This window comes from Bos mutus, chromosome 17 (assembly GCF_027580195.1).
Source record: "Bos mutus isolate GX-2022 chromosome 17, NWIPB_WYAK_1.1, whole genome shotgun sequence".
In the NCBI taxonomy this organism is placed as follows: domain Eukaryota; kingdom Metazoa; phylum Chordata; class Mammalia; order Artiodactyla; family Bovidae; genus Bos; species Bos mutus.
This window is the reverse complement of record NC_091633.1, coordinates 42,852,258-43,140,615: the sequence shown is the minus strand read 5'-3', so window position 1 is coordinate 43,140,615 and position 288,358 is coordinate 42,852,258. Positions and strand designations below refer to the sequence as shown.

At 38.2% G+C, this 288,358-nt stretch overlaps 2 protein-coding genes, 1 long non-coding RNA gene and 3 pseudogenes across 12 annotated transcripts; 4 read left to right on the top strand and 2 right to left on the bottom strand.

Annotated features, from left to right (window-relative positions):
* Positions 1-71,155: 71,155 nt before the first annotated feature.
* PGRMC2 (progesterone receptor membrane component 2) lies at positions 71,156-90,150 on the top strand. Its single transcript, XM_005909051.3, has 3 exons — positions 71,156-71,595; positions 86,787-86,942; positions 88,349-90,150. Exons 1-3 carry the CDS (start codon positions 71,178-71,180, stop codon positions 88,444-88,446), a joined length of 672 nt encoding a protein of 223 aa, XP_005909113.2. The 5' UTR covers positions 71,156-71,177; the 3' UTR covers positions 88,447-90,150.
* Positions 90,151-94,508: 4,358 nt separating this feature from the next.
* LOC102268774 (aminoacyl tRNA synthase complex-interacting multifunctional protein 1 pseudogene) lies at positions 94,509-95,224 on the top strand (annotated as a pseudogene).
* A 7-nt stretch (positions 95,225-95,231) lies between these two features.
* LOC102269047 (WD repeat-containing protein 82 pseudogene) lies at positions 95,232-102,300 on the bottom strand (annotated as a pseudogene).
* A 5,604-nt stretch (positions 102,301-107,904) lies between these two features.
* LOC102268213 (glutaredoxin-3 pseudogene) lies at positions 107,905-108,994 on the top strand (annotated as a pseudogene).
* A 16,165-nt stretch (positions 108,995-125,159) lies between these two features.
* LOC138991497 (uncharacterized) lies at positions 125,160-144,360 on the top strand. Its single transcript, XR_011467467.1, has 3 exons — positions 125,160-125,223; positions 125,634-125,715; positions 140,272-144,360. It is a non-coding gene; the product is annotated as an uncharacterized lncRNA (long non-coding RNA).
* Positions 134,694-273,821, bottom strand: LARP1B (La ribonucleoprotein 1B). 10 transcript variants are annotated; one of them, XM_070386509.1, is made up of 19 exons: positions 272,891-273,821; positions 263,367-263,425; positions 262,935-262,994; positions 260,764-260,941; positions 259,437-259,577; positions 254,497-254,640; positions 254,104-254,269; positions 250,269-250,413; positions 241,567-241,741; positions 237,400-237,572; positions 232,304-232,669; positions 191,238-191,361; positions 168,516-168,724; positions 167,409-167,515; positions 153,453-153,613; positions 152,967-153,111; positions 139,340-139,449; positions 138,495-138,622; positions 134,694-137,372 (listed from the first exon to the last, which is right to left on the bottom strand). In XM_070386509.1, the coding sequence occupies exons 1-19, from the start codon at positions 273,411-273,413 to the stop codon at positions 137,127-137,129; spliced, it is 3,360 nt and encodes a 1,119-aa protein (XP_070242610.1). In that variant the 5' UTR covers positions 273,414-273,821; the 3' UTR covers positions 134,694-137,126. The 10 variants fall into 10 exon arrangements, 8 of the variants coding, with proteins under 8 accessions (XP_070242610.1, XP_070242612.1, XP_070242615.1 ...); XM_070386511.1 differs by having other exon boundaries at positions 272,909-273,821; XM_070386514.1 differs by lacking the exon at positions 272,891-273,821 and adding an exon at positions 272,587-272,638.
* Positions 273,822-288,358: the final 14,537 nt, after the last annotated feature.

Sequence of the window (288,358 nt, the reverse complement as noted above, 5' to 3'; positions counted from 1 at the left end):
CCTGAGAAAGCAGGCGCCGTGGAGACCCCATCCCCAGCCACCAAGGAGCAAAGGTTTCTAATAGGAGAGTCCCTAAAGCAATATGTGTCAGAATAATCTAGTTTTATGTTATGTTAATCCCTGGGCCCTATTCCAAACCTTTGAATCATCACCTCTGGTAAATAAGATCCAAAATCTGCATTTTAAACAAATTCCCCAGATGACCTTTCTTTAACTTTTATTTTCCCAGGTAGTTTTCACACACATCAAAGTTTCTGAACTTGATAGAATTTCCAAGTAAATTTAAACTCACACAAACCCTTAGCTTGCTGGGAGAGTTTCTGGGCCCAGGCCTATGTTTGGTGGTCACTGAGTCATCTATCCTAAACTTACCCGTAGGCAAACCATGACTGCTCAAGAGGAAGGAATGCATTTCACAATTTCCTCCTTCTCCAAGCCTCATTGTTCACGCCTTTCCTTTGGGACTATAAGCACTGCCACAGGATGCTTCTGGCATCAGTTGCCTTGTATTATTTAACTTTTTTTTATTAGTTTTCTACTGCTGCCATAACAGATTACACAAACTTGGCACAAATTTATTATATTATAATTTCGTAGGTTAGAAGTCTAACATGGGTCCTACTGGGTTGCACCCCACAGGCCTACAAGCCCAGTGCTTGCCAGACTTCAAGACTGAAAAGGGAGCCTGAAGTCAGATACAGAGACATCAATGGTTTAGTTATGAGAGTGCTTAACGTATCTGAAGCAAGGTCCTGTGTGTGGCACACGGCAGGCAGGCAGGCAGGACGAGGTGGCAGTCCTCACTATGTGGGGTGAGGGGGATTACCAGGTACAGGGCTGGGGAACTAGCATCAGGTGGGCTCATTAGTTGCCATCTAACCAGTAGAGGGGCATGCCCATCACCGCCCCTTTGATAACAACAGTCACTAGTTGGGGCCTGGGGCAAGTATTAATACAGAGAAAGGTTAGTCACATGCTCAGGGTACCAGTGAAGGAGGCAGGGGATGTACAGAGAGCAAGAGAACAAACATCTTGAGTGGCCTGACCTTATACTCCATCCCTTCATACCCTGCACGAACCTTACCATCTTGGTCTGCCCCTTGGTCTGCTAACCCAGTAGGGCTGATTCCATTCTGGAGGCTCTAAAGGTAAGTCCATTTCCTTGTCTCTTCCGGCTTTGAGAGGCCACCCACAGCTCTTGGCTCATGGTTCCCTACCTCTGTCTTCAAAGGCAATAATGCTGCATCTCCCTGACTATTCTTCACATTTCCTTCTGACTCTCCTCTTCTGTCTCCTTCTGTCACTTTTTCCTTCTGACTCTCCTCTTCTGCCTCCTTCTGTCACTTTTAAGGACTCTTATGATTACTGATGTTTTTGAGTAAACTCTGGGAGTTGGTGATGGACAGGGAGGCCTGGAGTGCTACAGTCCATGGGGTCGCAAAGAGTCGGACACGACTGAGTAAGTGAACTGAACTGATGATTACACTGAGGCCACTCTGGTAATCCAGGATAATCTTCCCATCTCAAGGTTCTTTATATGTGATTCAATCTTCAGAATCCCATGTAAGGTTAAACGTTTTCACAGGTTCCAAGAACTAAGATGTAGGCATCTTTGGGGGCCCATTATCGTGCCTACTACACTTTTCATCTGAAATACGAAAGATGTCTTCATTTGGGTTTCCCCAAAAGTAGACCCTAAGGCAAGGAAGGATTTGAGTATAAATCCCAGGAAGCCAAGATAAGCAGTGAGGAAGTCATGCAGTAAGGGAGGAAAGCAAACAAGTGAGTTAATGAGCAAGATTTCAGTACAGGCAACAGACTGAATTCCTCCAAGGACTGTGTAGAACACATCTCAAAAGAGTCCCACCAAAGGGCAAGAAACTGGGGCATTTATCCACCAATTCTTTATCAGTTAGGAGTCACATTAACTCCCTGGCACTTCTTGCCTCCCTGACTGTGGAAGCTAGAGAATGACCTTGGCAGAGACACACAAGAGGCTGTAAACCTGCTCCATTTGAGGGGTCTCCAGAGTGGGCCAAGGGGCTAACAGTATCTGAATCAAGGGTTTGGTTTTTGAGGGAAGAGTGGCATTATGTATCAAAAGTCTAGATGCTCATATTCTTTGACATAGCAATTCCATCTCCAGGTAATTTATGTAAGGGCATAACTGGATAAATATGCAATGATTATTTATAATATTCTAAAGAACTGGAAATGATTTAAGTTTTCATTAATAAAAGATTGGTTAAATAAACTATGGTGTCTTCTATGAGTATAATGATGCCAGTATACATTTATTGATAGTGAAGCATTTCCTGTTGTACTTCTGAGTCAAAAAAGGCAGGTTACAAATAGCAAATATGTTATAAGTCCATTTATGTAGAATTATGCATGTATATGTGTGAGTGTATGGCATACCAAGATGGCTCAAAGAATGTTCATCTAAACTCTTAACAGTAGATATTTCTAGGAAGCAGAATTTTTCATCTTTCTGGGACTTCTCTGGTGGTTCATTGGTTAAGACTCCATGCTTCCACTGAAGGGGATGTGGGTTTGATCCCTCGTGAGGGAACTAAGATCCCACATGCCACATGGTGAGCCAAAAAATTAAATTTTTAAAAAAATTTTTCATCTCATATTTTCTCCTTCATACTTCTATATATTACAAAATATTTTATAGTAATCAATATATTATTACAATCAACCTATTACAAAGGTATTTTCCCTTAAGAAAAAAATTCAAGTTTCCCTAAAAGTTTTAGGTCTAATATGATATTGTTCTATGTGCTTATATATACTTTCCATTTAAAAACTGTATGAGGCTAGTGACCATGTATTACATAGAATAAGTGTAAATGAAAGTATTAGTCACTTAGTCATGCCCAGCTCTTTGCGGCCCCATGGACTGTAGCCCACCAGCTCCTCTGCCCGTGGAATTTTCTAGGCAAAAATACTGGAGTGGGGAGCCATTCCCTTCTCCAGGGACTCTTCCTGACCCAGGAATCGAACCCAGAGTCTCCCACATTACAGGCAAATTCTTTACCATCTGAGCCACCCAGGAAGCCACTATTACACAGAATACTTATAGGGCATTATTTTGATACATGTGAGTGCTAAGTTGCTTCAGTCACGTCCAACTCTTTGCGACCCTATGGGCCATTCCTCTGTCTATGGGGTTCTCCAGGCAAGAATCCTGGAGTGGGTTTCTGTGTCCCCCTACAGGGGATCTTCCCAACAGCAGGTGCTTAATAAATATTTATTCTTTAATTGATTTTCATCAGTATAAAATTCAGTAAAACAACAAACTTAACAGTGGGTCACAGTGAAATTTTTAAAATGCATGGAGATGACTTTCCAGTGAGTTTATGGCCTTATCAGGCAGGGGCCTGCAGCTGCAGGCAAGGGCAGGCCTATCCTGCCTGGACACACCCACACCATCCCAGAGATACTATTGAGCCCCGCTCCCCTTAGGTAGAAGTGAAAACAAAACTAATGTGAGTATAGCCTTATAGTGGTTACAGCACAAATAAGACAAGTGGAATTTGTGTCAATCTGCAAGAAATTAATTAGCAGTTTGTCCTCTAAACCCTAGGCCTTCCTCAGAAACAACACTCCCTTCTGGTTACGTGTTATGTAGAGTTGACAGCAAGTACAGAGAAAAAACAACAAGTGAGCAATCAAGTCACAGTGTGCCCAAAAAGTCCAATCCCTGATCAAGAAAATAAGACCCCACATGGCACATGGTGGCAAAATATATAATTATTTTTTGGATACCACATCATTTCTTTGAATTATCCTTGCACAGAGACTGAGCCCTATGGAACTTCAATTATGTCTGGTTTATAATAGGTTACAGAAAAGATCCTTAGATCCTAAAGGATCCTTAAAGATACCCCAGTCCAAGCTCTCATTTCAAAAGTGACAAATGAAACTGGAAAGCTTTCATTGTCACACAGCAGTAAAGCTGAGAACACAGCAGTGAAACTGAGAACTATGGAGATCAGATCTTAAGTTTTCTGAAATCTACCACTCCACCCCCATTTAACACTCTTCCTGCTATTGTTTATACAAAGAAACAATTTGAGGATAAACATGATTAGAACTGTAGTTATGCCCATGGCTCAACTGAATTTTTCTAGCCTTTAGAACAAATCAGTTAGACTGGCATCAATCCAAACAGTTGTACAGCATTGCCTAGCTAACAAGCCTAGCCATGGAGATTCAGACTTTCTGGCCCAAGCCTGGAGAATAATCAGTCCTCACAATGGCAATGTTGCCCCCATCTCCTTTTAAAAGGCAACAGGAAAATACAATAGTTGCCACTGATTTGTGCTCTTATCTATGCACCCACTCGGGCAGGTGAGTCAGAGCCCTCTGTCATTGGAATTTGGAAAATTCCATTTTTAGATAGGAATTTTAAAACTACTAATTGCCACTAATGTAAATAACACCCATCTGTGAATCACATCAGAAATTTACAAAGTTAATTATGGGACTGCATCTCTGATGCTCTCCCAGGATGGCTCTGGCACCTGCTATGTGCTAGGCGCTGGTCTAGACATTTTACATATGGCATCTCTTTAATACTGACAACAATCCTATTACATGGGTATTAGTCACCCCATTTTGCAAGTCAAAAAACTGAAAACACAATGGAAGCAGGACCAAACAAGTAAGAGACAAATTCTGATTTCAATACAATATCATTCAATACAATACAAAGCTCAAGAAGGGTAGACTTCTTGATGTTTTAAGGCTAAACCAAAAGAGTCACCCCCATGCCTATCAGTCTGTCATTAGCTCCATTCATTTGTGACTTAAATGTCCTTAATAGTTACCTATGAAATTTAGCCGTTCCCTTCTCCAGAGGGAATCTTTCCAACCCAGGGGTCAAACCCAGGTCTCCCACATTGCAGGCAGATTCTTTACCAGCTGAGCCACAAGGGAAGACCCTACAAGTGGAGTACCTCATTTCCACTCACATTCTGCTGTACAGAATCAGTCACATGGCCAACCTAATTGCACAGACAGCTGGGAAATATATGAAAGCAAAGCAGTGAGTGATCACTATACTCTCTAGCACACTCCTAAAGAATTATAGCTTTGCTTCCTATCTATCAATACATCAGTGAAGAGTTAGTTAACAACAATAGACACAAGTAGTATGTAAGGAATCTCTTCTTCAGGACATAATTAGAAATGAAGAGATAGAAAAAAAGAACAACAGAGAAAAAATGTACATACTTGAGAGTTTTGTTGGGTTTTGCCCAACTTGAAAAATCAGTTTAAAAAAAATCAGTTAATAGAGAAATCTATTAAACTGTGAGGAGAAAAAAAAAAAAAAACCATTCCAGCTCACTGCTCAGACTTTCAAGGGCTTTGGCTGTGTGATGAGTTAGACCTTACATCTTGTAAGTATCAGTTCAATTCAGTTCAGCCTCTCAGTCATGTCCGACTCTTTTCGACCCTACAAATCACAGCACGCCAGGCCTCCCTGTCCATCACCATCTCCCAGAGTTCACTCAAACTCATGTCCATCGAGTCAGTGATGCCATCCAGCCATCTTATCCTCTGTCATCCCCTTCTCCTCCTGCCCCCAGTCCCTCCCAGCATCAGAGTCTTTTCCAATGAGTCAACTCTTCACATGAGGTGGCCAAAGTATTGGAGTTTCAGCTTCAGCAACAGTCCTTCCAATGAACACCCAGGACTGATCTCCTTTAGGATGGACTGGTTGGATCTCCTTGCAGTCCGAGGGACTCTCAAGAGTCTTCTCCAACACCACAGTTCAAAAGCATCAATTCTTCGGTGCTCAGCTTTCTTCACAGTCCAACTTTCACATCCATACATGACCACAGGAAAAACCATAGCCTTGACTAGACAGACCTTTGTTGGCAAAGTAATATCTCTGCTTTTCAATATGCTATCTAGGTTAGTCATAACTTTCCTTCCAAGGAGTAAGCGTCTTTTCATTTCATGGCTGCAATCACCATCTGCAGTGATTTTGGAGCCCAGAAAAATAAAGTCTGACACTGTTTCCCCATCTATTTCCCATGAAGTGATGGGACCAGATGCCATGATCTTCGTTTTCTGAATGTTGAGCTTTAAGCCAACTTTTTCACTCTCCTCTTTCACTTTCATCAAGAGGCTTTTGAGTTCCTCTTCACTTTCTGCCATAAGGGTGGTGTCATCTGCATATCTGAGGTTATTGATACTTCTCCCAGCAATCTTGATTCCAGCTTGTGCTTCTTCCAGCCCAGCGTTTCTCATGACGTACTCTGCATGTAAGTTAAATAAGCAGGGTGACAATATATAGCCTTGACGTACTCCTTTTCCTGTTTGGAACCAGTCTGTTGTTCCATGTCCAGTTCTAACTGTTGCTTCCTGACCTGCATACAGATTTCCAAGAGGCAGGTCAGGTGGTCTGGTATTCCCATCTCTTTCAGAATTTTCCACAGTTTATTGTGATCCACACAGTCAAAGGTTTTGGCATGGTCAATAAAGCATAAATAGATGTTTTTCTGGAACTCTCTTGCTTTTTCCATGATCCAGCGGATGTTGGCAATTTGGTCTCTGGTTCCTCTGCCTTTTCTAAAACCAACTTGAACATCTGGAAGTTCTTGTAAGTATAAGTCCTCTCAAAAATATCAGAACTAAATCTGTTTGCTTTATTCAAAGGGGCATGTAGGTATTTGGGGCATTAAAACTAAATAAATATTTTCCTGGTAAGTTGACTGTAACAGATATCAATAAATTGACTTTTTTTCATTTATTTCTACCATAAAACTCAATGGCAACAAAACAGTTGGCACCCTCTACCCACCCCCCCAAAAAACACAACAAATCAAATTTAAGACTGCATAAAATTTTTAAATCATATATTTAAAGGAAAATTATGATTTATTAAAATATTAATAATAGCTATTTGTGCATGACCCAATTATTCTAGAAACCTGAATGAAACCCTCCTTTTCACTCAGTCTAATCACCAACTGCATTTTATTTTATCAGCAAAATATCTCTCAAGTTCATAATCTTCTCTTAATCCTTCCATCCCCATTGTGGCTGTCTCAAACCTTCTCACCTGGATAATCACATTACCTGCTAGATGATCTTCCTGCATTTAGTCGTGCCCACTCCCTCAATCCTACTTTGAGAAAGAGTGAGCTTGAAACTAAAAGGTGGAAGGCACATGCTGATTCCAAAGGTTTCCCCCGGAAATTCTGATTCAATTCAGTGCAATTCAGGCCTCTGAATTTTTAAAAAGTATTGCAGAAGATGGTAACATTGCGGTCCTAGGAGAAATGCTGCTCCATACAAAATCTCATTAAGAATCCCAAATCTCAATTGCCAGTTCTCTGTTCAAAGCAACTGAATGGCGCATCACTACATGGTGGATAAATTTAATGCCCTTTATCATGGATTATAAAACCTCCAAGACCTAGGCCTTGAATATCTTTCTGGGCTTATATTTCACAATTCCTCCTCAAACTTTATACTTTCAGAACCACTAATGCCAAATTATTTGTAATTCCTGATCATACTGTATTGTTTCATGCCTCCACATCAGCCCATGTTCTAGCTACTAAGAATTTCCTCGCGCATAGTTTTTGTTAAACCAGAATTTACCTTCAAAACTGATCTATAGTCATCTCCTTTGTTAATCTTCTCTAACAGGCCACCATTACTTTGTCAGTGTTAACGTCAGTTACTTTGTCAGTTCTTTCTCCTATCTGCTCCTGACCTCTGTACAACTTCTATGACTGCACATCTTTGTTTACATTCCTCTCATTCCCTGCCTTCTCATCATCTCCTCTCGCTGCTTCATCTCTGTGCCTGACATGTAGAAGGTACTAAATAAACATTGCTGAATGATCAGTAAACAGAAGAGTTGAGCTCCTTTGGAGATAGAAACAAATGAAGCTTCCTCTTTGGATTGTCTGGCTCATTAAGTTAAATATTTTAGTTCAGTTTATAGCATTTTCTCTATCCTACATTATTCAAATCAATTCTACACTTATTGAAAGCCTATTATGCATGTCTTTGTAACAATAGAGCTTCCTAAAATTCTATGTTCACATACTAGAAACAATGAGATATAGTTTGCCTTTGTCTTTTATTCTTTATTGGTCTTTCATTAATTTTCTTATTTTTACTAATGGTTTCTGTACCACTTAGGTGAGCTATTAGCATCTTGAAGATATATCTTTTGAGAAGCTTAAATTATTATTAACTGTTTTTCTCTAAACGAAGCTAAAATTTCTTTCCAAATAATGTAACAGGTAGTGTTAAAATTTTTCACGTTTGTGTTTCTACCTAATAGGTTCTTTAGAAAAGTACATGAGAAAGTTAATAGCAACCTAATTACTTTGTCAACAAAGGTCCATCTATATATATATATACAAGGCTATGGTTTTTCCAGTGGTCATGTATGGATGTGAGAGTTGGACTGTGAAGAAAACTGAGCGCCAAAGAATTGATGCTTTTGAACTGTGGTGTTGGAGAAGACTCTTGAGAGTCCCTCGGACTGCAAGGAGATCCAACCAGTCCATCCTAAAGAAATCAGTCTTGGGTATTCATTGCAAGGACTGATACTGAAGCTGAAACTCCAATACTTTGGTCACCTGATGGGAAGAACTGACTCACTGGAAAAGACCCTGATGCTGGGAGGGATTGGGGGCAGGAGGAGAAGGGGACGACAGAGGATAAGATGGCTGGATGGCATCACTGACTCGATGGACATGAGTTTGAGTGAACTCTGGGAGTTGGTGATGGACAGGGAGGACTGACGTGCTGCAATTCATGGGGTCGCAAAGAGTTGGACATGACTGAGCGACTGAACTGAACTGATACAACTCCTTGCATATTTTATTGTGTAAACTTGTCTCTCAAAAGAGAAAATGTTAAAAAAAAAGAAAGTAAAACTCTTAAACTTGTCAACATTTTAAAATAATTTTCTAACAGAGGAAAACACTGCTTCTTTTCAGCAGAAGAGATAAATTATTACTAATGTACTCTTTCTGACATCAAAATAGTAAGAATGATTACTTTTCCTGTATTTGTTGCAATAGATTTATCTGGATGTGGCAAAAATAGCACCAAGAGGAGTCCTTGCTCTAGCCATAAACCTGCAAATTTTCCCTACAAAGATGAAAACTGTTCAGAGCAATCAATAGCAACACTCCAAGTCTGACACTCTTGGGCATCTAAACAACACAGTGCTGACTGGACAAAGAGCCCTGTTGTCAATAGCATTAACCACAAAATCACAAAAAGCACACTCATTCTCCCCAAGGGACAAGTGTCCTTAACTCTGCAATGGACCAAAACTCAAAGGTGTCCCAGAAAATATACAATGTTGTTGCGTAGCTTCAGTCGTGTCCGACTCTGTGCAATCCCATAGATGGCAGCCCACCAGGCTCCCCCATCCCTGGGATTCTCCAGGCAAGAACACTGGAGTGGGTTGCCATTTCCTTCTCCAATGCATGAAAGTGAAAAGTCAAAGTGAAGTTGCTCAGTCGTGTCCGACTCTTAGCAGCCCCATGGACTGCAGCCTACCAGGCTCCTCCTTCCATGGGATTTTCCAGGCAAGAGTACTGGAGTGGGGTGCCATTGCCTTCTCCGATGGAGGGTTGCAAATATGCCCCATGGAAGGATAAGAATTTATAACAAAGTTTCAAGTCATTTGTAAGGCGGCTATATTTTTAAAAAATAACAAGTGTTGATGAGGATATGGAGAAATTTGAACTCTCGTACATTGCTGGTGGGAATATAAAATGGTGACACTTTTTGGCAGTTCACCAGATGTAAGTCAGACATAGAATTATCATATGATTCATCAATTTTACTCTGAAGTATATACCCAAAAGTATCAAAAAAAGACTCAAACAGAGCCTTATACACAAATGTTTATGGTAGCACTATTCACACCAAAGGGTGGGAAAAACACAGATGTCCATCAACAAATAAATGGATTAAAAAAATGTAGTCTATATACACAATGAAATATTATTCAGCCTTAAAAAGGAATGGAGCACTGATAAATGCTACAAAATTGATGAACCTGGAAGATATTATGTTAATAAAAGAAGCCAATCATAAAAGGCAACACATTGTATGATTCCATTTATATGAAATATCTAGAGTAGGCAGAAAACAGATTAGTTGCGAGGGGCTGTGGGGAGAGTAGAATGGGAGTGACTGCTTAATATCTCCCATTTACTTTAGGAGTGATGAAAACATCTAAAGCTAGATAGTGGTGATAGTTTCATGACACTGAGTGTCCTAAATGTCAGTGAATTATACACTTAGAAATGGTTAAAATGAGACTTTTATATTACATTAATTTTACAATGAAAAAATCATTTGGCAACTAAATAATTTTTAAAATGTAGTACAGTTCTAAGATAGTCCACAGTAATAATACTTTAAAAGTACACGTATCAATACAATTATTTGTAAACTGCTTGAATTATCAAATGTCAGCCTCAATTTATTATTTTTTAACTTAAATTTAAATAAAGTTGCCATTACAATAGAATTTCAAGGAATCCTGAAAACAGATGATATTTGGTGAATATTTAGTGTACTGAATTAAAAAGCAGCAATGCTATAAAGTCAAATAACATAAATCCCCAATTCATAACACTTTTGGTAATGTAAAATGATTATAGATATCTATGATTAAATGCCCAAAAGACTGCAGATTCCCTAAAGTCTGAGAACTAATGTTCTGTTTTGAAAATGATGAAATGCTTAGAATCACAAAGAATTACTGGCCTTTGTCATTACTCAGTATTATGTACATATAAATGGTTTTATCAACAGAATTTATGTTGAATGCTTATTGTGTGTCACACACTATTCTAGGTATTGGAAATATGAAATTTACTAACGAAAGGTTCTTTCCCTGAAGAATCTTATGAATAAAATGAAAACCATGCATGTTTCACATACTGCAATTTTACATATGCCAATATCGTCACCCAGAACAGTAGAGGGATGAATAGTCAACAGTAAGTAGAAATAAAGAATTTACTGCAATTATCTTCCTAAGTGGTTTTTAAAGCAACCGATATGCATGCACACACCAGTAAATCGGTATCATTATGTTGTCATCCATATAACTGCTGAGAAACATGCTGGATATTTGAGTTGGTAATCACATTCTCCTAAATTCCTAAGCTCTGTTTTATTCATGTTCTGTCTCCTCAATCAATCAGAAAAGTGGGTAAATGTTAGGTTGTTATCATTTGAGGAAATAAATTTTTAATGCACAGAACCCTGTTCTAGGCACTATGGATTACTCAGAGTACACTTACCTTTGTGTAATCTGTCATCTGACTGGATAGGCAAAATGTCCATCAGAACTATTTAAAGAGCAATTATTGAGTGACAAAAGATCTAAATACAGGTCAATATAATATAAATCAAGCTTCCAAGAGCTGTGAGAATGTGAAGAATGAAAGACTCACACCAGAGCATTTACCTGATACTTATGCTCTTCTGATACAACACAGGCTATGGTTTACCCATTCCTTTAAAATCAAAAAAACACTAACCCTGACCTATTTTCTCAATATCACATTCAGGGGTTGGGAGGAGGAAATTTAGGACTTACTGTGCTGCTTGGCACTTTGGTGAGCATTTTAATATTTAACCTCACAAAACCCCAAGTAAGTTCATCATCATTATTCCCATTTAACATGTGCCCAAGATCACAGAGCAACCAACTATGATAATTGAAGAGGAGTAACTGAACTCAAGTTTGATTTCAAAGACTACTTTTTCCACACTACTCCATGATTCCACACTCCTGAGACTATACTCTAGAGTTGCTTCCCTAAAGTAATGGCTCTTTTTCAGAGATGTTTCTCAGAATTACTCCCGAGGGCTTTTTCAAAATATACATACTGAGTATCAAACCCCAGATACAGAGCCAAATGCAGTTATTTATCAGTCAAAAACTCTAGGGCTGAAGCCTGGGCGTCAGTTCAGTTCGGTCCCTCTGTCATGTCCGACTCTTTGTGACCCCATGGACTGCAGCATGCCAGGCTTCCATGTCCATCACCAATACCCAGAGCTTGCTCAAACTCATGTCCATTAAGTAGGTGATGCCATCCAACCATCTCATCCTCTGTTGTCCCCTCCTCCTCCTGCCTTCAACCTTTCCCAGCATCAGGGTCTTTTCAAATGAGTCAGTTCTTCGCATTACGTGGCCAAAGTATTGGAGATTCAGCTTCAGCATCAGTCCTTCCAGTGAACATCCCAGGATTGATTTCCTTTAGGATTGACTTGTTTGATCTCCTTGCAGTCCAAAGGACTCTCAAGAGTCTTCTCCAACACCACAGTTCAAAAGCATCATTTCTTTGGCGCTCAGTCTCCTTTATGGTCCAACTCTCACATCCATACATGACTACTGGAAAAACCATAGCTTTGACTATGACTAGATGGACCTTTGTTGTTAAGTAATGTCTCTATTTTGTTAATATGCTGTCTAGGTTGGTCACAGCTTTTCTTGCAAGAAGCAAACATCTTTTACTTTCATGACTGCAGTCACCACTGCACTGATTTTGGAGCCCAAAAAAAGAAAGTCTGTCATGGTTTCCATTGTTTCCCCATCTATTTGCCACGAAGTGATGGGACTAGATGACATGATCTTCATTTTTTGAATATCAAGTTTTAAGCCAGCTTTTTCACTCTCCTCTTTCACTTTCAGCAACTAAAGAGGCTCTTTAGTTCCTCTTCACTTTCTGCCATAAGGGTGGTGTCATCTACATATCTGAGGTTATTGATATTTCTCCCAGAAGTCTTGATTCCAGCTTGTGCTTCATCCAACCCAGTATTTCTCATGATGTACTCTGCACATAAGTTAAATAAGCAATGTGACAATATACAGCCTTGACGTATTCCTTTCCCAATTTGGAACCAGTCTGTTGTTCCATGTTTGGTTCTAACTTTTGCTTCTTGACCTGCATACAGATTTCTTAGGAGGCCAGTAAGGTGGTCTGGTATTCCCATCTCTTTAAGAATTTTCCAGTTTGTTGTGATCCACACAAAGGCTTTGGCATAGTCAGTAAAGCAGAAGTAGATGTTTTTCTGGGACTCTTTTGCTTTTTCTATGATTCAGCAGATGTTGGCAATTCGATCTCTGGTTCCTCTGCCTTTTCTAAATCCAGCTTGAACATCTGGAAGTTCTTGGTTCATGCACTATTGAAGCTTCACTTGGAGAATTTTGAGCATTACTTTGCTAGTGTGTGAGATAAGTGCAACTGTGTGGTAGTTAGAACATTCTTTGACATTGCCTTTCTTTGGGATTGGAATGAAAACTGATCTTTTCCAGTCGTGTGGCCACTGCTGAGTTTTCCAAATTTGCTGGCATATTGAGCACAGCACTTTCACAGCGTCATCTTCCAGGATTTGAAAAAGCTCAACTGGAATTCCATCACCTCCACTAGCTTTGTTCGTAGTGATGCTTCCTAAGGCCCACTTGACTTCGCATTCCAGGATATCTGGCTCTAGGTAAGTGATCACACCATCATGGTTATCTGGGTCATTAAGGCAAAAAGATATGACATTGAAAGATGAACTTCCCAGGTCGGTAGGTACCCAATATGCTACTGGAGAAGAGTGGAGAAATAACTCCAGAAAGAATGAAGAGGTGGAGCCAAAGTGAAAACAATGCCCAGTTGTGGATGTGACTAGTGTTGGAAGTTAAGTCCAACGCTGTAAAGAACAATATTGCATAGGAACCTGGAATGTTAGGTCTATGCATCAAGGTAAATTGGAAGTGGTCAAACAGGAGATGGCAAGAATGAACATCAACATTTTAGGAATCAGTGAACTAAAATGGACCAGAAAGGGCAAATTTAATTCAGATAACCATTATATCTACTACTTTGGGCAAGAATCCTTTAGAAGAAATGGAGTAGCCCTCATAGTCAACAAAAGAGTCTGAAACACAGTACTTGGGTGCAATTTCAAAAATGACAGAATGATTTCTGTTCTTTTCCAAGGCAAGCCTGGGCATATATTTCTCTAAAATTCTACAAAGTTATTTTATACACCCATCTAATTAAGAAGGTCTGCCTTCAAATACACTGGCAGGGCAAAACCCTGACTACATAATCTTTCAAAAAATTATTCCACACACCTTTTTCTCAGGAAGGAGTAATCTTTTATGATCCTTTTATTTCTGCAGTATCAGCTGTAATTTTTCATTTCTGATTTTATACTTGAATCGGCTCTTTTTCTTGATGAGTCAAGCTAAATGTTTTTTTAATTTTGTTTATCTTTTTACAGAATCTTAGGTTCACTCATCTTTCCTATTGCCTTTTTAGGCTGTTTCATTTATTTATGTTCTTATCTTTGTTACTTCCTTCCTTCTATTAATTTTGGGCTTCATTTGTTCTTATTTTCCTAGTTTCTTGAAGTATAGTTATGTTGTCTATTTAAGATTTTTCTTGTTTCTTGAGGTAGGGACTTATCATTATAAACTTCCCTGTTAGAACTGTTTTTGCTGCATCCCCTAATTTTTGGCATGTTGTATTTACATTTTTGTTTGTATCAAGATATATATTTTTAAAATTTTGCTTTTTATTTCTTTGTTGATTCATTGGTTGTTCAGAAGCATGCTGTTTAATCCCCAAATATTTTTTTTAATTTTGCAGATTTCTTCTTATAATTGATTTCTAGCTTCATACCATTGTGGTTGGGAAAGACTTGATATGATTGAAATCTTCTTCAATTTATTAAGTATTGACTTGTGACCTAATATATGATTTAGCCTAAAGAACGTTCCATACGCAGTAGAGAAGATTGTATATTCAGGGATTCTTGGGTGGAATGTCCTGTATATATCTGTTCAGTCTACCTGGTTTAATGTGTAATTTACAGCTGATAGTTCCTTACTGATTTTCTGTCAGGATGACCTATCCATTGATATAAGTGGGGCTTTACAGTCCCCTACTATTACTATATTGCTAATTTTCCCTTCAAGTCTGTTAATATTTTTCTTTATATATTTAGGTTCTTCTACATTGAGTGCATAAATATTTACAAATGTTATATCTTCCTGTTGCATTGATCCCTTTATCAATATGTAATGCCCTTCTGTGTCTCTTATTACAATCTTTGTGTTAAAGCCTATTTTGTTTGATATAAGTATAGCTATCCCAGCTTTCTTTGGGCTTCCATTTGCATGAACTATTTTTTCCATTTCTTTCCTTTTAATCTGTGATATCTTTACATCTGAAGCGAGCCTCTCATAGCAGCATATAAATGGGTCTTGTTTTTAATCCATTCAGCCATTCTATGTCTTTTGATTGGAGAATTCAGTCTATTTACATTTAAAGTCATTGTTGCAAGGTATGTACTTAATACCATTTTGTTCACTGCTTTCTGGCTGTTTGTAGCTCCTCTGTTCTTTTCTTCTTCTCTTTCTTTCTTTATATTTTGACAATTTTCTTTAGTGGCATGTTTAGATGCTTTTCTCACTACCTTTTGTGTATCTGCTATAGGTTTTTGCTTGGTGGTTATCATGAGACTTACACATAACAACTTATAACAATCTAGTTTAAGTTGATAACAATTTAAGTTTGAATACATTCTAAAGCTCTGGAGTTTTACTTGCCCCAACACATGTATTTTGCTTTTCATGTCACATTTCACATCTTTTAAGACTTTCTTTTTTAAAAACTAATAAATTTATTTTTATTTTGTCTGCACTGGGTCTTCATTGCTACACATGGGTGTTCTCTAGTTGCGGCGAGCAGGGACTATTGTCTGGCTGCAAAGTGCATGCTTCTCATTGTGATGGCTTCTCTTGTTGTGGAGTATGGGCTATAGGGTACACGGGCTTAAGCAGTTGCAGCATGTGGGCTCAAGAACCGTGGTATGTGAGCTCAGCAGTTGTGGCTCGCAGGCTCAGTGGTTGCAGCATACAGGTTTAGCTGCTCCATGGCATGTGGAATCTTCCCAGAACAGGGACTGAACCCATGTCTCCTTCATTGGCAGGCAGATTCCAAAACATTGGACCACCAGGGAAGTCTAAGACTCCTTCTTAACAAGGGATCTGACACAGAAGACAGCAAAGGGAATCCCCAAACAGGTGATAATGGGTAACACCAGACAGACAGCTGTGTAGCAGGCCAGGGGAAACTAGTCTAGGTTGAAAGATCAGAAACCAAATTAGAAAGTTCCAGAAGAGACTGCTCCAAGAAGTTAATAGAATATCTGTTGTTTCTGGATATATTTAGAGCAGGTACTCTGCAAATCTGCAGAGTTTGAGGCTAAATTATATAAACTGAATACAGGCAAACTTTTCCTATAAGGGCCAAAGAGTAAATGTTTCAGGTTTTTCAGGGGATGGAGGCTGGTATACTATTTAACTCTGCTATTGCAGGGTGAAAGCAGACATAAACAGTATGTAAACATATAGGTATGATTTTAGTGAAATTTTTACAAAAACAGGTAGTGAGTTGAATTTGGCACATGAGGTATAGTTTGCTGCCCCCTAATATAAGCACAGAAATGCAAAGTGATGTCATCTGAGGAGGCTTTACACAGCTGAGAAAAGGAGAGAAGAAAAGCAAGGGAGAAAGGGAAAGAAACACCAAACTGAATGCAGAGTTCCAGAGAATAACAAGGAAAGAAGACTTTCTTAAAGGAACAATGCAAAGAAGTAGAGAAAAACAATAGCATAGAAAAGACTAGAGGTCTCTTCAAGAAAATTAGAGATATCAAGGGAACATTTCATGCAAGGATGGGCATAATAAAGGACAGAAATGGTAAGGATCTAACAGGAGCAGAAGAGATTAAAAAGAGGCAGCAAGAATACACAGAAGAACTAAACAAAAAAGGTCTTAATGACCCAGATAACCACAATGGTGTCATCACTCACCTAGCGTCTGACATCTTAGAGTTTGAAGTCAAGCGGGCCTTAGGAAGCATTATTACAAACAAGGCTATTGTAGGTGATGGAATTCCAGCTGAGCTATCTAAAATCCTATATGATGATCCTGTTAAAGTGCAACACTCAATATGTCAACAAATTTGGAAAACTTGGCAGTGGCCACAGGACTGAAAAAGGTCTTTCATTCCAATCCCAAGGAAGGGCAGTGCCAAAGAACGTACAAACTACCACACAATTGCCCTCAATTTGCATGCTAGCAAGGTTATACTTATTGGAAGGACTGATGCTGAAACTGAAGCTCCAGTACTTTGGCCGCCTGATGCAAAGAGCCAACTCACTGTTAAAGACCCTGATGCTGGGAAAGATTGAGGGCTGGAGAAGAAGGGAGCAACAGAGGATGAGATTGCAAAGAGTCAGACAAGACTGAAAAACTGAACAGAAACAACAAGCTTATGCTCAAAATCCTTCAAGCTAGGTTTCAACAGTAAGTGAACCGAAAACTTCCATATGTACAAGTTGGACTTAGAAAAGGCAGAGGAACCAGAGATGAAATGGCCAACATCTGTTGGATATTAGAGAAAGCAAGGGAATTCCAGAAAAATATCTACTTCTGCTTCACTGACTATGCTAAAGCCTTTGACTGTGTGGATCAACAAACTGGAAAATTCTTAAAGAGGTAGGAATGTCAGACCATCTTACCTGTCTCCTGAGAAACCTCTATGTGGGTCAAGAAGCAACAGTTAGAACCTTACATGGAACAACTGACTGCTTAAAAATGGGGAAAGGAGTATGACGAGGCTGTATGTTGTCACCCTGTTTATTTAACTTATATGCAGAGTACATCATGCAAAATGCTTGGATGAATCACAAGCTGTAATCAAGATTGCCAGGAGAAATATCAGCAACCTCAGATAGGCAGATGATACGCTCTAATGGTAGAAAATGAAGAGGAACTAAAGAGCCTCTTGATGAGGGTGAAAAAGGAGACTGAAAAAGCTGGCTTAAAACTCAACATTCAAAATACTATGATCATGGCATCCAGTCCCATCACTTCATGGCAAATAGATAGAGAAAAAGTGCAAGCAGTGACAGATTTTATTTTCTTGGGCTCCAAAATCACTGTGGATGGTGACTGTAGCCATGAATTAAAAGAAGCTTGTTCCCTGGAAGAAAAGCTATGACAAACCTAGACAGAGTATTAAAAGCAGAGACATCACTTTGCCAACAAAGGTCCATCAAGTCAAAGCTGTGGTTTTTCCAGCAGTCATGTACAAATGTGAGAGATGTATCATAAAGAAGGCTGAGTGCTGAAGAATTGATGACCTCGAATTGTAGTGCTGGAGAAGATTCTTGAGAGTCCCTTGGACACCAAAGAGATCAAACCAGTCAATCCTAAAGGAAATCAATCCTGAATATTCACTGGAAGGATTGGATGAATCAAAAGCTGTAATCAAGACTGCCAGGAGAAATATCAACAATCTCAGATAGGCAGATGATACACTCTAATGGCAGAAAATGAAGAGGAACTAAAGAGCCTCTTGATGAGGATGTACCTCCAATACTTTGGTCACCTGATGTGAAGAGCCGACTCATTAGAAAAGACCCTGAGGCTGGGAAAGATTGAAGGCAAAAGGAGAAGAGGGTGGCACAGGATGATATGTTAGATAGCATCACTGACTCAGTGGACATGAATCTGAGCAAACTCCAGTAGATTGTGAAGGACATGGAAGCCTGGCATGCTGCAGTCCATAGGGTTGCAAAGAGTCAGACACAACCTAGCAACTGAACAACAACAATGTAAGCACAGAAAAAACTCAATGAATTTGTAAACATGGAAATTACTGATTCCCAAAAAACCCCACAAAAAGTTGTATAGAGAAGTAAATGTTTTCATGACTCAGATAAATGTGAATAATATTTACATAATCATAATTATAGGGCTTCCCAGGTGGTGCTAGTGGTAAAGAATCCACTTTTCAAACACAGGAGATGCAGATTTGATCCTTGGGTCAGGAAGATCCCCTCAAGAAGGAAATGGCAACCCCCTCCAGTATTTTGCCTAGAGAATTTCATGGACAGAGGAGCCTGGCAAGCTATAGTCCATAAGGTCCGCAAAGAGTTGGACACGTCAAGCCACTGTTGTCCAGGAGAATTTTTGTTACTCAAAATATTTTATGGGACTACCCACACGGGGGACTACAAGAAAAGAAGGACTGCTACCAAAATCAGGCTCTAGGGACTTCCTTGGTGGTCCAGTGGTAGAGTGTCCACTTGCCAATGCAGTTGGACATAAGTTCAATCCCTGGTCTGGGAGGATCCCACATGCCTCAGGGCAACTAAGCCTGTACACCAGAACCACTGAGCCCACACTCTAGAGCCTACACACTGAAACCACTGAGCCTGAAGGCTGCCACTACTGAAGCCCATGCACTTAGAGCCTGCACTCCACAAGAGAAGTCACTGAAATGAGAAGCCTACACACCACAACTAGAATAGCCCCTGCTCACTACAACTAGAAAAAACCCACACACAACAACAAAGACCCAGAACAGCCAAAAATATAAATAAATTTTAAAAAATTTAATTATTTAAGGAAAAGACAGACTCTGTAACTTCTCTCTCATCAACACAATAAGACAAAAATATCTGATCCCTCAGAAAGAATTTATCTGCTAAGAAAGATACAGACATATATATATATATATACACACACACACACACATACATATAAATATATATAATCCAGTAGAAAGAGAACCATAGTGTTGCACATCCACTTCCAATTTTGACTGAAATCTTCACAGAGAGGCAAATATCTCACAGATATCAGTCGATTAAGCCTCAGTGCTAAAGACTGGACTATGAGCAAATGCACAGACTGGAATCAGTAATAAAAAAACTCACAGTCTTTTATTCCCCAGGCCACATGGAGCAAGAACAGGAAACTAACCTAAACTCTTCTCTAAGCTACTCAACTTGCATTCTCACCAGCTTCTCAGGGATTTCAGAACCCTTGGAGAGCTTATGCAATTGTCTTTTAGCAATCTAGATCAGTTGGGCCACCAGTTACTTTCAACATCTATATAAAACTTCAAAGTAAGGAAATCTTCTAGACGTTGCTATTTTGAAATATGTAGTGACATATTAATAGTATCTTAAAACATTAACCTTTATGGCTCTATTTTTCTGAATTTCATTGGATCCTATCTTCATCAATTTCACATTGCCATACAGAGAGTTAGGACAGTTACAGCAATAATTACAGGAGCAGGGCACTGAGTTTGTGTCATAGTAACAAACTTGGAACAGACTAGAGAAAGGGAAATGATCCTCTTGGCCTCTCCCAGGTTAATCTCTCTCTCCCAGGATCCCTTGGGCTCAGGTTCAGAGGGAAATAGTGGTGCAGGTGATTTTTTTTTTTTTTTTGTAAACAACTAAAATAGACCTGGAAGAACCACATGGTAATTAATACCAGAGAAACACATGGAAGCTGAGCCAATACTCATTAACTAATCAATATTATACTAATGAAAACCATGTGTCAGCCATGCTAAGTGAAAATACACTATTGACAAAGGCTGACACGTGATCCTTGAAACATCTAACTAGATAGATACGCACTCATGCCCCAAAACATGCTGAATTCCATATGAAATGCGTCTTAAGGGATATCCTAGGAAACTCCTAAGTGCATGACACCCAGAGGAGCAGTGGTTCATGAAAGGGTAGCCCTCAGCAGCATGTGAACTTGAATGAGACTAGACAGTAAAGAAATCTCCAATCACAGACAATTGGGCTGTGTGGGCTCTATTAGACTACACAGTTACCAAAGCAGGCACTCTTTAAGGAATCCAGTCTTAATAAGACTTATTTTTGTCTAGATATTTTAAAAGCCCATGCCATGTATGTGAATATAGCATTCTCCAAGCCTCCACTTCCCTATGTGAAATTTATCAAGGTGTAAATTAGTTCCCCTTAAGAAACAAGCTCCTAAATTGAAAGCCTTAGTTGGTCTCTTATTAGAATGAGGGATTCATTAGCAAGAGTCCCCACTGGAACTCCATAAATGAGACAGCTTACATGAGTCCTTTGGACTACAAGGAGATCAAGTCAGTCAATCCTGAAGAAAATCAATCCTGAATATTCACTGGAAGGACTGATGCTGAAGCTGAAGCTCCAGTACTTTGGCCACCTGATGTGAAGAGCCAACTCCTTAGAAAAGAACCTGAGGCTGGGAAAGATTGAAGGCAGGAGAAGGGAACAACAGAGGATGAGATGGTTGGATGGCATCACTGATTTGATGGACATGGGTTTGAGCAAGCTCCAGGAGATGGTGAATGACAGGGAAGCCTGGCATGCTGCAGTCCATGGGGTCGCAAAGAGTCAGGCAAAACTGAGCAACTGAACAACAACAAATAAGACAGCTACTAATCCCACACAGTGACTTGAACATCCAAACAACAACCAAAGAGAAAGGAGTAACACTTCCCCTTGGGTCCTTGGTACCTTTAAGCACTTGTATGCTATTTTCATGTCTTTTTTTAAAAAAATACCTTTTTAAAGGGAGTCAACACCATTGCATTTATTGGCAAAGGTTGAAAGTTCTATTGAAACCCTGCATCTCTATTCAATCTTTACAAATAAATTATGACCAGTACAGTAGGCCCTCTATATTCACTGGTTCAGCATCTGTGGTTTCAACCAACTGCATATCAAAATATTTCCTCCAAATTCCAGAAAGTTCTAAAACACAAAATTTAATTTTCCATGTGCCAGCAACTACTTATACAGCATTTACATTGTATTAGGTGTTATAAGTAATTCAGAGATGATTTAAAATATATGCTAAGTCGCTTCAGTTGTGTCCAACTCTGTGCAACCCCATAGACGGCAGCCCACCAGACTCCCCCTTTCCTGGGATTCTCCAGGCAAGAACACTGGAGTGGGTTGCCATTTCCTTCTCCAATGCATGAAAATGAAAAGTGAAAGTCAAGTTGCTCAGTCGTGTCTGACTCTTTGCAACCCCATGGACTGCAGCCTACCAGGCTCCTCCGTCCATGGGATTTTCCAGGCAAGAGTACTGGAGTGGGGTGCCATCGCCTTCTCCGTTAAAATATATAAGATGAGGGAATTCCCTGGCAGTCCACTGGTTAGACCTCCATACTTGTACTGCAGGGGGGCCCAGGTTCAGTCCCAGGTCAGGGAAGTAAGATCTCACAAGTCACACAACACAGTAAAAAAAAAAAGAAAGAAAAAAAGGTAAACAAATAAATAATAAAATATATAGAGGATATGTGTAAGTCACATGTAAATACTAAACCATTTTACATAAGTGACTTGAATAACCACAGATTTTGGTATCTGTGGGGTCCTGGAATCAATCCCCCGTAGACACTGTACTACATTGTCAATGGAAATCTATGCCATCCTTGTTAACTTCTGCCATTCAAATCTAATAAATATGAAGAAATCTGAGGTCAACAATACTATGCATATTTATTTAGGAATTTTTTCAGAGATGTAGTAGTCTTTCAAAAAACAGAATAGATAGTGATGTGATAATAAATCCGTTGAATCAAGAATATGAGAAAGAACTCAGACCTTCTCTTACAGCAAGTAGGAGATGCCACCTAACAAGAAACCTGCTTTCTCTTAATAACGCTTATGATAGGACAATGTGCCATGTGGCATTAGGTAAGAAAGTTGGTTCAAGAGATGGACTAGAGTTGAAAGGGCCAACCGCAGTTCCCAAATCCTCAGTGGAATAATGTGGCTCAAGGAGAAATGTGGTGAGAGTGTAAATATGCAGGTTATAAACAGTAGCTAAGGGCAGACAAACTGATTTGTGTCTGAGGCAGCTCTTAATAAATTTCTGGATACCTTTTACAACCCTATCAAACTAGCTGTTCCAAACACAACTGCTGTGTTGTCTGACTTAGACTAAGTAATCAAATCTTAACAAAATGAGCAGGAGTTGCTGTCATGATAACAAGCTACGGAACATAGTGAAAATGTTCCATAAGTGAAAATGTTTGTTAAGGGCTTAAAGCAAGTGCTAAAAGGAACATGGAACATGGGATAAGTACTCAGAAGGAAGTTGAACAGAAGCCACAGTGAAGAACAGATATTTTTATCAATGCACTGAAGGTTAGAAAAAGAATAGTAGACTTTAGGGCTGGGAGAAATCTAACAGTACCTAACCCAAGACTCTCTTTTCTAACATATGAAGAAAATAAGAGGCAGGAAAGGGTCTTTGAGACTTGTCACTTGAGATTTCTTTATTTTCTGCATAGGTTGTTTCTACCATACTATTTTGGCCTCCTCTACCTGAGTTTCTTGAGGATAGGACTTTAGCTTTCTAGAACATCCTTCCATTCCATAACCCTTGTTTAACGAGTGATATTGTAGTCATAAACTCTGGCCCCATAGGCTTCTTCCCTGCAAGTCAATCCTTTCCTTCCAATTTCCGTATACCATGCAAAACAAGCAAATACTAATGAAACATGTTGCTCTTCATGACTTCATGAGGAAGTAAATAAACAGCCAGGTCTACCAGAAAATCATTTTGTTGTTCCAAAGATGAAAGAGTCATATAAGCATTACCCCTTAGAGAGACTAAAATTCACTCCTAGAGGAAGTTGAAAAGCTAACATGATGTACATGTTACAAAACAAATCTGCCAAATCACATCTGCTGGTGGAAGAAAAAGTGCACATTATATGGTTGGTAAATATTTGCACTGGGTCCCACTTGGGTGATTCACAAATATCAAGTGAGGAATTAATTTGAGAAGGTCATATGGATAATTTCATCTCGTTTTTGGTGATATAAATGCCCTTCACTCTTTTAGAAAATATTTATCTACTCTGTGCCAAGCACTGATTAGACACTAAAGACATAGTGGTGGAAAAGCCAAGGTCCTTGCCCTTAGTCACTCAAACACAAAGTTATAGTCCTTCTGACCATTTTTCCCCAGTCCCTCTACTATTCAGCACACTGCATCCTTTCAAATGACTCTTTTATTCCTTTATCTCATTTATGTTTGCCTCTAGAGCCAGCACAATGAGCTCAGGCCTTTATCACCTAAGCCAGTTTTTTAACTGATCCCCCAACTTTCTTTCAACCTAAATTGTACATCCTGGTCAGATTATAGTTTTGAATTTCCTGATTTGTTCTGATTAGTTCAAGTCTCAAAAGCTTCAAATGGCTCCACATAGCCTATCTCAAACTCCTGTCATATCTCAGCTTCTAAGTTCTGGCTCCACCTCTTCTGTCCAAATTTAATCAACAGGAATAGTACTCAGAAGCAATTTTAAACTGTATTAATATTTTAAACCACATATCCTATAAATTTATACAAAGAGAAAAGATTTGCAGGGCAAGTAATTCTTCATTTATGTGAATTAAGTTCATGGAAAAGCTATTTTAAATCAACATAAAGTAAATAGACTTTAGTTTTCCCAGAGAACCAATGTCATTACAAATATTTTTCACTCTTGACTAAGAAGCTAATGCCCAACACACTTATTGCAGGTCAAGATAGTGGAAGAAGTGCTATAAGTCAAAATGGTGTCAGTAGGATTTTCTTTTCTGTGAAAATAGCTATACTTCTAACCAAGCATCTACTTAGCACCCCTTTGTGGAACCTACAATCACTGTCTATTGTCAACTATAAGTCACCTCCATGTGTATTATTCTAAACTATATGTAAGCAATCAAGGTAGTCCAGTCATAAGAATGCATTTAAAATGATATGCTATCAACACTTACAACATTTTCTTTGCCTACTTGATAACTTTCCCTTTATTTTCACTTCAGTAAAGCAAAAGGTGAGAGGCACCTTTTCCAAGGACTCAGAATTTAGGAGGCTTACTTTGGGTCAACTCTGACAGCATCTTCAAGGAAGAGAGACATAGGGTCACTTGTGACTTTTTCAATGATACTGACAGATATCTAAATTGTTGGTGTCCCTTTATTTTCTTTCAAGAAAAATTTTCTTATAGTAAACTTAAAAGTTTCAGCATTAGAGATTAAAAGTCTTCGTGTCTTTGAAAGCTTTCTTGAGTGGCAATATCACTAGCCTAATCATCTTATAATATCTAAAAGTGAGCCTCTTGATTAAATTTTAATATTTTTAATCTCTTGCCACTTATTACTCCATAGTGTTAAAAAGACCCAAAGTGTGATGGACAAAGTTAAGCCCAAAGAATCTGGTAGTAAGTTTTATTTGGATCAAGTGAAGGAAGTCTCTCCACCTCAGTCACAACTGAGCTGCTAGCTTATAGTTATGGAACATCTAATCAGTCATTTAGATTATGCACTCAGGTTAGTGGCTAATTTTTTTTTTTTGACAAACATATGAAACTGTTAAATACAAATGTTTTTGCTCCGGTATGTATCAAAAGCCTTTAAAATGTATGTGCCTGTTGATCAGTAATAGACTCAGCAAGTTAACTTATAGTCATCTTCTTCTATGAAAATAAGCATCAAGTATGCAAAGATGTATTTATAAGAACATTCCTCACAACATTGATTATAACAATGAAAAAAGGAAATGATCAACATGTCCATTAAAAAGAAAATAATAAATAAGAATGCATCCAGGGCAAAGCAAAACTGTTTCAGACTAGGTCTGGACATAAAGTAGAAGCCTAAAGGGCTTGAGTTCAGGTAGTTTATTTTGAGAGGTGAACCGAGGGAATGGTAGTAAGGGACCAGGAGGAATGGGACAAGGAAGAAGGAAAACCCAATATAAAGGTGTATTTCCAAACCAGAAACTATGGGAAATTGAAGCTTGATCTGACTGGAGGCCTCTAAGGAATTATGTACAGTGTCCCTCTCCAGGAGATAGAATCAGGGAACATTTACCCACCAACTCTCATATCCCATTGGTGAAGCTTTTCCCATAAAGTTTAACACCCTCACACTTCAAGTATGCCCATGCTCAAATGCTAAATGGGTCCCCATGGATTTCCCATATAGGATATGAGAAACCCAGGGCAGAAACAGAAATACCTGGTGTAGGTAAAGCAGGTACATGTAAGATAACACCTGTGCAATGGCTGTAGTAAAACTGGGGCTGAGAGAATGTGAGGTATGAGAGATAGAGGTATCTAACACAAAGACCAGATGCCACAAAAGCTATGACATTGTTCTGTTATCTATTGACCTGAGAGGTGTCTGCTATTGGTAAGAGAAAGACAAAGTTGTTACAGCGATTTAAAAAACACTATAGATAGTATGATTCCACTCATTCTAGACAGCTAGCTTTAGTTTCTACTAACAAAGTCCCTCAGATAGATTTTAAAGGGAAGAGGGTGGTTTAGCGGAAGAATCAATTGAGCAATAAGAGAAAAGGATTTCAAAGGAACGTGCACAGATAGCCCTCGGGGAAAAGGAAAGTCTCTCAATTTGGAGGTAGCTCTGAGACTGAGCATTCTTTCCACTTTGCTCTCTCTCACTCACAACATAATTCTTCTCTTCTCTCACCCTTGACTGGCTTCCTAACACTTTTCTTCATATCTCTGAATCTCCTCTTTCTCATCTGAGATACGGTTTCTGCTTCTTTACAGGCTTTATGTCCCACTACAATTGTGCTGGTTGTTTATAGGTGGATCCACTCTAATTAGTAAATGAATATGACATACCATTTGTTAAATATTCTCATATCAACTGTTTATACACACATGCACACACACATTTATGTATTATGCATTTATGGAGGAGGAGAAAAGACATGGAAGAAAACAGAGAAGAAATCATCAGAGAGAAAAGAACATGAACAAGAGCCAGTGGAGGAAACTATAACTGTCACCGCACACAAAATGTTCAGTTTATGTATACAGTAGCAATAAACACACAGAGGAATTTCCTTCAGTCCAATGCCAGAAATAACTCTTTCTCCTTTTAGCCTATATGCAGAATGTGGTTAGTAAAAGGAAGAGAGAATACAAAAAAACTTGTTCTCTCCATTTCCAGAGAATGTGTGCTTCCCTGGAGAAAAGGTGAGGAGAAAGTAGCTTCCCTACAATATACCAAAGCAGTCAGGTACTCGGGCTCTTATAATTAAATATATCAGAGCTAGAAAACATAAAGCTCTCATAGCAGCCATCGCTCTCATAAAGCCTAACTTTAAGAGTTAGATGGTTTCCCAGGTTTCCCCATAAGTAACTTGAAGGAGAAGACCTTTTGTACTCATCTTCACATGTTCCACCACACAGTAAACAGTCAATATCAGTAAACATCCCATCAAAATTTCAAGTAGTTTAGTTAAATATTATTTATAGCTGATATCTATCATATTGGCCCCTATATTCATCATGAAACTCCCTAAAGGAACTACCTTCCCACCAACTTGAGACCATATGGTTTGAATGACGTGTCCCCACTCTTAACTTGAGAGCGAGGCATGGCAGAACTAAGTTAATCAGCAGATTCAATTCTCTTACACAAAGTGACTGATTCAAGGATGAGAATTTGACCTAGTGCAGGCATTGAAAACCAGAAACAGGGCTTTTGATCATCTGCTGAAAATGAGAAGTATTCTCTGCCCCAGTAGATAATTCTAAGAACGAGATCTATATATGGAAGAGAGAAAAGTTGAGGTAAGACACAGCCCTTAAGACTATTTCTGGAGCATCTGTGTCAAGCAACAATTAAGCCAGTCACCCCACTGTGACTGTTTAAAAAGCCATTAAACTCCTTTTTTAATTAAAATCATTTAGGTTAAACTTTCTTCACTTTCAACCAAAACAAACTTAATTGATACACTACTTATAACATATAGCTGCTGATTCGTTTCTATGATTTCTTCCAGGGATATATATACATAGATCAGACCCAGTCAGAAACAAGCCTTGCCAATGGAGGGGCAGAGGGATAAGGGGGTCATTTTTTTTTTCAGGTTTTGAACACTCTGGACACTGGACCCTTAAATCTTGAGCTTAACTGATTAAACTGGATCCTTACAGTATAAATACTTATAAAGAGACCTTACATGATCTAAATTTTAGAACTTTATAGACTTGTTGAGAGTGATAATGTATCTTTTTGAATGAGACTTGTAAACAAAAATGAGAACTCTAAAAAATATTAACTACATTTAGCTACTAAACTGTCTCTAATTTTGTCCAGATTTCTCTTTTCCCTTCATTGTCCTCCGCCTTTTTCATCTTAGGTATGGGGCAGCACACTACCGCCTGACATCAGGGTCCTTAGTCACAATCATTACAGTTATTTGCAGTCTCTATTTACAGTGCCTCTAAATTTACTTTAAAATATGAAGCCCTTATTAATAACACTCTTAAAGAGGTCTCACCAGGCCTTCCTAGTTACTTCAGACAATTTTTAGCTCTATGGTTCTTCCCAATTTAAAAACAAAATGAATTTCACAAACAGAATTGAAATGTCAAATTTTACTACCATCTGGATTTAAAGACTGCAAGAAAAACTAGGTTTGGGTTGTTTTATTTTTGTAGCCAAAGTGAATGTATTACAGTGCATTTGTTTTCAGACCATTTACCTCTCTATCCTGCATTTCACTTCAGGGGAATAAGGTATTCAAGTGAAAAAGAGGAGACCATCCAGAAAATTCTAAGAGGGAGCCTATAAAATTCAGTAGTTGTACTCGATATAATGGAAGAAAAATCTTCCAGCTCCTCTTCATCATCATGACGATGATAAACCCGATCTGCTCACTGCACTGAATTTAGAACCATGAATGTGAGTTAACAACTTGGCTCTGCTCCTCTAGGGGCTTACAATCTGATATAAGTACAGACATAAAAGGTATACGGACAACTTAACCAAGGCTTTTATGGTCCATCCTTTAAAGACACAATGCAGCTCTAGTAGCTCCAGGGAAGGGGAAAGAATGGCAGCATCTGAGACATATCAGGTGGGATAGATCTAATGAAATAGGAGACGTGCTATGAGTTTAAGTCACTCCTGCCTTGGGCAGCAAAGACATCATCTCAGGGAAGAACCCGGCACTGTGACTCATGCAAAAGGTAGCTGAGTACACCTTTATATTAGAACAGGGGTCCCCAAACCCTGGGCCACAGACCAGTACCAGTCTGTGGCCTGTTAGGAACCAGACTGCACAGCAGAAGGTGATGGCCTGTGAGCAAGCTAAGCTTCATCTGTATTTACAGCTTCTCCCCACTGCTAGCATTACTGCCTGAGCTCCACCTCCTGTCAGATCAAGTAGCTCAACTGTAAAGAATCCACCTGCCGATGCAAGAGATTCAGGTGACACAGGTTCAATCCCTGGATCAGGAAGATCCCCTGGAGGAGGAAATGGCAACCCACTCCAGTATTCTTGCTTGGAGAATCCCATGGACAGAGAAGCCAAGCAGGCTACAGTCCATGGGGTTGCAAAGAGTTGGACATGACTGAGCAACTTAGCATGCACACATCCATTGCTTGTATTACTGCTGGAGCTCTACCTCCTGTCAGATCAGCATCAGCATTAGATTCTCACAGGAGTGCAAATCCTACTGTGAACTGTGCATGTGAGGGATCTTGGTTGCCCACTCCTTATGAGAATCTAATGCATGATGATCCAAGGTGGAACTGAGGCAGTGATGTCAGCACTGGGGAGTAGTTACCACTTGTCTCCCTTCACAGCTAGGATGGAACCATCTAGTTAAAGAAAAACAAGCTCAGGGCTCCCACTGATTTTGCATTATGGTGAGTTGTATAATTATTTCATTATATATCACAAAGTAATAATAATAGACATAAAGTACATAATAAATATAATGCACTTGAATTATCCCTAAACCATACCCCGACTCTGGTCATGGAAAAACTGTCCTCCACAAAACCAGTCCCTGGTGCCAAAAAGGTTGGGGACCACTGTACCAGAAGACCCTCTACAGAACACATCATTTGATTCTCTCAAGAACCCCAGTGAGAAGCCGGTCAAGGACTTGAACAAAGACTTTTGCTGCCATTACAGTAAACAAAGGATGTTGTAGACAAAAGCCTTCAGCAACTGCTGCTGCTGCTGCTAAGTCGACTGCTTCAGTCGTGTCTGACTCTGTGCGACCCCACAGACGGCAGCCCACCAGGCTCCCCCTTCCCTGGGATTCTCCAGGCAAGAACACTGGAGTGGGTTGCCATTTCCTTCTCCAATGCATGAAAGTGAAAAGTGAAAGTGAAGGCGCTCGGTCGTGTCCGACCCTCAGCGACCCCATGGACTGCAGCCTTCCAGGTTCCTCCATCCATGGGATTCTCCAGGCAAGAGTACTGGAGTGAGGTGCCATTGCCTTCTCTGTTCAGCAACTGCAGCCATCTTCATTAGCATCCAGAGGGGAACTCAGGACTGAGATAACAGGATACTGGCTTAAGATAGCTAATGTGCATATTAAAAGAATAGCTTCAAAAAGCCCAGTCTCTTGTACAGTATCTTTCCATACACAGAAAAGGAGAAAATTCATTAACTAGAGGTGTCTGGTTTTTCTTTAATTAGCAGTCATCCTTTGATGTTCAACTGCCTGGTTTTTATTTTGGTTTGACTGTTTTTGCAAAAACCTCTATATATTCTGTCTCTTCCTTTCCTTACCTCTTTGGAACAGTCTCTCAGAAATGAGAGGCTGTATCCCAGGCTTAGGTCCTCAGTAAGGAAGACAGAAACAGTCTGAAGACACAGATAAAAGTGAAAAAGAAAGATGATATGAAAGAGAATGAAATGAAGCCTACCAAGATGTGATCAGAGAAAGCAGCAAAAAGATAAACTAAAGGAGGGCCAGATTACAGAGAGCTGTACACTGTGCAAGCACTATGTTTTTATCTAAGGCAATGGAAAGTCAGGAAGGGTTTTAACCAGAAGAGTGACACAGGCTTACACTGATGAAAGACTATTCAAAACTCCAGAGAAGAAAATGAACAAAAGGGAGGGAAGGCAAGCCTAGAGTAAAACACCAACTGAGAGGATATTGTAATAGTGGAGCTTAAATCAGAAGGAAAAAAAAAAAAAAAAGCTGTACTTATAAAACCATTAAATATTAATAGAATCAACCAAAAAACTGTAATTATGCTAACTAAATGAAAAAACTTATCTTCTCACAAAACAGGAATATCCAAGGGCAGGCTTAGGTACAACTAAATCAAGGAATTTACATGAAATCAACAGATCCCCCTTTCTACAACACAAATCTATGTTGGAAATGTATCACTTGTGGCTGCCCCAAATCATTCTTATATCTTTATAGTTTTCCACATTGTCAATTCTGCCTTTCAAAAGTAGGATATAAAAATTACATTCACCAGACTCCTTTGCAGCTAGACCAAAAACATATGATCTATGCTTTGCCAAACAGATTTAGCCACACAAGACTTGCAGTGTTGGCCTCTCACTGGGAAATTTGTTGATTTTTCTGACAATATCAGTAGTCAAGTTGTCTTAGTCTTCTGGGGCATCAGTGGCACAGATTTTGACATAAGGTTCAGGGTTGGGGCATATTAAGTGGCAGCAGGTAACAGGGATGGTGCTTCTTCTAGAATAATTTTTTAAAGAGGTTAGTCATTTTTCTTGGCTATATTGTTCATGGCTGCAATGTTTCATGGCAATGAAATATCAATTATGTTTTCCAGTAATCCTGGAAATTCCTCCAGCTACCTAATGTTTTTTAATAAATCCATTTTTTGTTTAATTTAGCTGGACTATCTGGAATTGATTCTGCTGTTCACAACCAAGAATGCTGACTATTACACTACTCACTCACTTCTTCTTGGCTACTTTTATATGTTGGCCTCATTCTTTTCATGTTGACTTTCTCCACATAGCAGAAAAAAAAGCTATTAATTGGCATTTTCCAGCTCCATGACCCAAAAGCAAGCCCCCTTTCACCTTAGCACCAAATTAAAAACTGAGGGGAATAATAACAGCTGCCAATATATCACATTAATATATAACACTAATTAGCAGACAACTTTCAATATGCTCTCTCTATATTAACTCATTCAATCCTTACAATATCTCTAGGAAGCAGGAACTATGATTTTCCCTCATTTCTCAATGAGGGAAATAATACAGTAAATTTCTCAAGGTCATATAGATAGGAAGTGACAGAATCAGATGTTCCCAATGCTGGAGCATTCCAATGTAGAGGTTGAATAACAAACAATAACCAGCAAAAATCCAAAAAGGTCAACCCATGAGATAGGAAAAAAGTCAGAGAAACATGTGGCAGTTTAGAGAAGAAAGTTTCAAGAAGAAAGGAGATATTTATCTACTCAATCAGTAATTAGCAGTTACTCTTCAAAATATGTCACATATTCAATTATCAAGTGTGCTTTACCAGGAGATAGCTGAGGAATTTCAAAAGGGAAAGATGGGGTCTTCCCTGGTGGTCCAGTGACTAAGACTCCAAGCTCCAATGCAGGGGGCCCAGGTTTGATCCCTGGTTAGGAAACTAGATCCCATATACCACAACTAAAAGATCTTACATCAACAAAGATCAAAGATCCCAAGTGTTGCAGCTAACATCCAGTGTAGCCAAATAAATAGATTTTTTTAAACTTTTTTTAAAAAAGGGAAAGCTGCACCTATGAAGGAGTCAAAGTCAATTGTCAACAGGATTACCTATTTACAGTCATCACTTCAGAATTATTCACTACCACGTTTCATTTGTGAAACAAACAATAAAATCATTAAATATGAAAAGAAGATGAAGAAAGAGGAGAAAGAAAGAGAGGTCACCTGTGTCAGATGCTAGTAAGAGGCTGAATGAGGTGAGGATAGAAATTGACCATTAAATTGATAATTGACAAATTAGATGGTAGTAAACAGACCAATTTCAGCAGAATGGTAGGTACAAAAAGTATCCCTGGAATGGACCTGTGAAAACAAAAATGGGAAACGAAGACACTTATAAACAAATAATTTGAAGATTATATAAAGAAAGAGAGAGAAACAGAACATACAAGTGGGATGTGGGACCAAAGGCAGTTTAATTTTAAACAACTATCCATAGTAATACATCAGATGTAAGGAGTGGAAACACTACTCCCAGTGTAACAGAAGGAAAATAAAATATGTGGAGGTACAGATGCAGGTAGGTTAATAGTTTCAGTGATAGGGAGATAGGGTAGCAATTAGTTATCTGCATTTAATTGGTTAAGATTATAAATGGGATGAAAGTATGGAGGTTTGAGAATATAGGTCATCCTAGAGTGTAGTAGAGTTAATGTGCCAGGAAACTATAATAGCATTGTCTGGCAGCATTGGATACCCTTTCAGATTTAGGGTGGATAAATTTAGACAAGCCCAGTCAGCACAGTTGTATAAACTTTCTCTACAAACAGCAGTTGCTCAGGTATGGTCACAGCATAGGATATCTGGGTTTCACAAGGTTGGGTTTTTTCAAATGAGTATTAGAGAGAGAGAAGAACAATTGAATTCAGCTTTTCTGCAAAGATGTGACTAAAATGCCAAGTCACAGAAACTAGCTGGGCAAGAAGGTAAACAACAATATGAAAGAGAAGAAAATTTTTAGAAAGCCTAGGGTCAATGGATTGAATGTCCCTATGGCATCCAAGAAGAGTTCAAAGGGAACTGGTAGGAGTGAGACAAATTTCAGAAGGTGGTTATCAGATAGCAGGACAAAATTTACTGTCCAGAGATTTTGAAGGAGGGGAAGCTATTAGTAACACTACCAAAAATATGTAGTGTAACCACAGGAGTGTCAATGACTGGCTGCAATGGAGTGGGGCGATTACGGGAATTGAGAAGTTCAAGCAATTAAGAGACCAGGGTTTTGAGTGGATCACCTACATAGCACTGGTGGGCTGATGGTTGCTTACACAGATATGAGGTGCAGACAGAAGGGATGTAGTCTATCTCAGGGCAGAAAGTTTTATGGCAACTGGAAAATGAGGCCAGGTGAGGAGCTGGAGTCACTAGTACCTCTTCTTTTGAAGAGGTAAAGGAGATTGTAATTGTTTTCTTATCACCAGGAATTCTAGCTTTTAACCAACAAATTTCCTTTGCTCTGTTTTGTCCTATTACACTGAACTGTATCTCTTTGGACTCTAGAAAAGTCCTCTTCTTCCTTGACCATGATTTTAAGAAATGATACAGATCAGATCAGTCGCTCAGTTGTGTCCGACTCTTTGCCACCCCATGAATCGCAGCACGCCAGGCCTCCCTGTCCATCACCAACTCCCAGAGTTCACTCAGACTCATGTCCATCGAGTCGGTGATGCCATCCAGCCATCTCATCCTCTGTCGTCCCCTTTTCCTCCTGCCCCAAATCCCTCCCAGCATCAGAGTCTTTTTCAATGAGTCAAGTCTTCGCATGAGGTGGCCAAAGTACTGGAGTTTCAGCTTTAGCATCATTCCTTCCAAAGAAATCCCAGGGCTGATCTCCTTCAGAATGGACTGGCTGGATCTCCTTGCAGTCCAAGGGACTCTCAAGAGTCTTCTCCAACACCACAGTTCAAAAGCATCAATTCTTTGGTGCTCAGCCTTCTTCACAGTCCAACTCTCACATCCATACATGACCACAGGAAAAACCATAGCCTTGACTAGACGAACCTTTGTTGGCAAAGTAATGTCTCTGCTTTTGAACATGCTATCTAGGTTGGTCATAACTTTCCTTCCAAGGAGTAAGCGTCTTTTCATTTTATGGCTGCAGTCACCATCTGCAGTGATTTTGGAGCCCAGAAAAATAAAGTCTGACACTGTTTCCACTGTTTCCCCATCTATTTCCCATGAAGTGGTGGGACTGGATGCCATGATCTTCGTTTTCTGAATGTTGAGCTTTAAGCCAACTTTTTCACTCTCCTCTTTCACTTTCATCAAGAGGCTTTTGAGTTCCTCTTCACTTTCTGCCATAAGGGTGGTGTCATCTGCACATCTGAGGTTATTGATATTTCTCCCAGCAATCTTGATTCCAGTTTGTGTTTCTTCCAGTCCAGCGTTTCTCATGATGTACTCTGCATATAAGTTAAATAAACAGGGTGACAATACACAGCCTTGACGAACTCCTTTTCCTATTTGGAACCAGTCTGTTGTTCCATGTCCAGTTCTAACTGTTGCTTCCTGACCTGCATACAGATTTCTCAAGAGGCAGATCAGGTGGTCTGGTATTCCCATCTCTTTCAGAATTTTCCACAGTTTCTTGTGATCCACACAGTCAAAGGCTTTGGCATAGTCAATAAAGCAGAAATAGATGTTTTTCTGGAACTCTCTTGCTTTTTCTATGATCCAGCGGATGTTGGCAATTTGATCTCTGGTTCCTCTGCCTTTTCTAAAACCAGCTTGAACATCAGGAAGTTCACGGTTCACATATTGCTGAAGCCTGGCTTGGAGAATTTTGAGCATTACAAGACAGGTAAAATTGAACTGCTTTCATGCAACATTTCAAACAAACTCCAGTGATATTTGAAACTTCAGATAACTACTGCTTCCTTATCACCTTTGTTCCCATTCCCATTAAAACAAAATATAGGTAGACAAAGGTGCATGATAGAGAGAAAAAGAGGATAGGCAGACTGATAGATGGATAAACAGAAGGATGACAGATAATAGATGAGTGAGAACAGGGAAAGAGAAAGGAAAGGAAGAAAACAGAAAAGAGAAGAGTAAGGGAGAGGAGGGGAGAGGAAAAGAGTTAGGGAAGTGAAGAGATAAGTTAGGATCTGGGTAACCCTTTAAGGGCTAAAAAAATGTCTAGATATTCTTTGGACTAATCCATTCCTACAACCCCATGAAAAGGATAATCTTATTTCAAGTCTAATTAGCAAAATGAAAGCTAATATCCTAATCCCTCAACTTCTACATCCAAAAATATTAGTACAACTTCCAGACTAATGCAGATAAGTAGGAAAGGTTGAAGAGTTAGAAGGCCACTTTGGAACTGTCTTCCTAACCTTCAAATCAGAACCGATCTTAAAATCCCTCGTGTATATGAATCAGTTCAGAGGCAAAGTTAGAGAGCATTAGTCCAGAGATCTGCTATAAATAGAACATGACCTCTGCTCTTGCCAGGAAAACAAGTTTCTTAAATCAGAGTTAATCTCACTATTATGATGAGGAACCTGCATTGTCTCTCAAGAAGGATTAGCCAGTGGATTGCTGCAGCTCAAGAAGGGAATCAGAAGCAGAGTTTCAAGGGCCGTGCCTAAGGATACTTAAAATTCTTGTAGTAATCTGATTCGATTCCCTCAGTGGCCCATAAGACTTTCTGTATCTTCCCTTTAAATAAGTACTGCAGTTTTATTTTTGGTTATAGAACCTATGGGAAATTTCAGAGACTCAGATGAGAAAGTAGACGTAACCTGGACCATAAGTTCTCACACTGTTGAATGTCTGAATTCCCCAATACAGAGAGTTATAATGGTAAGCTCCAAGCACCCAACCCTTGAAGCTGATCATTTTACCCTTCCCTTAGCTTCATCTTCATGTGCAATCTCTGGACAAGATGCTTCCATTCCTATTTTACAAATGAAGAAACTGAAGCTGAAGAAAGTTAAGCAGCGTCACCAAGTCACTCCATTAAAATATGGGAAGGTTGGTCTTATGTGCAGGATATCTGATGCCAGATCCTGTGTTGTAGCAATTCCATGAACACCGCCTTGTCCATTATAACCATAGAGTGGGGCTTGAAATTCAGGGGAAAAAAAAGTGTTGTTCTAAAAGTTGGGTGGACTTCAGGTTTCTTTCTAATTAAATATCACATCCACACATGAACACACACAAAACCATTTAGCACTTTTAAAAGCTGGCATGGCAGTTATCCAAAAATGGGAACTTGTTTAAAGTTCTACAGTATTTCAAAGGAAGTAAAATTAACCCCAAAAGGTGTGAGAGTTATTCCTCCCAAGCACAGAATTATTTATGTGGCTACCACAAATATTAAAACAATGTTGATGTATGATGACATTTGTTCCATTAAAAAGAGAGGAAGAGAGAACTCTCCTGACCTTTTCAGGTTGATTGTTACTTGATTAGTCAATACAAAGAAAGCATTCCAGGCATTGTTGTACAACAGCTCCATTCTGTATTCCAAAATATTTATATAGTATGACACACTTGAGCTATGTTTACTTATAGCAATTAGGTTTAGAGACACTTTAGGTTATACACAGAACTGTAATTTAGCCAGCAATTCAACCAGACTTCTTCAGAACCTTCCATCCTCTCCAGCCTCCTCTCAAATGTTTCTGTCATCCCTCTTCCTCTCCTTTCTACCAGCTACCAGCATCTTCATCCCTATCCAAATGTACTCTAGTTATCAATCATCTCATTTCACTTACATGCATCTTCTAGATCTCCCTCACAATGCTTTCTTCACTCCTCTCACACCATCTTATTTTCTAAAACTTTACTTAATAATCTCTCCTAATCTCAGGTATAGGTCATCTGACTTCCCTACTATCTGCCATCCTTCTTCATGGTTGTCTATAGACCTAAAAGATCCTTCCCTAGCTGCTTTAGAACCAGGATCCACATCTTCTCCCATGTCCACTGTTCCATCAACATCCTTGGCTCTTCCTCTGCACCATGGGAAGACCCATACCTACCAATAAACCCTGTTAGGACACTGGCCTCCCTTCTCTGCAATCCCAGCAAATTCTGTCTTCATTCCATCTCAGCCTCCTTTCAATGCAGTCAAACCTTAGCTTTCTTACAGGGAACTCAACTCAGTATGCTTCAAATTTTGCCTCTCACCAGAACAAGATCTGGCAAAAAGTTGGTCTTTGGGATGAACAAACTCTGAGAATATGAGCAAACTAATCAACCGCTCTGGGTCCCAGTTTCATGGTGCTGTGATGAGAACTGAATGCTACAATATATTTTTTTTAAAACTTATCTACAGATTAGAAAATAACAGGTGTAAGGATACAAGATTAATATACAGAAATCTGTTGTACTTCTTTACACTAACAATGAAATACCAGAAAGAGAAAGAAAAAAAAAAAAAAAAAGCTGCTTAAAAATCACATAAATACCTAGGAATAAACCTAACCAAGGAGATGAAAGACCTATATACTGAAAACTATAAAATATTGATGAATGAAATTGAAGAGGATTTCAAAAAATGGAAAGATATCCCATGTTCTTGGCTTAGAAGAATTAATGTTGTTAAAATGGCCACACTACCCAAAGCAATCTACAGACTTAATGTGATCCCTATGAAAATATCCAAAACATTTTTCACAGAACTAGAATAAATTATCCTAAAATTTATATGGAACCATGAAAGACCCAGAATTGCCAAAGCAATCCTGAGGAAAAATAACAAAGCTGGAAGCATAACCCAAGTAGACTTCAGATAATACTACAAAGCTACATAAGTAAGACAACATGGTATTGGCACAAAAAACAGTTCCATTTCAATGGAACAAAATAGAGAACCCAAAAATAAACCCACATACCTACACTCAATTAACCCACAACAAAGAAGACAAGAATATACAATGCAGAAAAGACAGCCTCTTCAGCAGGTGGTGGTGGGAAAGCTGGATAACCTCATGCAAATCAATGAAATTAGAACACTCCCTCATAACATATACAAAATAAACTCAAAATGGTTTAAAGACCTAAACATAGGACATGACACCATAAAACTCCTAGAGAGAATACAGACAAAATATTTTCAGATATAAATTGTAGCAATATTTTCTTAGATCAGTCTCCCAAGGCAAAAGAAATAAAAGCAAAAATAAACAAAAGGGACTTAATCAAATTTAAAAACTCTTGCACAGAAAAAGAAACCATCAACAAAATAAAAAGACAACCTACAGAATGGAAGAAAATACTTGCAAATGAGGCAGACTGACAAGGGCTTAATTTCCAAAATATACAAACAGCTCATACAATTCAATATCACAAAACAGACAGCTCAATCAAAAAACAGGCAGAAGACCTAAACAGACATGTTTCCAAGATGGCCAACAAGAATACAGTATAACCTAACATTGGTCAGAATACCCATCATCAAAAAGTCTACAAATAATAAATGTTGGAGAGTGTGGAGAAAAGGGAACTCTCCTACATGGTTGGTGGGAATGTAAACTGGTACAGCCACTATGGAAAACAGTATGGAAATTCCTTTAAAAAAACTGAAAATAGAGCTACCATATGATCCAATAATCTCACTCTGGGCATACATATGGAAAACACAAAAACTCTAATTTGAAAAGATATACACACATGAATATTCACAGCAACACTATTTACAATAGCCAAGACATGGAAATAACCCAAATGCCCATCTACAGATGATTGGCTTAAGAAGATGTGGTATAATAGAATATTATTCATCCACAAAAAGGCTGAAATATTGCCATTTGCAGAAAGATGGATGGATGTAGAAAATATGAACTAAGTGAAATAAGTCATACAGAGAAAAATAAATAAATAAAATATATATATATATCACTTATCTGTGGAATCTAAAAAGTAATACAAATAATTCTATATACAAAACAGAAACAGATTTACAGACATAGAAAACAAATTCTTGATTACCAAGTGGAAAGGGGCATGGGGAGGGATAATAAGAAGCATGAGATTAACAGATATTAACTACTATACACAGAAGCATTTATTGTATAACACAGGGAACAATATTCAATATCTTATAATAACCTACAATGGAAAATAATCTGAAAAAATACATACTGATCATTTTGCTGTACATGAAACTAACAGAATATTGCAATTTGAGTATACTTCAATTTAAAAAATGAAGAAAAAAAAAGAAAATAACAGGCATAGTATAATAAACAGCTAAGCCTGTCTCTTATTTTCCATGTAAATGACTCCCAAGCCTAAATCTGCAAACTATACTCACACCAGAACCCCAGACCCAAATGTACATATGTCTCCCTTGATAGCTAGACAGCTCATCAATCTCAATAATTTGAAATTATTCCAAACCAGTTCCTCTCCCTCTTCCCCATTTCTATAATAATACTACCATTCTCCCTAGAGATTATCATAATAAGTGAAGTAAGCCATACAGAGAAAGACAAATATCATATGATATTGCTTATCTTTAAAAAAAGATACAAATGAACTTATTTACAAAACAGAAACAGACCAACATAGAAAACAAACTTATGGTTACCAAAGGAGAAAGCAGGTGGGAAAGACTCTGGGATTAACATATACACACTCCCACATATAATGTAAAATAGATAATCAACAGGACCTTCTGTATAACATTTTGTAATAACCTATTAGGGAAAAGAACAGATATATATGTGTGCATGTACGGCTGAATCACAGTGCTGTATACTTGAAATTAATACAACATTGGAAATCAATTATACTTCAATTAAAGAAATGGTTTTCTTTAAATATCTGTTAAATTCACATGTATATATATATATGTGTGTATATATATATGTGTGTGTATATATATATATATATATACCTTTAAGGAATCACACATTGGAATTTAGTATTTTTGAAATTGAACAATTATGATCATTTGTATGCAGACAAAATGTAACTTTCAAGGCATCTTGGTGACGTATCTCTTAGTAATTGATAGAAAGACCTTAAAAGACATATTTATCACAGTTGTGAAATTTCTTCCCCATCTCACTCTGGCCTTGTACTCAAATCACAGTGATGGCTAAGCATATAGATGAAATTATCACTTTAGAGAAAAATGATTGTTGTAATCTTCTTTCCTGGTTAAAAAGACAGGAAAATATCCTTCCCTCTGAAAAGCCTAACATGAGAGATGAAGAATTATGTCAATTCAGAAACAGCAACTGCAGGGATCATTTGTCAAGGCTTCAGAATACTTTGTAAAACCCACCATGGATTTAGTCCTTGCAGTTAGCAAATCCCAGAAGCTACATGAAGCATCAAAAGGGCTTTACACTTATCCCAGCTCACCACTGATAAACTATGAGGCCATCACTCCATGCTCTTGGCCTCAATTTCCCCATCTTAAAATAAGGAAGTTAACATACTAGGTAATCTCTAAGGTTCTTTCCATCCCAGACCTTCTCTGACCCTGAGACATAGATGTCTCTTCTCTGCAGCCATTTGAAGCAATGTAGCAATGGAGCAAAGAATCTGAGCAGTCAGACCCAGCAGGGATCTAAACCTGCCCTGGTGCTTCCAGTTATAAACAATGAGGAAAATACACATCCTCTCTGTTCCCAGTTTCTTCATCTGTAGGAGGACTATGGTGATAATACTACTAGTAACTATTTCATAGGTTACTTTAAGGATTAAAAGAGATGTATAAATAGCTTATCACAATGCCTGACACATAGAAAGTGCTTGATGAATTTAGTGATTATTAAGTTAAATGGGATCTATTTTCAAAAACAGTAAGTGTATCATGAGAACACTAAGTGAGCCACCTTCCACAGGTATGTACCCAAGTAGGTCCTTAGGCTGCCAGATAATGGCCATGAACTTCTGAAGCCAGAGGTTATAAACTGGCAACCCAAAACATATTTTAATATATTTTTCACATAGGTGTATTTACTTGGTATAAATAGTGTTAATGTTGTTGTTGTTGTTGTTATTTAATTAGTTGCCAACATTTAAAAATCAGGGTTTCACATTTCTGGCTTCTTTTGAAAAACAGCAGTATCGGCAATAGTAAACTTGCATTTCTACATAGCATTGATAACTAGAGCTTCCCTTAAAGTTTCCATCACTCCCTATTGTCCTCCACCAAGCCTCACCCCTCAAAGCACTGCAGTTTTGATCCCTATTCTAGGAGATGAGAACAGCTGTTCTTCTCCATTAAAGAGAGTTCACACTTTTCCCACCATATGCAGAAAGTCTAAGAAAGAATCAATACACAGAGAGAAGTGGAGTTGAAACATGAAGTTGGAGGGAGCCCTAATTAAATAATTTGATCCCTGGATCCAGCTCTTCCTGAAATCCATACATCCTTACATTTCTCAATTAAATGAGTCATTAAATTCCCTTTTTAAACTGAGGTCACTTTATTTGAACTTCAGTCTCTTGCAACCAAAGAACATAACCAATTCCATGACTAGGGTGGCCAACTCACCCTTGTTTTCTCATTGGAAGCCCCATATCCCTGGAAAAACCTCTCAGGTCTATGCAAACTGGGATGGCTGATCAGCCTATTCATGGTGGAGATATGATTCAAAGTAACTTAAAGCTGTTATCAAGGCATATGTTCTCTACCTCACTTTCATTTGCAAAATTCATTATTATATGATCAAAAACTGGACCAGATCTTGCTTTCTAATACCATTCTCCTACAAAATGAACCATGGCTCCTTGTAGAAATGGCTGATTCTAGGGCTGGTCCAACAACATACAAGATATCCCAGAGCACCTTTAGAACCAGAAAACAAGGAAATGCTCCAAAAACAAAAATGATGGGTACATATCAAAGAGACACAGGAATTAGCTGAAAGAGTTTCCAATGGCCAAAGCTGGAACTGTCTGAAAAACAAAATAAATAACAAAGTATTTTATTATAACACAAAGTATAAAGCAAATATAATGTGTTCATACTGGTACAAATAAATGATTAAATAAATAAGAAGAGACAAATCTCCCTTACAGAAGAATTCATGATAAAACTTTCCCCCTCCAAGAAGTGAAACTTAATTTTCCCCCTATTACTCCATTTAGAGTAGGCTGGCCCTTATGACTGGCTTCAAAAAGTAGAGTATTGAAAAGGAGTAAAAAGTAACTTTGCAGTATATAAACCTGACCACCATGGCAAGGTTAACATCAACCTGATGAGTCATGTTGACCATATGTAATAAGATGATATCTTATTACATCATATTACATCTTATATGTAATATGATGTAATAAAAGTGGCACTACTCTTCTGTGGTCTTCTTCCCCAAAACCCTTGTCTAACCATGAGAAAAACACTGAAGAAATCTAGATTGAGGGACAGTCAAAAAAAAAACCCAACTAACACTTCTAAAACTATCAGGGCCATCAAAGACAAAAGAAGTCTGAGACATTGTCACAGACCAGAGGAGGTTAGGGAGACATGTTAACTAAACATAATGTAGTGTCCTCTGTGGGATCCCAGAATAAAGAAAAGGACATTAGAGAAAAACTGGTGGAATCTGAATAAAGTATTAAGTTTAGTTAAGAATAATATACCAATATTTATTTCTAATTTGTGACACATGTACATACTGAAATGTGATGTTAACAATAAAGAAAAACTGGGTGAGGTGTTCTCTGTACTATCTCTGCAACTTTCCTGGAAATCTAAAATTACAGTAAAATTTAAAAATTATCTTTAAAATAATAGACCAGTTCATGTTATAAAGGAAAGCCCCACTATGAAGAATGATATGCCTTCAACCATTTCAAAAACTTAACCTAAAAAAAATACACTATAGAAAAGACGGATTTTATGCATTTTATACACTTTCTGTATAAAGTAACATGCAGTGTAGTGTCATCTGTCTGGACAACTTTTTCCAGTATAATTGCAAGTTAGCTGTACCGTAAGATTTGATTGACCTACTTAGAATTTCAGTTCTTCTAAACATTCATTAAACTTACAAACTAAATTAATGCTTATTCTTACATGTCTTGGCAGAATAAATTAATACTATGTGAACAAATTAATAACCTTGGCTCCTAACTCCTGTGATTTTGGCAGGTTATACTTTCAGTTTCTAAAGCCTATACACAGAGGAGTCCTGAGGTAGGGAACTGCTCTCCTGTCTATACCCATATGGAGTTATCCTTAATGAGTGTTAGAAGCATGCCCCAGAGGAAGAGCAGACCCCATCATACCTTCTTGTCAAAGCCATAAAAAGTTGGCCCAGTGCCCTACTAAGAGACTTCGATGACAACATAAAACACAGTAAGGAAGCAACTCATTCACTCAACAACACTTTTCTTAACACCTGAACTAAGAATACAAAAATGACAGACATTGAAGGGTTTCCATTCTTACTTCAGGGGCAAAATAGCAACATGTTGTTAAACAGGAGGTGTAGAGATGTTAAACAGATGAAACTGAGTTCTTGAAACATGCAACTGAGTATTTCTAGCATATCAGAAGCAGTGAGTAGTAAGAGTAAATACACATTTCATGAAAAAACACTGATCATGTGTCTCCGATCGACTGCCTCTTGTAAACCCAGTAAAGGTTGCAGATTAGGACACAGTCCATGCCCTCAAGGCACTAGCTGTGTGGTAACCGAGAGGGAGGAAGTACATCATTAGTTACAAGCACAAAGTAGAAGTTAATATGTCCCCCAAGAAAAGTACAAAGTGCTCCTGGATGTCAAAGAGGAAAACATTAAATCTAGTTACAAATAGGAAAGTACAGACAGCATTTTGAGATAGGCTTAAATTGTGGTACAAACTAGATAGGGTTGAATGGGAGTATCACAGACAAAGATATAATCTCAGCAAAATCACTCAAGTTCTCCTCTTCATCAAGGGTATGTATATGTGAGTCTTGGGGAATGTGTTTTTATAAAGAAAAGACAAATGCTAAGTCTAGAGGAAAGAGTAGGATAAGTGAAAGTGAAGTTGCTCAGTCTTGTTCGACTCTGTGACCCCATGGACTGTAGCCTATCAGGTTCCACCGTCCATGGGATTTTCCAGGCAAGAATACTGGAGTGGGTTCCCATTTCCTTCTCCAGGAGATCTTCTCGACCGGGGATTGAACTCCGGTCTCCGGCATTGTAGGCAGATGCTTTACCGTCTGAGTCACCAGGGAAGTCCCAGGAGTAAGATAAGGAGCATACTTATCCTCTATGCTCATAACACTTCTCTCCTCAGAATGCTTACCAGCTGTTAAGGGGGAAAATCGCAACCATACTGTGCAGAAATCAGATACTTTAATCAAATGATCAATATTAACATGACCAATGAGGAGCAGATAGACATCATGTGACTCCAGATGCCACATGCTGAGAAGAATATGACATTTCTTTTGTAGTTTTCTAGCCAAACATTGAATTTCCTCAGGAAGAAATTTGAATCTTATCGCAAAGAAACATCAGACAAATTCTAACTGAGGAATATAAAACAACCGGTCCATATTCTTCAAATATGCTAATATCATAAAAGACAAAAGTAGGGAAGATTAAAGGAAACTAAAGAAACAACATGACTAAATACATTATATGGTCTTGGACTGGATTCGGAACTGGAGAGGGGCAAATGCTAGAAAACAACAAGGTTAGGACAATGGACAATTGAAATATAGACTGTACATTGTTTAAAGTTTTATATATCCATGTTAAATTTCCTGAATTTAATAATTATACTGTGTGTACACAAGATAATATTGATATTTTTAGGAAAAATGCACTGAAGATTAAGAGAGTAAATGGGCATGATGTACCTCCTACTCTCAAATGATACAGGAAAAATATGTACATATATAAGGAAACAGAGAAAGCAAGTAAGAAAACAAATATAACAAAATGTTAAAAATCAGGGACTACAGGTATAGGGTCAGGGAGAGTTACTGACATCATTCTTGCAACTTTTCTGTAGTTTAAATTATTTCAAAATAAAAACTCTTTTAATGTTTTTAAAACACTAAAGTCAAAATTATTTCCAGGGACTTCTCTGGCAGTACAGTGGTTAAGACTCCTTGCTTCCACTTACAAGGAGCACAGGTTCCATCCCTGGTCAGGGAACTAAGATCCACCATTCTGTATGACCTGGCCAAAAAATTTAAAAAAAAAAATTTAATTATTTTCATGCATAAAAGTTTCATAAGCAATTTCTTCTAAGATATAAACTTTTCACATAAGTAAAAATTACTATTTATAGTACTTAAAATAGCAATTGAAACTTTAGGATCTTCTTTTTTAATATTTTTGTCTTATTTAAACATTTTGTTTAAATATTGTCTTATTTAAACATTTCCATGTAAAAACTTGGCCACATATCATTTTTAGTAACTATATATTCACTACGATGTAATTATTCTTCTATTGAAGAGTTGTTACCTCCAATTTTCTCAATTATAGTATTACTGATATGAGTATAGCTATAAAAACTACTTTACTTCCTTTGGGAACATTTGCTAGGGATTTTAGAATAATTCTGTAGAACAAGGTACAAAAAGAAAACTACTATTTTAGATGTCAAACTTACATGAATTGAGATCCACTCACTCTAGAGGACATTTTCCATACTTTTGAATATGGAATAGGTTTTGAAAATCACTCATGAACACTGGTGCCATTGCCAGACAACAGCTCCTACACATACACACACCATTCACCAAGCCTGCAGAGTAAACCGAAAGAGAAAGAGAAGGATACGCAAGGAGCCAAGCTGACAGACTATCATTGTGTTGATTCACCACCAACTCAGCTGGAAAGCTTTTCTAGTTAACACAAAGCACAGCAGACCAAAGATGCCCATGCTCAGATACACTGCCTTTAGTCAATACATCTTATTCTTAACAAAACCTTCTCAAGACTTTAATACAAAAACTGCTTAGTTAAAAAAAAAAAAAAAAGACATGTACACTTTGACTCTAAGTGTGTCTGGGGAGCTTGAGCATCAAACAACTGAAGAATTCTTTTGTATGTAATAATAATTATGTCAGGCTATAGACCAACTGGAGTGAATGATTGTAAACAAGGAACACCAATTAGCAATTTCATCAATTAGAAACTGGTTTGCAAAAGGATAAAAAGAAGCTCATGGGATTTTGTGAAAATCCTATTTCTGTCTTTAAGGAAGTATACACACATACACATTAAGATGTATCTTTGCTGAGATAGGTAAAATGTATGGATACACATAAAATGTAAGTACTTGAATTCTTACTAATACACACAAGGAAAGTTTTCAAAGAGTTACCTAATACAAGGGAATGTTTAGGAGCAATGGAAATGATTTTTATCACAAGAACTAAATCATCTATATGGTTCTGAAATTGGTTACATGAGTACATGCATTGATAAAATTCTCAAACTGTTCACTTAAGATCTACAAATTACTCCACGTAAGATATGTCTCAAAAATGCAATAGAAAACACACAAAATCAGCAGACCTGCTCTGTCACTAACTAGTTTTATGTGCTTAAGCAAGTCATATAACCTCAGTTTCCTCATCTGAAAAAACAAGAAGATAATCTCTTTAACATAATCCCTAGATTCTTTACCAGCTTTAAGAGTCTAATTGACAATTTTTTCAAGTAGCGACAAATTTATGGAAATTAATAACCTGACTGAGGACTTTGACAATTTTAACTTTACAAGTTTCAATCACATTTAATACATGAATACATTATCATCATAAATAAAAGTTCTTGCAATCCTAGAGGGGGCTTGTCCTGCCAGGTTTCAGTGAATTCTTCTAGACCTTTTCGTTGTTGCTGCAGAGGCAGTACAGCTCTGTGGATGCACATGAAGACTGTGGAGTAGTGCTGTCTAGTCCACAGCCCAGCAGCACCTCTAGCCAGGGTAGACCTTGTTGAAGACATCCAAAATCCCTGTGCTTCAGTTTCCCCATCTAAAAACACTGACAAAAATGGCAGCCATTCCTGGGGTTGTAGTGAGAACAATATATGATACACACAAAACACTTAGACCCTGGCACCCAGGAAGTGTCACTTACTACTGATAAACTCTTCACTATTTCATAATAAAATATCTACACTTGTTCCTTAAAGAATAAGTAATTTAAACACTAACTCTATCTCAAAGTCACTTAAAATGCAACACTAAATACAAAGGCACTCAGAAAAATAGGTCTCTTTGCCAATTTAATCATTGGTCTTAAGCCAAAATATTTCTTCACTATCATTCAATACACCTTGTAGATGGAAACCAGGCCCATCAAATTTCTGTTACCAATATTTCAGATTTTTAAATATGAAAAGCATTAAATGAGTGAGGGTGCGGTGAAAATTGAATTCAACAGAGCCACATTCCGTCTTATCTCTGTAGGTCTGCCCCATCACTGAAAATCACCAAGCAGTCATGATACCTAAGGACCCAAGGATGGCATAAAATGTCACAACATACAGCCTGATGAATGACTGAGCTCTGTGTCTCGGCTTAGGAAAGGGGGATACAACGTGCTTCCTATTATTCACTCTGCATTTACTCTGTCAAATTTTTTCATTTCCTAATGCAGAACCCTTTAGTGAAGGAAAAAAAAGCCTGCCTGGTTGGATTTGCATTTATTATTTCAGTGACACAGAAAGACATGGAAACTAAACTTTCAATTGACATGATGGAGAATAAAATGCCACATTTTCTTCCAAACAATTTTTCACCTTTACACAGAGTTAAGAGCCTGAGCCAAAGGTTCTTGACTCTATCTATGTGAAAGGACTCTGACAACCATTTAGTCCACAAGTCAACAGCCTTAAATATCAAAAATGTGAGGACTCTGAATGTGAATTTGTACAGTTCGTGGCTCTCCTGGAAACTGTCTGCTTCTGGAACAACCTACCTGCAGAGGGTAGCTAGGTAGTGCCCTGCTAGAGGTAAGAGAACCAAGAGGATGGGGAGAAAGGCCTGGAATTGCCCTTTAACCAGACACAAGCATGTCTCCCTTGTTTTCTTGGCTGAACATCGTATCAACGTGTTTCCAAGAACAACGCCTGACCTCGGGTTGCAGAGTGAACTATGGCCCTTTTGGTTTGATTTAAAGATCCCTCTGCTCCAAATTTCCCCTCACTCTCCTTTGCAACTGCCTGATAGCATGTATTTGATATTTATTCCTTTAGTTAATATGCATTGTCTTAGAATGCCAAAGACAGTTTTTTCTTTTTTAATTGAAGTATAGTTGAATTACAATGCTGTGTTAATTACTGCTGTACAGCAAAATGACTCAGTTATACATACATATACATTTTCATATTCTTTTCCATTATGGTTTATCACAGGATATTGAATATAGTTCCCTGTGCTATGCAATAAGACTTTATTTTTCATCCATTCTATATATACACCAGTTTGTATCTGCTAATCGCAAATCCTCAACCTAACCCTCTCCTACCCGGCTCCCCCTTGGCAACCACCAGTCTATTCTCAATGTGGGACAGTTTGTTAATGCACTAAGTCATCCATCAGTCACTCCCACTAGGGCATGTGTGCATTTATCCATTCCCTTCTTTCTACTAGCTGGCTGAAATCACCAAATCTAGAGGATAAGAATTATTGAGTTATGGATTGCGCACATTCCATAAAATGCATATGGATTATGCTTTATTTCTGCCATTCTGTTTTATCTTTTGACTCAGGAGAAGACTTTCAAAGGGAGGAAAAGATGATTTTGGAGCATGGAGCACTACCAAGGAAGGAAGAGGAGAGAGAGGTGACAGAGTAGGCAGCTGGAGGACAGCAGGAGAGACCTGATGCCCCAGGGTGAGGAAAGGAACCAGGAAGTGAGTTTAACTCAAAAAGCCCCAATATTTCCCAACTTCGGGACCAGTTCACTTTCAGGGAATATGACTTCAGATCTGGGCAATGACCTAAAGTTGCATAAACTCTGCTTATCTTTCAAATTAAACCACTGAGTTTAATAAGGGAGCAATTTTTCAGTGCATAAACTGAATTTTAAACAACCCAATAACCACATGAAGAAAGCATTAGAAAAAATTCTAAATGTACACACATCCCATCATGTACATAATCGTAATTTCAGCGAGGAGTGGAATTCTGGAGCTGCAAGTGACACAGAGAAAATTACCCATCTACACATTTTTCCCTCTTCACTGAGGCAAAGTGACAGCTGTGGCAGTCTTCTGCGTGATGACTTTGGGTGGGTAAGATGATCTTCCCACCTGGTCTGGCTATATTTCATATGGCCATGGCCACAACAGCTATGAATTTGCTTCAAATAAACTATTGTTTCTCAAATCTACTTAGACTATAAGAATTGTTCAGGGTGCTTATTTAAAGCATGCTGTGTGCTGTGCTTAGTTGCTCAGTCGTGTCCGACTTCTTTGTGACCCCATGGACTATAGCCCGCCAGGCTCCTCTGTCCACGGGATTTTCCAGGCAAGAATACTGGAGTGGGTTGCCAGGCCCTCCTCCAGGGGATCTTCCGAACCAGGGACCGAACCGAGGTCTCCCACAATGCTGGTGGATTCTTTATTGTCTGAGCTATCAGGGATGCCCAAGAACACTGGAGTGGGTAGCCTATCCCCTCTCCACGGGATCTTCCCCACCCAGGAATATGAACCAGAGTCTCCTGAATTGCAGGCAGATTATTTGACAGCTGAGCTACCAGGGAAGCTCTGTTTAAAGTATACTATTCCTCAAAATTCAGATTCAACAGGCCTGGAAAGGATCCAGAAAACTGCGTTTTTCACCAACACTTTAGATGATTTTTATAATCAGGCAAGTTTTACAAATACTAAGATAAGAAATGCACAATTTCAGAAAGAAAACTAGGAAAAGGGAGAGGGCAGAGGAAGTTGTTTATCCTCTGAGTTTGGGAATACATGTTGCTGTCCCTTTCAAAGAATTAGGTACATTATTACTTCAGGTCCCATCCACTGCCTATCTTGAGCTGAGAACTTTTCAACAATACACAGGAATCCAAGCTAAAGAGGGAATTCAACTCTTGAAGTTGTATAAAGGCCTATTAATACCCACAAACTCACTATATACAACAAAACATACAATGAAAACCTAGTATTGTATAGCTCTTCTTCCATGCTGCTGCTAAGTCGCTTCAGTTGTGTCCGAATGTGTGACTCCATAGACGGCAGGCAGCCCACCAGGCTCCCCCGTCCCTGGGATTCTCCAGGCAAGAACACTGGAGTGCGTTGCCATTTCCTTCTCCAATGCATGAAAGTGAAAAGTGAAAGTGAAGTCGCTCAGTCGTGTCCAACTCTTAGTGACCCCATGGACTGGAGCCTACCAAGTTCCTCCGTCCATGGGATTTTCCAGGCAAGAATACTGGAGTGGGTTGCCATTGCCTTATCCTCTTCCATGTGCTGATGATAAAGTCATAGCCCCACCACCAACACCAAAAAAAAAAAAACCACACAAAGATACATCTCAATACTGTAATGGTGCCACCAAAGTTCTAAGATAACAGACTAAAGCTAGCTAATTACAGTAAGTTAAATGTGGGTACTACCAGAGCTGGTTTGAAGTACAACCCTCAAATGGAACACAATTTTTCACAAGAATTCCTCCACCACAGAATTGCAACAGGAACCCCATTTGGCAGCTTCACAAACACAGAGCCTAGGCCTAGAAAAGAACATTGGAGAATAAAAACAGTGATTTTAAGTGAAGTCTTTCTATATTTTTTCCTTCATTGTTATTTTAATGATACGTCATAAAAAATTAACAATTGTTGATGTATTACTTACCATTTTTCCTTTGTTTATTTGTTTTTTGGCCATACCTCCCAGCTTGTGGGATCCTAGTTCCCCAACCTGGGCCCTTGGCAGTGAAAGTGTGGAATCCTAACCACTGGCCCACCAAGAAATTCACCAAAGCATTACTTACTATTAAAGGCAATGGCAACCCACTCCAATACTCTTGCCTGGAAAATCCATGGACGGAGGAGCCTGGTAGGCTGCAGTCCATGGGGCTGCTAAGAGTCGGACACGACTGAGCGACTTCACTTTCACTTTTCACTTTCATGCACTGGAGAAGGAAATGGCAACCCACTCCAGTGTTCTTGCCTGGAGAATCCCAGGAAAGGGGGAGTCTGGTGGGCTGCCATCTATGGGGTCGCACAGAGTTGGACACGACTGAAGTGACTTAGCAGTAATAAATCACTATTTTGTCAAAAAGAAAATTTAAATATTCCTTCATGACAACTGAATCAGTTTACTAATTGCTCCCACTGATGGAGATATTATATTCTATCAACACATTTCTTTGTCACAAACTTCATATTCAGACACAGAAGCGACATGAGGTATTGAGAGTCACATCCCAATTTCAGGCAAAGCATTTACTATACTATAAAAACAGAATTAAATGTTTATTAAAATAGCACTAATTAAACACAGAATTAAACAGAATTAAACACTATTATTCTCAGGTAAAATTTGATATTATATATTTATACTTTCATTTTATAACAACTGGAATTACTACAACTATTTTTATAATATAATATTGATAGCTTATATACAGGCATATTTCATTTTATTGTCTTCACTTTATTATGTCTATAAATACCACATTTTTTTAAAAATGAAGATTTGTGGCAACCCTGCACTGTCAGATGATGATTTGCATTTCTTAGCAATAAAGTATTTCTTAATTAAGGTTGTATGTTAAAAAAATGTTGTATGTTGTTTTTTCAGACATAATACTATTGCACACTTAATATGCTACAATATAGTGTAAATATTACTTTTATATAAACTTTAAAATTAAAAAAAATTTCTGTAACTAGCTTTATTGAGATATTTACCTTATTGTTGTAATCTGAAACTGAACCTACAATATCTCCGAAGTATGCCTGTAGATGAGTTGATTTTATTTTCAAGTAATGCTGCTAGAGCTTTACAGCTGTAATAGGCAGTTAGAACACTTAAGGCATCAAAAGTGGCCAAATGAATGAATAAAAGAGAAATAGACAATGCATATTACACATAGTGGAACCAAAGGCTAATTGGTGACTAAGGATGATGACCAAGATGTAACCAACCACAGCAAGTATTTTGACAGCTCCCATTTTAATAGTCAGTTCCCCCTTCCCAACAGGAACACACTATAATGTATCTGCACACTCTCCCGTCATCTCCTCTCTTCCAGATTCCCTGGTAACCTGGGCTTTCTCTCTCTCAAAGTACCTCTGAATCCATAATTTCAGAAGGTTCCTAGCAAAACAGTCATGACATAGAAAATGTGTGCTGGCAGAGCCTCACTAGGAGTGCAAAGAAATTAGGAGCCTAGCTCCTGAGTAGAAGAGTAGGAGAGCACAATGGTAAGTCCTGGCCCTACTGGCTGGTGATCATGAACAAGTGACTTAATCTTTCTAGGTCTCAGTTTCCTCATATGTAAAATGAAGATGAAACCGCTCCTACCCCATAAAGTTGCTGGGAGAACTGTCAAGATAATGTAGGTAAAGCACTTCCTTCATTACCCGGCAGGTAGTAAGGACTCAATGGGTGTCAGCCATTGCAGCCTTTGGGGATTGCTGAGTGACAGCAGCCATGTCCCTCAAGAACACTGTGGGACAACTTAGGCACAAGTGCCAGCATGGGAGAATCCTGACCCTCCACTGAGCCCCTGCAATGCCATGTCAGGGGAGTCCACATGGTACAGACTGCCTGGATGCAAGTGATCAGGGTTTAGTTGTGTGACCTGCAATGGTTGCTTAACCTCATTGTACCTCAGTTTGTTCATGTGTAAAGTTGTGATAATAATAGTACCTGACCAACACATTATTGTGAGGATTAAAAGGAATATGTGTGTGTATGTGTATGAACTTACACAAACATGTAGTCTGTTTACAACTGTATAAATTAGCTGCTATTATTCTAAGCCACCCTCGGTTTTCACTTGCTACCAACATCTCTGTGTTGAAGTAGACAGATAAATGACATTTTGTGTGGTCACTGAGGGAAATTTAAAATATCTTGCTATATTTTTCAAATAATCTGAGAAATACTCTGCACTCTATATTTCTGTTGGAAGAAGTCTGAGACCAGCATATCAATAAGTCTTTTTCTTGTTTTAAAATATTTATTATTAAACTGAAAAAGCCTTGAACAGTATGTGACAATGTACAAGAATTCGTATTTTTCCTAAAAAAGTCAGACTCTTCTGCCCCTAAGTGTTTCAGACAGTGAAAGAGAAAACTCTAGCTTAAGAGAATTGTTTTGCCAAATAAAAGTGGCCTCAAAAGTGTTTACAATTCTCATTTGATTATTCTTACTGCTGAAAAAAGTGGAAATGCTTATGAGGACTTTAAATAAAACTTTCATTACATGCAAAGGAAATGGTACAAACTACACACTAGACTATTCTCCAGTTTTTTAATTAAGTCAAGTAAAGTAAGGAAGCATTCAAGATAAGGCTGAAACACACCCTTCCCACTGGTTATCTGCCACTCCTGATAAAAAAAAAACTGTAATCGAAGCCAATCCTGGGTAAAGCAAGGTCCTGGCAAAAGGCACTATTTCCTCCTACAAATATTCACAGCAAGGTTGTACCAAACCATTTTTTCACGCAGTGCTGTCTTGGTCACTAAGCGTCCACCACCCCCACACCGTCCTCTCTCCCTTGCTCTCTTGTTTCTTTGTCTCTCTCTCTTACCCTGTGTCTCTCTCCCTCTCAAACACATAGTCAGTCTCAATGATGGTTTGGAGCGAAGATGAGAAATAGTAGACTGAACAGCTTTTCATACAGTTGACATGCAGAGCCTTGTTATAAGTACTGAGATACCCAGCAGTAACTAGCTCTCCCCACCATCCTTCCCTGGCCAGTTTCCAGACATGAAAGAAAGAATCCCTTTAAAAGGCTATGTCAAAGATAGCCACAATGTCCACCTAATCTTGCACATTCCAGAATTCTTCAGAATACAACTGACCCTTGAACAACACAGGTATGAAATGCATGGATCCAACTTATATACAAATTTTTAAAAAATAGTAAATACTAGAATACAACACAATCTACAATTTGTTCAATCCATAGATATGGAGCCGCTGATATGGAGAAAGTGTATCCATGAAGGGAGAGCCAATTTTAAGTCATGTGGGGACTTCTGACTCCACCAGAGGGACCCCCAATTACACCATCAACCCCTTGCCATTGCTGAAGGGTTAATGAAGCATTTAATGAACCCCAGAAATGTCAGACTACTAAAATTCTTCTGGCAGTGATACCCAGATTTATGACTATTGCATCTTAAGCTAGGAGAATACTTAGGGAATTTTAAATTCTAGCTCCCTTAAAAATGTCTATCATTTATCATCCAAATTTGCCATATGTCAACTTTGGCAGCTTTTTAGCAGTCTATGTAAAGAGTCAGAGTACTTAGTCCAATTCCAGACAACTGATCTCCAGGTCACATACCACCTGTACTCAGGACAACTCTGGATTTAGAGTGTTCCCCTGAGGCTTAGTGGGTGACAAAACAGTCCAGAACAAGGAAACCCAGAACCCCACAGAGCCAAGAGGAAAGCTGGTAATGAAGAAAGGTTCCAAGAGGAACCACTGGTGGGAGGAATTCAGTATCTTGTTGTGTTGTGGTCAGTTCCTAAGTCATGTCTGACTCTTTGCGACCCCATGGAATGCAGCACACCAGATTTCCCTGTCCTTCACTATCTCCCAGAGTTTGCTCAAATTCACGTCCACTGAGTCAGTGATGCTATCTAATATCTTGTTGCAATAGAGTAATGGAAAGTACTGTTGGACTAGAGGAATGAATGTATGTGTGTCTGCCAGGCATTACAGTCTGACAGGAGGGAACTTTTAAAAGCATATGCTTTCTCAGCCCACAGAAAATCTGGGGTCTCAGGAAGCACACCAAGCCAGAGAGGGGACCAGCTGAGGCCCAGTCACCAGTCATAGTGAAGTGTGTCACATCAGATCTTTTCAAGAATTAGTGATGGTATGGTTAAACACATAAATACATAAAACTATACATGGGAGAAAAACTCTAGAAATTATAAGATTAGGTATCTAGTCTCATGTTTACCCCTTCCAAGTTAGGTGACCTTCAACAAATCACTAGGCCTGTTTCATCAGCTTTTCTTTTTGGCTGCATCATTCAGCATGTGGGATCTTTGTTCCCAACTCTCTGCACTGAAAGGGCAGAGTCTTAATCACTGGACCACCAGGGAAGTCCCTGTTTCAACAGCTTTAAATGGAAACAATAACCATTACACCTATTGTATGTGTTGTAAAGGTCTGATACAAAGATAGATGTGAAAACAGTTTATAAACCAGCTCTAGACCTGTGACATGGCTTATTTTCACTTTACTGCATATCCAAGGGATGCTCTGGACTTGCAAGAGGAACAGTGGCTGACAGTGTTAGGACTGTCACCACAGCAGGAAGTAGGGAAGCATTTGGGCTGGTAAAGTCTCAGAATCTGTGCAACTCTTTAAAGCCTCCTCCTGCAGACTCTAATGCCCTGCTGCCCTACTCCGCCCCAACAAACACACACTGAGAGTCAGTCCTCTAGTCCAATAGTATTTTCAATTACTCTATTGTCAACATAATACTTGACTACCCTATTGTAAGCTGAAACTGGAAGTGTGGAGACCCCAAGGCCCACAGATGTGCTTTCCGTGGCCTTCAGTTTGGCCTACAAAAGGTACCTCTGCTCCCACCCAACAAAAATTACACATATCCTCTAGTTTTTATAATGTTTAAAAATTATGAGATTCCCATAAAAATTTACTTTTCTAGCTTCTCTTGAAAAATCAAAAGATCTAGCAATACTGGGCCCAAATTCCCAGAAGGCAACACTCAAACTTTCAGGAGTATAATAATCAAGGGGAGAGATCATTAAAATACAGACTGCAAGACCCCATCCTAAGAGTTTTGATTCATTAGGTCTGGGATGGGACTGAAAAACTGCATTTCTAACAAGTTCCAGGTGATTTTGATGTTGCTGGTCCCGAGATGATACTTTGAGAAGTTCTGCGCTAGATCCTTGCATGGGCTATTCCTGTTAAATAGGGACTCCAGTTTACCAAAGTCCACACCACCTTCTACTGTCAGTGACAAAAGTATCTGTTGTTAATTACCATGTTTATTCTGTAGTTTCTCTTACACATGCAAAGCCACTTAACTAACTTAATATGCCTGACCTCTTAAGTGTGTGAATTACCAGCAACCTCTGCTACTTGTAGGCAAGAAATCTGCCTTCTGCACCCCCTCTTCCCTCTTCAACCCCTGTCTCTCTGCTTCTCTCAAACATACACCCTCACCATCTTACACAGTGACATACACATAGCGTTCAAATACGTTAGTTGATTTGAATACCTGCAGAAAGTCTGAATCCTTCAAGGCCTGAGCTGATAGCAAGACTTTTTAGCCAGGAACTGGTTTAGGTTTCCTTCCCCTCATCTACTGTATCCTGATCTAAGACACGATGCTGCCTCAAATGTGGAGGTGAAAGGCAAAGAACGAAGATCATCATACAGGATAAGCATAAGTTCTCCCAAGACCCACTTCTCCTATTAGGCTTGTTGCATTCAGTACTTAGCTCCAAATCCTCAAATTAGTTATTATCCAGGTATATTATCAATTGATCGATTCAACCAACTGCTTTCACTAATTGGTTTCATGATCATCAGCTCGAGGGCAGGGGACAGGCCTGAGTGATAAATCTAGGTTCCCTCTAACTTTCTTTTCTATCTGCCCATTAATGATGACTTAGAATGAATTCGGTTGTACATTTTAAAATCCACCAAAATGCAGGCCAGGCTCCTCCCTAGTGTCTACCCACAATGCACACATGCTCTGTCTTGTATCCTTGGCCCTGAATTGTGGTTTGCATACAATGGCCTCAAATATATAATTTCCACTAAGAGTTTAAATGTTTCTCTTTTCGATAATGAAATACAGGCAGTTCATTCCAGAAAGCTGTAAAGAATGCCAGTCCTTAAGGTTAAGAAATTTTATCCTTCTTTTACAAGCTGACAGCAAATGAAAAGAGTTTGTTTTGCCAAAAGGGATATCAAGGTAATTTGTGAAGACCTGATCTCATTAAAATATTCTTGAAATGTGACCAAAAAGGAAGAAACATCTAAATAAACTGTTAGAAGCCTATCCTATGTCAAAAAGTGGCCTCGGAGCAGTATTATCACTTCTATTTTATGAAAAACGGCCCTGAGGCTTATAACAACCTCTCCAGGATTATACAGCTGTAATCAAAGACAGAATCAAACCTCCTCTTGAACCTCCTCTCAAGCCCACAACTTCCCCATTACCAAGTTATCTTCACTATCCATAAGTCTTACACCCAAGGCATATCTTCCCTCTAAACTGCCTCCAAAAAGTTTAAGAACTCAGAGGCTCAAGATGACTCAAAACACAGAACATAAACTAGAAGATGCCACGGTAGTTGCTTCTTAAAACTAGGAGAAACAAAATGAGCACATAGTAAATAAGACCAAAAATATGCAAACGCATTTTTGTAAGCGACAAATGACTCACAGGCCAGAAAGGCTTTGCTCGAATGTAGTAACAAATCTCAAGAAAACATATCCCTCAGGAGACTATGAAGTAGCAGCAAAGGTAAAAGAGCCTGAGAAAAGTCATCAAAGACCATTAAGCACTCTTCAAGGAGAGTTCTAGCTTATTGTTTCAACTCTATTTTAATAAAGAGAGATGCCTAAAACCTGTTAAATCCAAGAAGCTCAAAAGCCATGAGGGAAAGACCAACAGATTTGAGCACAAACCAATTAAACTAAAGGATGCCTTGAAAAGGTGAATGAACCAAGAGGAGAAAATATTTGAACATATGTCAGAAAAAGGGTTAATATTACTACTACTATAAATATGTTCCATCCCCGCAAAATGATCAAAGACAAACAATCCAACAGAAAATATGAACCCGAGAGGAAATTAATAGACAAATCATGGAACAGGAAATGCAAATATCTCAAAACACACAGAAAAATTCTCGAATTCATCTATAGTCAGGAAACTTGCAAATCAAAACAAATGTACACTGTTTCTACTGACCAAAGAGCCCCCCTGCAAAAAAAAAACCAAACCTAAAAATATCAGTATCATCAGAACTAGTGAGGAACAGACACTACTATCCCATGATTTTTGGGAATATAAAAATGCTACACAATCCCCGGAAAATAATTTGGCCACATACTGATTTAAAAATAAGTATGACCTCTGACCTCAAATCTCACTTTGGAGAATTACATATTGAGGCATTTTAAGTGGCAAAAAACAGCCTCAACATTCATCAACAGAAGAAGAAAAAAGTCTGCTGCTGCTGCTAAGTCGCGTCGGTCATGTCCGACTCTGCGAGACCCCATAGATGGCAGCCCACCAGGCTCCCCCGTCCCTGGGATTCTCAAGGCAAGAACACTAGAGTGGGTTGCCATTTCCTTCTCCAATGCATGAAAGTGAAAAGTGAAAGTGAAGTCAGTCAGTCGTGTCCGACTCTTAGCCACCCTATGGACTGTAGCCCAAAGTCTGGACCTCCATAAAAATATTATATAGTCACTGAAATGAACAAAAATAGCATTATTTGGAAGACAGCAAAAAGCAGTGGACTTGAGAGCCATATTGCTCAAGTTCAAATTGCTGCTCCCATTATCTTTGCAACCTAGGGCAAATTAATAACATCTCATTTCCTTGTCTACCCACTGGGGATAACAGTACCTACCTTATATGGTTGTTGCTAAGTCACTTCAGTCGTGTCTGACTCTGTGTGACCCCATAGATAGTTATGGCATAAATACGATAAAGCATAGGTCCTGGCATTCAGCAAACACTGGATATCCTGTTGGCAGAGCAGGAGAGAACTATACAAATTTTATAACACAGATATATTTTAGTTGAAAGTATACATATTGCAAAGCACACTATGTATGTATGTGTGGTACTGAAAAGAAAAGGAAGTTTTTGTGCAAACTCTTTCTTTGCATATCTCTGGGTTGTCTGTCTTGTTGCAAAGAACACTAATCCAACAACATTTTTTTGAAAATGGTGTGAGTGAGAGTGATAGCAGGAGACAGGCATACAAAAGCATAATTAAAGACTGGGAAGTGAATCTGGAATCTGAGAAGTCTAGTGTGTCTGGAGCACAGTGTGCAATGGAAGCAGCAGGCTGGGTAAATGAAGGAAAGTGTGTTATTAGAAAAGGAGAGTAGACTTTCTTTAGATATTCACAGAAAGTTCTTTGGGGAAAAAAAGGAATGCAAAGTATCAGCTCTACTTTGGCAGGGTTAAAGATGTACTTTGCCCCTCCACCAAAACAAAAATTTTCAGTGGCTCCTTTTACAGGGATAAACTCCAGACCTACTTGGGTCTGTGAGGAGCTCCCCACGTGGCTCAGTGGTAAAGGATCCACTTGCAAAGCAGGAGATGCAGGAGACACGGGTTTGATCCCTGGATGAGAAAGATCCCTGAAGAACAAAATGGCAACCCACTCCAGTGTTCTTGCCTGGAGAATCCCATGGTCAGAGAAGCCTGGTGGGCTGCAGAGCATGGGATCACACAGAGCACACACACACACACTTAGGTCTGTGAGTCTGAAAGCCAGGCTTCTCATTCTACCTCCCTGAACTACTTGTAATTCTTCGAAAGTTGTGCTCTCTCCAGCTTCCAGATCTTTGCTCAGGCTGGCGTTTCTGCCCGAAGTGCCCTTCCCCCCAGCCACCCCACCCCTGCTGCCTTGTTCTGCCTGACTGACTTCTCAGAGCTCAGTTCAAATAACCCTATCTCCAGAGAAGCTCCAAGGCTTGATCCCCCAAGGCTCAGTTTCCCTTCAAGGTCCTCCTATGTCACCCTGGCATTAACCTAAAAAGAGAAGTTTTGACATTGGTTTTTAATTGTTGGTTTGTTGTCTGCCTCTCCAACTAAACTGCAAATCCAAAAGAACTGGTGCTTAATAGTATTCCTTGTTGATTCTTCAGTGAATAGCACAGAACATAAACTGAAGTCAGAAATATATAAATGCTTGTTAGATGAACATCTTGAAACACATAAGCCATCTAACTCTTTCTCCTTTTTTGTATTCTATGTTTTCCCCAAAAGTTTCTCATTTAATGCCCTATCCTATGTATGTCAGTCCATTGCCAAGTCTGGGTCCAAGTGACAGTTACACTGCTCACTGAAAACTAATAAATTGGCATATGGATTTTATATGTCAATCCTATACTTTGGCTAACATAAGTTCTGCCCTTGAGGAAAAAAACTCCATGTGCTGGCAAAAGCTGACATCTGAGCATTTAAAACAAAGGGCCACAACCCTGAACTATGGTAAATTACTAACGCAAAGGCCTCTTGGGAGGCCCCCTCAGGCTACATCTGGACTTGAGTCTTTCATTCATCCAGCAAATATTCAATAAACTTCCACTAAATGACAACCTTCATTGCAAGTTCTGAGAGTATAGCAGGGAACAAGACAGATGAGCTCTACCCATCATGGAGTCACATTCTACTGGAGGTTAGCAGAAAGATAGATAAAAAACATGTGAAAAATAAGATACTTTCAGGCAGAATCAAATACTGTGAAAACAACTAAGCAGAATAGGAAATGAAAGTTTGGTAGAAGGGGTGACAGGCTCTTTAGTGTTGTCAGGATAACGCTTCTCTGAGAGATGGACATTTTGTACTAAGTCACTTCAGTCATGTCCGACTCTTTGTGATCCCATGGACTATAGGCCACCAGGCTCCTCTGCCCATGTGATTCTCCAGGCAAGAATACTGGAGTGGGTTGCCATTTCCTTCACCAGGGGATGGACATTTTAGCTGAGACCTAAGCAACGAGAATGAATCAGCCATGAGAAAATCTGGGAGCAGATAATTCCAGGCCTGGAAAAGAGCAAATGCAAAATCTCAAAGATAGGAATGAGTTTGGAGCACTCAAAGACAGAAAACCAATCTGACTGGAGAACAAAGAGCAAGGAATGTGACTCAAGAGCAATCAGAGGGTAGGTGTAGAACAGACCATAAAGGCTGTGATTATGAGTTTGGATTTTAATTGCAAGGTAAAAACATCAGTGAAGTATAGGTAAGGAAGTGATAATCTGATTTATATTGTTAAATGGCTAATGACTGAAAGTAAACTCTATGAAGGTAAGAGTTGCAACCCAGGAGCCAGACAAGAGGCTGCTGTCATGGACTAAATGAGAGCTACTGATGGCTTGTACCAAGATGGTAGCAGCAGATATGGTGAGAAGTGGTCAGTCAAATTTGGAATAATATTTTGGAGGTGGGATCAACAGGACTTGATCTTTGATCGGATGTTACAGACATGAGAAAAAGAAGAATCAAAGCAGTGATCTTTTGGCTCGTCTCATCAGAAATTCTTGTACCTGCTTGCCAATAAAAATCTGTGTTCTGCTGGAGAACCTCCTTTCAGTAACCATAACAAAGTCAAAGCCAGTCAAAATTTCCACTAGCATATGACAATATTTGAATTATGCATGCCAATTTATGACAGAAGATTCAAGAACAGTTTATTCTGCATTAAACTAAAGCTTTAATCTCTTTTTTTTAAACCTAAAAAGCAGCTCATTTTCTAAAGACCCAAGTTGCTTACAAAGAAAAGACTGGGTCCCTTTAAAAAGTGTTATTTCCCCTGAAATATTAGAGATCTATAGGCTCAGAGCTTCTATTATAGTTATCAGATATTTATTTTGCCTTATATTTTCTCATATGAGGGCCATCTTTTATATTATGATTTTATGAATATTAAAAGGCATAGCAGGCCAAGTAACTTACAGCACAGGAAGAATGGCAAGACTGATCTTAGAGTCAACCCCTTAATGTATTCATTCACCTTCTATGAAACTCTGGCAATAGTGTGTCTTGAAGAACCAACTGTTTAAGGCTATCGAGCAATTATCTTTCTCCTGAACTTAACTCTTCTGATGTTTTATATACCGCCCAATAACAGTCCTTTAGAAAACATTTTGAAAACAAACTATGCTCATTAATATGTATGGATCTATGAAACACATACAAAAGAGTATTAGAAAAAAACAGGCTGGATTGAACCTAATTTCATGACTTTTTCTAGGAACATTCACAGTAGTATTTGCTGTGTTAATATGAATAGCACTGATAAAGACTGAGAATCTTTAGGGGACTCTTCCTCCCAAGTTGTGAGCCAACCGAAAAACAGGAAAAAAGAGTAGACAGCTGAGAACACCACTCATACTGATAAAGTTGATCCTGGAGGTAAGATAGCACCAGTGGGCCTTCCAACACTGATCCCTAGGACAAGGCAGATGTGCAATGGAGTTGCTGACTGGCAGAGCAGGACGAGAGAAACTCTCCTGCCCACCTACCCCAAAGATCTGTCTTTATAAACTCTGCAGCAAAAAGGAACATACTAGAAGTCATGATTCCTGGTAGCCTGGCCCCAAGATCAAGACTAGACAAAGGGCTGACCTTTCTCACCCACTTCCTCACTAGCATCTTACTCAATAGGAAAGAGAAAGGGCTGGCCCAAGATGCCAAGAATGTTAATAAAACCCGCAACTTACACCACACTCCCCATAATTTTATTCTCTTAACCTAGTAATCTACAAACTGGAATAAGTCTACCCTGGGATTCTACTTTCCAAGGGGAATACAAGCACAGAAAATATTATCAACTTTCACCTACTCTTTCCTAAAATTGAGTTGTCTAAAATATTAGTGAGGTTGACATGTCATTTCAATTCAGTTTTTCTAATTCCATTTTTAAATCATTCTTTCCTCACTTATAAAAGACAGGCATCCTCTCACCCATCCCAGATCCTACTATGACAAATTGCTCCCATGTGCAAAAAGCTTCTAAGGCACCAGACAAAGGAATAATTCTGAATACTGATGTCAATATTTACTTTAATCAATGCATCATAAGTGGCAAGGAGATTTCTTGGCTTTCTTTCCCTTATCTTAAATATATTTCTATTAAGAAAAAAGCATGGTGCTAGAAACTGAGTATTTTGGTCTGGGCTGGAATGTTCTGAGTTCAGATATATTGTAGAGTGGGATGCAGGAGTTATGATCATTTTTGTCTAATACCATTTCCTCTTCCATTCCCTGATAGTGTTAAAGAAAACCGTTGAGATAACAAAAAGGAATACTGAAGGAGTTTGAGCCCTACTTCATATGGGTAACAAACTCACAGTAAAGTTTCATGCTCCATATATCTCTCTCAGAATTCAAAAATGAAAGATCTGTGGAAAACATTCTGGGAAATATCAGTCAGTTACAAGGTACATCTGCTCAATAATGAGAGAGAACTCTGTGTCTTTCTCCTGTGTCTCAACTGCATATTTCAGATAATTTCAAGGAAAAGGATGTTAAAAAATTCCAAATTTCCTTCCAACAGATCAACATTACATATAAAAAGAACATATCTCAGAGATACATTAATGTTTTGCAGTGCTTTTTGAACAATTATTCAGACTTATGGGAGAAAATATTTTCACTAGTTTTCAATGTTTTGCAGTGCTTTTTGAACAATTATTCAGACTTATGGGAGAAAATATTTTCACTAGTTTTCATCTGAAGATTATTGAATACAGTAAGTCTATACTCATTTTTTTACCCAAACACTGTTGTAAATAATGCGCTGAACAACAATCATTTATTCATCTTTTGTAAGCCCCACGCCTAATAGTCCCCCAACATGTTTTCTTATTCTGTGTCCTAGCAGAAAATCGGGCTTCCCAACTGGCTCAGTGGTAAAGAATCTGCCTGCAGTGCAAGAGACAAAAGTTCGATCTCTGGGTCTGGAAGATCCCCTGGAGGTGGAAATGGCAACCCACTCCAGTATTCCTGCCTGGAGAATCCCCATAGACAGAGGAGCCTGGCAGGCTACAATTCATAGGGTCACATAGGGTCAGACACAACTGAGCACACAGCACACCAGAAAATTATATTCAGGAACTAATTGGAGAAGGGGAGCTACATCCATTTCATTGTAATAATTATAATAATAACTCAATCCAAAACAAATTTTAGAAACTTTTGGAACTTTTAAAAAATTATAAACAACTTTGTAATCACCTAAAAAATGACAGGGTAGGCAATAAAATACATTTGAAGATAAAATATATTTTTAAGGCTTTTGTGGGGAAGTAAAATAAAAATACAAATTAAAAGAGAAAAAAAAAAGAATAATGTAGGGACTTCTCTGGCAGTCCAGTGCTTAAGACTCTGTACTCCCAATGCAGGGGGCACTGGTTCAATCCTTGGTGGGGAAATTAAGCTCCCAGGGCAAAGCACTCCCCCCAAAAACAGAGAATGCAAAATTTCTGTAAAAATGGAGATGTGAGTATTCAATTTCTATTGGATTTAATTTCACTAAATGCATTTTTAAGTAACATAAACCTTTTTACTTTACATTATACCAGAATTACATTTTTTTGCCACTAAGGACAAAACTTTTACATGTGAAGCTAAAAATTATTTTGAGTGGTATGTTAGTATAAATGTATGAAGATCATTCCCTTAACCCTTTCAGCTTACCCACTGAGATTATCTTGGGATATGGTTAGCTCCCTTGGGTAAGAAGTCAGCAGTTAGTTGGGGTAGTCCTGCTCCCATCTTCATAAGTCCACTTCAGTACTAATTTCACTTCTTTTGTAGAATCTCATGGGACCGCTGATAAAGTGTAGGTTTTGTTGTCAGAACCCCTGACTGGGTCAGAACAATACACCAATTAAATGAGCTCCCATGTTATTCTGTACATGGGAGCTGTAATTCACAACCTGTTCTATTGCCACTTCAAATTATGTCCCACTATCTTGTTCAACATTACTGGAACAAGATCAAATGGTAACATAAAAATACTCTAAAAATTAAGAGCCAAAAAGATGTCTTTAATCTGATTATGATCTCCTCCCAGTGTGAATTTTCCAGCAAGAAATGAAAAGCTCAGAGATTACATTATCTTGTTCTGCTGAATTATAGCCCAAAGTAATCAGGACTGACTTCATGTTAAAGTCCAAAATTATTAATGCCCAACTTGTTAACTCTCTTGCTCTTGTGAACTTAAGTTCAAATAACAGATTTTATCACTTCTTGCCAGTGAACTTAGCTCCAGCCTGAAGTTTCCCTTCCCCCAGAGCACTTAAACTATTAAGCTTACCCCAAGCCTCCCTGGGCCTAGGCAGGCCACCCTCGGCATGGGCAAACCACTGTAAAACTTGTGGTATGAAGCAGCAGAGTAGAAAGCATACTTTCTGTGGGCGGCCTGGCTCCCATGAGAAAAGAGAGAGGAAGGTGGGCTGCACATGCCAAACTTACACATCAGGAAACTTGCTAGAAGTGCTGGAATAAAGTATCAAGTGTTATGTTAGTGGCACCCCCTCCATACTTCAAGAAACATCTGATGTGGGAAAGAAGTGTTTTCTCCTAAAATAGAGAAATAGAACAGAATTATAAGAAACAGTCTCTCTTATTTAAGAAATATTTATTCAGCTCAAATTTCTAAGCTAGGTTTGCTGAGAGATTCCTTAGTGAATCAGAGCTGGATGCTGCCTAACAACCAACCACCAACATTTGTAACATATTCATATACGTCAATGCCATATATTTTAGGTTTTTGTTACAGCAGTGCTCTACATCCAGTACCAATTTTTGTATTAGATCAGTCTTCATTTGCTACCAAACAACCCCAAATATCTCAGTGACTTAGTATAGCAGAAACATATTTCTCACTCATACAACCATGTGTGTTAACTAAGGACTCTTTTCCACTTCGTTCCGACTCTCAGACCCTGGGTGATGAAAGCAGCCACCATGTGGAACACTGTTAGGGTGGTAGATTAAATAAGGCTACAAATTCTTTGTCACTCTTCTCCCAAGTCCCCATCAAGAAGTGGACTTTATTTCCCCTCCCCTTGAAACTAAGTTGGCCCTGTGACAGCCTTAACCAATAGAATGAGTTATTTCCACACCTAAGTCTTGGAAATAGACTGGAAGGATCTGAAAGCTTTTGCAGTTCTGAAGAGTCCTGAGCCACTATGTAAGAAGTCTACTCTGCAGGAGAAGCCATGGGAAGTGAGGCCCTGGAATAACACTGGGAAAACAAAGGCTCAGTCATTCGAGCATCCCTGTCACACCTCCAGATTACTCCAGCAGGACAATACCCGGCTGGAACCACATAAGAGACCCCAAGCAAAATGAGACAACTGCTCGTGAGCCCATTCAACCCACAAAACCAAGAGAGATTATGAAATGGTTATGGTTTTAAGTCACTAAGATTTGGGACGGTTTGTTATGCAGCAATATATAACTAAAACATGCCATCACTATGCCAAAAGGAGACATGGGAAACTGTGCACAGGTTCCTATATTAATCACTTTTGCTTGCAAGTGACACAGATCACTTCAATCACATTTCAGTGGCCATGCTGAGTTCAAAGGAGCAGGGAGATGCAAGTCAGCTATGTGTCTGAGAAAAGAAATGGAAACATTTGTTGGTTAGTACTAATACCTCACAGAGAGGGGTCAAGCTTAAAGAGGTATATCTTCCATAGAGATGACAACTTAATCAGTAAGCACTGGATTACATTGGTAAGGGAAAGGCAGGGAAGCCATTTGTGGATTTACAGAGAGCCAACAGAGTTTCTGAGATAAAGGAGTAATGGAAAATCAGTATACATGACTAGTCCATGTAGGAATGAAGGGAAAGACAGAGCAGGCCACCAGTTTGAAAGCTACTGCAGTATTCAAAACAAGAGTACCCTACTGGGAGAGATATTTTCCTGCGGGGGGAGAAAACCTAAAAAAGAAAAGAAAAAAGAGAAAGGTTTCAAGTGTAAAACTGAGATATTTATCAAGAATATAAAAGAAAATGTTTAATTCTCAAGGCAGACAATGTTAGTTACCTATTCAACATTCCCTCTCCATGCCATTTCCTTGACAATGTAACTTCAATACTGTTTGACTCCTCTCTTCCCTCCAAACCATTCAGAAACAAACCAAAAAAATCTATACACACATAACTCAGTTCCAAAATAAATTCCAATTGGTCTGAGCCAGTGGTTCTTAACCAGTATCATCTCTTGAGGGTGTGTATGAGGGATGGAGGGAAACAGGGTTTTTTTGTTTGGATTGGTTGTTTTTTTGTTTTTGTTTTTGTTTGGTGTCACAATGTCTGGGGTTGCTACTGACACTCAGTAGGAAGGCACCAGAGATGCTAAATGACCACATTTCTGTGTAAGAACTGTGAAAAGCCAGAAACACACTCACGAATCATGGTAATCCTATGCTCCATGTCAGTAACTGGTTTAGAAACTAGCTAACAGCCCAACTTTGGAAAAATAAGATATAAGGAGTGACCTGCTACGAAGTCTCTGGGGAGATTTCTGTCCACTGATGTTGTATGAACTATGTGACACCTGGGACTGCTATAGTCATCTTCCTCAAAAACCAGTTTCTTCCCAAGCTCCCTGTTTCCATCATTGGCACCACATTCTTTTTACCTGACTTCCCTGGTGGCTCAGATGGTAAAGCGTCTGTCTACAATGTGGGAGACCTGGGTTCGACCCCTGGGTTGGGAAGTTCCCTGGAGAAGGAAATGGCAACCCACCCCAGTACTCTTGCCTAGAAAATCCATGGACGGAGTAGCCTGGTGTCCACGGGGTCACAAAGAGTCGGACATGACTGAGCGACTTCACTTTCTTTCACTTTAAGGTAGCTTTGATTTGTCTTGATCTCTAACCGTATGATGACTACATGAGGTTCGTCTGAGACAATTTTACTCCTATTCTCCCAGTGTGGTTAGTGAAAAGCTGCGACATAGTTTTAACTGGATCGCGCCCCGAAAAGGGGTGTCTTTTCAATCGTGGGCGCCGTCACGCCTGTCCAGAAGCCCGGAACGTGGGCTCGCGGGCAAAGTTACGGCCCAGAAGTTTTGGCGACGAGCTGGAGTCGCCTGGCGCCAAGAGAGTGCACGGAACTCGCATTGGGATTGTTTGGCGAAAGGGTTAGGGTTAGGGTTAGCTACGTGCTGTCTTCGAGGACAGCGAGTAGCCACTTCCCAGTGGTTTGGGCCAAGGCTGCTCCTGTAGAATTTTCTTTCACATTTTAGACGAAAGGTGTCGTTATTCCTGAAGTCGCACTCACTGGGGCAGTAGGGAAGTGGATAGGGTGAGGTGGTCCTTCAGTTCGCTTATTTAGCTTAATCTACAGGTCCACCTACCTAGGTCTTGTAGTCTTAACCTTTCGAGTCCTTAAAAATCGGCGTAAATGTCACCTCTGAACCTTTATACTGAGCCCCTCACCTCACGCTCTGAACTCCTTTGTTGTGCTTCCTCTCGCCCCAGTTTGTTTTGTGTCACTAGTTCCTCCACCCCTACCCCCTCGCTGTAAACTACCCTTGTGGTGAATGAGGTGTGTCAAGGGAGTAACAGTTTTCGTTTAATCCTGAGGAACCTGCGGAATGGAGGAGAGACACGGGCAAACTGGAGCGTATGGTATGCTAATTAGGGAAACAGCAAGTGGTCCATTTTGGCTTTAAGTACCGCAGAGGAGCGAAGTCTGGAAAACTAAGCTTGTAATCTTAGTATCATGGAATTGGCTTGGACTTTATATTGCTGGTGCTTCCCTGGTGGCTCAGAGGGTAAAGCGTTCGCCTGCAATGAAGGAGACCTGGGTTCGATCCCCGGGTCAGGAAGATCCCCTGGAGAAGGAAATGGCAACCCACTCCAGTACTCTTGCCCGGAAAATTCCACGGATAGAGAAGCCTGGTAGACTGAGCAACTTCACTTTCACTTGTGACAGGATCAAAACTCTTCCCTAGAGCGATTATCTACTAGGATTGGTATGAAGGGTTGGAGTGCGGAAAAGAATGGGAAATCAGATAGTCGGCTAAGGTATTTGTGCAGGAAGTGGCAGGAAGTGCGGGTATGTAAAGGGCCAGACATTAACATTTTAGATGTTTCTGTCATAGGTACTCAATTTTGCCTCGTAGCGACTTCACTTCAGAGGTATAAAAGCAGTCCATGGGCTGAACCCCTGCTTTAAAGGTATTTTCTTAAGGCAGAGTGAACAATGGGAAGTAATGCTCCAATCTAGACTGTTTTTTGAAGTGAAAGTGGGCACTATTAACTATACTGGGAGAATGAAGAAGTGAAGTCACTTCAGTCGTGTCAGACTCTTTGCGACCCCGTGGACTGTAGCCTGCCAGGCTCCTCTGTCCATGGGATTTTCTCAGACAAGAATACTGGAGTGGGTTGCCATTTCCTTCTCCAGGGCATCTTCCTGACCCAGGGTTCCAACCTGGTTCTTCCGCATTGCAGGCTGACTCTTGACCTTCTGAGCCGCCAGGGAATTCAAATTTATACCTCTGGAAGGTTTTAAGAAACAAAGTTTTTTACACTTTTAAGTGATTGGAAAACTTATTTCATGGTATCTAAAATTATCAAATTAAAATTTCAGTGTCCATAAAGTTTTATTGGAATACAGCCAGTCATTCCTTTAAGTATTTCCAATGGCTGGTTTCCTCTACGAGGCAAACTGTTACTCCCTTGACACACCTCATTCACCACAAGGGTAGTTTACAGCGAGGGGGTAGGGGTGGAGGAACTAGTGACACAAAACAAACTGGGGCGAGAGGAAGCACAACAAAGGAGTTCAGAGCGTGAGGTGAGGGGCTCAGTATAAAGGTTCAGAGGTGACATTTACGCCGATTTTTAAGGACTCGAAAGGTTAAGACTACAAGACCTAGGTAGGTGGACCTGTAGATTAAGCTAAATAAGCGAACTGAAGGACCACCTCACCCTATCCACTTCCCTACTGCCCCAGTGAGTGCGACTTCAGGAATAACGACACCTTTCGTCTAAAATGTGAAAGAAAATTCTACAGGAGCAGCCTTGGCCCAAACCACTGGGAAGTGGCTACTCGCTGTCCTCGAAGACAGCACGTAGCTAACCCTAACCCTAACCCTTTCGCCAAACAATCCCAATGCGAGTTCCGTGCACTCTCTTGGCGCCAGGCGACTCCAGCTCGTCGCCAAAACTTCTGGGCCGTAGCTTTGCCCGCGAGCCCACGTTCCGGGCTTCTGGACAGGCGTGACGGCGCCCACGAGAGAAAAGACACCCCTTTTCGGGGCGCGATCCGGTTAAAACTATGTCGCAGCTTCTCACTAACCACTAACCCGCGCCCTCGGAAACCTGTCTGAGAGAGGCCTCCTCAGCAGCCGCCTCAGCGCACGTGAAGCTCTCACGCGTTGCGTCGGCGAAGAGGCGGGAGCTGGCGGACGCAAACCCAGACCAGGGAAGGGGCGGGGTTCGTGGGCGCATGCGCACTGCCAGAAGACTGGGCAGGCCGTGCCTCCCAAAGGGTTTGCAGAGGAAAGGAGAGCGCGTGGCGCCCCGGAACCCGCGCACGCGCCGTAGCTTCGCCCCGCCCGTACGCGCGCGTGCGCGCGCGACCGTCGCCGCATCTTCTCTTCAGACCCTCCCCGCTCTTGTACTTCAACTAGAGGAGGAGACAGGCGAGAGCAGGGAAGTGTGGGGCGAGGTGGGCGGGGCGTCGCACGCGAGCGCGGCCAGCAAAACGAAGGGAGAGGGAGAGATCCAAGACTACGTTACCGCGTAAACACCCAATCGGGAGCCGGCCTGACTCCGCCCCCTACCCCCACGTTATTGGCTAGGAAGCCCCATATGGGCGGGGCCGGCCGTGGGGTTGGGGAGGGCAGGGGGCGGGGAGGAGGAGGAAGGCGCTGGCGGGCAGTGATGGCGGCGGGTGATGGGGACGTGAATTTAGGCACCCTGGGGAGTGGCAGCGAGAGCAGCAGCGACGGTAGTAGCGAGAGCCCGGGCGGCGCGGGAGCGGCAGCAGAAGGGGGCAGCTGCTTGGCAACGGCGTTGGCGCTTCTGACGGGGGGCGGGGAGATGCTGCTGAACGTGGCGCTGGTGGCGCTGGTGTTGCTGGGGGCCTACCGGCTGTGGGTGCGCTGGGGGCGGCGGGGTCTGGGCGCCGGGGCCGGAGCGGGCGAAGAGAGCCCCGCTGCCTCTTTGCCTCGTATGAAGAAGCGGGACTTCAGCTTGGAGCAGCTGCGCCAGTACGACGGGTCTCGCAACCCGCGCATCCTGCTTGCGGTCAATGGGAAAGTCTTCGACGTGACCAAAGGCAGCAAGTTCTACGGCCCGGGTGAGGAGGAGTTGGAAGGGGAGGGTGAGGACCCCCTGCAGCTCAAGCTCGACCCCCTTCTGATGGGGAGGCCCCTGGGCACAGGGTTAGTTGCCAGCCTTCTCGACATCTGGACCCCCGAGCCGTATCCGCAGCACCTGAGACGGCCCGCCCCCCACACGCCCCAGCCGCGGGCCCCACCGATGTTTACCCCTCCGATTCGGATCCCAGTGTCGCCCAAGCGACACTGAGTTTTCATCTTTTTCCTATCCCATTTCTCCTCTCAGCCTTTTCTTGGGCTGAATTTTTCGAAATCCTTTTAGTTGTCGCCAGTCACGCTGGCCCTCAGCCTTTACTGAGCTTTCTGATTTCTGGAGTCGTCAGGGGCAGGAAAGAAGGAAGATTTCTGAAGTAGGGACCTAAAGTTTTAGACCCTGTAATTCACAACTTTCTTTACTTGTGTGTGTGTGTTGTGTGCGCGCCACAGAGCGCTTATCCACTACTCCCCATAAGGCCACGTTTAAGTACACGTAGTTCCAAGTCCCAGCCTTCTAGAATCTATTAAATCCGGTCCCATATGCAGCACCTTGACTGTTTTTTTTTTTTTTTAAACCGGTTTTGATACAAAGATGCTTTCCAAGATTAACAGTATATGTGAGATGAGGCTGATCAAAATGCAGATCCTAATAAATAATGGCGAGGTTATTCGCCCCGAGTTTGGGAGGTGGAACTCATATACCCAGCAGGCGTGCTTGTCCAGTTTCTTTTTCTTTTTTTGTAGCAGGAAGGCAAGTATTCAAATACACGTTATCACTTACTTTGTTTTCACTGAGGAGAAAGAAATTTATAAACAACTATAAATTCATATCACCATGCACCAGTTCTGCAAGTTAAATGTTTCTAAAGCTTTACTTTCAGAGAACTGTGTATGTAAGGTGGTTGGTTTAGAAACCCTTCTTTAACAGTGTAGTTATAGCAGACATTTCAGTTCAGACTCATGAAACCTGTTGGCATGCCATAAAATTGAGCAACATTGTACATGCTGGTTGTGTAGTTATTCTGAGCTTTTAAGGAGTTACTACAATAAAAGTAAAAAAAATTAGAGACCTATAGTGACCTGTTAGTTGAAAGAGGACATCCAAGTCTTAAAGTCAAGGGGTTGGCAAATCTAAAAAGTTGGTTTCCTCTAATCTGTTAGTCCATGATGTTTATTGACACCTGCAACTGTACACTTACGATTTATGTGCTTAGTGGATGGAAGATATTTTAGAAGTGTTTTGGTTTGTTGTTTGTTAATTGGATTAGAGAAGAGAAATGGGAGATTGTACACCCGGTAACAACAAACGTGTTGAACTGTTTCTTAGTTGCTTGTATTTTGTGTATATATTTACATTCAATCCAGCCAAGTCACAGATAGCTTATAAAGTACTTGCTTCTGGTATAAAAATGAAAACCAGATGTCTACCCACTCATATCAGCTGAAACAGTTAATACATTTTTGTTTACTTAAGCGAATGTGGGTAAGACAGTGGGGCCAAAGGACAATATTTAAAGGAACAGACCAAATTAGTTAATTTCTTTTTAAATCAAGAATTTACACAGTTATTATGTATTCAGTGATTAGAAATTGTGTACAGGTTTAGGTTTTTAATACAGAACTTACCCAAACTAAAAACACTGCTTTTGTAGCCCCTATCTAAACGGACAGTGAAGCAACCAAGTGTTACTGCAAAGAAGCCTATCAGTCCTCACACATTAATGCCTTGCCACTATCTGAAAATAGCTAAGAGAGACAGCCATGGACACAATTTGGCAGCACCCAGTGGCAAATGTTCTGCAACAGAAATTTTTAAATTAAGATGAGAGTTATAGTTATAATACAGATAGCCTTTGTGTGGCTTAAGCCAGTGAGGGGGTTCTCCTCAGATGACAACAGAGGACTCAGTTTTAGGTTAGCTTTCACTGATTTCCAGGTCCTTCCTGATGAATAGGCAGAGCGATACCCCATTATTTGATTCTAAGTAGTTTTGAACAACCTAAACAGATATTTGGAATATTTTTTTATTGAAAGAAACCTTAAAGTTAGCCAGATCAGTTTATGGATTTGGAATGTATTTCACATTAAGAGGATATCTAACATTTCCCAGAAGTCTTGAAGCAAAATTTCGGGCTATAAAACAAATTGAGTTTTTATTTTAATTTTTTGCATCCTCAAATCAATTAAGGAATTTTGTAGCAGAGTAATTCAGAAGTAAAAATCCTTATATGAGACTTCGTAGCTTGAAAGAACGAGTTTAGGGAGTCTAACCAATATCCACTCCCAGTTCTCAATAATGGTTTTAGAGTTAAAAGATTATTTGTGAGGCTTTTTCTGTGTTGAAGTTATTTTTATTTTTAGTCATAATTTATAAAGTTTGAGTTCTTAAAAACTTAAATGTTGGCAGTTTAGTGGAGTAAACAGACATTGGGAAACAATTGGCATTAACTACATTTGTCAATATTAAGTTTAGTAACAGTTCGGGCACTTGGCCAGTGTGTGAGGAAAGTGATCATATAAGAAAGAATATGGGAGGAGAAAGGAAACAGATTTGTTAAGCAGCTACTACATCAAATCTATTAATTTGTCATCTCCACAATGCTTCAGTGAGGTTAGTGAACATTCCTATCCTTATGACAGACAGCTCGAGGTTTAGGAATTTGGGGTAGATTGGCTTGGATCACACAGACATGGTATTCAAATCCGGATATATTTGACCACAAAGCCTGTCTACTCTATTTCAGATAAACTGCATTCTGAGATAAACTTATATAGAGAATCTGTTGTTATTTTTATACCCTCTCCTGGTTCCCATAAGGATTTAAAGCCTCAGAAAAACACACTTTCATGGCTTTATGTTGTGCTGTTCAGTATGGTAGCCACAAGCCACATGAATAGAGTTTCTCCATATTAGCCATATTTCAAGTGCCCAAACAGTGCACTTTATAGAGCATTTCCATCTTCCCATCGAGTTCTATTCAATAGCATTGATTCTAGAGGTTAGGGTAGAAGGAGGAGGAAACTCCCATTTGGGGGTTATTATCGTTTAATTTCCAGACAGCTCTAGGAGATAGGTAATGTTCCCATTTTACAAATGTGGAAACTTGAAACTCAGAGGTTTTGCCCAAAATCACGTATCTAGTAAATGGCCAAGCTAGAAATCAAACACAGTCTAACTGGCTTCACAGGCTATGCTTCCTTCCTACTGTATCACAGCATAATATAATTTCATGTTTCCAGCATCATAATCAGAGAAGGCAATGGCACCCCACTCCAGTACTCTTGCCTGGAAAATCCCATGGATGGAGGAGCCTGGTAGGCTGTAGTCCATGGGGTCGCAAAGAGTCCAAACATGACTGAGCGACTTCCCTTTCACTTTTCACTTTCTCGCATTGGAGAAGGAAATGGCAACCCACTCCAGTGTTCTTGCCTGGAGAATCCCAGGGACGGGGGAGCCTGGTGGGCTTCCGTCAATGGGGTTGCACGGAGTTGGACAGGACTGAAGCGACTTAGCAGCAGTAGCAGCATCATAATAGATGAGGAAGACTGATCTATCATTTTAAATATTAATAATTATTAATAATTTGGTATAATATTTCTGCAGTGGGATTCTAGCAAAACATTGTGTTTTTTTATTCTTTAGAATGGCAAGAAATTATACCGTTATAGTTTATAATAGTTTATTCACATTTCTGTTATTAAGATACATAGCTTCCCCCTTATTCCATGTAGAGTATTCTTTGATATATAACAAAACTGTAATTTCTCCAACATACCATTTAAATTCCACTGGAAATAAAAAGAAGCTTGTAAGAAGTAACCCCATGAGATGCCTAATATTTAGGAGATGGGGAAAAGGAGTTCATACACCTTTTATGTGTTCTTCCTCCTTTTTTAACTTCATATTCACATGTTAATTTTATTTGTAGTTTGCAAAATTGCAGCTGAAGCAAGAGTTGCAACATATAGACAAACATATTCTTTCATGAATGTCCTATTGACACTACCCAACTTTCATCCTAGTCTTTTGTTTTGAAGCCAACTGGGTCTGTGTTAGGTCTAATGCCTACTATGCACATTCATTACCTACCAATTAGATAAAAGGACCAGCTAAGTTTTCTGATGAATTTTGATACTCTGCTCAAATTTATACTAATTTCTTTTCTTTCTTTCTTTTTTTTTTTTGGCTGTGCCATGTGGTTCATAGGATCTTAGTTCCCCAACCAGGGATCAGACCCACCCCCTGTATTGGAAGTTCAAAGTCATAACCACCAGCTTGGCAGGGAATTCCCTTTACTAGTAATTTCTACAGTACCTAGTTGGTTGGCCCCTCTGAGTTCAACATCATTCCGTTGTTTTTAATCAAAGAGGGAATTGTATTAAATACTAACAGAGTATAAAAGGATAGCTTAAAGCATGTATGAGACCAGAAGATGTTATTCAGGTTGAAGGAAAGGAGTAGATTAACATCTGGAGGTAGCCCGTTTTAAGTTCTTTTCATAGTTCTTTAAACCATGTGGCATAGGTCACTCATCCCCCACATACTTGTGAGATACATCACTAAATAACTGCTGTACAAGAGGCAGCATTTTGTCTCAAGATCAGTTCTGAGAGGGAGTTACCTGGATTTCATCACACTTGCCTAGGTAAATGTTTTGAGTAATTCTGAGTCCTCAAAACTTGTACTTCCCAGCCCTCATGGAGTTTATGTTCTGTTAAGAAAGACAGATAATAAACAATCATTCAATACATGATTATAATAAAGGACTTTATTTATTAGCATTAGATGGTAAAGAGAAGTACTTATTTATGTTGGTTTGTCAAGAAAGTGGGGATTGATACTTAAACAAAAACCTGAAGGAACCAGCCTTACAAAGATTGGGAGTATCATTGTTTTGAAACTGAACTGAAGCACTAGATCTAGAACTGATACCATGTTAATCAGAGGAAGAAACATCCTTATCACCTTACTGATTTTCAGATTTGACTTCAGGCTTCATTTGATAAGTATTACCTCAGCAGTTCTTTTTCCATCCTTTTAAGCAATCTTTTATTTTTTCTTTATAAACAACATAGCTGGATTTTTTAAAGTTAAATTTAATGCCAATACTGTCTTTTAACAACTTCAGTTCAGTTCAGTCGCTCAGTCGTATCCAATTCTTTGCAACCCCATGAATCGCAGCATGCCAGGCCTCCCTGTCCATCACCAACTCCCGGAGTTCACTCAGACTCACGTCCATTGAGTCGGTGATGCCATCCAGCCATCTCGTCCTCTGTTGTCCCCTTCTCCTCCTGCCCCCAATCCCTCCCAGCATCAGAGTCTTTTTCCAGTGAGTCAACTCTTCGCATGAGGTGGCCAAAGTACTGGAGTTTCAGCTTTAGCATCATTCCTTCCAAAGAAATCCCAGGGCTGATCTCCTTCAGAATGGACTGGTTGGATCTCCTTGCAGTCCAAGGGACTCTTCAAGAGTCTTTCCAACACCACAGTTCAAAAGCATCAATTCTTTGGCGCTCAGCTTTCTTCACAGTCCAACTCTCACATCCATACATGACCACTGGAAAAACCGTAGCCTTGACTAGACGGACCTTTGTTGGCAAAATCATGTCTCTGCTTTTCAATATGCTCTCTAGGTTGGTCATAACTTTCCTTCCAAGGAGTAAGCGTCTTTTAATTTCATGGCTGCAGTCTCCATCTGCAGTGATTTTGGAGCCCAAAAAAATAAAGTCTGACACTGTTTCCCCATCTATTTCCCATGAAGTGATGGGACCGGATGCCATGATCTTCGTTTTCTGAATGTTGAGTTTTAAGCCAACTTTTTCACTCTCCTCTTTGACCTTCATCAAGAGGCTTTTTAGTTCCTCTTCACTTTCTGCCATAAGGGTGGTATCATCTGCATATTTCTCAGTTTATATTTTTTGTCACTACTCGCATATTTAGATTTATTTCTACTATCTTATTTAGTAATTTATCTGTCAACTTTTCTTTGCCTTCTTTCCCACCATTGTTTCTTGCTGCTGCTGCTGCTAAGTCACTTCAGTCGTGTCCAACTCTGTGTGACCCCATAGACGGCAGCCCACCAGGCTCCCTGTCCCTGGGATTCTCCAGGCAAGAGCACTGGAGTGGGTTGCCATTTCCTTCTCCGATGCATGAAAGTGAAAAGTGAAGTCGCCCAGTCATGTCTGACTCTTAGCGACCCCATGGACTGCAGCCTACCAGGCTCCTCCATCCATGGGATTTTCCAGGCAAGAGTACTGGAGTGGGGTGCCATTGCCTTCTCCGATTGTTTCTTAGGTGCATTTTTTTATTCCACTTTTTCTCCCCTACAGATTTTTGTTATTTCATTTTAGTATAGTTGATTTACAGTTGTATTAATTTCTACTGTACAGCAAAGTGTTTCAGTTACATACATACATACATTATTTTTCATATTCTTTTCCTTTGTGGTTTCTCACAGGGTATCAAATATAGTTCCCAGTGCTATATAGTAGTACCTTTTGTTTATCCATTCTCTATATACTAGTTTGTATCTGCTCATCCCAAACTCCCAATCTCTGCCACCCCCACTCCACCCATCCCTTGGAATCTAGAAGTCTGTTCTCTATATTTGGGAGTCTGTTTTTGTTTCATATCTCCCTGCTAATTTGGATGCATTCTATTTGTATTCTTTTGGTGACAAGAGTCTTTTCCTTAAATTTTTTTCTATAGGCACTTTCACTCTGAACAATATATGAATGTTAACCAAACATTTTTGTACAAATTAGAACTGTCACTTTAAAACACTTTACTGCCATTTGACGGTATTTCTTCATATTAAATATATAAAACAATCATGTAGACAAATGTGAGTGGTGCCCCCTGGAGTTGCACACAGCCATACGTTGTGGCCTTGGTTAGAAAGCTTTAACTCTAGTCCCTCCCCACTCCATTTTATGTTATTTCTATTAGAGTTTTACTGTAGGTAATTTTTTAAACACTACCCTCAAACTGAATAATAAACTTTTTTTAAATAGCCAATTTTCATTTAAATTTAGCAATAGAGTTACCATTTTCTTTATTCACTGTCATTTCTTATATCTCATACTTTTGTTCAGAGTTCAGTTTTCATTTTAGTGAGGTATGTCCTATAGTTTTGTCACTAATAAAAAAAAAAAAACCAGTTTCTATCTGCCCTCACTCAGGAATTATAGTACAGATCCAGTTCCAGTTCAGTCGTGTCCCAACTCTGCCACCCCATGGACTGCAGCAGAAGCCTCTCTGTCCATCACCAACTCGCGGAATTTACTCAAACTCATGTCCATTGAGTCAGTGATGCCATCCAACCATCTCATCTCTGTTGTCCCCTTCTCCTGCCTTCAGTCTTTCCCAGCATCAGGGTCTTTTCAAATGAGTCAGCTCTTCGAATCAGGTAGCCAAAGTATTGGAGTTTCAGCTTCAACATCAGTCCCAACTGGTCAGATCTCCTTGCAGTCCAAGGGACTTGTAAGAGTCTTCTCCAACACCACAGTTCAAAAGCATCAATTCTTCGGCGCTCAGCTTTTTTTATAGTCCAACTCTCACATCCATACATGACTACTGGAAAAACAATAGCCTTGACCAGACGGACCTTTATTGACAAAGTAATGTCTCTGCTTTTTAATATGCTGTCTAGGTTGGTCATAACTTTTCTTCCAAGGAGCAAACATCTATTAATTTCATGGCTGCAGTGGCCACCTGCAGTGATTTTGGAGCCCAAAAACACAGTCTGTCACTATTTCCATTGTTTCCCCATCTATTTGCCATGGAGTGATGGGACTGGATGCCATGAACTTAGTTTTTACTTTAACAATGCAAACCTTTAACAATATTTTAATATATTGAGAGCCTTCTGTATCAGTTTGGAAAGAACTTTTGATTTTTGGAATGTGTGTGTAATTCTGTTATGAATATATCATTTAATAGTCCACTTTTAATGAATATTTGTTTCTAGTCTCTTGCATGTTATACATGCATGCATGCTCTCGCTTTAGTCATGTCCAGCTCTTTGTGATCCTATAGACAATAGCCCACCAGGCCCCTCTGTCCATGGGATTCTCCAGGCAAGAATACTAGAGTGGGTTGCCATTTCCTCCTGCAGGGGAACTTCCTTACCCAGGGAACAAACCCATGTCTGCTAGCGCCTTCTGCATTGCAGGCAGATTCTTTACCTACTGAGCCACCTGGGAAGCATGGTATCATGTACATATCATTTCAAAATGTTACTAAAATGATAATTATTAAATAAATTACTAGAAGTAAGACTACTGAGTCTTAGGTTATGGACATTTTTAATTTGGATACTTCTTTCTAAATTGCCCTCCAGAGATGTTGGACCAATTTACACTCACATGAAAATGCCTATTTCTCACTCTCTTGCCAAAAATGTCATATAAAATTTTTTGGTCTTTGTCAATCTGAGAAGTTAAAATAGTATTTCAATATTATTTTAATTTATATTTCTCTCTTTCTCAGTGAATTTTGGTTAGTTACATTCAGAATTTATTTAAGATGTGAAGTAAGCATCAACTTTTGTTTTTGTTTTCTTACAGAGGGCTATTCAGTTATTGCAACACCATTTATAGTTTTTCTTCCCTGATACTTGCAGTTAAGAGATTATCTAGTTTGACCTCCACAATTTTAGGCATGTAAAATTTGCCTCAAATGTAGGGTGTGGCCTCGAACCCAAGTATCTTGGCTTGGAAGAGGTATTCTTCCAGTTTTACCATGCTGCCTTCCCTCTAAAAGTCCTGGGAGTTCCTAGAACCAAATATAAAAAAGACTATTAGTTGGATTTCATTTAATCACTTTTATATATGGTTTGATTTGTTCCCAGGTCCATTATAACCATATTTGGAATAAATTACTCTGTGCATATGTGCTCAGTTGTGTCTGACTCTTTGCAACCCTATGGAATGTAGCCTTCCAGCTTTTCTGTCCGTGGGATTTTCCAGGCAAGAATACTGGAGTGGGTTGCCATTCCCTTCTCCAAGGATCTTCCTGACCCAGGGATCGAACCTCCATCTCCTGAATTTTCTACATTGGCAGGTGTATACTTTACCACTGAGCCACCTGGGAAGCCCTATACCAAGTATTATTAGATTTTTTTTTTTTTAACTTGCTTTAATAATCGCAGAAGACTATTGTCAAAACATGTCAGAAAACTAGGCTGTTTAACTTTTAATGAATTAAAGTTTGTCTCTGCATGCTATGGTTTTTATACCATGAAAATAACTAAAATATTCCTTCTGGAATTTTCTTCTCTTCATAAATACTAATGTATTAATAGATACATAATCACCCTAGTAGAAAATTATCTCTTACGTATTTTAGATGTTTACTTTCTCCTGGAGTTTTTTGCTCATTAAATTAGTGTTTTACAATAACCATATGTTGTTCCCTTTTCAAAAATATGTCACTCCATTATATTTGATTGTATGATAGCAGTTTCAGGATGCAATAATTGGTAGATTTATTGATTTTTGAACTTTATAAAAATCTGTATCATAAGTTGTGTTACCTCTTAAAACTATTAATGAAATCTGGATTCTAACTAGTATAATGTCATTTTGGTATATTTAACAGTATCATAGAAGTAAGATTTATCTGTAAAATAATGTCCTAGAATATTTGTTTTATAAATACATTTTAAAGAGTCTGTCTTGGCTAAATAATTGGGTTCATTTTTTGTAGCAAGAATATTCTTGAAATAGTAAATCTAGTTTTGTATCAGCATTATATTTTAGTTTTAGAAGGCAAGAGTTTAATTCTCTTATTATTACTGAAATGTTAATGTTTAAATGAACCTTAATAGTTAAAACAATCTGATTAGTTTATATAAGCTAGCCTTTTAATTTTTTTTATAAATTATACCATACCAAAAGACCTAAGAGCATTTTAAATGTGCTTTCCTTAGGTAGCTCTCTGTTGTTATAGTATTATGGATAGCCAAGAGTAGTCACCAAAATGTTAGAATCATAATATTTAGGTCAATTATATAAGGGGGTAGTGGAAAGGGAAGGTATTACTGAACTCTCAGATATGATTCTGATTGTGTTAGGGATGCAGAGGAATATACTTTAACTGGACCTCAAATCCTCTTTTCTCAGCAGGTCATCCTTTTCCAACTCTAGTTCTTAGTCTTAATACTACATTCTTTTTGATCTTACAGGAAAAATAAAACTATTTTCAAAAAGACCTTTTCAGAAGTTAAATGCTTCCTGTGGGAAATTTGAAATATGTGGAGAAGTCATTCTTTTCAATAATTAACAGAACATCATTTTGTCTAGGATTAGGCTTGCATTATTAACTGTTGCCTGTAGTTCACTCTTAAGTTAGTGAAACCAAAAAACAGCATTCCCTCTTAGGGAAGTTGGCAGAAAATTTTACTAAAGAATACACTGGTATGTTATCCATATACTCAAAGATGGAGGTTCTTATGACTTCTGTTTTTATAGTGATCATCTTTTCATCTCTCCTTTTTACCATTTGGATGTGTTTAAGCTTGATGAAGTATCCTCAAGTAGATTGAATGTTGTAGACCAAGCAGGTAAATATTATGTAACATAATGCTAAGAAAAGCTGTTGATTTCTACAGCTTTTTGTGGTTAATGTTCTTCCATTTTAAGAGGTATTTTAAAATAGCCATTCCCCTGAAATTTTGTGATTAGTGAAATGCTCCAGTTTTCAGGGTTGTCATTTCATCTTTGGGTTTGTGGGTCCTCTGTGTTTTCTCAAGATGTACTGTGTTTGGTGTAGTTGGAAAAGTGGTTGATTCTGTTAGTAATTTTAGGCAAGTCATTGAATAACTTTGCATCTTTTCATCTGCCAAGAAGGGAGGGCAAAATTATCCCTTCTACTTTGCAATACTATGAGAAGGAAGTGAGATTGCAAGGAAATTCTTCAAAAAGTTGAAATTCTTATTTTCTACTTATAGTTTTTTATAGCCTTAATCAGTTTTATTTTTTCTTTTGTGTTTGACTCATCACTGTTCTAAGTTTGTAAGCATTGGTCCAGTCAGCATTAAGATTTTTTTGGTCATTATTGTTTCTTAAGAAAATATTAGTGTTTTTATATATATATATGTATTTTTTTTTTTTCCCCCATGTCTTGAAAACAGCCATTGCCACGTGGAGTTATACCACAGAAAAACTAAACTGCTTTAAGGCGGACCACTTTTCTTTCCCTCAGGACTGTTCTCTCTTAATTTTAGTGTTGGGTTTTCTTTTTTTTAACTTGCTTAGTTTTAAAAGTATACCTGTGATGGATTCATTTTGATATTTGGCAAAACTAATACAATTATGTAAAGTTTAAAAATAAAATAAAATTAAAAAAAAAAAGAGAGAAGCAGGTCAAAGAAAATTTTAAAAACAAAAACAAAACAAACAAAAAAAAAGTTAATGTTAGGAATTCCCTGGCAGTCCAGTGGTTAGGACTCAGTGCTTTCACTGCTGGCGCTGGGTTCAGGCCCTGGTTGGGGTCTTGGAAGCCACATGGCTTGGTCAAAAAAGCAAACGTTAACATTTCTCATTAAAAAAGAAGAAGAAGAAATAATGTCATTTGCAGCAATATGATTGGACCTGGAGATTATCATAAATGAAGTAAGTCAGAAATATCATATGATATCACTTATATGTGAAATCTTTAAAAATGATACAAATGACTTACTAATAAATACAAGACATAGAAAACAAATTTCTGGTTACCAAAGGGGATGAGGGGAGAATAAATTAGGAATTCGGGCTTAATGTATATACACTACTATATAAAAGCTTCCTGGTAGCTCACTGCCTGCAATACAGGAGACCCAGGTTCGATCCCTGGGTTGGGAAGATCCCCTGGAGAATCCCATGGACAGAGGAGCCTGGCGAGCTACAGTCCATGGGGTCACAAAGAGTCAGATATGACTGAGCAACTAAGTACAAGCACAATATTAAAAAAAGGTAACCAAGCACCTAGTATAGCACAAGGAATTAGACTCAATATCTTGCAATAACCTATAATGGGAAAGAATCTAAAATATATATACTTTTTAAAAATCACATTTTTTAAAGAATTACTTTGCTGTACACTTGAAACTAACTCAGCATTGTAAATTAACTATACTTAAATTTTAAAAAAGAAAGTAATGTTTCTCCAAATCAATTAACTCCAATTAAAGAACTTCAGATTTTACTTTGTAAATAGAAATTTACTACTATTTACTATTTACTCTGTACATAGTATTAAATTTCTTAAACATTTAAATAAATACCTTTTTGAATGTCAGTTGAGATGATGGGTAGTGTTTGAAAGTTACCAATATTGACCAGTTGTAAGTAATGTCCCATTTTCTTATATAGAAGACAAATTTAGAAATAGAAAATGGTAGCCTAAGTTTATATTAATAGGTTTATATTAATTAATAGGTATATCCATTCAGTGAGAAAATACATAACCATTAAATGAGAATTGTGGTAGTCACCTAATATTAAGGAGCAATATGGAAAGTACTTAAGAATGGGAAAGCAGGATAAAAAAGTACTTTACTGGAAGTATTACCTTTATTTTTGTGTTAATATATTATTGCCTAATACTGGTCCTTAAATTTATTGCTAAGGCTCCTTTTTTGTTCCATGCAATAAACTTTTAGGGAATGAATTTTCCTAACTCATTCCTAAAACTTATTAGTTTTCCTAAGTAACCCAGTGAGCTTTATGGTGCACTGCTCACTGTAGTTCAAACTAAGGTTCATAAATGTTTAGAAATTTTTGAATTTTCTTCTTAAAGGTATAAATGCTTTCTGACACATAACCTTCAATTTCCTAAATGCTTTCAAGTATGAATATGGGTATAATTATTTTACTCATTTAAAAATCAGGGAATTTCCTTTTTTTGTACTGTGTACTGCTCATTCGAAAATACTTTACTCTGTTAAATGGACAGTAAGCTTTTTCACTGACCACTCTGTGACTCATAATAGTTAAGCCAGCAAATTGGATTTTTAAACTGTTTTCTCTACATTTCTTTTGTCATGTATTGATAACTTTTCAGACTCAGGAAAGAAATTTTTATATATAAAATAATGTATTTTGTAAATTTTATTTATTAGCACATAATTCTTCAGTTCAGTTCAGTTGCTCAGTCGTGTCCGACTCTGCGACCCCATGAATTGCAGCACGCCAGGCCTCCCTGTCCATCACCCACTCCCGGAGTTCACTCAGACTTACGTCCATCGGGTCAGTGATGCCATCCAGCCATCTCATCCTCTGTCGTCCCCTTCTCCTCCTGCCCCCAATCCCTCCCAGCATCAGAGTCTTTTCCAATGAGTCAGCTCTTCGCATGAGGTAGCCAAAGTACTGGAGTTTCAGCTTTAGCATCATTCCTTCCAAAGATCACCCAGGGCTAATCTCCTTTAGAATGGACTGGTGGGATCTCCTTGCAGTCCAAGGAACTCTCAAGAGTCTTCTCCAACACCACAGTTCAAAAGCATCCATTCTTCAGCACGCAGCTTTCTTCACAGTCCAACTCTCATATCCACACATGACTACTGGAAAAACCATAGCCTTGACTATATGGACCTTTGTTGGCAAAGTGGTATCTCTGCTTTTGAATGTGCTATCTAGGTTGGACATAACTTTCCTTCCAAGGAGTAAGCGTCTTTTAATTTCATGGCTGCAGTCACCATCTGCAGTGATTTTGGAGCCCAGAAAAATAAAGTCTGACACTGTTTCCACTGTTTCCCCATCTATTTCCCTTGAAGTGATGGGACCAGATGCCATAATCTTCATTTTCTGAATGTTGAGCTTTAAGCCAACTTTTTCACTCTGCTCTTTCACTTTCATCAAGAGGCTTTTTAGTTCCTCTTCACTTTCTGCTTCTTAAAACGTTTTAAACAGGGAAATCTACATGGTCTGTTCTACAAACTAAGATGAAGAAAAAATTAACTCTTAAAAGATTTATATTATAAAAATTGTTTTTTAAATAGCCAGACTTGGGAATCCTCTGGCAGTCCAGTGGCTAGGACTCTTAACTGCCGAGGGCCCAGGTTCAATCCGTGTTCAGGGAACCTAAGATCCCACAAGCTGTGGCATGGCCAAAAATAAGTAAGTAGCCAGGCTTAACCAATTAAATGAAGTAAAACTTCTCCTCTCCATTCCCCAGAAACATTGCTACTGTTAAGTACTTGGTTTGTATTCTTCCTGGTGCTTTTTTCGTGCATATACAAATACAGGTTAAATGTGCATATGTGTATATCTTTTTTTAGTTCAAAGGAGGTCATACTATGGACTTCTCTGATGGCCCAGTGATTAAGACTATGCTGCAGGGGGCACAGGTTGGATCTCTGGTCCAGGAACTTAAGTTCCCACATGCCATACAGTGCAGCCAAAAATGAATAAAAAATAAAATGAATCATACTGTGTAATCTAATTGCTTTTTTCAGTTACTATATCATAGACTTCTTTGTGCATCTGTACATACAGAGTTACCTCATTCTTTTTATAGCTATGTACTATTTCATTAAAGTAATGACCTATGATTTATGTAAGCAAATTCTTGATATAGAACATTCGGTTGTTTGGATTTTTGTCTGTTAGTATGTGTTTATTTTGTTCCTACTTTATGTCAGGCACTGTGGTAAGCATTGAAGGTATAGAGATGTGCAAGAGAGTTGCTGCTCTCAAGGACACACTTTGGGAATGACTTGCTTCTGGTAGCCATTCCTCCCTAGACAAGGTGGTTCCTGATTCTTTACACTAATTATTTTGTGTCCTTTTAGCCATATATATATATCCAGCCAATGTTCTGTTGATTATTTTTAGATGCCACAAGTAATTAACAGTAATCAATAAGGCATCGTTTCCCCTCAAGAAAACTGGCTTCCAAACCTAACTCTTCTAAGTTTCCTCTTCTCTCTAATACCTCACAGTCTTCATCTTTAAATAAAGTTTTTTTTTAATATTTGAAGTAACTGAAATCTAAATTTTCAGTGAAAAATGTTACTTTGGTCAAAAGGTAGATTTCTAAGAAATTTCTTCTCATTATCCTGTTTAGTGTCTGCATGTTTTGAAATCAAGGCTGAGTACCAGATAAGAGTCATGAGGTTTCTTTTATTTGACATTTTCCTTTGAGACATTCTAAAATATTTTTAGATAATCTAAATAATTTCTTTTTTTTCCCCAGCGGGTCCATATGGAATATTTGCTGGTAGGGATGCCTCCAGAGGACTGGCAACATTTTGCCTAGATAAAGATGCACTTAAAGATGAATATGATGATCTCTCAGATTTGAATGCTGTACAAATGGAGAGTGTTCGAGAATGGGAAATGCAGTTTAAAGGTACCTTCATTTTGTTGGGTTCTTTACAAATACTAATTTTATGGCCAAAGAAAGTACATACCATTCCATTACTCCTTAAGAGTCTAAGGATGCTATCTGTTTGCATTGCCCTCATTATTTGATGATAAGCATAGCTAACTGTCAAAACAATTGTTACATGTGCTTATTGTTAATAAAATCCATATTTTAAAATTCACTTGTTACGAACTATAAAATTTACAAAACTTGTGACATGTTTAGTCTTATAAGGCTTGTTCATTGAGATAGAGGTTTTTTAAACAGGTTTATATTTAAAACTGAATTGATTACTGATACTGCATATTACTTTATTTTTTACATGATTTAATTGATCTTAACTTCAAATCATAAAGGAAAAATGTCATTCTCCTTCATTATGTGCTTGTGACATCAGTTTTCACTGCCTCAGTGAACACTCTGGACTGCTGCTTATGTGACTTACGGATCTCTTGAAATATCTCTTCTGGCTTCTTGGCACTTGTACTGGTTCTGCTGAACCAAGCAGTCCTCCTATTTCATCCTCTTGATTTGTCAGTTAATTGACTTAAACTCAGTTCAGAATCCTGACCAAGAAATGACTAAATATTACATGAACATAACAATGGGCATAACAGTGTTCTAAATTAAACACATGGTAACATAAAAACAAGTGATGTCACATCTAAGAAGAGAGTTTAATAGGAGGAAGAAAAATAATATACCGAGAGTCATATATCGGGACCTCGAAGAACACAAGATAATAAGTAACAAGTGAATTTTCATCTGTTCGTTTGGTTTGTTTTCTTAGGGACTACTACATGTGTCACATTTTCTCCCCAAGAATATGTCCAGGTTGGATTTACTTTCCATGTGATTTTCCATCTCATATTCTTCTCCCTACTTCTTCAGCCCCAGGAAAGTCACCATTAACTTTTTTAAGATCTTCTCACTGTTGGAAATGCCCTGTGTTGCTACCTTATTTAATTACAATAATTACAGTTACTTTGGGTTATTAAATTTAAAGATCTGCTCTGAGACTCAGTGCACATTAGAGGTAAACCAGTTTCAGAGTACATGTCATCAGACTTATTCCAAGAGTCTGGCATGGGTCCTGGACTCACATATATTTTTAAAATATCTCCAAGTGATTCTGAGGCAGTGTCCTTGATTAAGAACTGGTTGTATGAAACACTCTCCTCCAAAGCACAAGTCCAAAGCTTTATAAATTCCCTGATCCTGTTTTCTTTTGTTCAAGCCTTACATGAGTATAAAAAGACTGGACAAGGTAAACGATAGGGAAAACTTACCTTATTCTCTATGACTAAAAGAAGCATACACCTTCCCTGCTGTATAATGGAATCATGAAACAAATTTGATTGCTACTGATTTTCTTTTGATGTATCTTTCAGAAAAATATGATTATGTAGGCAGACTCCTAAAACCAGGGGAAGAACCGTCAGAATATACAGATGAAGAAGATACCAAGGATCACAATAAACAGGATTGAACTTTGTAAACAACCAAAGTCAGGGGCCTTCAGAACTGCAATTCTTACTCCCTTTCACAGAATGTCCAGCATCTTTGGGTTTGGTTCACCTGCTGCAAAAAACATTCAACCGATTGTACAAGCTACATGAGTCTCACTATGAAGATTTGAATACTAGACATTATGTATGCTGCCAGACTCATTTGTTGCAGTTATTTGTAATGTCTGGTGGGGCTTCATCCTGAAAGAAGGAGACAGGGATATTTTTAAAGAGCAAGAGAGTCACAAGATTACTTTCTCCTTTTTTTCTTTCCTTTTTTTTAAATCAAAGACAACCTGATATGTATTTGCTACTTGAGTGTATAAGAGATTTTTTTGAAATCTCTTAAAAAACACAGCAAGGAATTCCTATTTCATGTGCTGTGTTTTTGTTTTAGCAGTGAGGAAGAGAGGAGACCTGGGCAGGAGAGGTGAGGGTGTCCATCAATTTTAAGTAGTTAAGGCTACTGAAACATTAAAATGGTAAATGTGAATCCCAAGCTTTTCTTTTTGGATTTTGTCAGGGAAAAGAAGAAAACCTTTGTTTCTAAGAAATCTTTGGAAATTAGAAGAATGGATTTCAGGTGGATTTAAGTCAAAGCTAATTCCCCAACAGCAAGATCATTTGAAACTAGTTTTTATCCCTTTCCTTCCCCTAGATCAAATCAATATTAATTGTGCCTTATTTCACTTACATAGACTTGAATTATTTTTAGGGAAAGCCCCTATGTGAATTCTGAAGTCACTACAAAGCAGCATTGAGACTGAAATTGGAATATTCTGTTGACTGTAAAACCTTGATGTCATTCTGTGTATATAGAATGTAAAAGGAATATTCAGTGTTACTGCCATATATATGTTAATATACACAAACTTCATTAGCATTATAATGGCCAAATGCATTCCCCCATGCTTTTCTCTTTTCAAAAAAAAAAAATTGAAAAACAAATCAACTCTGTCCCCTAACAGCTGCCTAATTTTAAGAGTCTTGACTCTCACATCTCACTGGTGTGGGTGCATGGGGCTGTAGTATGGATGTTGTGTGGGTGTGTCTGAGTGTGTGTGAGAGCGCCTTGGAAGGGACTCTGCAGATACTGTAAATACCCGTACCGTTTTAATAAAGCATGTACAATAAACCAAAATAAGCTTGAGTTGGACTTTATATACAAACTGTAAACCAGTGCATTATAATATGGTAGTCAAGGTTGTGTATTTGATTCAAGATAAGGAAAAATCTTGGAATGAAAGGCAGACACTGGTTAACCAAGTTGTACACATTGTACCACATTCACTGTAACTTTAGGAAGAAATTCCACTTTGTGGAACATTCTCAAGAGATCTGAGATTATTCAGGTAAGAATTGATATATTAAAATGTACATATTTTTACTTTATATTTTGATGCCAACTGATTATACTAGAAGTAATAGCACTTCAGGTGGTAGTTACTGAACACAAAACAATAAAGGATATTATACTGATAGGTTTTAAATTCTGTTGTTTGAAAATGCTCTTAACTAAAAAGCCCTATATATGTCTATTATTTGATTTCATCATATCATGACTGTTTAGGTTCTTAATTGGAGACAAGTTATACCCAAAAAGACTATTTTATTTAATGTCACCAGTTAGAGAAAAGAATTCTCCTGCTGTATGAGTATAATATATGCAGAAGCCATCAAAGAAAGAGGAAGTTTTAATTGCAATAATAAGCTAAAGTATGTAAAATACTACATTCTATTGTACTCAGTCTTGGAATGTTTTGTAGAAAATGATGAGTTTCAGCCAAATCTTTGCTGAAGGCTGGTTGCAACAACTGAAGAGTGTTGGTAATGCTTTGTGTGTTTTTATGTAAAATATTTTCTAAACAGATTTGTTAAAAGTACGTGTCCTCTGGAGTAAATTGATATTGAGATATATATATATAATGAATCATTTCAGCCTAAAGTTAAGTAAATCTACACTTGTGAATAGAGAAACCCTAAATATTGATGCAGTAAAAATTATGCAGTCTGTTAAGAAAAATGATTAATTTTGTGTTTTGGACTTGAAATAAACAGTGTTCTATGGACAATTCCTCAATTTCAGTTGAGTGTTCTCATTCTCAGGTAGTTTGATGGGCAGTCATTGAGTATGGGGATGGGAGCTGTGGTGACTGATGTTGCTGCTGTTCCTCCCCCCAGCCCCTTAATCACTGTTTCCCCAACCTTCCTGGTTATTAGAACCACTTGAGGTGCTTAAAATACAAATTCTTGGTCCCCAGTCCAAACCTGCCACCCAGTGACCCAGAATGGAAAAAGTGAGTCTTGGACTGTAAGGAGTCCCTTGGGTATGATCAGGCACAGTTGAGAACACCACACCGGTCTTTTCAAGTTATACAATTGACCTTTGAACAACAAGGGTTTGAACTGTGTGAGTCCACTTTTATGCAGTATTACTATATGCAATAAATATTACAGTACTTCATGATCCACATTTGGTTGAATTTGTGGACGTGGAACTGTAGATTTCAGAGGGCTCTAAGAGGAGTTTCTGTCAGCACAGGTTGGTACCTCTAAACCCCCACATAATGTTCAAAGTTCAACTGAAATTGTCTTTGTTTTCTACTTGAAATAGACTTAACCTTTGGACAATTTTGGTCTGATTCCCTGTATGCGTTTTTTTGATTCATTCCCTAAACATCCATAGTGTTTCTGAGTAAAAAATGAGATTTCACATAAAAATGTAGTGTGTGATTTTTTTTAATTTATTCTCATTACTTTTTATTTTTTTGATAGTGTCTTCAAGTTGGCATTATGTTTCCCAAATAAAGACTGTATTGTGTGTACTAGCCAGTTTCTCTTCATTAGAAGGTGAACCCATTCAGATTACAGGTCAAGTTTTTTAAAACTTTGACTATGGTGCTTAATGGTTACTTACGTTTTCCTGACAGAGATTCTACCTGCCTTCTTTGAAATCTGCAGAGTCTAACACATTTATCCCCACCTATGATCTAGAAAGCAAAGTTAATATATTGAACTAGTACTGGGGGAAATTATTCTGTTGAAAACTTGAGATAAATCAGACTCTCCTCACCCAAGTAGCCTGTTTATATCTTGATAACTGAGAAGTGCAACACATTGCTAGAAATAGATATCGCTGGCATGTTAACAGTGTATAGCCTTGATTACACTGTGCCTTTATGGATTAGAATAAGCTGAAGGAGGAAACTAATTTGCAAAGACACCTGTATCCCAATACTCAGCGCAGCATTGTTTACAATAGCCAAGACATGGAAGCAACCTAAATGACTTAATAGATGAATGAATAAAGATGTGATATATATATATACATGGAATACTGCTGCTGCTGCTGCTAAGTCGCTTCAGTTGTGTCTGACTCTGCGACCCCATAGACAGAAGCCCACCAGGCGCCCCCGTCCCTGGGATTCTCCAGGCAAGAACACTGGAGTGCCATAAAAAGAATGAAATAACGCTGTTTGCAGCAACGTGGATGGACCTGGAAATTATCCTATTAGGTGAAGTTATTTATAAGTGGAATCTGAAAAGGTGATACAAATGAACTTATTTGCAAAACAAATAGACCCACAGACATAGAAAACAAACATGGTTACCAAAGGGGAAGGGAGGAGAGAGTAAATTAGGTGTCTAACATATACACACGTAAAAGAGAGAAATAATGACCTGTAAAGCACCAGGAAGTATATTCAATAGGTTATAACAACCTATAATGGAAAATAATTTGAAAAAGTATATATACATAATGTATATGTATAACTCAATCTATTGTACACTTGAAACTAACACAACATTGTAAATTATACTTCAGTTTCTTAATGGTTTTTTTTATTAAAAAAAAGCTGGTAATACTAAATTTATTAAATGTAAGTTGCTTTGAACATAATGAAAATAAGTTACTGAAATGAGCATGGTTCTTTTCCTCTAATGAATTAAAAGTGGCAAATGTTCATTGATAGCTTTTGAGTATGTGTGTTCCATTAAGGTCAGCTATCAATCTGCTAGATGATAGTAATCACAGAGTATGATCTATTTGTTGTGGCAAGGAAGTTCAAATGAAACCCACCCAACTTTTCCTTTCTGTTTTTAGGCAAAATTCATCATTCCCAGGCTATGTCAGAAAAGCCTGAAACTTCTCAGACACACTTGTGAGTTACATTTCTGAGGAGACACTGGGCTAGATATTTCAGGTTTGCATTTGTTCTACCATCAATGGTGACAGAACATTAGGAGTGCCTATGATTACTCCATTCAAGAAAGCACTTAACATGCTGTGAACACTTTATTCATAAGAGATTTTTCTGTCTTACTGTATCTACAGAGAGTCCAACTAAACCAGATTGTAAAGTTAGTGTAAGAAAACTGGTAAATTGTTGCATTTTTCTTTTGCAGTCATGATTTTTAGTGGCTGCATAGTATTGTTAGTGAAAATGTAGGATATTACATGGTATGCTGCCAGATGGGTTAAAGAGCAAAGTTTGGAAGATAAATCAACAGGCTTTATGCATTTTCCCATTTATAAAAGTAATTTGTTTAGTATACAGAGAATAAGAAAATGAGAAGCAAAATTAGTTTAAGCAATCTCTTAAACTAATTTAAACTGATCTCTTAAACTAATCTTCCCACATCTCTTTTTTATTTTTATTTTTTGGCTGCACTAAGTGGCTTGCAGGGTCTTAGTTCCCTGACAAGGGGTTAAACCTGCACTGTCAGCAGTAAAAGCTTGGAGTCCTAACCACTTAGGCTTTTCCCCTTAGATACCCATCTGATCATGCAGGACCTCTGCACCTGGAACCTCAACACGAATGCATCCTTTTCCTCCCAGACTTGCCTCTGCTCTCATGTTCTCTTATCAGAGAGCTACTGCTCTTGACTCTCCTGGCTTGTCTTCCTACCTCTCTACTAGTTCTCATCAAGGTCATTGTCCCTATTGGCAATCTGAAATAAATTTGACCTCTTTGTTTCCGTACCTTAAGGCCTTAAGTGACGACACCTTACTTCCAATTTCAAGACAGGGAGGGCTTAGGCCTCTTCATCAGTTCCCACTGAACTATTACATAAAATGACTAGTAGCTTCCAGAATACACCTCTAGCTACTTACCCACTCCATTCTTCAGTCTATATTATACTCTTCCCCACACCGTTCCAAGTTTTAACTGCCCTCCTAGCTAATTGGCCCAGTCATAGAGACTCAGGCTTGCACTCATTGCCCCCAGACTGAATTAGAGAGCCCCAGTTCCATGGCTGCAAGTATCACAGGTAATTCTGTATCACTGAATTCACTATTGTGCTGTAATCATCTGTCTTCCCTGATAAACCAGGGACCAGAGCATACCCATATTTTAGGCCCAGTCTTCTTCCTAAGGGCTTCCCTGGTAGCTGAGCTGGTAAAGAATCCACCTGCAATGCAGGAGACCCTGGTTCGATTCCTGGGTTGGGAAGATCCCCTGGAGAATGGATGGACCACCCCATCCAGTATTCTTGGGCTTCCCTAGTGGCTCAGACGTAAACAATTTGCCTGCGATGTGGGAGACCTGGGGTTGATCCCTGGGTTGGGAAGATCCCCTGGAGAATGGATGGACCACCCCATCCAGTATTCTTGGGCTTCCCTAGTGGCTCAGACGTAAACAATTTGCCTGCGATGTGGGAGACCTGGGGTTGATCCCTGGGTTGGGAAGATCCCCTGGAGGAGGGCACAGCAACCCAGTCCAGTATTCTTGCCTGGAGAACCCCCATGGACAGAGGAGCCTGGTGGGCTACAGTCCATAGAGTCACAAAGAGTCAGACAGGATTGAGTGACTAAGCACACTTTCTCTAAACTTAGTACAGTGCTAGCTAGACACATAATATTTGTTCATAATTTTTTGTTAAGTTCATAAAATGAGAGGGTAGACTAAATCAATAAACTTTAAATGAGGGCTCCAAGGAAATACTAAGAACTGAGGGGAGGCACTCCTTACCTGCTCCCAGCTGAGGCTGCTGAGGTGCCTCAGTCCACTGACACATGATTTTCTACCATTTCTTGGCAAAAATGGCAACCAGTGATGCTGTTCTGAAGTGATTGTAGCAGAAAGGTGCAGAAGCAGATCAAATTATTGAATATCTTAAGCAGCAAATTGTTCTAATTAAGGAGAAAGCAATTTTGCAGACAACTTTGAGAGAAGAGAAGAAACTTAGAGTTGAAAATGCTAAATTGAAGAAAAATTGAAGGATTGAAATGAGCTAATTAAGGCAGAAATTCAAAATGGAGTAAAATACCATTTCCATCTGGTACTCCACTAAAAGCTGATTCCACAGTTTCCGAAAATGAGATACAATCTATACCAATAACAACCATATCTTCTGGTGCTAAAGAGCAAATAAAAGAGGAGGAGGAGAAGAAGAAAAGATGAAAGAGAAAACTGAAAAGGAAAAAGGAGAAAAACAGCAACCAGTAGCTGACTCTAAGCCTGTTGATGTTTCCCCACCTGGATCTTTGAACTGGGTGTCTCATGACTGCCAGAAAACACCCTGATACAGATTCTTTGTATGTAGATGAAGTAGATGTTGGAGCCCCAAGAACAGTGGTCAGTGGCTTGGTGAAGCATGTTCCTCTTACCAGATGCAAAATCAGATGGTGGTTTTACTTTGTCTCAGGCAATGGTGATGTGTGAAAGTTCACCAGAGAAAGTTGAAATCTTGGCACCTCCTAATGGATCTGTTTCTGGAGACAGAGTTACTTTTGTAAGAAGCTCAGCAAAGTAACTTTTCTTTTGAGCAGATGTATAGCACATGCTTGGGAAGCCCATGTGGAAGGATGCTCTTTAGTCCAGTCAAATGATCCAATCCCACTATTATCTTAGTCCCCTCTGAGTTTTTTCCTACTTGCTACCCCTCGCTGTACAGAAAACAGCCAAGCACCATGCAGGTCAGTCATCAATGGTGGGGAACCAGAAGGCTATGTTAGAACAAGCGCTGGCAAAGGTCATGAACTTGGGGTTGAACTGCAAAGAGATAATGGGGCCTGTGTGTTTGCCATCCAATACAGCTACTTTTATACCACTCTCTCTATTCCAGCATGGATCTTGCCATCCTCTGAACAAATCATAATAAACTGGGAGTCTGGGGTAAACGAGACCTCCTTGCTGTTAGCATAACCCCCAAACATGCATCACCACTCCCTTGAATGCATCAATCAGATAGATGAAGCTGCCTTGGTGGAGATGAGGATGAGCTTGCCATCACTGCTGAACTTAAGCCCTGTCCACTCACAAATCCAATCATACTGCATCTTAAATGTTGCAAATGGCCCCTTATCAAAAGAGCGAAGATCATAAAGTTTGACTATTCCAGAATTGACACCTGCAGCAAAAATTAATCCTTCTGGATCAAAAGAACAAACTGGCTTGCCCTGTAGATGCATGAGACCCTGGCAGTTAGGAGAGCAGAGATCCCAGAGCCGAATGGTCTTATCAAGAGACCCAGAAATGAAAGTGTCATCCACAGGTGACATGGACAAGGCCACCACCCTTTTGCTATGTCCAGGAAAGTACCTGATATATTTGTTGTCATGCAAGGACAGGTAATAACAATATTGTCTCTTTTGTTAGAGCTGTAAACTACTGTATTTGCTGCACGAGTGTATCTGATGAGATCCACGCCGTATTTCTTACTGTACAGGGTTCTCTTTGGTTTGCCCTCCTGGCAGTCATAGAGCACGATGGAGTCGTCGCCACTCCTCGAGATGACCAGCCGCTGGGGCTGAAGTCGAAGAGTTTTCACGGAACACCTTGGCGATGCGGAAGCTCCGCAGCACTCTGTTGGTCAGCTTCAGGGCGGCGGTTGCCTACCATGACAAGGAGCTGAATCCTAAGAAGAAGATTCCGGAGCAGATCCAGCCTGATCTTTACACTAATGATGAATGAGTGGCTACATACAAAGGCGCCCCCTTTGAGGTGAGATGAAAGGGAGTGTGTAGGGCTCAAACTATGGCCAACAGTGGAACAAAATAAAGCACTTCAGTTTCTGAAATACATTAGAGAAAACAATAAAAAGAAATATATTTGTCAGTCATACCTAAAATAAAATTTTTTAAAAAAAGAGAGAGAATTGAGGAAGCCTAAGAGCTACATCAGAGCAGCACCTCTTCTTTGTTTTGTTTGCAGGCTTACAAGTAAGTTTGAAAAGGTTTTTGTGCTATTTAAAAAAAAAATGTGAGAAAATCATTGGACTAGATAATCTCTAGTACCCTTTAGTTTATAAATGCAATTCAAGGGAAGAACCATATAGTCTTATTCATATCTAGCAATGCTATATGACAGCAGAATACAGATTCATCTTCATGACACAACTAGATCAAGGCACAAGCACCACAGAGCAATTTTGACCTGAGTGCCTATTTAAACAAAATTTGCAGGAACAACGGCTTACAGGCTTCACTGAAGAGGTGATCCAAGGAAAACCAGAGGAAAGGGGAGGACTCCCTTTTCTTTTTCCTTATAACTAAAAACACTCATCAATGCCTTGAAACCCCACCCAGGAAGTTGTTTTCACCCTCCCACAATGCCCCCTGGTCTCCACCCCCAACACTCCCATCACTGTGGCACTGATTGCAGCTCCTGGTCTATTCCAGTGGTGATGCAGAAGAAGGCAGGTAAGGTGAGACACAAGTTTAAATTTGATCTAACCAAAGACAAACTGCAAATAAAAGCATACTGAAAACAGTCCCAACTGCTGCACTCACCTGGAAAGAAATGCCTTATTTGTGGGGAAAGACCTTTACACTTAGTACTGTGCTAAAGGTGAGAAAGGAGACAAACGCAAGATAAGATAGGAATAAATCACCTTTGTTATGTAAAGAAATGCCAGAGCAAACATTTTAGTTCCTTCTGTGTTTCAGCTGGGTCTTAGAGGAAGCGTTTAGGCGTTGAAGGGAATCTGCTGCTTTCTGGTGACCTTGAGCAAGTTTCTGAATTCTATGAGCCCAGTGTCAGACTTTATCTTTGGGGCTCCAAAATCACTGCAGATGGTGACTGCAGCCATGAAATTAAAAGACGCTTACTCCTTGGAAGGAAAGTTATGACCAACTTAGATAGCATATTCAAAAGCAGAGACATTACTTTGCCAACAAAGATCCATCTAGTCAAGAAAACCGTCTATGGTTTTTCCTGTGGTCATGTATGGATGTGAGAGTTGAACTGTGAAGAAGGCTGAGTGCTGAAGAATTGATGCTTTTGAACTGCGGTGTTGGAGAAGACTCTTGAGAGTCCCTTGGACTGCAAGGAGATCCAACCAGTCCATTCTGAAGGAGATCAGCCCTGGGATTTCTTTGGAAGGAATGATGTTAAAGCTGAAACTCCAGTACTTTGGCCACCTCGTGCGAAGAGTTGACTCACTGGAAAAGACTCTGATGCTGGGAGGGATTGAGGGCAGGAGGAGAAGGGGACGACAGAGGATGAGATGTCTGGATGGCATCACTGACTCGATGGACGTGAGTCTGGGTGAACTCCGGGAGTTGGTGACAGACAGGGAGGCCTGGCATGCTGTGATTCATGGGATCACAAACATCAGACACGACTGAGCGACTGAACTGAACTAAACTGATTGGGTTTCCCTGGTGGCTCAGACAGTAAAGTGTCTGTCTGCAATGCAGGAGACACAGGTTCAATCCCTGGGTTGTGAAGATCCCCTGGAGAAGGAAATGGCAGCCCACTCCAGTATTCTTGCCTGGAAAATCCTATGGATGGCGGAGCCTGATAGGCTACTGTCCATGGGGTTGCAAAGAGTCGGACACGACTGAGTGACTTCACTCACTTAATTTTCCTATTAGACATCACCAGATGGTCAATACATTGATTATATTCTTTGTAGCCAAAGATGGAGAAGCTCTATACAGTCAGCAAAAATAAGACTGGGAGCTGACTGTGGCTCAGATCATGAACTCCTTATTGGAAAATTAAGACTTAAATTGAAGAACAGAGGGAAAGCCACTAGGGCATTCAGGTATGACCTAAATCAAATCCCTTATGATTATACAGTGGAAGTGACAAATAGATTCAAGGAATTAGATCTAATAGACAAGAGTGTCTGAAGAACTATGGATGGAGATTCACAACATTGTTTAGGAGGTGGTGATCAAAACCATCCCCAAGAAGAAGGAACGCAAAAAGGCAAAATGGTTGTCTGAGAGGCCTTACACATACCTGAGTAAAGAAGAGAAGCAAACGGCAAAGGAAAAGAGGAAAGATACACCCATTTGAACGTAGAGTTCCAGTGAATAACAAGGAGAGATAAGGAAGGCTTTTTAAGTCAATAGTGCAAAGAAATAGAGGAAAACAATAGAATGGGAAAGCCTAGAGATCTCTTCAAGAAAATTAGAGATACCAAGGGAATATTTCATGCAAAGATAGGCACAATAAAGAACAGAAACGGTATGGACCTAGCAGAAGCAGAAGACATTAAGAAGAGGTGGCAAGAATACACAGAAGAACTATACAAAAAAGATCCTAATGACCCAGATAATCATAATGGTATGATCACTCACGTAGAGCCAGACATCCTGCAATGTGAAATCAACTGGGCCTTAGGAAACATCTCTACACACAAAACTAGTGGAGGTGATGGAATTCCAGCTGAGCTATTTCAAATACTGATGCTGTTAAAGTGCTGCACTCAACATGTCAGCAAATTTAGAAAACTCAGCAGTGGCCATGGGACTGGAAAAGGTCAATTTTCATTCCAATCTCAAAGAAAGGCAATGCCAAAGAATGTTCAAACTACTGCACAATTGCACTCATTTCACATGCTAGCAAAGTTATGCTCAAAATCCTTCAAGCTAGGTTCCAACAGTATATGAACCGAGAAATTCCAAATGTACAAGCTGGATTTAGAAAAGGGAGAGGAACCAGAGATCAAATTGCCAACATCCATTGGATCTTAGAAAAAGCTAGAGAATTCCGGAAAAACTGCTTCACTGACTAAAGCCTTTGACTGTGTGGATCATAATAAAATGCAGAAAATCCTTAAAGAGATGGGAATACCAGACCACCTGACCTGCCTCCTGAGAAACCTGTATACAGGTCAAGAAACAACAGTTAGAACTGGACATGAAACAATGGACTGGTACCAAATTGGGAAAGGAGTACATCAAGGCTGTATATTGTCAACCTACTTATTTAACTTATATGCAGAGTACATCATGTGAAATGCCCAACTGGATGAAGCACAAGCTGGAATCAAGATTGCCAGGAGAAATATCAATAACCTCAGATATGCAGATGACACCACCCTTATGTCAGAAAACGAAGAGAAACTAAAGAGCCTCTTGATGAAGGGAAAAGAGAGTGAAAAAGTTGGGTTACAACTCAACATTCAAAAAGCAAAGATCATGGCATCCGGTCCCATCACTTCATGGCAAATAGATGGAGAAACAATGGAAAGAGTGTCAGAATTTATTTTCTTGGGCTCCAAAATCACTGTGGACAGTGATTGCAGCCATGAAATTAAAAGACGCTTGCTCCTTGGAAGGAAAGCTATCCAACCTAGACAGCATATTAAAAAGCAGAGATATTACTTTGCATACAAAGGTCCATATAGTCAGAGCTATATGGATGTGAGAGAAGGAGAAGGTTTTTCCAGTAGTCATGTACGGATGTGAGAGCTGGGCAATGGAGAAGGCTGAGCCCCAAAGAATTGATGCCTTCCGAATGTGGTGCTGGAGAAGACTCTCAAGAGTCCCTTGGACTGCAAGGAGATCAAACCTGTCAATCCTAAAGGAAATCAACCCTGAATATCCCTTGAAAGGACTGATGCTGAAACTGAAGCTCCAATACTTTGGCCACTGATAAAAAGGCCGACTCATTGGAAAAGACTCCTGATGCTGGGAAAGAATGAAGGCGGGAGGAGAAGGAAACAACAGCGGATGAGATGGTTGGATGGCACCACCGACTTAATGGACATGAATTTGAGTTTGAGGAGATGGTGAAAGACAGGCAAGCCTGGGGTCACAAAAAGTTGGACACGACTAAGCGACTGAACAGCAACAATTTTCCCGTTAGTCTCTTCAGAGAGACTAATAACACCTATCTCACAGATGAGAAATAAGATAAATGCCACCAACTCCATGACATATACTGCACACTAGCCCTTCCTTTGCAGTGGTAGAAAGACATTTAAATGTCTTTTAGGTGGTATATAATTTTGTTCTTATCTGAACGTAACAACCTTTTGTTAATTGAGAATTCTAATGACACTAGATTTTCCTCAGTTTACCAGTAACAAAGAATTGATGTGTTTACTAACAGAGCATCAAGGCAATACTAAACTTCAGCAATAATGCCAGGGGCAATAGGTCCACATTTATTAATATTCTCAAATGCCCAACTCATAATTTATTTAGAATCTAGATTCAGGTTGAGGTTATCCTGAAATCATTTCCGTAACTTAGTTAACCATTTGTGTAACTTGCAGATGAGATGTCAGAGACAAGTGAGTGATTCTATTAAGTTGAATGCACCTCATTACTGACCAGTTTCACTGTAAATAGTCACACTGTATCTAGGCTAGCTATCTTTAACTAAGACCAAATGTGAAAATGCATGATTATGGCAATGAGTTCAGTGTGTTTACTGTTAGCTTCACAGATTTGTGTGCATTGTTTTAGTTGACCTTATTTCAACTGCCATGAAATAATTCAAATTATCTCACAACCTAGTTTGTGTTAAGCACAACTGGTGATTAGAATAGCTAAATATATTGCAAATGCACTATTCAAATGTTTTTTTCAAATGACTGAATCTTTTAAAGCAAATTAGAACTTTAGTCATCCTAAGTGAAAAAATCACTAGACTTTCTGTAAAACAATTATCCTTTAATTAAAAATGAATAAATTTTAAAAAAGGAAACAAAAAAGAAGCAGTATTGTAACAAATTTAATAAAGATTTTTTTAATGGAAAAAAAATCACTAGACTGGCATATCTCTAACATATATTTTTGAGCAGTCAGAATTTAGTTCAAATTAGACTTTACTCATGATGGTTAACTGTGTTAACTTGGCTGGGGCTTCCCAGGTGGCATAGTGGTAAAGAATCTGCCTACCAATGCAGGAGACACAAGAGACTCAGATTCAATCCCTGGGTTGGGAAGATTCCCCTGGGATAGGAAGTATTCCAGTATTCCAATATTCCAAGTATACTGGAGTACTCCACTCCAGAATACTTGCCTGGAGAACTCCATGGACAGAGGAGCCTGGGGGGCTACAGACCATGGGGTCTGCAAAGAGTTGGACATGATTGAGCATGTACATGCGTGCACACAAATTGGCTAGTCTATGATGCCCAGTTGTTTGGTCAAACAGTAGTCTAGATGTTGCTGTGAAGGTATTTGTGTTATGTGATTAACATTTACAAGTCTGTTGACTTGAAGTAAAACAGATTACTCTCTATAATGAGGATAGGGCTCATCCAATAAGTTGAAGATGCTGCTGCTGCTGCTGTTAAGTCGCTTCAGTCGTGTCCAACTCTGTGTGACTCCATCCATAGACAGCAGCCCACCAGGCTCTGCGTCCCTGGGATTCTCCAGGCAAGAACACTGGAGTGGGTTGCCATTTCCTTCTCCATTGCATGAAGCTGAAGATGAGGTTTCTGCAAAAAAGAAGCGGTTCTGCCTCAAGACTGCAACATATCAGTATAAACCCTGCCTGAGTTTTCAACCTGCTGACCTGCCTTGTAGACTTCAGACTCAAGAGTGTATCAACTTTTACCTGAGTTTCTAGCTGGTCAACCATGAAGACTTCAGGCTCACCAGTCCCCACAAATGTGAAAGCCAATTCTGATTCTCTCATTATTTATCTGTCTAGAGAGAAGATATAGATATTTATATATCTATAATTCCCCAAAGATTTAGATCTGTATTTGAAGATTACACGTATCTCTGTCTGTATCTCCTATTGGTCTGTTTCTCTGGAGAACTCTAACACACTACTATTTTCTAATTATTAGTACATATGAGACTTTAACGGAGAAGGCAATGGCAACCCACTCCAGTACTCTTGCCTGGAAAATCCCATGGGCAGAGGAGCCTGGTAGGCTGCAGTCCATGGGGTCTCTAAGAGTCAGACACGACTGAGCGACTTGACTTTCACTTTTCACTTTCATGCATTGGAGAAGGAAATGGCAACCCACTCCAGTGTTCTTGCCTGGAGAATCCCAGGACGGGGGAGCCTGGTGGGCTGCCGTCTACGGAGTCGCACAAAGTCGGACACAACTGAAGCAATTTAGGAGCAGTAGCAGCATGAGACTTTAAAAGTCCTACTTCATTTTTGTAATTAAATGACAAATCCTTTCTTGATTTAGTTCAGTACTTAATACTTGATCTGATAGGGCTACCTGGGCTTCAGTTTCTGAAGTATCTCTGAAGGATACTTCAGCCATGAAATATAATACTTTCACCAATATGCGTCCCATTGTTCCAGACAAAACCTGAAACACCTTTTTATCTAATCTCTGAAATAAGATTCCATCAGAGGTTATGAGATGGACAAAGAGGAAAGATTAACAATTAACGCTTCTACTCCCAAAGATACCAAAGTCAATGTGAAATTTAGGAGAAGAGCATAACCTAGTGATTTTATGCAAAATCACTTCCACTGACCACAAGATTTTTAAAAATAATTTTTACACTAATTTAACAGAAGTAATCCGAAATTATTATCCTGGGGGAAATATCTTTGGGGAGAAACAAAACCCTCAAGCATTGTAGCTAATGGAATATTTGACTTGCCCAGTCTCCAATTCCTGATTTCTTTCCAAAGACAACTATGATTTTCAGTTTAGTATATATCCTTCTGATCTTTTTTCCTAAGCATTTACATTCATTTAGCTGTTCCTGTGGAAATATTGCAAAACTTAAACTCCAGAATCTATAGGCAAACCACCCTGGGTTTAAATCCTAGCTTTGTGACTTTAGGTAAGACACTCAACTTCTCCACGCTGTTTTCAAATCTGTAATATGGGAATGATAATCATAGTACCCAAGTCACGGAGATGCTTTGAGTGTCAGTGAGTGCGCCTACGTAAAGCTCTTGGAGAACAGTGTCCGGTACGGCACGTAGTAAGTACTGCAAAGTATCGTCTCTGTGTTAGTCACTCAGTCACATCCTGACTCTGCAACCCCATGGACTGTGCCTGCCAGGCTCCTCTGTCCATGGAATTCTTCAGGCAAGAATACTGGAGTGGATAGCCATTCCCTTCTCCAGGGGATCTTCCTGACCCAGGGATCAAACCCAGGTTTCCTGCATTGCAGGGAGATTCTTCACAGTCAGAGCCACCAGGGAAGCCCTAGCTATTATCATTTTCATCTCCTTTTTGAAAACCATATATGGCATCCTACTACTGTGTGTTACTTTGCGAATTTGTTTAGAACAGGGACTCTTGTGGCCCAGTGGCTAAGACTGTTCTCTCAACACTGGGGCCAGGTTCAGTGTCTGGTCAGGGAACGAGATTCCCCCATGTGGCAACCAAGAGTCCACATGCTGCAACTAAAGATCCCACATGCCACCACTAAGGCCTGGCCCAGCTAAATTAAAAAAAAAAATGTAATTTGTTTAACCCACTCATGTATTTTGGAAATATTTCTGTAATATTACAAATAAAATCTACCTCTTCTTTTTTCAACTATTTCAAGTCTCATTTTCCATATAATGATTTCAATCTACTCCTCAGTACCTAAAAGAAATATCTACATTTATGTACCCAAGTAGTTCTTCTCTTTTTCTGTATGGTTCAGTGAACTAATGCATCTGGGGCCTTGGGGTGGGGGAGGGAAGTGCTTGGTGAACTAAAAAGCATTATGTAAATATCTGTATAGATGTCTTCACTGGGTATCAAGAGGAGAAAGAGATAAGACTCCGCCTTATGTGGGTCATACCCATTACTACCCTAGGTAGCCTCCATTCATTTTTGAGGCTTGGTTTTCATTTACTAAAGGTGGTGACTCACCAAAGATGTAAACAGTCTTTGGCAAAGCTACCATACTCTGACTGTTCTATTTTTCCCTTCTTCCACTTGAGTTGCTGCCTCACTGCCTTGAATGAAGCAGCATGTATGTTTAAAGAAAAGCAAGGGAGGACAAATGATTGGCATGGTTGAAGGTGATGTTTACATTAAAGTTCTACTTCCTTTTGAAGTTCCCCTTTGAGGGCATCTCCTCTTTTGGACCCAAAAAAGGTTAGGAAGTGCTGCCACCTCATCTGGTGCTGTTGGAGCCCACCGCAGAGGGCCAGGTGAGAGAGCAAGGGAGAGGGCAAAGGGAGGTGAGGGAGACTGCTGCTTTGATCTTCCTTATGTTACCCTCAGGCTGTTCTTTAAGGAGACATAGAATCTGATACAATTCCTAGTGCAAAGCAGGCAATTGGCAAATGTTTGCTGATTAAATAAATGAATCAATTAAACCTTTACTTGCCATAGCAGAAGAGAGTATATTTTCACATTATAAAAAAGTGGGGGAAAGGGTTCTGTATTATCAACATCTATTTTTATCTCTCCCACTTCCCTGTCTTAGATCCTCACCCTATGACATTAACTCTTAGGAGCAGAAATTCTGTCTTATCTATCTTTGTGTCTCTAGCCCTAGGACAGTACCTGCTTATAAATATTAATGAACAAATGAATAAATAATTTTAGCTAAATTAGGTTTGTGGTAAAGCAATACTTACTTTTTATTGATAAGTTAAATCCAGAAATACAGAAGCCCCTGAGAGTGCTCCAAAAGGCAGAAGACCTAAGGTGAGGCTCACTCTAGCTTCCTCTGGGAAAACTCACCTTCATGAGTCTGAGTCAGACTAGTCAGTCTGTGAATCTTCTAAATATTGGGAAACAAGGCAGATGCTCCTGGGGCATTCTGTTCTTTTGCCATCCACCAAGCTGCAAAGTACTCCTCATTCTTAGCCGATTAAGTCTTTGAATTAATATTTCTTCCCAGTTACAAGTCTGAACTGATGCAATGGTGTTCTAGAGGTTATAAGAGAAAAGTTGCTGACAATCATATCTGAAAGATCCAATCCTTACTTCTGTTTATGTGGCAAAGGTTTTTCACAACAATCAGCCTTCTCAAGAAGTATACCCACAGCTTGCCTGACCAGGCCTCAGTGAGAGACAGAGTGTGAAGCCATGGACAGGCAGAAAACATTGTTTGCACTCTTGAGAGAATAACATCACTGTCAGCACACTTGCCAGGGTGCTCAGAGGACGAAAAACGTATACAGTGCCTTAGAAGAAAGAAGAACAGAAGTCTGAGTCCTGGTGAGAGTTTTCAAGTGGATACCAAGGCTAAATAAATGAATGGTGTGTCTCTTCATACAAATATAGCTAGCAAAGGAAAAGGGTGGAACACTCAAGTGGGCCCAGCAAAGACACTGAATTTTCACTTTTACAAATGGCATTGTGAATGTGAGAGCTGAAAGTCGGAAGGAAAGTTAAAATGGTGCGGTAGAAAACAATCGCTTCCTTTGCCTCCCACATCTTGCTGTGCTCACGTTTGTCTAACTTGGCAGAAATACAGGATCCAAATCCTTTTTATACACCAGATGTGAGTTCCCAGAGAATCCTGGGGGAGATAGGACTGATCTGATGTGTTGGGGCAGAAGGAAAGGCAACGCAAAGAGAGGAAAAGGGCCAACATAGCATTTTTCAAATAAAGAATTATTCCCCTGCCTTCATTCCTAGGGGCAGAAAATTTTATTTTCGTGAGATCACAGGAAAGTTTCCTGGTATAAACTACAAGCTCTTCTACACTGATTCTTCAGAGGATATTCCAAACTCCAATTCTGCCCTGCCCTATGTCATTTTGGATGTGGTATTTGAAATAAGAGTGTTTAACATTTCCCTCTGCGCTGGCTTTGTGCCTGTACATTAACTTGGCAGTCACCAGGACTTCCATTGCATTTACCTTCAGCCAGGCCTTACCTTGCTAAAACAAATCATATACTGTGAACTTCACATAAAGAAAAGATAATTTTACAAAAGTTTTACCCTTTTAGAACTTAAATAAATTATGACCCTAGGCTTTTCAAAAGTCATACTGTTTATGTGGTGGTGGTGGTTTAGTTGTTAAGTTGTATCCGAGACTCTTTGTGACCCTAAGGACTGTAGCCCGCCAGGCTCCTCTATCCATGGGATTTCCCAGGCAAGAATACTGAAGTGGGTTGCCATTTCCTTCTCCAGGGGATATTCCTGATTCTGGGATCATCCTGCATGTAGACTGATTCTTTACAGACTGAGCCACCAGGGAAGCCCCATACTCTTTGCATATCCCCTCAAAACAGGGCCTAAGCTTATGGGGCTCTAAAGATGGGTTTCTTGGGCGTCTACCAAGAGCTGAGGCAGCCAAGAAATAACTCACTGCAAAGAGTCAGGAAGACACCCTTTCTGCAAGCTCTCAATCCTGTCAAAACATACCTCACAAAGACATGAACACTCTGTTCAACACAGCCCCTTTGAGACCAAATGGAGCAGTTACATAGTCAAACCATATAATCAAGAGTATAATATATAGAACTTCTTTTTTTCCTATAAACCTGTAACCAATTAAATCTCTATTTTGAACTTGCATTTCCCTTCATAATGGATGTAAAGTGGCCCCAAGTTCTTTGTAGCTATTCACACTGAGGTGGAATCCATTTCTGCACTCCCTGAATATGGAAGGGTCCTGTGACTTGCTTTGACCAACAGAATGTAGTAGAAGGGCCAAGTGACTTCTGGTCTTTACTTCAAGAGGCCTCACAGCTTCTGCTCTTATCTTTTTGGAAAGCTTCCACCATTCTGTGAAGAAGACTGTGGAGAGAAAGGCCCAAATGTCCCATCTGAGGCAGCAGACCTATTAATGAGGCCATGTTGGATGGTCTAGTCTCAGGCAATCCCCAGATAACTGCAGTTCCGAGGTGACCTCAGGCAAGAATGGCAGACGAGTCTCTCCAGCTAGGTCTGGCCCAATGCCAACCAATAGAAACTGTGAGAAAATGAATGATGGCTTTTTAAGCCATTAACATGTGGGATGATTTGTTATGCAACACTAGATAACTGATACAACTCTGGTGGTTGAAACCATAATTGTAGTCAATTCCAGAAAAGTGAGTTTGATTTAAATTCAATTAATTTAAAATTTCCTCATCCGTAGCCTTCTCTCAAAGTGGCATATAAAGTTCTATACAATTCCTATATCTAAGATGTGAACAATGCATTTGATATACTCAAGCTATTACATAAAACGCTACATTCAACAGAGAGTACACTTTAAAGGGATCCTGGCAATCCAATGGTTAAGATTCTGTGCTTCCAATGCAGAGGGCACAAGTTCAATCCCTGGTCAAGGGAATTAAGGTCCTACATGCTGAGTGGTGAGGCCAACACACACACACACACACAAAACAACAAACAAACATAATACAAAGTGAATCTCATAGATTTGGGGCATATACATAGTGTTTCCACCATAGGGCTTACAGTCCATGGGGTTGCAGAGAGTTGGACATGATGGGCAGCATGGCAGCAGGGGTGGCTGAGGTGGTGGCAGCTGTGGTAGAGGTCGGCTCAGCCCGGCAGTTTGAGGAGCTGCTGCACCTCAGAGCCAAGTCCTTTCTTGTGGTCCATTTCTGGGCACCATGAGCTCAGTGTGCTCAGATGAACGATGTGATGGCAGAGCTCGCCAAAGAGCACCCACAAGTTTCATTCGTGAAATTGGAAGCAGAAACTGTTCCTGAAGTATCTGAAAAATATGAAATTAGTTATGTTCCCACCTTCCTGTTTTTCAAGAATTCTCAGAAAATCTACTGATTAGATGGTGCCCATGGCCCCAGAGTTGAGCAAAAAAGTTCAGCAACATGCGTCTGGTGGCTCCTTCTCACCCAGTGGTAGTGAGCACCTGAAGGAAGACCTCAACCGGCCCCTGAAGAAGTTATTTCTCGCTGCCCCCTGCATCCTGTTCATGAAAGGAACACCTCAGGAGCCACGCTGCGGTTTCAGCAAGTAGATGGTGGAAATTCTTAACAAACATAATATTCAGTTTAGCAGTTTCCACATCTTCTCAGATGAAGTTCGCCAGGCCCTCAAAACCTATTCCAATTGGCCCACGTATCCCCAGCTCTATGTTTCTGGAGAGCTCATAGGAGGACTTGATATAATTAAGGAGCTAGAAGCATCTAAAGAACTAGATATGATTTGCCCCAAAGCCCCCAAGTTAGAGGAAAGGCTCAAAGTAAGGACAAATGAAGCTTCTCTGATGCTCTTTATGAAAGGAAACAAACAGGAAGCTGAGAGTGGCTTCAGCAGACGATTCTGGAAATATTAAATAGTACTGGGGTTGAATATGAGACATATGATATACTGGAGGATGAAGAAGTTCAGCAAGGATTAAAAGCTTACTCCAACTGGCTAACGTACCCTCAGCTGAATGTGAAGGGGGAGCTTGTCAGAGGACTGGACATCGTTAAGGAACGGAAAGAAAATGGGGAGTTGCTGCCCATACTGAAAGGAGAAAATTAATGAACGTTAGACTTGGTGCCTACCCACTGCAGGAAGGATTCCTCCAGAGGAGCAGTTCATGATTTAGTCCTCAGAAATGGACTAGGAGGAGAAAATGCTCCTAACCAGTATCACTTTGTGTATTTCACGAGGCTGCGCTAAATAACATATGTGACCTTTTTTCCACCAAAAATAGAACCCAATAAACATCTTCAAGTTCAATTTAAAAAAAATTGGACATGACTTAGTGACTAAAACAACAACTAAGTCTTTAAGGTAAGTCTTTAAACTTCAGTGTCCTGGAAGTTGAAATCAAAATTATGCCCATGACACCAGGCCTTCAGGTTTTTGTAAAGGTTGCCATCCTCCCATTTGTGATTGATTCTGAAAGTCTTCTCTTAGACAACTACAGAGAATATCTGAATGTCAGGCTATGCATGATTTTGTGTATTTAATTTTCTCCTGTTCAACTTTAAAAAAAAATTCAGGCTTTATTGAGGTACTTGTTGTTCAGTCGTTAAATTGTATTCAGTCCTTTTGCAACCCCATGGACGGTCGCCCACCAGTTTCTTCTGTTCATGGGATTTCCCAGGCAAGAATACTAGAGTGGGTTGCCGTTTCTTTCTCCAGGGGATCTTTCTGACCCAGGGATCATATCCATGTCTCCTGCATTGGCAGGAATATTATCTACCACTAGCCACCAGGGAAGCCCTTTATTGAGGTACAGTTGATGTATAAAATTGTAAGATATTTAAAATGGTCACTGTAGTGAAAAGATCCCCCTCATCTTAATGTATCTACCAAATTCCTGCTCAACCTTTACCAAAAGTCCAGATGAAGGAAATATGCAAGGTATACATCTTGAAGAACATAAGCCATTTCCCTAGATGGCTCACTTTATTCCCTGGATTATGATAGAGTTGCATATGAAATCCAGTCTTCCTTCGGTCTGAGCATTCTTTGGCATTGCCTTTCTTAGGGATTGGAATGAAAACTGACCTTTTCCAGTCCTGTGGCCACTGCTGAGTTTTCCAAATTTGCTGGCATATTGAGTGCAGCACTTTCACAGCATCATCTTTCAGGATTTGAAATAGCTCAACTGGAATTCTATCACTTTCAGTAGCTTTGTTCGTAGTAATGCTTCCTAAGGCCCACTTGACTTCACGTTCCAGGATGTCTGGCTCTAGGTGATTGATCACACCATCGTGATTATCTGGGTCGTGAAGATCTTTTTTGTACAGTTCTTCTATGTATTCTTGCCAACCTCTTCTTAATATCTTCTGCTTCTGTTAGGTCCATACCATTTCTGTCCTTTATTGAGCCCATCTTTGCATGAAATATTCCCTTGGTATCTCTAATTTTCTTGAAGAGATCTCTAGTCTTTCCCATTCTGTTGTTTTCCTCTATTTCTTTGCATTGATCACTGAGGAAGGCTTTTTTATCTCTCCTTGCTATTCTTTGGAATTCTGCAGGGAATATCTTTCCTTTTCTCCTTTGCTTTTGGCTTCTTTTCTTTTCATAGCTATTTGTACAGCCTCCTCAGACAGCCATTTTGCTTTATTGCATTTCTTTTTCTTGGGGATGGTCTTGCTCCATCTCCCGTACAAGGTCACGAACCTCTGTCCATAGTTCACCAGGCACTCTATCAGATCTAGTCCCTTGAATCTATATCTCACTACCACTGTATAATCATGAGGGATTTGATTAGGTCATACCTGAATGGTCTAGTGGTTTTCCCTACTTTCTTCAATTTAAGTCTGAATTTGGCAATAAGGAGTTCATGATCTGAGCCACAGTCAGCTCCCAGTCTTGTTTTTGCTGACTGTATACAGCTTCTCCATCTTTGGCTACAAAAAATATAATCAATCTGATTTCAATGTTGAGCATCTGATGATGTCCATGTATAGCATGCAAAATAACGCTAGCAAAATAATGCTCAAAATTCTCCAAGCCAGGAGAATTTAATAATATGTGAATCATGAACTTCCAGATGTTCAAGCTGGTTTTAGAAAAGGCAAAGGAACCAAATTGCCAACATCTGCTGGATCATCAAAAAAGCAAGAGAGTTCCAGAAAAACATCTATTTCTGCTTTACTGACTATGCCAAAACCTTTGACTGTGTGGATCACAACAAACTGTGGAAAATTCTGAAAGAGATGGGAATACCAGGCCACCTGACCTGCCTCTTGGGAAATCTGTATGCTGGTCAGGAATCAACAGTTAGAACTGGACATGGAACAACAGACTGGGTCCAAATAGGAAAAGGAGTACATCAAGGCTGTATATTGTCACCCTGCTTATTTAACTTATAAGCAGAATACATCATGAGAAACACTGGGCTGGATGAAGCACAAGCTGGAATCAAGATTGCCAGGAGAAATATCAATAACCTCAGATATGCCGATGATACCACCCTTATGGCAGAAAGTGAAGAACTAAAGAGCCTCTTGATCAAAGTGAAAGAGGAGAGTGAAAAAGTTGGCTTAAAACTCAACATTCAGAAAACAAAGATCATAACATCTGGTCCCATTACTTCATGGCAAATAGATGGGGAAACAGCGGCTGACTTTATTTTGGGGGGCTCCAAAATCACTGCAGATTGTGACTACAGCCATAAAATGAAAAGATGCTTACTCCTTGGAAGAAAAGCTATGGCCAACCTAGATAGCATATTAAAAAGCAGAGACAGGGAGGAGGGAGGAGGGTTCAGGATGGGGAGCACGGGTATACCTGTGGCGGATTCATTTTGATGTTGGACAAAACTAATACAATATTGTAAAGTTTAAAAATAAAATAAAATTAAAAAAATAAATAAAATAAATAAAAAATAAATAAAAAGCAGAGACATTACTTTGCCAACAAAGGTCCGTCTAGTCAAAGCTATGGTTTTTATAGTAGTCATGTATGGATGTGAGAGTTCAACCATAAAGAAAACTGAGTGCCAAAGAATTGATGCTTTTGAACTGTGGTGTTGGAGAAGACTCTTAAGAGTCCCTTAGACTGCAAGGAGATCCAACCAGTCCATCCTAAAGGAAATCACTCCTGAATGTTCATTGGAAGGACTGATGTTTAAGCTGAAACTCCAATACTTTGGCCACCTGATGTGAAGAACTAACTCATTTGAAAAGACCCTGATGTTGGGAAAGATTGAAGGCTGGAGGAGAAGGGGATGACAGAGGATGAGACAGTTGGATGGCATCACCGACTCAATGGAGATGAGTTTGAGTAAACTCCGGGAGTTGGTGATGGACAGGCTTATGCTGCAGTCCATGGGGTTGCAAAGAGCTGGACACAACTGAGCCACTGAAGTGAACTGAACTGTCTTCCTTCAGATCACCTTTTTGAATGATGTATACTGTTATATCTTTGGTTTACATAGAGGAATGGTAGAGGACACTACTGACCGTATCCACTATCATGTTTATTGAGGAACATTAAAGATGTCCATGTGGCACTTGACCACACATGAAAACCCATACAGATGTCTTACAGACCTAAGAAACAATAAAAGTTTCCTTTCTCCTAAAAAACTGAATTGCCATTGCTTTAACTGAATGTGATGTTTTAACCTATCATGTTTCACTTTTTACCTTAGCTATTAAGCAGCTCAAAAAGACATTTGCATCCCAATTGTAAGAACAATAAACTACTTTAATCTATAAATCTGGATGCTATCAAAGCTTTAAAACTCTATTTTTTAAAATTTCCATTTATTATAAGGTTAAAATTCTTGTAAATTACCTCAATTCCTTTACAGAATGAAGTAGGCAAACATAAATTTTAAAAATATCTCCCCAAAATTGATATTTTGGGGAGTCCTTGAATTGGAATGTAATCTTCATATAATGTAACCATATGGTCTTCCAAGCTGGTGAGTTATATCTGGAAGATAATTTTCACTCTATTTAGTGCTTTTCAGTTTTCAGTTTCCAGGACAAGAATGTTACCCACAAAAGTGGCTTATCTGACCAGTCACAGACTCTCTGGAGGCTATCAACTGAGTAAACAACAGGCATCCTAACATCAGGTGTTTCTTGCAACCTCTGTTAACCCAGTCCTTTCAGTCAGTTCAGTTCAGTCGCTCAGTCATATCCGACTCTGCAACCCCATGGACTGCAGCATGCCAGGCTTCCCTGTCCATCACCAACTCCCAGAGCTTGCTCAAATTCACGTCCATTGAGTCAGTGATACCATGCAACCATCTCACCTTCTGTAGTCCCCTTCTCCTTTTGCCTTCAATCTTTCCCAACAACAGCGTATTTTCCAATGAGTCAGTTCTTCACATCAGGTGCCCAAAGTATTGCAGTTTCAGTTTCAGCATCAGTCCTTCCAATGAACACCCAGGACTGATCTCCTTTAGGATGGACTGGTTGGATCTCCTTTCAGTCCAAGGGACTCTCAAGAGTCTTCTCCAACACCACAGTTCAAAAGCATTAATTCTTTGGAACTTATTCCTTTAGAGGAGACCTAAGGGGCATCTGGGAAGGAAGACAGCTGTTCTCCAAGGGGCCCACGTCCTCCCACACCTTCATTAGACTGCTCTTTTGTGAGTAGTAATCCTGCTTCTCAGGGTGCCAGAATGTTCTTAATCTTATTACAGATCTGATCATTCCATAGACGTTCCTCTCAAGAGAAACAAGATTCACCAAATGTGGTCAGATAAGTCTAACTGCAATTTCTCCTTCTAGACAAATACTTAAAGGTATTAGAATGACACAAATGCAAAACACTGCCAACACCAAATGCATGTGAGAATCTGGAGCAATAAGAACATTCATTCCTTGGTGGTAGGAATGCAAAATGATACAGCCACCTTACCTTGGAAGACAGTTCAAAAGTTACTTGCAAAACTAAACATGCTTTTTTTATATAATCTAGTAGTCCCCCTCTTTGGTATTTAACCAAAGAAGCTGAAAACTTATGTCCACACAAAAACCTACACACAGATGTTTGTACGAGTTTTATTCATAATTTCCAAAACTTGTAAGCAACCAAGATATCTTCCAGTAGGTGAGTAGATAAACTGTGCTATACTTAATGGAATGTTCAGTTCAGTTCAGTCACTCAGTCATGTCTGACTCTTTGCAACCCCATGAATCGCAGCACACCAGGCCTCCCTGTCCATCACCAACTCCCAGAGTTCACCCAGACTCACGTCCATCGAGTCAGTGATGCCATCCAGCCATCTCATCCTCTGTTGTGCCCTTCTCCTCCTGCCCCCTATCCCTCCCAGCATTAGAGTTTTTTCCAATGAGTCAACTCTTTGCATGAGGTAGTCAAAGTACTAGAGTTTCAGCTTTAGCATCATTCCTTCCAAAGAAATCCCAGGGCTGATCTCCTTCAGAATGGACTGGCTGGATCTCCTTGCAGTCCAAGGGACTCTCAAGAGTCTTCTCCAACACCACAGTTTCAAAGCATCAATTCTTCGGCGCTCAGCCTTCTTCACAGTCCAACTCTCACATCCATACATGACCACAGGAAAAACCATAGCCTTGACTAGACGAACCTCTGTTGGCAAAGTAATGTCTCTGCTTTTCAATATGCTATCTACATTGGTCATAACTTTCCTTCCAAGGAGTAAGCGTCTTTTAATTTCATGGCTGCAGTCACCATCTGCAGTGATTTTGGAGCCCCCCAAAATAAAGTCTGACACTGTTTCCACTGTTTCCCCATCTATTTCCCATGAAGTGATGGATTATTATACAGTGCTAAAAAATAAGTGAGCTTTCAAGCCATGAAAAGACATGAAGGAACCTTCTTAGTGGAAGTGATAGTTGCTCAGTCATGTCTGACTCTGTGACTCCATGGACTGTAGTCCAGAAGGCTCCCCTGTCCATGGAATTCCCCAGGCAAGAATCCTGGAGTAGATAGCCATTCCCTTCTCCAGGGGATCTTCCCAACCCAGGAATCAAACCTGGGTCTCAAACATTGCAGGCAAATTCTTTACTATCTGAGCCACCAGAGAAGCCCTGAGAAGGAACTTTAAATGCATATTACTAAGTGAAATAATCCAATCTGAGAAGGCTATATATTTCATGAGTCCAACTATACAACATTCTGGAAAAGAGAAAAATTATGGAGATAGGAAAAAGATCAATGGTTTCCAGGGTTGTGGGAGGGATGAATAGGTAGAGCACAGAGGATCTTTAGGCAGTGAAAATACTCTATATGATAGTATAATGATGGATACAAATTATTATACATTTCTTCAAACCTATAGAATGTACAACACCAAGAGTGAACTCTAAACTATGGACTTTAGATAATTATGATGTATCAATATAACATATCATAATTTATATGATGTGATTTATTTTTTTTTAACGAAGACTGTTTTTTACAAGCATCCTTGGTGAGAAACAAATGTGCCATTCTGGTGAGTGATGTTGACAGTGAGGGAGGCCATTCATGTGTGTGGGGATACAGGAAATCTCTGTACCTTCCTCTCAATTTTATTGTAAACCTAAAACTGTTCTAGGAAAAATAGTCTTTCATTTTTTTTTAAAGCACGTTTAGAAACCCTCTGGGAAATACTCTGGAAAGGTATTCAGGAAATAAATGGAGAAACAGGGAGAAACAAGTGGGAAGAAAGACTTTTGTCCATATACTGATGTGAATTTTGAGCTGTATGAATGTAATGTCTATTCTAAAAAGAAATAATTTTTAAACTATATTAAGATCCAAATTTGGAAGGCCTAAATACTACAGAATTTCTTTTCAGCAACACTGAGTGACATGATTAAAGTGGCTTTTATGAAAGGAGGGTCTCACATTAGAGGACAGGATAGAGAAAGGTGGGAGGGACTAGACGAGGCTTTCCTAGAACTTTGAAAGCAAGGGCTTAAACTTCTATTTGTAGCCCTGGCTAGTAAGCTTGCCCCTAGTAGGCTCTGGTAACATGTCCATTGCTCCTGGGGTTGTTATCACTGTGTTATAAATGTTGATGGTGGCGACAGAGATGAGGGCGATGATGACACTTGGTATGGTAGGGATTCAGGAGAATCCCAGGGACGGGGGCGCCTTGTGGGCAGCCGCCTATGGGGTCGCACAGAGTCAGACACGACTGAAGCGACCTAGCAGCAGCAGCAGCAGGAAGCTTTTGGAGCAATTCACACATGCTGTTTGATTCTCACTTCTCTAAGTCCCCTCTTCTGTTCTGACAACCACTGCTCCAGTTTAAATCTGACCTAAAACAATGAATAAGATAGTATCTTTGCTACCGAGAAATTCACAAATGGTGGCAGAGTACAAAAACAATCCACTAAGTGCAACATCTTCTATGGTAGCGAGTGCTTTAGAAGTCTCAGCATCCAACGGTAGCAGAAAGGATAGAGCAAGCAAAGAACAATGTAAAATCCTTAGGTATATTCAGAATTTTCCAACTCAAAAAATTCTTATTTAATAATCACAATAAGCCTGTGGGGTGGATACTGTTGTTCCAGTTCTTAGCCAGAAAAGTTGAGATCAGCAAAATAAGAGCAGGGGTCCTGGCTCTGCCACTAATTAAGTAAATTCTTGAGCAAGTTATTAACCTAAAATTATGTTTCCTCACACAAAACATTAGGTTCATAACAGTATCTACCACACAGAATTGCCATGAGGATGGAACAAAAAAAGTATATGAAAGGTTTCTCATGGACTCTGGTAACTAATAGTACTCAATACTTTTTGCTCTTTTCCTTCTTTATTCTTCAGCCTTCTCCACAAAGCTATCTCCAACTCACTCATCTTGGTTTCACCCACTCAAGGCCTGTCTCCCTCTTTCCAACTAACTTTTTATTTTCTGAGAAATTACAAGTTCCTACTTCTGTATCACTACAAAGCACCTAGCTCATAATTTATTTTGTTTTATATCCAAATCTTTTTTATAGTGGTAAAATATACATATCATTAAAATTAAAAATTGTTATCATTTAGCATTTTTAAGTGTATGATTCAGTGGCATTAAGTACCTTCATAATATTAGGCAACTGTGCATTTTCAAAACTTTTTCATCAAGACTTCCCTGGAAGCCCAGTGGCTAGGACTCAGCGCTTCCAATGCAGGGGGCCCAGGTTGGATCCCTGGTCATAGAACTATATCCCGCATGCTGCAACTGAAGATTCTGCATGACATGACTTAATATCCTGCATGCTGCAATGAAGATCAAAGATCCTGCGGATAAATACATAAACTTAAAAAAAAAAAAAAATTTTTCATCAACCCAAACACAAACCTTATACCCAATAAGCAGTGACTCCTCCTCTCTCCAGTCCCTGGTAACCTCTGCCTTCATTTGTTTCTGTGAATTTGCCTATTGTATGTGCTTCATCAGAGTGGAATCATATGCTATTTGTCCTTTTGTGTCGGCCTCCTTTCACTAAGCAGAATGTTTTCAGGTTCACCCACGCTGTAGCACGGGCTTTTTTATGACTGATTAATATTTCACTGCATGGATAAACTGCATTTTGTTTGTCCATTCACCTGTCAATGGACATTTGTTTTATTCCACATTTCAGCTACTGTGAAAAATGCTGCTGTGAACATTGGTGTACAATTATCTGTTTGCTTCCCTGTTTTCAATTATTTTAGGTATATACCCAGAAGTAGAATAATTGGTTCTTAGGGAAATTCAATGTTTAACATTTTGAGAAACTGCCAAATTGTTTTCCACAGCAGTTGCACCATTTCTATCAGCAGTGCACAAAGGTTCTAATTTCTCCACATCCTTGCCAACACTCTCCATTTCTTAATTTTTAATTTTTTTTTGAAGTATAGTTGAATTACAATGTTGTGCTGTTAATTTTTGCTTTTATAATAGGCTTCCTAATGAGTATGAGTGGTATCTCATTGTGGTTTTGATTTGTAGCCCCCTAATGACTAACAATCCTTTAGGTTAGTACCTTGATGCACTCGAAACTAAGATGAAGTTAATATTTTGAAAACAAGGTGATTCATTCTGATGGCTTAATGAACACTTTACTGTTACTCTTTTGCACTGAACTTTGCATATTTCTGGGAAGAGGTGAATTTGTCCAAGGAAAAAATATTCCACAGTTCATGGGGAAAATAAATTGTCTGTAGTATTGATATAATGTCACTTTCTCATATGATCATGGTTTAAAGGATTATCTTGGTTCAATATGTATTGGTTAGATGTGTAAATGTTCATATCGTTAGCACACATTAAATGATTTTATACATAGTTTCCAAGGGTGGGTTAAGAGTGGCTTGTGAAGCAACTGGAAGCAAATGGTGGCACAGAGACTATCCAGGGAAGACTTTGTGATAAGGGTCTCATAAAAAGAGCAAGGGAGAGAGACGGTGTAACAGTTATTATTATAGATTCACTACATGGAAAAATATTTTCCAGAATTATGAATTAACAGCCTAGAATTTTTTTTCATGAAGGACTGCAAGGCATTTTGCATAGCTTTCATTTCTTTAAAACTGCTGCTTTCTAAAATTCTCTTGTTTCCACACTTTTTGGGGGAACCCAACTACTGATCAGAAGAGTTTCACCCAAGAAATAGCAATAGTTGGACGTTTCTGAATTTTTCCACATTGCTTTTTTTCTTGGTATATTTATACTCGATTTTGAAGGATTGCTTATGCTTGTGTGACTGCAAGCAATCAGTACCCAGTCATTGTGTAACACATAATGATACTTATTGTACAACAAAGCCTGAGTTTTTATCAACTGTAAACCCTTAGAGTTAGGTGTCTCCCTCCTAATCCATTCATCTGTACCATGGCCTTTCTCTTCACACTCAGCAGATTCATAAGGTTTATTTGCCTTTAGTGATTTTACTTTCTTACAGTATGAAATGATGAAGGTTGATAAAAGGAGAGATTACATTTTAAAAAATAAATAAATAATAAAGAACAGGAAAGAAAAAAAAGTGAAAAGTGAAGTCGCTCAGTCATGTCCAACTCTTTGTGATCCCATGGACTGTAGCCTACCAGGCTCCTCTGTCCATGGGATTTTCTAGGCAAGAGTACTGGAGTGGGTTGCCATTTCCTTTTCCAGGGGATCTTCCTGATCCAGGAATTGAACTTGGGTCTCCCGCATTGTAGGCAGATGCTTTACCCTCTGAGTCACCAGGGTAAGTAAAGAACAGGAAAGCAAAGCTAAAAGAAACAGCAGCTCTAGTTTATTTCTCTGTGAGAGTCTCAGGTCTCCTTAAGTGTTGTCCTGTTTTGGCTCTTCAAATCCAGCCTAAGCTAAAATGAAGAGGTATGGTAGATGCTGTTACATATATGCGCAGTTCCCAAAGGTCCCAGTAGGGTAAAGACCAAAAGGAAGCAAAACTAAAAGAAGATAAAACAGGAGAGCTGGGTTCACCCCTAGTTTGGGAAGATCCTCTGGAGAAGCAAATGGCAACCCACCCCAGTATTCTTGCCTGGAGAATCCCATGGACAGAGGAGAGCCTGGTGGGCTACAGTCCATGGGGTTGCAAAGAGGTGAACGTGACTGAGCGACTTTCAGTCACTCACACTCAATGACTAATGATGTTGGTCATCGTCTCACATGTTTACTGGCCATTTGTTTATCTTCTTTGGTGAAATGTCTATTCAAGTCTTTTACTCATTTTTAAATTGGGCTCTTTTTGTTGTTGAGTTACAGAGGTTTTTCACATATTCTGGAGGTTAATCTCTTATCAAACATATGATTTGGAAGTATCTTCTCCTATCTTGTAAGCTATGTTTTCATCCTTTTTACAGTATCATTTGATGCATAAAAGTTCTTTATTTTGATAATGTGCAATTTATATATATATTTTTTGCCTATGCTTTTGGTGTTATATTCAAACCATCAACAAATCCAAAGCCATGAGGATTTTCTCCTATATTTTCTTTTTAAGAGTTTATAGCTTTAGCTCTTAAATTTAGGTCTTTGACTTATTTTGAGTTAATTTTTGTATGTGGTATAAAAGAAAGGTCCAACTTCATTCTTCTGCATGTTGGATACCCAGTTTTCCCAGCACTATTTTTTGAAAAGATGGTCCTTTCTCCATCGAATGATTTTGGTACCCCTGTTGAAAATTAATAGACTATATATCTGAGGATCGTTTTTAGGCTCTGTATCTATTCCTTTGGTCTGTATGTACATCTGCATGCCAGTATCACATTTTGATAATAACTTTGTAGGAAATTTTGAAATTGGTAAACATGAGTCTTACAATTTTGTTCTTTTTCAAATTTCCTTCAATAGCTCATAATTTGTATGCAGATAGATTTGAATATTTAGCAGATGCATTCAAGACAAGAAGGGAAAAACTCAAACTCATGACCTTACAGTTCTCCACCTGTGACAAGGTCCCAGTGAATGTCTTTTTAATCACACAGGTCTACTCTGCACTCCTAGAGGTTTAGTGCAGTGTTGGGGAGGAAGAAATTTTCCTCTCCCCTTCTAGGTTCTCTGGGATGGTCTTAATTAATTCTTTAATTCTTAATTGACATAAGAGAGATTAACAGGGAAAAAAATCAAAGTTTCACAACATGTATATATGGGAGAAGCCCAGGAAAGCTGATTAACTTGCCCAAATGGCCAAAGCCCTCACATTAAATACCATCCTCAGCTAAAGAGAATGTTGAGGGTGGGAAGAGTAAGTTAAGTAAGTACAGGGAACAAGGGTAAGACTATATTTGGATTTAAGTCCTTGCCTTCTCCAATGATAAGAGTTCTTAAAGATTTGGTCATTCTCCTCTTCTAGGTAGATGGAGCTGCTGCTGCTGCTGCTAAGTAGCTTCAGTGGTGTCCGACTCTGATACCCTTACAAATGGTGATTTCCCTTACAAATGTAAATATTTCTTACAAAAAGCCAATTCCTACTTGGTTTTCAGAGTCCTTCCCATGTCTGTTTATGTTTATCAGAAAATAACCAGCTTAAAAGAGTTAATATGCTGTGGAGATATATTTTAGGGTGGCAAATTCTGCTCCCCTACAGTAGCTTGTGGTCACATTATAAATAAATGGTCATGATGCTACAGTACTGTAATTAAGTGATATATGGAGAACCCTTTGTAAGGAGACCAGAAGTGAAACTGAGGAGGACCCTGTGGGGCTTCTGGGCATGGAAGTGTTTTTGTCCCCCATTCCCTGTAGGTGGGACTCCAGCCTCCATGACCTTCTCTGAGTTCCATCAAACAGTTACTAATCAAAGAAGCAGCAACCAAGAAACCACCTGAGGCAAGATTAAAGGGACCAGAGAAGCTCATCAAGATTAGGAGACCTGAGACTATTCTTGTCAGCAACACTACCTTGAACTACTGCTATAAAACAACTCATCAAATTCTTCTGGGTTGGGACACATAGCTTTTTAAGTGTGTCCCCCTTTGCCAGGCATAGCAATAAATCTATCCTTTTCTACCCTGCCCCAAACTGTGTCTCTGAGGTTCAATTCAGCACTGGAATACAGAGATGCTGAGCTTTCCACATCAGAATCAGGATTCTAGTTCCAACTCTGCACTTACAAGCAGTAACTTTAACAAATATCTCACCTCTCAAAGGCTCAATTTACTGATTTTTATTGATCTATAAAATGGAGATTATGTACCTCCCCTGCGTACCTCATGAGGACATACAGAGGTTCAAGTGACAGAAATGTGTGGCAGGCTTGGTAGACGTAGGAGATCCACCCATGTCCTTTGCCTGCCTCTTGTCTTAGAAAAGTTGCAGTCTCCCAGGCTCCTAAGTCACAGAAGCCTGGCTCAATGATTGAAAGGATATGAACATGTAGCAATAAAAATAGCAGTTGAGCCAGGAAAATTGGTAAGAATTCAAACGGTAAATCAGCCATATGGCAGTCACAGAATCTAGTTTCTCTCTGAAGTACCTAGATTACAGTATCTGATGCACCAAATGGAAGAAGTTAACTACTTGATGACCATGAGCACACAGCCCCCAGACCTATTGGAGCCTGAGCATTGATAATGCTAACCCTTGTGACATTACCCTATTCAGATCAGATCAGTCGCTCAGTCATGTCCGACTTTGCGACCCCATGAATCGCAGCACGCCAGGCCTCCCTGTCCATCACAAACTCCCGAAGTTCACTCAGACTCACGTCCATCGGGTCAGTGATGCCATCCAGACATCTCATCCTCTGTTGTCGCCTTCTCTTCCTGCCCCCAATCCCTCCCAGCATCAGAGTCTTTTCCAATGAGTCAACTCTTCACATGAGGTGGCCAAAGTACTGGAGTTTCAGCTTTAGCATCATTCCTTCCAAAGAAATCCCAGGGCTGATCTCCTTCAAAATGGACTGGTTATATCTCCTTGCAGTCCAAGGGACTCTCAAGAGTCTTATCCAACACCACAGTTCCAAAGCATCAATTCTTCGGTGCTCAGCCTTCTTCACAGTCCAACTCTCACATCCATACATGACCACAGGAAAAACCATAGCCTTGACTAGACGAACCTTTGTTGGCAAAGTAATGTCTCTGCTTTTGAATATGCTACTAGGTTGGTCATAACTTTCCTTCCAAGGAGTAAGCGTCTTTTAATTTCATGGCTGCAGACACCATCTGCAGTGATTTTGGAGCCCAGAAAAATAAAGTCTGACACTGTTTCCACTGTTTCCCCATCTATTTCCCATGAAGTGATGGGACCAGATGCCATGATCTTCATTTTCTGAATGTTGAGCTTTAAGCCAACTTTTTCACTCTCCACTTCCACTTTCATCAAGAGACTTTTTAGTTCCTCTTCACTTTCTGCCATAAGGGTGGTGTCATCTGCATATCTGAGGTTATTAATATTTCTCCCAGCAATCTTGATTCCAGCTTGTGTTTCTTCCAGTCCAGCGTTTCTCATGATGTACTCTGCATATAGGTTAAATAAACAGGGTGACAATATACAGCCTTGATGTACTCCTTTTCCTATTTGGAACCAGTCTGTTGTTCCATGTCCAGTTCTAACTGTTGCTTCCTCACCTGCATACAGGTTTCTAACAAGGCTGGTCAGGTGGTCTGGTATTCCCATCTCTTTCAGAATTTTCCACAGTTTATTGTGATCCACACAGTCAAAGGTTTTGGCATAGTCAATAAAGCAGAAATAGATGTTTTTTCTGGAACTCTCTTGCTTTTTCCATGATGCAGCAGATGTTGGCAATTTGATCTCTGGTTCCTCTGCCTTTTCTAAAACCAGCTTGAACATCAGGAAGTTCACGGTTCACATATTGCTGAAGCCTGGCTTGGAGAATTTTGAGCATTACTTTACTCAATTACCCTACCCTATTACCTCAGTACCTTGGCCACTCATGCGAAGAGTTGACTCATTGGAAAAGACTCTGATGCTGGGAGGGATTGGGGGCAGGAGGAGAAGGGGGATGACAGAGGATGAGATGGCTGGATGGCATCACTGACTCCATGGATGTGAGTCTGAGTGAACTACGGGAGTTGGTGATGGACAGGGAGGCCTGGCGTGCTGCGATTCACGGGGTCGCAAAGACTTGGACCTGACTGAGCGACTGATCTGATTTGATCTGATTACCTCACCATTAACCAATCAGAATTGTGTATGAGCTGATCACATATCCTGAAACTCCCCTCCTTCATCTTGATTTTAAAAATGATTCCCTGAAATTCATCAAAGAGTTCAGGTTTTTTGAGCATTAGCTGCCCCAGAGTCCTTGTCTGGCGCTTTACAATAAATTGCACTTTCCTTCACAACAACGCAGTGTCAGTCAATTGATTTCACTGCCAAGAGCAGCAGAACCAAGTTTGGTTTGATAATAAACAGAAACTGACTGATAAAGAGAACAAATTAATGGTTACCAAAGGCACTTCCCCTGGTGACTCAGAGGGTAAATTGTCTGCCTACAACGCGGGACACCAGAGTTCAATCCCTGGGTCAGGAAGATCCCCTGGAGAAGGAAATGGCACCCCACTCCAGTACTCTTGCCTGGAAAATCCCATGGACGGAGGAGCCTGGTAGGCTATAGTCCATGGGGTCGCAAAGAGTTGGACACGACTGAGCGAGTTCACTTCACTTAAAGGTAAGTAGGGTTGGGGGAGGGGCAAAATAGATGAAGAGAATTAAGAGGTACAAACTATTGGGTATAAAATAAATTATAAGGCTATAAAGTACCACACAGGGAATAAAACTAATATTTTATAATAATTTGCAGGATTATCTATAAAATATCGAATGACTATGTTGTGCACCTGAAATTAATATTGTAAATCAACTCTACTACAATAAAAAATGAATAAGAGTTTGTTGTTTTAGTTGGCATCTTTTTAACCCATCACATTTCATGTCAACAACCAAGAGAAAGTAGACTCCATAACAGGCTGTGAAGGGGAACAGATTTTGATGCCCCCAAATACCTATTTTAAGTTTTCATTTTTTTTTTTTTTTTTTTTGGCTGTGCCATGTGGCATGTGGGATCTTAGTTTCTAGACCAGGGAATCTAATCTAGGCCCCCTACAGTGAAAGTGCAGTGTCTTCACCACAGGACTGTGAGGGAAGTCCTTAAACTGTTTTGTTTTTGTTAATAGCAGAAATGAGAGAAGTTCTGAAAACTGAGTTAGAAGTCAGCCTTTTGTAAGAAACATTTATATATGTCAGAAAATTTTCTCTTTGTAAGGGTGTCTCCCTCTTTATATCTGAAAGAGGATCACCAAATCTCTGGGAACTTATCACAGGACAAAGGCAAGACTTCAATTTGCACAAATATTCTTGTTTACTGTACTTTTGCTGATAACCTCCCATAACTGACTCCTCACCCTAAACATCTTATTTTATATTTAGCTAAAGACAGTGAGGTCTTCTGACATTTCGGTGAGTTAGTTTTTCTGGGCATCTTCCATGTATATACGTGTACATGGAGGTATACATGTTATTACATTTTGTTTTTCTCTTTTACATTAATTTATTAGGACATCAAAGAACCTAGAAGAGAAGAGGGAAGTTTTTTTTCTGCCCTTATAACTGCTTTAGTCTATCGATGTCATATAGATAAGTGAAGACCCTGTGAGAAAAGCAGAAGACTGTGGGAGATAAAACTCAAATGCATCTGGGAAAATCCCTTATTCTGTCTCCTGAACCTGAAAGGAAATATACAATTGCATACTCATTTATGAGAATCTTTGGCTGGTGAAATAGCAAGGGCTAGTCACAACAAGCCTTTTCAAAAAGACAAAACAAGTGAAAACAACAAAAGCCCTTCCCATTAGCTGTTGGTTTCACTTATAAGCAATTACCAGGACTCTGGCAGCAAGTCATTTGGGGCCCTCTTGACAAGATTCAGACACACGATCTACAGAAGGTAGGGAGAAATCTCCTCATTTCTGCATGTTAATTAAGGAAGACAGATGGCCCTGTGATTATTCAACCATATGTAGGTCAAGACTAAATGAATTAATAAGCAACTTAATTCTCAGCCGCCTCCAAGAGCTTATGGGGCATCTATGAACAAACAATTGCCACAGTATCCTGGGAAACAGGAGATGGGAGTGGGAAGCAAGATTAAATTTCTTCCCATTGCACACTAAGTTCCATAGCCTGGGGAGGAACAGCTCAGTCCCTCCACCACACGTTATCTTCTATATTGTATTTGCAATGTTAAATGAGTCATGTTATAAATCTTAGTTTCCCACCTATAAAACATAGTTCACAGGGTCGCTCTTTTTTTTTTTTTCTCCTTGAAGTTAAGCTTTCCTTAATTGATCATTTTAGGACTGAAAAAAGCACAGGAACTAGAGCCTACAGCCATAAGGAGAAATGTAACAAGACAGGCAACACATGCTGAAGGAGAAAGGTTGGTGTGTATGTGTCAGAGAACAAGTTCTGAAAGGGCTCAGAGGACCAGGGGCTGTGGGAGGTAGAGCTTGATCTGGACCTAAAAAGGCAAATGGACAGCCGTGGGGTGGGGGAGGGGGACCAGGAAAACTGTGTGCAAAATGCAGGAAGCTGTGCACGGCATGCCAGGGACGGTGATCAAACCAGTATGACAGGATGACGCAGGAGAATCAGGAGAGAGGTCAGTTGGTAAAAGTGTTTAACAGCTAATAGAGCCCTGGATGCTAGCAGTGCTGGGTGTTTATAGGAGAAAGCAGCCTCTATCCTCTTCCCAGCATTGCTGCCAGACTCCCCAGGACAGAAACTAAAAACCCTCCAGGAGTTTGTACTGGGAAGAGTTATTTCTGTGCTTCTCCCAGCTCTCAATCTTCCTGTGCAAGTGACTGGTGATACTGGCAAAAGAACTGAGTTGCCCCACTCAGTTCCTCTCTCCCTTCCTCTTACCAGGTTGAACTCCCTGTAGAACTAACCAGTTTTCTGTCTTAACCTCCTCTCCTCTTCTAAAGGGTGAGCCTCTTGCCTCTGAAGAGAGGCCTGAATTTGTCCAGTTGTCTCTGGATGGGCAAGTTTAATATTTTGAGCAAAGGTGTGAGTATTAAACTCAGTTGTCAGTGTTAGTAGTAAGTGATAGATATTTTGTTCCCTTTCTGACTCTACCTGAGTTTGTTTGGAGCACTGAAGAGGGGGGAAAAAAGAAGCATAATTTATTATCTCTTGTGTAAAATCCCAACATCCAAAAATCTGGAAGAGATACACATAGAATTGCTGTACTAGTCACCTTACAGCAAAACCAAAAGGACATATTAGGATGAGTCAAAGTAACAAATCTTAGTTTCTTAGCATTGTGAAGCTTAGGAACTTAAAAAAAAATTCTTAAAAAAAAATGTACACATAACAAACAGCTTATACAGCTCAATATTAAAAAAAACAAACAACCCAATCAAAAATCGGGCAGAAGACCTGAACAGACATGTCTTCAAAGAAGACACACAGATGGCTAAAAGGCACATGAAAAGATGCTCAACACTGCTAATAGTTAAAGAAATGCAAATCAAAACTACAATGAGGTATCACCCCACACAGGTCAGAATGGCCATTATCAAAAATTCTTCAAATAATAAATGCTGGAGAGGGTGTACAGAAAAAGGAACCTTCCTAAACTGTTGGTGGGAGTATAAACTGGTGCAGCTACCACGGGAAACAGTATGGTGGTTCCTTAAAAAACTAAAAATAAAGTTATCATATGATCCAGCAATCCCACTCCTATGAATATATCCAGAGAAAACTGTAATTCAAAAAGATACATGCACTCCAATGTTCAAAGCAACATTATTTACAACAGCCAGGATATGGAAGCAACCTAAATGCTCATGGACAGATGAGTGAACAAAAAGGAATATTATTCAACCATTAAAAAATGAAATAATGTCATTTGCAGCAACATGGATGGACCTAGAGAGATTATCATACTAAGTGAAGTAAGCCAGACAGGGAAAAATAAATATCATATAATATCACTTGTATGTGGAATATAAAAGAAAAAAAAAAAGAACAAATGAACTTATTTGCAAAACAAAAAGAGACTTACAGACAACAGAAAACAAACTTATGGTTAACAAAAAGAAAAGAGAGGTGGGGGGAGGAATAAAATATGAGGCTGGGATTCACATATATACACTGCTGCTGCTGCTGCTGCTAAGTTGCTTCAGTCGTGTCCAACTCTGTGTGACCCCATAGACGGCAGCCCACCAGGCTCCCCTGTCCCTAGGATTCTCCAGGCAAGAACACTGGAGAGGGCTGCCATTTCCTTCTCCAATGCATGAAAGTGAAAAGTGAAAGTGAAGTCGCTCAGTCGTGTCTGACTCATGGACTGCAGCCCACCAGGCTCCTTTGTCCATGGGATTTTCCAGGCAAGAGTACTGGAGTGGGGTGCCATTGCCTTCTCTGACATATATACACTACTGTGCATAAAATAGTTAACCGGGACTTCCCTGGTGGTCCAGTGGTTAAGAATCTGCCTTCCAAAGCAGGGTGCTCAGGTTCAACCCCCAGTCAGGCAACTAAGCTGCCACACTGCAATTACTGAGCCTGAGGGCCACAACTAGAGAGCCCGCATTCTGCAGTGAAGATCCCACCTGCTGCAACGAAGACCTGATGCAGCCAAAAATGAATAAAATAGATAACTAACAAGGGCCAACTGTATAGCACAGGGAACTATACTCAATATTATTATGTAATAACGTATAAGGCAAAAGAACATATATAATATACATATAACTGCTACTATGCTGTATGCCTGAAACTTATACAATATTGTAAATAAACTATACTTCAATAAAAACATTTTAATGTACACATAGCATAACAGCATTTTGAAAGCTATTGCTAAATCTTCAATCATAGAGCTTTTGTACCCGTTTATACTCCCACCAATGTTGATTAACATTTTTCATCATGTGGTTCTCTTATGACTTTCTATGATCCCTTCCCTAAATGCAAGAACTCTAGTGGTCAGCTGACACCAGGTATTGCATTTGCCCTGTCACCAGGCATGAACTTCCCAGTTTAACAGCCTTCACAGCTTCTGTTCCAGCCATGATGACTAACATTCATCTGCAGAGTCAACAGGTTCACACTGTGATCAGAGGCATTAGGTAAAGGAACTGCCATACTTAACCTCTTGAATTCTCTCAGAGATTTAAAAGATTTATGAAAGAAATAAACACAGGTGGCAGTTGACCTAGTTAACTCTCTGGCATCACTTGGGATCTACTTAAAATAGAAGTCACACACAAGGGAGGAGATTCATAAAGCACATGCTATTTATGATACATATAAAATAATTACACCAACTTAAAAGCAATCTTTTGAGTAACTTTAAAATGTAAGAGCTATTTTAATTGCGTGGTAGGCTAGAATCAACAATGTAAGTTAAAGCAAATTTATGTTTCCTTCTTATTTTTCTTTGACAAACAACCCTGCCATCCTTAATATCCTCTCAAGTAAGGTCCCTTCCAGTGCCATTTTGCATTTAACAGAGCTTCTTCCCTTGCTTCACACTCTAAAATTATCCCTCCTTTCCAAAATAAAATCTTTTCACCCTGTATCCAATAAATTCACTCATATATAAGTGATTTGATAAATTGTTTTTCACCTGGAGTGGCTAATTACATATACATATACAGTGGCTATTACATATACATATATCCATTTTCAGATTACTTTTCATTATAGATTATTACATGATATTGAATATAATCACCTGTGCTATCAAGTAGGTCCTTGTTGTTTATTTATATACAATAGTGTATATAAACTAGATATAAATTCCCAAACTCCTAATTTACTCCTCTTTCCTCATTAAGATTCTTAATAGCAAGAGCAGGTTAGTACCAAATGTTGTTTAGTTGCTCAATCCTATCTGACTCTTTGCAACCCCATGGACTGTAGCCCACCAGGCTCCTCCTCCATCCATGGAATTTTTACATGTATTTTCATTTAAATACTAGAGGAGAATAAGCAAAGATGGATTAACCTAACTTGCCCAGTGATTCAGCAGAATCAGAATTTGGATGCAGAGCTACATAACTCCAGAGTCTGCACTTTCCCCTCCTCCCATCAGTGTGCAAACATTTTTCCTTGAAAACCTTGTCTAAGATAATTTTCATAAATGTATGTATCCCTCACAAATTTTAAGTTGTTTAAAATTTTTCATTTTAATAGCTGCAAAGGTCATAACTTTCAGCATATTATAACTACAGTCTGACAAAGTTATAAATATCACTTTTTCTTCAGGCACTATTTTTTAAAAAACGCATAGTATCATTTTTCACTCTTTAAAATCACATTCAAAAATCGGCAAAGGAACGCCCTGGAGAGTGTAGATGGGAGGGGAAGGCCCGCAGATTCAGCCCCGGTGGAGGGTGCGACACCACAGGGCAGTGACTGTAAATATCACTTTTTAAGTGAAGTCAACGAAACCCAAATATAATATTTAAATCCATTTTCAAAAAGTGTGTAAACAAGCTCTTCTTTAACATTTAGAAAACTTATACATTTCTCTTTTCTCCTTGAACTTGTATTTCCATTCCATTTTCTCCAGATTTTTATCCTAGTACATTTTAGTGTTTGAATGTCTTATTGAACATCAGATATTTATCTACAACAAAAATAAGTATACAATTAAATTTTTTTATTTTCTTCTGACCATAAGTGGCTGTAATTGACAAAAAAATTTTTTTCTTCTGTATTGGAGTCATTATTACAAATAATAATACATAATGACTGAGACAATATATATATACACATTTTGGTAATTATTATACATAGGTAGTAAACTTTTCATTATCAGTAAAGATAATACTAACTACTGTAACTCCAAGCTCTTGATGGCTTAATATAATAGAAGACTATTTTTTGATAATATAGAGTCTCATAGTGCAGATAAGGACATGGGTTCCTCCATTTGGAGGCTCTGCTATCTTGAACATGTGGCTTCCACACAGTCAAAAAAGGAAAGATTGAGCATGGAGATGGCACTTAGGCAGGTCTTAAAGTAGTGCCCCTGACCTCCTCTGCCTTTCAGTATCCAGAACCAGTTATACTGGCAAGTCTAAAGCAGGAGAATGAACATGCAGTGTGACCAGGGGAAGGAGAAATGAACTGGATAAATAACTTGACAATCCCCACCACAAGTTTTATGGTAAATGCTTATCGTCAGAAGAATCATGATCTAACATTTAATGAAACTTAATGAAAGAGAAGTTTTTTGTCTGCTAAAAACAAATCTGCTTGGCAGCTATTTTTAAAATGATGTAGCTTATAAATAGGAAGTGGAAAATTGTAAACATTTTATCAGGTGAAATTAGATGAGGACTGACAGTAATTATAGTATATATTTTGTATGATTTGGTAAAAACATGTTCTAACTCTCATTAAATAACACATTGAACACCAACCAAAATTACACACAAAACCTTCTGTTACCCTTAACAGAAGTATTTATAAAGCAGAGAAATTCAGCAAGTCTTATGAGTTTATGAGAGCCCAACAAATCATTAGATTTCAACCTTTATGTGGCCCGTGATGGCCTTCACATCTAGAGTAATATTTTGGATGGGTAAGGGCAATGGCTTTCTTTTATAACATGGGAAAAAAGACTACTAGGAACTCAAGCATATTATTGGATAAGTCAATTTTAGTAAAGAGTACTCATGTAACCTGAGAATCTGGACACTGATTTCTTTAAAATGATCTATGCCTATGTAAACCCCTCCGCAAGGATTTGTGTTCTCCTGGGCATACCAACAACTTGAGAACTACTACATTACACCATAGTTTCTAGATGACCCAACACAATCTCTAAAAGTGTGTTTTAACAAACTTGTGAGATATTTCGATGCCTCCCTTGGCTCTTACACTGTATACTCTGCCTCTTACAAAAGAAAGTAAGTGGCAATGAATGGCAGTGTGGCAGTCACTGGAGTGTGCCTGAGTCTGGGAGAGGCATGGGCCATGGAAAGGCAGATTCTCATGTCTTGTTCAGGGACTGGATATTTATGATGAGGCAGAAATAACAGATTGTGGTAAGGTTGGGAAAACACAATGAGCAAAACTGTTAACTGAATAAAAAAAAAAAAAAGAGGCAATAACTAAAAGTGAGACATTACCATAATCAAATCCATGACATGGTGACTGCTTCACAGAATTCCTACCCTTGTCAGTTGTTCAGAGTCAGCAGAAGTTTAGCAGCATCTAATGATGCTAAAGCTGAAACTCCAGTACTTTGGCCACTTCATGCGAAGAGTTGACTCATTGGAAAAGACTCTGATGCTGGGAAGGATTGGGGGAAGGAGGAAAAGGGGACGACAGAGGATGAGATGGCTGGATGGCCTCACCGACTCGATGGACGTGAGTTTGAGTGAACTCCGGGAGTTGGTGATGGACAGGGAAGCTTGGCATGCTGCGATTTATGGGGTCGCAAAGAGTTAGACATGACTGAGCGACTGAACTGAACTGAATTGAAGCACCCTACTTCTCATGTGGAGGTGAGAAGGGCAGAAAAGTATTCATATGTTATTATCCTAGGACAACAAAACAATGTCAAGGAATCTCACTTTTTCCTACTGACTAAAATGTTTTAAATAAATTAATTTCCCATGAAGATTTAAAATTAAATTCACTGTTTACTGGAGAAAGTATCTTTACAAATGTGAAGATAACCAGTTCAGCTCTTAATCCTAATAATAGCTAATGTTACTGAGTGCTTATTGCAAGTCAGTCACTGTATTAAATGCTTTACATTTAATCTTTATAACACTATGAGGTAAGTGCAATTTTGTAGATGAAGGACTGTAACTTAATGAGGGGAGCCAGGATTCATATTTCTAACAAATAAGTTGTTTCTAGAGAAGTGGTTATTAAACTTATTTGGGATCATAAATCCTCACAGAAATCTGATAAAAGCTATGCATTATTACCCCCAAAAGTATGTAAAATCCTGCGTATGAAGTTTTGGGGTCTCACAGACCTTCCCTCTCAAAGCCCTTCTATTGACTCATTAAAAGTCAGTCTCAGATTATACTCAAGGACACTCAACTAGAAACTAGAAAATTTTAACATTAAAAAATTACAGTACTATGATTATGTTCATGCTGTAATGAAGGTCTCACATACCTTAAAATACCCTGAGAAAGGTACTCAGTTTTGTAGACCTGACATATTACCTGGAAGAAATGAAATCAACACAAAAAACAGCACATTCTGATTTTTTAAAATCTGAAGCAAATGTGTATAGTGTATTGGCAGAAACCATTCTATTAACCAAATCATGTCTTTAATTGGACAAGTTAAAAGCAAGCTAATTCCCTGGAGAAGGACTTGGCAGCTCATTCCAGTATTCTTGCCTGGGGAAATCCCATGAACAGAGGACAGAGGAGCCTAGCAGGCTAAGTCCATGGAGTCACACTACCAGCATGCAAAACAAGATGAAATATTAACAAAAACTGGAAAATAAAAATTATTTTAAAAATTAAAAAAGGCTCATTGTAAAGAATTCAGAAAAATTTTTAAAAAGTATATGTTTTAAAGCCAGAGCTGCTTCCTGTTAATTAACCATATGGCATATTTCCTTCAAGCTTCTTAAAAATTAGAACACTTATTTCTAAATAGTATAGGATCTTGTATCTGTAGTTGACAATAATAACTCTAATGCAAAATTTCTAATCATATTCTGAATAAAATGTTTACTTTTTTTTTAATCTTACCTAATTCTAGGAAAATATTGAAACACATGAATGATATTGTCATTAACCATGACTCATTTAATATAATTATTCCACTAGACCACTAGTTACTACAGAAGATGCCCAAGATAAAACAACATTAGTCTTAACCACAAGAATCTAATCTTGATTTTATAATAATTAAGAATCACAGCATTCTGAGTTTTAGAGTCAGGGTTCATATGTTTCAATATTTCAGGCTATTAAAGAACAGTCTGGTTAAAATGAAGAGCTTGAAGTCTAGGCCAGACTACTTGAGTTCAAATTCTTGCTCTGCCATTCAACTAACTGCATGATAACTTTTAGTTCAAGTCATAAAAGTACCACCTAGTTTTAAGTTTCTCGTGTTTCAGGAAGGATTTAACTACATAGCTTAGGTTAGCTAGACAAATTAAACAGATACATCTTACAATTTTCTTGCTTTGTTTACATCTCAAGAGTTAATCACAAATAATGCTAATGAAGTACTACAAATTTTTAAATGAAATGACCAAAAAACCCAAAGCATTTTTATCTTTAATCATATGCAAACCTTAATTTATCTGTATTTATTTACTAATAACTAAGCAGTTTGACATTGCTGTAACAAGGTAATCATAAGTTGTTAACATGTGACTATTAGGAATGCAAGAGTAATTGATATAATTACATGTTACCACAAGATGGAGTAAGAGTGGAGTGAGAGTTATACACACACACACACAATCACAAGATGGAGTAAGAGTGGAGTGAGAGTTACACACACACACACACACACACACACACACCTGTCAAAAGACTTACAGATCTGACTTATTCCATTCTGCCATCTAGTGGTGATAAAATTAGGTATTACTCTCTTAGATCAGTCTCCTGTATAATAAAATAAAAGCAGCTTCTTAAGAGCTAAGAAATTAGGTGAAAGATACGATTAAGCACAGAAAGGAAAGCGGTAATATCATTTAGTATAATGGCAAGAGGAAGCATCAGAGAATGTTAGTATGAAGTCCCAATCTGTCAAAAACAAGTTTAAAAAATAAAATCTGTTTAGAAACTAAAATGATATCTATGTTAACACATAACTTTCTTATTTCATTCCTTTTAGTATAAAGAATTCCAAAGATGGTTTCAACCATCCCTTTAAAAGGACAAGTAATTTAAACATTTTAATGTTGCCTTTTTTATTTAATAAAATTGAAAACTACAAAATCACAAGGATGGAAGCATCTAAGGTCTCTAGTGCTGTGCTGTGCTGTGCTTAGTCGCTCAGTTGTGTCCAACTCTTTGCAATCCCACAGACTATGGTCCGCCAGGCTCCTTTGTCCATGGGAATTCTCCAGGTAAGAATACTGGAGTGGGTTGCCATACCCTCCTCCAGGAGATCTTCCCTACCCAGGGATGGAACCCAGGTCTCTAAGGTGGATTCTTTACCATCTGAGCCACCAGGAAAGCTCTCTAGGAACTTATATAAATTTTAAGTAGGACTATTTAGATTTATAGTCAATAATGTTTTTCTTTTCATTGAATAACAATGCTTTTATTTGCTTAAGTTTCACATTTGGCTTTAAGTGGTATAATTTTTTAAACTTTTACCAAAAAAATGTACATACTATGTCAAATATACACAAACAAAATTAGAAAGCAAAGGATTAATAGTCTTGCTAAGTAAAAAAGCTCTATAAATTAATCAAAAAAGATAATCATGCTAAAAGGAAAACATAAAAGATATGACCAAGCCATCTACAAATATTATAATAAACAATAAAATTATCAGTCATTAGTAACTTGATTAAAATGATGACCTTAATAATGACATTAAAATAATATTTTTTGCTTCTCAATCTATCAAAGAAAAGATTTATAATAACCAGTGTTGGTAAGGACATAGAAAAGCAGATGCTATTAGTAAAAGGGTAAACTTTACAACCATTCTAGAGTACGTTAATTGGGAATATATTTTCACTTAGAACTTCAACTTCTAGGAATTTATGTTAGGCAGTAACTCCAAGTTTACGCACAGATTTATCTGTAAGGATATTATCAATTAAACTGTTGTTTGTAACAGCCCAAACCTGACCACAGACAAAATTTCAACCACATGTGATTTAGCTAAATAAACTATGACACATCCACATGCTACAATACTATATAACTTGTAAAAGTCATGGTGTAGAAATATTAATAACCAGAAAATGCTTACCTCTACAAGTAAAAGCAGGTGATAATGCTGTATGTATAGCATGATACTGATTTTGTTTTTTCCTTTTTTAAAAAAGTACTTTATTTTCATCTTTGTGCTTTCTAAATTGCCCAATGTACATGTATTGTTTTTATAATCAAAATAATATGATAAAACTACTAATTTATTACACATCACAAAACTCTTGATTATTGTATTTTTACATAAAATATACAATTTTCATATACAAATTTCAAATATACATTTGCATATTTAGGTGAGTGGAAGTAATCTTAACGTTAAATACAGGTTTCAGATGTAAATGTTCAACACAAAAAGGGTATTGAGAAAGATTTTTAGATCAATTCAAGAGAGCACTCAAAGCTAATAAGCATGGTTTGGAAAGTCCTCACTGAAAAGCCAGAACTACATATGCATGTAAGAAAACATTTTAAAATGTATTATCTAAATCTATTTGTTTTACTTTTGATTCTGTTCCCAAGATCTAAGTAGATTTTCTGAATATTCAAATTTGACAGTTTCTTAGAAGTAATATATCAAGATGACTTCCCAAATATTAAATATTAAACAACTACAGATTATTGCTTATTCATGGGAAATAAAGTAATGAAAATCTCTTATTTATTAAAGGCTAGTCCATTTATCCAAAGAAAATATGTATTTCAATGTTGTCATTCTATAATGACAAGACATCAAAGAGAAAATAATAAATTAATTTAGTATCTTAAATTAGTTGCTTATTCCCAATACAGGAAAATATATGTTAAATAAAAATGGATATAAGTTTAACACTAAAACTTCATTCACAAAATACAATGGCCTTCTAATAGAATTTGAAAATTACAGCTTTTCAACTATATTCTAAACAAAAATAATTAAAATTCAATTCAAATAATTTAGAATAATTGCTTTATTTTAATTCCCACAAAAACTAAAACTATCATTTACATTAGTTGCAACAGTAATAAAAATTAGAAGTAAATTTGTTTTTGAAAACACTTATAAGCATAAAACAAAACTAAAAGACACAAAAAAGGAAAAACTAGGTATTCCTTTTAAACTGAGGATAATCTGACTACTTGTGACATACAGACCTGCAGATGTACAAAGAGCAAATGCATTCAAAACAGTGCAAGTTTTAATTAACTTAGGACAGTATTCCAACCAATCCCAACTCCAATTTCAATTACTTGTGCAGGTTTATATAGTCACAAAAAGTAAATCCATCCTAATATATAATTGACTGATGTCAATTCAGAACACTCCACATCAACACAACAATAACTATGGAAGTCATGAAGTATGACTTGGTGGGGGAGGGGAAGCAAAACCCAACATTCAAGGTACATATACTTCAATATAACTGCAATATATCTCTACTTTTGTAAAAAAAAAAAAAATTTTTTTTAAACCATACATCTAAAAGAAAAGCAATTGTGGTATTTCACATTCTTTTTCTGAATTAAAAAAAATATATATGTAATCTTCCTTTGTTTTTGATAAGTTCAAATATGAATTGATAATGGGGTAATTGGATTCTTTAAGAGCTCTACAGAAGAGATGAATACAACATACTATATCTTCTTTAAGAAGTATGAGCTGTAATGTTAGGCATTCCTTGTGATGTTTTTATATATATTTAAGGAAGGCTGTTCTTGTAAACAATAGCTTTGAAAAAGAAATACTGAGACTAAAATATATTACTAGAGGATCTCTATAAAAGGTTACCAAAACTATCCTTGGTGAAATCAAGGCAACATTTTTAGAATTTATCCTGCTAGAAAAAAATGCTACCATTTTTCTTCCTTCTTCTTTTTTCTGATTATCACAATTAAACATCAGAAGATTTTCCCAAATAAATACTGATGTAAATGTTGATTTCAAGGGTAAACAACTTTTGTTAAGAGTCTATTTCTCAGGCAGTTCACCATTTGTTGGGACTGAGGCAGCATTGTTCTGGTGTGAATTGTCACTGGACTCCTGTGAAGTGTTCCTTCTGGGAGAATTTATTGGAACCTGAAGCTGATTAGCAGGTGTAGGCTTAGCAGCACTTGGTGGCTTTGTAGAGGAATTAGATGGAAGTCTATGACGATTACTCTCCTCACCAGAAGTAGATGAATGTCTTTTTCTTCCAAACTCCTCACCAATAGGGGGCTGCAAATTATGAAAGACAACATAGTGATGATTTTACTATTTTTTTCTCCCTTCAAAATCTAAGGTCAGAATTTTTCAACAGAGGGAAACTTTAGATTTTATTAGTACAAGGAAAATGTAACAGAAATTTAAGATATTAAACTTAAATTTCCTTCCTATCAGTTAATTCTTTCATTCAACACATGTTTATTAAGCTTCTCCTATGTTTTAGGGCTTGAACTATATGGTAGAGCATAAACATACACTGGGTTCCATAACTCTGGGAAAACGTTTCAGAGAGGCTATTTTTGTTCTTTATGCAACTTTCATCAAGTGCAAAGCATTTATAACTCTAATCTTTTCCTCCTCCAAACTTCTACTGTATTTAAAAGCAGAGGTCTGAATTCTTGAACACTCTTCAGACAGGGCAAAAGTCACTATAATATTATAAAGCAAGGACATCTTTGTGACAGAACTGGCTGGACCACTCTGGAAACACAGCTCTGTAATTCCAGAGATGTCGGTACTTCTGTTAACTGCACCCCTGGACTATCAAATCTATTTACACAAAACTGTAAGACAAACAAATTATAGTACCTAGTTTACCTTTCACCTCTCTCTTTTCTGCTCCTTTTGATTCTTCTTTCCTTGTTTCTCTTTTCTCTTCTTTCCCCTTTTCCTTTATCTTATGCTCATTCCATTCTCTTTAAAAAATGTTTCCTTTTCCTCTTGAAATCAAATTGGTTAAAGTGACTGACAACTCCACTGTGGTTATATAAGATATTAACATTTAGGGACTGTGGGTAAACTGAGTATATGGGAATTCTCTATACTATTTTTGCACCTGTTTTGTTTTTTTCTTCCCTTTTTGGCCTCATGGTATGTGGAATCTTAGTTCCCTGACCCAGGATCAAACCTGTGCTACCCGCATTGAAGTGTAGAGTCTTAATCACTGGATTACCAGGGAAGTCCCATTTTTGCACCTATTTTAAAGTTTGATTTCAAAACTAGAAAGTTGAATTTTCAAAATGAAAGTTAAAAAATAAAAACTATAAAATTAAAGTTAAGAAAGTCACTGATAAGCCCAAATAGCTCAAATGTAAGAGTAGTAAAAATAATACAGTGAAAGAATTTAAAACTTACATCAACACGGAAGTCTTCCAGCTTCTTAAAGCTACAGAGGTATTCCTGAAGTTTGGGGTCAATAGATTGTGTTTTAGATTGAGAATATTTTAGATAAGCCCAAAACTTTTCTAATCCATACAGCTGACCTAGTAACAAAAAATATATACAATAAAATATACAGAATCCTTAAAAAATGATTCATATTGACTATGTCTTACCAGCATTAAGCCATGTCTTCTAATATACACTTTATTTAGATCTTGAGGCTAACACTGTAATGAATAATGGCAGCTAACATTTATTAAGCATTTGCTATATAACAGGTATTATTTAAGTGGTTTATTGTATATTAAACTAATTTGACCTATACACCACCCTGTTATATAGGTGCTCTTATGTAAATATTACTGATGAGTCAACTGAGTTAAGCAAGTTAAACAAGGTTAAATTAAGCAACTTAACCATGGCCACAGAGCTACTAAGGGGTGGAAATGGAATTCAGACTCTAGCCCAGAGCCTGTATTGTTACCCACTATACTATTTCACCTTTCCTAGCACACTTACTCATATTACATAGAATTTTCACATAATGGAAGGAACATCAGTGAGTAGTCATGTAAGTCAAAGGAATAATGACAAAATGCAAATCCATAAAGAAACTCTTGGGAGTGATTATTTTCCAACATCTCACATGAAAAACCTTCTTACATATGGTGTTCCATCCTTTATAACAAATCATAATAGTGGCCTGAAAGTCATATTAGTCTGTCCCCCACCCCCCAAAAAAGGATACAATCTCCCTATTTATTGACAGATTCATATTTACAATTTTCAAATTGAATAAAGTATTGTTTTGTTTTTACCAGATTCGTAGTCTTTCTTGGTTTCTTCTTGGAAATCCTTAAAAATTTCATGTCTGAATTTTTTTTCCAGTCCATAACTATAAAACCTGAACAGACATTCTAATCCATACCTGTGTAGGGGGAAATGGTTTATAATAAAATTTTCGCTACGATAATGCAAATAATTATACTTAACAGCACTGACATAAGCAAACATGGCACAAATAATCACAAACAAGAATGTTTAAATGTATGTAGTTTTTTAATCCACGTCTGGTTTTCCTATTTTTGTTGACTCGGGCACAGTATCTCATGGAGGTATACTAGAGATGTGCAAAATAAGAGGCAGCCCATGAACAACTAGAGCATGGCTTCTTTGAACAGACAGAGGATCTCTTCCTGTTATTTCTGAAGAACTCCTTGGTATTTCAAAAGATTTAGTGACAAATTGGCAGTTTTAGATTTTTTTCCAACCAAGGCTTGCAATGGTGCTTTAGTACATGGTATTAAATGCTCTTGAACATAATCTCTACTCTAGGAAAATAAAGACCATACTCTTGGGTCACAGACCCTAGGTGTGGTTGACCCAATCAACTATAAAGTGAAGTGAAGTTGCTCAGTTGTGTCCGACTCTTTGCAATCCCATGTAGCCCACCAGGTTCTATTGTCTATGGAATTTTCCAGGGAACAGTACTGGAGTGGGCTGCCATTTCCTTCTCCAGTGGATCTTCCCAACCCACAGATGGAACCCAGGTCTCCCACATTGCAGGCAGACACTTTACCATCTGAGCCACCAGGGAAGCCCCAACTATAAAGGGACAAACCTAATTAAAACTGTCTTCTAAGAGAGCCTTCCTGTTTATAAAGCACATTAAATAAAAGATAATTTGCCAAAAGAATTGTATCACTGCATAAATCAGAAAGTAAATTTCTTTCTTCTCACAACCACCTAGAGAACCTGAGACAAGTTTTGGACAGTGGATCAAGAAACTACGTGGGCTCAACCTGCAACTAACGGGGATGAGCAGAATCCATGAGAGTGGACACGGAGAAGTCGATGGACAACAATAAAGGTGCCACCTAGCTCATTCAACTAAAACATGCTACAATTTAAAAAACTTCCTCACTTAGAATCTCTAAATCATTCTGGGCACCTCAGTGGAGGAGAGGCAACATTTCTTTATTCCTGGTAACATAACACTGCCTAGCCATTACTCACAAGAGGACGTGTGTATGCATATGTCTTTTGTAACCAGCTTATTTAAAATGGAGTGATGGTCTGCCTGGAAGAATAAACAAATTTCTTGGCAAGGTGCCAAGAGAAATGTGGACTTACCAACCACACTAACCTGAGTCCTTTCCTTTGGTAGCCATAAATGATGCTTTTCCTTAAGTTTGTCTGACTGAGGACTCACGAAACAACAGTTAAGAATGAAAAATCTATCTTAAAACTCTTCTTATGGGATCATATTATATTGATACCAGTGGTCCTCACCTTGACTACATATATGGACCACTGAGGGAACTTTTTAAAAAATGCAGGCTCCACTCCAAACCAATGAAATCATAATCTCTTGGGATGAAGCCGAGGCTTCTTTCTTTATGGAAAGCAGAATTGAGAAAATTTAGGTTATACTGAGTGAATGATATTTTAGAGGAATATTAGGATTCTTGGAGAAGGCAATGGCATCCCACTCCAGTACTCTTGCCTGGAAAATCCAATGGACGGAGGAACCTGGTGGGCTGCAGTCCATGGGGTCGCTAAGAGTCGGACGCAACTTAGCGACTTCACTTTCACTTTTTACTTTCATGCATTGGAGAAGGAAATGGCAACCCACTCCAGTGTTCTTGCCTGGAGAATCCCAGGGATGGTGGAGCCTGGTGGGCTGCCATCTATGGGGTCGCACAGAGTCAGACACAACCGAAGTGACTTAGCAGTAGCAGCAGTAGGATTCTTAGATTACTGGTAAAGGACAACTGACTACTACAATCTCTGGATTTTCAGTTTTTTAGAAAACTAATTCCAAAGATCAAAAGCATGACATTAATACTACAACTCAAATATGTAGCATAACTGCTGGAGGAAAGAGAAGAGGCATAGGACCAGCCTCTCAGCTGTCATTTATTCACTGAGCCATCACTGTGAGACAGCTTAGATGAGTGGAAAACATAAAAGTTGAGAACCAGAAAGAACTATATTTGAATTCTAGTTTATAATCATATCTCTAAAAATGAGGGTAATAATATCCTACTTTTCAATGTCAGATAATATTTGTAAAGCACTAAAAAACCAGACCTGGCACATTGCAGATATCTATGAAACGTTGTTTCTCTCCTTCCTTCTTGAAATCATCTAATGCTAATGTTAATTAATGGATATATTTAGTATTGGTCTTCTTTCTAATAAGAATAATCACTTATTGAGCATATCAGGCAATATGTTAAGCCCTTTAAATGTTGTGTTTTCTTTTTTAAATCTTCACAATAACCCTACGAGGGTATCTACCATAGTTTCCCCCACTTTATAGATAAAGAACCTAAAGCTTACTGGGATTATAACTTGCCAAGGTCACAGTAAGTTAATGGGTTTGATTTGAAAGCCTTCAGGTGCTTAACCACTGAGCTATACTTGCTAAGGAATAGCTAATCCAGTCTCATCATGAAACACTGCAGAAATAGATAAAATTATAACACTGTTTTAAAAATCTATATACAGGATAGCACAGGAACAAAGAAGGAGAGTTGCCAATCTATACTTGGATAGAAAAGTTTTTAGAAAGTCCTGAGGAACAAATAAAAATTGTTTGCATAAGTACCAAAATATGATGACACTAATTATAACAAAAGCTTTAAAACTTAGTTCTAACAATAAGAAAAATATTTTACCTTGTGACAGTCAATACAACACATATTTGTATACATAAAAACATATATAAGTTTTGAAAATAATTTTAAAATTTGCATTTATCTATGAATTGTAAAACATATTAACTTCACTATCATCAGTGAAGTCTCATATTTTCTATGTAAAATAAAAATTATTTATTTATATGGCAGTACTTGGGTGCATCTCAAAAATGACAGAATGATCTCTGTTCATTTCCAAGGCAAACCATTCAATATCACAGTAATCCACATCTATGCACCAGCCATTATTGCTGAAGAGGCTCAAGTCAAACAGTTCTATGAAAACTTACAAGACCTTCTAGAACTAATAAAAGATGTCCTTTTCATCATAGGGGACTAGAATACAAAAGTAGGAGTCAAGAGATACCTGGAGTAACAAGCAAGTTTGGCCATGGAGTACAAAATGAAGCAGGACAAAGGCTAAGAGTTTTGCCAAGAGAACGCACTGGTCATAGCAAAGACCCCCTTTCAACAACACAAGGAAAGACTCTACACATGGACATCACCAGATGGTCAATACTGAAATCAGATTGATTATATTCTTGGCAGCTGAAGATGGAAAAGCTCTATACAGTCAGCAAAAACAAGACCTGAAGCTGACTGTAGCTCAGCTCAGGAGCTCCTCATTGAAAATTGAGGCTTAAATTGAAGAAAGTAAGGAAAACCACTAGACCATTCAGATAAGACCTAAATCAAATCCCTTATGGTTATACAGTGAGGGTAACAAATAGATTCAAGGGATTAGATCTGGTAGACAGAGTGCCTGAAGAACTACGATGTAAGTTCATAACACTGTACAGGAGGCAGTGACCAAAAACATCCCAAAGAAAAAGAAATGCAAGAAGGCAAAATGGTTGTCTGAGGAGACATTACAAATAGCTGAGAAAAGAAGAGAAGCAAAATGCAAAGGAAAAGGGGAAAGATATACCCATCTGGATGCAGATCCAGAGAATAGCAACTAGAGATAAGAAGCCTTACATGAACAGTGCAAAGAAATGGAGGAAAACAATAGAATGGGAAAGACTAGAGATCTCTTCAAGAAAATTAAAGATACCATGGAAACAGTTCATGCAAAGATGGGCACAAAAAAGGAGAGAAATGACAAGGACCTAACAGATGCAGAAGAGATTATGAAGAGGTGAGAAGAATACACAGAAGATCCAAATAATCATGATGGTGTGGTCACTCACCTAGAGCCAGACATCCTGGAGTGTGGAAGTCAAGTGGACTTTAGTAAGCATTACTACAAAGGCAGTGGAGGTGATGGAATTCCAGCTGAGCTATTAAAAATCCTAAAAGACAATGCTGTTAAAGTGCTGCACTCAATATGCCAGCAAATTTGGAAAACTCAGCAGTGCCATAGACCTGGAAAAGGTCAGTTTTCATTCCAATCCCAGAGAAAAGCAGTGCCAAAAAATGTTCAAAATGTCACACAATTGTGCTCATTTCACATGCTAGTAAGGTAATGCTCAAAATCCTTCAAGATAGTCTTCAACACTACATGAACAGAGAACTTCCAGATGTTCAAGCTGGATTTAAAAAAGGCAGAGGAACCAGAGATCAAATTGCCAACATCCGCTGGGTCATAGAAAAAGCAAGGGAATTCCAGAAAAACGTCTACTTTGCTTCACTGACTACACCGAAGCCTTTGACTCTGTGGATCACAACAAACTGTGGAAAATTCTTGAAGAGATGGGAATACCAGACAACCTGACCTGCCTCCTGAGAAACTTGTATGCAGGTCAGGAAGCAACAGTTAGAACCAGACATGGAACAAAGGTCTGGTTCAAAACTAGGAAAGATGCACATGAAGGCTGTATACAGTCACCCTGCTTATGCAGAGTACATCATGTGAAATGCCAGGCCGGATCAATCACAAGCTGGAATCAAGATTGTCAGAAGAAATATCAACAACCTCAGATATGCAGACGATACCACTCTAATGTCAGAAAGCAAAGAAAAACTAAAGAGTCTCTTGATGAGGGTGAAAGAGCAGAGTGAAAAGGTTGGTTTAAAACTGAAAGATTGTTGTTAAGCGACGAACGACTCCAGTAATTCTTGGTGTCCTGAGGGGAGGAATTCCATCCAGGGCCAGTGACGAGGCTTGATCACTCAGAGCTTCTGTGTGATAAAGTTTTATTAAAGTATAAAAGAGATAGAGAAAGCTTCTGACATAGACATCAGAAGAGGGCATAAAGAGTGCCCCCCTGCTGGTCTTTAGCCAGATGTTATAGCTACTAGCAGTTTGCCGTCTATGGGGTCGCACAGAGTCAGACACGACTGAAGCGACTTAGCAGCAGCAGCAGCAGCAGTCAGCTAATTAGAGAAAGGAAATGTCTCCAAACTCAGAGACTGGCACCAGGCCCCTCACCCACAACACGCATTTTGACATAACAATGGCACAAGGTGAGTTGCCCTAGCCATAAAATGATTGACATGAATCTTGAAGAAAGGCAGGTTCTCAAGCAAATACAGTCTTATTAACATAGCTTTAGAAAAAATTTGCATGAGTAAAACATACTGGTTTGTCAAGTAGGTTCATGAGTCTTGGGTAGAAACAACTTGAAGACAGAGTCTAGGGTCAATGCATAGTTCATTAACATAGCTTAAGACAAACATTTCCAAAACAAAAACACATCTCATCAGCTAGCTCAAGGTTTGAGAAACGTTAAGTTCTGGTGGAGCCAGGTGTCCTCACGGAAACACAGAATTTAAAAGAAACCTCTTTTTAAATTTGGTTCAGGTCAGTTCAATTCAGTTGCTCAGTTGTGTTTGACTCTTTGCAACCCCATGGACTGCAGCACACCAGGGTTCCCTGTCCATCACCAACTCCTGGAGTCTACTCAAACTCATGTCCATCGAGCCTACTCAAACTCATGTCCATCGCATCAGTGATGCATTCCAACCATCTCATCCTCTGTCATCCCCTTCTCCTTCCACCTTCAATCTTTCCCAGGGTCTCTCCAAATGAGTCCGTTCTTTACATCAGGTGGCCAAAGTATTGGAGTTTCAGCTTCAGCATCAGTCCTTCCAAAGAATATTCAGGACTGATTTCCTTGAAGATTGACTGCTGGATCTCCTTACAGTCCAAGGGACTCTCAAGAGTCTTCTCCAACATCACAGTTCAAAAGCATCAATTCTTTGGCAATCAGATTTCTTTATAGTCCAATTCTCACATCCATAGATGACTACTGGAAAAAACATAGCTTTGACTAGATGGACCTTTGTAGGCAAAGTAATGTTTCTGCTTTTTAATATGCTGTCTAGGTTGGTCATAACTTTTCTTCCAAGGAGCAAGCGTCTTTCAATTTCATGGCTGCAGTCACCATCTGCAGTGATTTTGGAGCCCAAAAAAATAAAGTCTGACACTGTTTCCACTGTTTCCCCATCTATTTGCCATGAAGTGATGGGACCGGATACCATGATCTTAGTTTTCTGAATGTTGAGTTTTAAGCCAACTTTTTCACTCTCCTCTTTCACTTTCATCAAGAGGCTCTTTAGTTCTTTGCTTTCAGCCATAAGGGTGGTTTCATCTGTGTATCTAAGGTTATTGATATATCTCCCAGCAATCTTGATTCCAGCTTGTGCTTCATGTGTTTCTCATGATGTACTCTGCATATAAGTTAAAAGAGCAGAGTGACAATATACAGCCTTGACGTACTCCTTTCCCCATTTGGAACCAGTCCATTGTTCCATGTCCGGTTCTAACTGTTGCTTTTTGACCTACATACAGTTTTCTCAGGAGGCAGGAGAGGTGGTCTGGTATTCCCATCATTTAAAGAATTTTCCTCAGTTTGTTGTGATCCACAGAGTCAAAGGCTTTGGCATAGTCAATAAAGCAGAAGTAGATGTTTTTCTGAAACTATCTTGCTTTTTTGATGACCCAGCAGATGTTGGCAATTTGATCTCTGGTTACTCTGCCTTTTCTAAATCCAGCTTGACCATCTGGAAGTTCATGGGTCACGTACTGTTGAAGCCTGGCTTGTAGAATTTTGAGCATTACTTTGCTAGTGTGTGAGATGAGTGCAATTGTGTGGTAGTTTGAACATTTTTTGGCATTGCCTTTTTTTGGGATTGGCATTCACATCAGGTGGCCAAAGTATTGGAGTTTCAGCTTCAGCATCAGTCCTTCCAAAGAATATTCAGGACTGATTTCCTTGAAGATTGACTGGTCCAAGATTGAGAGTCCAAGGGACTCTCAAGAGTCTTCTCCAACATCACAGTTCAAAAGCATCAATTCTTTGGCACTCAGATTTCTTTATAGTCCAATTCTCACATCCATAGATGACTACTGGAAAAAACATAGCTTTGACTAGATGGACCTTTGTAGGCAAAGTAATGTCTCTGCTTTTTAATATGCTGTCTAGGTTGGTCATAACTTTTCTTCCAAGGAAGAAAAAATGGACATTTTCCAGTCCTGTGGCCACTGCTGAGTTTTTCAAATTTGCTGGCATATTGACTGTAGCACTTTCACAGCTTCATCTTTCAGGATTTGAAATAGCTCAACTGGAATTCCATCACCTCCACTAGCTTTGTTCGTAGTAATGCTTCCTAAGGCCCACTTGACTTCACATTCCAGGATGTCTGGCTCTAGGTGAGAGATCACACCATCGTGGTTATCTGGGTCATAAAGATCTTTTTTGTATAGTTCTTCTGTGTATTTTTGCTACCTCTTCTTAATATGTTCTGCTTCTGTTAGGTCCATACCATTTCTGTCCTTTATTGAGCCCATCTTTACATGAAATGTTCCCTGGGTATCTTTAATTTTCTTGAAGAGATCTCTAGTCTCTCCCATTTTATTGTTTTCCTCTATTTCTTTGCACTGATCACTGAGGAAGGCTTTCTTATCTCTCCTTGTTATTTGGAACTTTGCGTTCAGATGGGTATATCTTTCCTTTTCTCCTTTGCCTTTACCTTGTCTTTTCTCAGCTATTTGTAAGCCCTTGTCAGACAACCATTTGCCTTTCTTTTTCTCGGGAATGGTCTTGATCACTGCCTCCTGTAAAACGTCATGAACCTCTGTGTTTAGTTCTTCAGGCACTCTATTAGATCTAATCCCTTTAATCTATTTGTTACTTGCACTGTATAATCATAAGGGATTTGATTCAGGTCATACCTGAATGGTCTAGTGGTTTTCCCTACTTTCTTCAATTTAAGTCTGAATTTGGCAATAAGGAGTTCACGATCTGAACCACAGTCAGCTCCCAGTCTTGTTTTTGCTGACTGTATAGAGCTTCTCCACCTTTGCCTGCAAAGAATATAATCAATCTGATTTCGGTGTTGACCATCTGGTGATGTCCATGTGTAGGGTCTTCTCTTGTGTTGTTGGAAACTGGCTGAATATTCTTATGGCTGAATAATATTCCATTGCATATACATACTGCATCTTTTTTATCCATTCATTCTCTGAAGGGCACTTAGGTTGTCTCCAGTTCAGTTCAGTTCAGTCGCTCAGTCGTGTCCAATTCTTTGCGACCCCATGGACTGCAGCACACCAGGCTTCCCTGTCCATCACCAACTCCTGGAGTTTATCCAAACTCATGTCATCCAACCATCTCATCCTCTGTTGTCCCCTTCTCCTCCCACCTTCAATCTTTCCCAGCATCAGGGTCTTTTCACATGAGTCAGTTCTTCACATTAGGTGGCCAAAGTTTTGGAGTTTCAGCTTCAGCATTAATCCTTCCAAGGAATATTTAGGACTGATTTCCTTGAAGATTGACTGGTTGGATCTCCTTACAGTCCAAGGGATTCTCAAGAGTCTTCTCCAACACCACAGTTCAAAAGCATCAATTCTTTGGTGCTCAGCTTTCTTTGTAGTCCAGTTCTCACATCCATACATGACTACTGGAAAAACCATAGCTTTGACTAGATGGACCTTTGTAGGCAAAGTAATATCTCTGCTTTTTAATATGCTGTCTAGGTTGGTCATAACTTTTCTTTCAAGGAGCAAATGCCTTTTAATTTCATGGCTGCAGTCACCATCTGCAGTGATTTTGGAGCCCCAAAAAATAAAGTCTGTCACTGTTTCCATTGCTTCCCCATCTATTTGCCATCTTGGCTATTGGGAACACTGCAATAAACATGGGAGTACACTTCTCTCTTCAAAATACTGTTTTCATTTCCTTTGGGTATATACCCAGTAGTGGAACTGCTGGGTCACATGGCAGATTATTTTTAGTTTTTTGAGGAATCTCTTTATTGCTTTCCATAGTGATTGGACCAATTTACATTTCCACCAACAGTATATAAAGGTTCCTTTTTCACCACATCCTCAACAGCAACTGTCATTCTTTGTTTTCTTGATGCCATTCTAATGGGAGCATAACTCTTAAATTTTAAGTGTGAATGGAGAGATCACTATCTAAGGCTAGAGGGAAACCCATTCAGATCTTATTCAAAAATTGCATTTTGATGAAGATGATGAAACAAACATATGTCCAAACATAACGTATCCTTCCTCTTTCCAAGCAGGTAGGTCCAAACTTATCCACAAACATCAGAGCCCCTCTCTTTCTAAAATTATTTTGATTATTTCTCTTTTTTCTTAGATAATAGCTTAGCCAAAATTTTTTCAGTGCCCAACCCCAATTCCTCAAGCTTCACTTTAGCCTTATTCCTGCTCAGTCTTCCTTTTTTTAACTTTATTTTTAATTGGAGGATAACTAACAATATTGTGATGGTTTATGACATACATCACTACACAGTCTTCCTTATTCATACAGAATAAAGAAGTCTCTCTAGAAACAGATTTAAGATGGCACTCACCTTCTCCTATGAGACCAAGTCATGCACTCATCTCCTGTGAGACCACCAAAATCGCAACTAGCTGTTTAACAACAATTGACAGGACACTGGAACCCAACAATGACAAAGGACTAGGAATTCCCAGAGAATGTGACTTTGAAGGCCAGCAGGATTGACTGCAGGACTTTCACAACCGTTAATTGGTTACGCCCCAATACAAATATTAATAAAAACTTTTTTAAAAAAAAATAAGTCTCTGAAAAACCATTCAAAGAGTTGAAGCCAATGTGAAATTCTCTTCTCAATCACTGCTTTCTCACTTTCTCCTCATCTCTGTACTCAGGTCTAACACTCCTTTCGTCTTCTCCACATTCCACAGGAAAATAAACCTATTCTAGGAGTCCTAGGCATTCCTTGGGCTGTGGTCAATACCTGCAGGCAACTTTGTTGGCAGGATTTTCAGCAAAGTGGCTGGTGGGGAACTTGCTTGAAGATTAATAAAGCTGGGGGAGGGTTTGGCTTGACAAAGAGGCACAGTATTACCCTCCTCTTTGGCTGTGGTGTTAATAGAAAGCCTCAACTCCATCACCCACCCTTGTAGTTGATACACATGCGTAGTGGTGTGCGGGCCAATAGCCCGAGCCTCTGTGCTTGCAAGGAGGTTCGAGATGCACGTGGCCACCCTATTTAAATTTGCATAGAAAAGGTGAAAAAATCTGGACACTTGTAGTTTGTTTCGTCCTGCCGCTTAAGAGAGAGAGAAAATATGTCTGACACTTGCTGTCTATTTCCTCCGTTTGGAGACCCCTGGCCTTCCTGCCTGTTACCCTCTCAAAAGTCAACATTCATAAAACTAAGATCATAACATCTGGTCCTATCATTTCATGGCATATAGATGGGGAAAAGGTGAAAACAGTGATAGAATTTATTTTCTTGGGCTCCAATCACTGTGGACAGTGACTACAGCCATGAAATGAAAAGGTGCTTGCTCTTTGGAAAGAAAACTATGACAAACCTAGACAGCATATTGAAAAGTGGAGACATCAGGTTGCTGCTGACAGTCTGTATAGCCAAAACTATGGTTTTTCCAGTAGTCATATACGGATGTGAGAGCTGGACCATAAAGAAGGTTGAGTACTGAAGAATCAATGCTTTGGAATTGTGGTGCTGGAGAAGACTCGAGAGTCCCTTGGACAGAAAGGAGATCAAACCCGTCAATCTTAAAGGAAATCAACCCTGAATATTCATGGCAAGGACTGATGCTGAAGTTGAAGCTCCAATACTCTGGCCGCCTGATGCGAACAAGTCAACTCATTAAAAAAGATCCTGATGCTGGGAAAGATTGACAGAAGGAGGAGAAGGAGGCGACAGAGAATGAGATGGCTGAATGGCATCACCGACTCAATGGACATGAGTTTGAGCACACTCTGGGAGATAGTGAAGGACAGGGAAGTTTGGTGTGCTGCAGTCCATGGGGTTGCAAAGAGTCCGACACGACTGAACAACTGACCTACAATTTATTTGGCTGAGTCAGGTCTTAGTTGTGCCACATGGGTTCTTCACTGCATCATGTGGAATCTGTAGTAGTTGCAGCATGCAGACTTAGTTGCCCCACAACATGGAGGATCTTAGTTCCCTGACCAAGGATGAACCCACGTCCCCTGCATTTACTATTTTTTTAAGTAAGTTAAAACCATTAAATTGATTTCAACCCATTAATGGGTAGCATACCACAGTTTGAATGAGAATATCTAGATCAGGCACTATGAAGAACAGTACAGAGAAAAGTGAAAAATAGAACTACCATATGACCGAGCAATCTCATTCCAGAGCATATATCTGGAGAAAACTATAATCTGAAAAGATACATGCACCCCAATGTTCACAGTAGCACTATTTACCATAGCCAAGATATGGAAGCAACCTAAATGTCCATCAATAGATGAATGGATAAAGAAGATGTGTACATATATACAATGGAACCTACTCAGCCATAAATAAATAATAAAATAATGCCACTTGCAGCAACATGGATGGACCTAGAGATTCTCATACTAAGTGAAGTCAGACAGAGGAAGACAAATATCATATAATATTATATATGGCATCTAAAAAGATGATACAAATGAACTTATTTATAAGACAGAAACAGACTCACAGATCTTGAAAACAAACTAATGGTTATCAAAGGGGAAAGGTAGGGGTAGGGATAAATTAGGAGATTGGGATTAACATATACACACTACCATATATAAAACAGATAATTAGCAAGGACCTACTGTATAGTACAGGAAACTACTCAACCTATCTGGGCAAAGAATCTGGAAAAAATGGATATATGTATAAATGAATCACTCTGCTGTACACCTGAAACACAGCACTATAAATCACTATATATATATATATATATATTATATATATATATTATATATATATAATCACTATATATATAAATCACTATACCCCAATATAAAATTTAAAAAAACCTTTTTTAAAGAAATGGCAAATTTTGCCTTTTGTGCCAACTCAGATTAACTGGCAGTAGCCATTAAAGGTGTGAGAAGAAAGACTATAAATCTGAATTCAAGAACAATATTAAATAATGCTGGGATTGATTAGAGATGTCAGTAATGAGGTATACATGCCATTTATCTATCATTCCTGATCAAGATTCTAGATGAAAACTAAATAGGCTTTATTTTTACACAAGTCAGTGCAAGTGTAAAAAAAAATTTTTTTTTTTTTTTTCAGAAAAAAGTTTTTGCAGCATCTTGTATTTCTCTTAAAGATCACAAACTGATTAACAATGGATTCTTATTTGAGCTTTACAAGAGAACTTCACAGATCCAATCACACATGGATTATGGAGTACTATAGTATTTACAACTGAAGAAAACATGCATATAAGTGGACCCATTCAGGTTCAAATTGGTATTGTCGAAGGGTCAACTGTAGTAGGAAAAAACGAGATTGAACAGGTGAGTCAGGAGGTATCATGAAAGGCCTTACTTCTTCTTGTCTCAAGGAATCTTAACAATTGGTTTGGCTCTAAGCATGTATCAGTTTGGGGATGTATATATGCACATCCAAGGGAAATCTGTAATGGCGGGGGCAAGAGAGAGAAAAATGTCTTTCAAATTTCATTTGGCTTTTGTACCAGCCACTAATACAGTTCTGGACAGTCCCACCTCCTGATATACACAAACCTGTGTAGCTCCCTCCTATATTATACCAGGGTTGGTTTGTGTGAACACAATAATATGGCAGAAGTGATGTTAGTTTCGGGTGTAGGTTATGTAAGACATTGAAGCTTCCATCTTGGAAGTTCTCCTCTTTTTTAGATCATTCACTCTGAGTGAAGTCATATGGTGAAATGTCTATGGGGAGGCCTAGGTGGTGAGGTACTTAAGCCTCTTGCCAATATCTAAGTGAATGAGCTTGAAGAAGATCCTCTAATCTCTTCAGAGACTGCAGCCCCATCCAATAACTTGACTGCAATCCTACAAGGGAACTGAGCCAGAGATTCTCAGTAAAGTTGTTCCTGGAGCCTTGACCCTTAGAAACTATTACCTAATAAATGTTTGTTATTTTAAGCTTTTAATTTCTGGAGTATTCTGCTATCCAGCAATAGAAAATTAATACAATCTTTTCCTTAGCTATCACATGGTATTTTCACAGTCCAAAATCAGACTACTTCAGGGACTTCCCTGATGGTTAAGAATCTGCAGGCCAATGCAGGGGACATGGATTCTATCCCTGGGTCAGGAAGATCCCACATGCCACGGGGCAACTAAGCCCGTGAGCCACAACTACTGAGCCATTTGAACTAGAGCCTGTGCACCGAAACGAGAGAAGCTATTGCAGTGAGAAGCCCATGCACTTGGTGCAACTAGAGAAAGCCCATGCATAGCAATGAAGACCTAGTTCAGACAAAAATAAATTAACTTTAAAAAATAAAAACTCCCTCCAAGTGTAAAAATAGGAGAAAATATTTGACCTGTAATTTTCTTTTGCATCTTCCCAAGCAAGTTGTCTAAATTCCTCATACATTTTTTTATTGAAGTGATCTCTGAGGAAAAAGGACCAGAAACGAAAGAGGGTATTCATTTCTTGGGACTGGCCAATTCCCAAGCGTTTTCTCTCTGAAAAAAGTCAAAATGGCAGACATTTTATACAGCATAAAATAAAGAAAGCTGAAATACATTAATCCCCAAAACATATTTGGGTTTCTTCTAAACAAAGAATCATTTTTCTGACTCATTGCTCAAGTTTAAGCATTTGTCAATAGTAATGAGAACACAGTAAAGTTTATTCCCTAATGTATCTAAACTATAAAATACATGAATAAAGAATATATAAAAATATTTAAGGTAATTAAAACAAAACAAAAGAATATTTTAACCTGATATTAAATGTTACAACTTGAATTTTTTACAATTATGTTTTAATCATAAAGATGACTATATAAAGGAAAGCATCTTACCACTTAGGCATCTTCTACGATACTTGTGGTACACTTGTTGGGTAAAGCCGTTTTCCTTCAAAAGTTCATGAGAAGGGTGCTGGAACTTGGGGAATGAATGAGGAGTACATCCGTAACTTCCTATTAGTGGTGCACCTTCTGAAGGCGAAGCATTTGAACTGCTGTTTGAGGAGGGGGGAAAAAACCTTCAAACTGAAATATCGAGAACCAAGTGTTTAAAACAATTTGCACTGTTTGTTACTGAGAGTCTGAACAGTGAAGGCATTAGCCCCTAAAACTCTCCTAAACTAATGATATACAGCTACTCATGTTCAACACATGGGTTAATTCAGAAGTAGATAAAGGACACGGTCATAAATCCTCAAACTGAAACAGTAAGTAGAAGCAGATAACTGACCAGCTAGCTTACTCCTCTTTTCCAGATCTGTTAATTTAGTTTATATTTATTTTTTTCTTATGGTACTGGAGAAATTTTCAATTTTTATGAGTAATTAGGTTAATAACATAAATTGAAAAAGTAGAAATGAGGAATAAAATCCAGCACACAGACAATATTTTCATTATCCTAAAGACATACCTACAACTCTGTAAATCAATTTCACCTCTGAAAATTTCACCTATATCCATCTTTTCCTTTTCATCTTCACTCTATTATTCAAATTGAGGCTTTCCTCCTTTCACTTGAACTAACTGGTGTCTGGGTTTTTCCAACCTCCTTCCTCTATGCTGTCACCAAAGTGATCTTCCTAAAACTGATTTACATCACTGGTTCTCAATATGTGGTCTGCAGATACTTAGAGGGGTTTCCAAGAACCTTTCAGAAAGCCTGCAAGGTCAAAACTATTTTCAAAATTCTAGACATTATTTGCCCTCTTCGTTGTGTTCACATTTATACTGATGGTACTAAAGCAACGGTGTATAAAACTGCTGATGCAAACTGAAGCATTGGCACCAAACCTTACTTACTACTGGTTGTATTATTCACTGCTATGTAATACTTGAATTTTTTTCTTTTGCCAGTTTTATCTTAAGAGATCCTTGATGAAGCAAACAAAATTAACTTTATGAACTATCAACACTTGAGTACATCTTACTGTGTGTGACAAAATGGGACAGAAGCTTTAGTTTTGCAAAATGAGAATGTTCTGGAGATGTTTCACAACAATGCAAATATACTTAACACTGCTGAACCGTACTCTTAAAAATGGTTAAGATGGTAAATTTCATTCTATGTGTTTATTATAACAATCAGGAGGAGAAAAGCACTTTTGAAGCATATCAAAGTATGATCAGGCTGTTGTTATGGACTGTTCGTTGACTTGCTAACCCCCAATGTGATGATTTTAGGAGTAAATATGTCATGATGGCAGAGCCTTCATGAGTGGGATTAGTGCCCTTACGAGAGGAGATATAAGAGTACTTCCCGCTCTCTCAGCTCTCTGCTATGTGAGGATACAACAAGATGGTCATGAGCAAACTAGGAAGCAGGCCCTCACCAAACACAGGATCTGTAGGCACCTAAATCTCAGATCTGTGAGAAATAAACACTTGCTATTTAAGCTCCTCAGTCTATGGCATATTTGTTACAGCAGTACTATGATTGTTGTACTAAGTCAAAGCACTCCTGAAAAAAAGTTGTGACCTGGACTAGGAATTTTTCATGGAATACCATTTTTAATTAGAAGATTAAACAACAACTTAGTTATTCAGACTTTGTTTTGGCACAGGCATTTCCTTGAAAATGAAAACATGAATCTGTTTATTTCCTCAACAAAATGTTGAGGAAAAATCAAAATTTCATGCAAAAATAAGGATTTTGGAAACTTTTTATTTGTTACCATAAGCCTAGTAGTTTCCACTCATATCTAAACACTTACCTAATGAAATCAGTGGCTTTTTTTTTTTTAAGACTTTGTGTGTGTTGTAAAATATATATGATATTTGTAATTTTAATCATTCTTAAGTGTAGTGGCTCATCAGTATTAAATATTCACGTTATATCACTACTATCTCCAACAAAAACTTCTTTATAATCCCCAACAAAAACTCTATTCATTAAATAATGAATAATACTTTCCCTCTCCCTGTAGCCCCCAATAAATTCTATTCTACTTTGTCTTTGAAATTTGACTATTCTAGGTACCTCATATAAGTGGAAGCATACTAAATTCATCCTTCTGAGTCTGCCTTGTATCACTAAGCATGTTTGTTCTCAAGGACCATTCATGTCGAGGCTTAAATCAAAATTTCATTATTCTTTATGGTTGAACCACATTCCATTGTATGTATATACCTATTGTGTTATCTAGTCATATGTTGATGGACTAGGTATTGTTTTTACCCTCTGGCTATTATGAATACTGCTTCTATAAACATGGGCATAAAAATATCTGTTCAACTGACACTTTTCATATCTTTTAGATATAGATTTGGGAGTAAAATACCTAGGTCATATGGTAATTCTGTTTTACCATTTTGAGAAAATGCCAAACTGTTTTCCATTTCTCCACATCCACACAAACATTTACTTTCAATTTTTTTGATTATACACATCTGTATTAGCTCAACTGCCATAACAAGATACCACAGACTGGGTGGCTTAAACAATAGAAATTTCTATTCTCACAGTCCTAGAGGCCTGAAGTCCAAGATCATAGTGCGAGAACTGTTGGTTTCTCAGGAGGACCAAGGAGCCTGGTGGGCTATAATCCATGGGGTCGCAAAGAGTCAGACATGACTGAGCAACTTGTGTGTGTGTGTTGAAGTTGTTGAAGATTTTCTCAGACTATTAACCCCCTTTTCAGATATATAATTTGCAAATGTTTTCTCCTATTCACTAGGTGGGTTTCCCTGGTGGCTCAGATGGTAAAGAATCTGTCTGTAATGCAGAGACCGGGTTCGATACCTGGGTGGGGAAGATCCCCTGGAGGAGGGCATGGCAACCCACTCCAGTATTCTTGCCTGGAGAATCCCCTTGGACAGAGGAGCTTGGCAGGCTACATACAGTCCATGAGGTTACAAAGAGTCGGACACGATGGAGTGACTAAGCATAGCACATTCAGTAGGTTGTCTTTCCACGTTGATAGTATTCTTTTTTTATACAAAAGTGCATAATTGTGACGAAGTAAAATTTATTTGTTTTTCTCTTTTATTGCCTGTGCTTTGGTGTCATGCTCAAGAAACTACTGTCAAATCTAGCATCATAAAGATGTTCCCCTATGTTTTCTTCTAAGAGTTTTATAGTTTTAGCTCTTAGGTTTATGTCTTCAATCCATTTCAGTTAATTTTTTTGTATCTGGTATAAAGTATGGATCTCATCCTTTTACACACTGGATATCCAGTTTCCCAGCACCATTTGTTAAAAAGATGATCCTCTCTTTCATTGAACAGCACCACTGTAGAAAATAAACTGACCATATACGACAGTGTTTATTTCTAGACTCTTTTCTGTTCCATTAGTCTACATGTCTGTCCTTAAGCCAAGACCAAACTGTTTTAATTACTGTATCCTTGTAGTAACTTTCAAAGTTGGCAAGTGTTGGTCCTTCGATTTTATTTTTTTAAAAGGTCATTTTGGCTTTTCAGGGTTCCCTGCAATTTTATAAAAAATTGAGGATAAGCTTTTTCCATTTTTGCAGGGACTGTGTCAAATATATATAGATCACTTAGAACTGTAATAATGTCTTAACAATGTTAAGTCTTCCTATCCATGAAAATGGGCTGTCTTTCCATTTATTTAGGTCTACTAAAATTTTTTAGTTTTCAGTGTGTGTCTTTTGCTTCCTTGGTTAGATTTATTCCTAAGTATTTATCTTTTTAAGATGCTAATGTAAATAGAATTGCTTTCTGAATTTCTTTTTCAAATTGTTCAGTGCTGCATATAGAAAGACAACTGATTTATGTCTATTTTGTACACAGGAATTCCAGCATAACAGTGAATACCAATGATAAAAGCATGTATCCCTGTCTTATTCCTGATCTTAGGATGACAGCTTTTAGCCTTTCACCAGAGTATAAGGCCCACCATGGGTTTCTCATAAATATCTTTTATCATGTTGGGGAATTTTCCCTCTAATTTTAGCATTCTAAGACTTTTTAATCATGAAAGGACAGTGGATTGTATCAAATAACTTTTCCATGTCAGTTGAAATGATTACATAGTTTTTCCCCTTGGTTCTATTAATATGATGCATTATATTGGTTTCCTTACACTATATTGAATCACATACTACTGGGATAAATCCTATTTGTCATGGTGAATAATCCTCTTAATACACTGTTAGATTTAATTTGCTAATATTTTTTGAGGACATATGCATTTATTTATAAGGGATACTGGTATGTAATTTTATTTTCTTGTGATGCCTTTATCTGGTTTTGGTATTAGGGTAATGCAGGCCTCAATAGAATAACTATTCCCTTCTCTTCAGTTTTTTGAAAGAGTCTGAGGAGAGTTAGTGCTAACTCTTCTTCAAATATTTGGTAGAATTCACTAGTGAAACCATTTGATTCAGAATTTTGTTAGAGGTTTTTGATTACTGATTCAATCTCTTTATTTCTTATAGGTGGGTTGAATTTTTTATTTTTTATTAAATTAGTTTAGGTAATTTATGTGTTTCAAGAATTTATTCTAGGTTATGTAATTTGATATATAACAATTTGTTCATAGTATTCTCTTAGAATCCCTTCTATCTCTGTAATGTCAGTAATAATGCCTCCATTTTCATTTCTGATTTGAGTTTCTTGCATCTTCTTTTTTTTCCTTCATGGATGAGAAATCCAAGATATGGAGGGTCAAATGTATTTTCTAATTTCCACTGTAATTTCTTCTTTGACCCATGGGGTACTTGCTGCTGCTAAGTCGCTTCAGTCGTGTCCGACTCTGTGTGACCCCATAGACAGCAGCCCATCAGGCTCCCCCGTCCCTGGGATTCTCCAGGCAAGAACACCGGAGTGGGTTGCCATTTCCTTCTCCAATGCAGGAAAGTGAAAAGTGAAAGTGAAGTTGCTCAGTTTGTCCGACTCTTAGCGACCCCATGGACTGCAGGCTCCTCTATCCATGGGATTTTCCAGGCACGAGTACTGGAGTGGGTTGCCACGGGGTACTTAAGAATATGCTATTTAATTTCTACATATTTGTGAATTTTCATTTTCCTTCTGTTAGGGATTTCTAACATCCCATTGTTGTCAGAGAAGATACTTTGTATGATACCTCTTTTAAAATTTATTAGAAATTCTGTTCTGGTCAAACATATAGTCTATTGTGAATGCCCCACGTGATCTTAAGAACTTGTATTCTTCCATTGTTAGGTGATACGGCCTTCCCTGATAGATCAGTTGGTAAAGAATCCGCCTGCAATGCAGGAGACCCTGGTTCCATTCCTGGATCGGGAAGATCTGCTGGAGAAGGGATAGGCTACCCACTCCAGTATACTTGGGCTTCCCTTGTGGCTTAGCTGGTAAAGAATTCACCTGCAATGCAAGAGGCTTGGGTTCGATCCCTGGGTTGGGAAGATCCCCTGGAGAAGGGAAAGGCTACCCACTCCAGTATTCTGGCCTGGAGAGTTCCATGGACTGTATAGTCCATGGGGTCGCAAAGAGTCGGACATGGCTGAGAGACTTTCACACTATTCACATGCTATTGTTAGGTGAAAAATTTTTAAATGTGTTAGGTCTAATTGCCTTATAATGTTGTTCGTGTACTCTATTTTGTTTATCATTTTATATTGGGTTGGTTGATCTATGCATTATTGAAAGCAGAGTATTGAAATCTCCAATTATGCTTACAGAATGTTTATTTCTCCTCTTATTTCTGTCAGTTTTTGTTTCATATATCTCCTGAAGGGCTATTAGTTACATAAATGCTATGTCTTCTATATTGAACCTTCTATTAATAAATAATGTCCTTATCTCTTGTATTTTTCTTATAGTTTGTCTGATATTAAAACAGCTATCCGAGCTCTCTCAAATGTACATCTTTTACCATCCTTTCACTTTCAATCTATTTGTGTCTTTGAATTTAATATGAGTCTCTGTAGATGTATATAGTTGGATCATGTTTTTTACCATTCTACCAATCTCTGTCTTCTAATTGGAAAATGAAGGCTATTCATATTTAAAGTAACTGCTGGTAAGGAGGGACCTGCCATTTTGTTATTAGTTTTCTATATGCCTTATAGATTTGCTGTCCCTCACTTCCTCTTACTAACTTTTGTGTTGCTTCTTTTCCTTCTGAATAAAATATTTTGACTCTCTTCTCATTTCCTCTTATATATGATCTATAGATATTTTCTTTGTGGTAGTCATGAGGATTATAATTAACAAAAACTCTACTCTTATACATATCTGTTCCCTACTTTCTGTTACTGATTAAATCTTTATATAGTATATAACAAAGCAGTAATTTTTTAAAAGTTACTTGTCTTTTAAAATGACATAGAAAGTAAAAAGTGGAGTTATAAGTTAAATTACAGTAAAACTCTTACCAAAATTGCTTCTTTCTTCATATGTGTTCACGTTACTGTCAAGTGTCCATGTCAAACTGAGGACTACCTTTAGCATTTCTTACTGGGCAAATCTAGTGGTAACAAACTCCTTCAGCTTTTTTTTTTTTTTTTTAATGAATACTTTATCTTTTAAAGAAACATTAGCATTATGGCAAACTGAATGGAAGGTATAGAGATTTCCCTTATACCATCTATACTCCCTGCTCCCCAGACCATGGCTTCCTCCACTATCAACATCCAGCACATCTACCACCAGAGTAGTAACATTTGTTACAACTGACCAATCCACACTGACATTATAATCACCCCAAGTTCACAGTTATATTAGCCTTTACTCTTGGTGCTGTGCATTCTATACTTTATAACAAGAAGTAGCTATCATTACAGTGTCATACACAGCCTAAAAATCCCGAGTTCCAACTATTCATCTCTCCTTCCCCTCAACCCCTAGAAAAAAAACAGTCTTTCTATCCATAGTTTTCCTTTTCCAGAATGTCAAATAGTTGGAATTTTACAGTGTGTAGCCTTTTCACTTAGTAATATGCATTTAAGGTTCTTCCATGTCTTTTCATGGTTTCATAGCTCATTTCTTTTTTACTACCAAATATTATTTCATTGTCTGGATATATCACAGTTTACCGAAGGACATCCTGGCTGCTTCCAAATTTGGGCAATTATAAATAAAGTTGCTTTAAATATCCATGCACAGATTTCATGTGGACATAAGTTTTCAGCTCCTTTGGGTAAGTACCATGGAGGGTGACTCCTAGATGGTATGTAAGAGTATGTTTAGTTTTGTAAGAAACTTCCAAACTATCTTCCAAATGGCTGTACCATTTTAGATTCCAAAATATTGCCAGTGAATGAGAGTTCCTGTTAATCCATATTCTCACCAACATTTATTAGTGTTGTCAGTGTTCTGGATTTGGCCATTCTAACAGGTGTGTTGTACAATCTCATTGCTGTCTCACTTTTCCAATTCCCTGATAATATATGATGTGGATGGAGTATCTTCATGTGCTTATTTGCCATTTGTATATCTTATTTGGTGAGGTGTCTGTTAGGTCTTTGGCCAATTTTCTAACAGGTGCTTTTTAATTTTTTTTTTGTTTTGTTTTACTGTTGAGTTTTAAGAGTTCTTTAAGAGCTTTATTGATGAGTTTTATTGTATATCACGGACAATAGTCCTTTCTCAGATGTGTAGTTTATAAATATTTTCTGCCACTCTGTGGCATGTCTTTTCATTCTCTTGGCAGTGTCACTCATAGAGCGAAAGTTTTCCACTTTTATTAAGTCCAGCTTCTTGATTTCTTCCTTCACAAACTTCACTTTTGGCATCATATCTAAAAAGTCAACAACCAACCCAGGATCGTAGATTTTCTCCTGTTATCTTCAAGGAGTTCTATAGTTATGTGAGGTCTCTGATCCACTTTGAGTTAGTTTTTGAGAAGCATATAAGATCAATGTTTAGACTTTTTTACATATGAATGTCCAATTGTGCTAAGCACCATTAATTAAAAAGATTATCTTTGCTCCACTGTATTGCCTTTGCTCCTTTGTCAAAGACCATTTGACTTTATTTATGTGGATCTATTTCTGGGCTCTCTAGTTTGTTCCATTCATATATTTATCTAATTTTTCACCAATATCACACTGTTTTGATCACTGTAGTTTTACAGTAAGTCTTGAAGCCAGGTAATATCAATTTTCTAACTTTGTTCTTTTTAAATATCATGTTGGCTGTTCTGGGTCTTTTGCTTCTCCACAAAAACTTTAAGAATCAGTTTGTTAAAATCCACAAAATAACTTCCTGGGATTTTTTTTATTGGAATTGTTTTGAATATGTAGATCTAGTTGGGAAGAACTGACATCTTAACAGTACTCTTTCTATCCATGAACATGGAATATAACTCCATTTATTTAGTTTTTTTTTTAATTCCTCTCATCAGTTTTATACTTTTCTTCATATAGATCTTGTACATATTTTGGGCAGGGTGATAATGCAAATAGTATTTTGCCCTTAATTTCAAATTCTACCAGTTCATTGCCGGTACATAGGGAAGTGATTCACATTTGTATATTAACCACGTAACCTGATTATTTATGACTTTCTATATAAACAATAATGTCATCTGTGAGCAAAGACAGTTTTATTCCTTTTTTCTAAATCAATGTACCTTTTGTTTCTTTTTTTTCCCCTTCAGACTTTATCTCTGTCTCTCAAATTTGAAGCGCAATTTTGCCAGATAAGGAATTCTTAGTTGACAGGTTTTTCCCCCCTGCACTTTGAATATATCAGTTTACTGGCTTTTGGCCTACAAGGATTCTGCTGAGAAATTGGCTGATACGTTTACTAAGGATCCCTTGTATATGATGAGTATCTTCTCTTGTGCTGCTTTCAGGATTTTCTCTTTGTCTTTGGTTCTCAATAGTGTGATTATAAAGTGTCTTGAAGTTAGTCTCTTCTGGTTTATCCTACTTCAAGTTCATTAAGCTTATCAGATCTGTAGATTCATGTATTCCATCAAGTTGGGAGCCACTATTCTTTCAAATATTCTTCTTGCCCCCTTTCTCTTTTCCTTCTGAGATTCCCACAGTGTGTGTACTGGTCTAGTTCATGTATCTGACAGATCCCTTAGATACTGCTTGACTTTTCTTCGTTCTTTTTGTTCCTCAGATTTGATAATTTAAACTGTTCTATCTTTAAGTCTGCTTATTCTTTTCTTTCTGTTTGATGAAAGCTACTTTTGAACCCCCTGGTATATTTTTCTTTTTAGTTACTGTATTTTCAGCTGCAGAATTCCTTTCTGGTTCCTTTATATAATTTCTCTCTCTCGATAATCTTGTTTTCTTCATACACTGCTTTGCTATCTTTGTCTATATCTTCCTTTATTTAACTCTTTAGTTTTAAAGACTCTGATTAAGAAAAATGGGAATGGGAGCTTCATTAGGTACATTTTTCATCAATTAATTTTATTCCTTCAAATGGACATAATTTTGTTAACAATGAAAATTTGAATCTTATACTGTGGTAACTCTGGAAATCAAATTCTCCCTCTTGCCCAGCATTTGCTGTTTTGTTTTTTTTCTCAATTTTTGTAGGGTAATTCTGTGCTGAGGTAAGTCTGAGGTGAAAGCTTAAAGTCTCTTAGATCTTTTTCTGAGCCTACATCTTTTCTTGGGCATGGGTGATAGTTTTCTAAATTTCCCTCTTTAGTGGTTGCTTTTGAATGTCAAAACAAAAACAAAAAAAGACATTCATGGATGAAACAATGGCCACCAGACTCTGTCTGTACTTTGCTGATCAGAGGCAGTTAGCAGTCAAAATACAAACTCCAATATTTGAAGGACAAGGTCTTCATTGCCTATTTTGGATCCAGCAAGCCATACCAGAGTGGGGGTTGCCATCTTCCCAAATGCCGGTCACAGGGCTGGGGGTGGTGGAAGATAGACAGCTGCTACTACACAAAAGGCTGACATCAACCAATATTGACAAGTTACCCAACATGCTTTCCTCTGGAAGCTTTAAGTGTTTAAAAAGACTGTAAAGTTCCAAAACTGTCAATACAGACAATTTCTGAAAATATAATTGTTGTTTAAGTGGTTAGACAGATACCTACCTATTCCTTCCCACTCTGTTATCTGCCTGACATTACTCTCCTTAGTGTGTTTAAGGCACCAAGCAAGGCATGCAGGAAGTTAATGCTTCAAAGACCTGAACTCCCCTATGGCTTTCAGGGAAAGGTTTTCAAAGACAGGGTGAGGCAGACCAAGATCAGATACGTGGTTACCAAGGTAGAAGGAGGGAGCAAGAGGGATGGTCTGGGAGTTTGGGGTTGGTATATGCACCCTATTACACTTAAAATGGATAAACAACAAGGTCCTACTGTATAGCACAGGGAACTATATCCAACTGCTTGGGATAAACCATAAGGGAAAATATGAAAAAAAAAAAAAAAGAATGTATAACAGGCTTCCCAGGTGACTCAATGGTAAAGAATCTCCCTGATAATGCAGTAGACTCGATCCCTGGGTCAGGAAGATCCCCTTGAGGAGGAAATGGTAATCCACTCCAGTGTTCTTGCCTGGGAAATTCCAGGGACAGAGGAGCCTGACAGGCTACAGACCACAGGGTCGCAAAGAGTAGCACACGACAACTGTGCACAGCACAGCAGCACATATATATGTGCAACTGAGTCACTTTGCCGAACAGTAGAGATTGCCACAATACTGTAAACTGACTATACTTCAACAATAACAACAAAAAAAAGGTGAGGGTGGGGGATTGTGGGGTACATGATCAGCTAGTTCTCATTCTGCTGACTGGTTGGTGGTGAGGTATCAGGAGTTAATTTTGGTTCCAATGGGTATGGGGTATCTACGCTTATGGGCAGCACACAGTTAACTTCTTCCACCTGGTGGGGGTTTCAACATCCCCTTTGATAGATGCTACGGCCCTCACGGGGTCTCTATCACGAGATTTGAAAATATTCCTTCTGCACTTGCAGTTTTGAGGCCTTATTTCAATAAACATCCAGAACTGTGTGTACTCCTCAGTGCCTGCCCACCAGCTGGCCTTCCTCTCTCCATCACATATTTAACGCTGTGTGTTTTAACGCTGTGTGTCAGGCACGTGTGATATACTCATTCATTCTGTGTTGGTTGTATTTTCTCTAGGGGTCCTCTTAAGAAAACACTGTAAACTAGCCAGAAATAACTTTTTAATGGTTGCAGAGTTCTTTTTTGTATCTGTGGAAAGCAATATGTGTAACTGGTGCCCTATTGTTGGACATTCATGGTGTTTCCTTCTCTCTTTCTTCTCTTTTTTCTCTTTCTTCCTCTTCCCCCTCCTCTTTTCCTCCTTCTCCTTCTCAGGGGTTACTTTTTAAAATGTGATTATTTTGAAATTGTATTTTGAGATATTTCATCATTTAGAAGTCTGCATAACTAAGTTAATCAAGTTTACCAGGTGACCAATGATTCATGATGTTACAAAAGCATGCATGACAAAAGAGCCATTCAAAGTGGAAGAAGTCCAGTGGCTTTTAATGTAACAGAGTATGAAAACTTCACTGAGTATAAGAAAGTCATTGACATATGGTTTCAGACTCCACATTGCAACTAACTTCTAAAAAACTACCACTTGTTCAACTTTGGATAACATCAAAGAAGAATACCTACTTTGGATAATATCAAAGAAGAATAAATTTCAATTATCTGAAAAGGCTATTAAAACATGTCTCCCTTCCCCAGATTTTATTATTCTATTTCAACAACAAAAAAACCCCACAAATGACAAGACAATATAGAAACATATGAGTATCCAGTTATCTCATATAAAACAAAACATTAAAAAATATGTAAAACTTTAAGACAAATACTATTCAGGAATTTTTTGAGAACTATATTTCATAAAAATGTTTATTTATGTTAATATAGAATATTTATCAGTTATTTTAAATGAATTAAACATTCAATTTCTTTCAGCTTTACTTTTAAATTCAATTTAATTTTTTATTAAACATTTCTTGTTAAATGAAAGCTAACAGAATTCATTGCCAAAATATCTGCACAAGAAATATTTAAGAAATGAAGAGCATTGTAAATGGTAAAAATGAGAATATTTTTAAAACTTCCTTTTTCCTGTTAATTGCTTTAAAACCTAATTGTCTAAAAAATAATAATAACAAAGGATGGGAGGAGATGGAACTTTAGTAAGGTTCTTATCCTATACATGTAATGATGTATCATTTAAAAGGATACATCATTAAAAGGATATGTTACAATGTATACTATAAACCGAGATACAAGCCAATAGTAGAGATAAAACAGAATCATTACAAAAACTAAGCTGATCCAAAAGAAAGTAGGAAAAAAGAACAAAGAATAGATGAGACAAATAGAATATAAGATGACAGATTTAAATACAATCAATACTTACATTAATGTAGATGGTCCAAAGATATGTTAAAGCAATTAAATAATCCTTCAATTAAAAATACATAAATTTTTAAAAAAGATATGAATGTTTATAGTGGGGAAGGTTGTGGTGAGGGAGGCAGGGGATGCAAAAGGTATAAGGGAACTCTGTACCTTCCACTCAATTTTGCTTGTAACTAAAACTCTACAAGGTAAGTCAATTAAAAAAATTCACCTCTCATTATAGTAATTACATACTTGTCTGCCATCTTTGAATTAAGGTCTGTAAAGGCAGGGACTATATATATCGTCTTCTCTGCTATGTATCAGTGCAACATTTTTCATCATTATCTACTGATCTCTAAACATACTCCTCCAAAAAAAAATAATAAAGAAACAAACTCTGAAAATGACTTAGAATACAAAATAACTGTAAGTAGACTCCAGTACTCTTGCCTGGAAAATCGCATGGACGGAGGAGCCTGGTAGGCTGCAGTCCATGGGGTCGCTGAGGGTCGGACACGACTGAGTGACTTCACTTTCACTTTTCACTTTCATGCATTAGAGAAGGAAATGGCAACCCACTCCAGTGTTCTTGCCTGGAGAATCCCAGGGAAGGGGGAGCCTGGTGGGCTGCCGTCTATGGGGTCGCACAGAGTCAGACACGACTGAAGCGACTTAGCAGCAGCAGCACCAGCAGCAGACAACAGATGTGCAAGAAGAGCATATAGACATTTTATCTTTTAAGGAAAATATATCTAATGAGAACAAAATGCAAAGTACCACATGAATATCCCTGGAAAAAAATACTTGGAGATTTTCAGATCATGATAAACTCTCTAGTTTTTCTTTGAATAAAACTAATTCTTCCGTTATAGTAATCAGTCAAAAGAGACTTGTTTTCCTAAAACTCATTTTCCAATTAGAAAGTATAATTATTCTGAAAATATCTATTCAAACGCAAGACAGGTTTTCAAGAAACACAAAGCAATAGTAACTCACCTCTGTATAGGACATAGCATAACCATATTTTTATAATGTACTTAACAGGCGTAGTAAAAGTTAGCTCTGTCATCTCTTTTGAGATAAATAATAATCTTTTGTAAAATTAAAGCTAAAAGAAAAATAATCAGCTAATCTATTTTTCCCCAAAGGAAAAACTCTAAAATATTAATGTGTTTTATTTCCATATCCTTTACATAGTTTGAGCAGATTGTTTAGCACATTAACTCACTAAGAACCTACTATGCCATAAAATATCCGGAATCTTTCCAAAGATAATAACTTTAATAGACCTAAATATTATTAATCTAAGAGTACACATTTGTGGAAATTACTTCAAAAGGGGGAAAAAAACCTATCCTACTGAATTATTCCTTAACATACTTATTGTAAAACGTATTTCCTCTTCTTTGGCTTCTTTTTACTATTTTCATTGTTCTATAATTTGCTAATGTATCAATTTCTAATTAGTAACTGTTTCCAGTGAACTTAAAATCAAGAACAAAGCAATGTTTGACAGATACAGTACCTGACAGAGGATGTTCTTGGCCCGTGATCTCTGGAGTCCATTACCCAACCAACATGACACTCTAGAGGGGGATTTGTACTATGTCTTGTTTTTCTCTTTCTTGGACTCTAAGGAAAAAGAAGTCAAACATTGCAATTACTTTCAGTAGTGTGAACCTCACAAGTAAATTAAAACCCTCTGACTATAAACCAACTCAAGCATTTTCATACTGTGGATGACACATTATGAAATCATATGAAGTCACAAAACTCAAACATCTCACACACAAGTTACAAAACTTAGCAAGGCTAAGGTTTCAATACAAGGATTAAAGAAAACACAGCTTAAAATGATTCTTTATTACACCTTCTGATCATCTTTAATTAACACTATCCATGAAATTAAAAGACGCTTACTCCTTGGAAGGAAAGTTATGACCAACCTAGATAGCATATTCAAAAGCAGAGGCATTACTTTGCCAACAAAGGTCCATCTAGTCGAGGCTATGGTTTTTCCTGTGGTCATGTATGGATGTGAGAGTTGGACTGTGAAGAAGGCTGAGTGCTGAAGAATTGATGCTTTTGAACTGTGGTGTTGGAGAAGACTATTGAGAGTCCCTTGGACTGCAAGGACATCCAACCAGTCCATTCTGAAGGAGATCAGCCCTGGGGTTTCTTTGGAAGGAATGATGCTAAAGCTGAAACTCCAGTACTTTGGCCACCTCATGCGAAGAGCTGACTCATTGGAAAAGACTCTGATGCTGGGAGGGATTGGGGGCAGGAGGAGAAGGGGACGACAGAGGATGAGATGGCTGGATGGCATCACTGACTCGATGGATGTGAGTCTGAGTGAACTCTGGGAGTTGGTGATGGACAGGGAGGCCTGGCGTGCTGCGATTCATGGGGTGGCAAAGAGTCAGACATGACTGAGCGACTAAACTGATCTGATTGTAAAGAAGTTATTCCTTAACCTGAGAAGACATCACTATGGTAAAATATCTTTTTTTTTTTTAACAAATTCCTGTAACTTAAAATACAATTTTTTATTGTGATAGAAACTAAAAAAGTCTCATTTTGTAATGGTGAAGTATACAAAATGTAGGCTTTATATTTTTGGTGTTCTGTGTACCTTTACATCAATGGCTTTGGGTTCTTTAACAGGATAAAATCTTGGTGTTTTATTTGGATCTTGTAATCGAGGTGTTCGTGGTGTCTTGGGTGTCCTTGCAGGGTAAATTCTGGGAGATTCTGGAACTGCTGTGGGCAATGAACGGGCCATTGTTGCTGAAGATACTTCTGAAACATCAAACAGCTTCTGAGCTAATTCATCAGTCAAATCTGCCAAAAAAAAAAAAAAAAAAGCTGTTAAAAGTATTTCAGTGCTAGAAAAATTATTTTATTACTGAGAACAAGGATAATTCTGAAATTCTCTATTCTCAGAGTACTTTTTTCATTAGAAATATTTCAAATATACAAGAAAGAATTTAAAAACAAAAAAACACTTGTGGACACATCATCTAGATAACTAAATTTTAATTTTGCTTCGTTTCAAACTTTTTTTTTAAAGAAAAATATGCCTAATAACCTTTCCTAATCCCATTTTGCTTTTCCTCCTCAGAGATAACCAGGCTCTTAAATTTGATATTTTTATCTATATATGTAATAATATTATTTTGCATAATTAACTTGATATAAATGGTATCACAGTATAATATCATTTTGCAGGCTTTTTCAGTCAATATTTTGTTTGTGACCATTATTCAAGTTCTATTAATATAGCTTTGGTTTATTCATTTACACTGCAGAATATCATGTTGTATACAAATATTATAATTTATTCATTCTCCTGAAGACAGTGTTTTTACATTTTTGGTATAATCAATAGTGCTGCAGTAAACATTGCTGAAAATGTCTCTGTACAGGTATGAGTATTTCTCTAGGGTTTATATCTGAAATGGAAATACTGAGTCAAGTGCAATGTGCATGGTCTGGTTTACTAAATATTGTTTGCCAACCTGCTTTCTATAGTGGTTTCACCAATTCATACTTTTGACTAGCAGTTATCTTGGTCAAGGCTAGGTTTTGCTTAGACTTTTAAATACTTTTCCATCTCATGGGATTTAAAAGGTATTCACATTTCTTTGGCTACTAGTGAAGTTGAGCATATTTTTATACAGTTAGTACTCAGATTTCCCTTGTGTGAGCTTGCCATTCATATCCTTTTGATTATTTTTCTGTTGGGTTGCTTTTATTAATTAGTTTGTGAAAATCTTAAGGTAAAACACTAAGTAAGCAAGCAAACAAATCAAGTTAAAGTGTCAAAACTGCAGGCTCTATTTCTACATGGTTTTTCTTCAGACTTACCAACTTCTTTTGATTCATACAATAAACTTTTGTTCACTCAACAAATATTACTGAGTACCTAATACATTCCAAGTACTATTTAGACACAAGTTTGTAAACTCAAAAGGGAACTAACCCACTCTGTTACCTAGTCTCACTATCTTGGTATTTTCCTTCCTAGTCCATTATCTTTACTGTTGCCGGGATAATTATTCTAAGGAGCAAATTAGGTCATTTCACATTTCTACTTAAAAATTTTCAGGTTTTCCCCATTGCCTCTAGGAGAGGCATTGGCTCTTTAGCATGGCATATAATACTCTCCTGATTGTGCTTCAGTTTTGCTTCTATTGTCATTCTCCATTTCAGTCTTGACGCCCCAAATAGCAACCTACTTGTTATTCCTATTTTCTGTTGTTCTTGTTTTCTTGTGTCATATCTTTTCATATGCTTTTTCCTGTATCTAAAAGTCCCTTTCCCTCATCTTTTTACACCCAATTAGACTCACATCATTCCTTTAAAATCCAGCACAAATCCTGAGTACTTTCTCTGGGAATGTGTAGCATTGTTCAAACATCTTCTGCCAACAGAATTAACCATTAATCAATTATTTTTTGTGCCACCTCTGCATTTTTATCCATTTATTTTTAGATTCATTAAATTGAAATTTATTTTCTTATATATCTTCCATTAAATGCTAGCAGTAAATCTCAGTGTTTCTCTGAAAGCAAGGGCCACAATCTATATATGTACACCAGGATCTACAATTGTACCTAGGAAAAAGTATATCCCCATCCAATGACTGAAAAACTTAACTGAATTGTGTTAATGGTATTTTTCTGTACGGTAAGATGATACACAATCTCAGGGGTTAAAAGTAGGAGCATACACTGAAAAATATGGTAAATCCAGTGCCCTTGTAAAAGAAATATTCAAAGATCTAGGAGCAGTAACAACCCAGAAATCCTAAGTGTCCTAGCATCTAGATTATGGCTTCTAAATTCCACTTCCCACTGATCAGTCTCCTTTAAAAAAAAAAAAGTCTGAAGCACAAAGTATTATAAAAGCCTAGAAAATCTTGAGCCAGAAAGCAATGAAGTTAAAAATGAAAATATTAGCATGGTTCATGAAGACATAGCAGCAAACTTTAGGAGACACTGCCAGTCAAAACAATGACCGAATTGGCCTAAGAACATCAAATAAACAGACCCCATGAGTTCATAATGGTTACTTTAAAACTTAATCAAATTTCTAGGCTGCTATGGCACCAACTCATTATTCTGAAAATGATCAATAGAATACAAGAAAATAAAAAAGAATTTAACCTGTCTTTTTTGTAAATTGAATTCCAGAATAAATAAAGAGTTAATTAAAAGAAAAAATTCTTCCTTACAGAATTCTAGGTTAAGAAACATAAAAGGAATAACAAAATTAGAAGATGACTATTTTGCAACTTTAGTGAAATAGAGGATCAGGAAAATATTCATCAATACCTGCTAAAATCATTTGGTAAAATGCTGAGGAGAGATTTAATGACCCATGAAAGAAATAATTGTTATACTAACTTCTGTAAAAGGAAAAACTTCGGCTTTGAGAACAACACTTTGAAGAGAATAAAAAGACAAGCCACAGAATGTCAAACAGTATTTGTAAAACACACATATGATAAAGGACTATTATCCAAGATACACAAAGGATTGTCAAAATTCAACAACAATAACAACAAAAACCTGATTAGAAAATGGGCCAGAGACCTAACAGACGCCTTACCAAAGAAGATATATAGATGGCAAAAAGCACACGGAGATACTCCACATCAGATATCATCAGGGAACTGCAAAGTAAGACAACAATGAGATTGTGCAACACATCTATTAGACTGGCCAAAACCCAGAACACTGACAACACTAACAAATGCGGATAAGAATATGAAGTAACAGGAACTCTCATTCACGGTGGTATTGTAGAAATGAAAAATGGTACAGCCACTTTGGAAGACAGTTTGGAAGTTTCATACAAAACTAAACATACTCTTACATACCATCAAGGAGTCACCCTCCTTGGTACTTACCCAAAGGAGCTGAAAACTTTCGTCCACACAAAAATCTGCACATGGATATTTAAAGCAGTATTATTTATAACTGCCCAAACTTGGAAGCAACCACATGTCGTTTAGTAGGTAAGTGGATAAATAAATGCTATATATGACACTATAATGATGACTACATCTCATTATACATTTATCCAAATCAACAGGATATACAACACCAAGAGTAAATGCTGGGACTTCCCTGGTGGTCCAGGGAATCCTCATACCAATGCAGGGTACACGGGTTTGATATCTGGTCTGGGAAGATTCCACATGTCACAGAGCAACTAAGCCCAGGAGCTACAACTACTGAGCCCACACGCGGCAACTACTGAAGCCCACATGCCTGGGGCCCATGCTCAGCAACAAGAGAAGCCACTGTAATGAGAAGCCCTCACACAACTAGAGTAGGCCCCACTCACTGCAAATACAGAAAGCTCACACACAGCAACAAAGGGCCAGAACAGCCAAAAATAAATTAAAAACTTTTAAAAGAATAAGAAAAACAGAAACTAAAAAAAAAAAAAAGTAAATGCTAATGTAACTATGGACTTTTGCTGATTATGATGTGTGAACGTAGGCTCATCAATAGTAACAAACGTACCACTCTGATGTGGGCTGTTGCTCTGAGGAGGCAACCTCTTTCACCAGATGGGTAATAGCTAGTAAGCTAGGGTCAGGGTGTAAATGTGAAATCTCTGTACCCTCCTCTAAATTTTGCCATGAGCCTAAAACTGCTCTAGCAACAAAAGCCTTGGGGGAAAAAAAAATTAAGGGAAACTTTATGATGAATAGATCAGGCTGATAACATCTAAACTCAGTGATAACATCAGTAAACATGCTCAGGTGCTTCAGTCCTGTCCAACTCTCTCAAAGAGAGTCCATATATCATGGACTATAGCCCTCCATGCTCCTCTGTCCATGGGATCCTCCAGGCAAGAATACTGAAGTAGGTTGCCATTTCCTTCTCCAGGGGATCTTCCCGATCCAAGGGATTGAACCTGAGTATCCTGTGTCTCCTGCATTGCAGGCTGATTTTTCACAGCTGAGCCACAAGGGGAAGCCCAAGATAAGTACATGGGAGTTCATTAACAGTTTTCTCTGCTTTTATCTTTATCTGAACATTTTCATATTAAAAAGTTAAAGTTTTATTTCAGTCTTACATTTATTTTATTCCAGGTTTAATTAGGTCTGAATTTGACCCATCACCAAGAGCAGATATACCGTTTTATGAAGATTAAGATCTATAGAGTACTTTTTGTTATCTCAAAAGAAACCTTTTACAAAATTTGTGTAGTGTATCATTTACCAATTTATAATATTTTCACAAAAAAAATTACCAAAAATAGTTAAGAAAATTGCAAGTACATAAAATATATTCAGTACAAAAATTATATTACTAGAAATATAAGTAGTTAGGAAATAAGAATACATTAAAAGTATTTTTTATAAAATACAAAGATGACATATAAATATCATTTAGATATTATAACTTCTTTTTAGTTAAAATCATGGGCCATCTCTTATATGTGAATGTTCAAAATAGCATTTTCCATAATAGCCAAAAGTGGAAAAAGAAAACAAATATACACCTATTTCCAAATGGATAAACAAAATGCAGTATGTCCATACTATAGAACACTACACCTTACAAGAAGGAGAGAAGCACCAACATAAGCAACAACATGGATTAATGTCAAAATTATTATATTAATTGAAAGAAGCCAAACACATTGACTACATTTACATCCCATTTATATGAAATTTCTAGGAAGTGCATAAACATAAAGACAGAAAGCAGATCACTGGTTACATCAGACTGAAATTGAGTGCTGACATTGACTGCAGATGATTGTGAGGGAACTTTTAGCATGATGCAATTTAAAAATAATTATGGGGGACTTCCCTGGTGACCCAGTGGCTAAGACTCCATATTCCTAATGCACGGGGCCTGGGTTTGATACCTGGTCAGGGAACTAGATCCCACATGCTGCAACTAAGACCCAGCACAGTTAAATAAATTTAAAAACAGAAACAAAACAACTAAATTATGGCACTGGTGTACAAATACACAAATTTACTGACATTAATCACACTATACACTTAAAGTGAGTTAATTTTGTGTAAATTATACCTCAAAAAAGCTTTAAAACACAGAAGACCAGGCCATCTGCTCTTTGGGAACATCAATTGTGATCGTCTACCATACAATTTCTGCTAAAAAGTTTATCAAATAAGACTGATATTTCAAGGATTAGGCTAAAGTACTAATTTTCAAAGTGCAGTCCCAACCAGTGGGAATAGCAAGAGAACTAGAATTACAAGTGGAGACTGAAAATGAGACTAAATTGCTGTAATCTCATAAGAAAGTGGTTTCTTAAGATGAGATCTACTTATTCCTAATGAAGATGCTGTGAAGAATGTAGAAATGACAACAAAGAATTTAGAATACTGTATAAACTTAGTTGCTAAAGCAGTGGCAGGGTTTGAGAGGACTGACTCCAATTTTGAAAGAAGATCTACTGTGGGTAAAATGCTATCAAACAGCATTAAATGTCACAGAGAAATTGTTCATGAAATGAAGAGTCAACCAATTCAGTGGACTTGATAGTTCTCTTATTTTAAGAAACTGCCACAGCCACCCCAACTTTCAGCAACCACAACCCTGATCAGTCAACAGCCATCAACACTGAGGCGAGGCCCTCCGCCAGGAAAAGGACTGTTACAACTTACTGAAGGCTCTGATGATGGTTATCATTTTTTTAAGCAATAAAATACTTTTAAATTAAGATATGCTCATTTTAATTTTAGACATAATGCTATTGCACACTTAATAGACCACAGTATAGTGTACACATACTGTATACTGACTGTAAAACCAAAAATTCATGTGACTTGCTTCACTGTGGTATTTACTTTATTATGGTGGTCTGGAACCAAATACAAAATATCTCTGAGGTATGCCTGTATCTCTAAAGACCCTACAAACATTGAAAGAATAAAAAAGGAATATTACTAAAAACACACCCCAAAATAGACAAACTCTTTAATATATAAACTACAAAAGTTCACTCAAGAAAAGCTAGATTACCTAAATAGGCCCATGTCTCTTTAAAAAATTAATTAGTAGTTAAAAACATTTCAACAATTCTAGACCCAGATGACTTCACTGGCAAATTCTACCACGCCTATAAGGAATCAAAATACAGAAGAGGAGGGAATGCTTACTAACTCATTTATAAGGCAGTATTCCCTGATACCAAAATCAAGCAAAGATAATCCAAGAAAAACCAATATTCTTCATTCCGCTAAAAAAAAAGCAAATGGAATCTAACAGTGTATAAAAAGGGTAATATGTCACAGTCAAATAAGGTTTATACTGGGCTCATTATTTGAAAATAATTCAATGCAATTCACAATACAAATAAGCTAATTAAGACAAACATGCAATCATTTCAAAAGACCCAGAAAAAAAAATCCCCCCCCCCAAAAATCAGCATCCATTCATGATTAAAAACTCTCAGGAGAATAGTATTGAAACATGTATATTACCATATGTGAAACAGATCACCAGTCCAAGTTCAATGCATGAAACAGGGTACTCAAAGCCAGTGCACTGGGACAACCCAGAAGGACGGGATGGGGAGGGAGGTGAGGGGGCAATTCAGGATGGGGGACACATGTATACCCATAGCTGATTCATGTCAATGTATGGCATAAACCACCACAATACTGTAAAGTAATTAGCCTCCAAATAAAATAAATAAGAATTTTTAAAAAACTCCCAGTACACTAGAAATAAAATCTACAACTATTATCATACTTAATGGTGAAAGACTGAATGCTTTTCTCCTAAAATCAGAAACAATGCAAGGATGTCTTGTAACTTCTATTCAACATCATGTTGGAGGTCCCAATCAATGTAATAAGACAATAAATGAAAGTATATAAAAATAAGAAATGAACTGCAGCTATTCACAGACAACATGACTATCTATGCAGAAATCGATCAATGTAAAATATATTGAAGAATCTACAGAAAGAGCTACTAGAACTATTACTGGTAAGTTTATCAATATCACAGGATACACAGCTGTATTAGTCAGGATTCTCCAGAGTAAAGGAACCAACAGGATAGAAAAGAAGATTTAATATGAGGAATTGGCTTACAAGATTATGGAGGATGAGAAATCTCACAATCTGTCATCTATAAGCTGGAAACTTAGAAAAGCCAGTGATGTAATTCAGTCTGAGTCCAAAGGCCTGAGACCTAGGGAAGTTGATGATATAAATACCAATCTAAGATGAGACGAGACGTCCCAGTCAATAAGACAGCAAAAAAGGAGCAAATTCCTCCTTCCTCCACATTTTTGTTCTATTCAGACCTTCAGTGGATTCGATGATGTCCACCCATACTGAGGATGGCAATCTACCATGCCCAACAATTCAGATACTTATCTCATGCAGAAAAAGCGTCACAGAGACACCCAGAAGCAATGTCTAACCAGACATCCGGTTATCCTCTGATTCAGTTAAGCTGACACTTAAAATCAACATCACAAAGAATAATATGAAAAAAATCTATCCTATTTCTATATACTAGCAATAAACAATGGATAATAAAAATTTTAAAGCACCATTTATAGCAACACCAAAATCATAATATACTTAAGGACATAGGTTACAAAATGTGTACAAAATACAACAAAAACCATAAGACACTGAAGAACAAACACTTAAAAGGAGAAGTATACCATATTCATAGACTGGAAGATTCAATTCTGTTAAAATTTTATAATTCTTCCTAAACTGTAGATTCAGTGCAGTTCCAATCAAAATACTAGTTGGAATTTTTATAGACATCGATAAGCTATTTTTATAATTTATGTGAAAATGCAAGGAAACTAGAATAGTCAAAATATTTTGGAAATAAAAAGAGAAAAAAAGGTGGACGGCACATATTGATTTTTAAGATTACAGTTATAAGGACTTCCCTGGTGGTCCAATGGTTAAGAATTTGTCTTCCAATGTAGGGAACATGGGTTCAATCCCTGGTCAAGGAATTAAGATCCCACATGCCACAGAGCAACTAAATCCAAGCACTGCAACTATAGAGCCTGTGCGCCGCAACTAGAAAAAAACCCCTTGCACTGCAACAAAGGCCCAACACAACCAAAAAAGAAAAAAGTTCTGCTCTTCAAAAGGTGCTCTTTTTTTGGCCACACCACACAGTTTTTGCAAGATCACAGTTCTCCAACCAGAGATTAAACCAGGCCACAACAGAGAAAGTCCTAGATCCTAACCACTAGACCACCAAGGAACTCCCAATAGGCATTCTTAAGAAATGAAAAGATAAATCTTTAGATTGGGGGAAGATATGTGAAAATTACATAGGAATCAAAAGACGCTTACTCCTTGGAAGGGAAGTTATGACCAACCTAGATAGCATATTCAAAAGCAGAGACATTACTTTGCCTACAAAGGTCCGTCTAGTCAAGGCTATGGTTTTTCCAGTAGTCATGTATGGATGTAAGAGTTGGACTGTGAAGAAAGCTGAGCGCTGAAGAATTGATGCTTTTGAACTGTGGTGTTAGAGAAGACTCTTGAGAGTCCCTTGGACTGCAAGGACATCCAACCAGTCCATTCTGAAGGAGATCAGCCCTGGGTGTTCTTTGGAAGGAATGATGCTGAAGCTGAAACTCCAGTACTTTGGCCACCTCATGCGAAGAGCTGACTCACTGGAAAAGACTCTGATGCTGGGAGGGATTGGGGGCAGGAGGAGAAGGGGACGACAGAGGATGAGATGGCTGGATGGCATCACTGACTCAATGGACATGAGTTTGAGTGAATTCCGGGAGTTGATGATGGACAGGGAGGCCTGGCGTGCTGCAATTCATGGGGTTGCAAAGAGTCAGACACGACTGAGCGACTGAACTGAACTGAACTGAACTGAACTGAATAAAGACTTGGATTAGAATAAAGAACTCTGAAAGCTCAGCAAGGAAACAACTAAAAAAAAAAAAAAAACCTCAAAATACTTGAGCAATCACTTCACCAAAGATATACCAATAGCAAAAAAAAAAAAATGCTCAGCACTGTTAGTCATAATGAGACACTGCTGCTGCTGCTAAGTCGCTTCAGTCGTGTCCGACTCTGTGCGACCCCAGAGATGGCAGCGCACCAGGCTTCCCCATCCCTGGGATTCTCCAGGCAAGAACACTGGAGTGGGTTGCCATTTCCTTCTCCAATGCATGAAAGTGAAAAGTCAAAGTGAAGTCCCTCAGTCGTGTCCGACTCTAGCGACCCCATGGACTGCAGCCCACCAGGCTCCTCCATCCACGGGATTCTCTAGGCAAAAGTACTGGAGTGGGGTGCCATTGCCTTCTCCATAATGAGACACTACTACATACCTAATAGAAAGGGAAAAATATTTTAAAACTTTGCAATACCAACTGCTGGTGAAGACATGGAGCAATGGGAACCCTCATACATTACTGGTGGGGATGCAAAGTGACATAGCCACTTTGGAAAACCATTAGACAGTTTCTTATAAAGTTAAAAACACTTACCACATGATCCAGCAATCCCACTCCAAGTATTTACCCAACTGACATGAAAACTTATCATCTTACCAAAACCTATAAGCAAATATTTATAGCATCTTTATTCACAATCACCAAAAATTAAAAACAACCCACATGTTCTTCAACTAATGGTAAATTGCTTATATCCATGTGAAGGAATATTACTTACCAGTAAAAAGGACACACAAAATATGGGTGAATCTCAAATGCATTACTGTATTTACATTACTGTAAATAAAAGAAGCCAGACACAAAGGGTTACACTCTATACAATTCCATTTATATGATATTCTGGTAAAGGCAAAATTATAGAAGTAGAAAACAGAAAACAGGCTGCCAAAGGCTAGGCATGGGGTTGGCTACAAAGAGGCATAGGAGAATTTGAGCAGAGTAATAGAACTTTGCTGTAATTTGAGTAGTTGGTAATTACAAGACTATGCATTTGTCAAAATTCCCAAATCTGTATATGCAAAAAGTGAAATTTATTGAGTATAAATGATATCTTTTAAAAAAAGAAATAAAAAAGACAATTCTGGATCCCTGTAAAGTGGAATGAAAGGAAGGAGACAGATTAGGAGTTATAATTAACCAATGTAAAATGATGGTAGCTTTTGTGTGATAGAAGTAGTGAAGATGAGAAGTGGTTAGGTTCTGGATATATTTTAAAGGATAATGGAAATAATCTGCCAAGGAATAAGAAATAAGAGGTTGAAAAAGAAAGAGATCAAAAATAACATCAAGATTTTTTTTCCCCTGTACAACTAGAAAGATAGAGTTAACATATCATAGAGATGTGGAAGTCTGGGAGAATTCCTTGGAAAGGGGTGGGAATTCAGACTTTCAATTTTCACCATATGAAGTTTGACATGTTTATAAAATATCCAAGTGAAACTGCTGAAACACAGTTATTTATTCAGAATACAGGATGGAGTCTGTACATATAAATTTGATAGTCACTTTTATGCATTGGAGAAGGAAATGGCAATCCACTCCAGTGTTCTTGCCTGGAGAATCCCAGGGACAGGGGAGCCTGGTGGGTGCCGTCTCTGGGGTTGCACAGAGTCAGACACAACTGAAGCGACTTAGCAGCAGCAGCAGCAGCAGCAGCAGTATAGGGATTGGAGAAGGCAATGGCACCCCACTCCAGTACTCTTGTCTGGAATATCCCATGGATGGAGGAGCCTGGTAGGCTGCAGTCCATGGGGTCGCTAAGAGTCGGATACAACTGATCGACTTCACATTCACTTTTCACTTTCATGCATTGGAGAAGGAAATGGCAACCCACTCCAGTGTTCTTGCCTGGAGAATCCCAGAGACGGGGGAGCCTGGTGGGCTGCCGTCTACGGGGTCGCACAGAGTCGGACACGACTGAAGTGACTTAGCAGCAGCAGCAGCACTATAAGGATGCCATTTAAAAACATGAAACTAAATACTATTACCTGCAGAGTTACTGAGAATCAGAAAGAAGAAATTTGAAGATAAAGCGCTAAAGCATCCAAAGCCTGGGGAAATGGGAAAGAAGCAGCAAATAAAAGACTCCATGAAGTTGAATGAGAACTAAGCAAACAGTGTCTAGGAAGAAGAATGTTTCAAGACAAAGAATGACTGATCCAGTGCTGTCAGGGAAGATGATGATTGACTTGACCCGTCTTAAACACAAAGATCTCTAGGGCAATAGCTAAAGCTGATTTGGGGGTGAGGGGTGGAAGTGTGTTTGGATTAGGTCTAGAGGATAAACAGGAAGATAGATATTAATGACAGTGAAAACAAAATTTTTTTTTTCACCTCAAATTCTATTTTTTAAAGCAACAGCAATTCTTTATTACTATCAGCGTTTTATAGCATTTCCTATCCTTTCACCTTTCAATCTCTGTGTATACTTATGACACACAACAGCATAGAGCTGAATATCCTTTAAATCCAATCCATAACTGTCTTTCTAACCGAAAGTTAATCTATTCAACATTTTTCAGCAATATATTGGATTGATTTCTGTCTTCTTAATTTGTGCTTAATTTTATTTTTGTTCATATTTTTAAAACTTGGAGATTATAGCACATGAAGGTTTACACACACCCACACACACACACACAGACAGACTTTAAAATACAGTTGATTTAGAAATGAAAATGAGAACAAGAAACTAAGTATGGAAAAAATTCAAGCTTTCCAAAAACACTGTATTAAAAAAAAAACCTTTGGGTAATTATCTGAGACTTTACTTAAAGAGCATAATCATTTATATTCAGGTTGGTACCCACAAACCCACCAAGGCCAAAACATAAATTTCAGATGCAGGCAAACCATTTGCAGACTCTCCAGATAGAATTCCTTCCGTTTCTCAGGAATTAAACATTGTATATATATTAAACACTATATATATATTGTGGATGAAGCAAAAACTGGAATCAAGACTGCCAGGCATACAGCATAGTGACTCAATATATTTATGGATTTTATTCCATTTAAAGTTACTACAAAAGAATGGCTATATTCCTATGTACTGTACATTATAATGTAGCTTATCAACTTTATACACATATGAGTATGTTTTTCCATAGGCATTTTCCTATGGCTCACATGGTAAGTAATCTGCCTGCAATGCAGGAGACCCAGGTTCAATCCCTGGGTCAGCAAAGAGATTATTGAGAAATATCAATAACCTCAGATATGCAGATAACACTACCCTTATGGCAGAAAGTGAAGAAGAACTAAAGAGCTTCTTGATGAAAGTGAAAGAGGAAAGTGAAAGAGATGACTTAAAACTCAACATTCAGAAAACTAAGATCATGGCATCCAGTCCCATCACTTCATGGCAAATAGATGGGGAAACAATGGAAACAGTGAGAGACTTTATTTTGGGGGGCTCTAATCAAGGCTATGGTTTTTCCAGTGGTCATGTATGGATGTGAGAGTTGGACTGTGAAGAAAGCTGAGCGCTGAAGAATTGATGCTTTTGAATTGTGGTGTTGGAGAAGACTCTTGAGAGTCCCTTGGACTGCAAGGAGATCCAACCAGTCCATTCTAAAGGAGATCAGCCGTGAGTGTTCTTTGGAAGGAATGATGCTGAAGCTGAAACTCCAGTACTTTTGGCCACCTCATGCGAAGAGTTGACTCACTGGAAAAGACTCTGATGCTGGGAGGGATTTGGGGGCAGGAGGAAAAGGGGATGACAGAGGATGAGATGGCTGGATGGCATCACTGACTGATAGTCATGAGTTTGAGTGAACTCTGGGAGTTGATGATGGACAGGGATGCCCGGCGTGCTACAATTCATGGGGTTGCAAAGAGTCAGACACGACTGAGCGACTGAACTGAACTGAACTGAAAATCACTGCAGATGGTGACTGCAGCCAATGAAATTAAAAGACACTTGCTCCTTGGAAGAAAAGCTATGACCAACCTAGACAGAATGTTAAAAAGCAGAGACACTACTTTGCCAACAAAGGTCTGTCTAGTAAAAGCTATGGTTTTTCTAGTAGTCATGTATGGATGTGAGAGTTGGACTATAAAGAAAGCTGAGCACCGAAGAACCGATGTTTTTGAATTGTGGTGTTGGAGGAGACTCTTGAGAGTCCCTTGGACTGCAAGGAGATCCAACCAGTCCATCCTAAAGGAAATCAGTTCTGAATATTCATTGGAAGGACTGATGTTGAAGCTGAAACTCCAAAACTTTGGCCACCTGATGCGAAGAACTGACTCACTGGAAAAGATCCTGATGCTGGGAAAGATTGAAAGTGGGAGGAGAAGGGGATGACAGAGGATGAGATGGTTGGATGGCATCTCCGACTTGATGGACATGAGTTTGAGTAGGCTCCAGGAGTTGGTGATGGACAGGGAAGCCAGGTATGCTGCACTTCATGGGGTTGCAAAGAGTCAGACACAACTGACCGACTGAACTGAAACACTATATTAAAATTTTTAAATTAATTCCCCTTGCTCTTTATGGTTTCTACAAGCTATCCATGTATCCATGAATTTTATATAAGACGGCACTAAATTTAGTGAACTGATTTTTTTTTTACATCCTCTACTTTTAAGATTAAACCATTTTGTCACAAATAGCTTTAGATCTTTTATTTTCCACTACTGCATATTTTTCCTTTATGTCAATGGGTGCTTTTTAGTTTTCATTTGTTTTTTATATTATGAATTATGCTGCTACAAATGTTCTTTTTGGTAGCATTTGCAAGAGTATCTCTTGAAGTGAAACTGTTGGCTTATAATATGGTATATCACCATGGTTTTAAATGGCAAATCTCAGCAAATAGTATGGTATCTTTTCATATTTATTGCCATATAATTTTTGTCTATGTGAAGCTCCAGTTTGTTTCATTTACTACTTTTTCTACTGATGTTAATCTTTTTTCATATTGATTTCTTCATATCCAAGTATAGTTGATGTACAATATTTTATTCATTTCAGGCATACAGCATAGTGACTCAACATATTTATGGATTTTATTCCATTTAAAGTTATTACAAAACAATGGCTATATGCCTGTGTACTGTACATTATAATGTATAATGTAGCTTATCAATTTTATACATAGGAGTATGTTTTTCCTAGGGATGTCCCTATGGCTCAGATGGTAAGTAATCTGCCTGCAATGCACGAAACCCGGGTTCAATCCCTGGGTCAGGAAGATCCCCTGGAGAAGGAAATGGCAACCCATTCCAATATTCTTTCCTGGAGAATTCCACAGACAGAGGATGCTGGTGGGCTACATCTATGGGGTCACAAAGAGTTGGACACAACTAAGCAACTTAACACACACACACGTTTCTCGTAATCTCATACCTCTATCTCCCTATCCCATTCCTTCCCTCTAATTCTTTGTTAATCTTATGCACTATAAAATTTATCTCTTTGGAGCATAACAATTTAGGAATGTGCCCATGGTATGGTATTAAGTAAAATGAGTAACATGAAGAGAGGCAGATATGATGCAATTCAAACTGCATATGGGAGAAAATTTACTTTTTGGCAATGGAAGATACTGATGGTTGACCAGATCACTGTCTTTAAGAGGGCTCGATTTTCAAATGAATCACATGTATTTTTGTAGCTGTGAACCATATCCTCTATGCTTCTTTCCTTTTGAAAGCAGAGTGCTATATTTTTCCCTTTGCACACAGCAATACATTTGCCCAGTTAACAAAAAAAATTACTGATACTATCAGGAGATCAGAGTGTAATCTATAGTTTATTCCAAGATTTTACATATTTCTTTAATAGTTCTCAGAGGATATAGTCCAAGGTGCCAAACCAAACGAAGATGCTAACATGAAATCTTTGTTTATTCAAAATGTGGTCACTTCTAAACAGACATTTCTCTAAAGAAGACATATATATGACTAATAAACACATGAAAAGCTGCTCAACATTGCTTAACATTAGAGAAATGCAAATCAAAACTACAATGAGCTATTGTCTCACACCAGTCAGAATGGCCATCATCAAAAAGTCTACAGACAATAAATGGTGGAAAGGGTGTGGAGAAAAGGGAACCCTCCTGCACTGTTGGTGGGAATGAAAATTGATACAGCCACGATGGAGAACAGTATGGAGATTCCTTAAAAATGACAAATAAAACTACCATAAGACCCAGCAATCCCACTCCTGGGCATATACCCTGAGGAAATCATAATTGAAAAAGACACATGTACCCCAATGTTCACTGTAGCAGTATTTACAATAGCTAGAAAAAAAAAAAAAAAAAACAATAGCTAGGACATGGAAGCAACCTAGATGTCCATTGACAGATGAATGAATAAAGAAAGAAGTTGTGGTACACATACACTTAAGTGTATACTGGAATCTTATTCAGCTATAAAAAGGAACACATTTGAGTCAGTTCTAATGAGGTGGATGAACCTAGAGCCTATTATACAGAGTGAAGTGAAAGAAAAAGACAAATATGGTCTATAAAGATGGAGAAGCTCTATACAGTCAACAAAAACAAGACCAGGAGCTGACTGTGGCTCAGATCATGAGCTCCTTATTACCAAATTCTGACTTAAATTGAAGAAAGTAGGGAAAATCACTAGACCATTCAGGTATGACCTAAATCAAATCCCTTATGATTATACAATGGAAGTGAGAAATAGATTTAAGGGCCTAGATCTGATAGATAGAGTGCCTGATGAACTGTGGAATGAGGTTCGTGACATTGTACAGGAGACAGGGATCAAGATCATCCCCATGGAAAAGAAATGCAGAAAAGCAAAATGGCTGTCTGGGGAGGCCTTACAAATAGCTGTGAAAAGAAGAGAAGTGAAAAGCAAAGGAGAAAAGGAAAGATATAAGCATCTGAATGCAGAGTTCCAAAGAATGGCAAGAAGAGATAGGAAAGCCTTCCTCAGTGATCAATAAAAAGAAATAGAGGAAAACAACAGAATGGGAAAGACTAGAGATCTCTTCAAGAAAATTAGAGATACCAAAGGAACATTTCATGCAAAGAGGGGCTCGATAAAGGACAGAAATGGTATGGACCTAACAGAAGCAGAAGATATTAAGAAGAGGTGGCAAGAATACACAGAAGAACTGTACAAAAAAGATCTTCACGACCCAGATAATCACAATGGTGTGATCAATCACCTAGAGCCAGACATCCTGGAATGTGAAGTCCAGTGGGCCTTAGAAAGCATCACTACGAACAAAGCTAGTGGAGGTGATGGAATTCCAGTGGAGCTATTTCAAATCCTGAAAGATGATGCTGTGAAAGTGCTACACTCAATATGCCAGCAAATTTGGAAAACTCAGCAGTGGCCACAGGACTGGAAAAGGTCAGTTTTCATTCCAATCCCAAAGAAAGGCAATGCCAAAGAATGCTCAAATTACCGCACAATTGCACTCATCTCACATGCTAGTAAAGTAATGCTCAAAACTCTCCAAGCCAGGCTTCAGCAATATGTGAACTGTGAACTTCCTGATGTTCAAGCTTGTTTTAGAAAAGGCAGAGGAACCAGAGATCAAACTGCCAACATCCGCTGGATCATGGAAGAAGCAAGAGAGTTCCAGAAAAACATCTATTTCTGCTTTACTGACTATGCCAAAGCCTTTGACTGTGTGGATCACAATAAATTGTGGAAAACTCTGAAAGAGATGGGAATAACAGACCACCTGATCTGCCTCTTGAGAAATTTGTATGTAGGTCAGGAAGCAACAGTTAGAACTGGACATGGAACAACAGACTGGTTCCAATAGGAAAAGGAGTACGTCAAGGCTGTATATTGTCATCCTGCTTATTTAACTTATATGCAGAGTACATCATGAGCAACGCTGGACTGGAAGAAACACAACCTGGAATCAAGATTGCCGGGAGAAATATCAATAACCTCAGATATGCAGATGACACCACCCTTATGGCAGAAAGTGAAGAGGAACTAAAAACCCTCTTGATGAAAGTGGAAGTGGAGAGTGAAAAGTTGGCTTAAAGCTCAACATTCAGAAAACTAAGATCACGGCACCTGGTCCCATCACTTCATGGCAAATAGATGGGGAAACAGTGGAAACAGTGTCAAACTTTATTTTTCTGGGCTCCAAAATCACTGCAGATGGTGACTGCAGCCATGAAATTAAAAGACGCTTACTCCTTGGAAGGAACGTTATGACCAACCTAGATAGCATATTCAAAAGCAGAGACATTACTTTGCCAACAAAGGTTCGTCTAGTCAAGGCTATGCTTTTTCCTGTGGTCATGTATGGATGTGAGAGTTGGACTGTGAAGAAGGCTGAGCACCGAAGAATTGATGCTTTTGAACTGTGGTGTTGGAGAAGACTCTTGAGAGTCCCTTGGACTGCAAGGAGATCCAACCAGTCCATTCTAAAGGAGATCAGCCCTGGGATTTCTTTGAAGGGAATGATACTAAAGCTGAAACTCCAGTACTTTGGCCACCTCATGCGAAGAGTTGACTCACTGGAAAAGACTCTGATGCTGGGAGGGATTGAGGGCAGGAGGAGAAGGGGACGCCAGAGGATGAGATGGCTGGATGGCATCACTGACTCGATGGACTTGAGTCTGATTGAACTCCGGGAGTTTGTTATGGACAGGGGGGCCTGGCGTGATGCAATTCATGGGGTCGCAAAGAGTCTGACACGACTGAGCGGCTGAACTGAACTGAATGCATATATATGGAATCTAGAAAGATGGTACTGATGATCCTACTGCAGAGCAGCAAAGGAGATGCAGATATAAAGGACAGACTTTTGGACACAGTGAGGGAAGGAGAGGGTGGGATGATTTGAGAGAGTAGCATTGAAACGCATGCATTACCATATGTAAAAATAGATAGCCAGTGGGAATTTGCTGTATGTTACAGAGAACCCAAAGTCAGTGCGCTATGACAACCTTAGAGGGGTGGGTTTGGGAAAAAAGGTGGGAGGGAGGGGACATACGTATACCTATGGCTAATTCATGTTGACATATGGCAGAAACTATCACAATATTGTAAAGTAATTATTATCGAATTAAAAATAAAATGAAAACGTGGTCACTTCTTTAACCATGAAAAAAATACACATGCTAACTCTGACTTCAAAAATCACTTTAAATGACTTTGAGTCACTGAATTTTAAAACTGTATTGTATAGCATAGCATAATTTATTAAACAGTTAAAAATGGATCCCAGGAATTTAAATAAATAAATAAATAAAATAAAATATACCCCATGGGACTTTAATTCTATGATGTAGGGAAGAGCATAAATTGTTAATTTTAATGAACTCAAATTAAACAACATGAAAAATCTTATAATTACTCTGAACATCCCTAGTGGAATACCCTAAGAACATTTTTAAAGTTTAAAAATATAAAGTTTTAAACAGTTCAAATTTTAAATGTTTAAAGAACTTTAAAACAAGTAAGCTTCTTTTAGTATTTACAGTAATATTATTGTTATTTTTAAATTATTATAGGATAAACAATTCTGTTACTGTGCATAGGAATTTTTTTTATGTAAGTAAAAAGTGGTACAAATATAAAATCTAATAAATTAAAACCTTTAATCTTAAATGTGAACAAAAATTATCAACATAAATTCATAATGTAATTTTCCTTAAAAAAATTTCCAAGCTCTTTCAATGGAAAAGGCCTAGAAACAATAAGCAACTCAGTAGCAAATAGAATACTGACAAAGCTTAATTAACATCAGGCCAGCTGGCAAATAAGACAGTTAAGAATCCAACTCCATTATCACAAAACAAAGCAACGAAAGGTAGATAAAGTCAATAAACTGATAAATGGCACAAGTATCAACAAGATGAGAGTATAATTCATCAAATACATTTAAGAGATCATAGTGATATTTTAATCAAAGTATAGCTGATACACATTATATAAGTTGGAGATGTACAATATAGTGATTCACAATTTTTTATAAAGATAACACTCCATTTATAATTATAAATAATATTGGCTATGCTATGCTAAGTCAATTCAGTCGAGTCCGACTCTGTGCGACCCCGTAGACGGCAGCCCACCAGGCTCCCCCGTCTCTGGGATTCTCCAGGCAAGAACACTGGAGTGGGTTGCCATTTCCTTCTCCAATGCATGAAAGTGAAAAATGAAAGTGAAGTCGCTCAGTCGTGTCCGACTCTTAGCGACCCCATGGACTGCAGCCTACAAGGCTTCTCCATCCATGGGATTTTCCAGGCAAGAGTACTGGAGTGGGGTGCCATTGCCTTCTCTGAATGTTGGCTATATTCCCCATATTATACACTATACCCTTGTAGCCTATATCACACATAATAGTTTATACCTCTTAATCCCCTAACCTCATAATCTCCCCATTCCTTCTCCCCACTGGAAACCACTAGTTTGTTCTCTGTATCTGTGAGTCTGTTTCTTGTTTTGTTATAATTCACTAGTTTGTTGTATTTTTTAGATTCCACATATAAGACATATCATAGAGTATTTGTCTTTGTCTGATTTATTCCATGTAGTATAATGCCCTCCAGGTCTATCCATGTTGCTGCAAATCGCAAAACTCTGTTCTTTTTTCATGGCCATCCTAAAGGAGATCAGTCCTGGGTGTTCATTGGAAGGAATGATGTTGAGGCTGAAACTGCAATACTTTGGCCACCTGATGCGAAGAGCTGACTCATTAGAAAAGACCCTGATGCTGGGAAAGACTGAGGGCAGGAGGAGAAGGGGACGACAGAGGATGAGATGGTTGGATGGCATCATCGACTCAATGGACATGGGTTTGGGTGGACTCCGGGGGTTGGTGATGGACAGGGAGGCCTGGTGTGCTGTGGTTGATGGGGTCGCAAAGAGTCGGACACGACTGAGCAACTGAACTGAATTGAACTATCTATATGTATCATATTTTCTTTATTTATTCATCTGTTGATGGACACTTAGGTTGCTATAGATTTGTAGTATAGTCTTAATTAGGGATTCTGATTCTTCCAACTGTTATTCTTTCTCAAGACTGCTTAGAGTCTTGAGAAATAAATCATTTGGCACCTTTTGGGCTTCCAATTTATTCTAGTTCTGTGACAAATGCCATTGGCATTTTTTTGCGGGGGCAGGGGGCCTGCACTTGGTCTTCATTTCTGTGCATGGGCTTTCTCTAATTGTGAAGAGTGGGTGCTAATACTCTCCAGTTGTGGTGTGTGGGTGTGTCATTGTGGTGGCTTCTTTTGCTGTGGAGCACTGGCTCTAGGGTGTGAGGGCTTCGGGAGCTGTGGCTCATGGGCTCAGAAGTTGCAGCTTGTGGATTCCAGAGATCAGGCTCATTAGTTGTGGCGCAGTGGCTTAGTTGCCCCACAGCATATGGAATCTTCCTGGACCAGGGATCAAAACCCGTGTCCCCTGCATTGGCAGGCAGATTCTTTACCACTGGAATACCACAGAAGTTTATCATTGGTATTTTGATAGGGACTTCATTGAATCTGTTCATTGTCTTGAATAGTATGTTCACTTTAACAATATTAATTCTTCCAATCCAAGAACATGGTATATCTCTCCATCTGTCTCTGTCATCTTCAGTTTCTTTCATCAGTTTCTGACAGTTCCAAGTACAGGTCTTTCACCTCTGTAGGCAGGTTTATTCACAGGTATTTTATTATTTTTAATGTAATTGTAAACGGGATGGTCCTTAATTTCTCTTTCTGATAGTTTGTTGATAGTACGCAACTGATATCTATATATATATTAATTTTGTATCCTGCAACTCTACCAAATTTATTGATGAACTCCAGTAGTTTTGATCATAGTGATAATTTTTAAATTATTATTAATTATTAAATTTAAAAATTTGAAATCACTAAACCAAAAAGAATCCTCATTGCTCACCAAAGAAGGATGTAGACAACCAGCTTGTTACTTTGGAAACAGTAAACAAAAACAAAGAATTAAGCATTTATTCCTTTTCCTGTTAGAACTCTATCTCAGGATAAACAGTCAATTAACGGAAATTCTCTTTATTGACGTAATCTACTAAATTAAGAAAGAATTATGAAAACAGAGTTATCACTATTTTGAAGCCCCATGTGAACCAAAAGCTACAAGCAATGACTGTCAATAGCTAACATCAACAAAAAGGAAGAATCAAGCATTATGTGCCTCATGGTCTAGTTTTCACAACAATATATGACATATTCTTACTGAGCCTCAGTCTGTTCAAGCCTCTGTATCAAAATCACAGTTAAAGAAAATTCAGGACCAGAAAATGGCTGGATGACCATGGGGATGCAATCAGCAAAATCCAGAATGTGAGATACTATACAGGGCAAACAATCTAGTTTCTACAACAATAAAGTTCAAGGGGAAAAAAAAAACAAACCAGTATGAACCTATATACTAAAAGAGACATATCAACATACTGCAATGTTTGGAACTTTTAAGGATCCTGATTTTTTTTTTTTAAAGTGAGGAATGAGAAAATTTGAACACCAACTAGGTATTTCATATTAAGGAATTTTACTAACAATTTTATTTAGTATGATAATGGTACTGGGTTATTTATGTGTTAAAATAGATGTCCTTTTCTTTTTAATAACATATACAAAAATACATAAAATTACAAAATATGAATAATATGATTAGGAGTTTGCTTCAAAATAATCCAATGGGAGGTAAAGAGAATGAGTGGAGTCAAGATGAAATAAAATTGGCTACAAGATGATTAAGTAGCTAATGCATAGGTAGATAATGGGCACATGGTGTTTCATCATACAATTTGTTCTATTTTTGGACATGTCCGAAGTTTTCCAAATTAAAAGTTTTTCTTTAATCTGCCTTTCAGAAAAACTATAATAAAATCAGTTACACTTGTCTGAAAATGTCAGATTCAATTTATGAATCTCCCAAATGTATTTCCATTTTCACACAAAGCTAAGGCCTTAAAGCAAAAGAATTATACTGATGGTATATTTTAAGAAATCAGCAAGTCACTGAAAAATTTTCCTTATTCTACGAAGAGAAGGATTCCCAGCAAACTTAAAATCAAGAAAGACACATACAGAACCAATCAATTAAGCTTACTTTTTAAGTAAGCATTTGGATTTGAGCATGATCTGGTAATATAATACACAACTCCTGGTTCACCTTTGTCATTGATCACCTGCCTGTTTACCAAGAGTAAGATGGGATTTCAACTATGTCCATTTACTACATGGCTATCTTACCAAATTTACAATCTGTATTTTTTAAGTCTTTAAAATGTTTTGAAGTTCATCAAAGGATAAATAAAAGCTGAGTTTTAAAATTCTAGTCTTTAATCAAACACCTAAACATTTTTCACAAATAACAAAGCAGCAAACTTTAAAAACAATTTAGAACTGCTTTAACATTATTTAGACACTTACAGAAAAGCAGACTTACATACCTTGCCTGGACTGTGAAGCTGCTACAGGAACTTCTTGGTTTGGCTCAAAAGGAAGCTCAGGTGTTAGGTTTTCAAATTGCTCTTTACTAATGAGATTTAGCTTCTTAAAGTTCTCAACTTCTTGCTAAAGTAAAATGGAGGAATCTAATTACTAAACTGGCTAAGAGAGTAACCAACAGACAATAATTGATACCAATCTCAAAAAAATGAGTTTTAAAAACCGGAATTGATTGCAACAGAATAAAAAAAGATGTTCCAATAAAGAATCTAGCATTACACTTAAAAATAATTAATATTCAGAGTCTAAAGGTGGCATCAAGAACCCTAAAATGTTAGGAACATTTTATAATTAAAACATATTATAAGAATATACATTCTTATCATTAATTTCTTATCGAGCATTGAGACACAAGACCATTAAGGTATTATAGAGGTTACAAAGTAATCTAATACACATTTCCTATCCTTAATGAATTTACCAGTTAGATGGAGAGAAAGAAATGTACAAATAAAAATAATATTAGACAGTATATGAAAACTGTAATATTTGGTATAAGAATTGAGATCATAAGGGAGGCATCACAGAGGAGATGAGACAAAAGAAGCTCCTTAAATGAGAATTTAGAGAAAGGGAAAATAATCCTAAATTAGGTACTATGAGCACAAATGAGAAGCTTAGAATAAAGTCATTTATTAGAAGATACTCAAATAAATGAGAGAATTTATTTAGAACTAGTGGCAAAAAGCCTTGATAAGGAAGTTGGAGAAAGCTAGGAGAAGGCAATGGCACCCCACTCCAGTACTCTTGCCTGGAAAATCCATGAACGGAGGAGCCTGGTAGGCTGCAGTCCATGGGGTCGCTAAGAGTCCGACACGACTGAGTGACTTCACTTTCACTTTTTACTTTCATGCATTGGAGAAGGAAATGGCAACCCACTCCAGTATTCTTGCCTGGAGAAACCCAGGGATAGGGGAGCCTGATAGGCTGCCATCTATGGGGTCGCACAGAGTCAGACACGACTTAAGCGACTCAGCCACAGCAGCAGCAGTAGACTTTTAATACTAGTCCAAGAAGTTTCTACCTCATTTTCTAATAGGGGAAACATATGATGGGAGATAAATCTAGATGGATCTGAAGGTTCATTTCCAAGCCCCTTTTATAAACTTAGCAGCAAGGATGCTGAGTAGGTCTAAGTTGTTAGCTCTAAGGAAGAATGGGCCCATCCATGTCCCTAGGCCACCTTCTAATTTCCGTTACATAATTACTTAGATTTTCCTTGCCCTAGACTACAAATATGCAAAACATTACAAAGGTAAAGGCCATTCTCTACTGGAAGGTCATTCGGCCATAGTGCATGAAGACTATCCAAGCCTGGCCAAAGCCATGGGGGGAGGGAGGAAGAGTTTGAGGGGCTGCTTATATTGTATTACGTCTGGTTATTTTCCCCCAATAAACCCTATATCATGTCTACATCACTCAGTGCTATTATGTCCATAACCTTTTACAGCGTAACATCTAAAAAGAATGGACACAGGTAAAAGACAAAATAATTTGTCTGATGAATCAAATTAAACTTCATTACAAAATAGTTGTGACATCTTGCTCTTAATAGCTAACAACCTTTTCTTTCTGTATTCAAATATGAGTAGCTACTTGCCAGTTCACACCATTTAGGAGATCCAGTTAGCCTTTCAAAATAGGATCTATCTTTTTTCCATGAAAATGTCTTAAATGATTACTTCCCCCATACCAAAATTACTTTCCCAAATGTCTTCAATAAACTCTTCAAGCTAATTCAGAGTTATTATTCTTCACTGGCCCTTATCTTGCTACAGAGCTTGCTATTAGCAACTCACTTGAGTGAACATTTATTGTATGCTTCTCACATGCCAAAAATGAATAAACACAGTTCTGATACAAACACAAATTATATGTTTCTGTTTTGTTTTTAATTTTTAAAATTAACTAAGGTATAACACACCCAAATTTATATATATCAGTTCAGTTCAGTCGCTCAGTCATGTCCGACTCTTTGCCACACCATGAATCGCAGCACGCCAGGCCTCCCTGTCCATCACCAACTCCTGGAGTTCACTCAGACTCACGTCCATCGAGTCAGTGATGCCATCCAGCCATCTCATCCTCTGGCGTCCCCTTCTCCTCCTGCCCCCAATCCCTCCCAGCATCAGAGTCTTTTCCAATGAGTCAACTCTTCGCATGAGGTGGCCAAAGTACTGGAGTTTCAGCTTTAGCATCATTCCTTCCAAAGAACACACAGGACTGATCTCCCTTAGAATGGACTGGTTGGATATATATACACATTACTGAGGACATAAATCATAAGTTTATATCTCAATGAAGGGTCAAAAGTGAATGAACCTGTGGGACCACCATTTGGGTAAAGATATAACTAAGCACCCTAGAAGTACCTTCATGCACCTTCCTATTACTACCCTCTTTCTTCCTAAAGATAGCCAACACTCTGACTTTAATTCTATAGATTCATTTGCCTGTCTTTCAAATTTATAAAAAAGTAATCACAACATATGGTTTCTTTTACACAAAAATATCTTTACGAGATTCATTTATAGTCTGTGACTCTACACCAGAGATCAGCAAACTACAGCCCCGAAAAGCCAAGTTTGTTTTTGTTAAGTACCTATTTGTTTATATACTGCATATGGCTGGCTCCAGTGCTACAACTGCAGGGTTGAGTAGTTGCCATAGTCAATGTATGACATACCAAGCCTAAAATATTTACTACATAGCTCTTTACAGAAAAAGCTTGTCCATCCCTGCAATGATCAAACCATGATTTTTAAAAAATCCATTCTACTGTTGATGAGCATTCAGGTCCTTTTCAGACAGTAGTCATTATAAAAAATGTTACCATAACTGTTTTTACAAAACACTTACTTTGGTCAACAGACATATTTTTTCCCTCTTTTTAAAAAATTGTTATAGGCATACAGTTGATTTACAATGTTGTATTACTTTCAGGTGTACAGTAAGTGAATCAGTTATACATGTATTCACTTTTTTACGATTCTTTTCCCATTTAGGTCATTATAGAGTATTGAGTAGAGTTTCCTATGCTATACAGCAGGTTATTATTAGTTATCTTTTTATTTATAGTAGTCTATATATGTCAGTCCCAATCTCCCAATTTCTCTCTCCCCCTGCCCTATCCCCTGGTAACCATAAGTTTGTTTTCTATATCTGGGACTCTTAAAATATAGGTTTCTTTCTTTTCTCTCTCTCTTCTTTTTGGCTGCATAACATGGCATGTGGGATCTTAGTTCCCAGATTAGGGATTGAATCCATGCCTCCTGCAGCAGAAGTGTGGAGTCTTAACCACTGGACCACCAGGTTAGTCCCTTTCTCTTTTTCTTTTAAACTGAAGTATAATTGACATTTATTTTGTGATTGTAAAAGCTGGACCATAAAGAAGGCAGAGCACCAAAGAACAGATGCCTTCGAACTGTGGTGCTGGAGAAGACTCCTGAGAGTCCCTTGGGTTGCAAGGAGATCAAATGAGTCAATCTTAAGGGAAATCTACCCCAAATACTCATTAGAAGGACTGATGCTAAAGCTGAAACTCCAGTATTTTGGTCACCTGATGCGAACGACCGACTCATTGGAAAAGTCCCTGATGCTGTGAATGATTGAGGCCAGAAAGAGAAGAGTGCATCAGAGGATGAGATGGCTGGATGGCATCAATGATGCAATGGACATGAACTTGGGCAAACTTTGGAAGATGGTGCAGGATAGGGAGGTCTGGCATGCTACAGTCCATGGCGTTGCAAGGAGTCAGACACAACTGGGTGATTGAACAATAATAATTGATATATAATATTTTATATATATATATCCGGTCCCATCACTTCATGGGAAATAGATGGGCAAACAGTGGAAACAGTGTCAGACTTTATTTTTTTGGGCTCCAAAATCACTGCAGATGGTGACTGCAGCCGTGAAATTAAAAGACGCTTACTCCTTGGAAGGAAAGTTATGACCAACCTAGATAGCATATTCAAAAGCAGAGATATTACTTTGCCAACAAAGGTTCATCTAGTCAAGGCTATGGTTTTTCCTGTGGTCATGTATGGATGTGAGAGTTGGACTGTGAAGAAGGCTGAGCACCGAAGAATTGATGCTTTGGAACTGTGTTGGAGAAGACTCTTGAGAGTCCCTTGGACTGCAAGGAGATCCAACCAGTCCATTCTGAAGGAGATCAGTCCCGGGATTTCTTTGGAAGGACTGATGCTAAAGCTGAAACTCCAGTACTTTGGCCACCTCATGCGAAGAGTTGACTCATTGGAAAAGACTCTGATGCTGGGAGGGATTGGGGGCAGGAGAAGAAGGGGACGCCAGAGGATGAGATGGCTGGATGGCATCACTGACTCAATGGACTTGAGTCAGTGAACTCCGGGAGTTGGTGATGGACAGGGAGGCCTGGTGTGCTGCAATTCATGGGGTCGCAAAGAGTCAGACACGACTGACTGACTGATCTGATCTGATCTGATCTGATTCTATATTATACAGGCTATCCCCAGGTGCTCAATAGTAAAGAATCTGCCTGCAATGCAAGAGACTTCCAGGATACGCCAGTTACATTCCTGGGTCGGGAAGATCCCCTGGAGTAGGAAATGGCAACCCACTCCAATATACTTGCATGGAGAATCCCATGGACAAAGGGGCCTGGTGGGCTAAAGTCCGTGGGGTCACAGAGAGTCGGACACAACTGAGCAACTAAACAACAACAAGAACAATTCTATGTGTAGGGGTACAACACAGTAGTGCACAATTTTTAAAGGTTATATTCCATTTATAATTATTATAAAACATTGGTTATAGCCCTTTGATATGTACAACATACTAAGGATATGTACAAGCTACCAAGGATAAGGTAGCTTATCCTATACTCAATAGTTTGTACTTCTCATGCTGTGGTTCGGTCCTGCCTTCTGTAAGTCTTTGGGGCTTGAGCCAGATCCAGAGATGGCTAAGTGCCTTCTGCTACTGCTGCTGGTGGTCCTGTCCTCACTGCTCGGACTCCCGCAAGCTCTAGAATGTTTCCAGTGTAACAGAGTCAACGCCAGCGGGGTCTGCGAGACTGGGGGAAGCACCTGCCAGACTCAAGGCAGCCAGCAGCGCTTTCTGAGGAGGATCTACGAAAATGGCACGCTTTCCTATGGACACCAGGGTTGTAGCCAACTATGTATTCCCATGAAGCTCTTTAATCCCAGCGTTATTGTGGAATATAAATGCTGTCATGACTCGCCTCTCTGCAACAAGTTCTAAAGTCAGGGCCCCCAGCTTTTGCCCTGATCTTTTATGGATGAAGCTAATTTCAGTTCAGTTCAGTTCAGTTCAGTGGCTCAGTCATGTCCAACTTTTTGCGACCCCATGAATCGCAGCATACCAGGCCTCCCTGTCCATCACCAACTCCCGGAATTCACTCAGACTCACGTCCATCGAGTCAGTGATGCCATCCAGCCATCTCATCCTCTGTTGTCCCCTTCTCCTCCTGCCCCCAATTCCTCCCAGCATCAGAGTCTTTTCCAATGAGTCAACTCTTGGCATGAGGTGGCCAAAGTACTGGAGTTTCAGCTTTAGCATCATTCCTTCCAAAGAAATCCCATGGCTGATCTCCTTGCAGTCCAAGGGACTCTCCCTAAATTGCAACCACCGCAGCCTCCAAGATTCTCTGATCTGAATGTGAATCCCCTATGAGAAGCAGTCTCAGACTTGTTCTGTCTTCAAACTCCTTTTCCTTCACTTCAAGAAGCCCCAGGGATGTAGTCTTTGAAACCAAATTGGGATGAAGATTAGTGGGCATAGCTAGGTCCAAGGATACTTTCTTCCTTTTCAGGTCCTAATTGGCAGTCACACTGATTGGCTGCTTAAAAAGGCAGGGTCTGGGGAAGGCTGAATTTGTGATTCTGCATGTTCTGGAGGCAGGAATTGAAGGAGGAGGGGGAGTCTTCCAAGGCTGAAAAAAGTAGAAGTGTGAGGGGCTCCATAAATGATGGGTTAGTTCAGTGGGCTAGGTGTTGTAACACAAATCTCTTAAGTATCAGTGGCTTAAAAAAAATGGAGTCGCTTATGTCAAAGGGATCCAAGATGGAGCTGGGAGGCATTAAGGAAGTGGAACTTACACACATCAACTGCTAAACCCAACATAACCTTCGAACCCAGACATCCTGAGACCACCTAGAACTTTCTTCTTTTCTCCTTAGAGAGCACAGCTTAGCAACCAATCTGCTGCCAGCAAGTGACTCAATGCCTGCCAGCACCAATCATAGTTCTGTAATGATAACCTTTGTTTCTTCTCTAGAATGTCTCTGTTGCCTTTAAAATCCCCCACTATTGTCTATTGCCCCACCTGGAGCACATGTGAGTTGCCATTCAAATGGTTGCCTCCCAAAAGGCAATTCTTAGCACTCTCAATAAACTTTCTTATTTGCAAAAAAAAAAAAAAATAGTTTGTACTTCTTACTAACCCACCTCTATATTGCCCATCCCTCCTTTCCTCTCATGCTGGTAACCACTAGTTTGTTCTTATATCCATGAGAATGTTTCTTTTTTGTTATATTCTCTAGTTTGCTGTTTTTTAGATTCCACATATAAATGAGATGATACTTCCTCTGACTTACTTCATTTAGCATAATGCTCTCTAAGCCCATCCACAGTGCCGCAAATGGTAAAATTTTGTTCTTTTTGTGGCTGAATAGTATTCCATTGTTCTGTGTGTGCACATAAACACATATAAACACATACATCACATCTTTAAGCACTCATCTGTTGATGCACATTTTGGATGCTTCTATATTTTGGCACTTATAAATATTGCTGCTATGAACATTGGGGTGTGTGTATCTTGTTAAATTAATTTTGTTTTTTTCTCAGATATACACCCAGGACTGGAATTGTCAAGTAACATGGTGGTTCTACTTTTAGATTTTTGAGAAACCTCCATACTGCTTCGCACAGTGGCTGCACCAATCCACATTCCAACCAACAGCATGGAGGGTTCCCTTTTCTCCATACCCTCACCAACATTTGTTATTTGTGTTCTTTTGGATGAGAGTCATTTTGACAGATGTGAGGTGATATCCCATTGTGGTTTTGATTTGCATTTCCCTGATGATTAATCATGCTGAGCATCTTTTCTTGTGCCTGTTGGCCACCTGTCCTCAGGAAAAATGTCTATTCAGTTCTTTGACCCATTTTTTAGTCTTTTTTTTTTTTTTTAATTGAGTTGTATGAGCTATTTATACATGTTGGTTATTAACCCTTTACTGGTCATATAATTTGCATATTATCTCTCTCTATTGGTAGGTTGTCATTCACTTTTGTTGAAGATTTCCTTTGCTGTGCAAAAATTGTTTAAGTTTAATAAGGTTCCATTTGTTTACTTTTGCTTTTATTCCCTTTACTTTAGGAGCTAGACCCCCCCAAAAAATATTCCTGTGATTTATGACCGCAGACATGACATATATTTTTATTAAGTATTTACTAGGAGTGGAATTGCTGAATTAGGTGGTACACTTCAACTTTAGTAGAAATTGGCAAATACACTTTCATAGTGATTGTGCCTATTTATATTCCAACTAGCAATATGTAAGTTCATATTGCTCTACATTCTCATCAACACTTGGGATTGTCAGTTTTTAAAAATTTAGTCCTTTTGAAAAGAATGAAACTATGAATATAAACATTCTGAATGGACCTCAAGGGCATTATGACTGAAAAAAATGTCAGTCTCAAAGGGTAACATGCTATACGATTTCATTTATGTAACATTCTCAAAATGACAACATTGCAGAGAGAGAGAACAAATTAGTGGCTACCAAGGATTAGGAATAGCAGAAGGGAGCAGATGGGTGTAAGTTTAATAGCAGAAGGTAGATCATTTTTTTTTTTTTGAACACAAGGGAGATCTTTATGCTGAAAAAACAATTCAGTGCCTTGACTCTGAGGGTAGTTATGTGAATCAACATGTGATAAAATGACACAGAACTATACATACATATTATCATTGTGATAATGTACATCAATTTCTTGGTTTTAATATTGTGCTTTAATTATGGTTTATCTAATATATTAGATTTAATTATCTAAGATGATAACCTTTCACGGTTATCTAGATGAAGCGTACAGTGGACCTCTTTGAACTATTTTTCCAACTTCTTATGAATCTATAATTATCCCCCGAAACTTAAAAATTTAAATATTTAGCCACTCTGGTAGATATGTTATCTGACTGTGGTTTTAATTTGTATTTCTCTGATGACTAATAATGATGAAAATCTTTTTACAAGTTATTTGGATAGCTTTTTTTTTTGTGGTAGGACTATTTAATTCTACTGCTCATTTTCCTATACAGTTGTCCTCACTGACTTTTAAGAGTTCTTTAAAAGATGTTTTAAATGGTTTTTCCCCTACTCTGAACCATGCCTTTTCACTCTCTTATGGTGTCTTTTGTAAGAGACAAAAAGCTAAATGTAGTACATTTTATCAATCATTAGCATCATTGTGTTATATCCTGGTTAGTAAATCTTTCTGTACCAAAAGATCTTGGAAATAGTATCTTAATCTTCAATTCTCACAAAGCCTGGAACATAACTGGCTATTAATGAATATTTGTTGAAAAAAAAAATGGTACCCCTTTGGTTCAGCACTTCATTTCATCTCTGGATTACAATTAATGAATTGTAACTCATCCTCTGGCCTCCCCTACTCTGACCTAAACTAATGCCTCTGTGAGATTAAAACCTTATTAAACCATATTTTGATCATACTACTTTTCTTTATAAGAAGTGCAACCGCTCCTTATTCTAAATTTCTACATAGCTTTTAAGACACTTCACAATCTGCTCCCATCCCATCTACCCAAACAATCTTTAACTTCAGTACATTAAAACAATATTGATATTTAACTTACAGAAATTTGATTTTACTTGTTCAACAACAGAAACTTTTTTCAAATTATTGTTTTTTAATGCAACAACCATTCTACTCAAAGAACATATGCACGCACTGGAGAACTTAAAGCCCTAAAATGTTATCTCACATAAAGAAAAACACAACAAAATGATATATACATTTTAATAATGTCTTGACCATGAAAAGATAAAGTGTTCAGGGAATCCCCTGGTGGTACAGTGGTTAGGATTCTGCACTTCCACTGCTGGGAGCCCTGGTTGGATCCTTGGCTGGGAAAATATTACAAGCCATGCAGTGCAGCCAAAAAAAGGATTAAAAGGTAAAGTGTCCATCCAAACAAGTATAGTCTCACTGAGCACCATCACCATGTTTTTTTAAAAAAAGTTGAGAACCATAGAGAAACACTAACTAAATCGAAAAATCAGCTCTTAGGAAAAAGATGACCATGAACAGAAAGAGCCACCAAGTTAGAATCTTCATAAATTTGCTCCAGTGCTTCCGACAGGGAAACACTTGAGTATTTTATAAATATGATCCTGCTACATTATCATACACATAATAACTTTACATATGCATATTATGATATGAGGTTGTACTTAAAACCACATACATACTTTACAACTGGTTAAAGGGAATTTTAAGAGTATTTTGGCCATACTCAATTTTCAACTTAAAAAGGACTCTAGAACCAATTCCCAAATAATTTTTGACTTCACTGCATTAGAGAAGACACAGTTATGTCTTCTTAGACCAATCAATCAAAAGGTTGAGCAACTTTTCTTTACTCAAGAAAGTCATTTAAAAATTACAAACTGTATTTTTCATAAATTATCTTTTATCAAGATATTAAAAAGTACATCTGTGTTACACATGACTGCAATTCCATCAAAGAAGGAATAGGTCAGAATTTTACATGTAGAATTTTATAAACTATATGTTTCATTGTAATAGCTAGCTTTAACATTATCTTTGAAGGAGATACTTTAGAAACTGATTTGTTTTTCATTTATTGACATAAATTATTTTAGTGTTCTTGGTCATTCTTCAATCCACTTTTTTAAAACACAAGATTTTCATCATCATTGTCCTTAGCAATAATCACAAGGTTTTAACATTTTCTTGAGATAGTTCACCCATTTCCAGCACCAGTGGCTACTTTCTGTCCTCACCTCTCTTTTCTCCATTTTCCTGCTTCAAGTCAACTGGCTACCTTTGCTAGCTGGACTACCTATTCTATTTTGATTTTGTACATTTCCCAATACTGCCTAAAAACCAAGACTAAGCTCTTGCCTGCATCAAGGGATGAAAAGTTTGACAGAAGTTATAAGGGGACAACTTTTCAACCACTGTTATGGTTGTAAAAACCATAACAGTTGTAAAAACATTTCTCTGCCACAGAAACCTGAAAAGGAAATCAAGCAGAGTCCCAGGAAAAGGCAAGATATGAGTCAGTTGTAGGGCTGACTAGTCCACACCTTAAACTGAACATACAAAAGAGGTTCCTAGTCCAAGTTCAACAAACAGGGGAAACATAAAGGACCTTGGGCCTGTAAATGCCACGACAGCAGGGACTTTTTATTTAACTCAACACTGTATACAAGTGCCTACCAGTATACTTGACACCTCACAGGTACTCAGGTATCTGTAATGAATGAACAAATGAATGGATGATTGAATGAGAAACAAGACAGAAACTGAAGTCAGGAAGAATGTGTTCCACAGACTTAGGGAATAAACTTAGAGTTGCTGGGGTGAAGGACGGGGGAAGGTATAGTTAGGGAGTTTGGGATGGGCATCTACACACTGCTATATGGATAACCAACAAGGACCTACTGCATAGCACAAGGAACTGTGCTCAATGCTATCTGGCAGCTTTCGTGAGAGGAGAACTTGGGGAAGAAAGGATACATGCATATGTATGGCAGAGTCCTTCTGCTGTCCACCTGAAACTATCACAATACTGTTAATTAACTATACTCCAATAAAAAGTTAAAAAAAAAAAAAGTATACTGTATGGTAACATTTAGATAAAGCTCAAAACCAGGCCAAAGGGGGGAAAAAAAAGATGGTTGTAACAATTTAATCTAGCACTAACTGTAGTATCTGAGTTCCTACTGCACTATTCTTTACAAAGACTGAATTCTGTCAGACTAACTTTATGATGTAAAAGTTATGATCTTCTACTTCTTTATATGATAGAGGAGCTGATACAAGCCTATTTCTCCCAATGAAAATAACTGAAAACTGATATAAGACTCCCTAAGACATATCCAAAAATGCCTGCAGTGAAACTGAGCTAAAGACATATATTAAAGGTCAATAGTGTTGGAAGATGATGACGTATAGACCCAATTGAGAATGGAGACCCCTTGTTAACCACTCATCAACACGCAAGGGATCCAGTTGAGATACACTTTAAAATTAGGCCATGCTATAGAGTAAGGCCCACACCCTACAGTAAGACTTACTCTAGATTCTCTAGCAGAGGTGTAACCCAATACTTGACAAGATTTTAAGGGGGCACAGAGTTTAGAGGTTAAATTCTATAAAGTTAGAGGTTTTTCAAAGATCTGACCCAACAAAGAGTAAAATCAAGCCAACAACATTTTAAGTTGGGCAACCAATAAGAAAAAAAAATCAACAATCCTCAGAGGAAGATGACAATCTATAATCTCTACAGTATAAGCAGATAATATCTATAATGTCTAGTAAAAAGACATTTCTCATTTAATATTTAAAATGTAAAAAACAAAAACAGGGAATTGTAACACACAGTCAAGAAAATAAGTCAATAGAAATTGTCTTCCAGATATTTCAAGTGTTGGATTTTACAATAGGGACTTAAAAATAACTATTATAGAGTTATCTTTGAGGCACTAAAGGAAAAGATGATCTTAATGAATGATGAGATAGGGAACTGCACCTAAAAAAGTAAGACTACAACAAAAATGAAGCAGGGCAAAGGCTAATAGAACACACTGGTCATAGCAAATACCCTCTTCCAACAACACAAGAGAAGACTCTACACATGGACATCACCAGATGGTCAATACCTAAATCAGATGGATTATATTCTTTGCAACCAAAGATGGAGAAGCTCTATACAGTCAGCAAAAACAAGACTGGGAGCTGACTGTGGCACAGACCATGAACTCCTTATTGCCAAATTCAAACTTAAATTGAAGAAAGTGGGGAAAACCACTAGGCCATTCAGGTATGACCTAAATCAAATCCCTTATGATTATGCAGTGGAAGCGACAAAGGTTCAAGTGATTAAATCTGTTAGAGTGAGTACCTGAAGAGCTATAGATGGAGGTTCATGACACTGTACAGGAGACAGGGATCAAGACCATCCCCAAGGAAAAGAAATGCAAAAAGGCAAAATGTTTGTCTGAGGAAGCCTTACAAATAGCTGCAAATAGAAGAGAAGGGAAAAGGCAAAGGAGAAAAGGAAAGATATACCCACCTGAATGCAGAGTTCCAAAGAATAGCAAGGAAAGATAAGAAAGCCCTTCTCAGTGATCAGTGCAAAGAAATAGAGGAAAACAACAGAATGGGAAAGATTAAAGAGCTCTTCAAGAAAATTAGAGATACAAAGGTAACATTTCATGCAAAGATGGGCACAATAAAGGACAGAAATGGTATGGACCTAACAGAAGCAGAAGATATTAAGAAGAGGTGGCAAGAATACACAGAAGAACTATACAAAAAAGATATTCATGACCCAGATGATCACGATGGTGTGATCACTCACCTAGAGCCAGACATCCTGGAATGCGAAGTCAAGTGGGCCTTGGAAAGCATCACTAGGAACAAAGCTAGTGGAAGTGATGGAATTCCAGTTGAGCTATTTCAAATCCTAAAAGATGATACTGTGAAAGTGCTGCACTCAATATGCCAGCAAATTTGGAAAACTCAGCAGTGGCCACAGGACTGAAAAAGGTCAGTTTTCATTCCAATCCCAAAGAAAGGCAATGCCAAAGAATGTTCAAACTACCGCACAATTGCACTCATCTCATATGCTAGTAAAGTAATGCTAAAAATTCTCCAAGCCAGGCTTCAACAGTACGTGAGCCATGAAATTTCTGATGTTAAGTTGCATTTAGAAAAGGCAGAGGAACCAGAGATCAAATTGCCAACATCCGTTGGATCATCAAAAAAGCAAGAGAGTTCCAGAAAAACAGTATTTCTGCTTTACCGACTACGCCAAAGCCTTTGACTGTGTGAATCACAACAAACTGTGGAACATTCTTAAAGAGATGGGAATACCAGACCACCTGACCTGCCTCCTGAGAAATCTGTATGCATGTCAGGAAGCAACAGTTAGATCTGGACATGAACAACAGACTGGTTCCAAATCAGGAAAGGAGTACATCAAGGCTGTATATTGTCACCCTGCTTATTTAACTTATATGCAGAGTACATCATGAGAAACACTGGGTTGAGTGAAGCACAAGCTGGAATCAAGACTGCCGGGAGAAATATCAATAACCTCAGATATGCAGATGACACCACCCTTATGGCAGAAAGTGAAGAGGACTAAAGAGCCTCTTGATGAAAATGAAAGAGGAGAGGGAAAAAGTTGGTGTAAAGCTCAACATTCAGAAAACAAAGATCATGGTATCTGGTCCCATTACTTCATGGCATATAGATGGAGAAACAATGGAAACAGTGAGAGACTTTATTTGGGGGGCTCCAAAATCACTGCAGATGGTGACTGCAGCCATGAAATTAAAAGATGCTTACTCCTTGGAAGAAAAGTTATGACCAACCTACACAGCATATTAAAAAGCAGAGACATTACTTTGCCAACAAAGGTCCATCTAGTAAAAGTCATGGTTTTTCCAGTAGTCATGTATGGAAGTGAGAGTTGGCCTATAAAGAAAGCTGAGTGCCGAAGAACTGATGCTTTTGAACTGTAGTGTTGGAGAAGACTCTTGAGAGTCCCTTGGATTGCAAGGAGATCCAACCAGTCCATCCCTAAAGGAAATCAGTCCTGAATATTCATTGGAAGGACTGATGCTAAAGCTGAAACTCCAAAACTCTGGCCACCTGATGCGAAGAACTAACTCAATCGAAAAGACCCTGATACTGGGAAAGATTGAAGGCTAGAGGAGAAGGGGATGACAGAGGATGAGATGGTTGGATGGCATCACCAACTCAATGGACATGAGTTTGAGTAGACTCTGGGATTTGGCGATGGATAGAGAGGCCTGGCCTGCTGTAGTCCTTGGGGTCACAAAGAGTTAGACACAACTGAGTGACTGAAGTGAACTGACAACAAAAATATAAATTACATAACCGAAAACTTTGTCCTTGGGTGTGCTTAAGAAAAGAACAAAGATGGCATTAATTAAAATGAAGACAGATTTGTAGAACAATTTAATCTATAAAACAGACGAAATATATGTAAGAAAACAGACAAAACTTCAGGAGTCTGTGAAACTACTGAATGGTGTAACATACATGTAATAAAAATTCCGTAATAAAAGTAGTAAGATTAAAAGTACAAAGAAACAACAGCTGAAATTTCCCCAGTTTTGAAGAAAAGCATCAAATTATTAGTCCATGAATTTCAGTTGTCCTATAATTGGATAAATTCAAAGAAAATCACTCTGAAACACATCACAGCAAAACTGCTGAAAAATCGGTAGTACGCGAGAAATCTTGAAAGTAGCCAGGGACAGAGGATGAGGGGAGGACAGATTAAGAAATATACTAGAACAACAATACAAATAATACTTGACTTCTCATTAGAAACTGTATAGTACAGAAGACAATGGAATATCATCTTTAAAATGCCAAAAGACTGTCAATCCAGATTCTATATCTAATGAAGACATTACAAAAATTAGAATCAAATACATTATCAGTAAATGAAAGCTGAGATGTATTATTATCAGATATACACTACAAGAAATGCTAAAAAATATTCTTCAAGTAGAAAATCATATAGAAACTTGAAAAATAAAAGGAAACAGAAAGAGTAAATATAAAAGACTATGATTTTCTTTCCACAATTTCCTTAAAAGACAACTGTTAGTTTAAAGCAAAAGTATAATACTTTAAAATGGGATTTAGAACACATGTAAAAGGATATGACAACACTAGCACAAAGGCAGTAGAATCATATTTTTGTAATTACAAACTATATTTATAAGCCAAGAAGTACTAAATGTCAGATGAGAAGTGAAAAGTGTGAAGTGATATAATAATGTCTTTAAATAGATCTTGAAAAGTTAAAGAAAGAACGTAAAGACTCTCAGTCGTGTCCGACTCTTTGCGACCCCATGGACTGTAGCCTACCATGCTCCTCTGTCCATGGAATTTTCCAGAAAGAGTACTGGAATGGGTTGCTATTTCTTTCCAGGGGATCTTCCCAATCCAGTGATCAAACCCGGGTCTCCCGCATTGCAGGCAGACGCTTTACTGTCTAAGCCATCAGGGAAGCTAAGTTAAGGAGGCATATTATTAGCACTAGAGTAATCACTAAAAAATAATATTTAAAGAAGCATAACTAAGAAGCCAAGAGAAAATAAAATGTAATATTACAAAATGTTTGATCAGCTCAAAGAGGTCACAAAAGAAGTTAAAAGGAAATAAAAATATTAAAACTAATAAGACCCAATTATGATGTCTACAAGAAATCCTCCTTTAAAATAAAGGCACTAATCAAGGAATTCACTGGTGATCCAGGGGCTAGGACTCAGCACTTTCACTGCCAGGGCCCAGGTTTGATCCTTGGTTGGGGAACTAAGATCCTGCAAGCCACCTGGTGTGGCATAAAATAAAGGCACTAATAGGTTGAAAGTGAAAAGATGAAAGGAAGCTGGTAACTTTGGCTTCAACATCAGCTTCAAGATACAGTATTACAAGAAATTAAGAGGCATATTTCAAAATGATTAATCAATTCATCAATAATATATAACAATATATGCATATTGCATCTCATAACAGATGTACATACATACATCATATACATGAATGTGAAACTGTTGGTTGCTCAGTTGTGTCCAACTCTCTGCAACCCCATGGACTGCAGCCCACCAGACTCTTCTGTCCCTGGAATTCTCCAGGCAAGAATACTGGAGTGAGTTGCCATTTCCTTCTCTAGGGGATCTTCCCAACCCAGGGATCAAACCTGGGTCTCCTGCATTACAGGCAGATTCTTTACCCTCTGAGTCAACAGGGAAGCTCCCTGCATCATATGCATATATGTATTTCATAATAGAATTACAAAATTTATGTAGCAAAAACTGACAGCTCTAAAGGAAGAAATAAATGTTAAGCATAACTAACGATTTTAATATCCCTCTCTCAGTAATTTATACAAGAAAAAAACAAAACATCTACAGGATATATAAGATTTGAACAGCCCTATCAGATAACAACCTGGCCTAGTTGATATTTATAGATTACACCTAAAACCTGCATATTACAAATTATTTCCAAGTATACATAAATTTCCACCAAGATAAACCATATGCTGGGCCATAAAATAAGTCTCAATAAATTTTAAAAGACTGAAATCTAACAAAAGATTCTCTGATTTTAAAGGAATTAAATTAAAAGTCAATAAATGAAAGGTGTCTCAAAAATCCCCAACAATGAATTGTATCTTTAAAAATACAATTGGTATTGTATTTTGGTAAGCTGGTTATTGGTATTTTACCACATTAAAAAAAATAATTTAATCCCCCAGATACTTAGTGTTAGGTAGTTAGAATAGGAAACAGGAGTCCAAAATAGTGGTGGCTAAAAGACAAGGAAGGGAAAAGCCTGCAAAAATATAACAAAGGAAGGTCCGAGGACCGGAGTGAGGACCTCAGGTAAACAAACAGCACTCCTGGCTAGCCCAATTTACATAGGGCAGGTCCAGGGAGGAGGAAAAAACATGAAAAGAGGAGCCAAAGGGCTGGGGCTCTCTCTTCTCTTTGGGTCAGCATTCCCTCACACCTCGAGCATGTATTTTCCTGCTATTTTCTAAATAAAACTGAGCTATAACACGGAGCTGTAACACTGATCTGTCTAAGACCTATAACATGGTCTGTTGGAGACTCGAGAGCTATAACACAGTCTGTCCAAAAGCTGTGATGCACCGAGGGCTTTAACGTCCATTGATTCAAATCTTTGTTGTAACGAGACAGAACTGAGGAGATTACACTCACCTGACACTTAGAAATCTTTAAAACATACTTCTAAGGAATCTATGAGTCAAAGAAGAAATCACAAGGGAAATTATAAAATATTTCAGACTGAATAATAAAAACACAACAGATCAAAATTTGTCAGATGCAGTTAAAGCAGTGCTTAGAGAGAAATTTATAGCTTTAAATGTCTGTAAAGGAAAAAGAAGAAAGGTTAACTAGTGAACAGTATATTTCTACCTTAGGAAGCTAGAAGAAAAAGAGCAAATTATCTCCAAAGTAAATATTAAGAGTAGAAATCAGTGATACAAAAAGGAAAACAATGAGTACATAAAACAATATTGTGAGTATGAAACAATTCTCATTGTGGTTTTAATTTACAACTTTCTAATTAATAATGAGGTTAAACATTTTTAAAATTCTTCTTTCAGTCACTGGGATTTTCTCTTTTGTAAAACCCTATCTAAGCATTTTTTAATAGGGCTCTCTGTCTTTGCCTATTGAGTCATAAGAATTCTCTATACATTCTAAATAATTATTTTTGGCTGTATATATTCCAAAATATATACTCTCAACTTGTAAATTATTTTTACTTCCCATATGGTATCAGTTCAGTTCAGTCGCTCAGTCGTGTCCGACTCTTTGCAACCCCATAAATCACAGCACGCCAGGCCTCCCTGTCCATCACCAACTCCCAGAGTTCACTCAGACTCACGTCCATCGAGTCAGTGATGCCATCCAGACATCTCATCCTCTGTCGTCCCTTTCTCCTCCTGCCCCCAATCCCTCCCAGCATCAGAGTCTTTTCCAATGAGTCAACTCTTCACATGAGTGGCCAAAGTACTGGAGTTTCAGCTTTAGCATCATTCCTTCCAAAGAAATCCCGGGGCTGATCTCCTTCAGAATGGACTGGTTGGATCTCCTTGCAGTCCAAGGGACTCTCAAGAGTCTTCTCCAACACCACAGTTCAAAACCATCAATTCTTCTGCGCTCAGCCTTCTTCACAGTCCATACATGACCACTGGAAAAACCTTGACTAGACGGACCTTTGTTGGCAAAGTAATGTCTCTGCTTTTGAAAATGCTATCTAGGTTGGTCATAACTTTCCTTCCAAGGAATAAGCGTCTTTTAATTTCATGGCTGCAGTCACCATCTGCAGTGATTTTGGAGCCCAAAAAAATAAACATTCTGACACTGTTTCCCCATCTAGTTCCCATGAAGTGATGTGACCGGATGCCATGATCTTTGTTGTCTGAATGTTGAGCTTTAAGCATATGGTATACTTTAATAAATATACTTATTTTTAATGATATAAAGTGCATCAACAACTTTGCTGTTGCTGCTAAGTCGCTTCAGTCGTGTCCAACTCTGTGCGACCCCATAGACGGCCTCCCACCAGGCTCCCCTGTCCCTGGGATTCTCCAGGCAAGAACACTGGAGTGGGTTGCCATTTCCTTCTCCAATGCATGAAAGTGAAAAGTGAAAGTGAAGTCGCTCAGTCGTGTCCGACTCTTTGCGACCCCATGGACTGCAGCCTACCGGGCTCCTCCATCCAAGGGATCTTCCAGGCAAGAGTACTGGAGTGGGGTGCCATTGCCTTCTCTGATCAACAACTTTAGGTTTATATATTTATGGGAAAAAGCCTTCCCTGCACTCCCATCATTGAAATATCTTTCTCAGAAAAGTTTTATTGTTTTGTCTTTCACATTTAGGTTTCTCCTCCACTTAAAGTTGAGGCAAATACAGTTTGAGGCATACGTCAAATTTCTTTTTTTCCCCATAAGAGTATATTTTTGACTCAGAATCATTATTTAGTGCATTCTTTCCTCTTTGTTCTACAATACAGCCACCTGTGACATACATCATGTTTCTATATATGAGCAAATTCTTGGTTCCCTGTTCTCTCAGATTATTTACATATGCATAACCTATACTTCATTGTTTTAATTATTTAAAAATATTTTTTATCATTTATTTTGTGAAAAAAAAAAAGCCCTTGGTATCTGGTAGAGCAAGACAACCCTGTGCTTTTTCTTTGAAAGTGTCTTTGCTACTATAAGCTTTTTGCAGTTCTATATAAATTTTGGAATCAGCTCCTCCAATAGAGAGGGAGAGAGGGGAAAAACATTAGGGATTGCAAAAAATTTACAGGTCAAGATGTTGAGGACTGTCTTTACAGTAGTAACTGTCTTTACAATAGTAACTCTTGCAGTCCATAAAGATAGCATCTCTATTTAGATCATTTAATAACTTTTTAATAAAGTTTATAATGTTCTCCCAAGGATCTTGTACAGTTTTTGTTATGACCAAGTCCTAGTTCCTTCATATTTCTTTCATTATCTATTTTTGGCTGTGCTGGGTCTTTGTTGCTGTGTAGGCTTTTCTCTAGTTGCAGCGAGTGGGGGCTACTCTCTAGTTTTGGTGCCCTTCTCTTTGTGGTGGTTTATCTTGTTGCACAGCACAGGGGACAAGACTTCAGCAGTTGCAGCTGAGAGTTCAGTAGTTGTAGGTGCTCAGTAGTTGTAGCTCCAGGGCATTAAAGCACAGGTTCAACATTTGTGGCACATGGGCTTAGCTGTTCTAGCATGTGGGATCTTCCTGGATTAGGGATTAAACCTAAGTCTCCTACACTGGCAGAGGAATTCTTTACCACTGAGCCACCAGGGAAGCCCTCCTTCATATTTCTTCCTTCATATTTCTTAACCCTATTATAAAATACTAGCATTTTTTAAAGTTTCATTTTAAAATTTAATTTTGCTGGAAGAAACACAAAAAGATTTTTAGATACTGATTTTTGTATCCAGCAACAAATATCTACAGTCTAATTCTAATAATTCATTTTTTTAATTTTCAAGGTTTTCAAAATAACTATTAATTTCATCTTATTCTTTAAATAAATGCTTTCAAATTTTTAACATTATGTATGATGTTAAATTCAGGTTCCTTGGCAGATATTTTTATTCACATTACAGAAATTTATATGTATTTTACAATTTCATTTTTCTAAATCATAAATATTAGCTTATCAAATGCTATTGCTCTATGCATTGTTTATATTTTTCTCTTCTGATCTCTAAATGTGGCCAATTGGTTTCCTAACATTTCCTAAAATAAGCCTCACATTCCTGCAAAGCTCGACTTATTAAATTTGTATTTCATGATTTGTAGAAATTTCTTAGCCCTATAACCCTTATGGCAGAAAGCGAAGAAGAACTAAAGAGCCTCTTGATGAAAGTGAAAGAGGAGAGGGAAAAAGTTGGCTTAAAGCTCAATATTTAGAAAACTAAGATCATGGCATCCGATCCCATCACTTCGTGGCAAATAGATGGGGAGTGGAAACAGTGGCTGACTTTATTTTTCTGGGCTCCAGAATCACTGCAGATGGCAACTGCAGCCATGAAATTAAAAGATGCTTACTCCTTGGAAGGAAAGTTATGACCAACCTACACAGCATATTAAAAAGCAGAGACATTACTTTGCCAACAAAGGTCCATCTCGACAATGCTATAGTTTTTCCAGTGGTCATATATGGATGTGACAGTTGGACTATAAAGAAAGCTGAGCGCCGAAGAATTGATGCTTTGGAACTGTGGTGTTGGATAAGACTCTTGAGAGTCCCTTGGACTGCAAGGAGATATAACCAGTCCATTCTGAAGGAGATCAGCCCTGGGTGTTCATTGGAAGGACTGATGTTGAAGCTGAAACTCCAATACTTAGGCCTCCTGATGCGAAGAGCTGACTCATTTGAAAAGACCCTGATGTTGGGAAAGACTGAGGGCAGGAGGAAAAGGGGACGACAGAGGATGAGACGGTTGGATGGCATCACCGACTCGATGGACATGGGTTTGGGTGGACTCCGGGAGTTGATGATGGACAGGGAGGCCTGGCATGCAGCAGTTCATGGGGTCGCCAAGAGTCGGTCACGACTGAGAGACTGAATTGTACTGATCTCTCTTCATGTATTGCCTCTGCCCATTCTTTCCCTGCATTTTCTGGAACTCTAATTAGATCTGTACATTCTAACTCCATTTCCTGAACCTCTTTCATACCTTCCCTTTCACTCTGTGCTTTATCCTGGGTAATTTCTACTGACCTCTCTTAATTTACAAATCCTCAGTGTCTCATCAACTTTGTCTCACCTGCTATTAAATCCAACCATTGAATTCTTAACTTCAAATAAACTTTCACTTCTTATAGGAGCTTTGTTCCTTTATTTTTTTCAAATCTGAACTGTTAATTTTCCCTTTCACGTATTTTGAACCTCATCATTCGTTAAATAACCATGTAAACATTTATATTCTGTGACTGTTATTCTGTGCTTTGATAATTGCAGCATTCAAAGGACCTATGGGTCTCTTTCTGCTGTCATTTTGGCTACAATAATACACTTGGTAACTTATTTCCTTGCCTACTTAGTCATTCTTTTCCTCTGATCACTTAATTTCTCTAAAGAATCCTTATGGGAATATTTGGAGGAATATTACATTCCAATAATACTAGAATGAAGTCATTCTACATCAATGGGCCAAATTTGGCCTGTAGTCTGTTTTATGTAGAGCCCTCTAGCTAAAAACAGTTTTTACAATAAATGGCTACATTTAAAAACAAAACAAAAAACCATGAAGCAAAGTACAGGATACAGAGAACCGAAATCCTAAGTAGCTTGAAAGGCAGAAAATACTTACTACCCAGCCCAGTACAGAAGAGTTTGCCAACCTCTGAAATAAGTTCCTCCAGAGAGGATATAGGCATGCTTATGCCAGACACCTGTGATGATTAACAATCTAGAACTACTTTATATTCTCAGTTCAGTCGCTCAGTCGTGTCCGACTCTTTGCGACCCCATGAATTGCAGCATGCCAGGCCTCCCTGTCCATCATCAACTCCCAGAGTTCATTCAAACTCACATCCATCGAGTCGGTGATGCCATCCAGCCATCTCATCCTCTGGCGTCCCCTTCTCCTCCTGCCCCCAATCCCTCCCAGCATCAGAGTCTTTTTCAATGAGTCAACTCTTCACAGGAGGTGGCCAAAGTACTGGAGTTTCAGCTTTAGCATCATTCCTTCCAAAGAAATCCCAGGGCTGATCTCCTTGCAGTCCAAGGGACTCTCAAGTGTCTTCTCTAACACCACAGTTCAAAAGCATCAATTCTTTGGTGCTCAGCCCTCTTCACAGTCCAACTCTCACATCCATACATGACCACTAGAAAAACCATAGCCTTGACTAGATGGACCTTTGTTGGCAAAGTAATGTCTCTGCTTTTCAATATGCTATCTAGGTTGGTCATAACTTTTCTTCCAAGGAGTAAGCATCTTTTAATTTCATGGCTGCAGTCATCATCTGCAGTGATTTTAGAGCCCCCAAAAATAAAGTCTGACACTGTTTCCCCATCTATTTCCCATGAAGTGATGGGACCAGATGCCATGATCTTCATTTTCTGAATGTTGAGCTTTAAGCCAACTTTTTCACTCTCTTTTTTTCACTTTCATCAGGAGGCTTTTTAGTTCTTAGCTCTAGTTTTTCAGACAGAACTACGTTATGTATTTGAGCTGCAAATCTAAAATGTCTGACCATCAGGTGGTTACTTCCTACCTGCCTCCATTCAGAATCAAGACAAAAACAAGCAATTTTTCTTATAGCTTCTTCTCTTTACTCCTCAGTTGAGTGGTACATTTAAGATGTACCCCTGTCTCCTATTTTACTTCCTAACTTGGATGAATCTTAGGGTTTCTCTACAGTCTCATGTTGATGAGGATGTGAATTTCAAAACTGAGTTTATCTGATTTACTACATGCCCTCTGAGTATATGCCCATTTCTAAGCTCAGTTTCTTTTCTCTGGGATCTCATTTTCAATTTGTAAAATGAGCATACCCTTATTTTTTTGTCTAACGAAGTCTGAAACACGACTAGGAGTTTATGTAGCAAAGATGATGGAGGCAAAAGCATTTCAAGGGTTTGGAGAAACACATGCAAAAGCTTAAAGATGAGAAGAGTATCTTTGGGAAATTTCAACTCCAAGTACTTCAGTGTACAGAGAAAAGAGCAGTGACATGAAGCCGGAAATATGGAGATATGGAAGAATTCATGACGTAAGAGTAATATCAACAAGACTACTGACTAATGTGAGGCAAGAGGGATATACCCATGCCAATCAATATGCAGGGACCGCAGACCCAATCACCAAGATGGGAATCATAAATCAACTGGGGACTTCTGTTAAGTTGGAGGAGGAAAAGGAACAAAGAAGCAGGTTCTGAATGGAGAAACTTGGTTTGGGGCATGTTGTTTTTTAAAGAACTATACGATAAATATTATGAAAATGTCCCAGGAACAGCTAGACCCATTGTATCTGAAATTCAGGGTCAAAATCTAATTTAGATATAAAAGCATTGGGATTTAAAAAAACAGTGGTAATAGAGTCCTGAGTAGAAAGAGTGCTTAGGGAGAGCAGTTAACAGTAAGAATATAGAGGGCTTAAGTCATAAACTAGAAATTGCTGAAAATTAAGGAACAGATGGAAGATAATTGTAAATCTGACTGAAAAAAGAATGGCTACAGAAGTAGAAGGAAAGGCAAGAAAATATGGTGTAATGGGAAAGTCAGAAAGTTTCAAGAAGTTAACAGCTTTAAATGTTCATGACCAAGTAAGATCGAGACAGGATCTTATCTACCATTTTTAGAAATAAATCAAAAAGTATCTTGGTACTGTCCTCCATTTTCCTGTCTGGTCTCTTTGGTCTAAAGCCTCTCTAGTAAAATTTCTGCAACAAAAATAGTCTGTAGCCCTCCCACTGCTCACCAGAAATCTTTGATTTTTCCAAGAACCTTTATTTCCCGTTCTACAAAAATGACTTTTTAACTTTGTCACTCTCGACCCTTTGACCAACCACATAACCCTGACTCATTTCATTGAGAAGGGTAAAATCATGAGAAGAAAATTACTTTTATTACCAACTAATCTACAAACCCATCTACACGCTCATGTTCTATTTCTTCCCTCCAGGTAAAGAACCCAAAGCCTTTCTTTAAAAGACCAATACTTCTATATCAATTACTCTCAACTAGAGATGATTCTGTGCACATAACTCTCTTCAAGGTACATTTTTTAAAATTGTCATGGGGGTGGGGTACTTCTGGTATCTAGTGGGTAAAGGCCAGGGATGATGCTAACCATTCTTTGTTGCACAGGATAGCTCCCATGAAAGAATTACCTTGTTCCAAATGTCAACAGGGCCAAGGCTGATGAATTCTGATCCATATGCTCTGAATCTTATCCAGTTTCACAACCTGAAGAATTTAGCTCCATTTTCTATTTCCTTTTATATCCTCAACTCTCCCATTCCACTGGACCATTCCCATAACCATATAAAATGTTCCAGTGCTTTCCAATCTTTAAAAATATATTCATACACAAATACACACACACAAAACTTTGACTCCTTATCTCCTTTTGTTGCAGGGAAAAACCAATCCTGCTTCTTTGACTTGCTTTTTGTTTCTTTTGTTACTACAATCATACATAAAATGGCCTGCCTCAGAGGACCCTGCCCCACTGCCTGGTTGTTAAACTAAAAAGCCTTTGTTCAGCTCATAGAGAGATAGTCTCCCCTGCCCACCCGTGAATAGCTACAACAAAAAGAAGAGATTAACACGTCCCTTCCAAAGGCTGACCCTTCCAGGAGATGTTTTGCAAGACTGAAGACTCTTTTTACTTTTCTTCCTCACTGCCTCTCCTTCCCTATTCTGCCTTTTGACTTTAGCTCCTCATTGCTTCTCTTTCTATGACTCTATAAAAGAATCTGGCATCGAGAGTCAGTAACAAGATGCTTACTTTGAGACATTAGTCTGTCATTTTCTCTGTCAGCTTACTTTCCAAATAGTCATATTCCTTGCCTCAACATGTCTCGGGGATTTATTGGCCTGTTGTGTGGCCAACTGAGCAAGCTTGGACTCAGCAACACTTTTAGGCACTGCCATTTCTCCAATAAATTATACCGAGCTTCAATATTCATATTATATTGCTAATGTAATATTCAATACTTACATATATCTGAATGTATTACATTCTTCCACTTGTCATTTCTTCATTCAGGCTTTTCCCTTAACTGCTCCACTGTGATAAATCAGCAAGTTTCTTATTTCCTATTTATGAAGCAGCTCATAACTAAATTCAACGGTCAATCATGGATGGCAGTTATCTATTATCTAGATTTTCTGAATTAATTATATCCATCCACACTTTCACCAATGTCACCATCCTGAAATACCACATTCCTAGCCCCCAACACACAGCAGGTACTCAAACATATGTTAATGAATGAATTCCTGGCAAAGAAAGTTAACTTAAAACAAAGCTACCATACTGTATCAAGGCTGTATATTTTCACTCTCCTTATTTAACTTATATGCAGAATACATCATGAGAAATGCTGGACAGGATGAAGCACAAGCTGGAATCAAGATTGCCGGGAGAAATATCAATAACCTCAGATATGCAGATGACACCACCCTTAGGGCAGAAAGCAAAGAAGAACTAAAGAGCCTCTTGATGAAAGAAAGTGAAAGAGGAGAGTGAAAAAGTTGGCTTAAACCTCAACATTCAGAAAACTAAGATCATGGCATCTGGTCCCATCACTTCTTGGCAAATAGATGGGGAAACAATGGAAACATGTGAGAGACTTTATTTGGGGGGGCTCCAAAATCACTGCAGATGGTGACTGCAGCCATGAAATTAAAAGATGCTTGCTCCTTGGAAGAAAAATTATGACCAACCTACACAGCATATTAAAAAGCAGAGACATTACTTTGCCAACAAAGGTCCATCTAGTATGGATGTGATAGTTGCACTGTAAGGAAGGCTGAGTGCTGAAGAACTGGACACGAGTTTGAGTAAATTCTGGAAGTTAGTAATGGACAAAGAGGCCTGGCGTGCTCCAGTCCATGGGGTCGCAGAGTCAGACACGACTGAGCGACTGAACTTGAAATCAAACCATATTTGAAGTATGTGTATTAAAATAAGGAACTGACTTGTGCAGGGGCTTTGGCTGGAATTAAACAGTGAGCTAAAATTAGGTGTAATTCACTTGTCTCTTCAGCAGGGAGAAGTCAAATCAAAACCATTTCTAAAGACAGAATGACTACAGTTGATATGGGGCCTCATGTTGAAAGTAAATTTGAGGAAGTCTTTCAAAGAAAGATATTAGGAGGAAAAATTAAGAGTTTTGCATTTTAAAATACACAACACAAAAGGAATTATGAAAATATCAGACCCTATAGTACTTCCCTGGTGGCTCAGAATCTGCCTGCAATGCAGGTGACCCAATCTACCCCGGGTCAAGTAGATCCCCTGGAGAAGGAATTGGCAACCCACTCCAGTATTCTTGCCTGGAAAACTCCATGAACAGAGGAGTCTGGAGGGCTATAGTTCATGGACTCACAAAGAGTCGGACATGGCTGAGTGACTAACACTTTCACTTTCACAGTGCCTGTAGAGGGGAAGACCTCTACAGACTGCACTTTGATGTCACAATTTCTATGTAATGCCTGAAGTTTCGGCATTGTCTTTAAATTCCTGATCTCACCTCCATTTGTATCATTATTCCTCCACATAACCATATGGCCTTTGTTCTTTGTCACACACGCTCAGTCTTTCAGTTTTCAAAAGTCTTAAAAGCAATTTCCCTGGTGATCCAGTAGCTAAGATTCTGCAGTCCCAATTCAAGGGTTTCAGGTCATAGAACTAGATCCCAGATGATGCAATGTTAGAGTTCACCTGCCTCAACTAAGACCTGATACAGCCAAATAAATAAATAAACAAAATATATATTTTTAAGTCTTTAAAACCCAGTGAGGTAAAGAAGACGAGAATGATCCTCATCTGGAAAAAAAAAAAAAGAATGATCCCCATTTGAAGTTCAGAGAAGTTAATTTTTGGTCCAGAATTGCACACAGTGAAACTTGCACACAAGTTGACTCCTGGTCAAGAACAGTCCCCGGCTATTGCCAGAGAGGTTCCCAAGTTGGTGTCCTTCTCTAGTGAGAAGAGGAACAGCTCAAATGGTGGTGGTGACTCTCCGCTTGCCAAGTCAATATGATGTCATGTTTCTGTCTGCCAAGTGAAGATGTGGCATCTCCTGGTGAATTTGTACACCACTTCCAGCTATATACCAAAGATATCACCACAACTGAAGTTTCTCTTACCATGTGCAACAAATACAAAGACCTGCTTGTATTTGTAAGGGAAATGCAACAGAAGGCAGCAAAGTAATCTACACAGTTACAGCCATCAGGTCTCCCAAGGCTTTAGGCTTCACACATTCAGAATAAGTCATGGCAGAAGAGAGCCTATTCCAGTCTACCCTCTCAGCAATGAGCCTGCTGATGGTCTCAGTCATCCAGCAAAACTGAGTATGTTCTATCATACAATACAAAGGCAGGAAAGCCAAGGAGAACTCTGGAAACTGACACATAGACCTGTGTTAACTTCACATAATCCTCGAAGAAGTACTGGGCAAAACTGACATAATGCACAACAGCAAATGCTATAAGCCTAAAGATGAGACTGACTGACTGACCAGTGTAATTCAAAAGCTTCTAATTTGAAGATTCTTCCTGAAATGCTAGGAAAAAAAGGCATGAGCATGTTTAGGTTTCCGCACAAGCAACTTGGACAGAGGGTATAATGACAGAAGAACAGGTTGTAATGGTTTCTCTCCTTTGTTCTGCAGTTTCAAACTCAAGATTTCTCATTAGGGAGAGGTATCATGAGAGAGAGTAGACTGGACAACTCTTGACCCTCACAAGCCCAGAAGCCAGCCAGCAATATAAGTGACAAGATGCAGAAGCCCAGCCGCCTGTCTCTTCAAAGAAAGCCCTATCTTTAAATCTGTTAATGAAGCCTTCAACAACATATAGCTTTACACCACCACCCAAAGGAGACTGCTGAACAGGAATACAAATAGCTGTATACAAAAAATGAGAACAGGTTCAACATTACACCTGAAAAATAACACAATATTGTAACTCAACTATACTTCAAAAAAAATTTAAGTTTAAAAAAGGAGGGGGTGGGGAGGGCCAATCAAACCTTGATTTTAGCCCAAGAACAACCTTGCAGTTCCAAGAAGTAAATAACTCATCTTTGGCTTACCTCTTCTTGTCCCACACATTCCCATTCATGCTAGCTTGTTCTTTGCATTGTCATAAAATATGCCACATAAGAAAATGTGTTATACATACATGCGCAACTTGTTTAGAAAACTAGTATGTAAAAGCTACTAGAAACATAACACTGTTAGTACACTGGAAACCCTGTGTATTTTATTCCCCACAGAAACAACTCAAACCCTGACTTACATGATAATTATCCCAGACTTTTTCTTTATATTATCTTATATGTATACTTGTACATATTTCTACAAAATGCACCTTTGAATTGACTTGTTCTCAAGAGCTTTATGGAATCATAATCTGTTAGCAACTGTACGTAACTTCTTGTACTCACCATTGTTTTCTAGATTAACAAAGATGTGTACTACCTGACACTCATTTTTACTACTATATAGTATCACATTGTTTACTGTACCACAACATATCCAGTCAATTGCTGCTGGACATTTTGGTTATTTCCAGTTTGTGAATTTAATGAATAATTTTGCTATACTGTTACATATTGTTCCTGATGAACATTTCTTGGGTTCTGCTAGAGAAGTACTGTTCAATACATACATACCGAAAATCACAATGTAAAGTTTTCTAGTAGCTACATTAAAAAGGTTTTTTAGGGGCTTTCCTGGCTGTCCAGTGGTTAAGACTCCATACATCCAATGCAGGGGATACAGGTTCAATCCCTGGTTGGGGAACTAAGATCTAGTGTGCTGCATGCTATAGCTTAAATAAAGTTTTAAAAACAGTTTTTAAAAAGGTTTGTTAAAAGAGCTGTGGTACATGTATACAATGGAGTATTACTCAGCCATTAAAAAGAATACATTTGAATCAGTTCTAATGAGGTGGATGAAACTGGAGCCTATTATACAGAGTGAAGTAAGCCAGAAAGAAAAACACCAATACAGTATACTAACGCATATATATGGAATTTAGAAAGGTGGTAACAATAACCCTGTATACGAGACAGCAAAAGAGACACTGATGTATAGAACAGTCTTTTGGACTCTGTGGGAGAGGGAGAGGGTGGGATGATTTGGGAGAATGGCATTGAAATATGTATAATATCATATATGAAATGAGTCACCAGTCCAGGTTCGATGCACAGTACTGGATGCTTGGGGCTGGTGCACTGGGACGACTCAGAGGGATGGTATGGGGAGGGATGAGGGAGGAGGGTTCAGGATGGGGAACACATGTATACCTGTGGCAGATTCAGTTTGATATATGGCAAAACCAATACAATATTGTAAAGTTAAATAAAATTAAATTAAAAAAAGAAAAAAATAAAAGAGCAAATATTTTACTATTTTACCTAACCAAACGTATTATCATTTCAGTGTGATTATTTAAAAAATTGAGGGTTTTTTACATTCTTTTTTCTTACTAAGACTTTAAACTGTACATTTAAAGCACATCTCATTTTAGACTATCCACATTTTGAGGACTCAATAACCACGTGTGGTTATAACAGCTATGACATTTGAACAATGCAACCCAAGAGCATATTGAGTAGAGATGGTAAGCATAGGGTAAAGTTCTATATTTGGCATTACCATAGACGGATTAATGAAGTTCTCCTTCTAAATACTCCCAAACACTTCTGCCTGATGTTTTAACTTTGCTAATGTGCTTTTTACAATGAAACTTCTTTATTAATAACTTTGAAGACCTTTTCATAATTTCAATCATTGGACTTCCTCTTTTGTGAAACATTTGTTCATGTCTCATAACTAGTTTTTACTGGCTCTTTCAGTGTTTTTTTATTTTTTAACTTCTATATACATTTGTTTTATAATATCTATCAAATAATGAATGAGAACCATCTCTTCTTCACTTTGTGGACTATGTATGCCCTCTCTTTGATGTTTAATGAAAAACCCTTTTTTTAAATTTACCAATCTTGTCATTTAAGATTGTGATTTTTGTGTCCATTCAAGAAACTTTTCCCTACTCTGAGTGCATTAAGACCTTGTACTGTTATCCATTAATAATGTTTTTGCCCTTCACTGATATGAATGACACTGTAAGCCATTAGTCTGTAATTTCACTTTTTCCCCTTTTCCAGTACTATTTATTAAAAATCAGATCTCTTTGATACATAATCCTGTCATTTGCCAAGTGTGCACAGATGGATCCAATTGTTTCTGTACTTCCTATTTCATTCCTAGTCTATCTCATATCTTTAATTTAATAAATCATACCTTTAATTTAATAAAAACAAGTTGCCTCACTTTTAGGAGTGTGATGAGTTTCCTGTCCGTTACATTTCCATATAAATTTTAGAATCAGTTTATAAAATTCCTTAAAAAAAAAAAACAACACTGTTGAAATATTTATTGGAATGTAATTGACCTTTCAATCCATTTGGGGAAAATCACCTTCTTTATCACATTGATTTTTCAAACATGAACTTTGGTATTTCTCTCATTTGTGTCTTCACTAAAAACTTAAAAAGTATTATAATGCTGTCCTTAAAAGTGTGATGTATCCTTTTAAAGATCTACCTTATACTAGGCAGAAGGGTCTCTCATAGATGTACAGATCCCAATCTCCACAACATGTAACTACATTGCATACATGACAAAAAGGATTTTGCAGATGTAACTAAGACTTTCTGAGTGATCTTATTATGCAGAAAAGTTTCTCCAACTACAGGCAAAAAGAGATGTGGCAAGAAAGATTCAAAGCAGGGTTCCACCGATTGCTGCTGATTTAAAGAGTGACAGTGCAATCTGACCAAGAACACAGGTGTTCTAACGAAGTTGAGAGGCATCAGTCTGCCAAAATGGAAATGACGGACCTCACTCTACATGGAGCCACAAAGAACTGAATTCTGCAAATGATCTGAATGAACTTGGAAGTAATTTCTCACATAAAAGTACAGATAAGAGCCCAAGATTTTTCTTGTAGGCTCAGAGTAGAGAAACTGGCTGAGCTCACTTAGACTTCTGATTTATAAAATTAAATGATAAACTCATGTTGTTTTATAGCTGCCAAATTCATAGTAATGTGTCATGGCTGCCATAGAAAATATATAGATTCTTTCATGGTTGTTTCATATTATCATAAAATAAAATCTTACAAGACCATCATTTGTATTTTCATGAATTTCTCATTCATATTCTCTTCAGGTGTTAGTATCAAGGTTATGTTCTTTTCATAAAATGAATCAAATATTTCCTCTTTTCACCTCAGCTACTCAACAAATATTTGAATATTTACTATTAGTCACTGGAAACTGTGCATGGCTGAAATTATTTCAATTTTAGAAGAACTTGCTAATAAACCTAAGTTAAATCAAAGTTTGAAGATTATTTAAATGGTCTTTAGCAACTTATATTCTTTTCTAGTCAGTTTTGGTAATTTACATATTTTTCTAGAAAATTTCCCTTGTCTGAATTTAAATGTTCAAATTATAGGTCTGAAGTACTTTTAAAAATAAAAATTTCTCCACAATCAATAAGTACACTCCCACTTTCACTGCAGCTAAAAATGTACATTTTCCTCTATTTTGTCTAAGTGTAATCTTAGTTTTCTCAAATAATTATATGATTAAAACCTCTTTTAGATCAATTATTTCTTTCCATATACTTTTATGGAAGTTTCATGCTAGCAAAGTAATGCTCAAAATTCTCCAAGCCCAGGCTTCAACAATACGTGAACTTCCAGATGTTCAAGCTGGTTTTAGAAAAGACAGAGGAACCAGAGATCAAATTGCCAACATTCGCTGGATCACTGGAAAAGCAAGAGAGTTCCAGAAAAACATCTATTTCTGCTTTATTGACTATGCCAAAGCCTTTGTGTGGATCACAATAAATTGTGGAACATTCTTAAAGAGATGGGAATACCAGACCACCTGACCTGCCTCTTGAGAAATCTGTATGCAGTCAGGAAGCAAGTTAGAACTGGACATGGAACAACAGACTGGTTCCAAATAGGAAAAGGAGTACGTCAAGGCTGTATATTGTCACCCTGCTTATTTAACTTATATGCAGATTATACCATGAGAAACGCTGGGCTGGAGGAAGCACAAGCTGGAATCAAGATTTCCAGAAGAAATATCAATAACCTCAGATATGCAGATGACACCACTGTTATGGCAGAAAGTGAAGAAGAACTGAGGGGCCTCTTGTTGAAAGTGAAAGAGGAGAGAGAAAAAGTTGGCTTAAAGCTCAACATTCAGAAAACGAAGATCATGGCATCCGGTTCCATCACTTCATAGGAAATAGATGGGCAAACAGTGGAAACAGTGTCAGACTTTATTTTGGGGGGCTCTAAAATCACTGCTGAGGGTGACTGCAGCCATGAAATTAAAAGATGCTTACTTCTTGGCAGGAAAGTTATGACCAGCCTAGACAGCATATTAAAAAGCAGAGGCATTACTTTGCCAACAAAGGCCTGTCTAGTCAAGGCTATGGTTTTTCCAGTAGTCATGTATGGATGTGAGAGTTGGACTGTGAAGAAAGCTGAGCACAGAAGAATTGATGCTTTTGAACTGTGGTGTTGGAGAAGACTCTTGAGAGTCCCTTGGACTGCAAGAAGATCCAACCAGTCCATTCTAAAGGAGATCAGCCCTGGGTGTTCTTTGGAAGGAATGATGCTAAAGCTGAAACTCCAGTACTTTGGCCACCTCATGCGAAGAGTTGACTCATTGGAAAAGGCTCTGATGCTGGGAGGGATTCGGGGCAGGAGGAAAAGGGGACGACAGAGGATGACATGGCTGGATGGCATCACTGATTCAATGGACGTGAGTTTGAATGAACTCCGGGAGATGACGATGGACAGGGAGTGTCCATCACGCTGGTGTGCTGCAGTCCATGGGATCGCAGAGTTGGACACGACTGAGTGACTGAACCGAACTGAACTTATGGAACTTTATTTTGCTAATTTTTGTAACTTCATGAGAAATTTCTAGCTTTATAAAATCTATAGTAGATTCTATTAATATTATTGTTCACAGCCCGAATTTCCTAGATTAAAGGACCATGTAATTGCCTTTCATCTCATTTGAGCATATACAACTCCAGCCCATACACTTAGCCGTGTGATTTGCCTTAGCCAGTGGACTGAGTAAATATACATAAAACCCACAAAAGCAGCAATTTTGAACACAATAGTACACTTTAGCTCATCCTCCTGTTCACCCCATCTGCTATATGAATGAATGAGCAAATGCTGTATAAGGGCTCCTCGTTCAGAATGAATACCAATCAAACAGAACCACACACACACACTTGCAGCAGCCCCTATCAAGCAGTGTGAGAAATTTTTATTTTAAGGCTTTGAGACTTGGGGGAAAATTTTTATACAGAAAAAATAATAACGGTGATTGGTTTATTGATTTCAAGCATTTTACCTAATATTTGCATTTAAGTCTTATCTCTCTAGGTGCACCTTTAAAATTTTGCTAACATGCCACTTAGATTTTCTAATTTTCACTATGATTTCTTCCTTGGTGAGTTATTTATAAAATATAGCTTTGTTCCAAAACAAAAAGGGTTTTATTTCTATTAATAAACACCAAATTATTTTAATTCTAATGTGTTTTATGCATTATTATGTTTTATGTATTATGCTTAAAAATTTGCTATACTCTGCAGTTGCTAGGTACAGAGTTGTTTATCAAATTATTCTTTTTAAATTACTTGAACATTCCTTATTTACTTAGGAGGTAAATTAAGCCACTATGACTAGATTTGTTCTATTAACTTTTTGCTTCACATATTTGAATATTCTGCATTAAATACATCAAATTTTAAGTTACACTTTTCTGATGAATTTCTTCACTTTTAATCATTATTTAAAAAGACACTCTCTAGCACTAGTAATTCTTTTTGTCTTCAAGTCTAATTTGTAAGCTTATTCTGTCTGATATTAATATATGTACCAAAGTTTTTTTCTTTACTTTTTATTTACTTGATAAGTGGCTGGGTTTCTTTTATAATTTTCACCTTTAATTGCGGTTAAAAAAAAGCAAATAACAAAATTTACCACCTTAACCATCTTAAGTGTATAGTTCTGTAGTGTTAAGTATATTCACCATGTTGTGGAACAAATACCAAACTATTTTTATTAAGCAAAATTGAAATTCTATTCCATTTAATAGCTCCCCATTTCCCCTCACCCCATGACCACCACTCTACTCCTGCTTCTATGAACTTCACTACTTTAGTACTTCATATAACTGGAATCATACTGTATGTCTCAGTGACTCATTTCATTTAGCGTATCTTGACTATCGCTGTAGTAGCATGTGACAGATGTCCTTCTTCCTTTTGAAAGTTGAATAATACCCCATTGCACCTATACACCACCATTTTGTTTATCAATTCATCTGATAATGGACATTTTGGGTTGTTTTCACTTTTTAGCTATTGTAAATACTGCTGCTCTTGAGTTTTGTAACTGCCATGCTGTTTCCCATAGGAGCTATACTATTTTATGTTTCCACCACCAATGCAAGGTTTCAATTTCTTCACACCCTCTCCAACAAATTTTCTGTGTTTTGCCTTTTATTTTGAAAGTAGCCATCCTAATTAGTTTGAGGTGCTAACTCATTTGATTTTGATTTGTATTTCCCTTGTTGAGTAATGATGCTGAGCATACTTTCATGTGCTTATTGGCCATCTGAATATTATTTTTGGAAAAACATCCATTTGAGTCCTACGACATTTTCTAAACTGAGTTATTTTGTTGAGTTGTTGGGTTTCTTTCTACATTCAATAGTATTAATATCTTATCAGTTATGATAAGCAAATATTTTGTTGTTTTGCAGACTGTCCTTTCATCCTGTTTTGTGTCTGTTAATACACATAAGTTTTTGATTTTCATGAATTCCAACTTGTCCATTTTTGTTTTTTTCACATGTGCTTTTGGTATTATATACAAAAAATCACTGTCAAATCAAATGTTCCAAGGTTTCACTCCTATGTTTTCTTCTAAAGACTTTGGGTTTTAGGTTTTAGTCTCTAATCTGTTATTAAAATTTTTAGGTATTATGGTGATACAGTAAGGGCCTATCTTCATTCTTTTGCATGTGAATATTCAGTTTCCCCAACACCATTTGTTGAAGAGGTTGTCCTTTCCCCATTCTGTGGTCTTGGCATTCAAGTTCAAAATCATTACACCATAGAGTCAACTCAAGGGTTTGTTTCTGGGCTCTATAATTCCATTTGTCTATGTCTATCTTTATGCCAGTGACACTGTTTTGATTACTGTAGTTTTGAAATGTATTTTGAAATCAACAGCATGAGATTTCCAACTTTATTTCTTCTTTGTAAATACTGTCTTTGGTTCTTCAGGCTCTCATGAGATTCCATATAAATTTCATTATCTGTTATCCTATTCCTGCAAAAATTGTCATTCAGGGATTGCGCTGAATCTGTAGATCACTTTAGGTAGTACTGTCTTCCAATCGATTGGAGAAGGCAATGGCACCCCACTCCAGTACTCCTGCCTGGAAAATCCCATGGATGGAGGAGCCTGGTAGGCCACAGTTCATGGGGTCGCTAAGAGTTGGACACGACTGAGCGACTTCACTTTCACTTTTCACTTTCATGCATTGGAGAAGGAAATGGCAACCCACTCCAGTGTTCTTGCCTGGAGAATCCCAGGGACGGCAGAGCCTGGTGGGCTGCAGTCTATGGGGTCGCACAGAGTCGGAGATGATTGAAGCGACTTAGCAGCAGCAGCAGCAGTCTTCCAATCCATATACGCAGGATGTCTTTCCATTTACTTATTTAAAAATCATTTCATTAAGATAAAATCCAAATATGGTATAATCTATCCCAGTGTATAATTGTTTTTAGTACACAATTTTGCAACTACCATCATAATCAATATTTCAACATTTTTATCACTCCAAAAATAAACCTAGTATCCACTAGCAGTCACTATTTTCTTTATTCACCCCAAAATCCACCCTAGGCAGCCACCAATTTAATTTCTCTCTGTTTTGGGTTTCAGATGAAGAGAATCCTATCATATGTACTACTTTGTTACTTGCTTCTTTTATTTAGCATGATGTTTTCATGTAGCATTATCAGTAAATTCACTTTTTTCTATTGCCAAATAACGTTACATTGTATGGCTATACCACCTTTATTTATCCATTCATCAGAAAAGAATATTTGAGTTCTTTACACGTTCATAATGCTGCAATTAAGATTTGTGTACAAGTTTTTGTGTGGACATATGTTGTCATTTCTCTCATGTATATACCTAGGAATAGAATTCCTGGGTCATATAATAACTCTGTTTAACATTTTGAGAACTGCCAAACTGCTTCGCAAAATAGCTGAACCATATTACATTCTAACCAGTAGCCCATTAAGACATTTATTTTTAAATGGGTATCCTACAAACTGAAAAATAATAACTTTTAAAACTGAAAAATAATCAATTATCTTCTTTTCAGACACAAAAGTATCTTTAAGTACTCTCTCAGTTTGTGTTAATGTTAATCTGTAAGACAGTTATTATCTTATAAAGTTAATATTTATTTAGGTTTTATTTACATATTTATCACTTGCTTTGCTCTATACTCCTTTCTGCACCTCTGGCATCTGGAATCACTTTTATTTCAATTTTTGAAATTCCTTTGATGAGGTTCTGCTGTCTGCAGTTTCTCTTATATTGCACTCTCTTACTTGAAAGATATTTTTGCAAGGCATACAATTATGTGTTGGTAGTTATTTTCCCTTGCTATATGAACATCATTATTCCATGGTCTGTTGCATTCAAATGTTACTGGTGAGAAGTTAGCTGTCAGTTAACTGTCCAGCCACTCTTCTTTAAAGTAACCACTCTTTCCCTGGCTACTCTACTCTGGTACTTCTCTGCAGCTCAGAAAATGTCCTAGGTATTACCTTTTAAAACACTGACTCTGTCCCATTTACTCTCTTTTCTTCTGAAACTCTGAATAAATATCTATCCTAGACCATGTTTTTCACTCTATATTCCACTTGCTTTTTACTTTTCTCAAAAATAAAAAGATTTATAATAAAATCCATTAAATGTTAACTTACAGAACTAGATTTGAAATATACCAAATAATAGCAACGACTTTCTAGAATACCATTCTATACCCTCTTTCATATATTTTATCTCTTTGTCTATTGATTTCTGAATACTTTCTTGTAACCTATCTTCCAGTTCACTGATCCTTTAATTGTATCTAATCTGTTGTTAATCCCTTTAATTAACTGAGTTTTTAATTTTAGCCTTTAACTGTTTTTACTTCCAAAAGTTCTACAAAGGTTATTCTTTAGAATTTCTTTTTCCTTGCAGATATTCTTTAAACATAGTAAGCACAGTTACTCTATACTATGCTTAATAATTCTACTACCTAAATTTTTTCATGGTATGGGCTTATTGTTTGCTAATTCTGTTCATTCTCACATGTGATACCTTGCTCAGCACAACTAAGGAAACATGCTTTGTAGTCCTCTAGAGAAGCAGATCGGAGAAGGCAATGTCACCCCACTCCAGTACTCTTGCCTGGAAAATCCCATGGACGGAGGAGCACAGTAGGCTGCAGTCCATGGGGTCGCTGAGTCAGACGTGACTGAGCGACTTCACTTTCACTTTTCACTTTCATGCAATGGAGAAGGAAATGGCAACCCACTCCAGTGTTCTTGCCTGGAGAATCCCAGGGACGGGGGAGCCTGGTGGGCTGCTATCTATGGGGTCGCAAAGAGTCGGACATGACTGAAGAGACTTAGCAGCAGCAGCAGAGAAGCAGATGAGAAAGCAGTTATGTGCCCTTTCACTAGGGTATAGTTTTTCAAGTACCAATTCAGTAGGGGAAGGGACTCCTATTAGAACTCCTGACTCTGACTAGGCCACAGGTTTGCCTTTCACTCTGTATTTTGGGTGGCTTTTGCAAAGCTGAACTTCACAAACTATCCAAATTTCAAAATGCTCTCCCGGGCAAAACTGGTTTTAATCCTCTACTCCTCTTTGGTTTTATTCTGGTAACTTATCTTTCAGATCTGCAAGGATTTTAAGTTCATATTTTCTCATTTATTAGCAGGCCATTTTAACTGTCTTTAAGCAATAAGGACATGTCAGAAACAGAAGGCCTATACCTACTCTTTGGTACATACACTTCAACATAGCTTATGGATTTAGCAAGACTCCCTTCACAAAGTCAGAAATGATCACCAAACAACCCTACCAATTTGGCATTCTTTTCATTCATACCTAAACTCAATCTGTCCAGCTTCCAGCACATCTGATTATTCTCTCCTTATGAAGACAGTGTTCAGCTTCCACAACACCAGTTTCCTATACAACTCCTAAATGGTCCTTCCTTAAGATTCAGACCTGGGTCATCTAATTTCTACACTTCCTTTGCCACCAATTTATCTTAAATTACCAACATACACCTCCTGGACTACTTTAATAGACTCCCAACTGAATTTCATCTGCCACTCTTGTCCCCATCTAATCCATTCTCTGCCATAGTAACCAAAGTGGTATTTCTAAAATAAAAATTAGATCACATGCTGTCACCTGTATAAAATTCTTCAAGGTACTCCATTTGAACTTTAGGTAAATTCCAAATTACTTAACAAGGCCCACATGTTACCTTCTATGATCAGATACATGCCTATATATCTATAACTGTTCTCTTGTATAAATACTATAAACACTTTTTTTAATTCCTCAAATATACCAAATTCTTTCCCATCTCATATTCTTGACACTCGTTATTCCCCTTTCCTAGAATATGGTTTATTTATTTGCATGGTTCATTCTTACCTATACTTTCTATCTCACTATAACTGTGACTTTCTCACAAGCATTCCCTTATAGCCTAATTCAACAGCACCTTAATTTGTGATCAGGTACTTACTGTGGTTTATTTTAATGTCTATTGTCCCAAGTATATGTAAGAATAGGCATGTAGAAATCCTGTTATCTTTCCATTTCATGCCCAGTACCTAATATGGTGTCACATACACACAGTAGGAATAATAAATAATTAAATAACTGATTTCTCTCCCTCTATACAGAACCACAGAAGAAGTACAATTCTAATGAGAAAGTATATGCTGAGCACAGAATTAGAGAAAAGACGAACAAGTTAAACAATAGGGATTAGGTAAGACATAATTATGAACAGACCCATAATGCTTAAGAACCATATAGCCAAGACTTTTTTCCCTGGACCAATATTCTTTGGCTAAGGCAACAGATGAGGTAATTGAATTTAATTACTGCTGTCTACACTTTCAAGCAAATAGTCACCTGCCAAGAGCATTTGCTTCAAGGTGACTTGAAATTTCATTATCTGGACCTCTGAAAACATCTTCTCTTAAAACCAACATTACACACAAAGGTTAGGTTCTTCTGGTGAGTTCATAATGTTTAATCTGTAATTCATTATGCATTTTAACAAATATGAATTGAGTACTACTTTGCATCAGAAACTGTAACAACTGTGCTACAACTGGAGATACGGCTATACAAAAAAAACAGGACAAAAATCCCTTCCTCACAGATCTGACATTTACATGATCAAAAGTGCAATACACAGAACGGCAGATGGTGAAGAACGATGCAGGATAGAGGAATAGGGAATGGAGGTAGGGCAATCTTAACCTATTGTAAATTTATTTTCTATCTCTTTCTGTTCCCAAAAGGATTTAAGTTAGATGTTATTTAAAGTATCACAAATAATGTAACAATTCTTATAGAAGTTAAGATTTCAACCAAGAAATTTTATAAAAACATACTTCCTTTCCCATAGCAGTAGGACTGTGAGAATTGCTCAGGCTCCAATTTACTGACAAGCTACCATATTCCTGAGGCAGGATCTTCAAAAAGGCAGTGGTGAGACAAGAGGATAAAAGCAGTGATGGAAATTCCGGGAAGAAGAACTGAGAAGGAGAAAGCACACTTCTTGATGATATGAAGCTTCACACACAGCCAGTTCTGTCCAACCATGAGTTGGCTGGCTTTTCTGTCTAAAACTCTATTTCTAAAATCTCTTTCCTATTTGGCATATTATACAACTTTTCCTCATTATTCTAACCTCAAAACAAATATTTAATTTTGGGGAATTTTCTAATCAATTTAATGGCAGAAAAAGATTCTTTTAAATCCCTGTCTATACCACTAAAAGTCATATAAAAGGAATGCAGACAGCCAGTAGACTACTCTAGACTCTCATATTTTATCTTAGTAACCGGTGTAGGTACCAGGAGGTTGGGTGAAATTCAAGATGAAAAACTGGAGCAAACTTTCAAACAGGTCCTGCAACAAAGTAATGATCAACAAGGAAAGATAGTGTAATCTTGTCTACTTGTCAACAACGAGTTCCACTGTCACAGAACATGCACCATGGACTAAAGTGAGAAGCACACAAAGGGCAACGAAAGTAACTACTTTCTGAAGCCCTGCTCACACAGCTGGAATGCTTATAGCCACATATGTAAAGAGCATATAAACTAAGCCAGCTCATAACTTTAGTTTTTATTTCTTCTAATGAGGAAAGGCCTTCTTACTACTTTCACCTAAAAAAAAAGGTAGGATTTTTTTAATCAGGGAGTGCTAATATTTTTTGGTAATGAAAGCACTTATTCACTGTCATTTTTGTTTTTGTTTTTCACTGTCATTTTAATAAAATAACTTTTTCAGGTTGTAAATATATTTCTAGGAATTTTTCAAATTAAATATAATTTATTTATACTCAAAATTTCATAAAATAAGGTCTCAAGTTTAGGAAAACCTAAGCAGCAACATGCAATCAAAACAAAGTATCAATAGAAAGATGTTGACTATAAACAATTACCTTTATGGCTGTGTGTTTGTTTTCATATTCTTCCATCCACAGATCCTGCTCATAATAATATAAACCATCGTTGATAACTTTAGCAAGTTCAGATGTAATTTTTGCCTGAGACATGTGGTAACCTGTTCGATCTCCTCCAGGATGTTTTCTCATGTAAGGAGGTGTCTGAGTTACAATCAAAATCTTATTTAAATCTTGATCATCAATTTCATAATCTGAATCATTATCAGACCAATCAGTAAATGTGTTTTTTTGACCTTCTATTTGTTCCATCTCTTCATCAAAGAAAAAATCAAGTTCTTCTTGTTCTTGTTCATCTGGAAGATATAGTTGATTTGATGCCTCTTCAGGAAGAGATGGTGGTTCCTAGAGGAAGGAATTGGTATTTTATGTAAAAATATTATCACTTTTATAATAAATGTTGTATAACAATGTTAATGTAAGTAATATCAAGACTGTTCAATAACTGGATTAACAGTCAAATTGGTAAAAGAAAATCATGCCAGTATTATTCTGGCCCAATAAATAGTAAGCAATTGCTAAATACTAAGTTCAAGACTAAAAAAACCCACAAAACTGAATAAAAGAAAGATTATACTAAAAACTCCTCTAAAATTAGCATGATCCTTAGCACATTCATTACAGCATACCAACTTATTTTACAGATGAGGGAAGAAAAGGCCTATAAATGTGACATTGTTGCTTCACAAACTCAAAATTAGTCTATGAGTATGAACTAGACAACCAAGGTAGTCTTGTAGCACATCATGTGGGATCCTAGTTGCCAGACTAGGGTTCAAACCCAAGCCCCCAGCAATGAAAGCGCAGAGCCCTAACCACTGGACTTCAGAGCTATTCCCAGAAAAAATAAGGTCTTCGGACTTCCAGATTCAATGATCCTCCCTATTCTCAATCTTTTTACCTCAAAATTTCATGTTAAATTCACTAACACTCGCCGAATTATTGAATTTCCACCCTCATGAAAAATGTAAAATAGCTTACTGTTGGGTGACATATATAAAGTCCAAATTTGTAGATTTTAGATTCTCTAAAATCTAACAATCTAGATTTTCAAACTCTCAACACAAAGAAATAGATTTTTCAATGTTCTCATCTTCTAATGCCATGCTCTGATCAATCCTTATCCTTCAGTAAATGCTAATTCACCTATTTCTAGAATAAGACAATTGTTCTCTCCAGAATTCCTATTCATGTGAATCTATATTCATTCATTCGGTCAATAATTATCTGGATCCTCACGTGAACTGGGTACTGTTGTAGGTAGGAGATTATAACAATAAATATGACAGCAATTCTGCCCTGATGGAGCCAACATTCTAGTAAATAGAAGTTTTTACTTTTTTAAAAAAGGAAGTTTTAACACTCTGTGAATATAATTAAACACAAAACTACATATCCTATTATTCACATTTGCAAAAACATGAAAAAAGTCTTAGAAAAACACCAAACTGTTAATAATGATAAAGCAAGGAGAGAGTCTTTTGTTATTTGGTATCAGTTATATATAAATTTATATTTTATATATAAATTTTTTATAATTTATGAGGAAGAGACAAAAAAAGTAGGGGTTAAAGAGTTTTTTAATGTGGAGGAAAAAATGTAGATCTTGGAATAAATGAAATATGGTACAAATTTTTGTCAATGAGTCCAGGATATGATCCACCCAAGTTATCCAGATTTGCCATGACAAATACAGAAATTAATCAGGATCTTCAGAAAATCTCTTTTTGATATACAATGGAGAAAAGACAATCTCTTTAACAAGTGGTGCTGGGAAAACTGGTCAACCACCTGTAAAAGAATGAAACTACAACACTTTCTAACACCATACACAAAAATAAACTCAAAATGGATTAAAGGTCTAAACGTAAGACCAGAAACTATAAAACTCCTAGAGGAGAACATAGGCAGAACACTCACAGACATAAATCACAGCAAGATCCTCTATGACACACCTCCCAGAGTAATAGAAATAAAAACAAAAATAAACAAATTGGACCTAATTAAGCTTAAAAGCTTTTGCACAAAAAAGGAAACTATTAGCAAGGTGAAAAAGACAGCCTTCAGAATGGGAGAAAATAACAGCAAACAAAACTGACAAAGAATTAATCTCAAAAATATACAAGCAGGTCATACAGCTCAATACCAGAAAAATAAATGACCCAATCAAAAAGTGGGCCAAAGAACTAAATAGACATTTCTCCAAAGAAGACATACAGATGGCTAACATATAAGAAGATGCTCAACATCACTCATTATCAGAGAAATGCAAATCAAAACCACAATGAGGTACCATCTCACGCCAGTCAGAATGGCTGCTATCAAAAAGTCTACCAACAATAAATGCTGGAGAGAGCATGGAGAAAAGGGAACCCTCTTACACTGTTGATGGGAATGCAAACTAGTATAGCCACTATGGAGAACAGTTTGGAGATTCCTTAAAAAACTGGAAATAGAACTGCCATACGACCCAGCAATCCCACTGCTGGGCACACACACCAAAGAGAATTGAAAGAGACACGTGTACCCCAATGTTCATTGCAGCGCTGTTTATAATAGCTAGGACATGGAAAGAACCTAGATGTCCACTGGCAAATGAATGGAAAAGAAAGTTGTGGTACATATACACAATGGCATATTACTCAGTTATCAAAAAGAACACATTTGAATCAGTTCTAATGAGGTAGATGAAACTGGAGCCTATAATACAGAGTGAAGTAAGTCAGAAAGAAAAACACCAATATATTAACGCATGTATATGGAATTTAGAAAGATGGTAACGACGACCCTATGTGCAAAACAGCAAAAGAGACACAGATATAAAGAACAGACTTTGGACTCTGTGGGAGAAGCTGAAGGTGGGATGATTTGATTTGAGAGAATAGCATTGAAACATGTATATTACCATATGTGAAATAGATGACCAGTCCAAGCTTGATGCATGGAGCAGGGCACTCAAAGCCTGTGCACTGGGATGACCCAGAGGGATGGGATGGGGAGGGAGGTTGGAAGGGGGTTTGGGATGGGGTGACACATGTATACCCATGACTGGTTCATATCAATGTATGGCTAAAACCACCACAATGTTATAAAGTAATTAGTCTTCAATTAAATTAATTAAAAAAATCTTATTTTGAGAAGCTGCCTTAGGCTTTTAAAATAACCCAAGGAAGAAAACCTTAAGTATGCTGAGTGTAACCACCATTGCTAATTTAAAAGCTATCTTTTCAAGACAGAAAAGACTAACAGACATAAAAAACTTATGGTTACCACAGGGGACAGTGGGAGTTGGAGTGGGATAAATTAGAATTTGAGTATCAACATACACAATACTATAGGTGGCACAGTGGTAAAGAATTCACCTGCCAGTGCAGGAGGAACAAGAAACAAAGGTTCAATCCCTGGGTTGGAAAGACCTCCTCCATGGAGTAGGAAATGGGAACCTACTCTTATTCTTGCCTGTAAAATTCCATGGGACTAAGTAAGCACATGTACACACACGTATAAAATAGATAAACAACAAGGTCCTACTGCATAGCACTGGAAACTATATTCAGTATCTTGTAATAACCTATAATGGGAAAAAAAAAAAATGAAAAGAATATATATATATATATATATATATATATATATATATAAAACTGAACCACTCTGCTGTACTCTTGAAGCTAACACAACACTGTAAATTAAATGTATTCCAATTTTTTTTTTAATGGCATATAAGTAAGTACAAAGTTATCTTGGATTAGGGCTTCAAACTCAGCATTAATGACATGTTGGGCTTCATAATTCTTTAGGATGTGTGGTGGAGGTGGAGGTGTCCTATGCACTACAGGATATTGAATAGCATCCCTGGCCTTCACACTCATAAGATGCAGTAGCACTTTCAGTTTTAATAACCAAAAACTGTCTCCAGACATTGCAAAACATCCTATGCTGAGGTGAAATATCAACATCCTTTTCATTCCTCCAATGAAGAAACACCCTTAAGTCCTTCATACTTTCTTTGTTCACACTTTAATCTTAGGAATAAAGAGCCCTACCGTAGTAATCTTTAACATTAATGATAGCCTTCTTCAGTCTTCCTACATTTGGGTCTGTTATTTTTTGTGACCTCTTCCTTTTAGAGCTTACTTTGAATATTTGAATTATTTTAGTGGCACTGTTACCAAGTTTATTTTCAGTAAGCTTTTTTACTTTGAGTTAATTGTACATTCACATATAGTTATAAGAAATAGAAATCTTGAGGACTTCCCTGGTAGTCCAGCACTTCCAATGCATGGGTTGTGGGTTTGATCCATGGTCAAGGAACTAAGATTCCACATGCCACACAGCGCAGCCAAAAAGAAAGAAAGAAAACAGAAATCTCGTGCATTTTTTACCCCCTTTCTCCCAAAGTTAACATACTGTAAAACTATAGCAGACTACCACAAGATAAACATTGATGTTACCTATCAACCTTACTAGGATTTCCATTTTATTTGTACTCATTTGTGTTTGTAGCTTATATCAGAGCCATTTTTCATCACATTTCAAGTTCACATATCCAACCAACCATCAGCCAAAAATACAGCAGTTCTATTGCAAGAAACTCTCATATAGTTCCCTAACTACCATCATCTCACTTCTTTGTGTGCCCCCAAGAAATTTATTATTTTCCTTTCTTACTGTAAAATCACCAAAACATAAACAAACCAGACATGTATTCTCTACAAATAATTATATGTAAAATAATTCTATAATTAAGGTTACATATAATGTGGCAAAGTTATAAATTCAAAATTTAGAAAAATGTTGTCATCTTTAAAAAAACTGAAATGTATTCAAACAAATTTCAAGTAAAAAGATTAAAGCAGAATATTTTAAAAATCATACTCAGAAAAAAGATAATTTTTTAAAATTGATACAATTATTTTCAACTTAGTAACCTGTAAGTTTTTACTGAAGGGCAATGGTTCCAAATTTTACCATTGTTTTAAACTTTACCAAATTTTATATATGTATCTCAAAAACAGTGGCCTTACAAGCCACTCAGAATATAGAATACAAACTTCACTTGGGTCATAACAACTTACCTTCAGTTTCACTGGGGATGGATGATGTCTCTTTTTTACTTCTATCCAAGGTTCTGAGTCCAAGTTGGGCAAACTGGTAGATAAACCTCTAGACATTCCTTGAAGATTACTTGTTTCTGCATTTTTCTTTGGGGTCAGTGGACTTCCAATTCTTGGAGAATTTGGGGCAGACTCTAAAATTTTAAGTTAGTTCTATAGTTAAAATAATGGTTTACTTACTTATAAAGCACATTTTTTCTTTACTTGGGCTTGATTATTTTTTTTCTTCACAAAAACATGATAAATCAATCTCAATTATAACCTTTCAATGATATTCAAAACGAAAGGGCTCTGTAAGATGTAGAATGAAGCCAATGAATAACAGCAGCAATGTTATCAACCCCTACAGAGACACATTCATTCAAACCTGTCAAGAACATCAATGCCAGTCATTTATTAATTATGACAACACATTTATTTCAGTCAATTCTCTGTGAAATCTTAGGTTCATAAACTGCAATGAAATTAAGGAATCTTAAAAAATGCTAAGCAAATAAAATGTCATTGGTTCTACTAGAATCTACACTAAGACAGCCTTTTCTCCTTTTCCTAATAAGGTTTACTTAAATCCAGTAAACTGAATACTGTAAAAAGCATAATGTGTCACATCATTAAAGTGCACTGCACTGGCAATAATATTTAGTTAGAATATTTTACAATTCTGCTGGAATTTAAAATGCCTTTCTCCACAATTTTAATGAAAGTAATTATATACTTTATAAAATACAAATCATAATTTCCTTTATAAAATTTTTTTTCAAAAGTGAAAGAATATTAAGTTATAATGCATTATGCACTTGCTTTGGACAAAACGTGTTTCAGAAACAAATTTATACCGTAAACTTCTAAGCGTTATTTACTCCTCAAAGCCAATTCCTTGAAAATACTGCAAAGTAGAATATTACATAGAGAAAGTTGAATAAATGAATACCAACAATCCTTTTAGTTTACTAAATGAAAATGCAAGGGCACATGCCAGGAGTTTGAGAAGAGTATTTCAAGATTTTACGTTCATCTACTACATACTACAATTAGATGGATTTATTATCGTTTCCATGGACACGGTTAGATCCAAGATTCAACCACCAAATTGCTATATTGCTTTAAAAAGAAGCATATTATTTCATAACAAAAAAGGCTCTAAAACTGCATTGTTCAACACAATAGCCACTAGCTACATGGAGGTACGGAGCACTGGGAATGTGGCTACTCCTGAAATGTGCTCAGGATATAACTATAAAATATGCAGCAGATTTCAAAGACTTGGCACAAAAATAACATTGGTCCATAATTTTTAATGTTCTAACATTTGGATATATTAAAATTAATTTCATGTTTTACAGCTTTTAATACTATTTAAATTATTAGGATTACATGTGTAGCAAACTAAGTATTTCTATTGGACACTGCTGTTCTACAACTTAATGGTACAAATTAATTGAATCCAAAAAATTAGTTTGAGTGAAAAGATCTGGACTGTTAGTATTAACATTGAAAGTTGTACAAAATGGGAAAAACATTAACTTCAGAGAACTCTATTACTGGTGCCATGAATTGTTTCTATTCATGCAGTGAATTAAAAGTAGATTAAGAACCAGCACTCTAGTAACTGGGAGAATTAACTAAATTAGTATGCAGAGTTCATGTATATATTAGAACAGTATCTGGCACAAGGCAGAGAAATCAGTTATGTACTATTTTTAACACAGAAATTGAAGAAAACCTGTAAAAACCTATGTAATTTAATCATCTCTAAATGCTCTTTAAGCTTGAGTAATGTTTTTGCTATGAAGTTATATATTTCACAATATTCACAACTCATGTGCTCATAAGGTAAACGACATTAAAGAATTTGGTTAAGAAAACTTAACCAGAGTCTTTGATAGTTTTTAAAGGGTGTTCACTATACAAACTAAACATATGTTCTATATGATTTACTATATCTTTTACAGAGAAAAGACTTCAAACTATGTGTGTATAAATTTTAATAATAATGTGTGTATGCTAAGTCGCTTCAGTTGTGTCTGACTCTGTGTGACCCTATGACTGTGGCCCAGACTCCTCTGTCCATGGGATTCTCCAGGCAAAAATACTGCAGTGGACTGCCATGCCCTTACCTGGGAAGCCCATTTAATAGTAAAGCCCTAATCTTCCAAGATCAAATGAGTTTGAGTATGACTTGGATTATTTGACATTAAACTTGTTTATAGGAACTCATTGGCTCTGCAGTGGTTAGGACTCTGCACTTTCATTCACAGATTCAAATCCTGGTTGGGGAACTAAGATCTCAACAAGCCATGGGATGTGACCCCCAAAAAATTAATACCACTTAGTCATGGACAAAAATTAGACACTACTTTGAGACACTTAATAGGTTCCAATTTGCAAAACCTAGAAAAAAAATTTTTTTTCCTAGTTGAAAACTGACAACATGACTTTTCAGAGATAAATTACCATATATATTTCATGATATCTATTTCATGACATCTTTATCCACCTTGAATCATAGCTTTGGGTAACTATACAGATTGACTTGATTCAGACAATACGTACGTGCATGTAAATAAGTATATATTCAAAGAAACACAAAAATGTACAAACATTGATTTTATTCTTGTAATTTTATTAACAATGCATAAATGATTAATGGACAGGCATCACCAACTTGACTATCTTACCTACCCTGTTTCTGTTTTACAACTGACCTAATGCCTGTTCATAAGGTTAAATATATCATCTTGGACCCCAGGTTTATACAATAAATTAATCTATCTTATACAATCAGACATCATATTTTTTTTAAAAACCTAAAAAACTGTCACTTGAAGTTCTCAAACTTTTAAAACACCTGCCCAAATTGCTTTCTAGGCAGAGAGGCACAGAGGGCTAACAATCAAAGAAATGCTCAATAAAAATATCTGTGAGACTGTCCATCAGTGCTTTATTGATGGCAGGTCTCTATAATGGTATATCAAAAATAGATTTCAAAGAGAAAAAAAAATACACTTGTTCATTTCTTAAGGTTTCTTATCCTTAATAGTCCACATTAATAAATCTCATAGTCCGTGTGAAATATTATGACAATAGGTGAGTTACACAATGTACACTATACTGAAAACAGCAAAGGATTTAACAAACTGGGAAATTCCACTCAAGCCTATTTCTGCTTTATTGATCTGGACACAAGTACAGAAGTATGGAAAGAAAAGACAGAATCTTGCAATATTTCCAGAATGATAATTAACTTTCCCACCGTGAATAAACTGCACATGCAGCTCAGGCTAATTACAAGCAAATGGGCAGCTCCTATTAAAAACAACAGCAGTTCTCGGGTCTGTCATCATCATCACAAAGGTGTTATCTCCATTGTAGTGTTGGCCCAATCTCCTCCACAAGGAGTGGAAGTAGAAAGTCTTGGAGAGAAGTCTGGTCGCTTTCATTTCTGCAGCACGATTTGTTCCAATATTTATAATGATATTTCATTGAGTCACCTATTCCTCTGCATATTCCGATGAAATGACATCCAAGAGCATCAGTAGATCATCACCCTGACTGAAAAAAGTTTAAGCACACATATTTTTTTCCCAAGAGGGAATGTCTTAAAAATGATCCAGGAAAAAATTTTTAACATTAAAGCAATTTTGGGAAATTCTAAATACCACCAATTCTTTAACATATAATTATAATAATTTCATAAGAGATCCCCAATTCTGCTTTAGAATATAGGTCATCTTATGATTTCAAGACCAAGTTGAAGTACATTGGAAAAAAAATTAAAGGAAGGCTACCCCCACTCTTGAGTGTAAGACTTTTAGACTATTCCAATCTTACAAAGGGAAACAAGCAGAATATATCTATAACCATTTAGTAAAATTAAGATAGGAAAAAAATCCAAACATGACAAAGTATACAAATAAGAATAAATAGAGCAGAGCACTTCCCATAATTCCTAAATCCCTATTTAACTTACAGCTTTCTGTGGGAGGCATTATTAATAAAATATGAAGCATCAAAACATTAAATTATCTATAATTTTCTACTGAGTCTAAATAAACTTTTACAAAGATAGGTAAATTGGAGTAAATACCCCACTGTTAATGCTGTTTGCTCTAGAAGAAAAGTTGTTACCTGTATGTGAACCAAACGCTTGCCCTGGTACAAATTCTGGGCAATCAATCAGTTGAGAGAAGTCTGTTTGTGGCACACTCCGTGGAACAGGGCCTGGAATCGGCCATTTTTCTGGTTCTATCTTTTTTCTCATTTTCTCATCCACAATTTCCACTTCTGTGCTATCTTTCAATGCCTATAAATAGGTATTTTAATTATTAAAGCAATTTCACTCAAAAATTTAACTGTACACCCTGTATTTCTAATTTAAGTCTGAAATCAGCATATAGTATCATGTTTTTAAAAATATCCATGAACAGAAAAAAATTTTAAATCATTTGCTCCTGCACAGTATGAAATATCCTGATTTAGCATGTAGCACATTATCCTAATTGTGAAAAATTTTCAATTCAGGAGTATTTTCAATTAGGTTCAACTATAATTTTATTGTCAATTTTCTCCTTTCCTGTTAATATTTCCTTTTGTTTTCCTTAATATCACCAGGTAAAATTTAAGCAATATACCTAATTACTATAATAAATCCCACCATTATTGAATAATAAACACACATATGCAGAGATTCCTCGTAACACCTTGTAAATATAAGGTGGGATTCATAGATAAGAAATTGAGGCTCAAAGAAATAAAGTAGGGTAACTTGATAAAGGTCATAGACTTAGAATGAGGCAATACCAGGTCAAACTATTATCTGTCCCCCATGTTGAGTTTTAAGCCAACATTTTCACTCTCCTCTTTCACTTTCATCAGGAGGTTAGTTCTTTGCTTTCTGCTATAAGGGTGGTGTCATCTGCATATCTGAGGTTACTGATATTTCTCCCAGCAATCTTGATTCTAGCTTGTGCTTTATCCAGCCCAGCATTTCTCATGATGTACTCTGCATATAAGTTAAATAAGCAGGGTGACAATATACAGCCTTGACGTACTCCTTTTCCTATTGGAACCAGTCTGTTGTTCCATGTCCATTTCTAACTGGTGCTTCCTGACTGCATACAGGTTTCTCAAGAGGCAGGTCAGGTGGTCTGGTATTCCCATCTCTTGAAGAATTTTCCACAGTTTATTGTAATCCACACAGATGGTGAAGAAGAACTAAAGAGCCTCTTGATGAAAGTGAAAGAGGACAGTGAACAAGTTGGCTTAAAGCTCAACATTCAGAAAATGAAGATCGTGGCATCTGGTCCCATCACTTCATGGAAAATAGATGGGTCAACAGTGGAAACGGTGGCTGACTTTATTTTTATGGGCTCCAAAATCACTGCAGATGGTGATTGCAGCCATGAAATTAAAAGACGCTTACTCCTTGGAAGGAAAGTTATGACCAACATACACAGCATATTAAAAAGCAGAGACATTACTTTGTCACGTCTGGTCAAGGCTATGGTTTTTCCAGTGGTCATGTATGGGTGTGACAGTTGGACTATAAAGAAAGCTGAGCACCAAAGAATTGATGTTTTTGAACTGTGGTGTTGGAAAAGACTCTGGAGAGTCCCTTGGACTGCAAGGAGATCCACCCAGCCCATCCTAAAGGAGATCAGTCCTGGGTGTTCATTGGAAGGACTGACTTTGAAGCTGAAACTCCAATACTTTGGCCACCTGATGCAAAGAGCCAACTCATTTGAAAAGACCCTAATGCTGGGATCGCAAAGAGTCGGACATGATTGAGCGAATGAACTGAACTGAACTGAATATGACAACTCTTAGCCCCTAGGATATGCTGGCTCTCAAAAATAAACTTCAAAAAATAAATAAATAAATAAACATGGTATAATTTAAGGACAAAATAAAACTATAAGAAAATTTCTTCAAAATAAAAATTAGAGTCTTACTAATTTGAATCTTAACTGAATTCAAGGGTACTCACCTTTAGAGACAAGGAAAAAAGACAAGTTATAAAAACTCAACATACAAAGTGTTAACATAAAGATTTAAAACTCACTGTATTTTAGTTGGAGAACACATTATATTTATTACTTTAAGTATCTTACACTTGTATACCTTAATATTAGCATCATGCTTACTTTTCAAGTTATATTTTCTGTAATTGGACATTAATAAAGTTAGTATTGAAATTTTTAAAAACAAACTCTTGATGAGAATCAGGATAATCACTGAAAGAGAAGAGAGTCTGAAATATGGAATGAAGGAAATAAAGAAGAATCTCTTTTTATTATTTCTTTTTTCTTACTCATCCTTGTATTTTATCTTATTACTATTAATCTTTGGCTGTACCAGGCAGCTTGCAGGATGTGGGATCTTAGTTCCTGACCAGGTATCAAACTCAAGTCCCCTGCATTAGGAGCACACAGTCTTAACTACTGGACTGCCAGGGAAGTCCCAAATAGGGTTTTGAATTTGTGATACATGTATGGTTTTTTTTGTTTTTTTTTTAATATATTTTCCTAGTTTTGTCCACTGAACCATCTGGAAGCAATGACACTCTGGTAGCAAAGCAGTGGACCAAGCATCCAGATCTTGCAACAACACGGATGAATTTTAAAAACTATAAATGATGGAGAAGGAAATGACAACCTACTCCAGTACTCCTGCCTGGGAAATCCCATGGACAGAGGAGCCTGGTCGGGCTACAGTCCATGGGGTCACATAAAAAATCGCATATGACTTAGTGACTAAACAACTTTACCCCAGATCCTGTTGATACCTGAGGTTTTCAGTTCAGTTTATATCAGGTGGCTATAGTATTGGAGTTTCAGCTTTAGCATCAGTCCTTCCAATGAATATTCATTGGATTTCCTTTAGGATGGACTGGATGGATCTCCTTGCATTCCAAGGGACTCTCAAGAGTCTTCTCCAACACCACACTTCAAAAGCATCAATTCTTCGGCGCTCAGCCTTCTTCACAGTCCAACTCTCACATCCATACATGACTATTGGAAAAACTATAGCTTTGACTAGACAGACCTTTGTTGCCAAAGTAATGTCTCTGCTTTTTAATATGCTGTCTAGGCTGGTCATAACTTTCCTTCCAAGGAGTAAGCGTCTTTTAATTTCATGGCTCCAGTCACCATCTGTAGTGATTTTGGAGCCCAGAAAAATAAAGTCTGTCACTGTTTCCATTGTTTCCCCATCTATTTGCCATGAAGTGATGGGACCAGATGCCACGATGTTAGTTCTGAGGTCTGGTGCTGCCTTTTTCCATCCACCAGAGGGCAGTGTTCTACTCTGTCTGATACTCAGCCTCCCCTTTGGGATCTTCCCTTTCAAATCCTAGTGTTTCACCTCCTGAAGTGATCCCCAGTGTCTCAAAATTTGATTTGACCTTTAGAAAAACATCTTACATTGGAACCTCACAGAGATATACATCCATATGCAACTCTGTATGTCTATATATAACAAAAGTTTCATAAAATAACCCTTGTCTTCACAGAGAACAGACTTGTGGTTGCCGACCGGGTTGGAAGAGGGATGAACTAGGAGTTTGGGATCAACAGATACAAACTATTATATAGAGATGTATGGATAAACAACAAGGTCCTATTGTATAATATGAGGAACTATGCTCAATATCCTGTCATAAACCATAATGGAAAAGAACATGAAAAAGATATACATATATATATGTATAACTGAATCACTTTGCTGTACAGGAGAAATACACTGTAATCAACTATACTTCAAATAACATTAAATTAAAAAAAAAAAAACCCAGAAATGAAAGAGAAAGGAGACAGAAAAAGTCCATCTATACAAACATAAATAACAGACAAATCTATGGTAACAGAAATCACAAAAGTGGTTTGGTTAGGCAGGGCAAAGGACAAGAGGATGGGGAACTGACTGGAAAGGGCCACTGTGGAAGTTTTTAGAATAATGAACTATTGATATATCTTGTTTGGAGCAGGCTTATACAATTTTCAAAACTCAAACTGAACACCTAAGAGTCCTGCATTTTACAGCATATTACTTATTACACCTGAATTTAAAAAAGAAAGAGAAACATCTCCTTAAAACTTCCCTATGGGTTTTCAAAGTACTTTGAATAAAAGACTACCAGTGGTGTTCACTGGGATGTGAAGACAAACACTCTGAATGGCAATAGTTTCAATGGGCTCAATACTTTGGAAAAAATGTTTAGCAGTATTTACAAAAGCTAAGCTCATATACTATATATATATATATTTGTATACATACACTCACACACACACACATATATATATCCTGTTACTTATCAATTTCACAGGACAATAAATGTGTATGTCCATCCAAAAGTATGTACAATAACATTCACAACAGTCACATATTCATACCGTAAAGAACCCAAATGTCTACTAATAGGAGCATGACAAAATAGTATATTCATAATGATACAATTAAATATTACTGCAGAATGGAAAATAAACTGCCACACGTAACAATAAGCTTTACAGAAATAATAAGCAAAAGTCGGGTATAAAAGAATTCAAATACTTTATGTAATATTTTAAACAGGTGAGGGAACTCTCTGAAAAGCAGCTATGTTTGAGGAGAGCAATGATTCTGACTAGGACAGGGTACAAGTGCACTCTCTGGGATGGTGAAAATGTTCTACCTTAATCTTAATATTTAACATGAGTACATATATACGGGAAAAGAAAGAGAAAGTCGCTCAGTTGTGTCCAATTCTTTGTGACCCCATGGACTATACAGTCCATGAAATTCTACAGGCCACAATACTGGAGTAGGTAGCCTTTCCCTCCTCCAAGGGATCTTCCCAACCCAGGGATCGAACCCAGGCCTCCTGCATTGCAGGTGGATTTTTTACCAACTGAGCTATCAAGGGAAGCCCAAGAATACTGGAGTAGGTAGCCTATCCCTTCTCCAGCAGATCTTCCCAACCCAGGAATCAAACCAGGGTCTCCTGCATTGCAGGTGGATTTTTTACCAACTGAGCTATCAGGGAAGCCAAGCTTCCTTAAACTTAATACTTAACATGAGTACATACATAGGGGAAAAGAAGTCATCCTTAATCTTATAATTTCTTATTTACAGTGTTTAAGCTATGTCACAATTTAAAGAAAAAATTTCAAGAAAAAATTAAAAGTTCTTTATATGGAATGATATCCCAATATATGCTGTTTTTATTAAAGGAGCAAAACAGTATTATGTAGTAAAACATGCATGATCTCAGGAAAAATACATAAAAAGGCGTAGCACTACTTGCCACACCAAGGAAGGTTTAACTAGCTCACTGTTGGTGAAAGATGAGAAGGAAATTTTTCACTATATACCCACTGAATCTTGAATCACAGGGGATTCTCCACTGAGGGGAAAAAATTCAAGAAAATAAAGAAAATAGAAAGGAGAAAAATTGTTGTTCAGGCCTTAAAAGATTCATAGCATACACAAATTAAGGAAAAGATCTAGACAAAACAAGTGTTAAAACATATTTTTACTAAAACCAAATCTTGTTATCTTGAGCTCTGAAACAATGAGTCAGTTATTTCTGAGTCTCTGAGGTTTTTTCTGTATTTGGTCCTTTTTTTCTGTACTTGGTCCTGTTATTATGAGCAACCAGCAATGCTGGAACATATAGATGTTATATCCCTAGGTCCAGGTCCTATGACTGGTACTAAGAGAAAGACTAGCCTGTGCAAAGACAAAGAAGTAAGAAAAGAGCAGCACACATTTTGTGGAACCGCAAGGTCAGCCAATTTGGGCAACAAGGTTTGAGATGAGAATAGCAAGCACAGTTCTAAGGACTTTATGATTATTATATTAATTACTCCTCTAAGTCCAAATACTCTATGATAGCTTAAGCAATTATTTGTTGTATTTTAACAATGAGAAAACTTTAGCATGTAAGATGTTAAATAACTTGAATACAACTGACTAGATGCAGAGACAGAATCAATTAAATCTAACAAAAAAAGAAGACACAAATAGCTCAGTTTTGGAGCAACAATCAAGAATGCAATAAGCTGGATCAATCACATGATCCAGCAATTCCACTCACTTCTAGGTATATATCCAAAGAAAATGAAAAATATTCAAAGAGATACATGCACTCCCAAATGTACTGCAGCATTATTCACAGTAGCCATGATATGAAGACAACCTAAATGACCTCTAAAAAATGAATGGATAAAAACCATGTGGTATATATACACAATAGAATACTACTCAATCATGAGATAGGAGGATATCCTGCTGTTTCTGACAACATGGATTAATTTTGAACACATTATGGTAAGTGAGATAAAAAAGGCAGAGAAAGACAAACACAAGTATTGTATAATATCACTTATACGTGGAATCTAAAAAAATGAAACTTGTTTAAAAAAAAAAAGAAGAAAATGCTTACCAGGAAATGGATGAGGGGATAAGATTGATGTTGTTTAGTACTACTTACTTATAAGTAGTAGTAAATAAGACAGCAATATAATGCACAGTACAATGACTATAGACAATACTGTACTATAACTGTTAAGTGACAATGCTGCAAGAGCATTCAAAACACAACATACATATGTAAATAAGTAAAAAAAAAAAAAAAGAGAGAGAGAAAGAAAAAGAATTCAGTATGGTGAAAATGAATGGGAAAGGAGGAAACAGATTCAGTAAGTGTGGCTATGTAGACATTCTCAACCAAGGTAGATATGGGAAATAGATAAAGAACATTTTGCTTCCTTTGATAGCTTTTTCAGAAAGTTAACACGAGCATATTCAAATACATATTGGAAAAAGCTGATTAAAAGGAGTATAAATAGAAGGATATAAAAGCAACAGTATATTTTTATTTAGAGCTTAAGGTGTATGCCAGATACTGTCATTACACATTGCATACTTATAACAACCCCATGAAGTATGTATTATAACAATTTCCACTTTACAGAAATCTCAGAACACTGCCTGAAGTGCTTGAAGTCCAGAGCTATGAGGACTACAAAGCCTAATGAAGCCCTATCTTCCTAAAGGAAAAAAAAGACATCTTTCCTACTGTAATAAGTGGTAGGTACATAATGAATGTTAAATGAATACAGACCTATGCTGTTCTAAATCATTATGCTTATGTGTTTCTGTTTCACAACAGTTTTATTTCTTACTATAAATCAGCCACTACGTATCAATAATGCTAACCATAATAGTAATGCAAAAGTTCTTTTAAAAATATCCCTTCCCCACTGCTGTAAGTTTTATAATAGAAGTAGACAGTGATATAAAAATTAAGGACTTAATGGGAATATGAACAGACCAAAAAAGGATGCAATGAATTAACCAGATTCTTACAGAGGCAGGGAGGAAATCGATAACTTCACTGAAATCTTACAGAGGTAAGGAGGAAATCAATAACTTCACTGAAAATGACTGCAGAGCTAGAGCTTGCTTAGCGATCTGAGCATGCTCAGTCATGTCTGACTCTTTGCGACTATTATTCAAAAAACCGAGAATACCATGTGCTGATGAGAAGTAAATGGAATTCTTATACAAAATGGTGGCATGCAAAATGGTCAAATCCATTTTGGACAATAGGTTGGCAACTTCCTATAGTTAAACATACACTTACCACAGATTCCAGCAATCACAATCCTCAATATTTAGATCTATGCTTTATTCATAATCTCCAAAAACCAGAAACAATCTATATGTCTATCAACAAGTGAACTGTATGTAGTGCATCCTTACTATGAAATACCAGTCAACAATAAGAACAAACTACTGATACATGAAACAACAAGAATGAATCTCAAAAGCACTATGCTAAGTCAAACAAATCAGAAACAAAAGGCTACAAACTATTGATGTATAATTTATTTACATGATAGTCTAGAAAAGGCAAAACTAGAGGGACAAAAAAAAAATCAGATCAGTGTCCCAAGGGGCTATGTATGAGGAAAGATTGGCTACACAGGTGGCACAAGTGTGTAAGACTGCCAAAATTCAGAAAACTATATAGCAAAAAGGGCGAATATTATGAATATATGAAGAGAACGGAAAACCAAAAATGCTGAAACCATTCTACAACAAAACAGACAAGAGATTTAATAACAGCTTTGAGAACACAACTGGAATAACTATTTTAAATTAGCCCTCGGTATACAGGAAAATTTCTCAAAATTTTAATGATGAGAATACAAGCTCTTTTACAGCAATCTAAATACTAAAGGACCAAGAATACCCAAGAATATTTAAGTTTGTTTTGGGGTTCAACCCAACCAAGAAGGGTGGGTTAAAAACAGGTGGAAACATCAGTAATCCTTTGAGGGGTTTCCAAGGTTAAACATTTATTTGGATTTTATAAAATGGCAAAAAAGCCTTGAGATACAGTCTCAAGAGTCTTAGGTTCCTGTGCTGTGCTTAGTCACTCAGTTGTGTCCACCTCTGCGACCTTATAGGCTATAGCTCTTCTGTCCATGGAGATTCTCCAAGCAAGAATACAGGAGTGGGTTGCCATGCCCTCCTCCAGAGCATCTTCCTAATCCAGGGATCGAACCTAGGTCTCCCACATTCTAGGCGGATTGTTTACCATCTGAGCAACCAGAGAAGCCCAAGAATACTGGAGTGGGTAGCCTACCCTTTCTCCAGGGGATCTTCCAAATCCAGGAATTAAACTGGGGTCTCCAGCATTGCAGGCCAATTCTTTACCAGCTCTGCTACCAGGGAAGAATGTTTTTACTTTTTTCTTAAAATTATTTAATAGATTTATTTAGAGCAGTTTTAGGTTCACAGCATAACTGAAAGTACAGACTGTTCTGTATATGAATAATTACCTCCAAAATGAGATTAAGGTTTGTAGTGAGAGCCTGAACACGGTGGAAACCAGCAATCAGGGAAATAGGCAAGAAACCTTGCTCGTCCATCTTTCTCCTAAGAAAGAAATCCCGTTCCAAATTTTCTATACTGAAGTAATACTCACTGAAAAGAAAAAGAAGTAAATATAAATTTCATCAATTTATTTGATTGGAAATTAAAATATCTATTGCTTAAGATATCAACTGCTATAAAACTATTTTGATTTATTGTAACATTATACACATTTACTGTAATATAGGGTAAATATAAATAGCTGTAAAACCCTACTGTTAGTAAATTCTCTTACACAAATAGAAAGAAATTTAGAATACTATCTTCTCAAAAACTAACTTGTACTTAGATCAGCTTTACCTAAGCATAAACAATTAAAGAGTGTTATTCTTTAAAACAGTTAAATAATTAGCTTTCTAATGAGTCAATTAAGTGAAAGTTTCATTTCAAAGCCACATTAACCATATGTAAAATAGCCAACGGGAATTTGCTGTATGGCTCAGGAAACTCAAACTGGGGCTCTGTATCAATCCAGTGGGGTGGGATGGGGCAGGAGACAGGTTCAAAAGGGAGGGGTAATATGTATACCTATAGCTGATTCATGCTGAGGTTTGACAGAAAACAACACAATTCTGTAAAGCAATTATCCTTCAATAAAAAAAATTTAAAAAAAGTCACATTAACTTGCTTCATTTAAACACTAAATAACAAAGTTAAACATGTCAACAGACTGCCTTCCAACTTTTTCCCATCACTGAGAATAATGGTATATTAGAAGCAGTTTTTATTAAGTTTACAGAGTAGATTAGTTTGCTGTGTTTTCTAAGCTGGTAGGGTAATGACATTGTTTAATACGTCCAAAGTCTAGCATACAGCACAATGTTTAGTAACAGCTGAGTGAATATATGGACACAGATGCACACACCCAATTTTATATTTGAATGATTCAAGACCCTCAGCCTCCCCTTTGAGAGGGAGAACTATAAAAGACATTAAAAGTGAACAGAATATAGCTAAATAAAGAACATCTATAACACCATGAAGTATAAACATAGGCAAAAAACTATAGAAGCAAACTTTCACACCTTAATTGTCTCTCTAGGAAAGTAGAGAGGGAGATATAAATGAACAAGCTGTGGGATCGACAAGTTCCAACATACAAAGATAATATGAAGAATACATATTAATAATGGCATTTCAGAAACACTTGTTTAAATTACAGCTTGCATATTTTAAAAAATGAGAACAAAATTCTAGAGAAACAAAACAAGAGGATAAATGGGGGGAAATGTAGAAAAGAATAATACAAAAGAAATATATGATATTAAATGATATGGCTTACAGTTTAACAATCCTACACTATATCCAAATCACAAAGCAAGTTTTCAAAGGGTGGCAACTGGGTGACTAAAGATACCCTTGAAGTATTTAGGTCAAATTCTTAATTTTGAAGAAATAATTACCTATAAATGAAAGCTGGCTTTGAGCTACCTTTCACTGCATGAGAAAAAAATCTCATTTTAGAAATGTAAATACCCAAGTTGTTTTTTTACACTGATATTTTCCAACTATCAAAGTGCAAAGCTCCTTTAGATCAGTGAAATACAACTAACATCTCAGTAGCACTAGGTAAATCATTTACTCTCCTTAAACACTGAAGAAAATTAAGAAAAAAATCTAAGTCTTGAAGAAATGAACATTCTGATTTTTGTTATACCTCAAAAGCCCTTTTCACAGTGCCTGGCATGTGGTGCGCACATAATACATATGTTTAAATTTGAAAATTTTCAGACATTAAGACATCTGATTTAACCATGAGTTAAAAATGTTCTTAGACTTAAAACTTCTCTGAACCATTAATTTTTTTAATCTAGTACTCTGAAAAACACAATACCTAAATAAACTCATAAATCACTAGTACTTACAGTATACACTTTTTAAAACTTTTAATGGGCTGCAAACATACTTATATCTGAATGCCAAGAGGCTATCTCCCAATAGTTAATGCACATTTTCAGTTAAAATTATTTTAAGAACTCAAACACCTATGATACAGTTAAGCCTCTTCAAAAATATTTAGCATAATATCCCACAAGTACAAGAAGCTTTTCAGGAACTTCTCAAAGAGAAAAATCTAAACACTAATGAGTGAATAAGCCTGTATATGTATGAGAAACTTTAAAGACACAAAGTCAAAAAGCATGACTCCTCAAATCTAGATGTGCACTAATCAGAGAATGATAACAGTAAACAGCCATTCTAAACTTGGTACTCTAGTACCTGCCAAAAACTCTGCTGCTAAACAATGACAAGAAAAGAAGCCATGCCCAGTGCTGTGTCTGACATTTTGTCCACTGTCCTAGGGGACATTATCATGTCCTACACCTTGAAGCTCTGGATTCTACACTGCATGGTCAGAAATTTTGTCAACACTGAAGTAGCTGTTCTCCTCCCTCACCTGTATGAGCACATTGGAAGGCCAGTTATCCTGACATGGAGTTGCCTGTCCACTGTCAGGTCTCAGAAGGGACCTGGTAGCAAGAGTTACCAAAACAAACAAATGAACAAACAAAAAGGAATAATAATTTGAAGTTGATAGCCACATGCCAGGCACTTTCTGCCCATAAAAAGGCCCTTTTCTTCAGTGTTTTCATCAACTGTAACAAAAGAAGCAAGAAAAAAATAAACATGTTGCTTCATATTGTAACCCAATCAAATCCATCATGATGGAATCTGAGGAAGATGGCTAGCTGATGCTGATGCAAAAATTATTTTCTAGTAATGGGCCAAGGTTCATTTTCTTTTTTAAAATAAAAGTAGATATTTTTAAACTGCTATGTCCTTTCAAAAACAGCCTTTCCCTTCCCTTTATAAGAATTTAAAAAAAGAAGTTGAAATTTTAGCAAATTAGATATGTAAATATCTATATTAATATGCAAATCACTATATAAACATGTAAAACATCCTACACAATACTAATACACAGAGGGTTATTTTTTTCTTGCTTAAAGATAATAGAACAAGCAATATTCTCCTAACATCAACTTCAATATTCAGAAAGCAACTATTATAAAAAGTCTGAACTAAAAAAGATTAGTCTCCTTTTAATATGTGTCACAGAGAACTTAAAAGTTAAAAAACAATCAGAATTCTGAAATCAATTGTGAAAAAAGTCAGAAGACAGCAACCATTTTTTGCCGTTTATGTTCATCTGCAAATTTTAATATAAACATTTATTTGCAAATTAGCTAAATTTCACTTGTTCAATTTTAAATATACACACTTGTTTCCTCAGTGGCTCAGATGGTTAAGAGTCTGTCTGCAATGCAGGAGACCCAGGTTCGATCCCTGGGTTAGGAAAATCCCCTAGAGAAGGTAACAACAACCCACTCCAGTATTCTTGCCTGGAGAAGCCCATGGACAGAGAAGCTTGGCGGGCAATAGTCCGTGGAATCACAGAGAGTCAGACACGATGGAGCAACTAACAGTTTCACTTTTTAAATTCTTATATTTAATCATTCATATTATGCTTTTTTCACTAATATCCTTGTAAGCAGAGAAATACCTCAGTAGAGAAAGCAGGAGTCATATAAACAACAACATGAACCAATATAAATTTTCTAAAATACTCTCTATACTTTGCTAACATTTCCTAGAAATAAAATATAAAATACTATTAAAATCCTCTAATTTTACTAATAAACAGCTTAGAAAAATGTGTTATATTCATTATCAATGATGTTAAAGTTTGACATTATAACAGATTTTCCTACCCCATCTGTTCAGCCTCTGATGACTTACATTTGGCGCTTAATATACTCTTTGAGCAATGCTTCTTCCACAGGATACACCTGAACGCCTGTACCATCGTCATAGTAATACATCATACTGGCATTAAGCTCTGTTTGAAATGCTTGATCAGTCCTTTCATCATGTTCTTGATAACCATATGAATATTCAAAGTTCACTTGAAGTAGTAAAGAAAGAAAAATGATCACAGATTGAAAAAAAACAAAGAACAGTTACTATAAAGAAAAATCCAAAGTGAAGTTTCTCAAGGGCTAACAAATACAAAACCATCTTTATTATCAGACAAAAATCAGTTGAAACACTATACGGTATAGTGGGAAAAACAGAGGATCTGTACATTTTTCAATGTTCATCTAAGTTAACAAAACAAAAATCATGTCTTACATCGAGGATTTCCTCTGCCCCGGCCTCTTCCTCGTCCTCGGCCTCGTCCTCGGCCTCTAAAGGAGCCTCGGATATTACCACCCTCACTTCTCACACTGGAAACTTCATCTTGATCATCTCTCTTTTCTCTTTCACGCCTCCAACCTTTTTTAAAATAAAAATATTTTTATACATTCCAATTTGCAAATATGATTAACATCTTACCTTATAAAAATGTGGTAACCACCCCACTCCACTTTGTAATCAGTTATTAGCAACTGGTCATTCTTCAGAAATATAGAAACTGAAGAGATTACATAGGAGTTTGTCAAAATCTCTGGCATAAAAGACATCTTATGTTGTTGCTGTTCAGTCGCTAAGTCATGTCTGACTCTTTCCAACCCTATGAACTGCAGCAATCATGGCTTCCATCACTATCTCCGTGAGTTTCCTCAAACTCATGTCCACTGAGTCAGTGACGCCATCCAACCATCTCATCCTCTGATATAATAATTATAATAATAATAGTATCTTATTAGAAGATATTCTAATAAATAAAATAACATGCTACAAAGATAATGAGATCCTTTGCTAAAACTGTACTGTTAAAAATTCAGGAAGTTCCAAGGTAACTGAGTTTTATACTATACAAAACTCCAAAAGAAAAAAAAAGACAACTTGTTTTCACCCTAACAACTTATTTTCATAAATATGATTTTTGAAGGAAACGATATTTCTATTTAAGCAAAAGACTTTTTTCTTTTCTTAAGAAAAAAGGAAATGAAAACAGAAAAACTGAGAGAAGATATCAGAAGCACAATACACGAATTATATCCAGCATACATACAGAACTCACAAATGTATCTCATGCACATGCACATTCTCACACATGCAGTGACTTAGATGGAAAAAAAATCATTAAAAGACTGGAAGGGCAAACAAGGAAATGCAAAGAGACAATAAAAAAATATGTTCAGTGTCACTGACCTTGAGAAATGCAAGTTAAGACAATCAAAGGGTATTTTCTAATCTGTACCAGTGTGAAAAATATTTTAAGGTCCTATAATATTAAACATTGACCAAGATAGAGAAGATAGAACTTTTGTATAATGCCAGAGTAAAAACAAATACATTTCAATTTTAAAAAACTGCAACAATGAAATAAATGTAAAGGTGTGTATACCCTAGAGACCAGGGTTTCTCACCCAGGGCATTATTGACATTTTTGAATCAGATAACTTTTTAGTGTGGGGGCTGTCCTGGGTACTGTAGGATGTCTTTGTGTTATCCTTAGTTTCTACTCACTAAATACCAGTAGCAAGATTTATAATTTTATATAAGTCATATTTTGTGGACAATTGAGTAAATATAACTATTAACTAGATTTTAGATGATATAAGGGAATTAGTGTTGATTTTCTTGGATGCTGCATTTTCTTGGGACATCAGTGCTCAAGTGTCACAATATCTGCAAGTTACTTTCAGATGATTCAGCAGATGAATTAAAGATAGCCAAATTACTAAATCTAGATGGTGATTAGACAGGTATTCGCTGTACAATGCTTTCATAGGACAACATGCCTTAAAAATTATTAGACTCAGTAGAAGGTGCTTCCCTGGTGCATCAGTAAAAAATGCACTGGCCAATGCAGGGGACACAGGTTTGACCCCCAGTTCGGTATAAGTTTCTGCATGCTGTGGAGCAGCTAAGCTTATGTACCACCACTACTGAGCCTGCGCTCTAGAGCCCATGATTCACATCAAGAGAAGTCACTGCAATGAGAAGCCCATGCGCCACAACTATAGAGAACTACTCCCCCACCACAACTGAAGTAAACTCACACAACCAAGATTCAGCACAGTCGAAATTAAATAAAATATTTTAAAAATAAAAAACAAAATACAAAGACTTCAATAGAAAACTATAAAACCAAATGCTCAGGGAATTCCCTGGTGGTCCAGTGGTTAGGCCTCTGCACTTTCACTGCCAAGGGCACAGGTTCAATCTCTGGTCAGTGAACTAAGATCATGTTGTGTGGTGCACCAAATATATGTATGTATGTATGTGTGTGTGTATCTGTTTAAGTATATATATATGTGTGTGTCTATATATACATACACACATTTACCATACCACCTAGCAATCCCCTCCTAGATGTTTACAGGAAATAAAGACATATGCCCACAGAAAAGCTTGTATACAAATGTTGATGGCAGCATTAGTCATAACAGCCAAAAACTAGAAACATGCCAAATATCCATGAACAGATGAATGGATAAAGGAGTATATCCATTCAACAGAAAACTGTTATGCAATAAAGAGGTAGAAATTACTGATATATGGAATAATACTGATGAATGTGAAAATCATTATGCTGAGCAAAAAAATACAAGAGGATATAATTTATATGGTCACTGACCTAGAGCCAGACATCCTGGAATGTGAAGTCAAGTGGGCCTTAGAAAGCATCACTACGAACAAAGCTAGTGGAGGTGATAGAATTCCAGTTGAGCTATTCCAAATCCTGAAAGATGATGCTGTGAAAGTGCTGCACTCAATATGCCAGCAAATTTGGAAAACTCAGCAGTGGCCACAGGACTGGAAAAGGTCCATTTTCATTCCAATTCCAAAGAAAGGCAATGCCAAAGAATGCTCAAACTACCGCACAATTGCACTCATCTCACACACTGGTAAAGTAATGCTCAAAATTCTCCAAGCCAGGCTTCAGCAATATGTGAACCGTGAACTTCCTGATGTTCAAGCTGGTTTTAGAAAAGGCAGAGGAACCAGAGATCAAATTGCCAACATCTGCTGCATCATGGAAAAAGCAAGAGAGTTCCAGAAAAACATCTATTTCTGCTTTATTGACTATGCCAAAGCCTTTGACTGTGTGGATCACAATAAACTGTGGAAAATTCTTCAAGAGATGGGAATACCAGACCACCTGATCTGCCTCTTGAGAAATTTGTATGCAGGTCAGGAAGCAACAGTTAGAACTGGACATGGAACAACAGACTGGTTCCAAATAGGAAAAGGAGTACGTCAAGGCTGTATATTGTCACCCTGCTTATTTAACTTATATGCAGAGTACATCATAAGAAATGCTGGACTGGAAGAAGCACAAGCTGGAATCAAGATTGCCGGGAGAAATATCAGTAACCTCAGATATGCAGATGACACCACCCTTATGGCAGAAAGTGAAGAGGAACTCAAAAGCCTCTTGATGAAAGTGAAAGAGGAGAGTGAAAAAGTTGGCTTAAAGCTCAACATTCAGAAAATGAAGATCATGGCATCCAGTCCCATCACTTCATGGGAACTAGATGGGGAAACAGTGGAAACAGTGTCAGACTTTATTTTTTTGGCCTCCAAAATCACTGCAGATGGTGACTGCAGCCATGAAATTAAAAGACACTTACTCCTTGGAAGGAAAGTTATGACCAACCTAGATAGCATATTCAAAAGCAGAGACATTACTTTGCCAACAAAGGTCCGTCTACTCGAGGCTATGGTTTTTCCTGTGGTCATGTACGGATGTGAGAGTTGGACTGTGAAGAAGGCTGAGCGCAGAAGAATTGATGCTTTTGAACTGTGGTGTTGGAGAAGACTCTTGAGAGTCCCTTGGACTGCAAGGAGATCCAACCAGTCCATTCTGAAGATCAGCCCTGGGATTTCTTTGGAAGGAATGATGCTAAAGCTGAAACTCCAGTACTTTGGCCACCTCATGCGAGGAGTTGACTCATTGGAAAAGACTCTGATGCTGGGAGGGTTTGGGGGCAGAAGGATGAGAGGACGACAGAGGATGAGATGGCTGGATGGCATCACTGACTCGATGGACATGAGTCTGGGTGAACTCTGGGAGTTGGTGATGAATAGCGAGGCCTGGCGTGCTGCGATTCATGGGGTCGCAAAGAGTCTGACATGACTGAGTGACTGATCTGATCTGATAGTTGAATTTATTATGAAAAGGTAAATAAAATCTGACAGAAAGTAAACTTGTGGTTAGGGACTTGACAGTAATTTCAGTGTAGTTTCTTTGATTATTAGCTCAGTAAAGTTGACTTTTTAAAGGATCCAGAAACATACATAAGAGGCTCCCAAGAGCCAACTCTGAGACAATTTGAGCATTAAAATAAACAATCATGGTAATGATTTCAACTGCTGAAAATATAAGACGACTTTAGTCCATACCAATAATAACAGGGAGTTGTTCCTTACAGTGGAATGCCAATAAGGAATGCTGCAATAGCTAAATTAGCATTTGTAGCCATCATGGTTAATACCTCAGTCATGTAAGAATAAAAATCATCAGTGGAAACTAAAGCTCATATGAAAAGTCTGATGAAAAAAATGGGTATTCTCAAAGTCTCTGACCTCAAATCACATATTAATCACCAAGCGAAGAAAGAGTATCTTTATCATAAGGAAACCTGGATTACCTCATCTTAATCAAGTGCTGCTCAAAGTTAGTATCACCAATTATAAGATACACCAATATTATATGTATTTTCAAGTTACACACTTGAAAGAAAATCATTTAACCTTTGCAGTATTCTTGCCAAAAACTCATAACCCAATCATGAGGAAACATCGGAAAACCCAAAGTGAGGTACGGCACAGACACATAACTGTCCTATGTCCTTCAGAAAAAGATCATCATGAAAAGACAAAAGTAGAAGAACTATCTCAAACTAATAGAGATGAAAGAGAAGACAAGTAAAAGCAATGTGTGATCACAGGTTAGATTCTGCGAAAGACAGAAAAACTGCAAAGGGCATTATTGAGAAATTCTGTCTGTGGACAGACAGACTGTGTTACTGTTCTTATGATATATACTCTTTAACTCTGAATAAGAGGCACAATATCTGCAACTTACTCTCAAATACTTTATATTGTATACATGGTTATTACAATAATGAGCATTAAGGCTAAATTAGTCATTTTTCTCTTAAAATGTTACTTACTTCGTGTGTCATTTCTCCTATTGTTATGTGATGATTTATTTGCTTCAGGTTGACATCTTGAGCTATTCCGGGACCCTGGTCTTTCTTGACTCTCTGGTCTTACATCTTCTAAGTGGAGTGGTACCCATCTGTGCTTATTAGCTTGAAGAAAACAAAATAAAATCATTTAAGGACAATGTACAATTTTCATTAAAGCTTTGCAATTGTGAAAGGACTCTAAATTTTAATTAAATAAATGAAAACTGCAACGTTTCTAAAGCTCAAATTAAAAGACAATGATAGAATATAACTGGAATTCTTTTGCTTTTAAGTGAAATGCACACTCTTCAATTTAATTCTGACAAAGAAGTTATAAAAAATATTAAGTATACACACTACTTTCATCTAATACTTGATACTTAGGCTTTAGAACAGGGTACACCTGATAATTGTTTTAATATTGATTCAAAACACTTTTAGTTTAAAATAACTGCCTCAAATTTTAGTTTATCCAGCATAACTACTAATGAGCTTTTTCAAAATGAAGTTTAACTGCAAATCTAACTGCATTTGATAAATCTTTGTATTTTCCTAATTTCTTAAGAGATAAAAGCAATTTGACATTATTTGTTGACTAAATGATAGTGTAATTAATAGCTATAGTACAGTGAAATCTTTACCTATTCATGGATTGCACAGTTAAGGTTTCAAAATGTTCAGATTTCTGCCCAATACAATTTTCGACTAAAAGAAAAAGATTTATGGGCAAAGGGAAAACTACCAAATTAATTAAGAGAATATTACTGTATTAATTTCCTACAAATATGGCAAACTATGGACAGATAAGGAAAAGGGAATACGAAAGAATCTAAAAGTTCTCTGAAGTCTATACTCTAAATTCTAATGAGTATCAGTGAGATTCTTTGGGGATAAATAAGCCCTTGTTTTAGGCTTCCCTGGTGATAAAGAATCCACCTGCCAGTGTAGGAGACACAAGAGATGAAGGTTTGACACCTGGGTTGGGAACATTACCTGAGTTGAGAAGTAAATGGCAACCCACTCTAGTATTCTTGCCTGGGAAATCTCATGGACAGAGGAGCCTGGTATGCTACATTCCATGGGGTCACAAAAGAGTCAGACACAACTTAGTGACTAACAACGACAAACTCCTTGTTTTAAAGATAAACGTGCGCTCTGTGTGTGTGTGTGTGTGCTCAGTCACTCAGTTGCGAAGAAATCCAAATTACTCACTGGTGACTACCAGCAATCAACTGATTAAATACGATTCTTCATTACTACAGCTCTCTTTAAATACTTAAAATCAAAATGAAGGTATAAACAAACTAACCTCTTTTTCGTTGATTACTAAACTGAGCCTCATCCTCACTGACATTTTCACCAGGACCATCTAATTTTGTTTCCCGGTTTTCTTTGCTTTCATTGTTAACACTTCTCTTTTCAACCTTGTCTTCTCTTTCTTTTCTGTTTTGTGGCTTCTTATTGCCTTGACTGATGACACTCTGACACTGCAAAAGGTTTTACAGAGTTAAATTTTCATGAACATTTTCTCTAACATATTCCCAAATTTGTGGTAATACCTTACCTACATATCGTAAAACAAATGACAACTCTTACAAAAATAAAAAACTACAAAAGACACTGTTAAGAGAAAAGTCAAGTGAAAGACAAGGAGAAAATAGTTACTAAGTATCTGATAAAAGGACTTGTATCCAAGATATATAATGAACTCTAAAATGCAGCAACAAGGAAACAAAAAGTGGGCAAGGGTTAAACAGACGTTTCATCAAAAAGATATACCGACGGCAAATATACATGAAAATGTACTTGACATCAACAGAAAAGTGCAAAGTAAAACTACAATGTGATACCATCAAACACCTTCTAAACTGATTAAAATTAAGACTGACCATGTCAAGTATTAGTGAGAATATAGAGCAATTAGAATTCTCATACACTGCTGGTGGAATAAAAAGTTTAGTAATTTAACATTTTAAATAGCTACCATAAAATCCACGTATTCTACTCCCAAGAAAAATAAAAGCATATATCCATGCAAATTTTGTACACAAATGTTTATGTAGTAGCTTTATTCCTAACAGTCAAAAAACTGGCATCAACACAAATGTTCACCAGTAGGTGAATGGACAGCATTATATCTATCAATTGACTACTACCCAGTAAATAAGAACAAACTACTCATATATATAACATAAATAAATCTCAAAATAATTAAGCTAAATGAAAGCCAGGGGCAAAAAAAAAGTACATGCTGTATAACTCCACTTATATAAAACTGTAGTAAATGCACTGTATATCAACTATACTCCAATAAAAATTTTTTTTTAAACTGGAGAAAGGGCAAATTAACTAAGTACAACTTATCAGTGGTTGGGATAATGGCGTGGTGAGGGACATGACAGAGAAGAGTTACAAATCAAGTTCATTACCCTGTTTGTGGAGAAAGTTTCACAGGTCAAAGTATATCAGACTATACCCTTCATATACAGTTTATTATGTTGTTTATTCATCAAGTTGTTTCATATATATTAAACTATACTCCCATATTACTGCACAAAATACAAATAACAAAATGTACAGTGTCAAATGAAACCATGGAACCAGATGACTATATATACTACTTCTTTAAAAAGAAAATCCTTTTTATTTTTTATTATTATTTTTTTATTTGACTATGGCTCCAACATGTGGGATCTTAGTTCTCCAACCAGGGACTGAACCCATGTCCCCTCCAGTGGAAGCATGGTCTTAACACCTGGACAGCTAGGGAAGTCCCTAAAAAGCCTTTTGACAGACTATTTCAGAATATCTTTTTAGAGCTTCTTTCATAGTTAAATTAGAAATCCATTTACTAAGACTTCCCTGGTGGTCCAGTGGTTAAGAATCACCTGCCAATGCAGAGGGCATGGGTTTAATTCCTGGTCCAAGAAGATTCCTCAAGCCCGGGGTCAACTAAGGCTGTGCACCACAACTGCTGTGCCTATGCTCTACCCCTGCTCACCATAACCAGAGAAAGCCCAAGAGCAGCACAAAAACCCAGCAGAGTCATAAATAAATAAAGCAAACATAAAAATCTAAAACTGTTTTAAAAAATCCATATATTGAACATCTTTTGATATGTTATACATATATATATGTATGTGTATATAAAGACTTAAGACTTCAACACATTGAAAAAATTTTACCCAAATGTATATAAAATAAATTTTGAAATACAAAATGGGCTTCAATTAGACATTACTTTAAAAAATAATCTATTTGTAGGCATAACATGAAGTTGACATCACAGTACCCCACCTTTCCAAATATATGGTCCTGAGAATACAACCAGATGAAGGCAATGGGATGAAAGAAATCAAAGTATTTGAAAAATGGGTACTTTATCAATGTGATTCTCTAAATTTGAAGTAAAATAAAGTTTGCATGTGAAATGAGAATACTTTCCCTTTATTTAAAAAAAGGTTTTAAAAGAATACTCACTTCAGTGTTCACTAATTCACTTGGTGTTGGCCAATTTGCCATATCACTGAAATCACTAGCCTAAGAAGTAATAAAAGAAATGTTACACAAATTAGGAATTTTTTAAATAGAAAAAGATTTTTCTAAAAGTAAATGTAACTTTTAAAATCATCTACATTCATTTATATGTAGGCATTTGCCAAATTAATCCAAAACTTTCTCCAAACAACAGAACCCAGAAAGAATGCTTTGGTCTTATAATCCAGCTTCTGGCACGATTAACAACTTTGACTAAACTGATAGATGCAGCATAACATATACACATGGAGATCTGGAAAAGGCTACAATTCTCTAGTATATTAATATCAAACATCAATGACAGAAGAGAAAAATACACAGTAATCTGAGGAGTTCCTTTCAGAATAGTCAAAAATTATTTATTGTCAAATATACCTTATTGGATTTCTTTGTCTTGAGTTTTCCTGCTTTTATAATTTGAGGGGAACTGAGCTCTAAAAAAAAAAAAAAAATACAAAGAACTGTTTTTTACAGCCGTATCACTTAAAATATTTGACAAAGTAACAATTAAAGCAATTTCAGTAAGTCAACGTAGTCATTATTTTCAACAAAATGCAAAGTTCTAAGACTCAAATTCCTAACAAGAAATCAACCACATTTCAAACATGGACTGAAAGTGGTCTACAGTGTTCAAATAAAGAAGAAAATATTAACAGCTTACTGAACTGACAGACCAGTCCTTTCACTAACAGGTGTAACATGGAAAAATTAGAAATATAACACATTTTTGTAAAGTTGGCGAATCAATTCCCAATGGGATTTATATATATTTATATATATATATATATATATACGTGTGTGTGTGTGTATATATATATATTACGTGTGTGTGTGTGTGTATATATATATATATATATGTTGTTGCTGTTTAATTGCTAAGTAGTGTCTGACTCTTTGCAACCCCATGGGCTGTAGCCCTCCAGGCTCCTTTGTCCATGTAGTTTCGAGGCAAGGAAATGGGTTACCATTTCCTTCTCCAGGGATCTTCCCAACCCAGGATCAAACCCATATCTACTGCATTGGCAGGTGGATTCTTTACCACTGAGCCACCAGGGAAGCCATATATTATATATATAATACATGTAATATTTAAATATATAATATATAAATATATTTGTATATATAAATATATTCACATACATCAAGAAGCATCCAGAAAATAAGTCAGAAGACTTCAATTTGTCTTTGGAAAAACCAAAATAGCTTATCTCTAGAATCAAGCCATAAAAAATAAAACAGACGTCTGTAAAAGCATGTGTAAGACTATCACAGTATCATCACCTGTCCCTATCTTGAATAAGAAGACAATGATGGATAACAATAGTCTCCAAATGAAGCTTTAAAATGTCTTTTATCTAGCACAATGATTATCTAGTTAAACATGCCCTAAAGTAAATATTAAAGTCGAATAAACAGAAAACACAATAATTTAGTAAACAACGAATCCCATAAATCATGGCAATGACTAATTCAGAGTAAAATAAAATGATTTTTGAGTTAAAACCAGAAAAATTCAAATAAGATATTATGAAAGGAAGCTGGATGAAGGATGACGACATCCCCAGGGATGGGCACACAAGGAATGTGAAAACTGTAGAAATTCTATTCCTAAAGCAGATAGTGAGTACATGCCTATTTGCTCTACACTTCCTTATACTTTAGGGACACAAGTAAATGTGTAAGTAAACGTCAGTTGCTCCGTCATGTCCCCCTCTTTGTAACCCCATAGGCTGTAGCTCGCCAGGCTCCTCTGTCCATGGAATTCTCCAAGCAAGGGTAGCCATTCCCTTCTCCAGGGAATCTTCCCAACCCAGGGATCAAACCTGGGTCTCCTGCACTGCAGGCTGATTCTTTAACATCTGAGCCACCAGGGAAGCATATTGTGTAGTCAGTCACTAAGTCATGTTCGACTGTTTGTGACCATGGACTGCAGCCAATCAGGCTCCTCTGTTCATGGGATTTTCCCAGGCAAGAATACTGGAGTTTGTTGTCATTGGGGAGCTTTCCAACCCAGGGATCCAAGCGGCATACCCTACATTGGCAGGAGGATTCTTTACCGTTGAACCACAAGACTATTATTAACCTAATGAGCAATTCACTATCAGGTCCAACTATCCTATTTCAACAATTTCCCACCACAATTATGAACTCAAAATTTTTCAGTAGCAACCATAATACAGTTTCATTTTTAATATGACTACTTAGCACTGTTTTGAAAACCCTGACAATTTTCAGCTTATCAATTATTTCATAACAAAATTCACAATTGTGCTTCCATTTATAAATAAATCCCCCTTCTCCAACTTGCTTCACCTCTTCTTAAAAAGTCTACAGAAACTACTACAGGGAAATGTATACATGCATATAAATATGCATAGGGATAAATACTTCATTAAGAAAAATGAGATGCAGAAAAAAATATGATGGATGGGTAGGACAAAAAGGGAGGCAGGAAAAAAATCTAATCTAACAAAAACAGTATTTGTCCAAATATTATCTGGAATTTGACTAAGGTATGTTCTATAAATAGCACATATATTTTATGAAAGTTACACAGTATCAAACATTTGAAAGACTCTTCCCTTAGCCAAATAAAAACACATCCCAAAATATTGCTAAGTCAAGTAAATTATTGCCTGGTGGTTACAAAACACAGCCTTACACAAACTATTTGATGTAATGGGAAGTAGTTAGGCATAGGCCACAAAAGTGAGTTTTATTACAAATCAAGAAGACATTAATAATCACAAAATTAAGGTCAGAAATTTAAAAATTATTCTGACCACATAAACTTTTAAACTTCAGTATTAAATGACAAGTAAGTTATTTACAAACAAAAATATTCGAATGTAAGTTAATAATCTTTTTGATTTAAAAATCAACATGGTGCCATACCCTACACAGACACTGATTATAACCTCTGGCTAAAAGAAGTTGGGAAGGTAACCCAATACTGTAAATCAACTATACTTCAATTAAAAAAAAAAAAAAGTTGGAGGTAACTCCCTGGCGATTCAGTGGTTAGCACACAGTTCTCTGCCAGAGGCCTGAGTTCAAACCATGATTTGGGAACAAAAGATTCCACAAGCCATGCAGGGCAGCCAGGAAGGTAGAATCTTGGATCTTTATTTCGTCACACATTTAAAAATAAAAGGAAAAGAGATTTTTACTTCAACCAATTCTTTTGTTTAAATTTTAATCTCTCAACTCCTCAGGTAATACATGGGAAAATTGATCGCATTTAATTCTGTGGCCTCTATAATTCTGACATTTTATTGATAAGAGTATCTTTAAGTACACACTGTAATTTGGATATTTATAGTTTACCAATATGGTAATTTATTTTCATCAAAAGATATTTGACAAATTATGCTGGCTACTGTGGTTGGATACTCCGGGATAAGAAAGAAGGATTTCTTAATACTGGTTACCAAGTGGCACTTTTAATTTACTTTTTTAAAAGGAAGACTGTCCTAGAACATTCCTGTTCCCAAGTCCCAATTGTTTCCACAGAAACAATGTTTCCTGATTAATGAGTTTAGGAAAAGAACTGACTTGCAAAGCCAGCACCTTTCCCCTCTTTCCTTTGGGAGCTAGCTGTCCACAAAAAGTAAGCATTCTGGTCTGCTCCTTCATGCTATTAACCACACAGGGTAGACTACCCAACAGAGGCAGAAAGGGAACACGCAGTTGTGCAACGCCAACTGTGAATACATTTGTCTAATTCCAAATTCAACATAAGGAAGTCCTTTGTGCTGCTCTCTTAGACCACCTCATCAACCTACTCTTTTTTTAGTTAAAAGAATGACATAAGCTTTAAAAAAACAAATCTGAATAAAAGATAAATATGATTCAAAAACGAAATAGCAGTAGCCAAACACGAAATGGCACTAAGAAATTTAAGTGAAGACAATTTTCACCTATTGTGCTGACAAAAAAGAAAATGCCAAGCGTTGAGAAGCCTGTATAAATGGACATTTCTCTCATGCTGTTGGAATGAATATGAAGTAGTAGACTCTTTCAAGGGTAATCTGTCATTTAAAATGTATATACTATTTTTGGAATGTCCTGCCAATCCAGTGGTTAGGATTCTGCTCTCACTGCCAAGGGCCTGGGTTCAATCTCTGGTGGGAGAACTAAATAAAACCCCCAAGCCACGTGGCAAAAAAGTACTACTACTACTAATATATATATATCCTTTTAAAAGATAACCAACAAGGACCTACTGTATAGCACTGGGAACTGTACTCAATGTTCTATGACAACCTATATGAAAAAATAATCTGAAAAAGAATGAATATACATTCTGAATCACTCTGAGGTACACCTAAAACTAACACAACATTGTAAATCAACTGGAATCCAATAAAGTTTTTAAAAATTAAATAAAATGCATATACATTTTAAGGAAAAAATTCCATTTCTCAGAAATTATCTGAGAATCAAGACAAGATACAAAGATGTCTGTATAAAATTTTCACTGTAGGGATTTCTGGCGGGCTAGTGGTTAATATTCCATGCTTTCACTGCAGGGAACATGGGTTCAACTGGACACTCTGGACACTAAGATCCTGTTTGCCGAGCAGCACAGCCAAAAAACTATGTTCATTGTAGCAGATAAAGGGCTTCCTAGGTGGCTCAGTGGTGAAGAATCTGGCTGCCAATGCAGGAGACACAGGAAATATGGGTTTGATCCCTGGGTTGGAAGATCCACCAGACTTCATTAAAACAAATAACCTCTAGGAAGTTCCCTAGATAACTGTATTTAAATAAATAACCTCTAGGGAGGTCCCTGGTAGCTTAATGGTTAGGATTTGTGGCTTTCACTGCCATGACTGTTCTAGAAAACTGCTCCAGAGATCCCACAAGCTGTGTGGCATAGCCAAAAAATAAATATATAACTCCTATATTCAACAATATAGTAGTTATATTATTGGTACTGCTGCTGCTGCTGCTAAGTCACTTCAGTCGTGTCCAACTCTGTGCGACCCCATAGACAGCAGCCCACCAGGCTCCCCTGTCCCTGGGATTCTCCAGGCAAGAACACTGGAGTGGATTGCCATTTCCTTCCCCAATGCATGAAAGTGAAAAGTGAAAGTGAAGTTGCTCAGTTGTGTCCGACCTCAGCGACCCCATGGACTGCAGCCTTCCAGGCTCCTCCATCCATGGGATTTTATTGGTAATTTATAAAAAATAATGCAAAACTTAAGAAATAAGACAAATGTGTATGTATTAATATACCAGATTCTACATATAATTTTATACACACATATAGAACAGGCAAAACAAGACCAAGAAAATATTTTCATTTTCCCATGTTCCAAACAAAATGGAGGAAGCTGTTCTTCCAGTATGTCATTAGGTAAAAATCTAAGACTAAAAAAGAAAGCCAACCTAAAAACTTAGAAATATAGAAACTTTAATTTTAAAAAATTTTCAGACAGATGAAGCCTAAGAAATTTAAGCTCCAATGTATATATACACACACTCACGTTTATATGTGTATATACATATGTATATATATGTATATATATCCAACATATATACACACACATATACATACATGTATCCGTGTATATACGTATATATACACACATATATACATACACATAAACAACTACGTGATCTTCATATATCCATTTTTCAATCACTGGTGAGCCAAAATGCAACTTTGAGTATTACTGCAATATCTTAATCTATAAGGAAACAATTCCTGATAAGAAAACAACTCATTTGAAAAGCTTGGATAGTGAGAATAAAAAAATGCAACATTATAGGTGATTTTACTCTAATTTTCATGACCATAATCTTTAGCAAAGTTTTAATTAAGAAAAGGCATTGACAGTTATAAATCATCAATCACATGGTTTTATTATATTTAAGGGAGAAATGTCATCAAATGCCATTTTATTACAGTAAATGAGTGCCTTAAAAAAATATGTAAAAAAGCCTACTTAACTTCTCAGACTCTAAAATTGATACTATCAATCTGTAGTCACTTTAGAGAACAACCTGTCAACAAATACACTGTGACCTAACAATTCCATGTAGCTATCCTAGAGTAAATCAGACAGTATATAAGAGAAATGCATAAAGATGTTTGAAACAACCAGGATGTTGATTAATGGGTAAATGGCTAAACTGACTACATCAGTTATATTTATAGACCACTTCTCTGCAGTTTTTTAAAGTTTAGACTAAAAAGCATCAACTTTATCACAAGAAAAAATTTTTATAAAAAGTATGTAGATGGTAGTTAACTAAACATATGGTGATCATTTTGCAATGTTGTTGTTTAGTTGCTAATTCGTGTCCAACTCTTTTGCAACCCCATGGACTGTATGTAGCCTGACAGGAAGCTCTGTCCATGGGATTTTCCAGGCAAGAATACTGCAGTGGGTTGCCATTTCCTTCTCCAGGGGATCTTCCCTACCCCGAGATCAAACCTGTGCCTCTGAAGTCTCCTGCATTGGAGCCAGGTTCTTTACCACTAGCACCATCTGGATTTTCTTGACCCAGGGATCGAACCCGCATCTCCTGCATTGGCAGGTGGATTCTCTACCACTAAGCCACCAGGGAAGTCCACAATATGCATATGCAAATCTGAATCACACACCTGAAACTAGTGTTAATATAATTTAAAAACTCACTGTAAAGAAAAATAAAAGGATCAGGAAAAATTTTTAATTGAGAATAGTCTAAATACACATACAAAACACTGTATTTAGAAATAATTTCACAGAAAGGTCTGAAAGGATATTCAATAAACTGGTAACATGACTATTCTTCTTTTTGAAGGGAACAGCAAATTTGTGTTTATAAAAACATATTAATGTATAATTTATATAACAAGTAAAACATTATTAGATTTACAGTAAGCTTATTTGAGGTTTCTGGGAAACACACTTGGAGAAAAGGTTGATGGGGGTCAAGAAGACTAAAGATGAAAAAGAAAAAAATAATTTTTTGTATTGTGACCCAACCACTCAGCATGAAGGGTAGTTCCCCAATCAGGGACTGAACCAGGCCCTCTGCAGTGAAAGAGCCAAATCCTAACCACTAGGTCACCAGGCAAGTCCCCAAATCAATATTTTTGTGAGTAAAAATTAAATTTAGAAAGCTGATTTTTAATATGCAAAATATAACCATGAGTACAAGGTAAGTGACTCATAAATCCCATACTGTGACTTTAGTAAAGGTCTTCAAAATAAGTAAAATTACTTTAAACATGGATCGGGGAACAATTCTTTCTAGTCTCCTGACCAGAATTTAAGACCACAGTGATACTATTCTAGGCTCTCTTGTGGGCCAGGCTTTCGCTGAAAAGAGGTTCTTATCTGGATTACCAGAAACACCAATACACAAGCCAGAACCATCCCCAAAGTGGAGGAAAGTGTGTCACAGGGCTGAAGAATTCCTCACTTGCAATTCAGTTAGAACTCCAGGTTCTAACAAAAAATTCATGACTACAAGTCCAGAAATACTTCCCTACATCTCCTATGTTTCTATCTCTGGTAGTAAACTTTCTGGCAAAAACTTTATGGATGGAATTCTGGTACTTCATTAAGTAACAGTAAATCCTCGTTTGGCTAGGAAAAACGTAAGTTTAATTCTGACATTATAGCATAATTAATATCCTCTTTCCCTCTCATGAATCTCCTGGTTTATAGGATAAATCACATAGGTTTCCAATGAAAAAGATTATTGTACTAATTTAACACTCCCCTAAGTTTGCACCTATTCTGGACTCTGAACCATAAAGGGCGTCTGCTCCTATATCATTATGATTGAGGTTGCAAATTTACTTAGGAAAATAGAAAGCTGGCAGACCTAGGTTACAGAAGGCCCTCTGGTATTAAGAAATGAAAGAAAATACATCCACTTCATTCATTTACAAGGCCCAGAAATCTTGCTGAAAGTCAACTAGCTAGGTAGTAGCTAATCTGGTCTAGAATGCAAGCTGTGCATTTCTACTCCACAAACTCTTATCTAAGTTACCTAGACAAAGTTTTTCAGTTACGAATAGAAGTTGTGTAGAAGTTTTGTGTAGAAGTACAGAGTCAGTGTTGGGGATAGACTATAAAGTTACTACAGCACTCCAAATATAAAGAACAGTATTCCTGCAGGTACAGAATAGATTCCAAGAACAGAAATGTTGCCTACAGAGAAACATCAGCAAAATTAAAGTCCATGGGAACCACACCTGGTTAATCACCAGATGCTTAATCTGCAACAAAGATTAAGGTCCCTAATGAAGGCACCTGCAGGCTAATTATAATAAACTGTTAAATATTTTAGCAAGGTAATCTCCAATTAAAATTTGAGTCTTAAAACCTGTCAAATTAATTGTACAACCAAGAGGTTTGTTTTTTTTTTTTTTTTGGTAGATCACTGACTATAATGTATAATGTGTGTAAGTCTCAAAGTAGGGAGGTGAGACAGACATTAAGATTCACTAAAGTTTTCGATTTAAGACTTCTGTTCTCTTCAGTTAGTAATAGTGGTAAACAAATGGAGCTTTGCAGGTAGGAGAAAATAGTGTTAAGTTTAAATTTAGAGAAAAAATTTTGAGTAGATTTTTCTGTGTTAAGATTTATCAAATGATAATTTAAAGACCATCAAACCCCAGATGTAAAATAACTATTTAAAGTTATACTGTTCTGCAGCATTAAAAAATGATTATTACTGTGCAAACCAACTCTTATCTCCCTCTATTGGAGTTCCTTAGAAGAAATGTTACTATAGCTGCAAAATGTGTCTATAACAATCACCTTATATTTGACCATTCCTTAGTCTCATTTGATCCTCACAACCCTGTAAACACGCTTAAATTTTCCCTGTTTCACTGTTAACCTTTAAGAAAAGCAAACACTTGTAAGTAAACAGCTGTAATTTCTATATGAAAAGCTTAACTTACTACAACTTAATTAGACAGCAAAACTAGTCTTCGTTTTATTTAGGATATCTATTTAACTTAAAAAAAAAACCTGACGCTGTTATAACCAAAATAAATCTCTAGGGAACATAGGGCATTGGTCCGCATCAAATTCAGTGGCACAATCTTACCTCCTCTAGGAAGGAGAGGTAACTGAATGTTTGTTGTTGTATAGTCGCTAAGACGCATCTGACTCTCTGCGACCCATGGACTGCAGCCAATCAGGCTCCTCTGTCCATGAGATTTCCCAGGCAAGAGTACTGGAGTGGGTTGTCATTTCCTTCTCCAGGGGATCTTTCCGACCCAGGGATCCAACAGGCATACCCTACATTGGCAGAAGGATTCTTTACCGTTGAACCACAAGACTACTATGACTACTATTCACCTAATGAGCAATTCACTCTCCGGTCAACTACCCTATTTCAACAATTTTCCACAATTATGAACTCAAAACTTTTTACTAACAACTACAGTACAGTGTCTCATTTTTAATATGACTACTTAGCACCGTTTTGAAAACCCTGACAATTTTCAGCTTATCAATTATTTCATAATAAAAAAATCACAACTGCTCTTCCAATTATTAATAAATTCCCCGTCCGACTTGCTTCACCTCTCCTCAGTCTACAGAAACTTCTGTAGGATGAACTGAACATCTACCTCAAGTCAGCTTTCCCAAGTCACTACCACGTGGAGGCAAGACAAAACTGAGGCAGTGCCAGCGGAGTGGCTCAGCTCCATTGCCCCCGCCGTGCCTCCACTAGTCAAGGAGAACCCGAGGTCCCACCTCTTCCTGTCGCTCCCTTCCCAGATGTCCATTTATGTAAATAGGCAGAATGAATGACACCTTGGAACGAAACACCTCCGACTGACAGGGCAAGGAGCCCTGCCCCTGCCCCTCCCCCAGCCCCGCGGAGCCTTGGTCCCCATGAGTCGCCCCTGCACACACCCTCCCGGTGCCTACCGCAGAGGAGCCACAGACCTGCCTCCAAGGTTTCCAGTGGGGGCAATGGCAGAGGCCCCGTCCCGGCGGGGGACAGGTGCTGGGGAGGCTTTCTGGTCCAGGGATTCTCCTTCGGCGGCGGTGGCGGCGGCTGCAGCTTTTCCTCAGAGCTGGCCGCCGCCTCCTCCTCCCGGGCATTCTCGGCCGGCGGGTCCCGCGGCAGCGGTCGCGGCGGCTCCCCGCCAAAGGGCCCTCCTGGCCCGCGCGCCTTGTGCGCCAGGTGCAGCGCCAGGGGCTTCACAGGCACGGCCGCCTGAGGCACGCTGTGTCCCAGCACCGGCGTCGGCGACGGCTCACCCCGCGCCCCCGCGCTGGTGGCGGTCGCGGCCCTCTCCTCCCTCGCCGCCTCCTTGCCCTCCCGTTCGACCGGGGGTAGCTGCTCAGCCTGCCGGCTCGCCGCGGCCGCCAGCGACTCCCTCTCAGTTGCTCCCGCGGGAGGCTCCTCCCGAGGGTGAGCGGCGGGCACTGGAATGCGAGCAGACATGGTGCCCCTGCCCCAGCCGCCCCAGCCAGGGGGGGCCCGGGGCAAGGGAGCCCGGCTGCCCGTCGCTCCGCCGGGACACCGACTGGCTCCGGCCTGAGGAAGAGAACCCGAGAACCCGGCCGCCGTCGCCACGGCCGCCCGCGTCGGGTGAGGAGGCCGTGCAGCTCTCGGCGTGCCGCCCCTCCCCGCGTCGAACGGGGCGCTAACCGCCCGTCGGCCCAGCCTGCCTCAGCGGCGCTAGCCCCGAGCCTGCCAACACGCGCCGGGTGTCGCAGCCGCAGCCGCGAGCCCTCACCCGACGCGGGCTGAGGCAAAAGCACCGCAAGCCCAGGCTTGAGGACCTCTAGCAGAGTCGGAGAGGCGCGCGCTACCTCAGCCGGTAACTGCTCGCGGGGGCGGAGGCGGGGCCGGGAAAGGGGGCGGTCCGAGAGGACGGAGCGGGGGCGGGACCTCCCGGAGGAGCGTGACGTGGCTACTCACCGGCTCCAGACCTCGCCAGGCCGCCGCCCGCGGTGGGTGACTGACGAGCCCGCCTGGGTGCCGCCCTGCTTGAGGGCCGGCCCCGCCCCAGCGGCCAGCCGAGGGGAAAGGAGGGCGAATAGGGCGAATCCCCGGCTCCCGGGCCGCGGCGGCCCTCGCTACGGGCACAGGGGCGGGGCGCGCACCAGGCCTCTGTGACTCGCAACCGGCTTGCGCTTCGCTCCGCCGGCTCTGAGGGAGGGGCGGGGCGCCCGACGCACGTGGCTCTGGGCAGCCCGGGGCTGGAGTCTCTGTGCCCCGGTCCCTGAAGACCAGTTCCCTCGGAGCAAAGTGGGTAATCTGGGCGGTCGACCCCGGGCTGCTCCCGAATGGGCCTTAGTTTCCCACCACCACCACCCGGCCAATTTGCTCCCCGCGTCCGTCCCTTCGCCCGGTGAAAAGGTTTCCCCCGGCGTTTTGGGCACTGTGACCTGTGATCTTGCTGCTGCTGCTAATCACTTCAGTCGTGTCCGACTCAGTGTGACCCCATAGACGGCAGCCCACCAGGCTCCCCCGTCCTTGGGATTCTCCAGGCAAGAACACTGGAGTGGGTTGCCATTTCCTTCTCCAATGCATGAAAGTGAAAAGTGAAAGGGAAGTCGCTCAGTCGTGCCCGACTCTTCGCGACTCCATGGACTGCAGCCTACCAGGCTCCTCTGTCCATGGGATTTGCCAGGCAAGAGTACTGGAGTCGGGTGCCATTGCCTTCTCCCCTGTGATCTTAAGCCATGTCCAAAATAAAAAACAGTGTAATCTATAGGTAACTTTAAGAAACCTTTGCCCCGGGACCAGAATTAGTGTATTTCCCCGTCCTTATTCCCACCCACAATCCGAAATAATCTATAGGTAACTGGCGCTGGGAGGGATTGGGGGCAGGAGGAGAAGGCGACGACAGAGGATGAGATGGCTGGATGGCATCACCGACTCAGTGGACGTGAGTCTGAGTGAAATCCGGGAGCTGGTGATGGACAGGGAGGCCTGGCGTGCTGCGATTCAAGGGGTCGCAAAGAGTCGGCCAGAATTAGTGCATTTCCCCGCCCTTATTCCCACCCACAATCCGAAATAATCTATAGGTAACTTTAAGAAACCTTTGCCCCGAGACCAGATATAGTGCATTTCCCCGCCCTTATTCCCACCCACAATCCGAAATTTTTAAAATGCTTAGGAGTAAAACAGATAATACTAAGCCGGCTTAAAAAAAGAAAAAGTAAGTTACAGGTTTTGTCTGTGTCTTTTTAAAAAAAAACTTTTAAGTGTTTCAGGTGTACAGCACAGGGATTCAGTTATATACATTCTTTTTCAAATTATTTTCCATTATAGCTTGTTATAAGATATGGAATATAGTTCTCTGTGCTATATATTATGTTCTTGTTTGTTTATTTGGGGTTGTGCTAGGTCTTTCTTGCTTCGAGGGGTACTACTTTTCTAGTTCCAGTGGTCAGGTTTCTCACTTCATGGCTTCTCTTGTTGCAGGAGCAGAGGCTCTAGAGCTCCAGGGCTTCAGTAGTTGCGGCTCCGACACTAAGGCACAGGCTCAATAGTTGTGGACCATGGGTTTAGTTGCTGGGCATTTGTGAGATCTTCCCTGACCAGGGATCTAACACATGTCACCTGCAATGACTGGTGGATTCTTTACCAGTGAGCCACCAGGGAAGCACTGTTTGTTTTTTATAGAAGGTTTTGTTTTGTTTTGCTTTGTAGAGAACCCTTGTTTATTAATTAACCCGTAGTCCAAATACTTTTTCATGGAATGGATATACGTTCAATTCAGTTCAGTCGCTCAGTCGTCTATAACTCTGCCACCCCATGAATGGCAGCACGCCAGACCTCCCTGTCCATCACCAACTCCCGGAGTTTACTCCAATTCATGTCCATCAAGTCGGTGATGCCTTCCAGCCCTCTCATCCTCTGTCTTCCCCTTCTCTTCCTGCCTCCAATCCCTCCCAGCACCAGTCTTTTCCAAAGAGTCAACTCTTTGCATGAGGTGGCCAAAGTATTGGAGTTTCAGCTTTAGCATCAGTCCTTCCAATGAACACCCAGGACTGATCTCCTTTAGAATGGACTGATTGATCTCCTTGCAAGAGACTCTCAAGAGTTTTCTCCAACACAACAGTTCAAAAGCATTAATTCTTCGGCACTCAGCTTTCTTCACAGTCCAACTCTCACATCCATACAAGACCACTGGAAAAACCATAGCCTTGACTAGATGGACCTTTGTTGGCAAAGTAATGTCTCTGTTTTACAATATGCAGAAAGACTAGAGATCTCTTCAAGAAAATCAGAGATACCAAAGGAACATTTCATGCAAAGATGGGCTCGATATAGGACACAAATGGTATGGACCTAACAGAAGCAGAAGATATTAAGAAGAGATGGCAAGAATACACAGAAGAACTGTACAAAAAAGATCTTCATGACCCAGGTAATCACGATGGTGTGATCACTGACCTAGAGCCAGACATCCTGGAATGTGAAGTCAACTGGGCCTTAGAAAGCATCACTGCAAACAAAGCTAGTGGAGGTGATAGAATTCCAGTTGAGCTATTCCAAATCCTGAAAGATGATGCTGTGAAAGTGCTGCACTCAATATGCCAGCAAATTTGGAAAACTCAGCAGTGGCCACAGGACTGGAAAAGGTCCATTTTCATTCCAATCCCAAAGAAAGGCAATGCCAAAGAATGCTCAAACTACCGCACAATTGCACTCATCTCACACGCTAGTAAAGTAATGCTCAAAATTCTCCAAGCCAGGCTTCAGCAATATGTGAACTGTGAACTTCCAGATGTTCAAGCTGGTTTTAGAAAAAGGCAGAGGAACCAGAGATCAAATTGCCAACATCTGCTGCATCATGGAAAAAGCAAGAGAGTTCCAGAAACACATCTATTTCTGCTTTATTGATTATGCCAAAGCCTTTGACTGTGTGGATCACAATAAACTGTGGACAATTCTGAAAGAGATGGGAATACCAGACCACCTGACCTGCCTCTTGAGAAACCTATATGCAGGTCAGGAAGCAACATCAGAACTGTACATGGAACAACAGACTGGTTCCAAATAGGAAAAGGAGTACATCAAGGCTGTATATAGTCACCCTGCTTATTTAACTTCTATGCAGAGTACATCATGAGAAATGCTGAGCTGGAGGAAGCACAGGCTGGAATCAAGATTGCCGGGAGAAATGTCAATAACCTCAGATATGCAGATGACACCACCCTTATGGCAGAAAGTGAAGAGGAACTGAAAAGCCTCTTGATGAAAGTCAAAGTGGAGTGAAAAAGTTGGCTTAAAGCTCAACATTCAGAAAACGAAGATCATGGCATCTGGCCCCATCACTTCATGGGAAATAGATGGGGAAACAGTGTCAGATTTTATCTTTTTGGGCTCCAAAATCACTGCAGATGGTGACCATAGCCATGAACTTTAAAGACGCTTACTCCTTGCAAGGAAAGTTATGACCAACCTAGATAGCATATTCAAAAGCAGAGACGTTACTTTGCCAACAAAGGTTCGTCTAGTCAAGGCTATGGTTTTTCCTGTGGTCATGTATGGATGTGAGAGTTGGACTGTGAAGAAGGCTGAGCGCAGAAGAATTGATGCTTTTGAACTGTGGTATTGGAGAAGACTCTTGAGAGTCCCTTGGACTGCAAGGAGATCCAACCAGTCCATTCTGAAGGAGATCAGCCCTGGGATTTCTTTGGAAGGAATGATGCTAAAGCTGAAACTCCAGTACTTTGGCCACCTCATGCGAAGAGTTGACTCATTGGAAAGGACTCTGATGCTGGGAGGGATTGGGGGCAAGAGGAGAAGGGGATGACAGAGGATGAGATGGCTGGATGGCATCACTGACTCGATGGACGTGAGTCTGAGTGAACTCCGGGAGTTGGTGATGGACAGGGAGGCCTGACGTGCTGTGACTCATGGGGTCGCAAAGAGTCGGACACGACTGAATGACTGATCTGATCTGATCTGATCTGCTGCTGCTGCTGCTGCCAATTCACTTCAGTCGTGTCCGACTCTGTGTGACCCCATAGACGGCAGCCCACCAGGCTCCCCCGTCCCTGGGATTCTCCAAGCAAGAACACTGGAGTGAGTTGCCATTTCCTTCTCCAATGCATGAAAGTAAAAAGTGAAAGTGAAGTCGCTCAGCTGTGTCCAACTCTTAGAGACCCCATGGACTGCAGCCTACCAGGGTCCTCTATCCATGGGATTTTCCAGGCAAGAGTATTGGAGTGGGATGCCACTGACTCCTCCTAATATGCTATCTAGGTTGGTCATAACTTTCCTTCCAAGGAGTAAGCGTCTTTAAAGTTCATGGCTGCAATCACCATCTGCAGTGATTTTGGAGCCCCCCAAAATAAAATCTGGCACTGTTTCCACTGTTTCCCCATCTATTTCCCATGAAGTGATGGGACCAGATGCCATGATCTTCGTTTTCTGAATGTTGAGCTTTAAGCCAACTTTTTCACTCCACTTTGACTTTCATCAAGAGGCTTTTCAGTTCCTCTTCACTTTCTGCCATAAGGGTGGTGTCATCTGCATATCTGAGGTTATTGATATTTCTCCCGGCAATCTTGATTCCAGCCTGTGCTTCCTCCAGCTCAGCATTTCTCATGATGTACTCTGCATAGAAGTTAAATAAGCAGGGTGACAATATACAGCCTTGATGTACTCTTTTTCCTATTTGGAACCAGTCTGTTGTTCCATGTCCAGTTCTAACTGTTGCTTCCTGACCTGCATACAAATTTCTCAAGAGGCAGGTCAGGTGGTCTGGTATTCCCATCTCTTTCAGAATTGTCCACAGTTTATTGTGATCCACACAGTCAAAGGCTTTGGCATAATCAATAAAGCAGAAATAGATGTGTTTCTGGAACTCTCTTGCTTTTCCTATGATCCAGCAGATGTTGGCAATTTGATCTCTGGTTCCTCTGCCTTTTCTAAAACCAGCTTGAACATCTGGAAGTTCACAGTTCACATATTGCTGAAGCCTGGCTTGGAGAATTTTGAGCATTACTTTACTAGCGTTAATAAGGTATAAATATGTTTTGAGTTTTAAAATACAATAAGAGCTTTCTACTAGGCACTCTAGTAAATGATACTGGTGTATTGGTTTCATGTGAGTTTATTTTATGAGTTAATAATGTTTTTGTGCCCTACAAGTTTACTGAAAATGAGTTCAGCTAGGTGAAAAAGTTTTACCTGCAGGACTGGCCCCCCAAACCCTGCAAAATATCTGTACCTGACATCTGTAAGGACCTGGCTTTGGATCCCTCCTGGCTTCCTTTAAGGGCTGAGAAATGTGTCCAGGACTCACCTACCATGAGTCTTGTTTTGATCACATTAAACTTGAGATAAGTATATTTTTTGTTTACTCAAAAGTTGTACTAGGTGTAAATTCCTTATTTTCCTAAGACTAATAAACTATTCACACATTACAACAACTATAAACAATAAAGCCTCTTCTTGTTTTCTACATCACTAATTTACAACTTACCCCATCCTAAGCAACCTTATAAACCTTTTTCTAGTCATTGTTCTTTAGTTGCTACGTCACGTTTGACTCTTTTGAGACCCCATGGACTGTAGCCAGCCATTCTCTTCTGTGTATGGAATTTCCTAGGCAAGAATACTGGAGTGGGTTACTATTTCCTTCTCCAGGGACTCTTCCCGACCCCAGGATCGAACCCGGGTCTCTTGCGTGGCAGGCAGATTCTTTACCTTTGAGCTATCAGGGAAGCCCATTTCCAATTAAATAAGTCATTGTACGTCCACGTTAAAGTGTGTTTCCAGAGAGGCACCATCTTTACTGGGCTTCCCAGGTGGTGCTAGCGGTAAAGAACCTGCTTGCCAATGCAGGAGATTTAAGAGAGAGATATAGGTTGGATCCCTGGGTCAGGAGGATCCCCTGGAGGAGGAAATAGCAACCCACTTCAGTATTCTTGTCTGGAGACTCCCATGGAAAGAGGAGCCTGGCAGGCTACACTCCATAGGGTCACAAAGAGTTGGACAGGATTGAAGCGACTTAGCATGCACCATCTTCACTTACTCTTATTGGTGAAGTCTTATGCTTTTACCTATCAACTAGGTGATCTTCCTGTTATAATCAACCTTTTGGAATTTCCCCAGGTACTTCTTCAGTCTCTTTTACAAAAGCTTGTTAAAATGGTATCTGTTCTCAGTTCAGTTGCTCAGTCGGGTCCGACTCTTTGCAGCCCCATGGACTGCCGCAAACCAGGTTTCCCTGGCCTTCACCAACTCCCAGAGTTTGCTCAAACCTGGGAGTTGAGCATCGAGTCGATGATGCCATCCAACCATCTCATCCTCTGTCATCCCTTCTCCTCCTGCCTTCATTCTTTCCCAGCATCAAGGTCTTTTCCAATGAGTCAGCTCTTCACATCAGGTGGCCAAAGTATTGGAGCTTCAGGTTCAGCATCAGTCCTTCCAATAAATATTCAGGACTGATTTCCTTTAGGATTGACCAGTTTGATCTCCTTTCAGTCCAAGGGACTCTCAAGTCTTCTCTAACCACAGTTTGAAAGCATCAGTTCTTTGGCACTCACCCTTCTTTATGTTTGAACTCTCACATCCATACATGACTACTGGAAAAACCATAGCTTTGACTAGGCAGACCTTTGTCAGCAAAGTAATGTCTCTGCTCTTTAATATGCTGTCTAGATTTTTCATAGTTTTTCTTTCCAGGAGCAAGCATCTTTTAATTTCATGATTGCAGTTACCATCTGCTGTGATTTTGAAGCCCAAGAAAATAAAAGTCTATCACAGTGTCCATCGTTTCACCATCTATTTGCCATGAAGTGATGGGGCCAGATGCCATGATCATCGTTTTTTTAATGTTGAGTTTTAAGCCAACTTCCTCACTCTCCTCTTTCACTTTCATCGAGAGACTCTTTAGTTCTTTGCTTTCTGCCATAAGGCTGGTATCATCTGCATTTCTGAGGTTATTGATATTTCTCCCGGCAATCTTGATTCCAGCTTGTGCTTCTTCCAGCCCAGCATTTCTCATGATGTACTCTGCATAGAAGTTAAATAAGCAGGGTGACAATATACAGTCTTGATGTACTCCTTTCCGTTTGGAACCAGTCTGTTGTTCCATGTCCAGTTCTAATTGTTGCTTCCTGACCTGCATACAGATTTCTCATGAGGCAGGTAAGATAGTCTGGTATTCCCATCTCTTTAAGAATTTTCCACAGCTTGTCATGATCCACACAGTCAAAGGCTTTGGCATAGTCAATAAAGCAGAAGTAGATGTTTTTATGGAACTCTCTTGCTTTTTTGATGATCCAGCGGATGTTGGCAATTTGATCTCTGGTTCCTCTGCCTTTTCTAAATCCAGCTTGAACATCTGGAATTTCTTGGTTCACATTCTGTTGAAGCCTGGCTTAGAGAATTTTGAGCATTACTTTACTAGGGTGTGAGATGAGTGCAATTGTGCAGTAGTTTAAACATTCTTTGGCATTCCCTTTCTTTGAGATTGGAATGAAAATGGACCTTTTCCAGTCCTGTGGCCACTGTTGAGTTTTCCAAATTTCTTGGCACATTGAGTGCAGCACTGTCACAGCATCATCTTTTCAGATTTAAAATAGCTTAACTGGAATTCCATCACCTCCACTAGCTTTGTTCCTAGTGATACTTCCTAAGGTCCACTTGACTTCACATTCCAGGATGTCCGGCTCTAGGTGAGTGATCTTTTTTGTATATTTCTTCTGTGTATTCTTGCCACCTTTTCTTAATATCTTCTGCTTCTGTTAGGTCCATACCGTTTCTGTTCTTTATTGTGCCCATCTTACATGAAATTTTCCCTTGGTATCTCTAATTTTCTTGAAGAGATCTCTAGTCTTACATTCTATTGTTTTCCTCTATTTCTTTGCATTGATCACTGAGAAACGTGTTCTTCTCTCTCCTTGCTGTTCTTTGGAACTCTGCATTCAGATGGGTATATCTTTGCTTTTCTCCTTTGCCTTTAGTGTCTCTTTTCTCAGCTGTTTTACCATTTATTTAAATAGAGTGGATTAAAGATGTAGATTCAGTTGAAAAGATGGGTATGTGGAGCGGTTCCTGAAGTTAGATTCATATGGACTACTTAACCATGGTTGGTGGTTTTGTTTGTTTGCTGTTTTGTTGTTGTTGTTTCTGAAGTGAAAAATCATAATGCTTTATTGAAGAAACACAAAAGGACTTTCTTGGCAATAAGTTGTACTTGCAAGGAGAGAACTGGAGGGTTAGTGTGTATTCAAAAGGCCTGCAAAGAACTCAAGATGATAAGGTATCTTCACTCTAGTGCATTACCACTGATGTCAGTGAAGGGAGCTGGCTATTTGTTGTCCTCTTTCAAACACATGTTACTAACTCTTGCTTCCAAGGAACTGACTGTTGGAAACAACCTCACCTGTCTCCTATTTGCTCCTCCATATCTGCTCTCCACCCCTTCCCTGCTCTTGTGTCAGGAAGAGCTGACTCCGCCTGGATTACACCTGTGATAATCCCTTGTCCTGCTTGGTATCTCTGTGGATTCAGGTAGTGAGACGTATCTGCTGGAGATTCAAGGCCAGAAGATAGTGGGGTCATAGTCCTTATTGCCTAAGATGGATCACCAAGGGTTGACTGCAGACTCTAAACATTCCCTTTGCCTCTAGAGGCCTAAGTGTAATAATAACCGCTAGCCCTTGAGGTAGTGCACCATCACTTGTTGGTTTTCCCTGACTCTTACCTGCACCTCTGTAAGTAATTTAATGTATGTGTGTGCTCAGTTGTGATTGACTCTTTGGGATGCTGTGGACTGTAACCCACCAGGCTCTGTCTGTCCCTGGGATTCTCCAGGCAAGACTACTAGAGCAAGTTGCCATTTCCTCTTCCAGGGGATCTTCCGGACCTAGGGATTGAGCCTCCTGGGGCTCCTGCATTGGCAGACAGATTCTTTACCACTGAGCCATTTGTTGGGAAGCTCTCAAATAATTTAATAACTCTCTTCAAATTATTCAGTTTGCACTTTCCACCTGATATCTGATGGGAACTTACCTGACCTCATTTGCCACTGCTGAACCTCTGTTAGGTTAAGTCATTTGGCCTGTCCTCTGCCAGATTCTGCCTCTGCTTCTTAGTTCAAAATAAATGAAAAAAGACTCGATTTAATTTATGTTTTGTACCCAGATCACACAGGTCATTAGCCATCCCATGAATTATCTGCCCTTGGGTAGGCTCCCTATCTGGCCTGGAGAAAAAAGTTATTTGGTTCAAAATACTGCCATCAAGGCAATGGGGATGAGAAAACCAGACACCAGTAGGAATGTGAGAAAGGTACATCCTTTAACCAGGTTTCCTTCCCTTTTCCCTATCTTAGTGAGTGTACCACCATATAACCTAGGAGTGACCCTTTACTCCCTTAACCCTCACTCTCCATAATCTATTAATTTACAAATATCTCTCAAGCATCTGCCAAGCAGGTTCTAGACACTCACCAAGACCAGTTGATTGTACCTCCTAAGTGTCTATCACAAAGTCTTACTTTCTCCACTGCCACTACCCTACTCTAACTGCCTTTATGCTTCTGTAATACTGTTACATTGAAAAGACTAATGCTGAAGCTCCAATACTTTGGCCACCTGATTCTAAGTGTTCACTCCTTGGAAAAGACCCTGATGCTGGGAAAGACTGAAGGCAAAAAAATAAGGGAACCGCAAAAGATGAGATGGTTGGATGGCATCACAGTCTTGATGGACATGAGTTTGAGAGAACTCTGACAGATAGTGAAGGACAGGGAAGCCTGATGTGCTGTGGTCCACTGGGTCGCAAAGAGTCAGACATGACTTAGTGACTGAACAACAATACTGTTACAATCTTTTAACTGGCCAGCCTCTCTCCCTCCACTTAGACTTATTTAATATAATTACTGTGAAGATTATATAAGATAATATGTGTAAAATGCTTACCAAGAGCTTAGCTCAATACTACTACCTATTTTTATGCTTTTAAATGCATATGCTTAACCAACCATTAATTTTACTGCATTACCAAGGTTAGAAGTCTGATCTTTTTTTTTTTATTTAAATGGGAAACTGGAATCTAGAACAGAGGTATAGGATTATCTTTTCAAAAAAGAAAGAATGGGTCTCTAAGGCTCAGAAGTAATGGAATATCTAAAGTAATTATACAAACTTGATGATCACATGTTCAAATGAACCTCTAAGAGGTGAATCTTGTTTTTCCTGTTTAGAATATGTTAATATATATCTTCAAGGGACTTTCCAAAGTCCTAAATTTCAAGGATAAGATAAAACTGAGCCCAGAGATTTTTTTTTAGACTTTTTTTTTTTTTTGGTTGTGCTGGGTCTTCATTAATGTGAGAGGGCTTTCTCTAGTTGCAGAGATAGGGGGCTTCTCTTGTTGTGGAGCACAGGCTCTAACCACACAGACTTCAGTAGCTGTGGTGCATGGCTTAGTTGCTCCACAGTATGTGGGATCTTCCCGGACCAGGGATAGAAACTGTCTCCTGTGTTGGCAGGGGTATTCTTAACCACTGGATCACCAGGGAAGTCCCCTAGAGATTTTTTTTAATTCATATATTTTTGGCCGTGCTAAGTCTTCATTGCTGCGTGCAGGCTTTCTCTAGCTGTGGCAAGTGGGGGCTACTCTTCGTTGTGGTGCACCAGCTTCTTATTGTGTTGGCTTGTCTCACTGTGGAGCACAGGATTTAAGACGGGTGGATTTCAGTAGTTGTGGTGCACAGGCTTAGTTGCCCCTCTGTATGTGGGATCTTCCCAGACAAAGAATCGAACCCATGTCCCCTGCACTGGAAGGCTGATTCTTAACCACTGGACCACTGGGGAACTCCCGAGTTTTTTTTTTTTTTTTTTAACTACCTATAAAATAACATTTTTTAAAAAGATTTTTAAACTAGATATGCTACTGCTAAGTCGCTTCAGTCGTGTCCAACTCTTAGCGACCCCATGGACTGCAGCCTACCAGGCTCCTCCACCCATGGAATTTTCCAGGCAACAGTACTAGAGTGGGTTGCCATTGCCTTCTCCAATTGAGCCATTATTACCTCCTATTGAAGAGCCTTAGACTCTGTTTATCATAATAATTGCTTTAATAATAAGCTAATTCTAAGGTAAGTAGTAAATGCTTCCACTTATCTCTAAGCTTCAACGTAAGATCAATGATAATGTGCTTTGCTCCTTCCCTTCACTTAATACAACTGAGGTATTCAATGTTAGATAAAGTCAGAATAAAAGCACCTTTATAAAAATTTGCTTTTTTTTTTTTAACCTTATCTGTGTCATACAGATAGATAAAAACCCTGTGCTTATCATAGCTTCAAAACAAAACTAGGCTACCTTTCAGTCAGATTGCCGTTCCTAACAAGGTAGATCTCTCTACTTTTAGGTAGGTTCAAATTCAGACTTAAATTGAAGAAAATAGGGAAAACCACTAGACCATTCAGGTATGACCTAAATCAAATCCCTTATGATTATACAGTGGAAGTGAGAAATAGATTTAAGGGCCTAGATCTGATAGATAGAGTGCCTGATGAACTATGGAATGAGGTTCGTGACATTGTACAGGAGACAGGGATCAAGACCATCCCCATGGAAAAGAAATGCAAAAAAGCAAAATGGCTGTCTGGGGAGGCCTTACAAATAGCTTTGAAAAGAAGAGAAGTGAAAAACAAAGGAGAAAAGGAAAGATATAAGCATCTGGAGGCAGAGTTCCAAAGAATAGCAAGAAGAGATAAGAAAGCCTTCTTCAGCGATCAATGCAAAGAAATAGAGGAAAACAACAGAATGGGAAAGACTAGAGATCTCTTCAAGAAAATTAGAGATACCAAGGGAGCATTTCATGCAAAGATGGGCTCGATAATGGACAGAAATGGTATGGGCCTAACAGAAGCAGAAGATATTAAGAAGAGGTGGCAAGAATACACAGAAGAACTGTACAAAAAAGATCTTCACGACCCAGATAATCACAATGGTGTGATCACTGACCTAGAGCCAGACATCCTGGAATGTGAAGTCCAGTGGGCCTTAGAAAGCATCACTACAAGCAAAGCTAGTGGAGGTGATGGAATTCCAGTGGAACTATTTCAAATCCTGAAAGATGATGCTGTGAAAGTGCTGCACTCAATATGCCAGCAAATTGGGAAAACTCAGCAGTGGCCACAGGACTGGAAAAGATCCGTTTTCATTCCAATCCCAAAGAAAGGCAATGCCAAAGAATGCTCAAACTACCACACAATTGCACTCATCTCACACGCTAGTAAAGTAATGCCCAAAATTCTCCAAGCCAGGCTTCAGCAATATGTTAACCGTGAACTTTCTGATGTTCAAGCTGGTTTTAGAAAAGGCAGAGGAACCAGAGATCAAATTGCCAACATCTGCTGCATCATGGAAAAAGCAAGAGAGTTCCAGAAAAACATCTATTTCTGCTTTATTGACTATGCCAAAGACTTTGACTGTGTGAATCACAATAAACTGTGGAAAATTCTTCAAGAGATGGGAATACCAGACCACTTGATCTGCCTCTTGAGAAATTTGTATGCAGGTCAGGAAGCAACAGTTAGAACTGGACATGGAAAAAAAGACTGGTTCCAAATAGGAAAAGGAGTACGTCAAGGCTGTATATTGTCACCCTGCTTATTTAACTTATATGCAGAGTACATCATGAGAAATGCTGGGCTGGAAGAAGCACAAGCTGGAATCAAGATTGCTGGGAGAAATATCAATAACCTCAGATATGCAGATGACACCACCCGTATGGCAGAAAGTGAAGAGGAACTAAAAAGCCTCTTGATGAGAGTGAAAGAGGAGAGTGAAAAAGTTGGCTTAAAGCTCAACATTCAGAAAACGAAGATCACGGCATCTGGTCCCATCACTTCATGGGAAATAGATGGGGAAACAGTGGAAACAGTGTCAGACTTTATTTTTCTGGGCTCCAAAATCACTGCAGATGGTGACTGTAGCCATGAAATTAAAAGACGCTTACTCCTTGGAAGGAAAGTTATGATGAACCTATTAAAAAGCAGAGACTACTTTGCCAACAAAGGTTCGTCTAGTCAAGGCTATGGTTTTTCCTGTGGTCATGTATGGATGTGAAAGTTGGACTGTGAAGAAGGCTGAGCGCTGAAGAATTGATGCTTTTGAACTGTGGTGTTGAAGAAGACTCAAGAGTCCCTTGGACTGCAAGGAGATCCAACCAGTCCATTCTGAAGGAGATCAGCCCTGGGATTTCTTTGGAAAGAATGATGCTAAAGCTGAAACTCCAGTACTCTGGCCACCTCATGTGAAGAATTGACTCATTGGAAAAGACTCTGATGCTGGGAGGGATTGGGGGCAAGAGGAGAAGGGGACAACAAAGGATGAGATGGCTGGATGGCATCACTGACTCAATGGACGTGAGTCTGAGTGAACTCCAGGAGTTGGTGATGGACAGGGAGGCCTGGCATGCTGCGATTCATGGGGTCACAAAAAATCGGACACGACTGAGTGACTGATCTGATCTGATCTGTTCTGAATACACCAGTTTAATGAAAGTGAAAGAGGAGAGTGAAAAAACTGGCTTACAACTCAACATTCAAAAAATGAAGATAATGGCATTCAGCCACATCACTTCATCTCAAATAGATGGGGAAACACTGTAAACAGTGACAGACTTTATTTCCTTGGGCTCCAAAATCTGCAGATTTTGACTGCAGATCATGGCTGCAGATGATGACTACAGCCATGAAATTAAGAGATGCTTGCTCCTGGGAAGAAAAACTATGACAAACCTAGACAGCATATTAAAAAGCAGAGACATTACTTTGCTGACAAAGGCCTGTAGTCAAAGCTATGGTTTTTCCGGTAGTCATGTATGGATGTGAGAGTTGGACTATAAACAAAGCTGAGCACTGAAGAATTGATGCTTTTGAACTATAATGTTGGAGAAGACTTCTTGAGAGTCCCTTGGACTGCAAGGAGATCAAACTAGTCAATCCTAAAGAAAATCAGTCCTGAACATTCATTGGAAGGAATTATGCTGAAGCTGAAGCTCCAATACCTTGGCCACCTGATGTGAAGAACTGACTCATTGTAAAAGATCCTGAAGCTGGGAAAGATTGAAGGCAGGAGGAGAAGGTGATGACAGAGGATGAGATAGTTGGATGGCATCAGCAACTCAATGGACATGAGTTTGAGCGAGCTCTGGAGTTGGTGATGTATGGGGAAGCCTGGTGTGCTGCAGTCCATGGACTCGCAAAGAGTCAGACATGACTGAGCAACTGAACTGAACTGAACAAAATAGGAACTTTCAAAAGTTTAAGTGTCTTTCTTGAAAACTCTCAGCCAGTAATGCCTAGAGTTGACACTCAACAACTGTCTGCCTTTCCTGCCACATTATTTACTCTTTGTGCTTTTACAATAACTTGAAATAACACAAAT

What these genes read in the sequence shown, in the direction of transcription:
- PGRMC2 (XM_005909051.3), top strand. Translation starts at nt 71,178, where the DNA reads ATGGCGGCGGGTGATGGGGACGTGAATTTAGGCACCCTGGGGAGTGGC. An exon ending in CAGCAAGTTCTACGGCCCGG is followed by an intron (nt 71,596 to 86,786) that starts GTGAGGAGGAGT and finishes TTTTTTCCCCAG; the next exon opens with CGGGTCCATATGGAATATTT. An exon ending in ATGGGAAATGCAGTTTAAAG is followed by an intron (nt 86,943 to 88,348) that starts GTACCTTCATTT and finishes TGTATCTTTCAG; the next exon opens with AAAAATATGATTATGTAGGC.
- LARP1B (XM_070386509.1), bottom strand. Translation starts at nt 273,413, where the DNA reads ATGTCTGCTCGCATTCCAGTGCCCGCCGCTCACCCTCGGGAGGAGCCT. An exon ending in CCAAGAACATCCTCTGTCAG is followed by an intron (nt 153,614 to 167,408) that starts GTACTGTATCTG and finishes CTCCTCAAACAG; the next exon opens with CAGTTCAAATGCTTCGCCTT. An exon ending in TGGAAGACTTCCGTGTTGAT is followed by an intron (nt 137,373 to 138,494) that starts GTAAGTTTTAAA and finishes CATAATTTGCAG; the next exon opens with CCCCCTATTGGTGAGGAGTT.